This window comes from Nycticebus coucang, chromosome 3 (assembly GCF_027406575.1).
Source record: "Nycticebus coucang isolate mNycCou1 chromosome 3, mNycCou1.pri, whole genome shotgun sequence".
In the NCBI taxonomy this organism is placed as follows: Eukaryota; Metazoa; Chordata; class Mammalia; order Primates; family Lorisidae; genus Nycticebus; species Nycticebus coucang.
The window spans coordinates 152,182,121-152,415,837 of record NC_069782.1 but is presented as its reverse complement, the minus strand read 5'-3'; the positions used below and the strand labels follow the sequence as shown (position 1 = coordinate 152,415,837).

The 233,717-nt window shown below is 47.2% G+C and overlaps 1 protein-coding gene across 4 annotated transcripts; it reads left to right on the top strand.

The window, feature by feature from the left end:
- The first annotated feature begins 81,190 nt into the window (after positions 1 to 81,190).
- On the top strand, positions 81,191 to 205,272 carry CPXM2 (carboxypeptidase X, M14 family member 2). Of its 4 annotated transcripts, XM_053585394.1 has the most exons (15): positions 81,324 to 81,742; positions 93,109 to 93,207; positions 110,571 to 110,680; positions 127,196 to 127,335; positions 162,411 to 162,495; positions 163,439 to 163,589; positions 176,226 to 176,314; positions 182,078 to 182,201; positions 183,751 to 183,947; positions 186,892 to 187,071; positions 192,494 to 192,791; positions 197,313 to 197,452; positions 199,441 to 199,540; positions 203,508 to 203,578; positions 204,955 to 205,272. In XM_053585394.1, the coding sequence occupies exons 1-15, from the start codon at positions 81,457 to 81,459 to the stop codon at positions 204,982 to 204,984; spliced, it is 2,100 nt and encodes a 699-aa protein (XP_053441369.1). In that variant the 5' UTR covers positions 81,324 to 81,456; the 3' UTR covers positions 204,985 to 205,272. The 4 variants fall into 4 exon arrangements, with proteins under 4 accessions (XP_053441368.1, XP_053441369.1, XP_053441370.1 ...); XM_053585393.1 differs by lacking the exon at positions 203,508 to 203,578 and having other exon boundaries at positions 81,191 to 81,742; XM_053585396.1 differs by lacking the exons at positions 81,324 to 81,742; positions 93,109 to 93,207; positions 203,508 to 203,578 and adding an exon at positions 110,312 to 110,431.
- Positions 205,273 to 233,717: the final 28,445 nt, after the last annotated feature.

Below are 233,717 nucleotides of genomic sequence, written 5' to 3'. Positions count from 1 at the left end.
GGGAGATTCTGGAGGAGCAAGCACGTACCTTCCCCATGACATGGCCCTATTCAGGAGACAAAGCACAGTCCATGATGCGGGCGTGAAGTTCCAGGTGTCAGGAGGGGCTGCATGTGGGCAGCATTTCCTCTCTAGGGATCTCCCTTCTGGTCAGCCCTTCTGCCTGTGGGTAAGGCAGATTTGTGAGAAGATACGGCTTTGATGAATGGGGTTTTTCCAGAACTTGGCCTGGCAAGTTCCCAGCAGAGGCATTGTGAGGGACAGGTGCCTGGAAGCTGAGGCAGAGCGGACAGGTGGCTGGAAGCTGAGGCAGAGGAGTTGGCCCTGGGGACTCTGAGTGCCTGGCAGCAGCTGCTCTCACAAACTCCCTAAGTCCATTATCATACAGTTTTAGAGGTCAGAGGCCTGAAATCAGACTTTCCGGGCTAAAGTCAGGGTGTGAGTGGGGCCTGTTCCTCCCGGGAGCTCCAGGAGAGACGTCCCCTCACCTCTTGCAGCTCCCGCAGGCCCTCTGCTTTCATGGCTCATGCTTCTCCCTCCCTCCGCTCCCCTTCTCAGTGCGGCACATTCAAATCTCTGACTCACCCTCCTGCTTTCTGTAAGGACCCTTGTGGTGACACTAGGCCCGCCAGATAATTCAGGGTCATCTCCATATCAAGGTCACATCTACACAAAGTCCCTTTTGCCAGGAAAGGGAACATATTTACAGGTTCTGGGGGTTTCGATGCAGACATCTTCAGAGGCCACTATTTAGCTGACCACAGGAGGGTGGCCTGGTGACCTGTGTCCCATGTAGGGGTGGGGAGGGCACCCACTGCCTGCACTCCTGCAACTCCACTGTACCAGGCCCCAGGAAGGTCTGTGTGGGCAGGTGGCTGCCTGGCAGGAGGCTAAGCTTCTAGATGCTTCTATTCTCGGAGGTGGGATCTTCCTGCCCAGGCAGGGGCCTTGTCTTCAGTGTAAGTGGCCCAGGGGGAGATGAGGTGAGGCCATGACCCCTTCTCCTGAGTTCACGTGGCCTGGAATCTCCCATGGATCACCGCCTGGTTTCCAACAGAGAGTTGAGGCCCACTCCCCATTCAAGACAAGACTATTTGTCCAGCTCTGGGCAGAAGTAATTTTTGAGTGTTTACAAGTTTCTTTTATTCAAAACAATTTTTGTGAAGTTACTTTGTCAGGCCCCCCAGAGCCTGGCCACCTGGACAGTCTCGAGTTTCTGAGGCCAGGATTGAGGTCATGGTGCTGCCCAGCAGCTTGTGAAAGTCACAAAACTAGAATGTTTCAGGGGCTGGTGACCTTGTGGCCTCCAGCTTCCTAGCTTTGAAGGCTGATCTCCAGCCTCACCAATGGTCCTGACTGGACTCCCCTCCATGTCCTTTCCCTGATGTCCTACTGAGTCTGCCATGATCAAATGCAGTCAAATACAGCTCGAATGTGCAAAAGCCCAGCCGTGACAGCCACTCATTAGCACGACACACCTGGGCCTGTCTCCAGTCTCCACCCAGGCCAGCCCCGGCACCTCTCCATATCTTCCTCTGCACTCCCACACCTGGTCAGGTTTGGGGCAAAAGGCTGGATGCCATAGGCTGTCCAGGGAGCCTTGGGCTGCACAGGTGGCTGTGCCCGAAAGTCGATGTAGTATTAGGCCTGAGCACAAAGGCAGAAGTGGTGGAATCTCAGGCGACCACAGCGAGATGGGCCGGAGAGGGGATGTATGGCACCCTGTGTCACCACCTGCCCTCCTACCCAGGGCACCAGGATCCAGCTCAGCCCTGCACCTATGTCCCTCATTGTTGAGCCTATGGCTAAGCAAGGAGGAGAATGAGTCCATTCCACACTGGCAGCATCTGCTAACTACCCTGTGGGTCCCTGGCAAGGTGTCTGAGGCACAGGGCAACTATGTGAGTCCTCCTCTCTGACAGTGGAGAGCTCCTCTGGCCTGTAGCATGGGAGGCTGGGTTCCTGCAGGGTTCTTGCACCTACAGCTCTGTGTGCTCTGAAAGGCCCCTTCCAAGTCAGGTGCCTATCAGGTATGGAACTGGATGGGCCTCCCTGAGTCTCATGATGACTTGCCCAGGCTGCCCAGGGAGGCGATGGTGGGCCCAGTGCTTCAGCTCTCTGAGGACCCCCCTTTCCCAACAGGGCAGAGAAGGGCTGAGGCCAAGGAGTCGAGGGGGTGTCCCCAGCTCCTTCCACCACCCTGCCCAGCTGCTGAGTGACCAGTTGTCCTTCTCCAAAAGGGCCAGCCTTCTCCAGAAGGACCAGTTGTCCTTCTCCAAAAGGACCTACTGTCCCGACCGTGTGGGGACAGGAGTCAGATGAGCTGGATTCGAGGTGTGGTCCCCAGCAGAGGGCCTGAGACAGCCATCTACAACCTTGGGGATGCTATTGGCCTTTTTTGCAGCCCCAGATGTGTCGTGCTAATGAGTGGCTGTCAGCATTAACAAGTGTAAACTAAGGGTCAGAGAGGCTGCATACCTGCCTGAGGTCACACAGCTCAGATATCCTGAGAGAAAGAACACAACGTTAACTCAGATTTTTTACTTTTTATCTTTAAAATCAATGCTTATGATCACAGTGCTGCACTGTACCTTTGGCTCCCAGGGTCCCTGTCCCCAGCAGCCTGGCTGCTTTCTGAGGGTCGGGATCTCTGTCTTTTCCTTCAGCCAATTACAAATACCCTCAGAGAAGAGCAGTGCTTTCTGGGGTCATCTGGGCACCATCTGCGCACCTTCCCACGAGGGGTCTAGGTGGTGAGTGGGGTTTCTGGGGGGGGAACAAAGGGGAATAAACACGACCTTGTTCTGCCACCAGGCTCACTGAGCTGAGACTGCTGGCATGGGTGTTCTGTACTGGCCAGCACAAGTTGTCTAAGACTCCCACTTGAAGGCAGGCTTTGGGGCTGGCTTTGGGGGCTGCTGCAGTGAGGAGTGCCTCGAGACCAGTGTCATGTCAGAGGTGGACTGTCCTGCCTGCCAGGCTCAGCTCCATCTGATAGCCTCGAGACACTGAGGGTGCTCACCTGAGCTAGAAAGTGTACACAGAGTCCATATTTTATTTTCTCAGCAAATATTTTCTTAACATCTACTTTGCACAAGGAAAGTCAGGCATTGGGTGGGGGTGGAGTGTTCCTCTGCTCCTTCATCAATTCCTTCACTGGTTCTTTCAACAAGTCCTGATGGAGCTCGACCGTGTGCCTGGGAGTGCAGGCAGGTAACTAGGGGAGCAGACCCGTCCCTGCCCACGAGGAGCTGGAGTCTAGTGGGGTAGGCAGATATTGATCGGAGCATTACTCAGAGCATTCCAGAACTGCCACAGCAGGAGAGGAAGTACTGGGGAAGGAAGTGACACATTGCTGATGAGACTGCCACCCTCCCCAGCACTGTACTCTCTCGCCGCCTCCCCATTTGCACCAGAGACCAGGGCCCAGGGGGAGGCGGGGCTGGACCTGACCAAGCCCACCAGGCCCTGGTGAAGTCCCTACCTTCCTGGTCACCCCAGGACTCCCGTGCCCTGCTCCTCCTGGAAGCCACTGCACTCTTGCCTTGGGTCTTATGGGCCCCACAGCCCCCCACTTATCTTCAGAATTCCTACTTTACCTTCTTGCTCTGGCTTCAGACAGTTGAAGATTTTCCATAAAGGACCAGATGGTAAATATGTCAGGTGTTATGGGCCCCAGAGGCAAAACAGAATAGATCAGGTACTAAACAAATTTCCACAAATGGAAATCTGATAGTTAACAAGATGCTGCCCTAGGAGGGGAGGGCAGAGAGAGGTGACATCGCGTTAGACGTCAGGCCCTGTTTCCGGAGGCAGTAGCAGAGACACCCTGGGAGAACTCTGATGAAGATACTCAGGGCTTACACTTATGAAACCCTTATCATGGCTTCTAGACCCGGGGGGTGGTGGGTGAGGGCACTTCAGCAATATCAGGCCTGTGGGATATGATTATCATGGCAGAAGGAAATGAAGCCACCCCGCTAGGCACACACTACATCAGAGAGGGTTTGGTTGAACTAGTGGTGTATGAAGTGTCCCACACTGACATTTTCTGAGCAGGGGAATTACTTCGTTAGAGCAGGGCTTTAGAGCGTTAATTTTGGGCAGGATACAAGGGTTTGGAAATGGTGAGGCCCAGGCAGGGGTCTGTTATGGTCCATGTGAGTGGTCACAGGGGCTAGGGGTGGGATGGACAAGTGAGGGGCATTTTGGAGGCACTGCACCAGTGAAGTGGGATGGCACCCACAACCCTAAGAGTAGCTGACTTCTGTCAAGGGCTAGCATACATGCATACATGTAATTTCCCATTTTTCAGAAGCACAAGCTGGGGCTTAGAGAGGTTAGGTGATATCTCTAAGTTATAAACTGCTGGAACTGGTGTAGGAACCCACCAAGTATTTTATGACGTCCAATACCATGCTGCTGAATAACTGAAGGATGCATCAAGCAGTGGGGGAGGCCAAATGAAAGGTCAAGGGCAAAGTGGTCAAAGGCAAGGATGAGTCTTGGAGCTGGTGTGCAGCCGGAGGGGAGAGGGAGATATTTACCACAGTTTGAGCAGAGCTCAATGGGTTAGGTCAATGCTCTTGCAACATCTGTGATTTTAGAGTTAGTTGGGCAAGTTGGGTAGGTGGGAAAATCCTATAACCACCCAGACATTTTTTAAGCATTTTATTTTTATTTACAATGTTTAAAGTATAGCACATTTGTTTGTCTGTCTTTTGATGTAGGGCCAAGATCTTTTCTCTGAGCACAAGTCCACAAATTGGAGTTCTGGTCATCCTTGTCACAGAAACCACACTGTAATGACTCAGCACTGATTTCTGCTTTCAGCTTCTCTAAAGGGTCATGAGAACCAGAAGGCACATGTGAAGCTTTCTGAAGGAAGAATCTTTCATTATCTGTATGTTTATTTTCCCCTAATTCATCTTGCTGGGACTTTCCAAGCTTTCAACCTGATTGTCAGAAAGCAGCTTTCTTTTTGCTCTCGTATTTCATCAGTTTACCTCAGTGGTGGTCCAGGGATCCTGGGGACTCTTAAGACCCTTTTAAGGGATCCAAAGTCCAAACTATTTTTTTTTTTTTTAGATGGGGTCTCACTGTGCTTCCCAGGCTGGAGTATAGAGAGAGGATCATAGCTTACTTCAGCCTCAAACTCCTGGACTCAAATAGTCCTTGTCCCTTAGCCTCCTGAGTAGTTGGGACTATAGGCATGTGCCACTGCACCCAGTTCATTTTTCTATTTTTTGTAGAGATGGGGTTGCACTCTTGTTGAGGCTGATCTCAAACTCTGGCCTCAAGCAATCCTCCCACCTTGGCCTTCCAGAGTGTTAGGATTACAGGCATGAGCCATTGGACCTGGCCCAAAACTATTTTCATGATTGTACTAAGACGTCATTTACCCTGATACTTTCATTTTCTTAAGAATGTACAAGATTTCAAGAGGCCCTGGCCCACCCTGGCAGCTCATGGAATGAGTGCATTCCTGTGCTTTAAACATCTCTCATCTTAGTTTCTAAAATGCTAAGTATCAATAGATATAAACCACATGAATAAAAGCCAATTGGGATTCTTCATTCTTAAGAGCATAAAGGGAGTCTTTAAACAGTTTGAAAACTGCTGAAAAGTATAATATTTAATTAAATCATGTGTTCATAATATCAAGAACAACTGGCATAAAAAAGGATTGGGAACAAACATAATTGACTTGTGGTAAATACAAAATCAACTGGAGGGCATTTTGCCAACTGGCCAAAAGCCAGGAGAGCCATGCCGAGCATGCTCTGAGCATCAGCCACATCGTTCAGGGAAGATGGACACAGCTGTCCACTGCAGAGGCCGTATGAAAGGCCATCTACGGTGAAGTGAGGAAAACAGTTATAATGGTGCTACCTATTTCTGAACACACAGTGAGCATCAGGCCCCGTGCTAAGGGCATCTGTGGGTATCTCATTTGATCCTCACTACAACCTTAGGGGGAACTTTTCTCTTTGTTCAGCTTCCACCATTGTAAAGGGGGGAGAACTGAGGCTCAGAAGGCCATGCCCTGAGCTAGTGAGGAGCAGAGTTGGCCTTGATCTTAGCCATGTCCAGGTCCTGAGTACTAACCTTGGCTTCTCAACTCTGTCCCTGAAAAGGGTTTCCAAGAGGGCAGGTGGAGCTGTGTGGACTGTGACTTTTGGATAGAGTCTGCAGCAGAGAGGCCAGGCCAGGCCCATACAGGTGGTGAGGGCTGAGATCCCAGCAGGGTAGAATCTTCAGGGTCATTCCCTGCTGCCAACCCTGGGGAGGAGCCCCTGACTTGGGGATGTTGAGAAGAGCATGGTGGTCCCTGTACCTTTCCATTCCACAAACTGAGGCGTTTCCCAGCTGCCCCAAAGACAGCCAGTTCTGAGGTCAGCAAGGGGCCAGCGGTTCCTGCCACTGCTGGCTGGAGTCATGGTGGAGGAATGGGGTGTGGCCGCCCTCCTCCCCGGCTTGGCCTCCAGACCACGAGGGGCTGCTGGAGCGCACCACAGTGGCCACAGAGACATTTGCTCGCTCCCACCTCCACATGAGATAATCTGGAGGACTCTTGCCATATTCTACACTTTCAACATAATGGAATTCAGGCAAATTCCTGAGCTGAGCCAGCGGGCAATTCTAAAGGCAGGGACCCGGGCAGCCTGCAAGGGCCTGGACATGCCGGCCCTCTTTCTGTCCCCTGTCTCCTCTGCTTCTTCTAAGAAAGTACGTGCCTTCCCTAGGCTCCAAGTCCTCTGCCTCCTGACTCCCCAACCCCGCGCCATTCAACTGGGTCGGCCTCTTACCACACCCCAAGGCCAAGTTCCAGTGGCCCCATTTCCCCCAGGAGAGCTGCGTGGATTCCCCACCCCACCCCCACCCCAGACACCCAGCAGTGGAGTGATGTTCCTAAGACCGAGGCGGGAGGTGTCTAGAGGGAGAACTGGACTAGGGACCAGGGAAAGAGCTGGACGACCTTAGGCAAGCGAATTAAGCTCTCTGAGCCTCTCAATTCCCCCCACCTCTGACGGGGTGAGAGTCCGGAGGATTTCAAGAGACCCTTTCGGATCTGCAGATTTCTTCACTGCCTTTTGAAAACCCGCCGCTTTCCCTAGCTGCTCACGTTCTTCCGGCGTCTTGCAGATGAAGTGCACAGGGAAGGGTGTGTAGAAGGGGCGGGCCCCAGGCGGCACCCCCAGCCCGGCACCCCTGGGGTTCTGCGAACCTGCGGGTGGGTGACCGGGACGCACCGAAAGGCAGCCCTGCGCTGACTCCTTGTGGCTGCTGAGGGTACTGCAGCCAGGAAACCCCGCCCACCGCCTACGAGAGAGGCTGGTCACCCAACAGCGCGCCCTCCGCCCCTGGCTGGCTTGGTGCTCACCTCTCACCTGGCGGGAGACCTGAGCTAACCCCAGCAAGAGGGCGTCCGAGGGCGGAAGGACTAGGTCTCAGCTCGGCCAGTCAGGAGTGTGGTCCTGGAGGCATCCAGAGGCGGGGAAGGGGCGGGTGTGACAGCCACCCCAGGTGTGCCCACCTGCCCCGTGGTCCCACGGCCCAGCAGCTATGCAGACCAGGCACCATCAGGTGACAGTGCACACAAGGAAAGGGACGCTGACGAGTGCTCCTTTCTGACCCCAGCTCTGTGGACGCTGGCCTGACTTTGGGTCCTGTGATCTGTCCACTGCGCTGTCTATGGCCTGGCAACACAGATGCTCAGAGGCTGAGCCGAGGCACCCCCAGACTCTTGGAAACGGTGGTCCAGACACCTCCCATCTGTTTCCTCAGGTCGTCCTTCCACCCTGGGACCATCTCCTCTTTCCAACTCTCTTCCTGGACCCTAGCAAACACCCTGTACCCAAGCCAACCCTACTTTGGCTTTGGGCCCTTTCCTAGGACTATGTGGTGAAGGAGGGCCATGAGGGAGCCATCAACTGCCTTAGGGGGCCTTAGAAGCAGGATGGAGGTCTTATGGGCAAACCCACCAGGGCTCCATCCTTCTCCATCCTTGCCCTGCCTCTGCCTTCCTTGCTTCTCAGCATCCTCTCCTCCCTGGACTGTCCTCATTCCTCTGGGTAGAATGGTCCCCTGGCTTCAGGGTCACTCATTAACCCTTGCCTCTGGGCTTCTTAGTCCTCCCTAGGCAGACTCTGCCCACCAATCCCTTCCCGGATGAGGAGGGAGGAGCCCAGCAGGTGGTGCCTCCCCCCACCCCCCAAGCCCTGCCCCCTTTCCCAGAGATTCCCTGTGTTATTTGAGCACCTGTCTGGCGATCACTGATGAAACTGCTGTCATCATCCCTTCCTAATAAAAACTCTCAATAAATTAGGTATAGAAGGAGTATACTTGAACACAGTAAGTCCATATGTGACAAACCCAGGGCTAACATCATCTGAATGAAGAAAAATTGAAAGCTTTTCTTTTAGAATCTGGAACACAAAAAGGATGCTCACTCTCATTACTTTTATTCAGTATAGTACTGGAAGTCCTAGCCAAAGCAATTAGGCAAGTGAAAGAAATAAAAGGCACAGGAGTGGAAAAAAAAGAAATAAAATTGTCCCTGTTTGCAGGTGATGTTATCTTATAGATAGAAAACCCTAAAGACTGTCAAAAAACTGTTAAAACCAATAAACAAATTCAGCAAAGTTGCAGGATTCAAAATCAACATACAAAAATCCATAGTGTTTCTATATACATGGTACCAATATTGAACTATCTCAAAGATAAATAAAGAAAGCAATCCCACTTACAATAGCTATAAATATATATATGAATAAATTTATTTTATTTTATTTTATTTTTTGAGAGAGAGTCTTACTTTGTCACCCTTGGTAGAGTGCTGTCGTGTCACAGCTCACAGCAACCTCAAACTCCTGGGCTTAAGCAATTCTCTTGCCTCAGTCTTCCAAGCAGCTGGGACTACAGGTATCCGCCACAATACCCAGCTATTTTTTTTTTTTTTTTTTTAGAGATGAGGTCTTGCTCTGGCTCAGGCTGTCTTGAACCTGTGAGCTCAGGCAATCTACCAGCCTCAGCCTCTCAAGTGCTGGGATTACAGGTGTGAGCCAGCATGCCTGGCCACATGGGTAAATTTAACCAAGGAGGGGGGTGATCTTTACAATGAAAACTACAAAACACTGAAGAAAGAAATTGAAGGCACAGATCAATGGAAATATATTCCATATTCATAGATTTCAAGAATTAATATTGTTAAAATGTCTGTACTACCCAAAGCAATCTACAATTTCAATGCAATCCTTAACAAAAAAAACGATGACATTCTTCACGGAAATAAGAAAAACAATCCTAAAATTTGTATGGAACCACAACAGATTCTGAATAGCCAAAGCAATTTTGAGTAAAAAGAACAAAACTTGGGGGCATTACACTACCTGACTTTAAAATATACAAAGCTATGGTAACCCAAACAGCATGGCATTAGCATAAAAATAGATACATGGATGAATGGAACAGAATAGAGAACACAGAAATATACCCATATATTTACAGTCAACTAAATTTTTTTTTTTTTTTTTTTTGCAGTTTTTGGCTGGAGCTGGGTTTGAACCCACCACCTCTGGCATAAGGGGCTGGCGTCCTACTACTTTGAGCCACAGGCACCACCCTACAGTCAACTACTTTTTGACAAAGGTACCATGAATATGCATTTAGAAAAGGACAGTATCTTCAGCAAATGGTGTTATTCACAAATCTTTCTACTTGCCTAATCCACCAATTTTGCTATTTAAACTATTAAGTTTTTAAGTGGCTTTTAAGGGACCTAGCTAATTAAAAAAAATTTTTTTTGTAGAGATGGAGTCTTGCTCTGTTGCTCAGGCTGGTCTTGAATTCCTGGCCTCAACTTACCCTCCCACCTTGGCCTCCCAAAGTGCTGGGATTATAGGAGTTAGGGGTTTCCATTTCCAGTGGCAGACTCCCTCACCTCACCTTTTCTGTGCAAACTTAGGTTTATTCTAGAGACTTCTCTCTCTCTCTTTTTTTTCTAGTCCCCCTTATAAGAAGGGGGCAGTCTTCTAGCATCCCAACTTTATTCACAGTTCTCAGTTCACCTCTGCCCCTTGTAGGTAAACTGAAGCGTTAAAAATCAGTCCCCAGCCCTTAGGACACATATTTCCATTTGATACTTCCCTGGACTTTTGGGGTGTTGGCTCATGCATTACCCTTTTGCTTGTAGTTTCTGTTTTATTTCTAGCTCAAGAAGTGCTTTTTTGTCTTCTTTCAAGCTTGCCAATGAATTACAAAGAAAATGATATATGTTACCTCTACTAGAGGTAACTAGTCGAGCCGAGAAGGAGATTTCCTAATTATTTTTGTTATTAATTCCTAAATTAATTTCAAAAGAGGACTCACTGTGAATGATTTAAATCCCCTGAAATTTGTTGAGGCTTGCTTTATGACCACGAAAATGGGTCATTTTATTAAATATTATGTGTGCACTTAGTAAGAATACGTATTCTGTTATTGCCGGATGCGGTGTTAATTAGGTCAAGCTAATTGTGTTATTCAGATCTATAGACTTAATGATTTTCCATCTGCTTTTCCACCATATATTGAGAGAAGTGTGCTGAGGCCTCCCAATATCTTTGCCCATTTGTCTCTTTTTCCTTTTAGTTCTGTCCATTTTTGCTTTAAGGGTACATGGACCCTTTTATCATTGGAAAACATCTACTTCGTCTCTCACAGTGCTTCTTTCTTTCAAGTCCATTTGTTCAGCATTAACATAGTGAAGCCCGCTTTCTTTTGTTTAGTGTTTATTTGGTATAGCTTTTTCCAATTTTTACTGCTATCTTTTTTGTTCTCACTTGAGGAGGCTGTCATGTGACTCGGCATATAACTGAGTTCTTTAAAAAATATATGCATACATATGTAATCTGACAATTTTAGTCTTATTTACAGTAGTCTGTATTCAACATAATTATTAATATATTTGGATTTTTAGGTACCATTTTATTATTTGTGTTGCACTTATTTTGGGATTTTTTTGTCTTCTTTTGGATTGATAGCTTCATTATTCTATTTTCTTGATATAAAACTGGTACTTCAACACACCTTTATTTGTATTTTAGTAAATATTACAACATGCATTCCTTAGTACTGTCCAATGCAATTTAGAACTTCTATTTCTTCCAAACAATGTTAAGACCTTAGAACACTTTATTCTTTCCACTCTTTGTTGTTGAGATTGAGCATTTTAATTCTATATATATTCTAAATCCCTCAAGACATCACTTTTGGTGTTTTGCATAGTTAATATTTATTCATATTTACATATTTACTCTTTCTCAGTTTCTTAATGTATTTCAGTTTTGCCATCTGGGCTCCTTTCTTTTATTTGAAGAATTCCTCCTGGAGTTTTTTTCAAACCGAGTCTCTCTATTTTATCATCTTTAAACACCCAAATTTTCCCTTCATTTTTGAAGGCTGTTTTCACCGGGCATAGAATTTCAGATTAGTCTTTCTTCCTTCCAGCCCTTTAAATATAACATTTCTATTAAAAAGTCAACTTTTAGTCTTACCATTGCTCCACCAAAGGTAATGTGTCTTTTTCTTTCTGGCTATTTTCAAGATTTTCTTTTTGTCTTTTTTTTTTCATCAGTTTAACTATACATGAAGTAAGATGTCTTTTATATATACATTGCTTATAGTATGTAGTGATTTTAAACCTGTGGATCAATGCCTTTTCTCTGTTTTGGAAAACTGTCAGCTATTAATTCTCCAAATATTTCATCACCCCCGTGTGAATTTTTATTTTTATTTTTTTTTGAGACAGAATCTCATTATGTCACCCTCGGTAGAGGGCTGTGGTGTCACAGCTCAAGCAACCTCAAACTTGGACTTAAGCCATTTTCAGATATCCAAATCGTAGCATTAGAGATAGTTATATAAATACGATTCCCATTTTAGAGATGAGACAAGTGAATATGAGAGGGGTTAACTAAGCTGCCCACAGTCACACTGCTTCTAAGTGGCAGATGGCAGGTCCACACACTGGTCTGCCTGACACCAGGTTCTTCTAATTGGTACTTTTTGCCTCAAATTGCACTTAGAACCAGTCTGGATCCCAGGTCATCACAGAAAGCTCCCTCTGGCAGCTGTGTGGTGCTGGAGTCAATCCCACAGCGTCTGCCACAGGAATGCAGCATGACAAACAACCACAAAACCTCATCGTCACACAATTAACAATGTCACACCATGAATGCTGACCCGTGAGTCTGTGGGCTCAGGACTTAGGCCTGGCTCTGCTGGGCAGTTCTTCTGGCCTTGGCTGTGCTTACCCACGTGCCTGCTGGTCAGCTGCAAGTTGGCTGATCTGGGAAGGATGCAGCTGGGACAACTGAGGTAAACTGGCTTTTCTCCATAGGACTTTCCTCCAGCAGGCTGTCCTCTTACTGCAGATGACAGGTAACACGAGACCGAGGGGAAAGTGCAAGGGCTTTTGGCAGCCTGTGCTTGTGTCACATTTGCTAACATCCCATTGGCCACAGCAAGTCATATGGGGTCAAGGGGTGGGGCAGAATGCCACGCCCACAGTGGGAAGGTACTGAATGTCTCCTGGATAGGGTGGGGAAGGGTGAGGAACCTAAGGAAGGCCTTAGGTCTATTACAAGGAGCAGAATACGCATGACCCGTCTTGTTAACAGGAAGGCAGATGGGTCAGAACCCACCTATGCCATCCCAAGGTAGTAAAAGCCTTGGTCTAGGAGTAAACAGAAGATTCAGAAAGATGTACTTCTTTTTTCCTTCATCAATAGTAACTTTCCTTCTCGACTAAGGCAAATTGGATGGAGAGGAGCATTGTTCCTCCCAGGAGTGGAGGAAGGACCCACAACGGCAGAACTCCAGCTCACCCGAGTTGTCCCAGCTACATCCATCCCAGACCAGCCAACTTGCGCTGACCAGCAGGCATGTGGGTAAGCCCAGCCAAGGCCAGAAGAACTGCCCAGCATCTAGCGTGTCAGCTTCATTTAGTGCGCCAGCAAAAGGCCAGAAACAGAAGGAAACAACAACAAAACCTGTGAAAGATGACAAGGCTGGGTGTACTCAAAAGAAGCACAGTTCAAAGCTTGCCAAAAACTTTGGGGCCTCACTGCCCTGCACCCTCTGCAGTGACCTTGTACTTCAAGGAGCAGGATGGAGCTGGCACTTCCAGCTAAGTTAGAGCACCCCTGATCCCAAATTAGGAACTTATAAGCAACCCTGGGCTTACAAGAATCAAAAGCATATTCATTCCTGCCCTAATAGAGGATGCTGAATCCTGATACAGCTGCACAAAGAATGAACAAGATGAATCTCTGGTGTCTTCAGGGCGGGGAGAGAAGGAAGGTCACTATTCCCTTGGGGGGTTAAAACAGTTGGGGTGACTGCTTCTACGCGGCTGCTGGGGTGGCCTCAGGGCAGCCAACTTATAATGGTTTACCCAGGACTTCTGTCGTTTGGGCACTGGGAGTCTTGAATTCTGGAAAGCTCTGCACTGCCAATTCCCCTGGCAGGACTATCAGGAAAGTGAGGGCCATGTGGTCTGGAGGCTCCCCTCCCCCTGTCCTGAGTCTCCCTGAAGATGCCTGGCTGGTTCTTAACAATCACAGAGGGAGCTACGGCGGCTTGTTGCCTGCCTGCCACCCCAACCCCACACCTGCAAGAGAAGCTGGCACTGGGTGTGTCCAGAGCACAAGAGCTTAGAAAAAGCCCTCCGAGTGCCAGACAGCAGGGCAGAAGGGTGGGCAGCAGCCTCCTCCCAGGTGCCCTTTCAGTGCAGTGCCTACACCACCCACCTGCCTGGGGAGCAGCCCCCTGCCCGCTGTGGTAGCTCCAGAGGTCCAGTTGTGGGTAGAGGGCAGGGGAGGAGAAGATGGGGCATAGAAGACACTTCCTTACCTCTCCTGGGGGCACCTGCTGCTTCCTGGACTGGGACTCAGAGGGCATTTATTTAAACATCTAGAAATAGTGGGTAAAGATTTGCCCACTCATCCTGGCTGAAACAGTGGGGTGCCTCTCCCTGCCTCCAGGGCGGCCACCCTGAGAGACCCCTGCTGGTCAACAGCTGGAAGTTGGCCCAGAGGAGCCAAAGAAATCCAGAACGAAAGGGAAGATTTTATAGATTTCCACGTTCCTGCTCTGTAGATCCACCCTTCTCAGCGTTTTGCTGACAATGGACAATGTGAAATGCGAGATGTGTGGGGCTGACTAGGGAGGCAGGGCAAGTTCCTCTGCAGAACTTTTGCTTGTGTCTCTTCTGATTGATTCTGCTGCTTTAAAAAAAGTGTCAAGTCTCTTACCATTCATAAGTCAGACTCATAATCAATACTTAATGTACTGCAGTCAATTTTCTAAGAATGCACACGACCAGGGAGAGCTGTTTTTTAGGCTTTCCATTTCTTGTAGAATAAAATTTTGGGGCTAGGAATGGGAGAGGCGGAGGAGAGGAACAGAGCTGAACCCTGTGAGAGAGAGAGTGTGTGTGTGTGTGTGTGTGTGTGTGTGTGTTGTGTGTGTGTGTCTTGTAGGCTGAGGCCCTGAAGTTCTTTTGTATCAGGGGCTAGTAGGCCTCTGGGTCAAGAAGTGTGAGCAGAGAGCAGAGGTGGCTGTAGGGTCTGGGGCAGAGGCCTGCCGAGCTCAGGTCACGGGGTGAAGGGACGCTGGGTTAGCAGGGAGGCAGAGTGACGATGGCCCAGGGGTTAGTTGGACAAAGGTGGGGGTGGGGAAATGAGCTGAAATAATTGTAGGCAGGAAGTATCAGCCTAAAATAATCAAAAGGGTCAGAATCTGGTTTAAAGAGAGTTTATCCAAGTGCAAAGTCTGAGAACAGCTGCCCAGAGGCAGAGGTTCCAAAGAGTGGAAGTCAGCACTCTGAAATGTACAAGTCAGTAGTCGCTTCCATAGATAAGGGTTGAGGAGCTTAACAGAATCACTCCTTCTCTATGAGACTTGATGCAAAATTACAATCATCTGACCAGGCGAGGTAATTCTTTGCTTTTTGAGAAAGGCAGATTTGACCTTCCACGCTGAAGATGTGAGCAGTCGTGCGTCTCTGCGCCCTCTGGTCGGAGTCAGGGACTGGGTGAGAGAGGGGGCAGTTCATGTGTAGCAGAGATGGGCCAGCAGGAGCCGCCCGGGCCTGTCCCCCGTCTCTCCTAGTCCTCACAGAACAAGAGTGATGAGCAAGAGAGTCACAGAAGCAGCAGTTGCAGTGACATGCTCCATGACTCAGCTCCCGGGCACCTCTCTCTCAAGGTTTAAAGCATTTGGGGGATTACAACAGCTTTTACATTGTATTTATTTTCACAAAAAGTAGATGCGAATGGACAGATGAAGAGAAGAAAAGGAGAAAGGCCAGGGGAGCAGCGGGCTGGCTCACGTGACATTCTGCTGACGCCCGAGGGCAGACCTCTGTCTGAGCTATGGAGTCACATATCGCCCGACTTGGGGGTCCAGTGAGCACCTCCCGCTCCTGTCATCACTGGCACCTCACCCTGCCTGTCGCCTGTTGCCCTCCCTCCCTCAGGTTCTGATGTACCAACCTTTCTATTTCTCGGCCTGGCCAGGAGCCACCCTGGGTCACAGCCCACACCCTGTCCTTCTGGAATTCTGTGACCACCTCTGAGCACCATCCCCACCAAATCCACACCTCCCCGTCTCCAAAGGCCAGTTTGGGGTCTGCGACTCCCCACACTCAGCCCAAGCTGGCAGCCAGAGGACGTCTTGTGAACTATCCTTTGGATTTCTATTCCCATCATCTTTCCCTCCATTCTAGTCATCTTATTTGCCATCCATATTCTGAATTCTATTTCTGACAATCGGCCATTTCTCTATGATGGCACCTTCTGTTGTGTCTCCTTTGTCATTCCTTGGGGGAGTTGATCTTCTCTGATTATTCCTGTTGCCAGAGTTCTCCTGCTGGTTCTGCCCCATGAGTATTTTCTGCAATTTGGCAATTCAAAGGGGTAGGGTGAGATTGGATTGGGGGCCCCAGGAAGTGGAGTTAACCAGCCATTTACCAATGAGCTGGGGCTTGTGATGATGGCTTTACCCCTATAGCCTTATAAAGGTCCCTTTCAGAGCTGCAGCCAGAGACTCTGAGGCCCTGCTTGGTGAGAAAGTGCAAGCCGGCTCTGTCTTGCAGTCAGCTAGCCTCTACCCAATCCTAACGAGTCGCGGTATTATTCTGAAATCTCAGCTGGGGAGAGATACAAGGAACTGTGCCCCACTCTCCACCAGCGATAGCTGGAGGAGGAGAATCAACCCTTTCCTGCTATGAAACAACCACTGCTCAAGCTTGGAGGGTCCCCAGGTGGACAGCCCAGGTCAAGAGTTCTAATCAGATTGTCCCAGGTAATGCAATCACTGCTCAACAGGGAGAGTTCAGAGGGTCTCCAGGGGCCCCATAGTAGAAATCCACAGACAGTTCTGTCCCGCAAACCTGAGGGGATGGGACCTGGACCCCTCCAGTGAGCCACTGAGTCAGAAAAGATCACCCATCACCTCTCCCTCCTGCATGACCCTCTCTTCCCATGCCCTCTGGCTTCCACACCACGGTTCCCATGGTGTTGTCTAGCAGCCCACACAATGCCCAGGCCTGTCAGGGAATTGCCAAACACTCCGGGCTGTGCAGGGGGTAGACCTTCAGACCGCCAGGAGGTGGGGGAAGAGTGGACTGGGAGTTCAGAATTGAGGGGAAATATTCAATTTTATGCCAGGCAGGATGATGCCTAGGCTCACAAGTAGAACCTCCCTGGAGAAGGAGACCTGGTGTTGAGTGGCTCTCTGCTGCGGGGTAAAATGAGAGGTCTTTTGTTCCCTGCTTGCTTGCAGAGAGCCCACCGCAAGCCTCCCCTTTGGGGGAGGGGCCTCTCATCCTTTTGGTGATGGGCTTTGTACTTGGAATTTGTTTCCCCGGAGCCGCAGCTTGCCTCAGCAGAGACGATGTGCACTTGTCCATCTTCTTTACTAGCTCAGCTCCTCACCTTCGGCTTCCCTGAGTCACTTCTGTCCAGTATCTCTCCCTCTGGACAGGAACTTCTGGTGAAAGCTGCCTCTAGTCGGCCATCCTCCTTGAGATCTCCCACAAGGCATCTTTTGAATGTGAAATGGGGGCTGTTACTCTGCTCAGGACTTGCTGTGATGCCCCACTGGTCAGATGACAGCCCAAGTCCTCCTGTGATCCCCAAAGACCAAGGTGCCCTAACCTCTCCCCCTGCACCTTCTAACCAGCCCCCTGCACTCCCTGACCCATGCCTGGATACCCAGGCCTGCCCCCACTTGGGCCTCCTTGCTGGCCAGTCTCCACCTGGAAGGCTCAGCTGTCACCTTAGCAATGAGGCCACCGATCACCCTCCTCTAGCCATCCAGGTTCCCTCTCTCTTTTCTACTTCTTGTTTTCGTCACACTGCTCATTTTCTAGAAATTCATCATTACTAAGTTTTTTTTTATGATTTTTCCTGTTCTCACAAGTAGCTCCGTGGAGGTGGAGTTTTGACCTTTTGCTCCTTGGTAGCAGAAAGAACCTACATTGTTTATCAGAGTAGAGGGAGAGTTGAGGCAAAGGCTGGGAGCTTGGTCCTGCTGGGAAAGAATCCCCTGTCTGTGGGGAAGGTGGGATGGGGCGGGGAGAGGAGACGGGGAACTGTGAGGTGGGGAGAGCTCTACAGGGTGCCGCTGAGCTCAATAGCCACTGCCGGCATGGGTCCCCTAACACCTGGAATCTGGCTAGTGCAGCTGAGGGAATTGCACCCTATTTTAATAAATTAAAGTTAAATAGTGCCGTGTGGCTCGTGGCTCAGCATGCACAGTGCAGTTCTGGAATCATTAGTAAGTGATGGCACCGCACCAGCAAGGTGATAGTGATGGCGGAAGAGGTCACATTTGGGATCTGTTGGGGAGGTGGACCCCAGAGGTTGTGTTGAAGATGGGTTTAGGTATGAGGGAATGAGGACTGGAAGAGGCGCCTTGGTTTGGGCCTGAGTCACGGGGACGGGGACAGGAGCGGTGTGAGTGGAAATGGCATTTCTGTTCTGGCTGCGAGAGTCTGGAGCGCAGGAGAGGTCTGGTCTGTGGGGAGAATGGCAGACAACTGCAGGTAGGTGGCATTTTCATCCTTAGGAGTGGACATGACCACAGAAGGAGAACATGGCCCTGGAGCTGAGGAGTCACCAAAGTGTGCCCAGAAGTGACTAGATGTCACCTGGTGAATGGGGACTGGAGTCTCAAATTAAAGTACAGTTATAGAAAAGTACGTGTTTTGCCACCTGCTTTATGGCCTGGTGTAGATACTTCCCATGGTGGGTGTGAGCCCAGGGTCCTGGCCCAAGAAAAGCAAAATTATACTTTTTGTTGCAAATACTCAAATAATAGCAGTTGATTGGAAGCTGGTGTGGCTAGAGGCTGGGATTTCACTAGTGATTCAGTTTGGATCATTAAAAGGTGCAAGTCAGGTGGACTTCTAGTCCTCTGTAATGGCGATTTTCAACTGGTGTACCGAGAGGATCTTAGGTGTGCTGCAAAAATTTTTAAAGATTATTAATTAAATTATTTTCAAAAGAAGTTTAAATCACAGTAAATATACTCTTTTTAAAACATCAACACAATTTAAGTGTACCACGGAAGTTTAACTATAGGTTCAAGTGTGCCAGGAGACAAAAATGGGTGAAAAACACTGCAGGAACAGAGATGTTTTACAGTAACATCTGAAAAGTAACATACTGAAAAGCTTTGAAAAATATCTAGTCTAGGGCGGCGCCTGTGGCTCAGTCGGTAAGGCGCCGGCCGCATATACTGAGGGTGGCGGGTTCAAACCCGGCCCGGGCTGAACTGCAACCAAAAAATAGCTGGGCGTTGTGGCGAGCGCCTGTAGTCCCAGCTACTCGGGAGGCTGAGGCAAGAGAATCGCTTAAGCCCAGGAGCTGGAGGTTGCTGTGAGCTGTGTGAGGCCATGGCACTCTACCGAGGGCCATAAAGTGAAACTTTGTCTCTACAAAAAAAAAAAAAAAAAAGAAAGAAAAATATCTAGTCCGACTTAATGAAACTAGCAGAGGGAAAATCCATCTTGCCACTAAACAAGTGCTAGACTGTTCCCAGTTGCCGAGTGTTTCATGTAAGGCCCACGTCAAATATTTTAGGTGCTGGAGGTCTTGAGTGCCAAGTCCAAATCTGCCTTTGTCTCTGGAACCTGTATCATATCTTGCGCTGCAATTCCCCCAGCCATCCGTAGGCACGCGGTAAAGGGGATCTAATTTCTAAAGTAGAGCAACACTCCTATTTTCCACGTGAACTTGAATGGACCCCTACAGACAGGGGTGGGTCCCCTGAATGCTCTTCTCCCTGCTCCCACCCCTGACAAAAACATGCTATGTACACATTTTACTCAGTTCATAAAGTGACTTCATTGACAGGCAGAGCATAAACTAGAAGTTCTCAGCTCGGAAGAGTAGGAGAACGACTTGTGTTTAGGCAGCTCCCTTCCGCCGATTCTGTGGACCGTGACTCCCAGTTTATGAGCTTGGGCTTAAAAGGGGCCTCTGAGAGCCCCACAAAGACCACCTCTGCCCGAGGAGGCGGACTGGGTTTCTCATTCCCTGACAGGGCCAGCAGAGGGCAGCCTGGGTCTGGGAATGGGCTGTAGTCCACTCTTTCTACCTGGCACTTGCCTCTTCCAAGGAGGAGTCGGGGTGCTGATGGCCCCCTCATTGGTTCCTGCCAGGACCCAACTTTCTCCTCCAGTGGGAAAATCTCTGGAGTTCTCAGTCATGTCCTCCAGGTCCCCCTTCCATTCCAACGGGACCTGCCCTCATCCAGTAACTGGTCCTGGCCCACCTGCCCTTGGAGCTAGGGGCTCTGAGCCGGGGTCTTATGAGAGGGCTCGGTCCCCCCACATGCCCTCCCTCCTGTCTCCCCCTTCCTATCCAGGGCCGGCTCTTTTGGACACTGGAGTACCTGCTGGGCCACTTGGCAGCCCTGCCACCCACCCTTTGCTCCACTGAGACAGCAGTGTGACAGTAGTGGCAACGTGACCTTGGTTCTCTACTAGTTTCACTATCTACAAAATGGAACTGGATGGGTTAATATTTAAGACGTGTTTAGAAGAATGGGTAACACATAACCTGGAAGAGATGGATATAGAGAATTGTCTCAAGCTGTGAAATACTCTTTTTTTCCATTTTAAATTTCTGTCTGCTGAGGTGGGGAGGGAGCCACTGGAGCCGGGGCTGAGCCACCCTCCAGTCAGAAACCGGCTGGAGCCCGGGCTTGGTCTGCCCAGGGACTGCGAGGGCAAGGCTTGGCCCCCCTCGGTCAGCGCTGCATCCAGCACATTATGCTGCATTTTCTTTGAAGGAGATTTTAAACCATGATCCTCTAGCCCCAAATATGCTGTGGAAGGAGAAAGGATTTCTTGTTTCTTTTAAATGCTTAGAGGTTGAGTTTCAGTCCCAGACTTTGGAAAAGTAAGGAAACCCTGAAATTATATATGGGTCTGGATCATTCCAGAAGACCCCAGAGATATGCAAGCCTGCTGAGAGCTCCCAGAAGCCATGAAGCCTCTCTCACTGCCATCTCTGAGGGCTGGGCACAGGCGGTGGGGGCTCCGCCAGGGCATGGGGGACAGAGGGAAACTGAGCTCCAGAGGCCAACATGCTGTCCTCTGTTTGGGTCACAGCACAGGAAACTGGACCCGGGGCCTTTATCTTGCACAAGGCTTCTTTGTAGGGTGTGATTCCCCCAAGCCTGGGTTTGCTCCCAGGGTCCTCTGCAGACCCCACCCCACCTCACCCCATCTGAGCAGCCAGTCCTTTCAACAAAGGCCCCTGGAAGCTGCTCATGTTTCCCTCTCCACTTAAACAGCAAGGGCTGGCCTCTGCTGCATCTGACCATATTTCAAAAGGCTTTTTATTCTGGAATGATCCTAGGGTGTGTGCATTGTATGAATTCCAGGGCAAATCCTTTTTGTTTTCATCATCTCAATTCTGTTTGGTTTCCTCTGCTTATATAATCATTTGAAATATTAATTAGAAAAAGATGGCTGGGCACACAGAGCTGGAGGTGATCTGGTCTGTCCACCGGCAGAGAAGGAGGTGGGCCTGGAGCTGGAGAGACCCGCCCTAGATCTCCAGCCCCTGGCAGGGCTCCTGAGCCCCCTCCTGGATCCTGCCTCTTGGGCTTTCTGCCGTCTCCTTGCTGCAGTGCATTTCTGGTGCTGACATCCCTGAAAGTGGCAAAGCACTACAATGTCCCCTGAACTCAGGAAGTGTCTAAAAAGTGTGGAAGCTCTGACGGGAGCGTGGACCCTCTTGGGAAGGAAACAGGAGTGACAAGAAGCCACTGTTTGGCTGTGGGTGTGAGGCGTAGGGAGGGGGGAGAGTCTTCCCTGCTTGGGTCATTCATTGGGTGCAAACTCTTGGGTCACTGACCTGCTGGGGAAATGGGTGACACCAGGACTCTGTCACTGTAGGGAGTACCTTCAGATTAGAAAGGGAAAGGGCGCTCATATCCAGGGAGGCTCTCAGGAGACTGACAGCCAGTTGCTGGGGGCAGCACAGTCACTGAGGCCTGGGGTCCTTGGGCAGATCACACTTCCTCCCCACACACAAGGGGCTAATGCCACAACTTGATATATAGACTCGTGATGATAAAATGCAGTATTTTAAATCAATGGAAGGTGATAAGGGGGTCAGTGGCCTGCTTTGAGTGGTGGCCGAGGTGCAGGCTGGGGGCACTTACTGCCTGGGGAGGACAGGGACCAGAGTGTCCCCCCAGGCCCTCCTAGAGGCAGCTGAGAGCAGCTGGAGTTGGAGCTGTACCTCCCTATGAACTTGCTAGGTGACTTTGGGCAAAACTTGATCTTCCAGGACTCTGCCTCATTCTGCGATGGGGCTCCTGCCTATCTGGTTGGTTTAAGTGAGGAATGAAGGGTTTTGTGAGTGCTCGTACAGTGAGTCACCTTCTGCTGGTCCAGCCAGGGAGAACACCCCTCCAGACAGAGAAGGGGCAGACCCCCTTGCCCAGAGGTGAGCAGGCAGGTGGACCAAGAAGATCCTTCAAGCTCTTGATTGACGTTGCAATGGAAACCTGCTCCTGATGACAGCCTGATCACCATCCTGGGCTCCCTCCTCCAGGGCTGACAGGCTCCTGGCGGACACACAAATGTGACCGATGGGTGGGCCTATGCTTTCTGCAAACTGAGAATCTGAATGGGTTTTCTGACCCTGGCTCTTTAGGGTTGGCTAGGGAACAGTATCCAGACTCTGAGTGCAGAAGTTTCCAGATTCAAGGTAAACCGAGCGCCTGAACCCTTCTGATGTGCAAAGAGAGCAGATCTTCCATGGGGCTGGTTGTGTTGGCGGGAACCTGAGGAACTCTGCAGTGGGTTGACGTTGATCTGAGTGTGGTGGCTCAGACCAGACCTTGAAAGCCAGGGGCCACGTGGCTGTGATCCTTCTCGGGAGGAGGAGCCCTGAGGTCCAAGGCCTGGGATACATCGGCTGTGAGATGGAGCCGTCCACCTGGTCCAGTCTTGGAGGAGCCTCTCTCTGACTGCCCATTTCTCAGCTGTAGCTTGGCGGCACCAGTGCCAGGGCTCACCCCCAGCTCCGGGGCCCTCCCTCTCCTGTCCCCTGCCTTCCTGCCCCTCCCCGACATTCCTTCCCTCTCTCTACGTCCACCCTCGCCCCAGGAGCGGGGGGCCACACTCTCACTCTGGGAAAGTCCTGCCCCAGGGAGAGGGCCACGTGCCCAGTGCATGAGCCAAGAGCTATAGGTGGTGGTGTCTCCAAGGTTGGGTTTGGGGAAAGTGTGGCAAATGTGGACAGGGAGGAAGGAGGCACTGCCAGAGGACATGGACAGGTGCATCGCATTGTCTGTTGTAGAAACCGAGGAAGAAAGTTCCAGTTTGAGCCCTTGTTTGGGCACTTACCCCCCAGGCCTGCAGTTGCTTACCTGTGATAATTAGTCAAAGTTGCTGCAAAGCTCCTTCCTAGGGCTTCCGTTTGGGGCGTTGGAGCCACCCATCTTCCAGGGTTGGGCAAAGTCAGAGGAGCCCAAGAGCCCGTAGCCAGGGCCGATCCTCCCTGTAAGCCCTGCAGCTCCTGCCCTCTGCCCACCAGGTGCTCCCTTCTGTGGTTTGCTCTTGCTTTTCAGGATTCTGAGGCTGTAATCACTTGAAAATCTTTGGATCCAGTGTTCAGAGGACTCTCCCGGCTCTGAACACTGAATGATTCTGCAAGAAGCTTTTGTATTAGGATAACCAACTGTCCTGTCTACACACGACTAAGGGGCTTTCAGCTGAGGGACATTCAGCGCTAACACTGGAAATGCCCCAGGCAAAGCCAGGTCACATGTTTACCCCTCATTTGCCAGCTTGGAGTCGTGCTTGTGTGGGGAAGGGAAAGACCCACCATGTACAAAGTCCCCTCAGTGCCTGTGTGCCAAGAAAAGAGGGCTCGGTCACCCAGTCCAGTCCCACAGTAACACTGGAGGGTGGGGGGCAAGCTCATCCCCACTCCCCACACATTTTGAAAAAGTGGCATTTACTTTCACTTCCAACTCACTGAGCCCCAGTCCCCAAGCAGGACAGGAAGCTGATGGAGCCGGGGTTGGCGCAACTGATGGGAGCTGAGGAGAAAGAGGAGTTTTTAAAGAGGAGAAGAATTTCACACTGAATCTCTTAATCTGTTTTACAGACTCATAAAATCTTAATTTAGCCCTGAGACTGTCATGTTTACAGATAGCATAGCAAAGGCAGTGGCTTAGAATGTGGCCAGAGAGATTGCAGAGCAAATTCACCAGGGAGGGAAGGGTGAAAATAGCCAGGCAACCTCCCAGCAGGGGAGCGGGGGGCAGGGCAGCCCGGGTTGGGGCTCCCTCCATATGCAGGAGGCTGAGTTATGCTCTGGTCTGGGCTGCAGTTAACCTGCTCTTGTCTAGGCACTGGTTCCTGCCCTTCCCCCTCCTAGCGGGGAGGAGAATGGCACCTGGGCCTGGTTAAGATGCCCTGTGTCCCCGGGAGCAGTGGAAAGCTGACACGTCTATGATGGTGTGTGACGTGAGTGTCAGTTCTAGTCAGCGGGCACACTTGTCGTGGGTTTGAGAAAGGCTGCCGGCGCTCAGAGGGCAGGGGGTTCCTGTGGGCTTCCTCGGAAGGGACCCCAGGCTGGGCTCCAAACCATCTGGAAAGGCAGAGTGGGTGTGTGTGGGGGGATGGCACGAGCAAAGGCAGGGAGCCCGGTGGGCACAGCCCCAGTGAGGGCTGCAGAACAGGCCCTGGGAGGGTGGCTCTTGTTGGAGAAAGGTGTGAGATGAACTCACCCTAGTCCTGGCTTAGGAGAGGAGAAGAAATAAAGCAAAACAAAACAAAACAAAATGCTCGTCGCTATAGAGGAGCTTAGAGTCTAGACGACCTGGCAGAGACAAGCTTGGGAACAAAGGAGGGTATAGTAGTGGCTCATCTGTGTCATAGGCTGGCCTGAACCTGGGAGGCTGAACATTCAGACAGAATCAGAATGAGCCCATGAGCCCGCAGAGCAGAACTCCCAAAGCTCTTTTCTCAATGTGCCCCACCAACCCCAGGAAGCTGGGAATTGGCCTGCCTATGTGTTAACATAATGACTTTTTAATTTTTTCCTGTTATGTGCTTTAAAGAAGAATTTCCAAATGCTGGTCTATGTGGAAAACATGAGGAAAGAATCAGGTTTTCCCTGGCTAAGGCAAAATGTGAAAAATAAATAAAATGTAATGAGTGTCTCATAAAGCTAAGTGTATTCAAGAAGTAACCATTACAATGGGATTCTGCTGTTCTTACATTTTTATGGTTGAAATTGGCTGTTTACAATGGAATCATGGTTCCTGAATTAACTTAAAATTAAAAGTTCTGGTTTCTAAAATCCTGAAGGCTGGGAACCACTGGTTAGATTACTAATTATCTCCCTGTCTAGGACATATGTCAATTAACTTGGAATTTTGACAAAGGGACATTCGTCATCAGGAAGACAGAAGAGCTGGGATAGCAGGAAACCATGGACTTAACTATTTATTCTACAGACCAAGGCAGGTTCCAACAGAAGAGGAAGCTCTTGAAAGGCAAATCCCACTGCCCCTCTCTGTGGCTCTGTTCTCAGAAAGATGTGTATTGTTATGTTGATGGGAGATGGGCACAGATTGGATGGAGTTTAGAGGATATTATAAGAGTGGAAGCTGTAAGATTTTTGTAAAAGTTTGTTTCTTTGAGTCAGCCTTGCGATGGGAATGACATTTCTCTTCTTTGTCCCAGACATGAGTGAAAGCAGAAGGTCTCCCAAGACACTCCGAGTTGCCTCCTCTGCTGCTTCTGTGTTACCTCCTCTGAGTTTTCTCTGGCTGTGCCCTTTCCTGAGGGTCACAGTCCAAAAGCCAAGCTGACATTTTGACTCTGTGCTTCCATAGAGGGAAAATAATCATTCTCTCTCTAACTTGTGTAGGGCTTAGTTGGGATGAACTCCTGTAACAACAGACAGATTAGCAAGAAAAAAACAAACAGAAGTTTAATAACAAATGTACGTACATGTCATGCATTTAGGGAGTGTATCTTAAGCAGTGGCTTGGAATTCAGGTCGAAAAACTATAGTCCTCTGAAACAAAGAAAGGTTTGGTAAGGCTGAATATGGGACAGTATCAAGGAAAAGCACAGCAAGCTGGTGTAACATTTGTATTTTCAGATTTGAGTTGGTGCCTTCTTGATTGATAGAAGGTTCTAGTGATTTAGAGCTGTCTTTTCTTCAGCTACCCTCTCTTCCTGCTACAGATGTGAATTCCTCTTACAGAAGGGTAACTTCTATTCTGTTTTCAGAGCTTCTTGCGTCTGTAGTTTCTTGAAATAATCCTTATGCCAAGGAGACTTTTTTGGGGTGGCATATTCTGGTCCCCTACATATCTTCCTTCTAGACAATTCTACAGTTCCTAGAACTTTGGAAATTTCCATCCAAATAGGCTGTATTGGTCTGAATTCTTCAGAGAAACAGAACAAATCGGATGTGTGTATATACATAAAATATCTATATTATCCATAAAATGTATGCTGTCCAGAAAGTATCCAGACATGTATGTCTCTATTTTTCATATTATTACATGGTGAAATACTTTCTGGAAAGTCCCATCCCCACCCCCCCCACAGTTCCAAGTTTGAGTCCAAGGTCTGAGAACCAGGATGGCCAATGGTGTAAGTTCCAGTCCAAGTCCAAAGGCAGGAGAAAATCAATTTCCTAGCTGGCAGACAATCAGACGAAGGAGAGAAGATTCCCTCTTCCTTAGCTTTTTGTCCTATTCAGGCCTTCAGTGGATTAGGGGCAGCCCACCCACACTGGGGAGAGAAATCTGCTTTACTCAGTTTATTGATTCCAATGTTAATCTCATCTATAAACACCTTCCCATACACATCCAGAATAATATTTAACAAGACATCAGGGTACCCTACAACCCAGTCAAGTTGACACATTAAAATTAACCATCACAGGGTCTAAGGTACTTCTGACACCTGTCCTGCCATCCTTCCTGGGTTCATCTCCAGGTGGGCCACACTATTGAATAAGTACCTCTAGGTGCAAAGTGAGGCCAAAGGGGAGGATATTTTCAGGGGTGGAGAAAGGAGTTTGGATATAAGGGACTGGAGGGAGATTATGGGGTGTACACAATTGGTGGTACAAGGTGGGCCATGTATGGGAAGAAAGGGACAGTATGGGGGCCAATGTTATACACTACCTGTTTAGTGTAGAACTCAAAGGAGTCTGAGAATTCTAAATTTGAACTCAACTTTCCAGGTGGTTATGAAAATGCACGTATAATCATCAGTGTGGGAGAAGGGAATGTATTTAACAGTTGGCTTGATTTATAACTTTCGCATATTTAGACATTTAGCATGTACACTTGCCCGAGCCCCCTAAAGGTCCTGTCCGCGTGGATGGGGCCCTGCCATGCTCAGCAATATTTTGGTGCCTTACTCCTGACTCTGAGCCACAGTCAAAGCCCATCCAACATTTGAAGAGAAAAAAAATTAGAGACCAAACATGGCACCATAATTGTTAGAGAAAAATTATTCAGGGGAATAGGGGATATTTTGGTGAATCAGACTCTTGAACCGCTATTCTGGACAAAAGTCCACTGAAGCTGGTAAGAACAGATTTTAATTCCAAAGGAATATACTCTTTGGAGCTGGGTTAGAGTTTCCCCAGGATCTTTTGGAAAGGTACATCTTGGACTCCTTGTTCTGAGTGGAGATTATTCCCTGACCCCCTAGGTTGGAAGTCTCTGCTTTCTTGCCCTCTTTGCCTGAATGGGGATTATTTCCTGACTCCCTAGGTTAGAAGCTGTTCTTTCTTGCTCCTTGGGAGGTTTTTTTATTTTCTTTATTCTCTCCGTATTCCCTATTGGATTGTATTCTTCCATGGGAATGTTTTCTGGAAGCCCCACTGATTCTTCCTGCCTCTACCCTGCCAGACCCTTTCCCTTCCAACTCTAGCCCTTCAGTCAGTTGAGCTCTAGGCCTCCTTTCCTCCACTGGGGGCTCTCATAAGGCTAAGGGCCCTTCCAAAGCTGGCACCTGCTGCTAGAAAGAGAAAAAGAGTCTATTTGGTCAGTCACTATTCTTGCTGCACTTGTGTGAATAATCAGGCCAAGTTTAATGAGAATAAACCTACTTTGTAAACAAATAAGTCTCCCTTTGATTATCTTTGGTAAAAATGGGAATGACTGTAGAGAGAAAAATTATGTCTCAGAAGAAAACTATAGTTTACTCAATATTAGATTCTGGCCCTGTTCATTTTCTTCAAGGTTTTATTACCTGCCTGTAATCTTGACTGGAGCCTGAGTTCTTCTAGTTTTCTCTAATGTCAGATTCTGACCTTCCAAACTAATATTTCTGATTTCCTTCCATTATTCTGTCTTGGAATCACTGCTCTTTTCCTGGAGCCCTGCAAGCCGATGTTGAACAACTTGATGGCAACTTCAGAGATAGCATAATGCTGACTTATCTACGGACAAACTTCATGACAGCCAAGCTGCAAACCAGGAAAATCTGACCTGTTGCCATTGCCTGCCTCTGAATCCCCCTAAGAGAAGAAAGATGCTCCAGGTTCTAGAAATCTTTATTGGCTGCCCTCTGAACTGAGAAACTGAGTCCATAGTTTGCTCCAAATGTTAATCTTTGTTTTTCATAAAACAAAACTCCCCTGATTAAAGGCCCCATGGCTCACACTATCCAGGAGCTGTCATCTGGCTCTAAGTCCCAACAGATGTTTTTGTGGTCCTTAATGAACAAAGGGTGACCCAGCGAGAAAATGGACTGACATTGTTCAAAGGAAAGAAGAGCATCTTTTCTTTCTTTGAACAAAGGAGGAACTAACAAAGATTCTTTGCTTGGCCAAACTTTGGCTTCTGAACCTTCCCCTAGGCCATCTGTGCACTTCCTTGTAAAATCCAGTTTTAGCACCGCAGGTGTAATCCCACCTATCACCCTCCCTCTGCCCATCTCCCCCCTCCCTCCCCTCCCTCTCCCCCTTCACCAAATTCTTAGGTTATAACTGGGTTATAGCTTTCATATGAAAGCCAAAAATTAGTTTCATAGTAGGGCTGAGTACATTGGATACTTTTTCTTCCATTCTTGAGATACTTTTAGAATATAACTGTCTTAACACAATAACTAAGAAAATGCCAGGAAGGCTATATTAACCAGTGTGATGAAAATGTGTCAAACTGTTTATAAAACCAATATGGTGGTTTTATGGTGCCCCATGATCGCATTAATGTACACAGCTATGATTTAAAATTAATAAAAAAAATTCAGTTTTAGCAAAGAACACTACTAAGTCAGTTTAGCGAGAACCCTTCATCCTCAATATCTGATCATCCTTGATCTGATTAGGTTCCTCACCCCCAGCCCCTGGTCTGGTCACCCTGGCCTGTCTTCAGCAAGAATCCTGTTAGGTTAGTTTAGCAAGAATCCCCCTCACCCATGATGTTTCATCTTAGTAATTGTCCAACTACTGCTGTATTCTCTCCCTCTCTGCAAAACTCCACTGCCGCTGTCCCTATATCTATCTCCATGTCCTGAATAGAGCCTGCCTTCTAGGCGTTAGTGAGTGTATTCTGAAAACCTTTCCTTTAACAACAAAAGAAAAAAGAAACAATGAGAAGGAAGGAAATATAAGTAATGAATAACATACTTCCAAAAGGAATGGCTCAAATAAGGGAGAGAAAAGATCAAGTGAGTTCCGTATAATCCAAAAGACTCCATGGATGCAGTGGGGAAAAAAAAAACAAAACAAAAAACTGAGCTCAACGGACCTCCACTGAACTCTGTGTAAGTTTCACGGCAGAGCTGCGCTTCAGCAGCGAGATGAAAGGCCAGTGGGCAGAGTGGAGGGAATGGGCAGAGGGAAAAATAAAACATTATAGAGACAGAAACCACATCCAAAGCAACAAAGCCCTGAAAACACAAGTTTGACAAAATTATGCAAAATAAACCTGCACAGACAGAGATGCCAGAATGATTGCAGAAAAGACAATTTCAATGGACGACAAAGGGTAAGTGATGTTTGCAAGAAGAGAACAGAAAGGATGGAACCCAAAAGGCATTCAAGGGGATGTGAGGAGCCAACTCTCCAGAAGAAGGACACAAATCTTCAGTTCAATGGTACGTTGTACCCCAGAAAGAACACAGTGCTTAGAATGATCAACGCTGAGACATGACCGTGGTTAGCTACACACACAATGACACTGGCAGAATCCCATGAATGACAAACCCAGATAAACCAAACGAAACACAAATTCCCTCAGAGTGCCGGGTACTGAGGATGGTGGCCACAGTCCACAGAGTCTGGGGGTAAAGGAAATGTGACCCAGGAGACCCAGGCACATAAAGGCAGCAGATGTTTCAAGCACTTGGGCACTCAGAGCAGACAGTTCCTAAAAGCCATTTGGACAGAACCCTGAAGAATCAAAGTCAGATCTCAGAAACAAGGCGCTGTTGTTGAAAAGCACTGGTGGTGAGCAAAGAATCCATCTGTGCTAACATCAAGACCTTTGCAGCTTGGCTTGGCACCTGTCACTCAGGGGCTAGGGTGCCAGCCACATACACCAGAGCTGGCAGGTTCAAATCCAGCTCAGGCCCACCAAACAACAATGACAACTACAACCAAAAAATAGCCGGGCATGGTGGCAGGTGGCTGTACTTCCAGCTACTGAGGCAAGAGAATTGCTTAAGGCCAAGAGTTTGAGGTTGCTGTGAGCTGTGACATCACGGCACTCTACCGAGGGCAACGTAGTGAGACTCTGTCTCCAAAAAAAAAAAGATCTCAGCAACTGGTGGAATCACGTTACAGAACAGAGTGGAACTATTATAAACCTGGCCAGTGTGAATAGAGGAGTCACAGCCAAATCTGAAGGGAAGGTGGTGAAGGCGACATTTCCTTCATCTATCATGGTGGGAAGTCAAACTTGTGGCCATATCAAAATAGAGTAACCTCGAGTTTTTACTGTTTTATGCTCTTTCTCCCATTATCTCACATTGTCCCCTCCCTAACTTTGAAGCTGTTTTGGTCCAATTAAAAAAGATTGAAACATAATATTTCTACATATTCCTGGTGTACAGGTGGTATTTTGTTACGTGTATGGACCCCGTAATGACCAAGTCAAGCATGTAGAGTATCCACCGCATTATTTATCATTGCTACATGTGGGGAGCGTTTCAAGTCCTCTGTTCTAGCTGTCTGGAAACACGCAACATGGGCATGGTGGCTCACGCCTGTAAACCCAGTACTCTGGGAAGCCGAGGCAGGAGGATTGCTTGAGCTCAGGACCTCAAGACCAGCCTGGGCAAGAGTGAGACCCTGTCTCTAAGAATAACTGGCATTGTGCTGGGCACCTATAGTCCCAGATACTTGGGAGGCTGAGGCAAGAGGATTGCTTGAGCCCAACACTTTGAGGTTGCTGTGAGCTATCATTCCATGCACTCTACAGAGGGTAACAAAGCACGACTCTGTCTCAAAAAACAAAAAAATCCAAACAAAACCAATACATTGTTGTTAAATGCAGTCACCTGCTCTAGTGTGGAACGTCAGAACTTGTTTCTTCTGTGCACCTGTGTCTACACCCATCCACCCACCTCTGTTTACTCACCCCCCCCCACCCCCAGTGCACTTCCCGGCCTCTGTACCTGTCCCTGAAATTGTCCTTAATGAGCATGATTTTTAAAAACAACAATAAAAATTCACAGTTCTTAGAGAACATTTCTTTTTGAGTTTTTTACTTTCTATCTGGTTGGGAGGGAGGGGGAGAGAAAGGAGGAGAAGGCCGCAGAGGAGAAGGACCTTCCATGTCTTTGAAAGGCTGCTTTCTTAATTCAGCGTTCCCCTGGACAAAGAGCCAGCTGAGGGCTGCCCATCAGAGCCTGTGAAGCGTGGTTGGGAGCCTCCCCGCTTCCTGCTAAGGGGGTCTCTGTGGACACCCAGCTCTTGGAGAAAGGGTTGATGGTGGCCTGGGATCTGTGCTTGGAGCCATGACTTGCTTTGGGGGGTTGGCCTTGGCTGTCAGGGCACCACAGCCCCTGTAGCCGAGGAGCCCTGGGGCTGGCACTTAGGCATGCACTAGAGAGAGGGCTGTCTGGGCCACTCTGAGAGCCCATGTGGCTCACACAGGACCTGGCGGTGGGGGGCAACAAAACGAGATGATCATCCATACCCCTCTAGGGAGATGCTTTGGAGCTGCCTGATGGGCAGGAGCAAGGCTGAGCCAGCTGAGCCAGAGCTGGGAGGGAGCTGGGCCTGAGGCAAGCCAGGGCTGGGCTGTGCGGGGCCCACTGCGGGCACTTGCTGCTGATGTGGGGCTTGGCGCGTAGTAGACGCTCAGTAAGAAGTAGCTTCCACCTCCCTGCTGCCTGGGCCTAGAGAGCCGCCCTGCCCCCCAAGATTGTCCTCTTTTGTGAGAGGGAGTAGTGAATGAGGCAACCTCAAGAACCACTCTGGTCCAAGAAACTGAGTCTTCTGGGGTGAGTGGTGGCTTCGTACAAGCAGTCATAAAGCATCCTGATGCAGGCGTAGGCAGACACTGTCTAAATTCCCCCAGGTATCATCTTGTTTCATTCTTACGTTCTTGTCCCATTTTATAGATAAGAAAATTGAGGCTAGAGACGTAAAGTCACCTGCCCCATAGTAAATGGCAAAGACCCTTGAATCTGGGTATTTCTGTGCCCCATCCCTTGGATCAGGGCCTTTGTCTGCTTATCAGTGACATGTTTAAATATCAACTTCCCCCTGCCCCAGCCAGTGAATAATCAAATACCAAGACAGGAGAACTCGTCAGTTCACATAGAAAGGCACAGGGCAGGGAGGAGGGGTGCCCGTGACAAGGACCATTTTCAGGAAAAGACCAGACAGAGCCTTTCCCCCTAAGTGAGAAACAGTTTAGCAAGTTCTCCCCTTTACACAGCTGAGAACACAGATGCCCAGGGCCGTGTTACATCTGACCGTCCCTTGCTCTCTCTGCATCCAGCTGCGTTTAAAACACACAACCTCATGCCTCCATTGTGCTCTGTTTCTCATTTTAAGAAAATAAAAGAAAAGCCCAAGATTGAGAAACCTAGTACAGAATAAAAAGCTTTTCACTCAGCAATTTTATTTTTTAAAAAAGAAAAGCCAAGTGCCTGGCTCCCTCAAGCATGAGGTTGTCACACTGTCCTGGGTGGTCCTCTGTGTGCCATCCCCCTCTGTACCCCTGTGTCACCTGGGTTCTCACTGCCCACCCCACACAGCCTTCCTGTTCTGAGCTCTTAAGTGAGTATTTGCGGGGTGCATGCAGAAGGAAGGAGCCCCCCATTAGAGAGAATCTGATTATCAGACCTTTCACAGTAAAGACCCTTCTAGAGAATTAATGTCTCTAGCAGAATGAAAGCTTCCAGGGGCTCTGGGCGGCTCTCTGTGACTGTGTGTGTTCATCTCCAGCAGGTAATGAAGAAGCTCTGAGATGGTCATCACCACTGTGCCGGTGGGTCAAGTGCCCTGCAGTGTTAGGAGAGGACACCATCCCCAGCCAGGCTGGGGCTCTGCATCTAACCTGGAGGATGACAGGGCACTCTCAGCTTTGGTTCTCTTGGGCCCATTGGCACTGCTTCAGAATGACCTGCTGGGTCACATCTGAGGTCTGCACCATCTCCCACGGGCCTGCCCCCTTTACCCTGCCACTCCAGGCACCCGTCTCAAGCTGAAATAGCCTGTGTCTTACCATCTTGGGGACCCTGGGGTGAGCAGGGGATGGTGGCTGTGACCCAGAAAAGCCCTGGCTGGAGATGAGAGGTGAAGAGCTGAAGGGGGAGGGGACAGGCACGGTGGATATTTTCAACAGAAATCTGCATCTTTTTTTCACTTTTCTCGTGCGGATGCCAGCTCTTAGGTCTGTGTTTCAGGACTCTGGTCCTGGCCTCTGCTTTTGGCTCCAACCCTCCACCAGAGACAATCAAAGCCTCTTGTCCTGTCTCCTGAGGCATGACCATCCTCAGGGAGCTCACAGGACAGTCAAAATGCAGACTGATGTGTGTTCTGGCATGGGGACTATAGAAACAACAGCAGCATGGGTGCGGAGGAGCAGGGGTGAGGCTCAGGGCAACCTCCTGGGGGACACGATGCCACATGGAGCTGCAAAGGGCTGATGGGAAATACCAGGGCGCAGAGGGGAGGTGGGAGATGCTGCAGGCAGAAAGAGCACAGCCACACGGACCGGGGATTCTGAGCGTCTGGCAGAAGGTGTCTGTCAAAGATGGTGACAGGTAAGGTCAGAGACATTTGGGGACCCGAGGACCTTGAGTGTTTCTCCATGTTATGTTCAGGGGTTTGTGCCTAGGAGCACCCTTAAACTTGTGCAGTGCACAACCTAAATAACTGAACATGTGTGCCTGCTTCCTTAAGGAAAATGAGCTTTATCTTGAGGACAATGGGCTTCCTTCAAAGGGTTTTAAGTAGAAGAATGACCTGGTTATCAATATGGGTTTAAAAAATCCTGCTGGCTGTGGAGAGGGTTTGGAGGATGGAAGAACAGAGGCGGGAAAGTTGTCAGGAGGACGCTGTGGGCACCTGGGTGAGGTCTGATGAGGGCTGCTCCAGGCAGTGCTGGGGAGAAAGCAGGGGCAGGTGTGCTGTTCAGGGAGCGGGTGGATTCTGGAGGGTGTCGAGTCTGACAGCAGCAACAGGCGTTTGGTGAATAACAACAGGGCTTGTAAAATCAGCTTCTGTTCGTCATCGCTTCTGTATGGGAACTGTCCAGGATTTTTCTCCTCCACAGTTTCAATGGTGCTTTAAAAATTACTTTCCTTCTTGCTGGGAGCATACATACTGCAAGGCATCTCTTTGTTTTGGTATCTCTCTCATGCTCGCACTCAGTACCTTTTCTCTGTCATGACTCAAGAAGATGTTCTTGTTTCCTCCACCCACGCTCCAACTTGGTTCTGGAGAAAAAAGACCTGAATTCTGGAGGGGGAAAAGCTCCGTGTGTCCACTGTGGCCAGCACCCTGCATGTCTGCACCCCTCCCCTTCCCCAGATTACACAGGGGCGACATGGTTTCAGCTCTGCCCGGCACCTCCAACAGAGTGTGCTAGGACCTCATCCCATAACCTGGTCACCTAAGCCCAGCCCCCCATCCTCAAAACCCATGAGGACAAGTCCCTCCCCTCTTCTGTATGCCCAAGAACCCCCCGAAACAATCCCTCCTGCTTGGTCATCTATTGTATAATAGAGAAGAATCTGGAATCCCTGAGGGAAATTCAAGATGTAGGGGTGAGGCAGAGGGAGAAGGGTGGAGGGGAAGAGAGGATCTGGTGCGATGTGGGGAAGATGGAAAAGCTCATGGCCATGAAACACACTTCTAGGGGTGGTGTGCGTGAGAACCAGTGCGTGTTCCAGTGGAAATATGCAGTGTGGTTGCCGCGGAGCGCCTGGGCATGGGTGCAGGTCAGCTGTGCCAGTGACAATTCAGAGCAGCAGTGGCTCAACACAGGGCAGTGCACTTCTTTGCTCACCTCCACGTAGTCCCTCAGGGACCCAGGGGCCTTCCTCCCCATCTCCCCCTTGGTCTGAGCAGCGTGAGGGGGAGGCCCAGAGCTCAGCATGAGGAAACTTCTTCTAGGCCAGGCCTGGGAATGACGCTCTCACTTCCCTTCTTTACCCAACTGCACGAGGTTTGCCCCTTTCAAGTGGACAGTTCAATGGTTAGGGTAACTTTGCCATGTGGTGTAACCATCAGCATAAGTCAGTTTGGGTCATTTTCACATCCCCAGGGAGAGCCCCTGTGCCCCTTTCCTGTTAGCTCTGTTCTCAGGCAGCTGCTGCTCTTCCTTCTGTCTCTGGGATTCACCTGTTCTGCACGTTTCACTTAACAGCCCCACAGTATGTGGTCTCTCCGTGTGCTTTCCTCCGCCTAGCGTAATGACTTTGCATCAGGATTTGTGCCTTTTTATTGCTGGAGAGTGTCCCACGACGTGGACGGTCGGTGGCCCTTCTGCTTCTCCTCTGCCCTGAACCTGAACCAGAGGTGAATCCTGACTGCACAGGAAGCTGAGAGGGGTATTCTCCCGCTTTCTACCACCGACACCCTGGAAATCTATAAATACACAGGTTCCACACTTGCATGATGTATGTGTGTGTGGAAACTGCAGAGCCCAGGTCTGAGTTGTTTGTATGAGCAACAGGGATTATGTAGGGAAGGGGCAGGGGGAGCAAGCCATAAACTGAGGGTCAGTGGTGGCCTTGAGGACATTAATATAAGCCCTTGCCTGCTCTCTCAGGACTGTGGACTTCTGCAGAGCACAGCAGAAGGGTCAGTGCAGATCTCATCCAGGTCCTCTGTGTGGGTTACAGTCGATGGGAGGATTTCACTCACACCTGGAGAGCTCTTGCGAGGGATCTTCTGGAAGTGTTTGAGGACGTCTCTTCTGTGCTTTCAGATTTCACATCAGGGCCATATTATTCCCTCTTCTTATGCATCTTCATAGCTCCAAGTCCGGAAGCATCATTTTTAGAAAGAAAATATTACCTCTCCTTGCATTCTTGGAATAGTCATCAAACGTGGAAATGACCTCCAGAGAAAGCATGGTCTTTGTAGGAGAGAAATAATTGCACTCCTGGGCTTTTCCTGAAGTTGATGCTGCTACCAGAAGTTCAGGGTGAAGAGTTATTAGAGCTATAGCCTGAGTTACTTAAGGACACGTTTTGCCTGGTTCCCTTTGATTTCAGCAATGTTTTTCACTAGTGTTTTAATCATTCAGCAGAAAGGAAGAGATGAGCTTTCAAGGACAGAGAATTCCATCACTTGGGATAACAGGCCGAGATGCTCACGCCAGCCTGCTGGGACAGCGGAGGCCGCACACCTGCCCTGCAGAGCCCACACTCCACCCTCAGGGTGGGGGAAAGACGCTCTGCTGCTTCTGCCCTCTGGAAACAGGAGCTTGGAAATGCTGCCGGGGTTCTGTCTACTGTCCAAAGGGTAGGTGGGGACCCACCCTCAGATTTGCTCTTCCTCACACAGAAATTCTCGTCCAATGGCAAAATGTCTATCTGGTGAGTCAAGAGGGAATGTGAGTAGGGACAGCGACTTGCTGAAACTTTGGAGTCATTTCTTAGAAAAGCAACTCGGTTTTCCTAGGTCCTGAAAGTGGAAGGCTTGAATGGGAGGATTCCATACGGGGCTCAGAACCTCATGTCCTGAGGACCCACGGAGAATAAGTAAGAGTTAGAGCTGGAAGTAGAACTCGGGTCTTTCGACTCAGAAATTGGCCAGATCTTGCCCAGTGCCATGTGAGCCTATGAAGATGCTGCCTCTGGCTCTTCCAGCGGGGGTGGAGGTGGCTGTGGACTGGTGCCTGGTCGGATCTGCTCTGTGCCAGGCGCTGTTTTCTGCATATTTCCTATGTTCTCAGGTGATCAACAGGTCAGGTCTTCACACTGTTCTCATTGTTCTTTTATAAACTAAGGATATGGAGTTAAGTGCCTTTTGCAGCAGGCAAAAGGGAGAGTGGGGACTCCAACCCAGACCAGCCTCACGCCTGAGCCCAGCGCCTTTGCACAACATCGTGGACAAGTGTTCCTGCCATTTTAACCTTGCAGGGCCGGCACCCTCTGTCTTAAGCTGCAGAGCTTTGCAGGATGGCCCAAGGAGGAAGCCCCAGATAACCAGGACTATAGGTTCATTAATTAGGAGGCCACCAAGGACCTGCCCAGCTTCAGGGGTGGAGAGGGAAGTGGCTTCCTAGTGCTGCCCACTGCAAGGCTCTCCTGCTCTGTGGGCAGCAGGGCTCTGGGACCTTCATCTGGAGGACCAGGAGGCAGATCCCCCCAGGCCCACATTGGGCTGTGTTTGTCTGTGCAGGAGGCTTCATCACACCACACAGTCCCACCCTGGGCTGGGCCCTGGATCTCTGTGCACACTGGGGGCTCAGTCAAGTCCCTTCAACCTGGCTTCAGCCAGTTGACACGCTCTTGGCCCAACTGCAGCCAGTGGAGAAGCTTTTATGAGCCTGTTTGTTATTTTTCAGACTTAACCTCATCACTCTGCACTGAGGGGCTGAAATGTAGCCTCTGGGGGGTCCAGGGGGGTTCTAGGCTCCTGCAGGTTTGCCTCTTGCTGGCCAGCCACGTCCTGCACAGCTGGCGAACCCCTTCTAGATTTCATCTGAGGCAGCAGAGAGTCCTTCGAGGTTCTAATTTTCCCCGTTACCGTCGCTGCTGCTGCTATTCTTTGTGACCGCACATTTTTCAGCTTCTCATGAACTTGTACATCAAGATGCTTTGTCCTGATGCTCTTGTTAAAAGGATATTTTCTAAAAGGTAAAATCGTGACTATCACAAAATTTAAAATGAACACATTTCAAGTTTCCTTAATTCATGATTTAATGAGGGAACCAGTAGCATGCTGCAACCAATTCAAGGAAACATTCAAAGGACGCATGTATATAGGCAGTCAGGAATGCGAACACGAGTTAAGAAATACAGCCACGTGCTGCCTAACAACAGGGATACATTCTGAGAAATGCATCTTTAACACAACCTAGTCATCACTTGAACTTCAGAGAGTGGTGCCCGCACGAACCCCGACGGCAGAGCCTGCTGCAGACTGAGCCCATATAGCCCACTGCTGCCGCTGCAGAGCCGCCTGGCATGTTACTATGCTGAGTGCCACAGGCAACTGGGACTTGGTGGCACGTATTTGTGCATCTAAACATGACACTGTACAGTAAAGCACAGTACTGTAGTCTAAGGGACCACTGTTGTACCTGTGCTCCTTCCTTGACTGCAACACTGCTATATGGCATGTGACCGTAGGGGCAGTGCTGGGCACTGGGCACTACCCCAGGGTGATAAGCAAGTGCACGGCCCCTGGACAGAGCTCGTTCAGACATTATAGGCAAGAATCATTTGTGTTACTCTCAAGTTTCCAACGTCCTAAATAGCTGTCAGATTACTCAGAGACGGTAGAAAGTGCTGGCCCCTGGAGAATCAGATAACCCTGGAGGGGTGCCTGAGGCAGGACCTTTCCTCCTGTTTCAAATCCGTTCCCAGTTTCTCCTGACACATTTGTGAGGGTCTCAGCACACATGGGCCTGTGAGCTGCAGCGCCTACTAATTCTAGGTGTATGTGTTTGGTTCCTTTTTCCCCCTCTCAGATGAGGTTTGAGTGGCCTGCCCTGGGCACATGAGAGACTGGGTCTTCTGGCCCCTGACTGGGGAGGGGGGAGTCCCAGCTGTTTCTTGAAATACTGTCCCCAGGCAGATGAAAGGGAAGGTCTTCCCGGGGCCTCTGGGCAGCAGCCTGCGGGGTGTAAGGGGCTTATGTTCCTTCTGGGTGAAACACAGAATTACTATTATGGGTCCAAGTGTGTCCTTCAAAAAAGAAAAATTATGTTGAAGTCCCAACCTCCAGGACTTCAGAATATGACCTCTATGAAATAGGGTTGCTGCAGAAGTAATCAGTTCAACTTAGATAAAGTTAACACAGTGGGCTCTTAATCCAAATATGGTGGTGTCCTTAGAAGAGGTAGACAGGAGGGGAATGCCAGGTGACAACAGAAGACCAAAGTGCCACGGCTTCAAGGAAGTCATGATCACAGAGGCAAGGAAGGGTCCACGCCTATAGCCTTCAGAGGGAGCAGGGTCCTCCCTGCACCTTCACCTTGGGCTTCCAGATCTCAGCACTGAGAGAAGCTTTTAAGCCAGCCAGTTTGTGCTGCTTTGTTACGGCAGCCCTAGGAGGGCTTCACCTGCTGTGAAGTTAACAGATGCGTTGAGAAGAGCAGCAGGTTTGTCCCTGTGGCTCTGAGGACCTCACCAGTGTGAGAGTCCTCATCTAATCTGTGATCCTGGAAAGACCTGTGCTGTTTTTTTTCTCCCCTCCAATAGTTTAGCATTGGCTTTAAGAGCCGGAAGTTGAGAGAGGAATGGATGCCTGTTGGGAGAATGTCAAGATGTCTCCCAAGAACTTGGAAATGAGACATAAGCTCACTGAAGGCTGTGATCAAAGTCAACATACAGTATAGATCAGAGAAGTGCAAAGTCTCCAGAAGTGATGGGGGTTCCCAGTCCTGACACTGTACCCTGTACGTCCCTCCCCTGCCCCCAGCCAGGCTGGCCTCCCAGCAGATCCAGGGACTCTGCTCATGAGGACCAGGTCTCACAGACTGTGGGACGGGTGAAGAAGCGGGTGCAGAAGCAAGAGTGGTCAGCACCTCCAGGGAACAAGGGGCGTCAGGCTGTGAACTTGTGTCCTCCCTGCTGTCTCCCAGGATGGGCTGGGCACAGGCAGTGTGAGAGGGTTTGCCATCCCATCAAGAGCTTGGGGAGCGTTACAGCCAGAGCATGTGGAAGATTCTGCTTCAAGGGTGGAGGCATCTTGATGGTGAAATGGGGCCATTGAGCATTCTGTTCTTCTAAATGTCATTGTTCTGATTCTCTTACCTCCCTGCCTCATGGATGTGCCCAGCGAGCTCTGCCCATGTGGAAGAGAAGCCTGTGCTCACTGGTTGGCAACCAGTCTCCGGCGGCTACTCCTCAATAGTCAGGCACGGGGCTCCAACACAGGCCTGGCTGCCCGGGAGCCCCGATCAGGCACACCTGGGGCAGGAATGCTCACATGGGGTTGATGCACTGGGCGTCTGTGTTTCCTGGTTAGCATATGTCTGCCTGTCTGGCCTGACAAAGTCCCATCCACACAGACTGTCCTTAGACACCGCTCCTGGTCTGCCCCTGGCGCCGGGGCTCCTCTGACGGCACCGGGCACCAGGCTGGACACTTCACCTGCAGAGTCTCCTGTTAACCCCGACAACCCTGTGTGGCAGGGAGTGTGCCTTTCTCTTTCCCCTTTTAAAGATGAGAAAACTGAGGCTGAGGCAGTTCAATAACTTGCCCAAGGCCATACAGCAGGTGTTTAGCACAGAAAGATTGGAATCCAAGCCTGTCTCATTCTGAAGTTGGGCCTTTTATACACCACCTTGCTAAGAGCAACCAGTGTGACTGAGGAAGCCAAAACCCACCAGGACAGCAGGATGAGAGAGATGTCCTGAGTCCTCTTGCCCCCTGCCTGCTGGGCCTGGCTCTGTGCTGCTTTTCTGGTTTGGCTTAAACGTGCGCCTGTCTCCCACTTGACCCGAGGGGGGCCCGGGTAGAAACGTCTCCTTGGTAACCCTTGCTAGTGAGGCTGCATGCTGCTTTGGAAGCAGTGATACCTTGGTTCCCAGCACTTAGGCTCAGTCGGTCTGAGGATGAGGTTAATTGGCACTGCTCATGTTGGCTGGGCAGATGTGCTTCTCAGCTTTATGTCTCTGATGTGGTATCCAGGATACCAGGAGGCATAATGTGTTTGCTCCCGGAGAGGGGGCTGAGGGAGAGCTGGCTGTGTCATCTGCACTGGCTCTGGTTTGTCTCATGGCAGGGGCAGGCAGGGCTGCTGCTGTGGTTGGGCTATGGAAGCACCTGGGATGGACCCCTTTGTACCCAGGTCACCTGTGTTCCCAGTGAGTGCCACCTGGGCTATGTCTCACCTGCATTCCTAGATGATGGCTGTCACCCTTGGCCCCCACACTCCATGTTGAAAGCCTGGCCTCACTCCTTTCTCTTTCTATTGGTCCCCAGTAGACCAGAGCATGGAGGGTGGCCTTGAGCATGTGCAAGGTGGCTGTGGCAGACGTTGCTGGCTGGCCAGCAGCAGCCATTCCCCTTTCCTGTGAAAGCGTCGGTCATGGTAACCCTGCTCCCTTTGCCAGGTGCACACTCTCCCGAGCTCCTTCCTAGCCCCAGGTGGCCAAGTGACAGAGTATCAGCCAATGAGCTATGAGGGGACAGCTGAGAGACTTCTGGAGATATTGTTCCCTTGCTTGTACAGGGGGAAGAGACCCTTGTTCTCTTGTGTGAGGGACCAGACGTGCTCTTCGGAGCCATTTCACGACCAGGTACTGGTCGAATACCAGGTACTGGTCGAATTCTCCAGTACCTGGAGAATTCCAGGTACTGATCAAGCGTCCTGACATGGTTCAGCTGCAAGCCACCTCCAGACTGCTTGCTTTGTGACATATGAACTATTTTTTATTGTCCGAGCCCTTGCTACTTAATGTGTGAGCCCAGATTGCAGCTTCAATATCACTTAGGAGCTTGTTAGAAAGTAGAATCTCAGGCCCTTCCCCAGACCTACTGAATCCAAATATACGTTTAAAAAAATCCCCAAAGGTGTCAAGTGCACAAAATGTGTGAGAAACATTGACCAGAAAGTAGGGGAGAGAGAGAGAGAGACACCTCTTGTAAGAATTGCCTTTTTCTAGAAATTCATCATCTTGGTGGTATATTTGTATTTATGCCTCTTTGAGCAAGGAACAATGAAATCTTAATTTTATTCAAAAGGAAGGCAAAGCCTCCTTCATCCTCCCCACAGGGCTGTCACCACCCAGCTTCAGAAATAGACATCTCAGTTCTCCTTTTCCCAGGTCCACAGTTGATGGCTGTGGGATGTAGGTGGAGCTGGCAGTTGGCTCTTGGCTTGAGTTGAATGTTCCCTCATTTCCTCTGAAATCTGGGCTTTAAGTTGAGAAAGATCAAAACCTGCATGTTCAAAACAGGGTCCTGAAAAATAAAAAATGTTGCTTGGGGCTTTTTCTTTCAAAAGAGCTTGTTTCCCTTCTCAGACAAGCAGTCAGGATGTGTAGAAAAGAAAACCTGAATTTTAGCTTTGGAGAATTATCAAGAGACTTTGTTGGAAAAGGGATTTCTTTCTTAAGGGGGGTTCTTGGTTCCTAGATGCGAACAAAGAACTCAAATTCCAGTAGAAACTGTTTCTCTCCACACGTCTAGAATTCTAGTTTTTGTTTTGTTCTGTTTTGTCTTGTTTTTTGCTTTTTCTAACAGGGCGGTAGCTGGGGATGCGTGGTAACTGATACAAGTTTGGGGGTGGAGAGTCTCCAAGTCTCAGAACATTTGAAGGTTTCTCGGTATTACCCTCAGGGAGGCACCTCCCTGGCCCGTAGATGCCTCTGCCTGAACACCCCCCTGGGCAGAAGGGAAGGAAGCACCAGGATCTGAGGACATCGTGACTTTCCTGGGATCCACAGCAGGGCAGTGGTGGAGTCAGGGGTAGGATCCATGTCCAGGTTCCTTTCTTCACAGGCCCTCAAGCCTGAGTTACATCAGAGGAAATTTGGAGTCAGCCTTCTTTTGTCAGAAAGGTTGAGGCCCAAAGAAGGGAAACTGTGGTGAGTTCAGAATTTGCAAAGGTCCTAACTTTGCCCCCTTCTGACATCTCTGAGCCTCACTTTCCTCATCTGATTGAGAGAAGGATATGAAATGCCTGGAGTATTGGAGAACCGTCTGTATTCCAGACTTCTAGGGAGCAGCCTCTGTGTACCCTGATGATATGGTTGGATATTTGTCCCCTCTAAAGCCCATGTTGAAATTTGATCCCCAGTGTTGGAGGAGGGGCCTGGTGCCAGGTGTCTGGGTCACAGGGCGTGGAGATGGGTGAGAGCTGGTTGTTGAAAAGAGGCTGGCACTTCCTCTCCCTCTCTCCCTCTCCTGCCCACCATGTGACACACCTATTTTCCTTCGCTGTTTGCTATGATTTGAAGCTTCCTGAAACCCTCACCAGAAGCAGATGACAACACCATGCTTCTTGTGTAGAACTATCAGCCAACTAAACCTCTTTTATTTATCAAATACCCAGCCTAAGGGATTTCCTTTATAGCAACACAAACAAACCATGACACCTGATGAGCGAGATGAAGGATCAAGAAGCAGAAAAAAGCCAAGGGAAGGGAGTTGGTCACTACTGATGAGGAAGAGAAAGATTAGAAGGCAGGAAGGTGTGGGCCAGAAACTGGAAGGGGGCAGTGGGGAGAGAGGCAGCAAGAGAATGGAGAGCAGAGAAGAAAATGCTGTCGGTGTGAGGCTTTAAGAGAGAGTCCAGAAAGCTCGAATGTTGTATGAGGTCATTCTCCCTTGAGACAAGGAATTCGGTCAAGATCTTCATTCCTTTCCAAGGCTTACTGAAGTTGCATTTCCCCTTTGTTTGGCAGCATCATGGTGCTGAGAGAGGGCTCAAGGTGGCCTCATTTTACCGGGGAAATGCACAAAATATGGGTAATATCTCTTCTGTGTGACTGTTGCCCAGAGACAGAACCTCTGCACCAGCCCGACCCACCCACACTACAGGAAGCTGTCATGTGGCCAAGAGCCGCAGACATTTCTGGAATCTTCTGGAATCTCTCAGCTCCTGATCCATCTGCCTCTGTTATTACTGACTGATCTTGAGAAGAAAGTAAGGCATAATGGTTCACCATATGGTCAAGAGTCCTGGACTGCCCTTACTGCCTTGTGGCTTTGGCAGGTTGATTTATAGTCTCTGAGCCTTAGTTTCCTTCTCTGTAGAATGGGGATAATAACAGTGACCTTCAGGGTTGTTTAAAGGATTAAATGAAATAATGAATATAAACCACAGAGCCTAACCTCTGTTAAAAGTTCAATAATAGATGATGATAGTGGTGATGGTGGTGGTAGTGGTGGTGGTGATGATGGTGGTGATGGTCATGATGGTGGTGGTGGTGGTGATGATGGTGGTGGTGGTGATGGTGGTGGTGGTGATGGTGATGGTGATGGTGGTGATGTTAGTGGTGATGGTGGTGGTGATGCTAGTGATGCTAGTGGTGATGATGGTGGTAGCGGTGATGGTGGTGGTGATATGGTGGTGATGTTAGTGGTGATGGTGGTGGTAGTGATGGTGATGATGGTGGTGGTGGTGATGGTGATGGTGGTGGTGGTGGTGATGGTGGTGGTGTTAGTGGCGATGGTGATGGTGGTGGTGGTGGTGATGGTGGTGATGTTAGTGGCGATGGTGATGGTGGTGGTGGTGGTGATGGTGATGGTGGTGGTGGTGGTGATGGTGGTGATGTTAGTGGTGGTGGTGGTGATGGTGATGATGGTGGTGGTGGTGTGGTGGTGATGGTGATGATGTTGTGATAATAGTGGTGATGGTGATGGTGGTGGTGATGGTGATGATGGTGGTGATGATGATAGTGGTGATGGTGGTGATGGTAGTGATGGTGTTGATGATGGTGGTGATGGTGGTGGTGATGATAGTGGTGATGGTGATGATGGTGGTGATGGTGGTGGTGGTGGTGATGGTGATGATAGTGGTGATGGTGGTGGTGGTGGTGGTGGTGATGGTGATGATGGTGGTGGTGATGGTGATGATGTTGTGATAATAGTGGTGATGGTGGTGGTGACGGTGATAGTGGTGATGGTGGTGATGGTGGTGGTGATAATAGTGGTGATGATAATGGTGATAGTGGTGATGGTGGTAGAGATGGTAATAATAATGGTGGTGGTGATGATAGTGATAGTAATGCTTGTGGTGATGGTAGTGGATGGTGGTGATGATGGTGGTGGTTATGATTAAAAAGATAATGGTGATGGTGATGATCTTGTTTGTTATCTCTGGCTGGATCTTTGCTCAGAGTCCCTACCTGACCCCAATCTTACCTTGGCTCTTTTTCTTCTCACTGGGATGATACCTGCTATATAAGCTTCTAAGTGTTGGGCACCAAACCGGGGCAATTACCAACTACTCCAGGAGGAACAGGTAAAACATGAGGTGGGGTGAGCTCTCTCCCCAGTTTCTGGCCATTTTAGCCAGGACAGAGCTTTACATCTTCACAGAGGTAGAGTTTCTGTGCATATCTTTGCCCTGAGCACTGAACTGGAATGGGTGAGTGTCATGTGGTCTTTGGGGCCACACCTGGTAGGCCCCTCTTAAAAGGGTTTTATCTGGGGTGGACCCCCGGCCCCCCATTACCATCCACAGAGTGGCTGCCTCAGCTTGAGCCCTTTGACAACTGGAACTGCTACCAGCTTAAGGCTTTATTCATTAAAAATGCAACTGTCCTGTGATGTGTCACCCTTTTTGTGAATTATAGCTACTTCTATCACTCCCTTTCTGTGTAGTAGCTTTAACAGCAAATAGTTACAGGACTGAGCGTGTTCTATGCACTGGGCCCTGTGACAGGCTATTTGTCCCCTTCCCTCTGCTGAGAAAAAAGAGGGCCTGAAGGTAGGTAGCTCACTAATGAATGCTGGAGCCAGGAAGAGGTGGGAGAGCGTACACTGAAGAGAGTAACTGGGGACTTCCTGGCTGGGTTGTGCCTGCCATAGGGTTTTTGTCTCTAGACAGTCTGAGCTGCTGCTTCTAATTTTAGGATGTGCAGAGCTCACCTCTCTGCACCCTGATGGAAGGAGAAGGCTGAGCATCAAGACAAAGGGGAACGTGAAACAAACTTCGTCTGCCACATAGCCAACGAGAGGCACAGTTCTCTGAAGTAGGTGAGGGACGTTGGAAGCAGAAATATGGGAGAAAGGACCTTGCAACCCTCTGCCTCCACACCAGTGGGAGTGGGCATGGAGGAAGCTTCCCTGATCAGGGTGGCTCTTGACAAATGGTTCCCAGGCTGTATCCCATCACTTGGGGGTTGTAGTAGGTTGAAGAGTGTTCCTCCAAAATTCATGTTCATTTGGAGTCTCTGAATGTGACTTTATTTCTAGAAATAGGGTCTTTGCAGATGCGATCAAATTAAGATGAGGTCAAGCTAAATTAGTTTAACTAAATCCAATATGACTGATGTTCTCATAAAAAATGGGAAATTTGGGGCAGCACCTGTGGCTCAAAGGGATAGGGCAGTGTAACTCTAAACGATACTGCAATGAATATCCTTTTGAATAAATTGGTTTATTCTCACATTTTTTTGGGTGACTCTCAGATGGTTGTCATAGTGTGATAATTAATGCTTCTATTAATTTAAAATGAGTGTAGGGGGAGGAATTTATAAACATAACTGTCACTTTTTGATAAAGGTCTTTTTTTTTTTCAGATATTGCTTTGTTATGAATTTGGGATGCTTCTTTTTGGCAGAAAAAAAAAAGCCAAAACTCTATTACAATAGCACTGACTTATTGGCCACAAGGCCACCATCAGGTCTGTGAGAAGGACTCAGAGAACACACTAAAGACTGTTATGCTCACGGTTATGGTTCATCACAGTGAAAGGACAGAATTAGAATCAGCCAGGGGGAGAGACTCATGAGGGAGAGTCCAGGAGAGCTCCAAGCAGGAAGCTTCCAGGTGGCCTTCCCAGTGGGCACAGATAGTCTTAACTTTCCTGGCAATAATGTTTCATAAGAATATTTATGAAACATTGCCAAGCAGGGAAGCTTGCCTGAGCCTCAGTGTCCAGAGTTTTTTTTCCACCCGTGTTTGACCATATAGATCTGGCATTTTCCTTTCCTCCCTTTCTCCTTTGTTAATCAGCAAGTAGGTGTCTGAGGCTCTCCCCTCCCATGGGGGGGTCTCTTTGGCAGATGGTAGTGGTGGTTGGTCACTTCTTTCAGTTTTCAGAACCTTCCTGGGCTAATGAGACTGATTAGTACATAACCTCTCTGTTGGGGTTGCCTGGTAACCCCAGGTATGGTCAAGTTGTCCCCAGGGATGTGGCTGGACCCTCAGAAGCCTGGGCCTCCTGTCTGCCCTCACATCTGCTACTGTGAAGCTAAAGGTTTATCAGCTTACTACCAAGGTCTGGAGACCTTGTGGGCTACTCGTTTTCTGTAAGGGTTATGATAATCTAACATCAAACTATCCAATTAAAATTAATGTCAGGAAATGCCACTGTGAATTGGTTTTGGAGCATTCTCTTAGTGATTCATTGAATCAACTCATTGGACACCTTTCCTCTGCCCTATTTTTTACCGTAACAGGGAAATTAAAAGCACATGACAGCTCTCAGACATGTTTTTCTGAATTGTCACATTCTCACTCTCTGAGTGGAGGTCTGAGTTGCTGTCCCCTTGCTTCTGGGCTTGTGACCCCTTGGTCATGTGCACTCTGAGGTCCTGATGGGAGTGGGAGCTAGGGGAGCTTTAAAGCAGGGTCTGGGATTGGCCCAAGCCTGTTCCCAGAGCCCCTAAAGTACCAGCACTCACTTGGCCTCTCCTCCTGGCCTGGTCCCTGGCAGAGAGAGGCCTACGTTCCTCTGGAGTATTTCAGGCCCAAAATAAACTAAACTGGAGCCATGGGGCTGCTGGAAGCAGTGTGCCCCAGAATATTTTTTATTCTGAGGACAACACTTCTGCCTTAAGTTCAGAGGGGTTGTGGGGGGAACTGACAGAAGGCCTCAGAGAGCAACTTGGAAGCAGCTCTTCCAAGTTGGGGGAAGGGTTCAGGGGAAGGGTCTGGGGTTGCCTCAGACCCCTCTGGGCGCTTGGGCCTGGGTTTCCTGTGGAAGCTGTAAAGCCATCACAGTGTTTCATCATGAACAGACCTTTTCAGTGCGTTTCATTTATCAGGTATGAGGAAAAGGCCAGGTTGGTATCTGTGTGCAAGAGAAGACCTGGGCAGGCCTTACAGAGGAGCAGGGCTTCTCGGGAAAGGCAGCCCAGGATGGGCTGGGCAGGGCAGCTGTGTACGCAGCAGGTGCCTGCAGGAATGAGGGGCACATCTGTCTCACCTGCCTTAACACAATGCTGAGCAAGACAGGGAGGCCCCGCCTGGAGGAGGCCCGGCCCAGTGGTCAGGGGTGTGCGTTCCAGACTTCTCTCCTCTCTCTGGTCGTCACAGACGGGGTCCTTGCCACAGCCCAAAGTTGGCAGGGGACAGGCTGTGCTTGTGCACAGGGGCACACGCTCCCCCCAGGCAGGGCCGCTTGCCTCTCTGGGCTGTCACTGAGGCAGGTGGTCTGAACTGGCAGGTCACTTGCAGACAGACATTTGAAAATAAGGCCTGTGGAAGGCACAGGAACCTTCCCAGCGGGAGTGGTGGTAGCGGAGGTTAGAAGGAGAACCAGCAATGAGCACTCTGGCCGGAGAGGCCACGCAATGCTGGAAGCGAATGAGACCTCCTGCAGGGAGGCCTCCCACCTCCTCCTCCTGCTAGCCCTGTTTGCCTGGGTCTTCTGTTTACCCTGTCTCTGCTCACACTCTTACTGTTCTGCAACTTTCCTCTTGTTAGATATCCTGAGACTCTGACCCACAAAACCGTCCCTGGTGCCAAGCGGGAAGCTCCCAGCTCCCACAAGCTGAGTCAGCCTCCTTTACCCCAGGGGATGCCTTCTCCGGACACCAGCACCCTCCCTCAAAGGCCTCGGGCTCTGGCTTCATGAATCCTCCAGAACACAACCCCCCTGCACTCTGCCAGGCCCCCAGCCTGTTGGCTTCTCAGATCCCTCGCTGTGGTCACCCCAAAGCCAGTCCAGCTTTCATTCTAAGCCATTGGCTGTCCTGGCACTGCCTGCCCCACCTGGTCACCTGTGCCAGCAAACTTTTGCTCATCTGACAAGAATCCAGTTGTCTTTTGGCTTTATTCCAGCCGGCTTCCCTGGGCTTCCCTGGCCCAGCCTCCAGCTATATCCAGCAGAGAGACCAGCTATAGGCTGCATGTCGGAGTAGCCTCTGCTCCCCTCAGGACCATAGACAGTTTCCCAGGCTCCTAATGTTTAAGAAACCACCTCAAACTTAGTGGCATAAAACAGCCATGTTTTTATGTTCATGGATTTCATGGGGCAAGGAATCTGGACAGAAGCCCATGGGAATGGCTTATTCCTATTTTCTGATGTATATGTATGAGAAGACTTAAAGACTGGGGGACTATGGGGGACTAAATGGCTGTGAATTGGTGTCATCTGCAAGCTTGTTCACTGGTTTCTGGCACAGCCTAGGACCTCAGCTAGGGATAATATCAGGACTGTCCATGAGGTTGCTTGGGCTTCCTCACAGCATGGCAGCTGGCTTCCAAGCGGGAGTGTCCTAAGAGAACAAAGCAGAATTTTCTGACCTTGCCTCAGAAGTCACCCAGGGACATTTCCACTATCCCTTGTTGGTCAAGATAGTCACGGGATCACTAGGGGGACGGTGAGGCGGTGACAGAGACACCACCATTTGATGGAGCAGTGTCAAATGTTTTGTTTTTTTGACTTTGTCTTTGTTTTTATTTTTTGTCTGCTATCCCCAGGCTTCATCAGATCAATCACTCTGGTTCTCTTCACAGGGCTTGTGGAGAGGTTTGGAACCAGCAACCTGGGCTGCCGGCTAGGTGTCCACATCCCATGGCCAGGAGGCCTGGCAGATGCATCAGGACACACACTGACTGCTGCTTGGCAGAAGCTCTGTGCTGTGTGTCAGTGCAACATTCGACGTTAGGCTTGGGCACAGCTTATTAATATATCAGCCCTCTTTAGGGGATGCAGATCTTGGGTGTAAAGAGAAAAATGCAGGTGGCTGGTACCTTCCTTCCTCCTGGGGTATTTCTAGAGAACATTCTCAAGAAGGGAGGTCCAGGGAAAGAAGATGTGATAACCTGCTAAAAAGTAGGTTGGAACTAAAGCCACAAAAATACTGGATGGAGTTATAAATGTGCGGGTACAGCCTGATGCTTAGTGAATGTATGAGCAAATACACTCACACGAGTGGTGAGTGCTGGAATGATGAGAGTAGTCTGTAACAGTTGTGGGGAGCTGAGGAACCAGGCGCTGAACCACGGCCATATAGAACAACAGGTAAGTGCACAGACTCTGGAGCTGGCCTGCTTAGCCACTCATTAGGTCTGTGACCTTGGGCGAGGTGCTCCACTGTAGGTCAAGGGGAGGAGGAAATGTTAATGGTGTGCAAAGCATTTAGGATAGTACCCGGTGTGTGGTGTGGTCAGCTCAGGGAAGATTGATTCGAGGCTCAGTGCCGGTAGCTCAGTGGTTAGGGTGCCAGCCACATACACTGGGGCTGGCGAGTTTGATCCCAGCCAGGGCCTGCTAAACAACAATGACAACTGCAACCACAAAAAGAAAAAAAAAATAGCTGGGTGCTGTGGCCGGTGCCTGTAGTCCCAGCTACTTGGGAGGCTGAGGCAAGAGAATCACTTAACCCCCAAAGTTTGAGATTGCTGTGAGCTGTAACACCACAGTACTCTACTGAGAGTGACACAGTGAGACTCTGTCTCAAAAAAAAAAAGGATAGTTGATTTGATTCTCATAACAACCTTATAAGGCAGGTACTGTTATCACGTCCATTTTATGGATGAGAACACTGAGGCACAGGGGCATTTTGCTGTTCCAGTGCCATTGGAGGGTGGGGCACAGAAAACTGCCAAAGCTTCAAGGAGGCTACCAGGGAGATAAGTAGATAGGAGAGACAGTCCTCCTTATAAAGGGAGCAACCTTTGTAAAGGCCCAGAGATGGGCTGGAGCTTGGGGGTAAGGAGACAGCTATGAAGTGTGGCTGGAGCCTGGAAATTGAGAGGAAGTAGTGGTAATACTGAGGAGGCTGGCAGAGCTCCCCCACCACAGATGAACATTAACTGAGTTCCTACATTCGTGTCAGGACTTGTCCTTGGCCTAAGATGCAAGAATGAGTAGATCTGTCCCTTCCCTGAGAGGCTCTATTAGTTAGTGTGCACTTGGCTGGGACTCCCAGGAAACCTGAACAGCAGTGACTTAAGGAAATGAAGGAGGTTTCTTCATGTAACACTACGCCTAGAGCCAGGCAGCACAGAGCTGGTACAGCAGCTCAGAAGCTACTGGGGATTCCATCTGTCTGTCTTCTATACCATCTTTGACTGATGGGCTCAGTCCTCACAGCTGCATTATAGCTGCTGCATCTCCAGACATCACATTCATGTTCCAGGCAGGAAAAGTGAGGAAGAAGAGGCAGAGGACAAAAACAAAAGGCAGCCACGGTGTGGGGTCCATCCCCTTTAGGAAAGCTTTGCAGTTTAAATAAAAGACCATTTAGGGAAGGTGAATGGTTTTAAGGGGACACATTGCTATTTTGTTTACTGCACTGGACAATACTGATGTTCTCTGACTTCTAAGGAAGGGGAGAAAAGAAGTCTTGGGAGGCAGCTGGTGGTGCCTATCACAAGAGTTCAGTTGAAGGGAGAGAGGCAGAAAGGTGAACAGATGTTTCCAATAAATGGTGCTAGATGCTGCCGTAGAGATGCACCCAGGGCACTGGTGAAGCCAGGAGGGGAAGCTGGCCTGCGGAGGACTCCTCAGGGGAGGTGACATTTGAGTTGTGACAATAGAGCTAGCAGATGAAGATGTGTGGAGAGCAGAGGAAACAGCATCCCTCCGGTGTCAGAAGACTGGCTTATCGCTTCCCCTGTCTTACTTCCCCTTGGCTTGGGAACATGGTGCATTGCACAGACACTGCTAGGCTTGCCCTATGGCCTCCTGTCATCTGTCATGAGAAGAGGATGTCCTGGGTGCCTTCTCTAAAAGAGGGTGGGTGTGGTCTCTGGGGGCCCTCTTAGCTCAATATGCATGCATATGTTCAGGAGACTTCATGGGAATCAATGAAAATAGGGCATTTTTGCTTAATGTAGAAAGATCTCAGAGCCTAATTCTTACTAAGTTACTGGGGTTTGTGATGTTGCATCTGGAAGCTCCGTGAATTTGTTCACTGCTGTGTCTCTGGTTTCTAGACCAGAGCCTTGAAACTTTGAAGGTTGTTAACCTTCAAATATTCAACAAATATTTCTTGAATGAGTGGATGACTCTTCTGGCCTGGAGGGAAAACTAGACAGGTCAATAGAACATAAAACATGGTGTGGTCGGTGTGCTGAGGTGGGGAGGCCCCGTGAGATGCAGGAGCCCCAAGCTCTGCCTCAGAACACGCACAAGCCGGCCAGGAGATGCCAATGTTGCTGGATGTGTGCAAATCACAAAGATTTTGGCACAGGCATTAAGATTTCCAAAAGGATGTTTACAAATTAGGGTGTTTTAAAATTTATGCATTTTAATTAAATCCACTCTATTACGTGAAATTGTTGTTGAAGCCACTGTCTTTCCCTGTACACTAATTAGCAATCAAGATGCTGATGTGTTTTGCAGAGTTTAGCAAAGGCTCACAAAGATGATCTCAGATTCGCTGGAAAACAAAATTAATAAGAGTGTGAGATTCTTTCTAATAATCTCCACTACTTAATTAGGTCTGGAAACTTGCCGAAGAGCTAGGCAAGCGTTCAAACCTGACTTCTCCATTTTTTAATTGAAAAAAATAACTAAGTGGATCATTTCCTGGACCTCTTCCTGCTAGAAATTTATGTCTGAAATAGTTAGAAAAGCATCAGATTTAGGGCTTAAATTTGGCCCAGGGGTCACATTTCTCTCCCACTCCTCTGTGGGTGTTGGGCTCCTTGAGAGCATGTATTTATATATATTCTTATATAAGATTTGACACTATATATATAATGCAATTCCTTGAGGCATAAGGTATGCTAGGGGTCTCTTTTGTTCTAATATTTGGCCTTTGGCCGGGGTTCCTGACACAGAGCTCCTAAATTCCATGGCATTTCCTGGGTGATAAGAGCATCTTGTGTTCTAAGGAGGCAACTGTTGGTGGGCTGCTGCATAGAGAGACTGGCCACCAGGAAGACCAAGTCATGATTAGAAGTTTGGATCTCTCAGCCCAACCTTCCCTGGGCTGGGGAGGGGAAAGTAGATGGAGATGAAGTATAGGATTGATCATGCCAAAGTGGGGAAGTTTCATAAAAACTGCGGGGCTTCTGTGTTGGTGAGCACATCTGTGTGCCAGGAGGGTGGAGCTCCCCAGATCCACAGGACAGAAGCTCCTGCACTTGGGACCCTTCCTGTCCTCAGCCCCTGTACCTCTTTCCAGGGAAGCTCATGTGTAGCCTTCATCACATCCCTTATACGAGGCGGTGTCGTGAACCAGCAAACCAGCGTTTCCCTGAGTACTGTGAGCTGTGATGATAAATTACTGAACCCACAGAGGAGTCCGAAGAACCAGCCAGAATCATGTGTAATCTGGGTACCCATTGTCTGTAGTTGGTACCAGAAGTGGAGGCCGTCTCTGGACTGTGCCCTTCACCTGGGGGTCTGCACTCCCTGCCAGGAGGTGAGCGTCATTACCGAGTTGTAGAACATCCAGTTGGCACCTGGAGATTGGGAGAACTTCTTGGTGTGGAAAACACACATTTGGTGTCAGAAGTGAAGTATTGCCTGAAAGTAGAGAGAGAAAAACAGTGTTTCTCCTTTTTACTTATATAACCTCAAAACTGGGGCCGCACCTGTGGCTCAAAGGCATAGGGCGCCGGCCCCATATGCCGAAGGTGGTGGGTTCAAACCCAGCCCTGGCCAAAAACTGCAAAAATAAATAAATAAATAAATAAATAACCTCAAAACTATTATTCCACTTGAAAAAATAAGTCACATGGCCTATACAATATCCAGTCTGTGTTCAAATTCCCCTATCTATGGATGTGTTTTCATCTCTATTTTTTAAAAGCCTGAATCTAATTCAGACACACACACTGCATTTAATAGTCATGTCTCTACATCTTGTTAAATCTAGACTGGTCTCTCTACCTTTTCTTTTTCCTTTCCATGACATTGACTTTTTGACGTGTGCAGGCCAGGTGCCCTTCAGAATACCCCACACTCTCCATTTGTCTTACTGTGCCCTTGTGGCTGTTTTTATATATTTTTTCTATCCCTTTGTTTCCTCTGAACTGGGAGTTAGGTATAGAGGCTGAGTTAGGATTGGATTTCTTTGGCAAAACATTTCCTAGGTGAGGGCGAGGACTTTCCTTGCAGGCCTCAAGCTGTGCCACAGTGGGTGATCAGATTGCTTGGTCAAGGTGAGGACAGTGAGGTGTCTCCAGGTTAAGGCCACTTTTCCTTTTAAAATCCCTGACTTAGGGCGGCGCCTGTGGCTCAATTGGTAAGGCGCCGGCCCCATATACCGAGGGTGGTGGGTTCAAACCCAGCCCCGGCCAAACTGCAACCAAAAAATAGCCGGGCGTTGTGGCAGGCCCCTGTAGTCCCAGCTACTCGGGAAGCTGAGGCAAGAGAATCGCTTAAGCCCAGGAGTTGGAGGTTGCTGTGAGCTGTGTGAGGCCACGGCACTCTACCGAGGGCCATAAAAGTGAGACTCTGTCTCTACAAAAAAAAATAAATAAATAAAATAAAATCCCTGAGTTACACACATCCGACTTAAGTAGAACTTGCACTTATGAATGAACGTTATTACGTGTAGTCAGTTATGTATGGGTGATAGACTGGCCTTGTGTGAATATTATTTCCCACCCAGTGATGATTCTGGCCCGAATCAGTCATTCCACTGGGGCTCCCACAGGAGCTCTCCTGTTCCTGCTGTGTTCTGTAGCTGGTGATATTCCAGAAAGAACTTCCCCCCCCCAGCCCCAATTCCCACTCGCGTGGGAAAGTTCTATCACCTCTCTGATCGTCCTTTCTCAGAAATGTTGTGAGACTCAGGGAGGCAAGTCTGGAAAAGTTGTGAATTTGCTTACACACCTGGGGACTTGCTGTAGACACAGGCTGGCCCGGCTGGCTACCAGGAGGGAGTGGAGACCTAGGGCTTGAGCTCAGCTTGAATGGAGGGATAAGGACCTAAGACACAGATGTCCACAAGGGACAGTGATGCATTTTTTAAAAGGGCAAAACTGCATTATGTCCAACAAAAAATTTTTGCCCTTTTTAAATTTTAAAAAACTCTTGAAACTTGTTTGTTTATTTTTACCCTATTCCCTTAGGCTCTGCTGGTCTCAGTGACCATATCTATGGTTAGAACAACTGGACCCACCTCCTACCTCTTCAGAAACCACCGTTCATGAGGTTTCCAAAATGGATAGAACAATGGTTCTCAATCAGGGTGATTTTGCACCCCAGGGAACACTTGGCAGTGTCTGGAGACATTTTTGGTTAACTGTGGGGATGGGTGCTCCTGGTATCTAGCGAGGAGAGGGCAGAGATGGTGCTAAACATCCTCCATGCACAAGGTAGCCTGCAGAACAAGGAGATGCCCGCTGTAAATGCCAGCAGTGCTCAGGACATCCCTATGGAAAGGGACAAGACTCAGGGGGCTGTGTGGGGGAAGATGGGAAGGGGCGGAGACGCCACCTTCTCTTGACAGAACATTGCTGAGCAAACGGGGAAGTTTTCAGGCATCACATATGACGCTTTCAGACCTCAGTTCTCCCCTCATGCAGCTCCTGGAAGAAATACGAGCCAGGAGTTTGCTTTCCTCTTTAAATTGGAAGCCGCCAACTAATCGCCAACTTTAATTCTAAACTACCCCGCCTTCTTTTTACCTTCCTAAATGTCTGTCGTTCCCTTCTTCACTCAGGCTGAGGGTCTTGCATCTCAGCCTCGTCACATGTCCACAGTCTGGAGCCTGAGCATCTGCTCCTTTTTTTTTTTTTAAGCATCAAGTAGACCTATTCAAATATATATATATATATATATATAATCATAGCTGTGTACATTAATGCAATCATGGGGTACAATATGCTGGTTTTATATACAATTTGAACTGTTTTCATCACACTGGTTAACATAGCCTTCACCGCATTTTCTTAGTTATTGTGTTAAGACATTTATATTCTACACCTGGTAAATTTCACATGTACCCTTGTAAGATGCACCATAGGTGTGTTCCACCAATCACTCTCCCTCCACCCATCCTCCCCCATCCCCTCCCCTGCTTCTCCCCTTTTCCCTTCTTTTGAGCTATAATTGGGTTATAGCTTTCATAAGAAAGCTATAAATTGGTTTCATAGTAAGACTGAGTACATTGGATACTTTTTCTTCCATTCCTGAGATACTTTGCTAAGAAGAATATGTTCCAGCTCCATCCATGTAAACATGAAAGAGGTAAAGTCTCCATCTTTAAGGCTGCATAATCTTCCATGGTGTACATATACCACAATTTTTAAGGGGCCTCCACACCTCGTCTCTTAGGAGAGGTGGGCCCATTCTTGCCTTCTGTGTAGAACATCCCTTAAGCTTTTGAATCTGTCTCTGCCATTTCCCTCTATGAAAAAAAAATTACGAACTGTCAGGTAGGCCAGATTGATCTATACTATTTAATGATTTTGAGGTTTAGGTGGTGTTTTGGGGGTTGTTTGTTCGTTCTTTTTTTAAAGATACAGTCTCACCCTATTGTCCAAGCTATGGTTCAGTGATGTGATCATGGTTCGCGGCAGCCTTGAACTCCCTCCTCAAGCAATTCTCCTACCTCAGCATCATGAGCAGCTGCAACGGGACTACCGCATGTGCCACCATACCTGGCTACTTTTTAAAAATATTTTTTGTAGAGATAGGCGGTCCCTTGTGTTGCCCAGGTTGGTCTTGAACTCCTGAGCTCAAGTGATTCTCCCTCCTGAGCCCCCCAAAGTCTTGGGAATACAGACGAGAGCCCCTGTGCTTGGCCTTTAGGTGGCTTAAGAAGTCCCCCCCAAATCTGAATTATTTTGAAATAATTAGAAACTCATGGATACAAGGGAAAGCAGAAATAGCCATTTTCTTTATCTGGTGGGCCTTCTTATACCTCTTCTTTCTAGAAAGAAATCAAGTTTGAACATGTTATTGTACTAAAATTGACAGATTTAGTTTGCCCTTTTTATAACTTACCAGTGCATTTAGAAGTGAGTTTTTAATATTATAAAAAGGTTAATTATTGTCTTAGTCTGTTTTGTGTTGCTGTAACTGAATGCCACAGACTGGGTAATTTATAAAGACAAGAAATTTATTTCTCATAGTTCTGGGACTGGGAAGTCCAATACCAGGGCAGCAGCATCCTGTGAGCCCCTCTTGCTGGGCCATCCAATGACAGAAATAGGGCAAAAGATCACGGTGAGAAAGAACGAGGGCAAGGGACTAAACTCATCCTTTTGCCAGGAGGCCAATCCTGAGATAATGAGCCTACTCCTGAGATAATTGCATTAATCCGTCCTGGGGGGCAGAGCTCTCATGACCTAATTACCTCTTATCGGTCCCAGCTCTGACCACTGTTGCATTAGGGGATTAAGTTTCCAACACATGAGTTTGGGTGCACATTCAAACCATCACAGTTATTCACTAAAACTTTGGAAATACAGAAATAAAAAATGAAGAAAAATACCAGCAATCTTTTTACCAAAGAAATCACTAATAACACTTTGTTAGTGTGATCACACTATTTTTTAAATTATGTATCATGACTTTTTAAACATTAGGTCATAGGGATTTTTCAAAGTTATTAAAAGCCCTTTGTAAAATAATTTTATATTGTTCTGGGCGGCATCTGTGGATCAAGGAGTAGGCCGCCAGCCCCATATACCCGAGGTGGTGGGTTCAAACCCAGCATGGGCAAAAACTGCAAAAATAAAATTAAAACAAATTCTTTATATTGTTCTTATTTTGTAAATTTATTTTTAAATTTATATATTACTAATGATAAATTCTCTTGTTTTTCCTTCATCTGGGTATGTCTTAATTTCACCTTCATTCCTAAGGGGTATTTTTGCTAGATGTAGGAATCACATCTTAGTACAAATAATTTCCAACTGTCTTCTGGTCTCCATGGTTCCTAATGAGAAATCTGCAGTCACTCAAATGTTTCCCCTTTGTATATAACACATTATTATTCTGTGACAGATTACAAGTTTTTTTTTTTTATCTTTGGCATTTAGCAATTTGATTATGATACATTTGGGCATGGTTTTAGTTGAGTTTATTTGCTTGAGTTTCTTGGTTCTGTAAATTTATATCTTTACAAAATTTAGGAAGTTTAAAGATATTATTTAAATGTTATTTAAAAATTTTTAAATTTAAACTAATATTTAAATTTTAATAAATTAATACTTATTTAAAAATTAGTTAATTTTTTTTTTGCATTACACTCTTTTTGGATCTCAAATGGCATAAATGTTAGGCTTTTAATATTGCTCCATGGAACTCTGAGGCTCTGTTAATTTATTTTTAATCTATTTTTGTCATTGGATAATTCCTATTGCTCTATCCTTAAATTAGCTAATTCCATAGTCATTCCCATTCTGTGATGGTGCCCCTCTAGTGATTCAAGTAACTATGCTGTTTGTACTTTTCAGTTATAAAATTTCCACTTGGTTCTGTTTTAGTACTCAGAACTTTTAACTTTCTCTTTGTTTCAAGAATGTTTATTATTACTTCATGGTGTATAGTCGTCATATCTACTTTAAAGTCTCTGATAATTCTAACACCTGGGGCATCTGTGGCTGGTGTGTGTCCATTACCTTTTTCCCTTGAGAGGTGTTAGGATTTATCTGGCTCTTTGTATGATGAGTAATTTTGGCTTGCGCCCTGTGTGTATGCTGATGGCAGTGAAGACTCTTTGACACATGATGATCATTTTATTTCAGTGGGCAACACCCTGCCTGCTCAGGGTTAGACCACAACTCCCTGTGCATTTTCTGTGGCCTGTCGTTCCAAAGCCTTTGCAGTGGCGGGCGACAGAGGTCACATGGCAGGTAAGTTCTCGGAGCCTTATCTGTGCTGCTTGGTGTCAGCTCCACACATATGCAGCAACTCAGAGAGGAGCCTAGGGCTTCAAATGCACAATTAGGGGCTCTCTTTCTCCAGTTGCCTCCTCATCCAGATTTCCTCCCCACTTCCCAGCTCCCATGGCCCTCTTTCCTAGGGCTCCACCTGGAAATCTGGGGTTTTTAACGTCCTTGAGTTTTCATGTTCTCCCTGTGACTGGGTCCACTTTAGCCCCAAACAAAGAGTGGGGGGGAGAGAGAAAATGACAGACATCCTCCAACCTCACCACCTCACTCTTTGGACCGTAAGAACCCATTTTCCTTTCTACTCAGAAGAGCGAATTTTCTCGGAATTTTACATGCTTGCACTGGGATTTTAGTTGCAATCAGTGGGGAGAGAGTAGGGTGTACCTCTGAGCCAGTATCAATAATTTTCAGCCTGTCAAATTATTTTTCATGGTTGCATAATATTTTGGCAAGCACATGTGCTATCATTCCTTAGAATTTTCTCCTTCTGGATTTTAGGTCATTTCTATTAATTTGTTTCCATCATTACAAATGAACAGTGAACATTTGCTCCTGTATTATCATCTTACAATAGATATCCAGGAGCAAAATTGCTGAGCTAAATTATGATATGATCATTTTTAGATTCCTGTGCTTCCTTTCATCTGGAATGTTCTGCTCCATATTTTCTTGTGAACAGGGACCTCTCATCATTCAACTCCTTAGGAGGCATGGACTCTTCCACCACCCGTCCTGTAGTCTTGACCACCTCACCTTGTTTTAATTTCTGTGTGGCTTATTAGGTGTTTCTATTGTACATTATCCCCTGTAATATAGAGATCTGTCTCTCTCATTCACTACTGTGTTCCCAGCAGCTGGAATCATGGCTGGCACATCGTAGGGGCTCAATGAATCTTTGTGGAACAAGTTCTGTAGCACAGCATTGTAGCATATGTATCCTTAGACTGCCAGGGTTTGAGACCTTGCTCAGACCTGCCAAGCCGGTGAGCAGTGTGCATGCTAATGGATGAATAGTGCAGCGCCTAGAGCGTGGTCAGTATTCAGGGAATATTAGCACTTATACACCATCATCAGATTGCTACTTGGGTAAAATGGCCCTGCTAATACGTCTCCCCTCTTCAACATACAAAGAGAGAAGGCTAGTGAAAGCACGTGTGCTCGCTAGGCAGGAAGGGGCCATTGAGGTCTGAGGCATTATGTACGTTATTATGTGAACCAAATAGCAAGAAAAATTCAAATGGATTGTGAAGCCCATTACAGTCGTCTGTCAAGAGTGGCAGTTAAAATGAAGGTTCTGTCCCGCCGGTTCTCCCCAACTCCCTGATGTCTTCGCAATGTTTCATTTTGAGAGAAAGTGTTGAAAGAAGTCCAGGCTGGGTGTAAGAAATGACTATGTAATTTAATTATTTTTAATGACATTAAGAATGTTAGTCATTGTAACGTTCCTTCCTGTGCCTGAGCACATCAAAGCAGATCCTTAATTAGAACTGGAATAAAGGTTTTTTTTTTTTTTTTTTTTTTCCCCTCCTATGAGCTAGAGAGATGTTCCGGGGAGACTCAGGAACACTCTGCATATTTTGGCATTTGTTGATTGTATGTATCTATTTCCATCTCCTCCTTGCTCCTTCTCCGCCTCAAGCTTTCTGAATGTCTGTGTCTTTGTCCACCCTCTCAATTTCAAGGACACCAGGCCCTGCCTCCCGTCCCCTCCTCTTGGTTCCCCCATCTCCCCATCTCTCATTCCACTCCCTGCCCACTCCACCCAGAGACCACCCGGAACATGATGAGGCGGGTGGCAGCAGGAGCCAGCGGGCTGGAAGGGACCTTTGAGATAATTTAGCCAAATAAAACCAACCAGCATTAATTTGACACCCGCTGTTTTCCAGCCTCTGAGCTGAGGGAGCAGGGCCCCTGCCCTGGAAGAGCTCCCAAGTCAGTGAGATCAGACAAGCTCGAACAGTTAGGGATTTCCGGTGCCTTGAAGCAGTCAAGACAAACAGCCAACTGCAGTGAACAGAAATGGCTGGTTGGACTCTGTGGGAAGCTGTTGCTGCTCCCACACTGGGTTGTGTGTATGGTGATGGGGTGGGGACATTGCACTGAGTGACTTGATGGCTCTGGTGTCTCGACCTGAACACAGAAGCCCAGGACAACCCAGAGCCTCATGTAGCACAGAGCTCATCAGTGCAGCCTCTCTCCCTCAGGTGCCCTGCCCTGCTCCAGAGCCTACCACCTGCACTCCCTTCCCTGGTCACCTCTGATTACACACACAGTGGCATTTTGTCCCTAAACCTTGGGATGCCACTCAGGCTCAAGAGTGGGCAACACAAAGATCTTAAGGTTGGGCATGACAGGTGGCTGAGATGCTCTTCCTTCCTACAGTAATTTAAGTTTGTCCAAATATTTTTTTTCCCCTCCCAAAGCATAACATACAGCATCAAATTCCAAGCCCTAGAAGAGAGCAGCCTCACGCCAAGTGGATTCTGGCAGCTGGTCTCCCAGAGGGGCAGGTCTAGGGAATAGGTGCTGGTGTCAGGAGCAGAGACCTGCCCCAGGTCAGCAGGGTGCATGCTGGCTTCCCAGACAGCCAGGACCAGAAGTGGGATGTCTGCAGGACACTTTCCCCGCTTCTCACTGCCGTCTCTTTCAAAATAATACTCAGTGAGCACCTACTGGGGAAAGGCTCAGGGGATAGCGTGGAGTGGGGGTAAATCAGACACAGTGGTGTCTAGCAAGGACAGAGGACATGATACCAGGCAATGAACTAATACAAAATCACCAGTGTGTCAAGCTCCAGGAGAGGAGTGGCAGGTAGTGGAGGTAGAGGACAGCAGTGGGGCTCATTTGGGATGGAGCGCTGCCTGAGGGGACTGCCTGGGGAGATGGGTGAGGAGGAGCAAGGCCAAGGAATCCAGGCGCAGCAGCAGTGAGTGCAAATGCCCTGAGGCAGGAAAAGCTGCATGTCTGAGAAACGGAAAGAAGCTTTGTGGGGTCAGGGAGGGGAACACATTTCCTGCTGGAAGTGTGGGGTCAGAGAGGTCCAGCCTCAGACCTCTCAGCGGGTGAGGAGTTTGCCTTTTCTTCTGAGTGTGACCCAGAAACCACCAAAAGGTTTACAACAGGCTCAGTTGCTGTGAACTGGTCTCTTGCTGCTGTTTGGAGTGCAAATTTTCTGGGAGCAAGGGGGAACTGGGGACTCATCAGGGCTGTTGAGTAAATGCAGGTTGAATTTACTCAAGGGCCCCCAACTCAGTGGGGGCCCTAAAGAGGATAGTGGCCTTAGAGACTAGGAGAAGGAAATGGATTTGTGGTACATCCTGGACGCTGAATCTACAAGATGAACGGGTACAGGGAGGGATGAAGACAGAGTGCTGGGTTCTTTCTCATGCAGACGTCCAAGTGTAAGTTGGTGTCCTTGACAGAGAAAACCAAGAGGATCATTGGGACTCCAGTGGAGCCATCCAGGTGGCTGCTGGACACACAGACTGGGTGCTTGGGGCTACCCGGGGCTCAGGCAGGAGGAGACTCATCCGCATGAATGGCATTTAAAGCCAGGGGAAGGAGCAGGCCCCTAGAGAGGGAAGAGGAGAAGCTGGGAAAGAAGGGGGCCCAGACCCAGTGTTGGTAAAGGAAGAAAAGGCGCAGATGGTCTGGTCAGGTCCGTGGGAGGAATTCAAGCAGGCGAGGCATTCCAGAACCCAGGACGGAGCAGCGTCTCAGTCAAAGTGCCCCAGGCTCCTTAGAGTTTGACTAACAAGTGGGCAGTCATGATGATTGGCCTCATGGAGTCCACAGATGACCTTGTCAAGGGCTGTTTTAACCTTTAATTTCACTCTCTTTTGTCTCCCAGCCCCCAGCTGACAGGCTCCTCGCCACAGGCCCAGCTACCCTTGGACACCAGCTGCCTGCCCCTGAGTCAGGTCCAAATCCCCAGGGGAGGGAATGCCTCCCGGCCCAGCCTGACTCGGGGCTTGCTCTGGCCCCTCTCTCGGGCATGGTTCCCGGTTGGGGCAGACACGGAGGCTGAACAGTCTGTCCACAGCATCTCCCCGAGCTTTATCTCTGCAGCCCTGGAGCTGCCGGTCACCATGGAAACATCTGTTCCCCACTTGCTCATTTCCTCTTCCTGCTCCTCCACCCCTGCCCCATCTCGCCTTCCTCACTCCCACTTGCTCTCTGCTCTCTATTTTCTGTCCTCTATTTTTATTCCTCATTTTCTATCTAGTTGCCCTGATTCCCTCGTCTATTTATTCAAATTCTATTATGTAGCTTTCTCAGCCACCTTTTCTTCCCTTTGTGGGATAAAGGTGGCAGATACGTACACGTGTTCATTCAGACACGCATACACGCCCACCTACACGCATAAACACGCTTACAACACGGTAATCCCAGAGCCCTTTCATGCAGCAGGGCTCCCAGTCATCAGGAAGAGTATGGAGTGGGGGGCTCTGTAGTACAGCCTTGTCATTTGCTGCACGCTACTCAAAGTATAAGGATTTTTTTTTTTTTTTAGTTTATCCTGAGGCTCGGCATTTGGCTAAGGCAGCACTCCCCTGGCATATCTGTGTATAACTTAAAACAGCCAAGGTTTGATTGCTCCTCTCTTAATAAACATCGCTATCAGTCATGTTTAGCTAAAAATACCCACAACGTTTCTTTTATTTTATGTATACACACAAGCCATCCAGAATCTTCCAAGAATGCTTCTGCCAAACTCCATCCTCATTAATCAGATCAAGGCAGAGAGCCCGACAGCCTACTGGAGTAAAAACTATGCAGACTCAGAGCCCAGGGACCTGTCCTTGTCCTTGAGAGCTGTTCTCCACAGAGAACTTCCAGAGTGGCTTGGCCTCGAGGGTGTCCTAGATGTGGCTATGGCTAGAGATGGGTTGACAGGGTCTGGGGGTTCCTTCGTGACCCTCGATACCCAGTTGGCAAATGAAAATAACAATAAAACAGCTGAATCTATTATTTGATTTCAGAGAAATAAAAACACCTAGATGGTTGATGGGATTGAGGTTGTTTTGGTAAAATCAATTAGTAGGTCATGGGAGTCTAAGTGACAGAGTGGATTGCTGCTGAGGCCGGTGTGATGTAGTTAACTGTCCTGAGAGCCATTCTCGGCTGGTGTGGGTGGGTGTGTTTGAGATCCTGCTCTTACCCCTGACAGTGCTTCCTAAGTTGGTGGGCTCTGGGGTGAGTACCCAAGAGGGTGTCACAGTTGGAAACAAGCCCTGGCCACCAGCCCATGGTGGACACCAGCACCTGCCCTTTTTTCCCCCTGGGACAATGTGTCTTGGAAGGGCCAGGCTACAGATGTGGGACTGTGGCCCAGGTTTTGGAGCAGAGTCCAAGAGTCCAGCCTCTGCTGCCCCTCATGCGACCTGGGGCAAGACGTGGAAATGCCATGAGTTTCAGTTTCCTCCCTGTGCAGTGGGCATGAGGTCGCCTCCCAGGCAGGGCTGGCGGGATGGGGGTGGATGCAGAGAGGACCATGTAGGCAGGTGCTCACCCTGGCTATTCTGTAAATGGCACCTGTTTTCAGAGGCCCGAGGGTGTCCCAGGGACCTTTGACTTCATGGTGACACGTGAGTGCTGGATGTGACATTCTGGAGTTGCTACCTATTTTTCTCTTTAGCCTCATCTCTTGCTACTTCTCCGTTTCAGCCCTGCTGAATTATCTGAGGTTTCCTGAAGGCTGTTGGTGTCCCTTGTCTCTGGGTTCTTGGGACTCTTTCTGTTCTTGGTACTCAACTCAGTCTCATCTCTGCCACTGTTTCTCTGAGAAGCTCCTTTGATACCCAAAGACTGGGACAGGGGCCACACTAAGTGCTGCCATGGCCTGCTGAACTGTCCACTGAACGGTGAGTCCCCGGCATCTGACATGGTGCATGGAACAGAATGGTGCTCAACACATGCTTTTTGAATGAGTTAGTGAGCAAAAGAGTCCCAAAACTAGATCTATCAAGGAAAAAATTGGTCTAATTTTGTCCCCTCTGAAGGATATGTTAAAGGCCTCACTCCCAGTATCTATGGATGTGACCTTATTTGGAAATAGAGACTTTGCAGATTTAATCCAGGTAAGATGAGGCTACTAGGGTGGGCCTTAGTCCAATATAGCTGCTGTCCTTATAAAAGGAGGGAAATTTGGACTCAGACACAGACACAGGGAGCGAACACCACGTGGAGACCCAGAGACCCAGAGACCCAGATGTAGAAGAAGGGCAACCAGGCCAATTCAGAGGCAGGGACTGGAGTGACGCTACCATAAGCCAAGGACTGCCCGGAGCTGCTGGAACGGGAAGAGGAGTAATGGATCCTCCTCTAGAGCTCTGGAGGGCGAGCGGCCTTGCTGACATCCGGACTTCAGACTTCTGGCCTCCAGAACTGTGAGAGAATAAATTTGTGTCGTCACCCAGTTTGTGGTACCTTGTTACAGCCCCCCAGGAAATGGAGACAGAGTTGACAATGAGTCACTTTAACCAATAACTGAGGGAGGAGTCTGCACCCCACCCCCGGGGCTTGTGGGGGTGGCACTGCTGGTGGGAGGCACAGAAGGTGACACAGGAGGACCCCCTCCTGCAGGCTGGCTCCAGAGACAGGTGCCGATGGTGTGGTCTCCAGAATCTATGCAATGGGGGAGTGATGTTAGATTTGATTAATGTTGATGTGACATCAAAGGGCTCTATCAGGGTCAACGTCATGGTCTTGGTCATTAATTTGAAGAAGATGTTATGTCCAAGGTCATGAATGCACAGAATTTATTACCAGCCTCCAGTCAGGCAAGGATGAAAAGAGCTTAGCTGTGGGTCCAGGCGCTCAGGCAAGACACCTCTCTGGCCGGGAGGAGAAAACACGGGCTGAGCTGGAGAGGAGGCAGGGCAAGGGGCCAACTGCACAGGCTGAGTTCAGTGGTGACACAGCTGTCAGAGGCTCATCAGGCACTCTGGGCCTCTGTCTGCAGCAGTGTGCTGGGGCTGGTCCCATCAGTGATGGCTGAAGCTCTGTGCCTACTCCTCATACCAGGTCTGTGGGCTCAGAAACTAGCCAGCAGCATGCACAGATGTGTGTGGTCACCATGACCCCAGCAGGCCTTAGATATGGAAGCTGGGGGCACCTTTCTTGGAAGCATCTTGGTTTCCATGTGCGTTGGCGTGGAGGAACAAGGTCTTGGTGTACGAGACCTCTCCAGAGCCTTCATGGGTGACCCTCCTGGGTGACCACAAGCCTGATACTATCCCTGGATGTCAGGAAAGCCCCAGATCATCCCTCCATTGTCTCTGCTTTCAAAGAACAGGACAGGAACAGAAGCATGGTTACAGCTATTCACTTGTGCCCGCCTTCTTTGGTTCATTCTATGAAACCAGAATGATGTGTTGAAAGATCTCCCTTGGGGAGCTTTCACCAGCTTTCTATCTGAGTCATGTTTTAGACTTCAAAGGCTGACTAGCAATCTCTGCACTTGGGGATGTGTCCACAGAGGTATAGTGCTATACAGTACAAGGAGAAATAGTTTGGAGGCTTGGAATGTTCCAGCAAGTAAGCAGCCTGGATCAAGGCTTTTAGGGCCAAATAAAGGGCAGAGTGCAGGTGACACAAGGCTGGTGCAGAGGCTTCTGCTGGTCCTGTGTAGCCACATGGAATGCAAATCACACAGTCACTTGCCCTTTCTGGGCCTGGCACACGTTAGTTACTTTGCCCAACACAGATTTTGGCAAAAATATGCTTAAAAAAAAAAAAAAAAGAAAAAAACCTAGTGTGACCTGCAATCTGAATTTATAGGAACAGAATTCAAGAGGTAGAAGGATCTTGCCAAGGGCAATTCCTATCTGGAGGCCCAGAAGTCCTGTTATGAGGGAGGTGGCCGGTTGCATGCTCCCTGGAATCCTTTCCTGGCTGGGGAGCCTCAGGGTGGAGGGAAGCCAGTGTCCTGTGACACCTCGTATTCTCTCGTGTGGGAAACACTGTGCCTGAGCCCAGCCAAAGCCTGGACCCACAGCTTCAAAATGGCAGCATTGCCTCTTAGAAGGTGAAGTCCATAATGTCTAGGTTACTACAAAATGTTCTCTTAGACTTAAGTGGAGTTAACTGTGAATGTCCTGGCCTTTCTGTGTTTATCGTTCTAAATATTTTTTTTAAATTAAAATGTACTATACATTTAGTTAAATTTACAGCAAATTAGATGTTGTGTGCAATTTGCTGAGTTTTATCAAAGGTATAATCTGCACCCAAACCCTGGCATGGGATAGTTGCATCTCTGCAAAGCTTCCCACGGTCTGTCTCCACTTACTAACCTCACAGATGTTTACACCTCACTCTAATAGTATGTGTGGACATATTCTGCCTACTCCAGCAGGTTTGGAAGACTCCACCCATTGTTTGGTCCCTGTGCAGCAGTCTAGCCGTCCAGTGCTCCCAGCAGATGGACCAGGTGGCCCCTTCCCTGTCCCCTTGCCCCAGCCCTCTGGCCTGGGGAGGGTGGTCCTCATGTGCATGTCTGTCTCTATGAAGCTGCAAGCTGGGTCCTTACAGCTGGCTCCCCAAGACCTGCCCCGGGCCTGGCTCTGTGGCTATGGCAGGGTCAGCCAGTGTTTGCTGATTAAGTGAAGACACCACACGACCACAGGCGACCTGGATCTTCTGCAAACAGGATAGTTTCTCACTTGGCCTTAGAGGGGAAAGTTTCTTGTTAGAAGCCGCTGCTCAAGCTGCGGGCTTTGGAATTTAAGTCTCTCGAACAGAAGTCTCCTCCCCACCCCATTCAACCCTCCAGCCTCATCCCGCCCTCCCGCCTCCTTCCATCCCTGCCAGCACTCCAGCAGGTCCTGCTGCTTCCATCCACCAGGGCTGGCCCGAATCTGCCCTTCTTCCCTTTTGCATGACACCTGCCCCACCTCAAGTCACCACTATCCCTCCCAGGACCGCAGAGTGGCCCAGACTGGTCTACCTGGATGGACTCTCTACCCCACCCTGCGGTGGCCCAGAGATGGCCCTTGTCACATCCCTGCTCTATTTAACGTCTCCTACAGAGCCTTCCTCCCTCTCTCCCGCTCTACATTTCTTCTCTCCTTTTCTTTATCCCTTTCTCCTTTCCTCCCTTCCTCCTGTTTCCTCTTCTCTGCGTCTTTCTTTTTTAAATGTTATTTGCTGTTATCTATCTATCTATCTTTTTCTTAATGTTTCAGGTTAGTTGGGGGTACAAAGAATTAGGATACAATGTTTGTAAAGTCCCCATCTTTTGTCTTTCTTAAATATTTAGCAAAAGCCATGTATGTTTTGCTGCTCTATTACTCTAGTTATTTACACCACCTCTCTCCCCCCACTAGCATACAAGCTTACGGAGGCAGAGATGATGCCCCTGGGGTACTTGGGGGTGTGTCCTTTTATGGGTCCAGTCTCTCTCTTGGCACCAAGCAGACACTCACCATTTGATGGGCACATGGATGAATCTATGGGAAGGCATCTATGATTCTAGGATGGGAAAAATGGAAGAAATGTTTTAAAATCATCCTCCAGAAATGTCAGTTTGGGGACTGTATAGCTGGTTCTAAGAGAAAACTGGATAGGATTGTCCACCTCACCCCACTGGTCCCCAGCAGAATCAGGGTGGGGGTAGGGGGCTTGTGGAAGTGTCCTGTCCCCCCTTGCTGTGTGAGGGTGGGCGAGGACGTGGGGAGCTCCCTGCTCAGGCCTGCCTGGCGGGCCTCCTCCGTGCATGGTGTCTGCAAGCAAATGTGTTTTCATGATAACATCACACAAAGCACCAGAATTTGAGAGAAAGTAAAATCTGACTTGAATAATAGTCTCTCTTCTAATTACAGAAAGCTGTGTGGTTTGAAAGGAACAGAGTTTTCCATTAACAGGCCTCTAAAAATAGTCATTGTGATTTGAACTGCCATCTCCAGTTTCAGCCTGAATGTTAATTGCGTTAGCAAATCACCCTGGCAGCGGGAGCAGGTATGCCCACCGCCTGCCCTGGCAGCCCCCTGTAAACACCCCACACTAAGGGGAGCCCTCCAGGAAATGCGACTGTTCAGAAAACACACTCGCACACCTGGCCTGGTGCTTCCTGCAGGTGCTTCTCAGCCTGGACTCCATTGCACAGGACTTGCAGGGGTAGAAACTCATAAATCCTTTAGGTGAGCTCCAGGCTAGCAGTCCTCCCTCACACGCTGCCGATCGCTGGAAGTTTTCCCCAGAGAAGACAGGAGCTGGGGATCGCAAGGGAGGCAGCCATGTGGGAAGCAGCAAAGTCTTCCTCTCTAGTCTCTGTCCCCAGCTCCATTTGGAGTTGCCTTCTGCCCCTCTGGTCCTTGGTGGGCTGGGACCCTGCTTCTAGAAATTACATAGGAATGGCTTGAATCCTGAAGCCATCTGAGAGGTTTTCTGCACAGATTTCTTACCTTTGGAAGGCCCCCAGATCTTTTAGAGCCAAGTTTGACGGTGTTCAGGGCACATAGGGCAAAATGTATTTATTTCTGATCGCTTTCTGGGTTTGGCATTCCACCGTGAGGAATTTGCAGTTTGATTTTTATGAAGCATTGCAGCTTCTGGATTTAATTTAAACTTTATTCCAATATCATGCACACATGCCCAGAAGCTCAGAGGCAGCTGAGTGAGGCTGACATGATTTATAGCAGGGGTGTTTGGGGAACAGGGATTTGGCAGACCCATAGGATCCTGGGGCTGTCTGGAAGAAGGAGCCACATGTGACGGTGGGAGGAGGCTACTGTGGGTGGGGAGGAGGGTACGCCGGCTGGACGTAGCCTTGGGCCTGACGGTGACACAGTGGTTTCTTTTTGCGATGCATCTTTGTTCCAGCCCTCTTGCAGGTAGGCTTTAGGGTCCCATTTAATAGATCAGGAAACTGAGGCTCAATATGGTTGCAAATGAGGTTAGCACATGGTCTGCCCATGGTGTCCCTCTGTCTCATTTCTGAGGATGTCTGTGATGAAAGTAGCAGACCTGGGGATGCGGAGTGGGGTTCAGGTGGAGGAATAGCTGAGGCTGTGCCTGGCCATGGATGAGTGAGGATGAAGGCTGGGGGAGCTGTGTGGATCACACTGGATCTGCACACCTCTGGGGAAGGGGGAGATGAGTGAGGAGGGGTGGCAGGAGGGGAGCTCAGTCTGGGGCTGTGGACATCACCCTCCTGGTGCTGAGGAAGCACCCAAGGACCTGGGCTTGTCCCCTGAGGGAGACATAGAAGGCCAAGTTTCTCGGTGAGCAGAACTGGATGCAGGATGGAGGGTGGACTGGGGTGAGGCTGGGGTGGGAGGCAGGAAGGTGGAGGGACAGAAGACGCCGTGGCTGGAGGGCTGGGGATGCTCACGTGCGGTCTCAGTTCACAGAGTTGGTGGGTTTCAAGGAGGGGGCAGCTGGGTGGGAGGAAGGACAGGAAAGGTGCAGCCAAGGTGTGCAGGTGGGCCTTGGGGGCCACAGGGAGGCCTGGAGCTGGGTGTGTTGGAGCGGCTGCCCCTCAGTCACCTGCATCCCCTGTCCTGGACTGACAGGTCGGGGATGGGGTGGGGGGTGGCGGTCACTAACATCAGAAAGTCAGAGACCAAAATGGGGAGAAGAAACTCAGGGCCACCTGTTACCCCTCACCCCTGCTGGCAGATGGGGCAACTGAGGCCCTAAAGACTCAGGCACAGGGAGCGGCGTCCCTAGAATCAAGTGGCTCCCAGTGGTTCTGTCCCCATGCTATACTATCTGGGACCACAGCTTTGTCACAAGGTCACACCATCCCAGCACACAGTTCAAGCAGGGCTGACAAGCTGCTCTTGAAAGGTCTTTAAATCTGGAAACGTGCCTACAGTGGCCCAGCTGCTGCCCTGTGACCTGGTGTTCATTCTTTCCCTTTTCTTCCCTCCAGCCCGTGCTGGCAATAGCCCACTGAGGGCGGCTGGGTTTGGAATGCCCGTGCCTAGCAGGGGCTGCAGAGCCATGCTCCGTCCCTGCATACCTGCCTGGGCCGTGCCTGCCGCAGGATGGCCCTCGGGAACTCATCTTCACAGTGCTCAGGAGGCCCATCCCCCTCTGGGACTCAGAGGCCCTCCTTGGGGTAGGCTGGGTACGAAGGTCACACCTAGGAGGAAGGGCGGGACATGTCACGGGGGAGAGGACAGCACTGCTGGGAAGACAGGAGAGCTGGACATGGGAATGCAGAAGAGGGGGTTCATGAGTAAAAAAAGTGGGGGTGAGTTTGGAAACACAGGTTAAGACAAGATTTGGGAGAGCCCTGTGCTGGCCTTTGCTGACCACTTGCCCCAGGCAAAAATTGTGCCAGACAGACGTGGTCACATCTTCATGAATAAAACACATGGAAACTGACGTGGGGACGGTAATTCAGCCTTTCTGATGGCGAGAACAGGATGCAAAGCCAGGAAATGAGGTAAGAAGGGTAAGTCCTTTTTGAGATAGAATTTTCCAGAAAGGGCTCTCTGAGGAAGTGACATTTAAGCTGAGATCTGAAGGATGAAAGTGATTTTATGTATATAACTAGTAAACGGGAAGGTTTCCTTTGAAAATGAAAATATTGTGTACTGATTTCAATTGTTATGCAATTTTCATTTTACTTCCTAAGAGTCATCTACTTTTTTCTCCAGCTGCGGTGGGTGAACCCCTGCAACCAGGCCATGTGGCGCTGGCAGGGGGCCAGGCAGACCCCTGCCAGGGCTGGGAGCTTCCCCCAATAAATCTGTTCCTATCAGGCTATAGCTACGCCTGGCAAACCTCTCTTAATTTGGATCTCTCAACTGTTAAAAACATTAATTGGTTTGGCTCCAGCTTTTCCTCCTTTGAGAACAAGACCTGCTGTAAACTTATATGGCTGTATTGAGGCTCTCTGCAGGTTATAAAGCCCCTCTGCCTCCCAGCCCAGGGCTCTGTCAGTGCCAGGTGAGGACGAGCCATGGCCAGGTGAGGATGAGCAGGTCCTTCTCCCCCAACCCTGCAAGGACTCCATCAATGTCAAGGAGGAAGTCGTGGGCTGGGCAGTGATGACAATGGTGCTGGGGCAGGATGGGGTGGGAGAGGTGGGTTCTGCAGATTTCAGCTGAGCCAGGAGACAGGGTAGGGGCCCTTGGAGGAAATGCAGTGTGGGCAATGAGAAGCTTTAACGTCAGTTTCAGAGCATGGCTGTTTAGTGAGCACTTACTCTGTGCACTCGGATAGGCCTTGAGGAGGTTGCAGAGGGGGCCAGGCTTTAGATCCTGTTCCTACAGCCTCTTCATCCAGCCATCCAGCCAACATTTATTGGGCACATTCTGCACACAAGAGACATGCCAGGTCCCCTGGAGCAGGAATCACTCCCTCCTACTATGCCTACCGACAAGTCCCGAGGACTGTGCACGAGGCCTCACCCCTTGTAGCCTGGGAAGGCTTCTCCAGGGAAGGCATTGGAATTGCTGGGCCTTGGCATGTGAGCAGGAGTTGGTTGTGGGAGGAGCGGCAGGGGAGCACTCAGGTCGTGGTAACTAGGTCTACAAAGGCAGGGGTGACAAGGAAGACATGAAAGGGCACGGTGGGGAGGTGGCCTCTCACCTTTAGGCAGCACTTTACACCACAGGACAAGATAATAATAACTAGTAACACAGCTGCAGACCTTACTGAGGGCTCACCATGTGTCATGGTCTGAATGTCTATGTCCCCCGCCACCAAATTCATATGTTGAAATCCTAACCCCCAAGATGACGGTGGGTTAGGAGGTGAGGCCTTTGGGGAAGTGATTAGGTCATGAGGCAGGAGCCCTCATGAATGTCATTAGTGTCCTTCTAAAGAGGCCCACAGGCACTTGTTTGCCCCTTTCTCCATGTGAGTGAGAAGGGATCATCTATGAAACAGGCCTTCCCCAGACTCGGAATCTGCTGGCTTCTTGATCTTGGACTACCAGCCCATGAAACATAATTCCCTGTTTTTTTATTGTGCAGCCAATGCATGGTATTCCTTTTAGCAGCCCACACAGAACAAGACACCATGTTCAAGATTCATTCTAAGCTGCTATATGCATTATTTTATTAAATTCTCACCACAATTTTGTATTAGGTCAGGATAGGATTTCTCTACTTTACGGCTGTGTAGACTAAGGCCAGGGTGGTACAGTTAATCCCTGCTCCAGCTCCACAGCTGGTGAGGATATTAGGATGAGACATCCTCAGGCTCATGTTGGTCTGTCTTGGGCAACCTGCCTGTGGGCTGTGTGTTCCATCTCAGCCACTCTGAGTTCAGATAACTGCTTTAGAGGTTGTTTATACATTAGCATATACAATTTTTACTTTCAAAGTTAGCACCCTCCACCCCAAATAAGAATGAAAATGCTTTCTGTTTTATCTCCTGAAGCTTTTTCTTATGAAAAAGATATGAGAATTTTATTTTATTTATTTATTTATTTTTTATTAAATCATAGCTGTGTACATTAATGCGGTCATGGGGCACTATACACTGGTTTTATAGACCATTTGACATACTTTCATCACACTGGTTAACATAGCCTTCCTAGCATTTTCTTAGTTATTGTGTCAAGACATTTATATTCTACATTTAGTAAGTTTCACATGTACCCTTGTAAGATGCATCGTAGGTGTAATCCCACCAATTACCTTCCCTCCGCCCATCCTCCCCCCTCCCTCTCCCCCTTTCCCCTATTCTTAGGTTATAACTGGGTTATGGCTTTCAAATTAGTTTCATAGTAGGGCTGAGTACATTGGATACTTGACATGAGAATTTTATCCAGGTTGTTACAGTGGTTACTTTGGCTGGATATACAGAGCATCAAATCATTGACCTTGAAAGTTAATCCTAGATATAGAATGGATTCTTAGCTACTGAATTTATAACCCTATGTGACAACTTACCTTCACAGCACACAGAAGGCAGATGTGCATGGGCAGAAGTTGTTTGCTGCTCCTGGGGGCACCTTATCTTTTGAGCCTCAGCCCTGCCCATGCACGCTGCATCTCAGCATATGATTTACAACTCAGAGGTCATCATCTGTGAGGCCAGGTGTGAGGGAATGTTGCCAAGATATTTTTTTTTTAACTTGTGTTTCATGATTGTGCCCCTAAGGGCAAATGTAATTCAAATGCATTTAATAAACTACTGCACCTCACTTTTTGGTATGTGTTCAGTGTTACGAACTTAGTCAGGTAGTTGTAGCCTGAGAATTAGGAATCTATTTTGCTTACTGTTATGGGTATTTATATAACATAGTCCCTGGAAGGCAAAAAGACCTATTACAAACGCTTTTAATATACTGCATCTGTTTACTTACTCTGCGTACCTCCTACTCCCTAAAAGCAAAGTTGTGAAACAAGAAAAGGTTAATCTTCTTTACCAGATAATTAATTTGGGCTGCCTCTAGAAAGTAGTGAAATAAAAATAGACTGGTTTATTCAGTTCAGTGGAAAAGAAAAAAAAAATCATTTTAGTTGGTTGATCAAAGTCTTACATTTTCAAATGGCAGCGGGTAGAAATTGTTTCGGCAACTTGTGTCCTGAGTTAGCAGAATATTTTCTATTGGCACAAAAATTTTAAGAGAAAAAAGATGCTCCTTAGCTAGAGTTTTCTTTTTCATTAGGTTCATAATTTTCAACATCTTCTTCTCTACAAATAATGAGCCATCAGGCATAGAAGACACGTGTTTCAGAAATGCACCAAGGGAATGTGTCTGTTCCCCAGGTGGGAAGTGACCTGAATGGCTCCTCCCCAGAAGTGCTGGAGGTCCTTATAACTCTACATGGTCAGTAACACTTGACATCATCCAGCTTTCTGATTTTTACCCAGCTAATCATTGTCAGATGAAACCTCTTCACGTAAATTTGTATTTCTCTAATTACTTGACTTCCAGTATCTTTTACACGTGATCGGCCTTTGGAGTTTTCCAGTCTGTAAATAGCCTGTTCACAACTTTTGCCCATTTCTTAATAGGGCTCTTCTTTTTCTTCCTCATGTATCATGGATATTAATTCTTTACTGGATTTAGACATTGCAGGTATCACCTGCCAATATATTATTTGCATGTTCATTTTGTCCAGTGAGTCATTTGTGAAAACGTAAGTCTTTTATCTTGATATAAGCAACTTCACTAATTCCTTTTATCCTTGCCTTCTGGTTTGTGCTTCTGAGGTTTTAAGAAGTTTTCTTTATCTCTAGGTTATGAACTTATTTTCCATTATTCTTTATTATTGTTGTTTTCACTTTTCACATGTAATTTTTCAGCCCATTTGTACATCTTGGTGTGTGCTGAGAGTCTAGTTTTAGTTTTTCCCATAGAGCCAGGTAGCCCAAGGCCATAGAGGAAAGAATCTATTTTGATTTGTAACATTCTCATATTGTGTATTATTCCCAAAACACTGCATGTAAGTCTGTGCCTAAGTTTCCTCTTTTTTTGTGTTGGATCATCATCTATTTTTGTGCAAAAGATCTTTCTTTCTTCTCTCTTTCCCTCCCTCTCTTCCTTTTTCTTTTCTTTTTTTTTTTTTAACATGGCTTTGTGATGTGCCTTAATACCTAGTTGGGTAAATAGACTATTATAGCTATTTGAGAGCATTTTCCTTCCATATATATTTTGGATTAAGTTACTAAACAAATCAAACTGTAACTTGAATTGCAATAATTTACTTGTAGCTGTAATTAATTTGTTTATAGATTAATTTGTCAGAGATTATTTTTTCCAAGGAATTTATTAGATTTTTAAAGACACTAGGTTTATAATACTTTATTACATTCCATTTAGGTTTCTGTCTTCCAAGATCAATGTCTTTGTGAGGTGGGGAGAGGGAAGACGTGTTCTCTTGCAGACACTTCAGTGGGACCCCTGGTTTGAGGTGTGGTTGCTGGTAACGGACTACAGGTGTGGAGGTGTTTTTCCAGACTTGGGGGCCTCATCGAGTGTGTGGACCAGGCACACTGGGCGTTGTGCCCTGACAGGAAGACTTAGAAAGGTTTGTACTTGAGTTTGGGCCTTCCAAGCCCTACCTTCTGGGCCAGTCTGTGGCTGCTCCACACATGTGGTGGTGATGGTGGGGCCCAGGGCCAGCGCCTGTCTTGACTGTCCTTCCTGACTTCTCACACTGAGTTCCTCTCATGTAAACAGCGACTGTAGTGGATTATTGCTTCTTTCTTAGGTTTCATGCATTAAGTGACCACAGCAGCAGCTCAGGATTTCTAAATTTGAGGGACGTAGATCCTAGGCAATCTTGTTGGAAGTGGGAGATTGAGATTTGCTGGGGGTTGAGGACACTCCACTGTGACTATCACAAGGTATCCCCACTACTCCCTGACTGCCACTTTGCAAAGGGCAACCTGGGCCATATGCTGGGCCAGCACTGCCTTTGATTGGAGCCTTTAATGAGCACATTGGAGGCATAAATTTGGGAGCCAAACACTTGGAGTTTCAAATGACTCACTCCTCGTTGGTTGGGTGACCTGCTGCAAGTGACTTCGCTGCTTCTCGCTTCCTCTGCTGTAAGATGGAGGAAAGAATCTCCCCTCTCAAGGCTTTGGGATGACTGTGCCAGTCAGAGACCCAGCAGGAAACAGAGGCACACTCAGATGACAGGTGAATTGAGTGAAAAGCAGAGGTATGGATGGAATGAGGGGGCAAACAGGTGCTATTTTGGCACCAGAGACTAGTGACCACAGGTGCCGATGGGCAGGAAGTCATTGCTCCCAAATGCCTGCAGACATGAAGGTTTCAGGGCAGTGCAGAGAGCAGCCACTACCAGGACCCCTGGGGCCAAAGTGAGTGGGTGCATGGGAGGGTTGGAGGGCAGGGGAAGAAACACCCAGCCTTCTTTCTCCTCTCAGCTCCCTATCTCCTGGTGGCATTTCCATTGTCTGATTACAATCAGAAACCAGAGGACAAGGACAAGGAAACTCAACCCACAGAGTCAGCCTCCGGGATACAGAGGAAAGTCAGGGGGGTGGAGATGGGGGGGCAGGGGTGCAAACAGAGAAACCAGCACAGAGGCTAACACGACAACTTCCGCAAATTATCCTGCACCCGGAAGGTGGCCAGGAAGTGCTGAGGCTCCAGGATGGCTCCACAGGCTCTGGCTGTGCGGAATGCAGTGTCCCCCCTGGCATCTGTTTGTATGGTTTCTTAACAGCTTTCACAACAGCACCTTACTATTTACAAATGGAATATCTCACACCAGAGCAAGTGTCCCAAAGGTCAAATTAAAACTGAAATCACAGAGTAGAGGCAACAGTGAGCCGAGGAATTAAACTGCAAGAGGGACCTGTGAACTGAGAATACAGCGTATCAAAAGATGGCAAATCTACAGGGCACGGGAGTAAGAACAAACATGCTGGAAATTAAATATGAAATCAGTAATTATGTAGTAATGAGGTTGAGGACATTACAAAGGACATTGCCGTTTCAACCATCACATCTTGACGTAGTAATGACCGGGAAAAACCCTTTAGCTTTGTAATTATAATCATAGTTGCCATAACAACTTAGCATCTCTCTCCCTGAGCATCTATCTCCAGACAGTATTTTTAGTAATGGCTGTGCCTGAGTATGTATTTTTCTTTATATAGCAGCTAATTTTTCAAATTAATGATCTTTCAAAAAAAATTCCATCTTTATTCTCTCTGAAAATGTAAAAGTCTCAGGGATAATTAGGGAAATGAGCAGGTGTAAAAGTCCCTTATGAAAAATGCTATGAAAGTATTGATGTCTCGATAATATTTGCTTTGAAAGAATGTTCTCTGGACCTCAACATTCTATTGTTCCTTGTCAGGCAGCTTAACATAAATCTCCTCTGTGGGGCTCATAAATATTTGAAAAATTATTAGCTGTGTAAGGTGTTTGAGGATTATTTGACAAGTACAGATTTATGTTGTGTAACAGAAACTGGCTTAAATGAATCCTGAGTCTAAAGGGATGAATGAATGGACAAACATTGGCTTACCCTGCTTAGTAGAAGTGCACTTAGCAGGTTGTCACCTGAAGCAAACAATGGGTTGACTTTGAAGAATGTATACGAAGAACTCAGACACCAGGAGGGATGCTGAGCTGCCATTTTGGTGGCCCCATTGTCCCCAGCGTTTATCAGCAGCTGGAGTGTCTGGCTTCTCAGCATATTCTGAACATCCCAGGAGAGTCAGCTCATTCCCAAGCTCCATCTACACTATGGAGAGACACTAACAGCCCTCCCTTAAGGTTCCAGACATGAGTTAAATAGACAAATTATTAGGTTGAGAACAAAAGGGTCCTGGGTCCCAGGAAGAAGTCCTCTTTGGCCAATGTCATGAAAGACCACAGCCAAGATTAGTCGTGCACAAGGAGTTCTGCTTCTCTGGAACTCAGCTGATTGCTGTGGAAGATACAGAATTAGCAGATCATAATCGGTTGTTTATAAAGAGCTTACAAATGCTGTGCAGGAGGCCACACCCTATGGTTGCTGCCCACTGGTAAGTGGACAGAACTGTTTAGGCGAGTAGGTGAGCCTTGAGCCTTCCCCAGAGGGTATGGACTTTCGGGGGGTTGTGGATGCTTCAGGAGGACAGCAACATCGCCAGTGGGTGTTTCAGGGAGGGCAGCAAGTAGCCTTGCACGCAGGGTGGACTGCAGGTGGGAGAGGCCAGACACAGGGAGAGCGGCCGGGCAAGCGTTCCCATCGGCCACTACAGGGCTCTGAGTGAGGAACTAAACCCGGACTGCCAGCAGGAACAGAGGAAGAGGCTGACACGCACCACAAGAGCAGCAGGACTTACTGACCAACATGTTAGATGCATTAGAAAGTGAAGGAGGGGCAAAGGTGACAGGACAAGTCTGCATCTGGAAGCTAAAGAACGGGGGACACTCCAAGGCAGGCAGACAGGAGTTGAGAGGCAGCATGAGGCTGGAGGACCACGAGAACGAGGTCAGCTTTGACACCCCATCTTCCAAAACTTCATGAACTCCAACGTGCACAACTCCAGGAGAGCAGTCCCAGAGAGGGGGAGTCTGAGGGTGACAAAGGATGCTCCAGGAGCCCTGCCGTGGGCTGCTGTTTGAGGAGCATTGGCATCGATGCAATCAATTCTTGTTCTGTTGTGCTTGCTTTAATTTTGTGTTTCTCCAGGAAAACACACAAACGAGCATTAGCAGAGAGAACAACACTAGCATGAGTGGGACTCATTCCCGATCCCGGGGATGTGTTGAGAGTCACTTTTAGGTGGGAGATTCTGGACACTTACAGACATTGTGGGTCATGCGTGTGTTGTGTTATTTGCATAAGAGGTGCCAGGAAAGAAGGAACTGTTTTCAGAACTAATGGGTTTGGGCACAGATTGATACTGCCTGAGTTTAAACACTGGGTAAAGGCAGATGGCAGGGTTTCATCCTGGCTGTGCCAGTCTTCTGTGTGTCCTGGGCTGAGTCTGAGCCTCAGGCTGTTCTGTAAAATAGGAGGGAGAAGATCAGCCTTAAATGTCAACTGTCAGAACTACTAGAGAGGCTTCTTAGCCAGGCACACACTGAACCCAGCCTGGAGACTCTGCAGGTCTGGTTGGGCCTGTCTGTCTGTCTGTAGATTTGGGCTCTGGACCATCTCCACAGCCCCTGATGTCTTGTGGGATACACTCTTCTGTTTTGCCCTTGTGTTATTGTCTGGAGCACCTGGCTTCAGATGACACAGCCCCTGTGAGTGAGCCCTGGGGACAGGCCATGACAGGGACTCAGAGGGGATCCAGGTCCAGGGAGCAGCCCAGCCTAGGACTGCTCAGAGAGTGGTGGGCTTCTCTCCCCTCACTCTGGAGACCTGAGCTGGCTCTGGGTTCTGGGGTGTCCTGGGAATTGGACAGGCATGTCGAAAGCCTTCTAGCCCTCCCAGATGGGACCTGCATCAGTCTGCAGCCTCCTTCTCTTACTGGTCCTAAAGGAGGGCAGATGGGTGGCCTGTGTGAGATTAAAAATGAGGCCAAGAATGGCAGCTGTCCTGGACCAAACCCTGCCTGCTGCGGGCCTCAGATATATAACTCCCTCACTCTCAGGTAAATGGTCCCTGGATCCAGCTCAGTGGCATCCCAGGATCCCACCACAGGTGCAGAGGGACTAGGAAGGGGACGGGCCATCTCAGGGTTTGAGGGTCAGTCTGTTCCTGGCAGACGTAACAGGCCCACAAAGACTTATATTCCCAAATCCCTAGAACCCATGAATAGGTTTGGTTACATGGCCATATGGACTTTGCAGATGTGACTAAAGTCATCTAAGGTGCAATTATCCTGGATTATCTGGGGGTGTGGGTGTGTGTGTGTCCATCTAATCACATGAGCTCTAAAAAGTAGAGAACTTTCTTCAGCTGGAAAGAGGAAAGACATGACAGGAGAGGGACTCAGTGTACCAGCACTGGCTCTGAGGCGTGAGGCCTGGGTGCAAGGGCCAGAGGCCGGGAGGAGCCTGGGGAAGCACGGGTTGGAGTGCAGCTGGCCAACAGGAGGCAGTACTGGCTGGGCTGGTGTCTAGTAGGTAAACCACACCCTCTCCTCCAACTGCAAGGGACTGAATTCAGCCAATACCATGAGTGCACTTGGAAGCAATTCTTCCCCGGAGGCTCCCCCAAGAAACCCAGCCCTGCTGATCCCATGATTTTAGCCTGATGACACCTCATCTTCTAACTCTAGGCAAAGCTGTGGGATGATAAATAGGTGCTGTTTGAAGCCACCAAGTCTGTCATCGTTTGTTACAGCAGCAACAGAACCCAGCAGCAGCCCCTGGGAACCTAACATCTGTAGAGCAGAAGCTGCAGGCCTGGGGTCTTGGGCACCACATCAGGGAATGGGGAAAGCTGATCCGGGCAGGAGGGTACTCATCACAAGCTGGGGGCTCTCTGGGTGGGAACCTGCTCCTTGATGAGCAACCAGCCCTCCTGTGACTCCTGGGACCATAGCCCTTGGGTAACTCCTCTGTCTGTCCTAGGGTCCAGCAGAATCCCAGTCCCATATGGGAGCAGGGGTCCTCCAGGGACAAAAGGCCTGGTTTCCACGGAACTTCACTGCAGGAACCCTGGGGGGCCTCAGGAATTGCTCATTCGCAGTTCCTGAAACAGGATTGCAGCCTGCAGGGAAGGCAGTCTGCAGCTTGGCCAGGCCAGTGCACCAGGCTGGGGTCCCCCAGCAAACGCTGGAGGCCAGTTTGGCATTCTAACCTTCCTTACCACCTTTGGCCACCTGTAAAACAAAGAAATGGAACAGCAGGCCTCAAAGTTTCCTTCTAAGATTCAAATTCCTTAGAGTTTTTGGGGAGGGGCGCCCAGCAAGGCTGCATGCTGGCTGGCCTTGGAGGGGAGAGGGTAAGGGAGGGCTGGGGACAGTCCGGGGCTCCAGCACCTGCCTCAGAGGGCCGCCTCGGCGGGTTTGGAGGGGAAAGGGAGGGAAGAGGAAGGGCGGGGCCGGCCCCCCTGTGCCCGCCCCGCGCCTCTGCGGCCCCTCCCCGGCCTGGCCCGGCCTGGCCCTGCCCAGCCCAGCAGTCCCACCGGCCTGACGCCTCCAGCGCCCCGTACGCTGCGCAGCTGTGCCCCGCGCCCCTGCCCGGCACCTCCGTCTGCCCGGCGCTCCCGGTGCCCGTGACCCTACTCGGGGCGCGGGGCAGCGCGGGCATGGCCCACCGGGGGGCGGTCGCCCCCGTACTGACCCTGGCTCTCCTGGCGGTGGCCTTTGCCGGGGTCAGAGCCCAGGGTACAGCCCCCGAGGACCCTGACTACTATGTGCAGGAGATCTGGAGTAGGGAGCCGGAGCCTGAGCCCTTCTCGCCGACGCTGCCCACCGGGGCCTGGGTGGAGGAGCGGGAGCCGCGCCCGCCGGAGCCCAGGCCGCCCAAGAGGGCCACCAACCCCAAGAAGAGGCCCAAGAAGGAAAAGCTGGCTGTGGAGACGCCTCCACCAGGTAACTTTCTGCGCAGAGCAGCCCGCGGCGCTGCCGGTGGCTGCGTTCCTCGAGGGGACAGCTGGTTTCCCTGCCGAGTGACTAGGGCAAGCGAGCCCAGCGAACCAACCGGTCCTGCCCGAGTCTCCGCAGAGACTGCACCTGCGCTTCCCGCCCGCCCCTCCCAGCTCCCCAGAACTCAATCCTGACCCCATGACCCGCATCTCAGCTTTGTCAGGTAGAGACGGAGCCCTGCAGTTGGGAAGCTGCCCAGGGGGCCGGGTTCCTCCGCCCCCAGCCTGAGATCCCCTGGGGAAGGACTCCCTGCGGGACCCTGTCTGTCTCTGAGGAAGTCCCCCATTTTCCTACAGCGTTTTCTTGAGAGCGAATTTCTGACTTGGTGATGAGAATGGCTGGCCTGTTTGGGCAGATGGCCTTCTGGAGAAAGCTGTGAGAGGGCCTTTACCCAGCCAGTGTCCCCTCAGCTGCTCCTCCCCCTTCAGTGGGTCCCTTAGTCCTCTGCACAGCAGGGGGCAGGATGGCACCACCTGGGAGGATGTGCCTGGTCTCTGCTCCAGCCCAGGCTTTAGGGGAAGGACTGTCTTCTCCCCCCTGCTCACACACATCCTCAGCTTCTGCCACGCCTGCCTTGGCAAAGTGACTTTTGCTGGGTTTATTAAGGGAAGCCAGCTGCCCCTTGTGAAGTGCGACTTTGTCTCAGTTGTTCCAACTTTGCTCCAATTGCAGGGGGCTGCAGGCTTAGTATTTCGAGAACAGGAGTGTGCAGATTGTGGCCAGATTCTCCTGTCTTTCAATGGCCTTCCCCGAAAGCAGATATTTTAATGTGCAACCCTTGCCACGCCCTAGGTGCAGAAGGCATCGACATTGTTTGGATAAACCGCTGGTGACAGTCAGCAGCCAGGAAGGAGGGAAGGTGGTGGAGTGGGGTGGGGACTCAGAACTCTTGAAAGGGTGGGCCCATCTGGGCACCCCTCCTTGCACAGGGAAGGAGGCCTTGTTGTGTTTCAATTTGTGGGGAATTTGGAATCTGCAGGCATTTTTGTGAGTTGTAAGACAAACTTGAACTGAACCATCCAGAATTTCCAGTGTTTCAGGAGGCCTTATGGGAATTAAGGTATATAAGGGCCACAGGAGTGGGAGTGGGAGGAGACGCTCATGTTCGTAGGATGGGGCTGTGACTGTTAGGAGCTTTGTGTGTCCTATCTCACTTAATCCTCTCAGGGACCCTGGAGGGTTGGTGTTCTTGATTTATTGACGAGGAACCTGAGGCTCAGTTTAAGTAACTTGCTCAGTGCCACTTGCTGGCTTGGGAGATATGAAAGCCGTTCTCCTATTTCTTACTTTGAGGCCTTTTTGGCTTGGTCTTCGAATCGAATCTATATAATTCCTTATTTCGTAGTGTCTGGTCTGCGTTCAGCCCAGCTCTGGACATGGCAGGGTGGGGTGGGTGGTAGACACGTATGTTGGGTTCTGGCAGTCACTGGGTAGTAGTGGGAGGGGAAATGGGAGAAGCCCCAGGCTAGGATCCCACAACTGTGCTTAACACCCAGGTTGAGGGCTCGTGGCTCAGCTCCCGGTACCTCAACCATGGATCTGTGAACAGAACCAGTTTGTTTTGTCAATCGCTGGAAAGGCCCTTCCCCAGCAGCTTCCAGGCTGCCTTTAGGCTGGTCCTTCTGGAACCTTCACTCATGCTGTAGGTCTTTACCAAGAACCTGCCTAGCACTGACTTCTGGGTAGGGTCCTAGGATAGGGCAAGACAGCCCTGGCCCCCACTCTCATGGAAGCCACAGAAGTTAGAGTACTTTAAAAATAACTAGGTTGCACAGAAGTATGGGGTGCTAAGGAAATGAACAAACAGGGAGCTCACCTAGACTGGGGGCTCAGCAAAACTTTCCAGGGGAGGTGACATTCAAGGCTGACGAGAGAGCTTGCTTTGTTGTCCCAGGGACTCTTACTGGTGTCCAGCCATCATAACTAAGATAGCTTTCTTTCCCTACAGAAAACAGCTCTGAAAGTCACAGCCTGGCCTTAACAATGTGCACAGGCTAATGTGTCTGTCGACTCAGATGTTGCGGTGGGGAAGTGACTTTCCATAGTCCTTTGAGCATCAGTACTTGCCAGCCTTGGACTGGGGTCTCTGAAGGAGAAATCACGGTACAATCTCATTTGCAAGAAAAAGGCAGTTTGCTTTTGGACGATTATTTGGTAGATAGAAATGAACTATGGAGTAAGAAAGCCTATTTATTCCTGGCAAATCGCCTCTCCTCCTGCCAGAAATGGGCTCCCCAGCTCAGCCGGCCTCTGGCATTACCCTGGATCACCAACCCCCTGAGAAGACAACAGGGTTTTGGAAATTCTAGAGACTCGAATCAGAGTCCTCATGGGGGAACTGCCTCTGCCTCCAGGCCTGCCACTGTTCAGGCTGGTTTTTAATGAGTTATGGGTGTTCTTTAGTGCTCCCTCAACTATGACAAGCTAAGTGTGACATTTATCTCAATACTTTTAACTTCTGTGTGTGTGTGTTTGGTCAGCAGAGCCCACCCCTTGAAACCCCAGGTAGGGAAGGAAGGGAGACTGATTTAAGACTAACCTTGATTAGGGAAGTCAGTGATAGGTTTGTGCAGTGAAGCTGCCCTAGGAGAAAATTATTTTTTCCCACATTAAGTGGTGCTTTAATCTACACACTGCTCATTATAGTAGAAGCATTTGTTTTTGCATTGGACTGTTTTGTAAGCAGGTGGTCAAATCCTAGGAAGGCACTTAGGGAGGAAGGAACACTGGGCCACGGCTGGGGGTGTCCGATGCTTCACTGGGCAGATGGTGCATGCTATGTACAGGCGTTGTCTAGACCCTGAGGTGGGATGAACAATTAGATTTAGAGAAGCATAAGAATATAAAAACATGTAACAAATTTAAAAGTCTGTGCTTCATCTTTGCAGATGATAAAGTATTTTCCAGATAGCCCTTGTCTTGCATAAAGCTGGTGTTTATGGGAAGATGGCAGGCAAATGTTCTGTGAGGCAGTTCTGGGAGGAAGTTTCCTGTGGGAACAGGAGAGTTTATGCAAGGATCTGGGGGCATTGAGAATTTGATCTTGGTATAGACTTGGGTTTGACCTTTGGTTGTTGTTTTGCATCACCACAGAAATGCCCGATAGACATGACATGCTGACATTCGTGGAGGTGGCTTGAATCCTTTGGCTAATTGAGAATATAGCATTTGCCACGAGTGGCTGATAGATTTCCAGAAAAGTAGGGCCTTGATATACTGAATGGGATGGAATATTTAAAAACATTTATTTACGTTTTTATTTTGAAATAATTATAGACTTATAGGAAACTGCAGAAATAGTACAGTGAGGTTCCATTTGCCCGTCACCCATTTTCCCCAGTGATAATGTCTCAGATAACTATAGTGCAGGGTTTCTTAAGCTTGGCAGTGTTGGCATTTTGGCCACTTGTGTTTGTATGGTGTGCCGATGGGGGAGGAAGGGGGTTGTCCTGTGCACTGTAGGATGTTGGCAGCATCCCTGGCTTTGACCCACTGGATGCTACTACAGTGTCCTACAATGTACAGGGCAACAGCCATATTGGAATCTAAGTTGTACCCTCCCTACTGTTGTTGAAACCAAAAATGTCTCTAGACATTGATTGCCAGATGTACCCAGGGGGTTGAGAATCACTGCTATATACAGTACCCAAACTGGGAAGTTGACTGTGGCGTGATACTATTAACTAGATTACATACCTTATTCAGATTTGACCAGTTTTTACGTGCATTTGTCTGCATGTTCTCTGCGATTTTAAACATGTGCGGATTCGTGGAGGCACCAGCACCACTGGGATACAGAACTGCGTGATCTTTTTCTGAGGTTGCTTTGGGATTTGGGAATCATAATTTCTGAGATCCTCACTGTGAACATTAGTTCATCCCAGAATTTTAGAACTTGACAGAACCTAAGTGGTCATCAAGGACAAGTTCTTGTTCATGTCAAGATTCTGATAGTGAGCTGCCTGGCCTCTGTTCACACACTTCCGTAGATGGGCTTTCACAGTCACTGGATGAACAGTGCTGATTGTGAGATTGTTCTTCCTCATATGGACCTGACAATGCGTTTCTCTCAAATTCCATTTATTCAGCTGTTTCTGGTCAAATTCTAGATTTTCTAGACCCCTGCAGAAAATCTTGCATTGAATGGGTCCCAAATGTGAGTCTCAGGCTTTGTTTTTCATTATCGCAGGGTTAAGGATAGGGTAAGGGGGGCCACATATCCGGCATACAAGCAGATGTGGGGTGTACTTGCTTCACACGCCATTTCCACATTGATGACCTTGGTTTGTGGCCATGCTGTTTTTGGAGAATATAATAGAACAGAGAAATAAACCGCAGTTATATAACTCACCTTCTTCCTCTCTCTTGGCAGTCATGAACAAATTAATAAACTGCATTATTGATTTGAATAAGTGATTTGAAGAACTTTTCCTTCTGCCTTCACTGCACACTGGGTTAGTAGTAGGCTTGGATATGTAGCCTTTAAATTTGGGTTCCATTTGGTCCTTTGTCACTTCTTTCTTCAGGCACTGGCAAGAATGCACCGCTATTCAAATATGCCCAAACCCACATCCCCACCATAGCCCCGAGCCCATGGAATTTGCAGGGTGGGCATCAAGCCATGTTCGTTTGTATGTCTGTTCCCGGAATCCTTGACTTTGCATTTTGTACAGTGTTGTGCTGTAGTGGTGGGGAAAATAACCAAAGAGTTGTTATTTGAGCTTGTTTACTTGTAAACAAAGCCCTTTTTGTTGTGTGTGCTGCAGGCCTGGTGGAGAGGGTTTCACATTCAGCCTTTGCTTTGTCTCTTTGAAGGGTGGTTTGCAGTGTTTGGCTTTGGATGGAAATGTCTTTTCAAAGCTGAAGTGTGAGGATTAGGAGAATGTGTTTGTAAATACTTCAATATGTATTTTTAAAAACAATCATGGTTCTATTAGCACACCTAAACAGTTAACTAGTGTTTTGTCCAGGTGAACTCCCTATAAAATTCCAAGGGAAAGGACGTCGTTTCCTGTACATTAGCAAGCAGCTTTCTAAGACACCACCTCCCTTTCCAGAATGCTTTCCAAAGTCAACTACTAATTCTGGCACGTTCCCTCCTGCCTGTGCCCACAGTTCTACAAACCAGGGCTCGTGAAGATAATAAAGAGGACACACCCACATTTGGGGAAGTTGGCTTGGATGGTGTCGTCCTTAAAAATAGCCACCGTGTTTCCTTTGTGTCCCACGTGGCTGTGCCTTACGTGCTGGGACAATGGCAGCCTGGCCCTGGAGCCTAGATTTTTGAAGTGGGGGCTTCCTCTGGATGTCCCTAAGGGGCCAGGAAGCCAGAGCTCTCAGGTTCAGTGTTACCTGAAATGGAGGTGATGCAGGTTGCAGAGGCTTTGACCTCTGTGGCTGTCTCAGGCCCTCCTGGCCACTGCAGCTGCTGCTTTGGGCCCACAAAACTACTCACGAAATTAGGGTTTCTTTGTATGGCCACATGGAAGGGCTGGCTCCACATCTGGCTGGCAGGTACCAACTGGCTACTCATCGGACATCACAGGATGTTGGCACGGCACAAAACAGCTTCAAATGTTAATTTAAGATCCTGATGTCACAGATGTGTGTGGAACACCTGATCTCTGCAGGGCATGTGGATGGAAGCGATCCACATTAAGTTTGTTTGGGATTCAGAGAGAGCTGGTTTGGCTCTGCCATTCATGGACACATGTGACTTCTCTAGGCCTCACTTTCTCACAGCGGCACAGCAACAGCAGTAACTCAGGTGTCCCGGGCAAGTGTGCAGTGACATGGGTCAATGCCCAGCTTCCCAGCCTCTGGAGGTATGGCTCAGAGGCACCTTACTCAGGTTCTTTGGACACCCAAAGTCCAGGGGGACTCTGCCAGGCAATGCAGCCTGGGTTATTGGTTTTTCCTCCCCCCTTTCTCACTGCTTTTGCCTTTTTATTGGTGCTTCATGAAATCCTCTCCCAGGTATACTGCTGTGCCCCAGGCCTTCTTGTCTCAGGCTCTGTTTCCAGGCAGATCCCGATCAGGCACATACAAGTGGTGCCCTGCACAGTGAACTCAGGCCAACCTGTCTATACCAAGGTGTCTCTTTAAGGCAAAGGGCTGTGTTCGGGTGCAAGTCAAGAAAACAGCTGCTGGCTGCATGGAGGGTGGGAGTGGTGGCTGTAAGGTACTAGCTGACCCCATTTGTCCCTTATGGCCCCTGGTCTGTTGGGGCTTGTGCCTTCTGCAGGAGAGGCTGCCCTAGAGGAGGGTTTCCCAGAGAAGAAAGACACAGTGGAGAGGGACAGTGGCAGGATTTGGATTGCTTGCTTGCTTGGTTTTGCTCTAGCCCTGGTAAAACGCACTCAGATAATTTCACTAGGTCCTCCATGTCCACCCACAGTCTCCCGTTGCCCCTAGACCAGTGGTTCTCAACCTTCCTAATGCCACAACCTTTTAATACAGTTCCTGTGGGTCGTGACCCACAGGTTGAGAACCGCTGCCCTAGACCATCAAGGTCACTGATGCATGGACACAAGTGCACCATCCAGCTGCTTAGCCCACCGTTCAGGGTCCACCTGATTGCCAGGATCCTTGCTTCCTCTGGGAGTTACCTGTCCTCAGAATTGGATAAGGGTGCAGGTGGCTCCTGCTAACGTGCCATGGAGCAGGCGCCTCCAGCTGCTTTGGTTTTAAGTTTTCCCCTGCGGGGTCCTCCTGGCTCTCCCTATGTGAGGGTTCCCAGGAGCCCATCGGTGTTTGTGGTGCGTCAATGGCTGTAGCTATCATCTGCCCCGAGGCCTTCCTCCTAATGTGGGTCCTTTAGCCAGAGGCAGGCAAGGACCTCTGAGCCCTGGACAGAGCCCTTCACAGGAGGCACTGGGCATGGCTTGTTGGACTGGCATTTTCTGGGGAAAATGCAAAAATGCAGCAAAACATTTTTTCCCCAGGTTCTGGGGGTTTGCTACTGTAAGCTCTTTTACAGAGAAGGGAAAAATCGTGTTCTATTAACCAAGAATTATGTTTATCACTGTAGACCAGAATAGAACATGTGGCCTGCATTCAGCTTGCTACTTTTAAGGGCTTCTGCTTTGTCACGAGGCCCAGATGGAGGTGCTGGTTGGGTTCTGGCTCCTCTGCATGCTGTTTCCATTTTATTTCTTCTTTCATTTGTGCAGACCAGATGCTGCCCTTCCTGTTACAAGAGAGGAAGGGGCTACGAAGGGGAATCCATGTGACGTCTGGGAAGGGCCTTGATTTGGGGGCAGTCTCAGCTCATTGGTGACCTTGGGCAGATATGTTCTCCTGTCTGAGCCTCAAAGTCCCCATGAAATGATGCTCATAAAAAACTTCAGTGTCCTTAGCGGGTCCTTGCTGAGACAGGATGTTAGAATCGATGTGAAAATGCCCTGTAAATTGTGAATCGTGCTATGCACTTTAGCTGCCATCCTTCCAGTAGTGAGAATAGAGCTTGTGGCCTGTGGGCTCAATAATGACATTCAAGGTTAAAAAAACAGAAGCTGCCTTTGTTCAGTGAGTGCTTCATTCACGTCACTTGTTTTCTGCTGTGACTTCCTTTGTGGCACCGTGATTGTCTCCTACTGATGAGGGACACAGAGAGGTGGGCAGGTCACCTGAGGACTTGGGCAACGTGGGCACACCTGGCTGGACCTGGACTGGGACCAGGCCTTAAGCTGGCACTCCTAACCCCTGCCCGCTTCTTCTTGAGTGAGGGTGCCGGGCCCAGCCTGCTGTCTTGGCACCATTCATCCCATCCCCCGGGAATCCCATGTTAGTTCTCAGGGAAATCAGACTGTCTGGGGAAGTACGACATTTGTCTGACATCTAGACCTTTACTAGAGTCCCAGAGCTGAGCAGAACTGGGTTTGCTCATGGGTCTGGATCTAATATGATGTAGTGTCAGGGTGCTACCTGGGGTGTGGTGTCAGAGCGATGCCTGAGGCATAGTGTGGGGTGCTGCCTGGACTTTGGTGTCAGGGTGCTAACTAGGGTGTGGTGTGGGGTGCTGCCTGTGGCATGATGTGGGGTGCTACCTGGGGCATGGTGTGGGGTACTACTGGGCTGTGGTGTGGGTTGTTGCCTGGGGTGTGATATGGGGTGCTGCCTGGGCTGTGCTGGTGTGGGGTGCTGCCTGGGCTGTGGTGTGTGGTTCTCCCTGAGCTGTGGTGTGGGGTTCTCCCTGGGCTGTGGTGTGGGGTGCTGCCTGGGCTGTGGTGTGGGGTGCTGCCTGGGCCGTGGTGTGGGGTGCTCCCTGGGCTGTGGTGTGGGGTGCTGCCTGGGCTGTGGTGTGGGGTGCTGCTTGGGCCGTGATGTGGGGTTCTCACTGGGCTGTGGTGTGGGGTGCTGCCTGGGCTGTGCTGGTGTGGGGTGCTGCCTGGGCTGTGGTGTGGGGTGCTGCTTGGGCCGTGATGTGGGGTTCTCCCTGGGCTGTGGTGTGGGGTGCTGCCTGGGCTGTGCTGGTGTGGGGTGCTGCCTGGGCTGTGGTGTGGGGTGCTGCCTGGGCCGTGGTGTGGGGTTCTCCCTGGGCTGTGGTATGGGGTGCTGCCTGGGCTGTGGTGTGGGGTGCTGCCTGGGCCGTGGTGTGGGGTGTTCCCTGGGCTGTGCTGGTGTGGGGTGCTCCCTGGGCTGTGCGGGTGTGGGGTGCTCCCTGGGCTGTGGTGTGGGGTGCTCCTGGGCTGTGCTGGTGTGGGGTGCTCCCTGGGCTGTGCTGGTGTGGGGTGCTCCCTGGGCTGTGGTGTGGGGTGCTGCCTGGGCTGTGGTGTGGGGTGCTTCTGGGCTGTGCTGGTGTGGGGTGCTGCCTGGGCTGTGTGTGGGGTGCTCCCTGGGCTGTGGTGTGGGGTGCTCCCTGGGCTGTGGTGTGGGGTGCTCCCTGGGCTGTGGTGTGGGGTGCTGCCTGGGCTGTGCTGGTGTGGGGTGCTGCCTGGGCTGTGGTGTGTTGTGCTCCCTGGGCTGTGGTGTGGGGTGCTGCATGGCCATGCTCTCTGGTTCTCACTCTCCCTGCTTATTCTATGGAGGCTCCAGAGAGGCTGTCCTGGGAAGGAGAAGGCTGCCATGGTCGTACCTCTTCCAGGGAGGGCTAGAGTACAGCATCCTTTCTCAGAACCTTGGCTTTTTCCTCACATATTTTACAGAACTTTTGGAGGGGGGGGTAAAAATCTTTCTATCAAATCAGACTCAGCATTTTCAAAATTTCTGCTGCCTATTTTACCAACAAGCAAGGTTGTTACAGACCCTCCTTTGGGTCTACTGCAGGTCCCTTCTTCTGTTGTTTTTCTACCCGCTGTGACATCCCAGTCATGGAAATGGGACACCTGCTGGGTTGGCCTCGAGGGAGATGTGCAGATGCTGATGTGTCCAGCTCTCTGGCTCAGCCTTTCTCCTCTGGCTTTTATGAAAGTTTGGTTTATCAGCTTCTAGACATGGTAATACTAATGGGGACGCTGAATTTCATGATTTTTTTTGAGCTTACGTGGAAAATGAGAGATATTTCCAGAAGGCATCACCTAAGAATACAACAATATGAGGATTTCTCTTGGCTGAGCCCAGTGTACCCCTTGAATTTCTTGGAGATTTAAGGGTTTTTAAATAAGTATCCTTTTTGGGGGGAGGGTGTTGACTACAGATTAATCTGAAATGATCTTGTTAATTGGCACAATTAATAAGCCAGAGGAGAAAGGCTGAGCCAGCCGTTTTTGGCATTTCAACTCTCTTTTTAAAGTCCAAACTAAGTCTCTTCCTGCACAGACCCACCCACTCTTGCTTGTTTCTGCTTGCTCATTCTCTGCCTCGTTGGTTGCTTAGTTCCATCATTCCTTCATCACAGCCTCCTATGTCCCAGGCTCTGGAGACAGAGCCGTGAGCAAGGCCAGACACGGTCCCTGCCCTTTTGAACAGATGTGTCCCATTGATGCTGTGATGTTACCAGCCAGGACAGGTGTGCAGAGCTGTGGTGGGGCTTCCAGTGCCCCTCGCAGGTGTTCTTTCCCACAGGCACACCTGTCCTCCAGCTGCTGTGTGTCTCCCACCTCTGCAAAAGTGCCCGGGTGAGGCTACATCTCCGATTCCCCAATGGGTCAGTTTGTAGCCAGAGGTTAACTGCAGTAGAGATGGTGGCCCTTCAAGTGGGGGCAACTCTGTGTGCACTGCTGCTCCAGCGCTCCCTGGGCATCTGCTCAGCCAGACTCATGCTGAGACTGAGCCAAACTCATGCTAAGACTGCAGGCTTGCTTAATTCCTTCCCCAACCCCATCCTCCTTGCCTCCCTCTCTCAATACATCATGTGGACCCAAACCCCTGCATCAGGCTCTGCTTAGAGGCAACTTGGGCTGAGACAGATGCCCATCAAAGGAGGGTTTGATTTTGGTAGGGACGTAGGGAAGGCTAGTACGTGGGGGTGATGTGATGTCCAAACAGACTTACAAGATCCGCAAGAGCTAATTATCTCAAGAGTGAAGGTAGGGCAGTCCAGGAAGATGAGCAGGAGGCATGAACTGAAGGCTGGAAGGAGGCCAGTGTTGCTGGGGCAGAGAGAGGGAGTGTGCAGGGTGCAAGGAAGCTGAGGAGGTTAGCAGAGTGTGGCAGAAGGCCTCCCACTGGGGGCAGCATTGTCACCCACAAGGCACGTGGGTGACATTGACTCTCCCAAGGCAGGGCCTGGGAGAGGGAGGCAGGAGAAGCCGAGCATGGTGCAAGATGCTAGCTGGATTTCCACTGCCTGTTCCTTCAATTTTATACAATATCCCTGGGCCTCAGTGATGGTCAGACGTACCTTCCAAAGCATCCTGCGGTCTCGTGATGGTGACAACTTGTACATTGTTTTTTTTTTTTTTTTGTAGAGACAGAGTCTCACTGTACCGCCCTCGGGTAGAGTGCCGTGGTGTCACACTGTTCACAGCAACCTCTAACTCTTGGGCTTACGTGATTCTCCTGCCTCAGCCTCCCGAGCAGCTGGGACTACAGGCGCCCGCCACAACGCCCGGCTATTTTTTGGTTGCAGTTTGGCCGGGGCTGGGTTTGAACCTGCCACCCTCGGCATATGGGGCCGGCGCCCTACTCACTGAGTCACAGGCACTGCCCTTGTACATTGTTTTTATTAGGAGAGTTTATTTCCTTGGGCGTTTATAACGACACACTTCCTTTCTTTTAACCAGAGACCCTTTGGAGACCAAGGTACCCTCTTTGAAGTCAAGGGAGCAGAGGGGACAATGGCTGCTGTGCAGGAGAGGATGGAGTTCTCAGCACCCTGAGCCTGCCTGGCATATGTGGAGGCAAAGCCATCTCTTTCTCTCCCTTTTTAGGTAAAAAAAGCAACAGAAAAGGCATGAGAACCAAGAACACGGAGAAGGCTGCCAGCGATGATCATGGTGTCCCGGCGGCCCACAAAGATGTCAAAGAGAGTAAGTGGTAGCAGAGAGCCTCTGGCCCGGCTCCTGTCCCGGGAGGGGGGACGGCAGGCCCTAGTGCAGCAGCCCAACTCCGGATCCCCCAGGCGTGGGGCTGGCTGGGGGCTGCTGTCTATTCTTACCCATCGTGCGGGGGTGAGAACGTTCTGGCAGCTTCTGTGCCGTGTTCACACCTCTGCAGCACATCAGACCTCACAGCCAGATTTTCCTGATTGATTTGACTAAAGCCATTTCTGAATTTCCTGGACTTCTTGGTTGCTTTCCCACCTCTCCCCCTCGAAGACAACATCATTTCCTCTCTTAGGGGACCCCTTAGCTCTCTACAGCCTTGGGTGTGCATTTCTTATTTCCATCCCGACCCAGGAGCCTCTGGGGTCAGAGATTAAGCCTTTTGCTTCCAAGACACGCAGTGCGAGGTAGGCGTGGGATCTTACAGTCACATGAACACATCGGTCATTTACCCACCTGCCTTAGAATGTTAAGGGTATCACTTGCTGACTCATGAATAAGCTCTGGCCCATGGGCTATAGCTGTTACTATTACCGTGTCTTTACTATTCTAAACTGTGGTATCCAAGATCAAATTTCTGCTAATATTAGTAATAGCAGCCACTGATTAAGTTGCCAGGCTCTTGACCCAATATTTGACATCTCCCAGTGCTCCTTTAAGTGAGTATTATCACTGTGGTATTATTATTATAATCATCCGTATTTTACAGATGAGGAAAATGAGACTTGGTTATGTGGGTAATTTGCCTGGGGTTATGCAGCTTGTAAGTAACAAAACAGGGATTTGAACCCAAGATTATCTAATTTTGTACTTTTTGCTTTGCAACATGTACGCTCAAAATAAACAGTGCATTTCAGGAATTTGCCTTCACAGAGTTAGGGGTTGTTTTCTGCTGACATGTGAGCCCGTAAACCATGTAACAAGAGTTGGTCATCACAGCGGGAGTTGCCTGTTTCCTGAGGCACCGTGTAATGATTTGGGGCTGTGTTTCTAACCAAGAACTTACCCTGAAAGCAATCACAGAGGTGACTAACAGTGCATGATAAGGTACAAACAGAAGTCGACAGCAATGAACTTCTGCAGTCACTAGTATATTCCGTCCTAGAGTGGGCAGGTGTGTACCGTGCCCAGGGAGGGGACCCAGTGTATTTAGGAGACTGCACCGTGCAATGTGGTGCTGGCTGTGTTTCTGACAGTCACCCTCGTGGTGTGGGCCTTTGCAATGTCACCTAAATGGAGGGTGATAGGACTGCCCACCTTGAGTGGGCTTCTGATGTAGACTTTTTGTGCTCTGGCCCAAGCAGGCTGTTACAGCACCAGCTGTTTCTCTGGGGTCACAAATGTCACATGGCTAAAGTGGCTCGAGTGCTGTTGCCTCTCTGGTTCTTGCTGCCATCATATCTGGGCCTGGTAATTCTTTACTGTCTTGCTAGTTCTAAAATGCTTTTATTAATATTTTAAAACATATTTTGTCCAGGTTTTTAAGTAGCTTCAGCAGAAGGCTTGGTTTGAATTGTCTTAGTTCTTTATTATCAGAGTTGTATGTTAAAAAAAAGTTGAAATTCTGGCATTTTCAGAAAGGTTTTGAAGGTGCGTTTCTATATGCACACATAATACACACTGAAATCTGAACTTGACTCCTTTTCTGCCATGGTTATCCTCCCTCCACGTACCCTGCCCTTCTCTGGGCCGCGCAAAGTTGTCCCTGACTTTGGTCTCCCAGCCCTGTCAGGTTAGGGACGCTGTTCTCCAAGGCAGCCAGTTTGGCCCTGATTCACCGAATGTACTTGATGTGGTTTGTAGCCTGTGAAACTTCTTCCATTAAAGAAAAAAAAAAAAAAAGGAGGGATTGAAGACCATTAAGGATAAAAGCAACCACTGTGATCTCTGATCTATAGAGGGTGGCCATGGGGGTGGTGCACATGGTGGCAGGGTGACATAGCAGTGAGGAACAGAGGCCTGCGTCAGGTGCTGAGCAATATGGTCTCAGATATGCAATGGGGCATTCTCAAGACCCTGAGTCCATCCTCTTCTTAGCATCTCCTGTGGTTGCACTAGGGGGCCTCGAGGGAATTGCAGCAGAATGTTGGGGTGATACAGATGCCAACTATGTCACAGTCAAGGTGGCCAGTGCAGATGTTAACCACATTGTGTTGTGTGGGTGAATGGCATTAAAAAACTTGTTTTTAATGTGAAAATCATGCCTGAGGAACATTCACGTAAAGGGAGAGAATATGTCCCTGACTGTCACTATGATTAAGGAATGGTGTCATCTGTGACAAGTAACTAAAATGTTATATATTCTAATGTTGCTCTATAATAGTTTATGAAGTTGGTGGAGTCATTGTTCTAATTCTTCACCTCTCCCCATGTCTTTACCCTTTGCCACGTAACTTTTCAGTCCTTTTACAAAAGGTGAAAGTCTCTTGGCTTTGGGCTCATCCCTGTGCCTTGTTTAGGCCAGTAGACTAAGGTGAAGAGACCACGTGTTCATTCTCAGCTGAGGCTTTGCTTGTTTCATTTGCTTTGTGGGCCTCTGCCATCTCCATAAGAAAATGTGCATGCCCAGACCCCTGGTCCAAGGAGGCTGAGTGATGAGTGGAGCAGACAGAGGCCTAACCTGCGGCACAGCGCCACCCAGCTGAGCCAACGGATCTATAGTCACCTGGGAAATAAATGCTGATTAGGTGCCATTAAGAGTCTGGGATTGTTTGTTACACAGCAATAGCTGACCAATGCAATGAAGTTAAAGAATAGCCTTTTTTTTTTTTTTTAAGATTTCATGATGTTCTATAATTGAGCCACCTACTTATCAACACTTAGGTTGTTTCTAATCTTTTGCTCCTATTACAGCCTCACAGTGAAATTACCATATGCCCATGATATTTGCCATGCATTGAGAGCAGAATAATTACCTACTTGGTATTCCCAGCATAATTTGTCCTGTTTCTGGCCTGTTTCCCTTTTTTCTTGGCCACATGGGGGTTTTTTTCTCACACATGTCCTGCTCACACATTCTCTGTACAGGGAATTGGATGGGCACCTAAGTTAGTGATTGAGAGGCAGCTTTGGGATCAGGTTCTATACTCACTGGCTGCCAAGACTCTGGGTAAGATACTGGGCAAGATAAATACTGTCAGTATTTATATAATCATTTAAAAGTTAACCCTTCTCTGAGACTCAGTTTCCTCCTCTATAAAGTGGAGATAAAATCCTCTTTATAGGCATATTGTGAAGATTAAATAATATCTGCAGACTGTAGGACACAGGATGTAGTAAATTCTCAGCAAATGTTAGCCATGATTTTGACTTGCTAGCTTGTGATTTTTTTGTGCTTTAGAATAGGGATTGGCAAACTTCTTTTTTTTTTATTATTAAATCATAGCTATGTACATTAATGCAATCATGGGGCACCATGTACTGGTTTTATACACAATTTGAAATATTTTCATTCCACTGATTAACATAGCCTTCCTGGCATTTTCTTAGTTATTATGTTAAGATATTTATCTTCTACATTTAGTAAGTTTCACATGTACCCTTGTAAGATGCACAGTAGGTGCGGTCCCACCAATCATCCTTCCTCCAACTCATCCTCCTCCTTCCCCTCCCATCCCTTTCCCCTTTCCCCATATTCTTAGGTTATAATTGGGTTATAGCTTCCATATGAAAGCTATAAATTAGTTTCATAGTAGGGCTGAGTACATTGGATACTTTTTCTTCTATTCTTGAGATACTTTGCTAAGAAGAATATGTTCCAGCTCCATCCATGTAAACATGAAAGAGGTAAAGTCTCCATCTTTTTTAAGGCTGCATAATATTCCATGGTGTATATTACCACAATTTATTAATTCATTCGTGGGTTGATGGGCACTTGGCCTTCTTCCATGATTTAGCAATTATGAATTGGGCTGCAATAAACATTCTGGTACAAATATCTTTGTTATAATGTGATTTTTGGTCTTCTGGATATACACCTAGCAGAGGAATTGTAGGATCGAATGGCAGGTCTATTTTTAGATCTCTAAGTGTACTCCAAACATCTTTCAAAAAGGAACATATTAATTTGCATTCCCACCAGCAGTATAGAAGTGTTCCCTTTTCTCCACATCTACGCCAACATCTCTGGTTTTGGGATTTTGTGATATGGGCTAATCTTACTGGAGTTAGATGATATCTCACAGTAGTTTTGATTTGCATTTCTCTGATGATTAAAGGTGATGAGCATTTTTTAATGTGTCTGTAGGCCGTGCGCCTGTCTTCTTCAGAGAAGTCTCTCTTCAAGTCCCTTGCCCAGCCTGAGATGGGATCACTTGTTCTTTTCTTGCTAATACGTTTGAGTTCTCTGTGAATTCTGGTTATTAAATCTTTGTCAGAGACATGACCTACAAATATCTTCTCCCATTCTGAGGGCTGTTTGCTTGCTTTACTTACTGTGTTCTTGGCTGTGCAGAAGCTTCTTAGTTTGGGCAAACTTCTTTAAAAGACCACAATGCAAATATTTTATGCTTTATTGGCTAAGAGACAAAATCAAGGATATTATGTAAGTATTTATATAACCATTTAAAAGTTAACCCTTTTAAAATATATAAAATTTATTTTTATCTCATGGACTGTCCCAAAGCAGGTGGTGGGCTGGATTTGGCCCTCACACAGGCTTTAGTTTGCCACCCACTGTCTTAGAACTTAAGTGTTCTGCAAATGTTGCTTCCAGGAAGCCTTCCCTGATTACCTCTTTTTTGCTTTCCTCCACATTTTTCTCTTGGTCCCCTTCCCTCTCACATCACATCATTCCTTTGCACAGTCTTTAGTTCTGAGAGGCTATGAATGGTTAAGAGCAGGGGCCCCTGTCTGATTCATCTCTGGATATGTGTGCCTCGTGTTGGGAGTGGCACTTGATAAGAATGGCAGACTTGCTCGTTGAGCACCTCTGGTGTGCCAGAGCTAGGGTTCTGGTGTACAGCACAGGTGTTGTGCTATGTTCAGGTGGGTTAGAACATTGCCTTGAACAGCAGGGCTGGCCCTCCAAAGAAACTGGTCCTTGGCTTTGGTTCCCAGAGCAAGGTCTGTAGGAAAGACCCAGGATCTCCTGCCCAGGTAGAAGCCAGATCGTCTCCCCATGTTGTTGAATGGGAGCTTACTCAATGCATCTCCTTGGTGTCTGAGCTTGGTGAGACTTGGGGCCTCAGCTAGGTATCATGCTTGGGGATTGGCCCCCTTAATGTATGTGTGTGTTTCAAGACTTTAACATTGTATCACAGCTGGTTTATTTTTTCATCCAAGCCCTGTGGTAAACCTCTTCTCTTTGTGGCATGAGCATACATGGGGCTTGGTTTGGGTCTCCCCCTTAGCAAGGGTGACACAGCCCCTGATTCTGGAGGTGAGGTGATGAATAGACACATCTGTATGGAAGGTCTCCTTGGGAGTGAGAAGGCAGGCGAGGGGCCAGCATCGGGACAGTGTCACTGCCCTTTGGGCAGACTTCAGTCAGGAAGCCGGGAGAATGTGGGCACCAGGGAACCAAGTGCCTCTCTACCCCTTGCCAATTTTTACCATTGGCTGAATCTCATAAATATCAAAAAGTTGTTCTTTAGTTTCTAAAGTGAAACACGTGCCTTTGAAGGCTTTTCTAGCATTCCTTTACAATGTGGAGAGATTTTTTATTTTGATCTTGCAATAATGGTTTTGTGGCAGGGTCTTCAGTGGGTTGCACCAGGGTCCTGGGCCAGCTACAGCCCGCAGCTGTGTGTAATTCCACGTGAGCAGCGTGGCTAGCCTGAGACGAGGCTTCAGGATACTGGAGCTGAAACCAGAGCCAAAGTGAACTTGCCAGCCCAGACAAGGGCTTAGGGGACAGAGCTGGGACATACCTGATAGTGTCCGTGGTGGCATGAGAAGTCTCAGCTAATTTGTATTGCCCAGCTGACCTTAAGTGCAGCTCTCACTGACCAAGCGCAGGCTGGTCTATGTGTGTGGGAGAAATTCTAGGGCCGAGCTCCTTTGAATCCACGCAACAGACGCCAGCACGTGAGCTTTTGCTGCTCTTGAGGGTTTGTTCTTGGGACCGTCTGACCCGTCTTCTTTCCGTCTCCTCGTGGTTTCTGTGACAAGACCCTCTTATTCTACATTATTGACTTGAGATGGATTCAGCAGAAAATCAGATTTACCACATCATGCCCTAAAACTTTACACAAAATTAACATTTAAATTACTTGCGGTGGAAGCTGTTCTAAATGAGTTTTCCTTCCTGGATTATGAAACATTTGACTATGAAAGCAGGGGACACATGTTACAGACTGATTGTATCCTCATAGAGTCTGTGTGTTCAAACCCTAACCCCAGGGGAGGCGTGGGGTATTTGGAGGTGGTGCCTTTGGGAGGTGATTAGGTGCTGAGGGTGGAGCCTCATGAATGGATTAGAACCTTTAAAAGAGATCCCAAAAGCTCACTTGTCCTTTCCTTGTGAGGACACGGGGAGAAGAAGCCTTGATCTTTAAACCAGGAAACGGTCACTCGCTAGATACTAAATCTGTTGGTACCTCAATCTCCTAGTTTTCAGAACTGCAAGAAATGAATTTCTGTTGTTTATGAACCACCCAGTCTGAGATCCTCTGATTCAGCAGCCCGAGGGGATGAAGGCAGTACTCAGGTGGAAAGCTGATTGCTTCTGCACCATGTTGCAAAGCTGCCTCTACCAGATACCAAACCTCCAAATGCCCATGGCTTTGTTTTCAGGCTTACTGTTGTTTATAATTAATTCATTTTTCTATCCATGCATGAAATACCTCACTCTCTTAATTACTATAGCTTTATAACAAATGTTGATATCTGGTAGAGCAGGACTTTATTCTTTTTCAAAAAGGTTTGGTTATTGTATTTTAAAAAACTTTTTCTTTTTTTTTTTGAGACAGGGTCTTGCTCTGTCATACAGGCTTGAGTGTAGGGGCACAACCATAGCTCATTGCAGGCTCAGATTTTTGGGTTTAAGTGATTCCTGTGCCTCAGCCTCCTTGCTAGCTAGGACAACAGGCAGGTGCCACCACACTTGCCTAATTTTTTTTTTTTTGAGATGGAGTCTCACTATGTTTCCCAGGCTGGTCTTGAACTTCTAGACTCAGGCAGTCCTCCCACTTCAGCCTCCCAAGTCACTGAGATTACAGATAGGAGCCTCTATGCCTGGTCCCAGTTTTGGTTATTCCTGACTCATTGCATGCACTGGTACACACACACACACACGTTTATATCATCTAGTCAATTTCTATAAAAACTTCTTTGAATTTTGATTAGATTTGCATTGATGCCACAAATCAGTTTGTAAGAAAATGAATATATTTACAACACTGAATCGTCTAATCCATGACCATGGTTTATCTCTCCATTTATCAGATTTTTCTTACTATCTCTCATTAATTTTCTCAGGAGGCCTTACACATCTTTTAATGTGTTTATTTTTTGATGCTTGCTATTCCGTGACACTTTTATGCTCTCTATTGGTAACATACAGGTGTATAGTTAATTTTTGTATATAGATGTTATATCTAGCAACTTTGCTAGACCTTCTTAATTATAACTGTAATTACTTATGTAATTGGACTTAGGTATGAAATCATCATATACATTAAATGATATTTTTAGATTTTAATTTCATTAGTTGTCCATTACATAACTATATCCATTGTTATTTATTCTCTCATATTGATGGGCATTTGGGTTGTTTTCTGTTTTTTGCTATCACAGCTAATGTTGTTAGGATGGTTCTCATGTGTGTCTTTTGGTATATGTACGATTACATTCTGTTGGATGTATACCCAGAAGAATTACTGATCATAGGGTATGAGTATTTATTTTTAATAAATGCTACCGGGGATTTTCCCAAATTGATTATACCAATTAACACTCCCAGCTACAGTAGGAGTTTCAATTGCCTCACTTCCTTATTGGCCTTTGATATTGTCAGTCTTTAATTTTATTCATGTTGGTGGGTGTATACTGATATCTCATTGTGGTCTTAATTCGCATTTTCCTGGTAGTTAGTGACTAATGCTTCCTTGACTTTAGGATAACTTCTTTTGTGTATACCTGCTCAGGTCTTTTGACCATTGTTTCTCTTATTGGTTTATAGGAGGGTTTTTGTTTGCTTTCTTATTTTATTTATTTATTTTTTGAGACAGAACCTCAAGCTGTTGCATTGGGTAGAGTTCCGTGGCATCACAGCTCACAGCAACCTCCAATTTCTGGGCCTAAGTGATTGTCTTGCCTCAGCCTCCCAAGTAGCTAGGACTACAGGCTCCTGCCACAATGCCCGGCTATTTTTTGATTGTAGTTATCATTGTTGTTTGGCAGGCGCAGGCTGGATTTGAACCTGCCAGCTCTGGTGTGTATGGCTGGCACCCTACCTGCTTAAGCTGCAGGCACTGAGCCTTGTTTGCTTTTCTTAAAAATGCTCTGTGTTGGATATATGCATAGCGAATATTTCCTCCTACTCTTTGGTTCACCTTCTATTCTAGCAATGCTGTCTTTTGAATTATATGCTCTTAAATTTAATATTAACCAATCATACCTATTTTATGTTGTGGTTAGTACTTTTTATTTCGTATTAAAATTTTTTTCCTACCCCAACGTTGCAAAGATAATTTGCTGTGTTATCATCTAGCTATAAGGTTTCCTTTCACACTAACAAATTTTCATTAAAATAATTTGATTTAAATTAATTATTGACTTTAAATGAAGTCAATAATAGTGGAGGCGGTACATGGATGTAGAAAAAAATCATGAAGATGATAAAAAGGAAGTAATTGAGGTTTGAGAAATGCCATTTGGAAACAATTCCATTTTGGGGCTTTATAAGAAATGTATAAAGAATAAAATACTAGTTTTCTTTGATGATGCAGGCATGTAGTTGTCAGTTATACTGGGTGATAGCTCACGTTCATCCATTTATTTGGGAAACATTGGTGGACACTGGGAATTTAAGGTGAAAACTCATCATTGCCTCCCTTGAAGCTCACAACCTCTTCAGAGAGATGGCTGGACAGTATGGGCTCAGGCAGGGGGGTTGGAAGTAGGGGTTGGTTGTGCAGGAGGAAGTCTCGGGAGGCTGTTCAGATGAGGTGGCCACTGAGCTGGACGTTTAAGGAGGAGATAAGCGGTCAGAGCCTTTCAGGTTGAAGGAGGCTCCAATTCCAGACACAAGCCACTTTAGCCACTATGGGCTGAAACCCGATCCCGGGAGAGCTTCCTCCGTGGGATCCACTGGGGCCTGGGAAGGGAGATCTGTGGGGTTGTGGGGGCTCACAGGTAAGGGACCTCACAGCCAGGGTGTAGGAGACTCTCTGAGGCATTGCTTGTCTCAGAAGACTCACCTGGGAGTGTCAGACCAGTGTCAAGGCCCCTTTCTGTCCTACTGATCAGCGTCTCTGGGAGGGGTCAGGATATCCTTTAAGTTCCCTGAGGGCTTCTGGTGCTCAGGGCAAAAACTGTAGCCTGAAGGAGTCCAGTGGTAAAGGACCAAATGGTCATTTCTGATGCAGCGGGTTTTAAAGAGCTTTCTGAGGGTGACTGGACTAGGCTGAGCTTAGCTCAGAGATTTCCCAAGACCCAGAGAGAGGCCGTGGTCCCCTGGGAGCCAGTGGTGTCTGGGACAGGCAGAGAGCCACTGCACACACATTCTCTCTGCTCCGGGAAGCCGCCTCCACACTTCATTGACCAAAGAGAATGTCAAGTTCAGAAAGGCAAAGGAAAGAATTCTGCACGTCAAAGCTGTTCTGTTTATAGGCGACAATGAAAGCAAAAGTTCAGGAGGGCTGTGAGCTTGTTCCTGGCAGCGCCTGCAATGTCTTGAGACGATCACAGCTTGCCATGGATGCTGAGTTCCGCTCTGCCAATGGGTGATGCCCATCCCAGCTGTAGCTCTTGCCTGCTGTAACCCCACACACCACCAAGCAACTTGCATTTGTGTTATACTCTTGAATTTTTGAGTGACATGGAGATGGCAGAAAGATTATGCTTGGCATTTTATGTCACACTTGATTTTCAGATTCTACCTCGGACACTTAGTAGCTGTGTGACCCTGTTCAGCCTCTCTGCATCTCAGTTTATTTGTGTGTGTATTGAGGATGATACACCCGTCTCTCATGGTCATTATGAGATTAAATGATGGAGGTCTGCAGCAGGTCTGGCTCATGGTCATTGCCTACAGATTAGTCCCCTTGTTCCCCAAATCACTGCACTTCCAAAATAGTTTTCCTGACACGATTCTCACAACAGCTTTCTCCCCATTCCCCACCCTTGACAGATTTGAGATAACGGGGGTGGGGTGTGGGGAGTGATGCCCCAGTTTCAGACTTAGATGCTGTGTTCTGACTGTGCCATGTAACTTCTGGGTCACAAAGAGCTCCATGATGTGAAAGGCAATGGGTACTTGCAATTTGTTGGAGAGTTGATGTGCACATGTGAAAATTTATAGAAGATGAGGAGGAGGAGGAAGGATGAATCTATGCCAGTGGGTTAATGTCTGTTTTGTAAAGTGGCTGCAGTGCAGACTCAAGGGACCGATCTAATTAAGTGAATGTGGGGAGGATGGAGGTAGAACCAGGCAGGGAGTATCATCTTCCTCTCCCGGGGAACAGAGCAGAGGGCTGGGGGATGCCGCCCTGCTCAACACAGCGTGTTCTCAGAGCCCCATGCTCCTCAGGAGAAAAGCAGATTCATCTTTAATGACTGTCACTCTCCTTTCCTCCAGATTGTGACATGTCTCTGATCTCTAATTAATATTTTCCTGAAGTGTTCTTTTCGCACTTTCTTCTGTCTTCTTCTCACCCACGTGCTTCTCAGAATTAGAGCCTTTTTCTTCCTAGAAGCAACAGAAACTTGATTTGATGGCTCGTGTTTGTAGGAGGTGCAGGGAGCCCAGCCTGGCCCCGTGGCCCCCAAGTCTAGTACTTTCGGAGTAGTTATTGCTAGCTGCTGTCCTGTAGCCTGCGGACTTCATAGGGCACTGCTGGGGAAGAGGAGCTGCTAACAAGTTTCCCATTTATTTCAAGCACTCTTTGAATCTGGCAATTATCTCATTGATTGACACTGTAGTACAAACACACAGTTGCAACAAAGATGTTCTCTTTTCCTCTGTGATTCTAGACATTTAAACTAAACTTGGAAGCACGTGTTTCTCCTCCCTGTGCTTGGCCGCCAGTGGGACACTCCTGTCCTCCTCAGTGCTGTGTTCTGAAGGGCTGGGGAAGGTCCCAGTAGTGGGAGGCGGAACTGTGATTGGCGGGTCCTGCAACGGGGACCAGATGTTTCTTTGAGAACTCAACACAGGAGGAATTCTTCCTTTCCGTCCTGACTTCGCGTTGCTTTTGGAGTTCTTTGCCGGGCAGAGTCTTCCAGCCAGCCCTGTCTGAGGCTCTTGCTCTACCTTTGTCTATGTGGCTTTGCGTCTGTGTCTTGGGCACACTATTCCAGCAGTTCTTTCAGCGAGGGCTTGGGTCACGGTGGGAGGGGTGGATTTCCTGAGTCCTCCTGCGTCTGAAATGCCGCTAATTGCTTTGGCTGCTGACAGCTGGTTCAGCTGGTAGTGCAGTCCGGATTCCATTTTCTTTCCCTCAGCCCTTTGGATGAACGAGCGGCTGATGAGAAGTCTCCTGCTGGTCTGCTTGCCCCTCCTTTGGTGATCTCCCAGCAGTCACGGACAAGCCCGGGACTGTTCCGGGGAGAGTGAGTTTGAGTCCTTTCTGCTATCTCTGCCTTTTCAGATTTCTGGTTTTGAAGATGTGGAGGCTTCCATGAGTCTGGTCCACTCTCACTGGGAGTTTGGCCTGGCTGCTTATTGCCTTGGAGAAGCTGCCTCTGGGCTCTCATGCTAACCGTGGGTTCCCCACTGTGGCCAGAGTCCAAAGGCCAGAGTGTGGCTTGGGCGTCAGGGTCCAAGAGGGCTGGCCTGAGGGAAGGGGAGCTGCTCTTTCCTGCTGCCTCTTTTCTGGGTACCCCAGAATGTAGCCAGAGGCTCACATTAAAGGGCTTTGGGAGCATAGGGTCGCCCTCCCTGCCCACGGGACGCTGAGGCCTCCAGACTGTTCTCTATGTCTAAGATTTCCTGCCCCCACCTCTCTCCTGAGTGGTGAGTGCACTTTCCGGAGGTTTCCTGATCGTCCTGCCTAACTTTCTCTCCAGCACGGTACTATTCCCCTTTGCGGGTGAACCCACAGGGAAGGGGCAGGTCCTTCTGCTCCTTTCGGACATCGACAGACTTGCCACATGTCATTAGGACGATGTTCTCAGGGCAGAGAGAAGAGACTGAAAAGCCCTGAAATGCATCAGCATTACGTTGTCACTCTGGAGAACATTTCAGGACTCTGTATTTTGAGTTGATTTAGAATCTTTAAATCAAAAGATCTTTTCTTTTTGTCCTTTATCGTCCTGTCCCTTACTTTCCTGTTCTTCAACATAGGAAATTCCTTCCTTATTTTAACTGTGGAGAAGCTTAGGTCAAACCTTGAGTATAAGTCACGGAGATGGGCCTAGAAACTGTTCCTGGAATCCTGAGATTCCCACATGGGATGTTTACCTGGCTGATCTTTGCGTAAGGGATGTGGGATAGAGAGTTTGTACTTAAACAACTTTATGCTTAAACTTTTTATTAAAATAGTGTTTTCAAATGTGATTTGGAGAAAATGGGTAACTCCTAGCTGGGTGGTGGTTAGTTTTACCTGAGCCTAGCAGGATCCTGCCTGAGGGGCGTGGTGTCCCGGGACTAGGCGGTGGTGCAGTGGAGTTTGTCAGGATGCATCCATGTTCACAGGAAAGTTCAGCGTAAGGTGGCCGTGATGGAAGGAAAGGAGGGCAGGTTTTGAGGACTGATGACAGAGAAAGAAACCATCTGAGCAAAGCTGACACTGGGGCTGTGGCTCTGTGACCCCCTCCTGGGGTTGTGCCACCTGGGACTGGGGACAGAGTATTGAGGAAGAGGAATTAGAGTCTTTAGGGGGCGGGAGGTTGGCTGATGGCTTCAGTGCTGAACAAGCACTGAGCTCCAGGTGCTCACGTGGCATCGCAGGTTGGTCTTCAAATGAGCTCTTGAGTGGAGGCCTGACTTTAAACTTTGTACACATGATTTGACCTCCACTAGTGTGGATGGAAGCTGGGACATCTTGTACACGAGTCTGGATGCCCAAGGTGGATTGTTGGCAGGAATGGGAGGGAGGTTTCTCTTAGGGAGGACGTCTGAGGGTGGCAGGAACAAAACCCAAACCAGAATGGACGGTCTGGTCTGAGAAGAAAGAGAAAAACAGGAAAACACCTGTTATGGACACCAGGTGGGGGGTGGGCAGGGGCAGGGCGTAGCCCAGGGCAGCAAACTGCAGGGCCAGGATAGAAGACACCAGGGAGAGGACGCGGGTCTGAAAGGGCCCAAGTGGCCGGGGCCATGGGAACCGAGACAGAAGCCCGAGCACAGAATGCAAATCTAATGAAAGGATGGGTGGAGAGGAGGTGGAGATGGAGGTGCCAACCCTCTGGGGTCAGCCAGCCAGAGGGGATGGCTGGAGAGCCAATGTCCCCACAGCTGGGCGTGGCCTGTGCTCGGCCGCATCTGACCTTGGCATGGGACATGTGGCTACAGATGGCTGCCTCGTGTAGCTTGGCGATTGGGAACTTGGTGTCCCCTGCATTTATACCCTCTGCTTTGCTAAGGACACCCTGGTTCCCAATGAGCAGACAGGTGACCAGGCGAGTCAGGCCCTCTCTGGAGGCACACGAAGGGTTGAAAGGAAACCCCGAGAGGTGTGGAGTGGGCTGGACAGTGCCTCTAGTCAGGTGTCCTCACAGGGGTTGCAGTTGGCTGCTGCCTGGATGATCCAGCTCTGTGGCCTGTCCTCCTGCACCTGTCCTGTGTCCTGGGCTTGGTCCTTCTGTGAGCGTCCTGCCTTCCCTCCAGGAAGGCCCCTTCCTGGCCAGGCTGGCCAGCACTGGTTTCTCACAACGGCAGGGCCCTCACTGATGATGCGGGCAGGAGCTCTATCTTGCCTTTCAAGGACATTGTGTGGATCTGTGCGGACCATCTCTAGCTTCTTTGTAAATGGCACGGACTACAGAGCAGGCTTCCAAACAAAATAACGGCTCTAAAGATAGTGTCTTCTGTAGGGGAAAAAATCCCAGTGTCAGAGTGTTGGGTCCACTGTCTGCCCACATGTGCAAGCAGGCTGAGCTCGTGTGTGTTTATCTGGGCTCCCCAACAAAGGCATCGTCTGTGCTGGGGAGGGAGGGCGTGGATCTTCTGGCTCTGCTGAGATGTCTTTGGAGGAGTGGAAAAGACTGGCTATTGGTCAGATGTGGCAGCTGCCAGGGCTGCAGCTGGGAGACCCTCCACCCCAGCCACCTGCATGTGGTGGTCGAGTCCCGGGAAGGAGCAGGCATTGGGCGTATGAGTTGCTGTTAGGTGTATCCCCACCAGACACTCACTCCCACTTTGTTTTCCCCTTTTATGTAGCTTGTGAGAAGATGCTGCACAGCTTCTGTATAGCAAAAGAAAAGTAACTACTAAATATGTAATTTTATTCAGGTAGATCCTTTTTTGAATTAAAATATTCATATACACAAGAGCTATTTTCTTTTTCTGGAAGAACTGTTTTGAATAGCAATTACTGTTATTTTATTGAGCTGGTAAATAATGGGTAGATGTAAAGTTCATGTGCCGTTTACTAAGTTAAACTATTTTAAATTGCACATGAACTTTATGTGTGTGCTCACACACACACATCTGTCTGCCTGTCTGGCAAGCTGTGCATCTGTCCATGTCTGTCCGTTTTAAATGATATATAGATCATTTGACTGTATAAGTGACATAACTGGTGGTGACTTAGCTGGGTGAATACAGGGAATGCACCACCTGCTGTTCCAGGTAAGGAGGAAGGACCTGGTGGATGGCTGTGAAACAGGCTCATCAAAGTGGCAGCAGGTACCTTTTGGATTTCTGTTGCTTGGTCACGTGGGAAAGTCTCCGATCTTTACTGAGCACCCTGCCACTGCCTGAAATCCTCAGTCCCTTTGAAGCCTGAAACCAAGTAGAGGTTTTAGGCCGAGTAGAGATGAAGAGAGGCTGTCCCCAGGACATGGGGACGTGCCCCATAGAGTCTGCTGCCGGGCCAGTGGGAGGCAGGGGGCCAGCAGGTGGAGTCTATTGGGATAGGCTGGTCATTCCTGAGGATATTAACTTTCCCAGGCTGAGACCAGGTGACAAGGAGGAGAGCAGGGAGTGAGAGGGAGAGGTGTGCAAGGTTAGGAGAGCCAGGTAGCAACACAGCCAGGGAGCCCGAGATCCCAGCGTGCAAGCCCAGCCTCCAGGGTAACCTGTAGGACGTCCTGGAGTCCAATCTCCCTGAAAGGATGGGCAGCCTGCCTGATTTTCAACCTTAACCCACACATCCTGCCCTGAACCCCTACTAGAGCTTCTTGTGGGTGCCGTGAATAGGGCTGAGTGTCCAGAGGCAAGCAGCATTCAGGATAAGTGGCTATTGTCCTGGGGTCCAGGCACCCAGCCCTCTAGGAGGGCAATGGAGGTAGGCTTGGAACTCAGGCCTGGACCGAGCCACAGGGGATGCTGGATTACAAGAGGGGCCAGCTGGGTAGAGCCACTGCTGCCATGGCATGAGACGGTTCTGTGACAAGGTGTGGCTGTTGGAGGAAGGCAGCAGGATTTCTGAGTAAGGTGTGTGAGCAATAACCCTTCCTGAAGTTGTCAGGGATTTGAAGTCACTTTCTGGTCAGCAGGATTGAGAACTAGTTGACATTTGGGACCCGGGACGGCCATCGTGTGGGTCAGACTAATGCGTTCTCCATGCCTGGAAGGTACAAGGGCAAACCCCGGGGAGAGGAGTGGGGAAGGAGGTTGCCCCCCGTGAGGTCAGCCTTGATGCTTACAGTGCTTGCTGCACAAAACCCCCCTCCTTGCTGCACGGCCCCCCATTCTCTGGGGCACCCACTCCTTGCATGCCCCCCTTCCCTGTGTAGCCTCTGCTCACGTGGCCCCCTGCCTTGCTGCACAGCCCCCCATTTGCTGTGTGGTATCCCCCTCTGCAGGGCCCCTCTTGCAGAAGCCAGCTGGAGCACCATGGCTCGTGGCACTATCCGAAGCTGGCCCTGCTCTCCTGCAGTGACCAGCTGTGGTAGTGGCACTGTCACCTCCCTGTGTGAGTGCCCCTCTGCTTCATTTCCCAGCCCAGGACCCTCTCAGCAGGTGTCGGCAGGGCCAGAGGCAGCCGGGCAGTGTTTACTAGCCTGGAGCCGAGACTCTGGGGCTGGACCCCAGGTCCTGATCTGGGCCCTGGTTTCCTCTTGTGAGATCTCAGGGGAAGAACTCGAAATCTCAGGCCTGGCAGGGCTGAATCCCCCTGGCTGCAACACCTGGGCCACAGAGCACCTGGCAGCTGGGCCTCCCAGGCTCCACCTATTGCCCGAGACCAATGGACCCTTTCCCCTGGGGTGGGGCGTTATTCATGATGGAGAGACACCTTGTGCTCCCTAGGTACCCTTGGGACCTCTGGGCACTTCCACCTCAGCAGTGACCCACACGCCTGGGTAACTTTCCCTCTGTTGCACTGAGGGATGCTGACACTTTTACTTGAAGTTGATTCTGTTCACTTCTGCTCCAGAGTTTTTGTTTCCTTTCTCCAAGGTCAGATGTTGTGGGGGCAACATCGCTTTGGGATGACCCAGGCCCAGGTAGGGGTGGTGGGTGAGAACGGCACCCTGGGGTGGGTTGGGGCCGGGTCCCAGCAGTTGCTGTGGGTGCCCTCACCTGTGGGGTGGGACGGTGGGCTGGCCTGCCCTGGAGCTGGTGTTTTAGTTCAGGGGCAAATGGCGTTTAGAGCTGTGTTCATTGTTACCAGTTTTGTCAAAAAACAGAAGAGAATAGACAGATTTTTTTCATGTTTCTATTACATAGCTCTGCTCATTAGCATACACAGTACAAAGGCCAGAGTTTTTGAAACAAAATAAAAAAAATCAAAGTTCTGATTAATTTGCAGAGCTCAGCCATGGGATTGTTTGGAAATTTCTAACCAATGACGCTCCCTGACTGAGTCACGCTGTGGACGGACCTTTAATTGGAAACAGCCTCAGACAGTAGCATGGACGGTAACAGAGAGGGGATGTCACAGCAGAAACACCCAAGAAGCAGATGCCGGCAAGCAGGAAAATCGGCCTGGCGTTAGCAGTTGAGTCCTGCCAGGGTGGGGCTGAGTCCCGGGCACAGAGCTCAGGGGGAAACGAAAAGGCCGTGGCTGGAATTAGAAATCCGACACTCATTTCTGTCAGCCTCTGTCTTTGTTCCTAACAAGCATTGTCCTTTTCAGGTTGCCCGCCTCTTGGTCTGGAAACCTTAAAAATCACAGACTTCCAGCTTCATGCCTCCACAGCGAAGCGCTATGGCCTGGGAGCACATCGTGGGCGACTCAACATCCAGGTACCTGCCCCAGATTCTGGGCACACTGCCCATTGCTTAGACATGGCCATGGTTCCTTGACTGTGGGTCAGGCTCCATGCGTGGGATTTAAAATGCATTATCTCCGATTCTCAACAATCCTCAATTTACAGAGAGGAAGTGCCCTCTTCAAAGATCACAGTAAGAGTGAGGCCATCCGTACCTGAGCCCAGGTGGGTCTGCCACCTCTGCCCCTTGAGCACACCTGCTCCACATACCCTCGGTCTGGAAGGGCAGGAGGAGAATAAGGAACACCCGTGGGCCTGGGCGGGGCAGAGGCACGGCACAGGAGGCAGTGGCACTTGTCTGCTTGCTTCCCTGCCAGTGTGTCTCCTCTGCCACACACACCTCTTCCAGGGTGTCCTGAGGCTTCCTCCCTCATGTCCCCTGCACAGACCCGCACTCCGATGACCGCACACATCCTGCCTGGCCTCCAGTCCTTGAAGCTTGAGGGCACCAGGTCCCTGGCCCTCGCTGCTGTCAGGTCTCCCTCCCTGTCACTCCCAAACCTAAAGCCTTGCTCAGGGAAGGGGGCGCTTCCCTGCCCACTGCACAGCACTCGAGTCTCCACTCCAGACTCCCTCTTTCTTGTCTGGAACCCCCTCTTACCCACCATCATGCCCAAGTGAGACAATCCCATCTGACCAGGTATGAGTGTCCCACTGCTGCTGTGGCTACCTGTCATAAACTTAGCCTTTAAAAACCCACAGATTTATTCTTTGATAGTTCTAGACATAGAAGGCTCAGTGGGCTAACTTCCTTCTGGAGGCCCCAGCCTGTTCTGGCTTCTGGAGGGAGCCCCATCCCTCGATGGTGGTTCTCTCCTTCTTCAGAGCCAACATGGCGGGTTGAGTCCTTCTCACGTTACCAGCTCTCTGTTCTCTTTTAATTCCTTCTCCTACTTTGGAAAGTCCTTGATTACGTTTGGCCCACTGGGTAACCTAGGCTCACCTCCCTGCCAAAAGCAACCTCCATTCTCCTGCAGTGTTCCTTCCTCTCTGCCTCCTAACCCAACCACACACAGGTTCCAGGGGTGAGGAAGTGGACGTGGGGGGAGGGTCATTATCCTGCTGCCCGCTCCCTGCTGCCATCTCTTCCTGCCCCGGCCCTCTTGCACTTAGTGTTTCATCCGTGCTATGCCGTGTGGCTCTCTGACAGTGAGTGTTTTCGTTTTCTTCCCTGGCTGCTCTGTAACTACTGAGTGGCACATGCACCATCTCTATTGGGACAGGGAGTTGGCCCTTCCATCCTGGCCCTGGGGGCTGTTGAGGCTACACTCAAGGCTTCTGAGTGGCAGAGTGGACCTCTCATTCCCCCCATGGTTGCTACACATGTGCAGGGGCAGCTGTGGTGCCGGGAGCCAGACAAGAGTGGATGAGGCCCCTTCTGGGGAGTTGGTGGGTGCCAGGGTGTCTGAGCCAAACTCTGACCCCATGCTTCTGTGTCCCCCGTACCCCCAGAATGGATCGCATCAAACAGACTTTAAAACCACTCAAACTTCACCACATTTTAGTTCAGGGGAATGTGGTGAAGGGAATATACTTATTTAAAAAGTTAACTATTAAGAAATCATTTGGAAACGTACATCTGGAAATTGCAGAAATCTCTTTGTGTTTTGTGAGAGGGTGAACACATGGACTTTTGGAGTTTGAACAGGAGCTGCTGTTGTGATCCCACAGTACCTCCCCAACCCTGGAATGGGCTCCAGTCCTCAGAGTAAATGCCTATCAGGCCTGAGCAGGACTGGGTCCAAACTGGCCTGTGGGGACTTGCTTGTGTGTTAATAAAGGTGGCTGTCACCTCATGACTTGAGTGCTTTCTCTGTAACTCAAGTTATCCTTTACAAAGAGGACGTGTTCATGTTTATCCATGGACCCTGCAGGGCTGGGGCCTGGAGGTCCTGTTCGTGTCTCTCCATTTGGGAATTACACAGGCTGAATGTGGTCGCGAGACAACACAGTGTCACAGTCAGGCATGCTGAGATCAAACCTTGGCCTTGGCACTTGTAAATTTGGGACCTTTGGAATGATTGTCTTGCATCTCTGAGGCTCAGTTACCTCCTCAGGAAAATGAGGGCTCTGGGCACTCACAGGAGTCACTGAGTGGTGGAATTAGGTGATTTATAATTTTAAACATTTACTGGATCATCTCATTCCTCTGTGGGAAGCCTCCTGTAGCTTCCAGTTGCTTTTTGAATAAAATCCCAGCTTGGCCCTCGGTGATGGGAGCCTCTCTTAATTTCCTGCATGGCACTGCCCTTCTTTGTTCATTTGCTTATTTCCTTGGGTATTATCTGTCCCAGGAAGTAAACCCCAGGTTAGATGGGGCCTGTCTCCTGCTCGCCTGGTCCCTGGTGCCCAGAGCAACAGGCAAGGTGCACAGAGGATGTACACAGAGCCTGGCTGATGCTGATGTATGCCGATGGTGCCACTGACCTGCCTTTGCTGGGCTATGCAGGAGGCCCCTCGGTAGACAGGTCGTCCAGCAGGGAGCAGCCATTGGGTTATCCTCAGTCCTGGGTCATCTTTCTGGCCTCCTGTATCCTTCACCCATTGGAGGCTGACCCCAGGGAGAAACCAGGCTTCCCTTGGTGACCACGTCTTTAGGGTAAAAGACTCTCCAGCCTTTGCTCAGGGTAAAATAAGGGGGTGCTTGCGAACCAGATTGGGGCTGTTTGACTTTGTGTGGATATTTTTTTTCAGTGGTATAATATTTACTCTGATGTCCTCTCATGAGTAAATCTACGTACTTTATTTATTTATTTATTTTTGTGCAGTTTGGCCAGGGTCGGGTTTGAACCCACCACCCTGGGTATCTGGGGCCGGTGCCCTACTCACTGAGCCACAGGCGCTGCCCAAAATCTATGTACTTTAATAGCCAAAGCTGGGCTTGCCATGCCTGGCCTCCGGACTCTGACCCCTCATGGGTTACATGGTATCCAACCCAGAGAGCAGAATGTTGCTTGCAGTGTTAAGTGGGCTTTGGTGCATAGCCTCCCACAGGGAAATCACACGTAGGTTGGGGCCTCCTTTCTGTGGTTTGGTACCTTCCAGAGCCAGCGCCGCAGGCAGTGTGATTCACAGGTGTGAAATTAAAGTCAGTGCTCCAAAAATACATCTCCCCACACATAATGGTTTAAAATGCAGGTTAAAAATAACCACCTCTTGTCTCACATATGAGTATTTTGTAGGCGTGTTGAGCTAATGGAGTTTTGTGACTAAGAAACAACAGAGTGTTAGAATTCGAAATTGCAATCCTATGTACTCAATTTTGATATGAGGACAATTAATGACAATTAAGGTTATGGGGGGGGAAGCAGAAAGAGGGACAGAGGGAGGGGGTGGGGCCTTGGTGTGTGTCACACTTTATGGGGGCAAGACATGATTGCAAGAGGGACTTTACCTAACAATTGCAATCAGTGTAACCTGGCTTATTGTACCCGCAATGAATCCCCAACAACAACAACAACAAAAAAAAGAATTCGAAATTGCATTTAACATCCCAGAGCAGGATGGGAGTGGGTGCACCCAGCCCTTTGCTGGCCTAGGGCCTGCAGTCATGAACGCAGTTGTTCAGGCCAGAGGCATGGGGCTTGCAGGCTGGCCTGTGTGACCTGGTCGTTATGCTAACCAGCTTCGTGGCCTTAGGGGGGACCTGCCTACTCTGAGGTTCTGTGTTATGGTACACAAACTGCAGGTCCCACTGCTAGCCCTGCTACCTTTGTGGTATTATGAGGAGCAAAAGGAATAGAGAAAATTGTCCTGGGCACTTCTCAAATGGTGTGTTCGTGCCCATTAGAATTCATTCTTTCAGCAGCCCACGAATCACGGATTGCTAGGGAGTCACAGAAGTAGATTCTGTTACCCTTACTATGTGGATTTTTCTTTAATGTGTTATGAAATTATTGTTTTACATAATCATCAGTATACTCAGAGGAATATCTCTGTTTTGGAGATAAGGAAACTGGCGTTAGAGGCTGAGTGACCTGCCCTGACCCCACAGTGAGTGAGCAGGGACCTGAGACTCAAATCCCAGTCTCTGCAGATCAACCCCGGGTAGCTCAGCTTGGTCAGCGGCTCATGGCATACCCCACCCTCAGCTCATGTCGTCTCCCCTCCACGCCCCAGCTCGTGGCTCCTCTCTCTGACCACTGGCTTGTGCTGAAAGGGCAAAGGTGAGAAGCTCTGTTGATTCCCTGCCTTTAAGATGCCTCTAGCAGAGGGACAGCAGGAGTCGGCTCCATGCATTACCAGCACTGTGCTGAGTGCTTTACACGTGTTGTTTGGTTTATTCCTCAACACAAGAGACAAGTCCTATTATTATTACCTGTGATTTATAGAAAAAAACAGACACATGGAATGCAGAGTAAGGGGGCTGAGATTTCCCAGGAGAGGCGGATTAGAGCTCGGAGCAGCTTCGAAGCTCACTTGTTGCTCCTAACCATGCTGTGAACCTGCCGCCCAGGTCGACAGAGAGAAGCGTTCTTCGTGCAACCGCTGGAGCGAGAAGTGCATGGATCTCTTTGTTCTGACAACAACCTTAGTGGCTTTACTCCCCTGGCAACCTTGCAGAGTGCCGAGCTCCTAACACAGCTCTCGTGTTTCTGGGCATTCCCTGTGCTTAATCACACTTCTGGGACACAGCTGCCGCTCAAGGAAGCCACAGCTGTTGTGGGGACGTCTATAATCCTGGCTGCTGTCACAGGCGTTCTGCTGTTGCATATCCACTCATCCATGGTTGGCAAACACAGGATGATGTCATTCTGACACGGCAGCACCGTTCGTGTGTGGCCCTTGCCAGTCCATTAATGGTTTGTGGGCCTGAGTACCAGGGCCTGGCCTCAGAGCGCACAGGCGGCGGGAGGCAGAGCTGTGTGCTGCTGCTCCCCTCGGTCCCTCTAGGCTCCGGGGGCCACGCACTGTTTCACTGCCAAGTTTTCTTTCCTGTTTGCCCCCAAACTCAGCACTTCATTCTGCCTTCCGTCCCCTTCCGTCCCCTTCCATTGCCTGACTTCCCTGTTTGTTTTTTTCTTTTTAAGTAACATCCTACAATTTTGTATTTTGAAGTTATTTTTAGCAATTAAATGTCTTTTTTAAAAAGAATTATTATTATTATTTTTAGTTTTCTGATTACAGAGCTGCTTAGATTTTCTAAGAATTCCAGGATGGAAATCCAGTTCCTCAGGACAGCAGGGTGTGGCCACTCAACTTGTGACTGTTCTCATGTGCCATGGTCCTTATATACCAACTCATTCGGCATCTCACCTAGAAACAATCAGGGCAGTGTTTTTCAACCTTTTTTATCTCACGTACACTTGAACCTAAACCTCCACGGCACACTTAAATTATGTTGATCAAAGAAAAAGAACAAGAAAAAGCACCTACCTACTGTGCATCGAACATCTTTTTATTTATTTATTTTTTTTGTAGAGACAGAGTCTCACTTTATGGCCCTCGGTAGAGTGCCGTGGCGTCACACAGCTCACAGCAGCCTCCAACTCCTGGGCTTAAGCGATTCTCTTGCCTCAGCCTCCCAAGTAGCTGGGATTACAGGCGCCCGCCACAACGCTCGGCTGAACATCTCTTTAAAATAATTTAATTAATGATCTTTAAAAAATTTCCCAGCACATTTAAGATCGTCTCACGGCATACCAGTGTGCCAGGGTACACCAGTTGAAAAATCACTGAATTACTGGCTTCTTGAGCTCCAGGGGCAGCCAGAGTCAGACTGGAAATTAACATTCAGAGTTTCAAAGAGATCATGCTGACTGTGACCTCTGAAACCAAGCTTGGATCTTCTGCCTAGAGTTAGTCTCAGGAGGTGACCCTGTATTTGGGGTAGGGGGAATCATCTCATGTGGCTCATTACCTCTCCTGTCATGTCCAGAGGAATCTTTTGAGGATCCTAGTCCATTTTCTGTGGGTCATAAACTAAGGAAGGGGGTTCAGAGACAGCACCGCCACCTAAGTGACTTACTCCACCTCTGGTATTACCTTGGGTGTTTCCTCCATGGGAAGATTGAGGTAGCGCTGGTTGCTTCACAGATCAGGATTTCGATTTCATTCTGAAGACCTTAAACTGTGATAAGTCAGGGCCTGACTTGTGAGTGGAGGAAGTGAATTCTGAGATTGTGTGTATAGCACCACGGTTCCCGCCTGTGATCAGGATGTAAGAAAGCCGATGCTCAGATCAGAGCTTAGAAGAAAGAGTTGACGTTTTGAGGTCACCAAAAAAGAAAGTGGCATACTGCCTTCACTCCTCTGGCTGTCTGTGGTGACCTGTCACGGTCTCTTGACACTCTGTGGCTCATGTCTTGCACCGTGCGTGTTAGAAATGACTCAGAGTTTGGCCCCTGGGAAAAGCTCGCCTCCTGGGGCTCTGTCATGAGGAAATGTCTGGTCATAATCTTAGCATCTGTCAGAGCCATTTCCCCAGCGCTGCTGGCAGGATGCACAGATTTGCTCTTTAGTTACTTCTTCAGAGGAATTCTGAGCAGCCCCCAGATGCTGACATCAGGATCTAGTTCTAGTTTTCTCATTATCTTTTTACCAGAAATGGGGCATGAGCCTTCAAGGTGGCCACCGGCCTGGGGCTTCACGTGTGCCCTGCAGGACACTGAACCAGCTAGTTACTCCAAGATCGTAGCTCGATGCCTGACAGAGACCACACGTTGGTGGCCTTCTACCTTTTGGCACCAGTGCTCCTGGGGCCCCCCTTGCCTGAAAGCAGAGCTCGCATTTCTCTAGCAGGAAGGATGTGGACCCCCTGAGGCAGCACCGTTTTCTTGGTTTCGCCCATACTCCGCCCACACCTGCCTCTCGCTGGACTCGGACCAGTGACTTTGACTCCGCAGCCTGTCTTTTCCTTCAGACCTTACCAGCTCTCAGGGTTCTCAGCTTCAGTTGTTTTCTGGTGGCCTGAGTCCTTGCTACAGCAAGGACTCAACAAGCCCTTCTTGGGGCCTCTACATGTACGAGGTGCCGCAAGAACAAAAATAATCACGGTAGAAATAGTTTCCAAGGCAAGGAATGCCACACTTGTCCTGATAAAGGGATTTTGTTCTGTATCTGGCTTCAGACAACTGTCTGGGAGACAGTGTTTGCAAGCCAAAATGCTGGAATTTGGGGTATTTGGATATTTATGGGAATAACAGAACCAAACATTTTAAATTATGACTCTCTTAGAGAGTCACCGCACTCATTTGTCAGAGGCTCACATCAGGGACGCAGGAACAGGTGGAGGGACGACGCAGCCGCAGTGAAAGGGAGCCCCTCGTCACCAAAACCTCTGTGGCCCACGAATCACAGATTGCTAGGGAGTCACAGAAGTAGATTCTGTTCCCCTTATGTGGATTTTTCTTTAATGCTTTATGAAATTATTATTTCACATGATCAGCAGTATACTCAGAGGAATATCTCTGTTTTGGAGATAAGGAAACTGGCGTTAGAGGCTGAGTGACCTGCCCTGACCCCACAGTGAGTGAGCAGGGACCTGAGACTCGAATCCCAGTTTTTTGGCTGCAAATCCACCCAGAGCTCCTTCCCTGCCATCTGGGCACCCACACGGTGACTCAATTTGGTCAGTGGCTCGGGGCCTGCCACCCTTCCCGCTCATGGCTCTTCTCCCTGACCATGGGCTTGTGCTGCCCCAGGACCTCCCAGGACCACATCTGGGAAGGTCTAGAAAAGTCTGAAGGACATCTTCACTCACACCCTGGGACCTGTGTGTTCACACTACTGTTGTCACACCGTGCCCCCTTTCGTGTGACAGCTCGTGACTGTGGACCTTCTGGTTGCCTGCCCAGTCCATGCAGGCAGCCGACGGTCTCCTGGACATGCCTGGGCATGTGGGTCCTCCTGTGTTAGTGTTTCAATGACACAGTGAGCTCTGTTCAGGCAGAGGAGGCCGGGGGAAGAGGGGCCCGGAGGGGGAAGCAGAGCTGGTTCCTTTATATTTTCATTTCATCATAACAACAAAAACCCTCACATCTGGGAGCCTTTTATGTGCCAGAGATTGTAATAATTCCTGAGACAATAATGATGAGCAAAAACAGAATGTCCCTGATCATTTACCAAATATCCAGTGGGGACCTACTGTGTGCGGGGCCCTGGTCTAGGGTTTGGGATACCTCAGTGACCACAACAGATACCCTTCCATGTCAAAATGACATTCTAGTGGGGGAGGCCAAGCAGGAAACCTGATGAACCATGCCTTTTATGGTTCATTAGAAGGTGAGAAGTGTCGTGAGGAGCAGGCAGTCAGACCCCGCAGCAGACAGGTGGCAGAGGAGTCAGGAGCTCCGTCAGGGAGGAGTTTGGGGTGTGCTCCACTGGGAAGTGTCTGGAAGATCAGTGGGAGCTGGCGGCTGTGGGAGGAGCATTCTGGGCAGATGGGACAGTACGAACAAAGGCCCTGGGGTCTTTGTCACAGTTGCCAACCACCAGCGGGAAGCTGGTGGGAGTATGGAGTGGGGAGACAGGCCAGACTAGAGATGGTGCTGGCTTGGGCCAAGACAGGAGTGACAGGGGGTCAGAGTGGCTGAAATATCCTAAATATTTCAAAATATTTAGGATATTTTGAAAGCAGGATTTTTGGATGAAGGTCGTGAGAGCATGAAAGGGAGTTGAGGATGCCCCTGGTGGTTTCGGACCTGCAACTGTGATCATCTGGTGGTGTCGTGGGGAGATGAATCACTGAGGACATGATCACAGCCCGTAATGAAGATTCGGAAGGCGGGGGCCACGTGCAGTGGTTCCCTGGGGCTGCCAGGACATAGGTGAGAGCACAGGTAAGGGTGGTTTCAAGCAAGTGATTCTCTCACAGTTCTGGAACACTCAAAATCAAAGGGTTTGCGGGGTGCAATCCTGCTGAAGCCTGTCAGAAGGGATTGAGAGTTCTTCCCTTTTCTTGTCCAGTTCCTGGTGGCCTTGGGCCACCAGGGGCTCCATGATCCCGCCTCTGTGATCACGTGGCTTCTCTCTGCGAGCACCTGCCTCCGTGCCCCAATTTACCCTTATTTACGGACACAGTCACGTGGGATGTGCCCGTCCTGCTGCAGTCTGACCTCGTCTTACCTAATCACATTTACAGCAGCCCCATTTCTAAATAAGGTCACATCCTGAAGTTGCAGGGCTTAGGACCTGAACATATCATTTGGAGGATGCAGTTCCACACAGTGGTTCTGTATCCTCAGTAAATCTGCCTCAGGCTGCAGCTTCCAAGCCTCTCGTAAGGATGGGGAACTTGGGTGAGTGGAATTAATCCCCAGTGAAGCAGGATTTAAAGTTAAGAGTTCAGTGGACAAAGAGTTGGCCGAGGGGAGAGAAGAGAATTCCAGGTCAAAGAGAACAGTGTGTGCAAAGGCCCTGTGGTGGAAGGGAACATGATGTGTTGACTGACTAAAGAAAGCCAGTGGGACCGGAGCCGTGATGTGACTATGAACTGATGCCACAGCCAACAAATGCAAGAAAAAGGGCTCAACAAACATAAGAAAAGGAGCTCTCCATCTTGTGTAGTCAAGTAAATATAAATTAAAACCACAATAAGATACGACACACGGACATCAGAATGGCTTTGAAAAAGATGTGGAGCAATAGAAACCTTTATTCATCTCTGGGAATTGAAGTAACACGGCCATGTTGGAAGTGCATTTGGTAGCACAGTGGTGTCCCTTCTCCTTGGAGGACCCTGAAGGCACGGATAGTACCGAGCCCTCCATGTACTGTGCAAGAATTTCCTTTCCCTTCTTCACAATTTCCCGGATAGAAAGTTCTTTTTAATGTAGTTCTTAGCCACCTTAGTATACGTTTAGTTCTTACTACGTTGAGAACTTTCACTCTTTCACTTAAAAGCACTTTATGGCTTCTCTTTGAGATACCCAAATTGCCAGCATTATTACTCTTATGCTTTGGGGCCATCATTAAATAAAACAAGGGCTATTTGAACACAAGCACCTTGAAACCCAAGACAGCTGCTAAGTGACTAACAGGTGGGTAGAGGGCAGGGATCTTGCGGACAAGGAAGGATTCCCATTCCAGCAAGCATGCAGCATGCCTGGAGAGATTCATCACCTAGCTCATGATGGCATGCAATTAAAGACTTATTTCTAGAATTCCCCATTTTATATTTTCGGACTGTAGTGGACTCCAAGTCACTGAAGCCATGGAACGTTTCAGAGCTCAGAGGGGACTGCTGTATCTACTAAAGCTGGGTGTTCTCATATGCACTAACCTAACAGATTCATTCTTATCCCTCGTCATGTGTACACGAGAACACACGTACAGTTATGCTCACAGCAGCATGGTTTATAACCCCCAAGTGGAAGCAATCCACATGTCTGTCAGCAAGATAGTGGACAAGTCATTTTTCTGACCAATTAACAGAAAGGGGCGAATTTCCATATGCGCAGTCATGTGGAGGAATCTCCCAGATGTAATACTGAGCAAAAGTAGCCAGACTCAAAAGAGTCTGGTAAGTTTTGTTTATATGGAATTTAAAAATAGGAAAACCAGTCTAGGGGGGCGGAAGTCAGAGCAGTGGCTGTCGTTGAGGGAAGGCGTGTCTGGGAGGGGTGCCTTGTGTTCTGAACCTTGGTCTGGGCACGTGGGTATGTGCACTTTGTAAAAATGTATTGAACTGCACACTTAGGATTCATGAGCTTTTCTCTGTAGTTTAAATTCAAAGAAAACGTCACAAAAAAGCTGATAAGTCAGAGAGGCATAGTTGATTTAGATTTTTTTTAATTTAATCATAGCTGTGTGCATTAATGCAGTCATGGGGTACAATGTGCTGGTTTTATATACAATTTGAAATATTTTCATCAAACTGGTTAACATAGCCTTCCTGGCATTTTCTTAGTTTTTGTGTTAAGACATTTCTATTCTACATTTAGTAAGTTTCACATGTACCCTTGTAATATGCACCGTAGGTGTAATCCCACCAATTACCCTCCCTCTGCCCATCCTCCCCCCTCTCCTCCCTTCCCTTTCCCCTTTCCCCATATTCTTGGGCTATAATTGGGTTATAGCTTTCATATGAAAGCTATAAATTAGTTTCATAGTAGGGCTGAGTACATTGGATACTTTGTTTTCCATTCTTGAGATACTTTGCTAAGAAGAATATGTTCCAGCTCCTGATTTAGATTTTTAAAAGTGAATATTAGGAATAAGGGAATAATTGAATCGGGATGAAAGGGGGAGGAGGAGAAGGATTAGGAAGCAGAAATAATGATGATTTCGTCACTGCCCATGATAGGGAAGGAATAAGTACCTTCTAAAAAATACACAATCAAGTATGTTACATAAAGGCAGAGTTACTAAATCAACCACTAAAACAAAGGTAGAGACATTTAAAATTTTCAGGGGAAATAAGCACTTAAAGCAAAGAAAACAGGTCAATGGATAAAGATAAAAGCCAAAGCTGCAGTAATAATAGAATAGCTAAGAAAAGTTGGTGACTCATTCAGACAAAAAGCATCTGTCAGTGAGCTAAATGGACCAAACTCACCTATGAATAGAAGAAAACTTAGATCGTATCAGGAGTGGAATTAATCCCCAATTCACAGCAGGTGCGTAACAAACACTAAGTGAACGGTGCTTGTGCCTGAGGTGGCTCCCGTGTATTAAGGGCTTATTCTGGGCCAGGCGCTACAGACAGTACGCAAATTTGTGTAACCATGGCAACAGCCCTATCCCATGGAATTGTTTCTATCCCCATTTTGCTGAGTGACTCACCTAATTGGAGGTATTCAGATAATGAGCTATTGGACCAGAACCTGAAATGAGACTGCATAGGATTCCAGAGGCTCCTCTGTGCTAGGTGGGCAAGAAGCACACTCACTGTCTCTGTGTGGGTTGCTGAAATGCAAATCAGGAATTGTTTATTTTGATAATTAAACTTATTCCATAGGCAATTTCAAAAGCCGATGTGTTTCCCAGAGTTTAGTTGAAGTGAATTAGAATAAAGAATCTTTTCTTTATTGACATGAAAGATGACATGAAAAGATTCTTTAGTTTCTTTTTCAATTAGTATATTTTTTTCTACATCTTTTCTTTAAATAATAAATAGCTTATGGTGCATGTATTTTTAAATGTTCTTAATTTCAAATTTTAGACATCTGCTGGTTTCCTTGGCCAATGCAAGGAAATAGTTAAGAAATTGGTTTGGGGGTTTTAAAATGGCTTTGACAACATGAGCATTTCTTTTTATCTGACTTTACTGATGATTAGGGTCTGAATTGGGACCAAGTTGCTTTGCTCATTTGCAGAAGGATCAGCTGATTTTCACCTGGGAAGTTTCATAAGTTATTTATAAGAGTTTCATCGCACACGTTCATGGAAGGCAGACATTCTGACCACATTATGGCCATTTTATGGAAGGTTACTTACGGTATTAATCAGATGTCACATCTAACATTTTTAAGTAAGTCACCCCTTCCAAAATGTGTTGGTAACCTATAAAGTTTCAGCCATTGCTTCTAAGGTGTTTTTTCCTCCCAAATATTTTAAAATAACTATTGCTTCATTCTGCTTCTGTCCAAATAGCCCTGGGCTGTGTCTGCAGAGCAGCAGCTGCAAGTCAATTATCCTGGAATTGCTAAATAGTTGCATTCCCTGGGATATGACTTTTTAATTTGCTTCCAGATGTTTCTGCACAGAGGCAGCCTGTGATCATGAAATATGCTCAGTGAAGATCAATGACTTCACTACCCAGAATGATCTGGAGATGGGCTGTTTTCTCTGTCTACTGAAAAGCACTTTGCAGGGTCACGGCCGGCTCACAGTAAAGGCACCGTGGATACCTGGAAAGTGAAAGAATAAAAAGTGGGCAGTTACATTAGTCCCCTTCTATGTCTAGAAAGCCCTTTCCTTGTGTTTTTTAAGATTAAAATTTATTTTAGTTTCATAAGCAACTAAAAGTGTTAAAAGGAATATAACGAAAAAGCAGTGATCTCCTCCTATCAAATATGTTCCACGTTCCATCACCCCTGACTGCCGTCAAATACTGTGTGGATGGGGTGGTACTTGAACTTCCTTTTAATTGTCTTTTTAGGACTTTAAATCTTTATTTCTAAATAGTATGCACATATTGATATGTATTGATTTACAGATTTTGACATTATCTTTTAGATTCTTAATATGGCAGATGAAGCTATCAGCTCATTTTTATCACTTCTTTACCCCTCTTCAATCTTTCCAATAAACTTGTATTTCACATTTTGGGTAAATCTGTATTTAAGTTTTCATTATTATGACTCTGTAAATGTTGCTTCCGACTGAGCCAAGAAATATTCATTTTATATCATTTATTGATGACTTTTTGTTTTCCTAGACTAGGCCTGTTTAAACTTTTAAGAACATCTTCTTTTATAATGGTTATGTGTCCGTAAAATGCCCTTCAATGTAATTTTTATGAGGCCAAGCCTGTTGGTGATTTTTAGTTCGTTTTGATTTTGTGTTTCTGTTAGACATCCCTGCTGGAGCCCTTTGGCCTGCCAGGTGCTGGAAGGGCTGTTCTCTGGTCTCTTCCACGGCTTCTATCTTGAGTCTTCTTCACCATCGTTCTGAGAATCCTCTCCTTTGTTAGAACCCCTCATTTCTGGACCCATGGCATTTCTTGGGATTCCTCTTCTGATTCCTGTCTTTGTCTATTGCACTTTGGAGATTATAATGTCTTACCGTTTTATCAGAGATTGAAGTTGTATTTCCACATCTTGTTTTCTTTGTGGGGGTGGATTTTTGAGTGAAGAATATGGAACAACTAATATGCTTATGCCATCACCTTGAAAGAGAAAAATGCTATTAGTTTGCTCTTAGTACTAGCTTTTCTCTTTATTATGGAATTATTTCCACACTTACCTTAAACAAAATTGAGTCTGTTAGGTACATTGGTGTATTCTATTTTTTTGTTAAGGTGAGAAGTGATGTATAACATTTCATTGCCTGGAGAAAATTACATTAATTCTCTAATTTGGTGCTGTCATAGAAAGAATCTTTCTCCGTTAGTGGTGTTTTCAAGACTGAGTTATCCTTTAAGAAATCAAACTTTTTATTTCACCAACTTTTAATTGAAATTTCTCCAAAATTTATCCACCATTTTCCTACATTATTAAGCAGAAAGAGATGCATGTAGTCTTTTCTTGGTTTCTCAGAGGCATGCATGAATATCATTTATTGCACTGTGGTGTAATTTGGTGACATCTCTGGGGCTGGGACCTCCTCTGCCGCTGAATTCTCCCAGCACTTGGTTTTGAAATTCACAGTTGATTTTGCAGAGATGATTTGTCATTTCCCAACGAGTCATCTTCAGGAAGGGTTCCCCATTCCCCTGACACTGTCCTACATTTAACTGTCTAGTATTTAAAAAAAAAAGCTGAGATCAGCAGCAGATGCAAATATGCCGCCTGGCAAAACAGGAGCCTTGAATTTAATTCCAAATCCTGGTCCATAGACTGTTGGTGGGAATTTCTTTTTTTTTTTTTTTTTTTTATTTAATTTAATTTCTTTTTTTGTGTGTGTGTGTGTGTGGTTTTTGGCTGGGGCTGGGTTTGAACCTACCACCTCCAGCATATGGGACCGGTGCCCTTCCCCTTTGAGCCACAGGGGAATTTCTTTCAAGTTTCCACGATTCCACTGGGCAGACTTCTCAGGCTATGTGGCAGCTCTCTTCTTGTCTGCTTAGCCTCAGACCAGGGTGTCTCAACCTTGGCACCACCAACATTTTTGGGGGGGCAGTTCTTTGTTGGGGGACTGTCTTTGTGCTGGCCTCTACCCACTAGACACTAGTAGCACACACCTCCCCGAGTTGTGGCAGTCAACTATGACTTCCAACATAGCCAGGGTCCCCGGAGGGGCAGTGTGAACACCTCTCGAGAACGCTATGGGCCTCCTCTTGCTTCAGATTTTGTAAGTGTCTTCTAGATATTTGACATGATAGAAAATGTGGCAGCAGTGAGCAGGAATAGCACCATAATGCCCTAGTGTTTTGTAAAACTTGAAATAATTCATAAAGCACCCATATTTCCGCATTTTACCAGCGCTAATAAATTATTCATTGTTTTAATTATTCTGGTAGCTAACATTTATGGGGTGCTCGTTTTTAAAGTGCCAGGCCCTGTTGTAAGCACTGGGAAGACTCTGAGGGAGAAATTGTCTCTGCCTGCACTTTAACAGATGGGGAAACTGAGGCACAGAGCACTTAGGCCAGCACAGAGCACTTAGGCAAATTGCTGGAGTTTATGGTATGTAAGTGGCCAGGACGTCTCATCCTGGCGGTGGGACATCAGAGCATACACTCTTAACCTTCCCAACACACTCTTGGGAAGGCACAGACCAGGCTTATGAGAGCTGGTGCAGTGATGGCTAGACTTGTGCTAGGGGAGCCTTTGGCTGGGGTGTTCATCTGTCACATCTGGGCTCTTAAATTCACATTTCTGTTGCCCATTAAAAGGAATGCTGAATTTGAGCTGAAAAGTGCTCAGAGCTAGGGAAGATGGATTTGCTTATCATTTTTAATATTTAGAATCTCATTTTGTCCTTAAGAAATAGTCGTGGAAAAATAGGATAAGTGCAGAAAGGATCTTAATGAGCCAGGATGCTTTGCTTGGTGCATATGTCCTGTTTTTGGTGGGGGCAGTCAGGAAATTCTTTCTTGAAATGGTGACAATATAAGGAAAATTCTAGAGCAGGTATGTTACCTTGGAAATTTAGATCAAAAGAATTCTGAGGACAGGCACAGTGGTGTATACCTTTAGTTCCAGGTACATGGGAGACTGAGGTGGGAGGATCGCTTGAGCCCAGGTGTTTGAGGCTATAGCATGCTATGATCCCATCTTTAATAGCCTCTGTGGCCCAGCCTGGGCATCATAGTGAGACCCAGTCTCTTTGGAAAGTAAGAATAACTGAACACATCAACTGACTTACTGCTCATAAACAAATGTTCGCTAGGTAAACATACCTGCTCTTCAACACCCAGCTCAAGTATCACCCTGGTCTTCGGGCTTTTTATCCGTGTTCTTTTCTAGACTGAGTTAGTTGTGCTGTCCTTAAATGCTCCCTCAGCCGTGTGCTCATGTTCCTAAGATAGCACCTGCCCCACTGTGTTTTAATGCATTTGTTTTCATGTCTTTATTCCTGCCTGGATGGGGAGGTTCTGGGAAGGAACCACTCACCTTTGTATCCCCAGCACCTGGCGTGTGTGGGCTGATACGTGGGAGATGGTTTATATGTGTTAGATGAATGAGTAATAAGAGAACTCATTAAATTTCATCTTTTGCATGAGCAAAAAGAGGACATATCATATTGAAATATTTCCAGCTCGTTAATACTAAGCAACTCCCTTTCATGATTTAGAATAAAGACTTCAGGGCACAATTATTTTTTCTTTATCCTCATTTTCTTCTCCTCTCACCCCTCCCTTCCTCTCTGGCTCAGGAAAAGATATGTCTTAATTTTCTCTAGTTCAGAGTGTTCCTGAAGAACACCCTTTGTTTCTTTCCAGGCAGGTATTAATGAAAATGATTTTTACGACGGGGCGTGGTGTGCGGGCAGGAATGACCCCCACCAGTGGATTGAAGTGGATGCCCGGCGCCTGACCAGATTCACGGGCGTCATCACACAAGGAAGGAACTCACTCTGGCTGTAAGTGTGCCCAGCCCCGTGCAGCCTGGACTCTGGGTCTTGGGTCTAGTGTTTCAAGGTCTGGACAGACACAGAGGTGACTGGTGATGGGCAGTAGACGGGAAGAGAGTATTGGGATGTGGGCAGGAGGCTGGGCTGGCTGTCGACACTGGTTCCTCTGGGAAGATGCATCTCTTAGGACAAGACCTTTTCCTGAGGCCAGGTGTGGTGGCTCACATCTGTAATCCCAGCACTCTGAGAGGCTGAGGCAGGTGGATTTCTTGAGCTCATGAGTTCTGCACCAGCCTGAACAAGAGTGAGACCTGTCTCTCCTAATAATAGAAAAATTAGCTGGGCATTGGGGTGGGCACCTGTAGACCCAGCTACTGGGGAGGCTGAGGCAAGAGGATCACTTGAACCTAAGAGTTTGAGGTTACTGTGAGCCATGGTGATGCCACAGCCCTCTACCCAGGACAACAGAGTGAGACTCTGTCTCAAAAAACAAAGCAAAGCAAAGCAAAACAAAACATACCTTTTCCAGGACAGGAATGGAGAGCAGGACCCACCTGGCAGGTAAAGATGGAGTAGACAAAGGGGCAGTCAGGTCCGTGCCGTCCGGGCAGGTGGCTGCCACCTTGGATCCCCAGTGAGGTATTGGCGTGCTCTCTGATGGACAGAACATGGCCAAGGTAGGACACGTGTGATCACACAGTCCTCGGGTAGAGGGCACACATCTCCGAGACTCTGGGGAGAAAGGCCAGAGGCCTGGGCAGGTTCCCCCATGGAGGAGCCCCAGAGCAGTAGAAGTTATGACACGTGGAGGCTGAGGATGAGAGGGGAGCCCATTTCTCAGGATTACACTTTGGGTCAAGGCTGGGTCAGTGGCAGGTGCAGCCCCTGAACCCCTCACCGTATGTTATATGCCCACAGTGGACTAGATTATTCAGCCTTAAAGAGGCAGGAGATGCTGACACATGCCGTGCCTGGATGACCCTGGAGGACATGTTCCCACATGCAGTAAACCTGTCACAAAAGGACAAAAACGATTCCACTCATATGAGGACCAGAGTAGTTAGGTTCATGGAGACGGAAGTAGAATGGCGGTGGCCGGGGCTGGGGAGAGGGGCGGGGAGTTAATGTTTAATGGGTTCAGAGATTTGCTGCAAGATGAGGAAAAGTTCCGGAGATGGACGGTGGTGACGGCTGCATGACCACGAGAATGTACTTAATGCCACAAAGCCGTACGCTGAGAAATGGTTAAAATGATGGGTTTTATATTATGTATGTTGTGTGACAGTAAACAAAAAATTCATTAAAATATGAAATATAATATAAAAAATATAAAAAACACTCTTTGAGCTTGGCTCAGGGCAGGTTGTGGAGACAGAGCTGGGGCTGCATCGTGGGGGTGGTCATTGGCCCCAGCTGTGTAGACGGTGGGTGCAGAGACTGAAGAGGTGGGGGCCGAGGGTGGGACCGGCCAGGTCAGTAGGAGCTCAGGGGCTTTCTGGTTTTACACTGAGAAGCTAGATTGCCAATGCCCCCCACTCGAACATTAGGGAACCAGTCGTGGTCCCTGCCATCTAAGCCCATCACCCACATCCACACTACACTCCCAAAGCCCCTTTCTGGTATCTTTCAATATTTACTAATTGCCCGTTGGCAATCACATAAAATAAGACTCTAATTTGCTGACTGGATTAACATTAATTTTTGGAAAGGTTAACATTAATAAATAAATTGGGTTACGGTGAACCTGACATCTGTGCTCACATTTAACTTGCTCACCTGTCATTGTCCCTGCAAAGTGGACTTTCTTACATAGTGACAATTATCAGGCAGTGACTTATTATCTATTTTCCTCTGAAAAAAAATTTTTTTACTTTTTAAAAAATTCTTTATTAAATCATAACTGTGTACACTAAGGCATTTATGGGGTATGATGTGCTGATTTGATATACAATGTGGAAAGCTTACATCTAACTGATTAACCATAACCGTCTCCTTGCTTACTTATTTGTTGTGGTAAGACATTCAGACTCTTAATAGTTTAGAAATGTACCATTGCTTTATGCACATTAGGTGAGGTCCCCCCAAATACCCTGCCTCCTCCCAGGTTCCCCCCTCCCCTCTTCTTTATCTTCCTTCCTTCTTTCTGGACTATAGTTATGTTTTACAATCCCTATGAATGTGTAGGTGATTATATACTGATTTCATAGTAGTATTGAATACATTGGATACTTTTTTTTCCCATTCTTGAGATACTTTACTAAGAAGAATATGTTCCAGCTCTATCCAGGTAAACATAAAAGATTTGAAGTCTCCATCTTTTTTATGGCTGCATAGTATTCCATGGTGTGCATATACCACCATTTGTTAATCCATTCATGAGTCTATGGGCACGTGGGCTGCTTCTATGACTTGGCAGTTATGAATTGGGCTGCAATAAATATTCTGGTGCAAATGTGATCGTTGTAAAATGATTTTTGATCATCTGGGTAAATACCTAATAGGGGGATTGCAGGATCAAACGGTAAGTCCACTTTTAGTTCCTTGAGTATTCTCCAAACTTCTTTCCAAAAAGGCTGTATTAGTTTGCATCCCCGCCGGCAGTGTAGAAGGGTTCCCTTCTCCACATACATGTCAACATCTGTTTTGGGATTTTGTGATGTGGGCTACTCTGACTGGAGTTAGATGACATCTCAAAGAGGTTTTGATTTGCATTTCTTTGATGATTAAGAATGATGAGCATTTTTTCATGTGTTTGTAGGCCATGCGCCTGTCTTCTTCAGGGAAGTTTCTGTTCAAGTCTTTTGCCCACATAGAAATGGGGTTGTTTGTTCTTTGCTTATTGATTAGTTTGAGCTCTCTGTGGATTCTAGTTATCAGACCTTTGTCAGAAGCATAACCTGCGAATATCTTTTCCCAGTCTGAAGGCTGTCTGTTTGCTTTATTTACTGTGCTCTTACCTGTGCAGAAGCTTCTTAGTTTGATCAGATCCGAGTAATATCATTTTGGTGTTGCTTCAATTGCCAGGGGGTTCCTTCTTATAAAAAATTCTCCCAGATCAGGAGGTATCACGTTACCAGACTTCAGGCTATACTATAAATCTCTAGTGATCAAAACAGCCTGGTACTCACACAAAAATAGTGAGGAAGATGTATGGATCAGAATAGAGAACCAAGAGATGAACCCAAACACTTTTTCTTTTTTTTTTTTTGCCAGGACTGGGTTTGAACCCACCACCTCTGGTATATGGGGCCAGCACCCTACTCCTTGAGCCACAGGAGCTGCCCCTGAACTGAAACACTTGTAGTCACTTGATCTTTGACAAACCTATCAAAAACATTCATTTGAGGAAAGATTCCCTATTTAACAAATGGTGCTGGGTGAACTGGCTGGCAACCTATAGAAGAATGAAATTGGATTCCTGTCTCTCACCATTAACAAAGATTGATTCTCACTGGATTAAAGATCTAAACTTAAGACATGAAACTATAACATCTAGCAACATTTTAAAACATTACCCATGATTCCAAGGTCCTTAGACAAACAGGATTATTTTTCTATATTGCAATTATGTTGCATATCCAGCTATGTTGATTTAAATTTAAAGACATATCAGTGACTTTTTTCATGCTATTCCTTTAATAGGCTATAATTTACTCAGCAACGCCTCCATCACACTCTACTTTCCTACTATCACCTATCCTATTGCAAGAAAGCATTTTAATTTTTTTTTCATTTGAATTATTTTCTTCAAATAAATTTCCAGAGCTGGGATCATGTGTGCATTTTGACGACATTTGTTGTGTGTGCTGCTTTGGGCACTGCGTTTTATTCCTTTTGCTTTTCAGTGGCATTTAGGTGTGTGTTCGTGTGTGCTGAGTTTTACTCTGTGGCACGCATTTTCCTTTCATCAGTGGTTTATTACACTGTTTGTTTTCTAAAAGGCAAGAATTTGGGGGAAAAACCTTAGGTTGCTCAAGAAAAGTAGCACCTTATGAAAGTGGTTTGAGATTATCCATAGGGATGAGAGTAGGGATTTTGCTTTAATGCTTGGCTAGTAACCTGTCTGACCCCTGCCACTGCAGATCCAGTTGTCAGGTTGTTACTGGATTAGAAAATCAGAGCAGGGCAGGTAGAGAGCTCATATTCCATTTCACCTAAGAACACGAGAGAGTCTGGGGTAAGCAGGAAATGGCTGCGGAACAGTGTCTGTCCTCAGCTGGTGAGGACAGGAGCATCTCAGTGGGAAGGCGAAGGATGAACTTACTTTTAGGAGTTGATTTTTTTTTTTTAACGTCCAGATGTATTTCAAGTCAAGTTATTCTTGAGGGACAATGAAAGGAACTCAATCTGATGAGTTTGAGTTTGTCTTAACTCCTTGAGTAGTCCCAGCACCACTGAAGAGGAAATGGGAGCAGGGTACATTTTGGTATCTGAGCCTTTTTCTCCTGGAAGCGGGGGCAATTCTGGAGGCAGTGGGCTCTGTTCCACTGTGACCAGGAAACATGTCCTCCGTGTTTGGATACTAACAGTAAAGAAGGTGGCATGTGTCCCCTCCTCTCTCCCATGACCCCCGTGATTGCCCTGCTCCCAGTGCAGATGGTGCAGTGCCATCTTTAACACCTCCATTTATTGCGCTGCATTTATTCTCACTAGTCAGTGAGTACCTTGATGGTGGAGACTGTATCTTGACAGAGTGTCCCTGGGACCTTGCCCAGTTCCAGGCATCTGTTACATGCTCAAGAAACAGCTCTATAGTGAATGGATATCATTATGAAGCAAAACGTTGACGTTTCTTCACACTGAGTGGGAATAAGTTAACTCATCTGTGACTAAAGACTGAGAGTGGGCTTGACATGTCGGGGAGGAGTGTGGGGGGACTCGGGGCAAGAAGGGAGGGCAGCTCACGGAGACGTCTGGAGATAGACAATGGTTCAGAGAACAGTTTTGGTTTTAGAATCACAGCAGGGCCCTTGGCTCTAACTGGTTAGGGGGTTTCTCTTCTCTGAACCTCCGTTTTCTGTTCTCTAAACTGGGATAACTGCTCTCTCTATCTCATACAAATGGGTGAGGGATAAATGAAATCATGATGTCTTAAAATAAGCCAGCATGTAATAAATGCTCAATAAATTCTTCTCTCCACACCTCTTTAGGTGGAGGGAAGGGAAGGGAGGAACAGTGGTTTTCAAGTTTCATTTTTAGTTTCAGAGTCTTCTCTCAAATAAAATCTGTCTTGGACACATTGAGCAAATGTAGACAGGTGAGCTGCCCCCTGCAAGGCCAGGGGTAGGGAGAGGGTGGCCTGCCTGGGCCTCTCCCCTTGACAGCGTGGCTCCTGGAGGAAGATTCACAGGAGCATCTCTGTGTAAAAGTTTAATAAAAGCTCGAGGTTCCTCTGTTCAGATTTGAATCCTGCCCACTACTCGCATCCCCTTTGCTGCTTCCCAAAGTCTGCAAGGTCTGGAAGTCAAACCAAGACAAGCCGTGGCAGAATTGGAAAACGAGCTTGATTTTCCTTGTTAGGTGTGCAGAATGCTCCCTCATCTCAAAGAGTGTTGCATTTTGGTTGGTAATGAGTTAGAAATGGGAAGAGAAGCAGTTGCCACCCCTTAGAATTTCCCAAATGGCTGTTGCTGTTTGGAATGGCTCTATCTGATTGTTGAAATACAGAAGGACTTTACTCATAGTTGGAGCTATAATACAGAAGGACTTTACTCATCGTTGGAGCTATAATACAGAAGGACTTTACTCATCGTTGGAGCTATAATACACACAGACATATTTAGGAAGGCTGTTGATACTTTTCATTCACGGGACTTCTGTAGCTGATATTTTGGAACAGTGTTATTGCTGACATTCTCCACATGTGTATTAACTCACTCGTTTGTCGTATATTGAGTGCTCTTTGCTAAGCACTAGGGATACAAAAAGAGAGTAAGAAATGGGTCTGTCTGCGGGAGCATTTCAGTCTAGTGCAAGAATCCAGGACTGGAATGGATCTGCAGACAGAGTGCATGCCGACATGATATGGGGACAGGGGACCTGCCGTCAGACCTGTGATAACGGGGCAGAGATGGTACAGTGAAGGCACAGGCTTAGACAGCAGGCCCTACAATTTCAGTCTTAATAATTGCCCAAATAACTCATGCCATTCGAAAGTAATAAGATGTAATTGTTTTAATGATATTGAATAATTTATATTTTTTCAGAATTATAAATATCCTTTTCTACTGCATTTCAATTTACTGACATGTTAGTATACTATCAATAATAAAAAACAATCTTTTATTTTCCTAATGGCAGAAAGTATATTAGATATGTGAGTGTTACAGTTATAGCCCATGTGATGATTGAAAAGTTAATTTTTCTGCTTGAGGTGAATAGATGGTTCTAATGACTTGGAAGAAATATAGGCAATTTAAAAGTAAGCAAATGTTTTTTCATATTAACTGTTTAATAGACAAAATGGGTCTCCTTATCTCTCGAGAGTCTGTAAATTTGTCCTTAACTACAGTGAGGCAGGAGCTTGATCGATGAGTTTGCAAGGTGAGGGATGAGGACGGTTGACTAGTTGGCACTTTGTACGAAGTAGTTAGGCTGATTAGGGGAAGATGAATGGGTTTTGTAGAAAGTAGTTAGACTGATTAGGGGAAGATGGATGGATTGTCTGCCCCGCACCAGGCTCTATGCCCGAGAACACAGGCCGACGGCTCTCCCTGAGCGCAGGGAAGCTTTCTGTCTGACAGCCGGAAGTCTTAGGGATTTCCAGGGGCTCCTTCTCTTTTGAGAATTCTGGTGGTGAAGAGGAGGAGCGGGCAAGATTCCAAAGTCAGGAGGATGAGGAAGGCAGTTGCTCTCCTTGCTACTCAGACAGCTGTGTCCTTGTCTGGAAAGAGAATCCAGTTGAGGGGACAGGAGTGGGGTGGGGATGTGGGAGGGGCAGTCCCTGAGGGGCTGGCGTTGGTGGAGGGACCCGCTCCAGAGAGGGGTGTCTTCTGGCCCCCTGAGGTAGTCAGGGCAGGGGGCACGGGCTGAGTGGGTCCAGAGCCTTCCCTTTAGAGGGTCACATGTCTTGGCAGGATCGTCAGGGCCCTCAGCAGAGCGGGAGTGTGGCAGGTTCAGGGATTGGACACTTAGAAGGTGTGAGGTCCACGTTGAGCAGGACAGGGAGGCTCTTGGTCTAGTTGCAGAGAGGGCTTGGGAATGTCAGGAACATGTGTGAAATTGTTGTCCCATGTGTCCCCCAGGGGGTGGCAGAGTTGGTGGTGCTTACGGCTGGGGGAGGTCAGGGACAAGACATGGTGGTGCTGGTAGGCGCAGGCCATCTTAGTTAGGAGTAGGGGCTTGAGGGCTGGGAGGCTGGCTCCAGGGCTGATCCCCTCAGGGGCAAGGCAGGTTCTGGAGTCCTCCAGGGGAGAAGAGAGTTGGCTAAGAGGGCAGTGGCCTGTCCAGGATTCCACAGGGCAGTGGGGTTGACAACTGGAGTCAGGGTGTCAGGTGCTGAGGTGGCATCAGGCGGAGATGTCCAGGAGTCTTCTGGCCACTTATACCATCCCTGGTGGGAGGCCCTCCTGGGCAGGCTGGAGTGTGGGTCAGGGGAGGGGATGAGGATGCAGCAGAGGTGACAGAGGGGTCTGCAGCAGAAGGAGAAATAAAGGAGAGGAGAGGTGAGTGAAGAAGACACAGCTGGAGGGCATTGGGCCGGGACAGGGGACAAGCCGGAAACTTCCCAAACCTTCCCTGGCCGAGGTTTGCGTTCCTGGTGCCTCCCTTCCACTCCCACTGCATCTAGTTCTCTGGTCCCCTGAGGACTGTCCTGGCCCCAGATACCCTCACCTGTCCACGGGTGTGCCTGGGCCAACGCACAGAGGGAAGGGGTCTGGGGAGCCCAGCCAGGAGCTCAGGAGCTGGAGAGCAAAGGGGGGGCACCTGGTGCTTCGCGCACCATAAATCATCAGCTTGTCTACTGGGAGAGAGGGTGTGTGTGTTTTCAGAACTCGTCACGCGGCGTCTCCTCCCCGAACAGTGAAACGTTTGGCCCCTGTGGGGGGCTGGGAAGAGAGCAGTTTTCAAACTCCTTTCTAACATCTTTGGAAACTGTCAGTTTCTGAACAGTAGAGTTTGGCATGAAATGGAAACATTTTAATGAAAATATCTCCAAGTTCAAGTAGAAGGCCAGATATGCAGTCGTTTCAGCATTTTATGTTAAATTTCAATATTTGAAATTAAATAAAGCTCTCACAAGTGGCTATATGGCTCACACTTGGCTTTCTGGGTGTCGATGACTAAGAAATGAACTCTCAGTCACTAAAATCTCTGAAATGGAAACAATTTTACAGCTTGTTCTTGGATAAGAAGCTTTTGCTTCTGCATCCTATCTGCTTCATTTAAGGGTTCTTATTCCCCTGCTGTGATTGCCCAGGAAACCCTCCACATGGGCTTCCTATGGAAAGTGCTGAGCACACCCCCTTTTTTATTTCTCCTCTTTCCTGGAGAAATAAGGGAGGCCTCCTTGCTGTGGGTCTCCTCCCCTGGTTGACCCACTAATGCTCCCTCCCCTCAACCCACAAGGCCCTGTACTGACCCCCACTGCCTGTCTGACCTCATTCCCTTTGCTCATTATACCCCAGGGCTGGAGCCCCCTTTTCCTCTCACAGATACACCAGGCATGCTCCTGCCCCAGGGCCTTTGCACTTGCTGGTCCCTTTCCCGAAAGCTCATCCCCCACCCCCTGCATTCAGAGGGTTTCTCTGACCACCTTATATAATAAAACCCATGCTCAGTTGATCTGTGTTCTCTCCTGGTGTTATTCAATCAACTATTTGTACTTTCACTGATATTGCTTCTAGGGAGCAGGCAGGGATTGTTTGCCTCTGAATCTCCAGTGCTTGATTGGAGCCCTGCACAGGGTGAGTCTTGATGAAGGGCCCCTCTTGACCCTCTCTTCTCTGGAGAAGGGGCAGCCTCTGCCAGCCCAGAGTCCACCCAGCTTGGGGCTCTTTAGTGGATGAGCCACCAGGAGGAAAATACACTATAGTATCTTGGTCCTTTGCTCTCCGTCCTTCTGAAACAACGAGGTCTTCACCTGGTGTCAGAGAGCGGAGAAGAGTGCAGATTCCAGAGTGAGACTGGGATTCCAGACCTACCTGGCTGCATGTCTTTGGGCATGTTTCTAAGCCTTTCTGTGCCTCAGTTTTTCCATCTGTAAAATGGTGATAGGAACAGTAGCTACTGCATAGGGTTGTTATGGGGATTTCCTGAGTTAGTGCAGGTCAGGCAGTGAGGATGGTCCCTGGCATGTTGCTGCTGTTTTCGCAGGACACTTTCTCTTTTGTGGAGGGTCCTGCTCATGTGCCAGACCCCGCCCCATCCCTCTCTCTTCTCTCCAGCCAACCTGAAGTGTGCTCTGCCTCTTGGACTGCTCAGACCGTGGCCTAGGTCCTCGTCTGGCCCTCGTTTACTCTGTGTGGGCTTAGCGTCATTAACCAGCTGCCACCAGCCTTGAGCAGGTGGGTGGTCCAGGTGGTCACCTCACCCTGCCAAATTCCCTGGTCTGTAAGAAGCAGAGAGGCCTACTCTCTCTGTTTGCCATGTGCGTTCAGGGCGATGCCTGTGGAAAGTGCTGAGCACATTCTGGGCACGAGGCAGAGACCCAGTGAGCTGTTCTGATTTACGAGGTGGTCTTATCTCACCCCCACTTGCCTCTGCACTCCCTTCCCAGCCTTTCCATTCACCCATAGTCCCTCCAGTGCCTCCAGGGCAGCCAGCAAAGACTTTGCAACTGATTCATGTTGTGGCTAAAAAATAGAGTCTGACATTTTCTGAAAATACTTCCACAGCACATCTGTATTTTATTGGAATTAATTTGGCTACAGGAAATTTCTTTAAATAAAAATGCGTTGCTTCCCTATACCAGGGCTGCAGAATACTTTGCCTGTGTGAGCTCGCGTGGTGCTCACAATAACCCTGCCCAGGCCAGGCTGGTCCTTTTTCTGTCCCATTGTAAGGATGAGTAAACTGAGGCTTAGAAAGCCTAAGTAACAGGGATTAATCTCTTCTTAGTCCATTCTTGCTGCTATAACAAATATCTCTTAGCATGGGCAAGGTATAAATAATAGAAACTTATTTCTCCCAGTTCTGGAGGCTGGGAAGTCCAAGATCAAGCCGATGGCAGATTTGGTGCCTATTGAGAGTGGCTCTCAGCTTCCAAGATGGTGCCTTGTTGCTGGGTTCTGCCGGGAGGATGAATATGGAAGAAAGGGGAAGGGCAAAGGCACTCAGGGGCGCCCTTCATTCTCTTTCATAAAAGCCCTGATCCATTTATAAGAGCAGAGCTCCCATGACTTAATCCCTTCCCCAGACGCCCCACCTCTTAATACTGTCACATTAGGGTTTAGGTTCCAACATACGAATTTTGGAGGGACACACACATTCAAACCAGTGTGCCTCTGCCTCCTAGTGAAATGCTATGCTTTCTGCTTCCTCCTCGTGCCCCATGTACCCCAACCCCCCACCCCACTATCGCTCAAGGATTTCTCCTGTGCTGTGAGGCTGTGCACGCATAGACACCTCCACGGGCCCTGTGAACGGACTTGTGAAGGCTTCATCTGAGCAACTTCTGAGGCTGGGGCTGGGGCCCATGCACGGTTATCTCAGGGCCGACCGACCCCTCAGAGACAAGAGATGGCAGTGTCTGGGACCTCAGGACCTTTAAGGGCCTATGAAAGTGTTTAATTTGTTTTTAAATCAGAAGCAAAAGAACTTTTATGTTGAAGAAAACATTTTAATATATAATGCTAATATATTCATCCTTATACCAACAAGATCATTAAATATGATTAAAAATATTTTTTTATGCAAGAGGGGTCTATGGCCAGAAGAATAACCTGCCCCCTGAAAAGATCGTAATCTCTGGTACTGTGAAAATGGTAGGTTACAGATGGAATTAAGGGTGCTGATTGACCTTAAAGTTTTGGAGAGTTTCCTGGACTGGGTGGGTCCTCAAATGTGGAAGAGTAAGGAGGAGAAAAAACCTGAGAGATGGCAGCTTGAGAAGGATTCTCCTGTTGCTGGCTTTGAAGATGGAGGAGGGGGATGGGGCCGCCGGCAAGGAACAGCCTCTGGAAGCTGGGAAGGTGAAGGGGGTGAATTCTCCATAGACTCCAGAGGGAACGCAGCCCTGCAACGCCTTGGTGCTCCGACTTCTGGCCACCGGACCTGTAAGGGAATAAATCTGTGTTATTTAAACTGCTGAGTTTGCAGCAGCAGAAGAAAACTAATAGTGCCCACAAAGGCAGAAGAGGTCAGGGCATGCAAAGTCCTCAAGTGGCCTGGGCAGCCTGCCCACACAGCCCTGCTCTCCTACGCTTGGTCCCTGTGTTGGAGCTACCGGTTGTGCCCAGGGCCTGCTGGGCATGGGTGTGAGTTGGGGTTGACTCACTGCTCTCCATTCTTTGGAATTCATGTGAGCCATTTCTTTGGTTCCTGTTTTTCTGGTCCGTCAAGTGATTAGCGCAGATTTGGGAGACTTTAATACCTTGTGGTCCTTGTAGTTCACTGGAGCTTTTTAACTAGGAGCTGCTTCATCCTTAACCCAAATTTATTGTGACTTGGACCCCAAAGTGGCATTTCCCCTCCTCTTTCCCTGGTAGACATCTACTGGAGGTGGATAAGAGATAATATTTCTGAGTTTATAACATTCCCTACTATGGCTTGAATTCTCGAAAAGCCATGGTTACCAGTCCACAGTGAAAAATCCAATAAATCACGGGGACTGATGTTTCTCCCAGCGTCCAGCGTTTGGCTGCACTGAGACTGGGGCAGAGCCGTCTAACTGTGATCACAGTTCCAGCAGAGTAGGGGGAGAGAACAGAAAGCAAATGAGTGTACACTCATTTTCCTGAGTGTCGTGTGGGCCTGCGCTTATTGTAGACAAAAGTTAAAGCTTCTTCTTCTTCTTTTTTTTTTTTTTAATATATTATTTCCAGAAGCTGCTAAAGGCAAGCCTGGACCTCTTGGGACACACCATTCTGCCCAAAGTTATAATTCTGCCTCAGGCAGGATTTGAGCCTGCTGGGCTGCTGGAATGCAGCTTGGTCAGGAGGCAAGGGACAGGAAGAGGAAGCTGCCAGCCTCCTCGTGGTTCCAGCAGAGAATTGGCCTAGAAATGAGGAGAGCTTTTAGGATTCTTGATTTTCCTGACTGAGAGGGATTTAATAGTCCTTCCCTGGTGTGTATGTGGAGGGAGACAACTCCTAGTGCTATTCACAGGCGAGCGTTGGGGACAGTTAGCCTATTAGTGGTCCTTTTACTGGGCCGACTTTGCCCATTGGCCACGTCTGCTGCTATTTGCTGTAGCTGATGGTGGTTGCTTGCGAGGATAGGGAGATTCTCTTGCTTGTGAGAGAGAGGGAGGGAGAGAGAAGGATCTAATTAGCAAGCTGTGAAACTCCAGTGCAGTAGCCCTCCAGGGGCCCTTCAGATCTTACCTTGTGTCCACCCAAAATCAGTTCTTTGGTTGGGATTTGAGTTACTCACATATATATTTGAGACAGAGTCTTATTGTGTTGTTCTGGGTAGAGTGCCATGGCATCATAGCCCACAGCAACCTTAAACTCTTGGGCTCAAGCGATTCTTTTGCCTCAGCCTCCCAAGTAGCTGGGACTATAGGCACCCAGCTATTCTTTATTTTTTAGAGATAGGGTCTTGCCCTTGCTCAGACTGATCTCGAACTCCTGAGCTCAGGTAATCTACCCGTCTCAGCCTCCCAGAGTGCTAGGATTACAGGCATGAGCCACTGTGCCTGGCCGAGTTACTCATATTTTCTCCTTATTACTCTCTATCATGTTGTTTTGCTTAGGGTACCCTATGCTGTACAAAAGTTTTGAATTTGTGTATTGCTAGATAATTAGTCTCATAAGGTTTTTATGTCATACTTAAAAAGGCCTTCCTTCTTCTAAATATACGAATAGTTTTTTTATCTATATTTTCTTCTAGTGCTTTTATTATTTCAATTTTTACTTTGAAATCTTTGAACCGTCTGATTTTATTTTGGTGTAGGTTATATGTAATATATCAAACTCTGTTTCTGAAATGGCCACCAGGATGCCCCAGTCTTACTCATTTTCTGAATTTTCTCCAACCTAAAGTGCCATCCACGTGATACTCTAAATTCCTGCCTACGGTGGAGTTTCTTTCTGTATCTTTTATCCTGCCCCATTTCTCTGTCTTTAGTTTTCACAACCACATTTCTGTGGTTATTATGGAGCAAGGTGTGTCACTGTCTCACAGACTAAATTCTTCCCCCTTATTAATCTTTTCAGTTTTCTGGCTATTCTTGTTATATTCTTTCTCGTATTAACTTTTCAATGAGGCCCAAATTATCCATGAGAGGAATTTGTGTTAATCTCTTAGGGGACTGACTTAACTTGAGAAATCCCGAGAGAGAGCTGGCATCCCTAGATGAAAGTCTTCCTCTGTAAGAACATGGGGTTGGCTGTTCCACTTGCCCATATTCCTATTTACTCCTGGTATTCTTTTTTCCCGGGTAGATTACACATTTCTGTGTTTGTTTCATGTTTAGTTTCTTAAGATACTGCCGAACTGTTTTCTGAATGTCTGTACAATGTCATCTTCCTACCAGCAATGTCTGAATGACCCAACTTTTCTGCATTCTCACCAGCATTTGGTCTTGTCACTGTTTTTTATATTAGCTGTTCTAATAAGTGTGAAATGATGCCTTATCTCGGTCTTTATTTGTGTTTCTTTAATAGCCAGTGATCCTGAACATCCTTTCCCGTGCTTATTTGCCATCTGCATGTCCTTTTTCATGAAATGTGTCTTCATGGCTTTTGTCCATGTTCTAATTGTGGTTTTTGTGTTTTTACTCCTGAGAGTTCTTTATGCAATATATTTGTAATATGTCTTATGTCAGATATGTGGTTTGTAATTATTTTCTTATAGTCTATCGTTTATCTTGTTGTCCTCTTTAGGTTGGCTTCACATAACTTTGCAGAGCCAAAGATTTTAACTTCAATCAGTTCTGATTTATTGGTTTTTCTTTTATAGATTGTGCTTTTCATGTTACGTCTAAAGAATTTTTTTAACAAGCTCTAGGTCTCAAAGATTTTTTCCCTTATGTTATCTTCTAAAAGTTTTATGGTTTTATGTTTTACATTTAACTCTATGAGCTGTTTTGCATTCATTTTTATATAAACTATGAGGTTTAGGTCAAGATTAATATTTTTCACCTATAGATACTTAATTGCTTTAGCTCCACTTGTTGAAAAGGCTATCCTTCTACCACTGCATTGGTTTTGCACTTTTATTAACAATCGGTTGGCCATATTTATGTGGGTTTATTTGTGTATTTTTCTATTCTGTTTCACAAAACCCTCCCCCAGTATCACACAACTCTTGATTATTGTAGCTACATAATGTCTTGAAACTGGGGAGGCTGATTTCTCATACTTTATTATTTTTAAAAATTGTTTTAGCTGTTCTCATTCCTTTGCCTTTTCATATTAATTTTAGAATTATCCTGTTTATATTTACCAAAACAGCTCCCTGGGAGTTGGGGAGGAATTGCATGAAACCTGTAGGTGAATTTGGTGAGAATCAGCATCTTCGTCACACTGAATTTTCCAATCCACAAACACGAAATGTCTTCCCGTTTATTAAAATCTCTTGATTTCTTTCATCAGAGTTTTATAGTTATTAACATACAAGTCTTATATGTGTTTTGTTAGATTTACATCTTAAGTATTTCATCTTTTTTGAACAATTGAAATGGTATGGTTTGTCGCTATTTTATTTCGGATTTTTGCATCAATAATCATATGTGACATTAGGGTAAAGGTTTCTTTTTTGTGGGCAATCTTTGTTGGTTTTCGGTATTAAATCTTCCAAACAAGGGAAGATTGCCTTTGTTTTCTATGCTTTGAATACATCTTGGCATGAGGTTTCAGGAGTCTCTGGGGAGCTCTCTGTCTTTCCGTTGTGGGACTCGGTCTATTTAGTTTATTTTTTTCTGTCTCCTCTGCAGTTTTGGCAAATTCTACAGCCCTAGAAAATTTGTGTTTTCAAGTATAGTATTTTTATTTGATTCCACAAAATTGCCTCTTTGATATTTTTTAATTTCCTCTCATCAATGATTATTTTATCCTTATTATTTTTATTTTCGATAGTCTCACTTCCCCCCTTTCCACATTAGGTTACTTAAATACTGTTTTATATATAATAGCATTTCCCCCTCTTTTTTAACAAATGAACAGGCCTTTGAATTATTTATTCAGCTATTTTTCTGTTCTTGATTTCATTATTTCTTTTTAAAAATGAATGTTTTCCTTTTGCTTTCTTTAGGTTTATTTCATTATTCTATCAACTTAGTGAGTTGAATGCTCAGTGCTTTTATTTTCTCTCTCTTATTTAGTAGTGCGAGTTTGTAGGCTTGTAAGATTTCTGCTGAGCACTGCTTTACTTTTGTACCATCAGTTCTGATATACACTGGTCATCAACTTCTAAATAGTCTGTAATTTCAATTTTGATTTTCTCTTTAGCCAAAGATTATTTAAGAGACTCATTTCCTAGGGCAGGAAGTTTTTGGATTTTTAATTTTAGACATTTCTTATTACACCAGAGAATGTTAATGTTGTTTCCACTTCCTAATTTCTTGATGTTTTGAAAGTTTCTTTTGAGGTCTAAAATAGGGACTTTTCAGTGAACGCTCCATGAATCCTTAAAAAGAAAGATTATTTTTGTTTTTAGATGACAGAACTTCATGTATATTAATTATGTTTACTCTATTAATTATGATATTTAATCTCTTTTACACTAATGATCATCATGGTCTAGTCCTCAAACTTTTTAAACAGGGGGCCAGTTCACTGTCCCTCAGACTGTTGGAGGGCCGGACTATAGTTTTAAAAAAAAAACTATGAACAAATTCCTATGCACACTGCACATATCTTATTTTGAAGTAAAAAACAAAACGGGAACAAATACAATTCACACTGCTTCATGTGGCCCGTGGGCCGCAGTTTGAGGACACCTGGTCTAGAGAGACATACCTTTCTTCCTTCCTATATTTCTTATGATTTTTTTTGATTCATTTTGAGGCTATCTTTCAGTACATAGATGTTTGCAACTGTTCAATGCCTCATTATGGAGAGGATCTTTTAAAATCATGAGGTACCATTCTTCATCGGGTTTCCTGCTTTTTGTCCTGAATTTGACTTTCAGATTTTCCGAGTGCGACCTTGGCTTTCTCCCTGTTTGCATTTGCTCATATCTACGTGCCCTTTCGTCTGTGTTCTGAGTCACTGTGTGTGTTTCTTGTGAACCCTAGGATTGTGTCTCCCCCGATAGTTAAGAAGGTCTATAAATTACTTTTGGTGTCTCTCTCTAATTTTAGAGCCGTAGAATTATGACTATGATTTTATATGCGAATCCTAATATTTCATCAGACACTATTAACAACCTCTTATGAGCAATGATTAAATTTGCATAATTGTCCTTCCCCTGGCTTCTCCTTCTACTCCTCTAATTTTAGCTGATTAATTACCTCCCTAGTGTTTACTTTTGCATTGTTAAATGTCCCTAAACCTTCACTTCTTAATTCATTAGTTTTGATGTCTTTTACCTGCCTTCGTCTTCTGTTGCTATTAATAACACGTTATAACAACCAGGACACCTGGCTTTGGGGCTTGCTTTCCACTCTGAGTGAGTTGGGAAGTTCTCCTCAACTTCTGCGCTCAGTGGCATCACTCTGCTCAGGGGATGGTAATCTGGCCAGGTGGGGTCTTCTCTGCCGCTGGGTAGAGTTTAGTGGGGAAAACTTTGCCACTTTCCGTGAGACTCAGACAAGTTTATTTGATGTCATATGCTTCAGTGTCCTTATCTGTAAAGGGAGAATCATGATAGTACTTCCTGGATAGTATTGATTAGATAAAATAAAAACGAGTAGTTAGAACTGTGTCTGGCACGTAGCGTCCAGTAGATGTTCATACTCACGCTCCTGTGACCCTGATTGCTGGCACTCTGTGAAGTGGGGTGGTCCAAGTGACCATTTCAGAGGATGTTCACTCTAGATGCAGTCAAGACACAGGGAGAACCATGGCACTCTCCTCACCCAGTAGAGCTGTTTCTCGGGTAATGCATCAGTTTTTAAAACCCCACCTGCTGCAGAATTATGCACTGAATGTTAGGGAGCTTATCTGGGCAGAATTCACAAAAGCAAACAACTTGGAACCGGAATGCTAAAGCTCACAATAATCCTAATGAAAATAGCACCCTCACTTAAGATATGCTGCCATCTGTATTCAAGCACATAAAGGACCTTTTAATAAAGCTGAAGGTAGCTTGGAAAGGCCGGGGCTGCTCTGTTACGCGCTGGGGGAGGCTGGATGACAGCACCGCCACCAGGCAAGGGAGGAGGAGCTTGCAGCCGCCCGCTGCTGTGAAATGCCATGACCCAGGGATGAAGACTCATTGCTTTGTTGTCTTGTGTGCGTTTTTTTTTGAACAAAGATGGTAAATACCAGTGTAGTGAACATTCCAAGGCCGAAGTGGCCACACTGGGGAAGAGGAAGGAGGAGAGCGGAAGGGGCATGGTGTGCTGGGCAGCACCCCGTGGATAGCACAGTTTCCAGGAGGCTGCTGCTGCCCCGTGCTGTGAACATTAATGTGCTGGGAAGCCCGTTGTGTATGAACCAAGAAGACTTTGGCCTTAAACCAGCATCATCCTTCTCCCCACCCCCGTGATGAGTGTGCACACACACACCCCTGTATTTCTGGGTAGAGCACATGTTCTGGGGGACCCACAGGAAGCCTAGCCGGGGGAGTCTCGGAATTACCAAGTCCATTCCGAATTGTGGTGAAGGCACACTTTAGGTCTAGAAGATAAAACATTTCTTCTCCTCGTAATCCTCTACCCAGCAACTGCTAGTCTTTTTGGTGTTTCTGCTAAGTGTTCAGCCATCTCAGCAGAAATTTCTAAACCATGTTGGTTAATTTCGATTTGAGAGAAATGGAGACTTTCAAATTTGAGAAGACTTGATTCCTCACCGTGCACATTTTTCCTCCCACTGGTCCTGGCAAACTGTCACATGGGTGAATGCCTGAGTCCCCGTCGCCTTGTGTCATGCAGGGCTAGAAGGCATCGCATTTTATTACAGAATAATCATGGTAAAAATAACTACCACATGTTGAGCTACTGTAATAGTAAGTACTATAAACTCTGCTCCTTACAACAGCCCTAGAGGTTAGGACTTGTCTACTTACGGTTACAAGCACTGCAACTGTCAAAAGTGGCATAGTTAGTACATGGCAAAGTGAGTCTTGAGCCCGTTCTGCCAAACCTGACGGTCCCAAATCTTTCCAGGAATCCCTCCAATACCATGTGTTGTCGGCAGCAGATCCATCTGCCCCCTCTCAGGGCTCTAGCTGGGTTTGAGAACAGACGATCAGAGTTGTGAATTCTGCTTACTTGACTTACTAATCTTTCACGCTTAGTTTCTACCATGACCTCTCTGTTTTGGGGAAACATTTCTATGCTGTGTTAGCATCAATGCAGGTTGAAGGAGTGGTTGAGCCTGTGATTTTTCTAAGCATTTTTGAAAGCTAAAATCTTTGCTAAGTTTCACAGAAATCATTATTTTTCTTTTTAAACAAAATGTCCTTCTGATCTCCAGCTTTTATTTAAAGTCCACCTAAAAAATAACATTAGTGCAGCCAACAGAGTGGTCAATTAGCAAAACATTTAGAACACAAGGCAGGCTAAGGGAAGGAAAAAGCATAATGCTTTCCAATTTTATTCATATAAACTTCCACCGATTTTCTCCCCGGAGTAACATAGTAAAATGTGACTCTTAAAAGGAAAAGAAAAAGAAATCCTGCTTTTTAGTCCTGCTTTGAATTTGTAACTGAGATGTAAATTGGCCTTAATTCTTGCATGTGTTGGAAGATAATGATCTTGAAATGGGTGGAAAAATTGAAAAAGTGCCAGAGGAGGGAAGCAGAAATGAGAAGGAGAGAAATGTGGGTTTACTTTTTAATTAACAGATCATTTTATAGTTTAAGAAGCCAAATGACACAACTTATAATTAAAAAAAAAGACCCCCTGTGTCATGCTCCTTGGTCCCAATACTTTGTCTCCTAAGACAACACCTGCAAATTCTTTGGCTGTTTCTTCTGGCTTATTATTATTATTTTTTTAACCCCTATGTTTCTGAAGAAAATGTTTTTAGTATTCTTTCTTGATTCTTTTCAATTAGTATTTTCTGCTTTCTACAATGAAAGATGGGAATTTAAGTCTCTTAATGACCTGACTCCAACATATATCCCTCTCTCCTCTCATCCACTCCATGAAGGAGTTATATTAATAATTTTTTGTTAAGTCAGTATTCAGTTTTCACATCATGGTTATTGAACTATAATATATTTGTAGCTGGGTCAAGTAGTGTACTATACTTGCATTTCTTTTCTTAGGCAACGTTTTTGCTTTCACTGGAGGTAATGATCATTTTTTTAAATGGTTTTCTGGGTAGCTGTCACTAATTCTAAAGCTTTCTGATAGACCTGAAAATCTCTTCTGAATCTATAAATATCAGCATTTACTCTTTCATTTCCTTTCTGGAGGTATCCCTCTAGGAGCCACCTGGCTTGGCCTCTGAATTGGTTAGTTCCTAGGCCTACTGCTCAGCTCTTTTGTCCTCTCTATTCCTCTTAGAATTCTCTTCATCTCTCTTGAGTTATATTCTGTGCTTCTTAGCTCCCACATTGCTGTTTTTCCCTTTATTTTGGTGGTACCTATTGGTACATATCTTTTGGAAATGGAACTTAGGAGGTAAAATTTTGGATTCCTTGAATTTATGAAAGTGTATTTTGTTGATCTCACTCTTGATTGATAGTTTGAAAATAATTTTCCCTGAGAATTTTTAACAGCTTTATTGAGACATAATTCCTGTATCACACAATTCACTCATTCAAAGTATAAAACTCAATGTTTTTTAGTATATGGCTAAGGTTGTGTGGTCATTACTACAATTTTAGAACATTATTATTATGCCAAGAGGAAACCCCCTATCTGTTATCCCTTAAAGTTTTGAAGCACTTTTCCATTGCCTGTTTACCTTCAGTGTTACAATATAGAGGTCTAGAAAGTATTCATACTTCTAGACCTTTGAATCATTATTTCTCAGTAAAGTTTTTAGGAGTACATCTATATCCCTGTGTTAGAAACTGCACACTGTGGCTTATACCTTGTCGTAGCTTGTCGTAGCTGGCACTTCATGCAATCTCACAATGTGGAAACTCATATTTTTCTGTTTGGGACATTCAGTTCTGGGACATTCTGTTTATATTATCACTATTATCAATCTCAACTCCATTTTTTCCTGCCTACTTTTTTTGAATTACTATTATTTGCACGCTGAATCTCTTGCATTAAGTTTTTCTTTCTGGCTTTGCATGAAATGCTAGCCGATCTTCACTTAGTCACTTCCTGTTTCTTCATCTTATTTTATCTTAATTACCACCCCTCCAGAAATATCTCCCCCATCTAGCCCTGAACTAAACCAGCTCCTACCTCCTATTTCCAAGAAGTCTATTTTTCTCCTTTGAACAATATCACAATCACAGTTCAATAATTAATTGTATAGTATAATTAATTGTACAGTTTAGCAATTTCTGTTTAGTGACTGTAAACTCCCTGTGTCTAGGAGCTGGTTTTGCATTGAAATTTGTTGTATACAGAGTCTGGTGCACTCCCTCACCTGGTATTGGCAAGTATACAGTGCGTGAGTAGACAAATGTGGAATCTAAGCTTGTATGAGCAAGATTGAGCAAAAGTTTGCACTGTCTATAAAGGTTTTTGTAAGAAGGAACAGGTTAACCTTGTTCCAGGAGCTATCCAAAACATTTGAAAATAAATTGTCTTCAAATACTTTGGAAAAACCAATTTCTGTGCATTGAACAGCTATTTGTGGCATGTGTCTGTCAAGTAACTGAGCCTCATTTTGGAAAACTACTTTAGCTGCTACCTTTTTTGTTGGTCACATATTTGTTTCTGAATCCTTCTTGTTCTTTTAGGAATATCAGTAGGAATTATGTCAAAAAACCCTGTATAGTCTAATATCCATTCTGGGATTTAAAAATTTCATAAGCCCCTGAAAATTCTGTGCCTTGGTTTTTTTTCACTGATAAATTGCCAATGACTTTTGCCCCTTCTTCAAAATCATTTTGAGCAGTCGAATGGAGAATCCCTACCTTAATCCATAAAACATTTAGAATGGGATTTCTCAACCTGAGCATTCTTGGCCCTTTGGGTGGATACTTTGCTATGGGAGTCTGTCTTGTGAATTTCAGGAGGTTCAGCAGCATCCTGGGCTTCTGCCCACTAGATGTGCCCAGGTGTAACAAGCACCCTACAGAAGGTCTTCAGACATAAAAATGTGCTCTGGGCAACAAAAATCATCCCAAGTTGAGAACCACTTCTGTGCATGCAACACCATATCACTTCTCAGTCAAATGCAATGTAGTCCTGCCCAGGGCCTTGTTGATATGTGGGGAAATTGACATTCCATAGAGCTATGGGAACCCACTCATGAGGTTGGTGGATCGGTCAGAAGAGCATGTTGAGACTTAGACTGGAATTGGAAGAGTTTTCAGAAGTTCCCAGCTATGAAGATTGTACCTGCTGTTTCTCACTATTTGGGCTCACTGGGACAAAAAGTAGAATGTGCCTCTTCCAGGAATGCAGTTTCTAACCTTATGCAGAAGGAGCCAATGTTTTGGGAAGTATGAGGAAATTCTAATTATGTAACAGGACCATGAAGTCAAACATAGCTGTCAGGTGGGAAGGGATTTCCTTAATGTTTATTTAAATTCTAGATCCACTTTTGGGAGAGAGATTGGTGTTTGGGGGTGAGTGGAGTGACGTAGTTTTCTGTGGTTGTGGCTTCCTGGCTAAGCCTTAAGCTTCACATTTGTGGAGTGGAATTAGGGAACCATTGTTTTATTCTGATGGGACTGTGATGGGTAAGGAGAGAAAGGGTTCTGGAACAAGTCTAGAATGAAGTCAGAATCAGAGTCGGATACCTGTGTTAGGCAGATGTCCTCCCATAGGACATCCACATCCTAATGCCCAGAACCTGGGAATATGTCACTTTATGTGGCCAAAGCGACTTTGTGGATGTGATTAATTAAGGACCTCGATGGAGAGGGGATCCTGGATTATCCAGGTGAGCCCAATTAATCATATAGGTTACAAGGGCAGGCTTTTTCCGAGTATGGTCAGAGGAAGCTGTGAGTCCTGAAGAGCTGTCAGGGAGATGCAATGGTGCTGGCTTTGAAGGTGGATTAAGGTGGCCTCCAGCCAAGCAATATGGGTGGCCTCTAGAAACTGGAAAAGGCAAGGAAATGGAGTCTCCCTGGAGCCTCCAGAAAGGCGCCAGCCCTGCTGTCAGACTTCTGTCCCACAGCATTGTTAGATAACTCTTTGTACCATTTTTAAGCCACTGTGCTTGTGGCAATTATAGTAGGTGTAGGGAACTTGTGCAGCTCTCAGAGGTCAAAACCAGAGTGCAGCCAGCAGAAAGCCCAGAGTGGGATGCTCCTGAGCAGCCTTGTGTGTTGGGGAGCCTAAAGTCAGGAGGAGAGGGGGTTCTTGGGCTCCTCCATGGAACTGGGGCCTGCACACAGCTGGGCTGCCCCAGGGTCTCTCCTCTGAGCTTCTGTGAGCTTCTCTCCCGCTCTCCCCTGTCTGTAGAGTGGCTGCCGCTCTCCAGTCACTTCTGAAACAAGCTGTGTTGGATTCATTTGATTCTGAATACTTTTAATATTGCATTATGATTATTTCCCCTGACCTAGGAGTTATTTAAAAATACTATATCTTTAGTTTTCAAACAGTAAACAATTTACCTATGTTGTATTAATTTCTAATTTAATCATGCCATGTTCAGGGAATGTGCCCCTGTATGATAAGGATTCTTGGAAATGTTTTTAGCTGTATGGATGATTACAAGGTCAGTTTTATAAATCTTACTTGTGTGCTTGAAAAATGAGCATCTATGCGTATTCATTACATCAATGCTATTATGTTATTAAAATCCTGTATATTTTTGCTATTTTTTGTTGCCTTTATTTTTCAATAATTGGGAGAGGTGTGTTGGTGGTCCTCTGTGATGACCCATTTGCCAGCTTTTACTTGTGGTGATTTTTATTATTTACTTTTACTTATATTTGGGGGGCCCACTCCTGTATTAGGCACATACAATTTAAAATTATCCTGGTGAACTGAATCTTTTATAACAATGTAAAATTGCTATGCATTAGACTTGTGATGTTTCTTTGTTTTTGCAATCCTCTTTCAGATTTGTTATCTTTTTGTTTTTTATTTTTTATTTATTAAATCATAGCTGTGTACATTAATGTGATCATGGGGCACCATACACTGGTTTTATAGACCATTTGACATGTTTTCATCACACTGGTTAACATAGCCTTCCTGGCATTTTCTTAGTTATTGTGTTAAGACATTTATATTCTACATTTACTAAGTTTCACATGTACCCTTGTAAGATGCACCGCAGGTGTAATCCCACCAATCACCCTCCCTCTGCCCATCCTGCCCCCTCCCTCCCCTCCCTCTCCACCTCTCCCACATTCTTAGGTTACAACTGGGTTATAGCTGGTTATAAAAGTATATAAAAGCCATAAATTAGTTTCATAGTAGGGCTGAGTACATTGGATACTTTTTCTTTCATTCTTGAGATAGTTTACTAAGAAGAATATGTTCCAGCTCCATCCATGTAAACATGAAAGAGGTAAAGTCTCCATCTTTCTTTAAGGCTGCATAATATTCCTTGGTATACATATACCACAATTTATTAATCCATTTGTGGATTGATGGGCACTTGGGCTTTTTCCATGACTTAGCAATTATGAATTGGGCTGCAATAAACATTCTGGTACAAATATCTTTGTTATAAGGTGATTTTTGGTCTTCTGGGTATATACCTAGTAGAAGATTGTAGGATTGAATGGCAGGTCTATTTTTAGATCTCTAAGTGTTCTCCAAACATCTTTCCAAAAGGAATGTATTAATTTGCATTCCCACCAGCAGTGTAGAAGTGTTCCCTTTTCTCCACATCCACGCCAACATCTCTGGTTTTGGGATTTTGTGATATTGGTGTTTCTTTTTTTTTTTGTAGAGACAGAGTCTCACTGTACTGCCCTCGGGTAGAGTGCCCTGGCGTCACACAGCTCACAGCAACCTCTAACTTTTGGGCTTACGCGATTCTCTTGCCTCAGCCTCCCGAGCAGCTGGGACTACAGGCGCCTGCAACAACGCCCGGCTATTTTTTGGTTGCAGTTTGGCCGGGGCTGGGTTTGAACCCGCCACCCTCGGCATATGGGGCCGGCGCCTACTCACTGAGCCATTCTTTCTTTTTATTTTTTGCAGTTTTTTTTAGTTTTAATAAAATAGATAATTTCATATTTCTCTCTCATAGAGAGGAAGTCCATCCACTCATTGTTGACAAAATTTTAGAAGTATTTTCTATAAAAAGTTTAGGATTTGACTGGGAATGAATCCATTATAACATGATTTCTACAGGTACAGTTTTCCTGTCCTCTTCCCCATTCTTATTAATTTTGAGAAACTTTAAAAATACCGAAAAATACAAAAAGTATGACAAGATATCCATATACCACAATCCAGAATCAACTAGTCTCTTTATATTTATTTGCAGTCTTTTTAAAGAGAAATGCATATTTATATAAGAAGCTGAAGCCCCCTTTAACCAGTACCCCCCATCCCACACTCATTCCCTTTCCTTCTCGAGTCTACACAGTGGCGACCATCATCTGTTTCCTTTCAAATCATTTCAAAAACACTTACATACATGTATGTATCCCTTACCAGTATATACTACTGAATTTTGTGGAGGAAGTTTGAATTAGAATTTATAATCATTGTACTGTACTTCCTGCTGCAACTTGATTTCCCCTTCAACGTTTTTCAGATCTGTTAATAAATGTTAATATCATTTGTTGCATTTGAGAGATATACAGTATTCTGTCAAGAATTGTCCATTTTGTTCCATTTCTGTCTACTACGTATCAAGCCATGATTAATACCCTGGTACATATTTCCTGAGCATACATACTCATGAGCAGAATTGCCAAGCAGTTTTGAAGTTGTTACAGGAACATGTCCCTAATTCCCAAGGTAATAACCATTTAGAACACAGCCTTCTCATGCTTCTGTTTTTAATTTCTGTGGATTTTATTTTTATAGATAGTTCATGGTCTATTTTCTCCCCCCTGGAGAACAAATCACCTCCAAATCATTTTTTTTCCATTTTTATTTTTTTATTGTTGGGGATTCATTGAGGGTACAATAAGCCAGGTTACATTGATTGCAATTGTTAGGTAAAGTCCCTCTTGCAATCATGTCTTGCCCCCAGGAGGTGTGGCACACACCAAGGCCCCTCTCCCTCCTTGTTTCTATCATATCCCAAATTCTAATAAATGCATAGTTCTTTCTGGAATCGCTTCTGCTCTGCTGAATTACTGTAAGAGTCTTATTTTATTTGTAGTTCATCATATCATCTATGTTTGTCTTTCTTTTCAATACTTACAACTTATTTTTCCTGTTACAGTGGTGAAAATCTCCAATCTAAGATGACAGCAGTGGCTAACAGTTATGTTTTGTTTCCATTTTAGTGGAAATGTGTCTAAAGTTTCAGTATTACCTTTGCTATAGGTTTTTTGGTAGGCTTTTTATCATATAAATGTGTTTCTCTTTCGTATGAATTCTCTCGTGTCCCATAAGTTTTTAATATTTGTTAGTTTACCTCATTCACGATGCTTTTGCTTCAGAGTGATTAGTTCTGATTCACTATGAGTTGTAAATTCCTGATGAAAACTTTGCCATTTTCAAGGTATTCACAGGGCTTTTAATGACTATGGATTTTCTGGTGTCTAATGTGGTGTGACTTCTGGCTAAAAGCTTTCCCACATTCACTGCATTGATAAGGCTTCTTACCTGTGTGTATTCTCAAATGCAGAGCAAGGGTTGAGAATTGAGAAAAAGCTTTCCCACATTCAGTGCCACCATAGGGTTTCTCACCTGTATGGCTTCTCACATGAACAGTAAGAGATGAACTCTGAGAGAAGGCTTTTCCACACACGTTGCATTTGTAAGGTTTATCTCCTGAATGAATTGAGCTTTTCAGTTCTGTATTCCAGTTTACTAATTCTCCCTTCAGTCCTATTTAGCCCCTTGGATTACTCTGTTGTTTAATTTCACTGAATTTTTATTTCTCAAAGTTAAATTTTTCTCTTTTTTAAATCTTCTTGGTCATTTTTATAGTCTCTTATTTCGTTTTGATTTTTAAATTTCATATTTGATTTCTTTAAACATGTACAAAAATGGTAAAAAACAAGAGTTCTGGGTCTAGACTGCCCAGGTTTGAGTTCTGATTTTGCCACTCACATTTAATAATCTTGAGCTCCCTCATACCTGTGCCATGGAGCTGTCTTGAGGAAAAACATGACTTACTACCCAGAAGTAGTAAGTAGTAAGCTCCCTTTATACACAGGGCACACCTTCCAAGACCCCTGCCGGATGCCTGAAACTGTAAATATTAGTGAACTCCACAGCCATCTGTCAGAACATGTTTCTGTTCATGCCCACCATCCATAAATTTAATCTTTTTCTGTCTTAAGCAGTAAGCTTCACACATTGAGGCTGTAACTTTTGCTGTCTGAGGTGCAACAGCAAAACTAGCATCGTTTCTTTTTCCTTCTTCAAAACTTCATGAGTAGAAGATTTGTTCTTACTATAGATCTTAGCAAGCTCAACAGATGCTATTTTTCTTTCCTTATTAAGTTGAGACCTTTTACCTTTTTACTTAAAGGAAGCACTTTACAGCTTCTCTTTGGAATATCTGAACTGCTGGCATGACTACTTCTTGTGCTTTGGGCCATTGTTAAGTAAAATATAGGTGACTTGAACATAGCACTGTGGTACGGTGACAGCTGATCTGGTAACTGAGATGGTGAGTGAGCAGCCGGTGGGTGGGTAGCATACCCAGGGTAGGTATGCTGGACAAAGGCGCGATCCTGTCCTGAGTGGGACAGAGGGGGATGGCATGAGATTTCACCATGCTGCTGAGATTGGAGCACAGTTTAAAACTTATGAATTATTTATTTCTGGAATTTTCCACTTAATATTTTCAGATTGTAGTTACTGCAAGAAACCATGGATGTTACAAACCATGGACTTACAAAGGCATGATGCATATTAGGTACTGTATAAATCTTTGATCAGGGAAATTTTCAAACTCTGATAATTTTAAAATCTGAAGTTCTTTGGGATCTAAATTTGTTGCTTTTTGTTTCTGCTGCCTTTTTGTCATGGAGAAGGTTTTCTTGTGTGTTTAATGATTTTTTAAAAATTGAGAGGTCTTACGTGATTAAACCTAGTGAATCCTTCAAGAGCCTAAATTGAAGACTTTTCTTTAGAAACGATGTGTTTGTGCTTCTGCTGGGAGCCAGTGGATAAGGTTTTCAGAAGCCATTTAAACCCCATTGTGGGTCTTAGAAAGTCTTGAGTTCAACTTCCCAAGCTCTCCTTGCTCCTCAGTTTAGCGCCTTGGCCCCAGGCCTCCCTGTGCGTTTTCTCTCTGCTCACTGCTTTTCTCTCCCACTGACAGCTCTTTCCCCCCTACTTGGAGATTCTTTTTTTACTTGCTTGCAAACACACTAATGGTTTAAATCATTTGTTTGTTTTAATGTCACCAGAATCATGTTGCATTGTATTAGAAAGCTCTAAAATATTTAGTCTGGCATTTTATTGACGGTGGAGATTCTTTGTTTTTATTTAAAGCAAATTAACATCATACAGTACAATGTCTGAATGTGTTCCAGCATTTTCTTTTGAGGCCTACCTTCTGTATTTTCCTGATTTGAAGGAAAGGTGGGTTGCAGGGAAGTGTGGTAATATCATACAAGGGGATTTTGTTTGGTTTTTAAATTTTTTAAGTAGAGGGAGCTGAGTAGAGTCCAGAGAAGCCCCTCCCTCTTTCTGCAGTCAGAAGCCTTTGACGTCACCATTTCTTTACTTGGACTGTGTTGCTGGGAGTCAGAACTTCCAGTTGCAGAGAATTAAATGTCAAGGTGTCTTTGTGATGTGGAATAATCTCCCTGAAGGAAGTGGAAAAAGCCACAACAGTGCTGTGATTTTCAAACCATGCCTGATGATTGGGAAACCAGGCAGGAGGAACATTATAGTTCCAGTCTTCAGGATGCTCTCATAAAAAATGGATGTGGCTGTCACAAAAGAAGAAAATATGCAGCTCTATGTCAGATAAAGATTATATTCATTCACCAAACTGCCTCGCCTCCTCCACACTCCTGGGCCACACAGCCATGCCCTGTCTCCACGGCTGGCCGCAGCTGCCGCAGTCTCTTGGTGAAATTTTCACTTTACATCTGTCTTCCCCTTCCGCAAAATCCTCAAGTAAAGGGATCATGTGTAATTTTGCTTTGTATTCTCAGAGGCAGCTGTGATGTTTCTCCTATAGAAGTTGCAGGGATAGGAACCACACTCTGCAACACTTTAACCTTTCCACGTGGATAGGACTTTCAGACAGAATTCACTCCTACCCCAGCACCATGCTGATTGGCAACTGTCTTTTCTATCATTCTGGATTATCAGCCTTCTTAGTTTTAAGGAAGAGCTAATTAAATTTTTTTTTTTTTTTTTTTTTTGTAGAGACAGTCTCACTTTATGGCCCTCGGTAGAGTGCCGTGGCCTCACACAGCTCACAGCAACCTCCAACTCCTGGGCTTAGGCGATTCTCCTGCCTCAGCCTCCCAAGTAGCTGGGACTACAGGTGCCCATCACAACGCCCAGCTATTTTTTTGTTGCAGTTTGGCCGGGGCCGGGTTTGAACCCGCCACCCTCGGTATATGGGGCCGGTGCCCTGCTCACTGAGCCACAGGCGCCGCCCCGAGCTAATTAAATTTTAATTTCTTGATGGCTATGACAGATTATTCCCATCAGAAGGGCTTAACAAAGGGTTAAGCCTGAAAATCATGCCCTGGATGTGTCTGGAAGGAGCATCTGAATTATGTCACTGCTCAACTAACAATCCTATTTTCTGGTATGGCATTTGATAGTGTATTAATTATGATATTATTATTATTATTATTTTGAGATGGGGTCTCACTTTAGTTGCCCAGGCTAGGGTGCAGTGGTACCATCATAGCTCAACTACAGCCTTGAACTCCTGGGCTCAAAGGATCTTCCTGCCTCAGCCTCCCAAGTAGCTGGGGCTACAGGCATCTGCCATCATAGCCAGTTAATTTTTAAAATTTTTTTGTAAATATGGGGTCTTGCTATGTTGTTCAGGCAGTTCTCAAACTCCTAGCTTCTACCAGTTCTCCCATCTTGGCCTCCCAAAGTACTGGGACTACAGGTGTGCGCCATTGGCCTTGATAATATTCTTCTTCTTCTTTTTTTTAATGGTGATATGGAGTCTCTATCATCCTGGGTAGAGTGCTGCGGCATCATAGCTCACCAACCTCAGACTTTTGGGCTCGAGTGATCCTTCTGCCATAGCCTCCCAAGTAGGTGGGACTACAGGCATGAGCCACAAAGCTAGCTAGTTTTTCTATTTTTAGTAGAGATGGGGTCTTGCTCTTGCTTAAGCTGGTCTCAAACTCCTGAGCTCAAGCAGTCCTCTTCCTCAGCCTCCCAGAGTGCTGGGATTATAGGTGTGAACCACTGTGACTGGGCTTAATAGTATTGTTCTCATTTATAGCTCATGTTTGTACCATGGAACAGTTACTGTGTGCCAGCAGGCACCATGCTCAGGCTCCACACGCTCTGCCTCATTCAGCCCTCACTGTGCCAGGAGGTAGAGTTGTTAACTTATCTCACAGCTGGGGCTTAGAAGTCACATGACTGTCACACAAGTTGCAGCTAGTAAGTGGAAGAGCTAGAATTTTAGTTTGGTCTTCTTGACGTTAAAGCCTAAGGGCTTACCCAGTGTACTATAACATCTCTCAATTTCTGCATTAATATATAGCCTCCTTGCAGGTAACTTTATTATTTTCAAAAGGCTAGGTAGCTTGTCAAGCTTCTGTAGTGGGCAAACAATGAAGCTGGATTCAAGCTACAGTGGTTAGCACTCACTTTCCTAGTCCTATTCTTACTGTACACATCTAAACAATAGTTTCAAGATGCCTTAGAATCCCATAAAGTAAAAATATACATTTACTAAACAATAGTTCCAATGATGCCTCAGAATCCAATAAAATCAAATTTTTCAAGTGCAGAAAGAAAATGAATGTCAATCCAGAATTCCCAACAAAATTATCATTCAAAAATGAAGACGAAATAAAGCCATCATTCAGACAATAAAATCTAGAAAATTGTGTTGTCAGCATACCTGGTTTAAAAGAAATGTCTACGGGAGTACTTGAAGCAGAAAGAAATGGTCCCAGATCAAAATGTGGAAATGCAAAAATAAGTGAAGAATACTAGGAAAGGTAAATAAGTAGGTTTGTACATAGCAACTGTACAAAACAATAATAGGAATGTCTTATGAAATTTAAGCTACAGGGAAAATTAAAAATGAATTCAAAAATACTGCAAAAGCTGGTGGGGTAAATGGACTTCAAAGTGTTGTAAGGTTCTAACATAATCATGCATGTGGTAGAGATTATCATTTGAATAATACTGCAGCATCTCAAAGGTCATCCTGCAGTCTTTAGGGTAATTGATGAAAAGAGGAGTTCAAATGTATGACTAATAAGTTAATAAATAGAAAATAGAATAAGTGGAATGTTATACCCAACAATTGCAGAACTGACATTGTTACATTGTTTTTAAGTGCACATGGAACAGTTGCCAAAATTGACCATACACTGAGCCATAAATGATATCTCAACAAAGGCCAAAGGGTTGACATGATTCAGAGTATGTTCTCTGTCCACAATAGAGTTAAACTAGAAATTAACAGTAAAAAATAACTAGAAACTATACAGTCCCTAGATATTGAACTATACGCTTGTAAATAGTTCATGATCAAAGAAAAAATCAGAACAGGAATTAAGATTTTGAATTAAATGATAATGAAGATGTGACTTGTCAAAATTTGTCATAAAACTAAAGCAGCACTCTGAGGGAACTTTATAATCTTAAATGCAATATTAGAAAAGAAGAAAAATAGAAAATTAGTGATCTTAAGAAGCTATATAGGCTGGGCACAGTGGCTCACACCTATAATCCTAGCACTCTGGGAGGCCGAGCTGGGAGGATTACATGAGCACAGCAGTTCAAGACCAGTTTAAGCAAAAGCAAGACCCTTTTCTCTACTAAAAATAGAAAAACTAGCTGGGCATGGTGGTGCATGCCTATAGGCCCAGCTACTTGGGAGGCTGAGGCAGGAGGATCACCTGAGACCAGGAGTTTGAAGCTTCAGTGAGCTACAGTGATGGCCCTGCCCTGTACCAGGGCAACAGAGCAAAAGCAAGACTCTGTCTCAAAAAAGAAAAAAAAGGAGGGAAAACTATATAAAGGAGGGAAATAATAAAGATAAGAATAGAGACTAGAAATTAACAAAAGATATAGTTTGAGTCTTAGGAAATCACCTATATTCAACCATTTTAACCTATTAAGATGGCAGTTTCAAATGATTCAATCTAATAGGAAGCAAATAATAAAGCCAAAAGTTGGTTCTGTGAAAAGATTAATAAAATTATTTTTATTAATCATGACATGGATAATCAGGGGAAAAGAAAAATAACAACTACCATTATTAAGATCAGAAAAGGGAACATAACTAAAAATCTTTCAGACATCAAAAAATTGATACAAAGAACAGTTTCAGGCCAATAAAATAGAATATAGCCGAAAGGCAGTAATTCTTTAAAAAACTTGAGTTATCAAAACTGACAGGAGACGAAATAGAAAATATAAGTGTTCATATCTACTAAAAATATCAGTTCATTGTTAAAGATTGTCCCATGGGAAAAATTCCCATTTTCAGAAAGTTTGATTGAGTTAAACATTTAAGGGAAGAATAGCACCTGTTTTTTTTTTTTTTTTTTTTAGAAATCCAGAGAATGGAAAAGGGGGTCCTTTCCCAACTGTGAGTTTGGCATAACTTGGTGCCATATTTATAGGTCATGGTGTGAATTGCCACAGACAAAACTAAGTCTGAGACAAAGAGAACAAAGTCTTCATAAACCGGGGCAAGAAGACCCATTCGTGGTTACGTTCGCTCCAGCAGCACTTAGAGGTGACAGAGAGCGGAGTCAGCTTTATAGTCTCTTGTCAGCTAAGGTTCTATTACAGTGGAATTTGGGGCAGCAGAGGAGACTTTCTAATTGGTCATCAGGTCCTTTTCATCACCCTTGCTGGACTCCCGGGGGCTGCTCCCTACTGTCTGGCAGAGGAAGTTCCACCCCGTTGGATGACCCACAAAGCCCAGCACACCCTGGCCTCACATCCTTCTCTGTCGTTTGGCAGACTCAGCTTCCGTGTGTGTCCCCCAAGGTGCCACAGTCTCTCCTTCTTCATCTATGAGATGCGAATACTCTAGTGGAAGATAAAGACATCATCCGATAATTCCAGAAAGGGGTTTAAATTTACAAATGGAGTTATACTATGAGAGGAAAGAACATAGGAGAAGAAAAAGTAGCTAGATTGGAGGGTTAGGACAGGTGTTTTGATCAATTTGAGGTCTGAATAATTTAATGGCAAACAGGAGGCACCGAGGCAGGAGAGAGTGTAATCAGCATCAGGAATTGAAAGGAAGAACCTGGAGAATAGGAGGTAGGCAGGGGTCTTGTAGAACAAAGGAGGATCTTGTTCCTAATACTAAAACAACAGAGTGCTTAATATTCTAAAATACCTAAGATAAGAGATAGATTAAGCAGGGAGTGACATGTTAGACATTGACATTAGAAAAGTGAGCTTTTGGTGGCAGGATAGATTGGGAAGCAGGTGAAATGCCAGGGGACCATTTTGAGGCAATTGCAATAGTCCTGGCCTTGGAGAATGAGCTGGGGTGATGGCTGTAGGGTGGAGTAGGAGGGATGGCGGAGGGCAGTAGGTGGCTACAACCTAGAAAACTGTAGCTGTTAAAATTGATAGCACTTGGTGATGTATTAACAATAGGGGGGAGAGAAAAAGTGGGATGACAGGGGCGACTGGGATTTTGGCTTCCCTGAGTGGATGGCATTACCTTTCCTGACATCAGGACCCTGGAGATGACCCTGTGCAGAGTGGAAGACATAAATCAGCTGGTTCAAAGCAGGTTAATTTTCAATGTCACTGAGACAGGGTGGGATCAGATAGACAGCAGGGTAGGCTGTAGTTCAGAAGAGCCTGTGTCATACTAATAATTAATGACCCTTGTAACAGAAGTAGTATATTCGTTTTTTATTTTAAATTTATGAAATTGTTATTTGGCCTTCATTTCCATTTTCTTCTCCCTCTTCTTTTCTTTGGAGAATTATCTTGATTTTTCTTTCTCCTTCCCTCTTGTTATTTGCATGCTCCTTTTGGCAGAAGGGTTTCCTAAATTCATCACCTCTCTGTCAATAGAGTTCGGCTTTCTCCTCTGTAGTCTGCTTTGCTGGATCACGGCTGGACGTTATCAGCAGGAAAGCAGACAGCAAAGGGAACCACGGTTGCAAGTCATTTGGAAATTATTTCAACGTGGGGGGGCTGCTATTTTGGGTGAGGATCATCTTCCAGCGCAAAGGACATGAGCTGTTGCTGAGATGCTTTTCAGGAGGCATGCTTCAGAGCATCCAGAGCTCATGCTTCAGAGCATCCAGATCAGGGTCGTGGGCTTACACTGGTAACTCTCAACAGAGGAAGGTGGGGTTTGGTGGAGCCTGACTTCCAGGAGGTATTCAGATGAAGCTGGTGGAGAGGAGAGAGATGAGGAGAATGTGTGAGAAGAGGGGTTGTTTCCAAGCTTGTGTAAAAGTGCCTAAAATTTTCTTGACAAGGCAATGAGATGAAACAGAATGAATAGAACCAGCTGCTCTTTCTAAAGACACTTCTCCTGGATGGCATCGATTCCAGCTGGAAACTCAGAATCTTGTTGGGGGAGATCTCAATGTTGAGACCTACTGGAGTCCACAGTGAGAAAAAGATTGCAAATATGTCAATAGGCAGGATTTTCTAAAGGACTAGTAACTTGGTGCCCAGTTCCAATATTTTAAAAATTAAAAGGTGAGGGAAGGGTAACTTAGGAAGACTTTTCTACATGCTTAACAGTTTATGTTACAAAAAACTAAGCAAGAGAGAAAAAATGTGTTTTCCTCATGAAGGTTGTTTTGTTTTGGTTGTCACGCTTATCTGATTGATCATCACTGTGGGAAGTTGGATTACGGCTGTTTTACCCCCCGTTAACGCTGTGCAGTCGGATATGATGACAGCGGCTTCAGGTCCATCCATCACTGGTTTCTTCATGGGATGGGGGTTGTCTACATGGCTGTGACAGATGAGGAGGAAGCCAGCGTCTCTCAGCGGTGCAAGATATTAATATTTTTGTGCTTGGTGAGATCTAGTCCGTTATATTCTCAAATGAATTTCTTAGCTGAAATTTCCAGACCAATTGGCAACCTTTACTGAGACTATTTTAGCACAGGGGACTCCATTACACCTCTGTTGTGTATGATGTGACCTCTAAACACATAAATAAATATTTGTGTGTTTTTTGTGAGTGTGCTTCCTCAGGGCTGAGTATTGTGCTAAGTGTTTAAGAGGTTTGCAGCATTTAAGGCTCACATTAATTCTGGAAGGTTGGTACCTTTTATATTCCCATGATTTCCAAGGACATATGATTTCCGGGTTATGATTTCCATGTTATGGATAGATAAACAGTGGTATTGATGAGTCACTTATGCAGCCAAAGTCACACAGCAGGTGAGTGTCCTGGAGCTGGGGTCTGACCCAGTGCTGTTGGCCTCTGGTGTCTCTCTTCTTACCTCTCCATGGAAGAGGCAAACATCATTAGAGTGAGTAGTCCCAATGGTGTTTTATTTTCTTATAGGAGTGACTGGGTGACATCCTATAAGGTCATGGTGAGCAATGACAGCCATACCTGGGTCACTGTCAAGAATGGATCTGGCGACATGGTGAGTCTCTTCTTCCCTCTAACCGCGGCCTTGGTGCCTGGCAGTGTGAGGCTCTGCAAAGGGAGGTAATATATGCCCTGTCCCTTGAGATTTCCTGATTTCATGTTGACGCAACCCTCCTGCAAGAGATTAATGGATGGCGACCCCCATCCTGTTCCCTAGATAGAAGTGGCAAGTGGCTTATGGTGAGGGCTAATGTGGAATCCAGTCCGAGAGCTGCTGGGATGCAGCCTCTTCCATCATTCACAAGTTAACCCTGGAGGATATATGCAAAGGACATGCTGGCGCCTTGCAGCTCTTTGTAATAGTTTCCTAACATTCTTTAATGATCTTGATCTTGTAGCTACATGAATAGCTCCAGCTTAGTCAATTCTGAACCTGTCTCTTTCCTCCTCAGAATCTCAAGTGCATATTCGTGGCGTGGCATCCCGCGTCCTACACCTCGGACTGTCCACAGCCTGCCCTTTCAGCTTCTTTCTCATTCTTACCCTGCATGCACAGTCCCGGGCCCAGTGGAAGGGAGCACTGCTCTTCTGCCTGTGAACCCCGTCTTTGGGCTTTGCAGTCACTGCTGTCCCTTTTCTCTTGACACCGTCTAACCCCACAGAGCTAACTAGTGTCCTGCAGTGCTGGTTCGAACCCCACCTGTTCCTCACTACTTAGCCTGGTCCCCTCCTTCTGAAACCTCAGACCTCTCTGGCTGTCCCTTTGCTATGACACGAATAGATTTCTCCTGCAGTGCAGAGTCAGCACACTCTCCTCCCCCTGCGCACATACGCTGAGGCGGGGCTTCCTGAGGGCAGGGTCCAGGCCTGCCTCCTCCTCCTTTTCCCTCAGTGCCCAGCACTGGGTAGGTTTCCACAGTAAGGTCTTGCTGAAGTGAATTACTGACGCTTTTATCTAAACTCTAAAAGAGTTCCTTTTCCATCCTTGAGCTACATAGATATTTGAAGGAAACAGTGAGAAGGAGATCCCTGTTCTCAACGAGCTGCCTGTCCCCATGGTGGCCCGCTACATTCGCATTAACCCGCGGTCCTGGTTTGACAACGGGAGCATCTGCATGAGGCTGGAGATCCTCGGCTGCCCACTGCCAGGTGACTTTGCTGTCCTGTCCTTCCCGGGGCCCGATGCAGACACCCGGACAAGGCCAGCAAAAGTAAACCAAGCCATAGTGTTCACATGTAAAAAAAACAAGTCTATTGTAGAATATTTAGAAGACATAGGTGAGCAAAAAAGAAAATAAACTTTTCTCATAATCTCACTCAGAAGCACGGTGGGCACTTGGGGGGCTGAAGTTCTTGCCACGTGTGGTTTTGCCTACCGCAGTTTAAGATGATGCCCACCCCTGGGAAGAGAGCAACAAAGAATTGTGTCATCCATGGTATATGCATACCATGGAATACTATTCAGCCATAAAAAGATGGAGATTTTGGAGTTTTGGTTACAACTCGGATGGATTTAGAGAATACTGTCCTAAGTAAAGTACCGTCAGAATGGAAACTCAAGCATCCATGTACTCAATGCTAAGTTGAGACTTTTAGGTTACCAATGACATGCATATATGAGAAAAAAACTCAGTGAAATTCATGATGGGGGAGTGGGGAAGGGGCTGGGTAATTTCCCACCTAACCAGTACAGTGGCACACTTCCCGGGTGACGGTCACAGCTACAGCTTGGACTTTACCACCACAAACAATGTGACCTCCTCTTACATACCTTCATATTAATCCAAAATTTTAAAAATGGTGTCAATATCGGGGGGACACATTTATTTGTTGACAGATCTTGCTACACTGGGTAGTGGCAGTGGGGTAGGAGGTGTAAAAGTTCATTTTAAACATGACCGTTTACATGGCCTTTTTTGCTTTAAATAGCTCCACTTGGATGCCTGTGTCTTTGGGTAAATGCTCACTCTGCTGGGTTGCATCCCCCTTGCCCTTTTTTCACATGATGGTATTTGGGTGTAACCTCTGGGTGGCTTAAAGAAAGAGGGCTTGAGTCCACGTGTGCCATCCAGGTCCTTGGCACTGTCTGCTGGGGACAGGCTGACCTGGCTTGTAGCTAGAGATTCTTGTGCCCATATGGAGCCTGTGCAGCATCTTCACCCTGACCAGACATCTCCAGAGAAGGCAGCTAGCCCTGAGGACACCCCCATAGCAGCTGTTGTCCTGCAGGAGTTTCCACACTCATGTCCACCCACGGCAAGGCCGTGGGAGCACAGAGCACAGCTGCGGCTCCTGCCTCTCATCCTCTCTGAGATGTGGCCTGGCCCCGTTCCTCCTGGGACCTCCTGAGGGCAGGGTTCCAGCTCTGATGCTATTTCTATAGTTACTACCCCTGTCTGGGAACTTACATTGACTGTGTTTTCAAAGTGTACTTAGGGTCATTTGATTGTTTTGTTCTCCAATCCTATAATATCCATGATCTTGCTTGCCAAGCATGGATTTGGAGAACACAGACCTTATACTGGTGAGAAAGACGTCTCTATCCACCTGTCTACTCACCCTCACTCCAGACAGATTTCTTGTTTTGTGCCTGTACTTAATAGAGTGCAATTTTTCTTTCACGTCATTAAAACCATCAGAGACCATCTGTCTTCTAGATGCCTTCTAGCCTGGTCCATGGACCAAAATCTCATGATTTTAGTCTGCTTCATTTAGTTGGAAATTCAGTTGTTTCCAATATTTTGATCCCATAAACAACCGCAGAGTGAATATCCTTATTTCTCTGCCATTGTTTTTTTTGTGTGTGTGTGTGCGTGTCCATGATTATTTCCTGAAATTAGATTATGGTAAGTGGGATTGTGTATAAGGAATGCACAAGGCTGATGTAGAGAGAAGGCTGATGTTGAAGCCCTGGATGGTTTTGGATTTGGACTTCCTTCTGTGGCTGGTTAGTACCCAGCCCCTGCTACCCTGGGCTCGTAGGCTCTTCCTGTATAGGGCGTCTGTGGTACAGATGTCGGCAGGTGCTTTCAGGGAGGGCTGTGGACTCTGGCCCTCTTTATGCCAGGCCAAGAGTCTTGCTGTCCCGTTCTGCACAGCACAGCCTTGGTCTGCTTGCTTTAAAAAGTAAGGTCATGGTTTTTCTCTGTGGGCAGGAATTCATCTGTTGTTCGTAAAGGGCACAGGGTAGCCTTTGAGAGTCTCATGGAATAAATATTTCCCTGTGAAGTTATTCTGTGTGGGTGTGTGTTTGAAGATAGGTCCTGGAGGTCCTTTAAACACTCACAGAAGCAGAGCCACATCATGCAATCTGGATTCCAAGTATGGACTCAGAGTGGTTCTAGTTTCCACCCCCCAAATATTTAGGGCCATTTTTCTTTTGGAAGTGACATAGCAGTCTGTTCAGAGGGGAGCTGGCTGTTCATACCTGCTGCCTGGTGATGGTCACATCTCCAGGGCAGTATAGGGACCCCAAAGGAGCCTGCTTATTGCCCAAGTACCAGTGAGATTCCTTTGTAAAAGTAAATGCAGCCACAGCCAGGGATGACCCGACTCAGCTGTACCAACCCAGGCTGACCTCGTGGTCTGAAAGCAGCCACCCGAGTGCTCTTTCTAGAACTCTTCTTTATAAAAATCCATTTTCCTTTCTTTCTATGCCTCTCTGTCCCCTCCTATGAACCCTTGGGTGGGGCCAGCCTAGTGTGCTGGGGCTTTTTAAGACTTTATCAACAATCTTTCCAAAAATGTTTGAGCTGGAGAATGAATTACCATATACCACAGTCTATTAATAGGATTTTTAAATATCTCATAAATAAGAGAAAAAGGGGATTTGTTGTTCAATGAGATACAGAGTTTTTACAAGATGAAAGCATCTGGAGACAAATGGTGGTGCTGGTTGCCCAACAATGTGGATGTGCTTAACATCGCTGAAGTACATACTTAAAACTGATGAAGATGGTAAAGTTTACATGAGTGTATTTTACCACAAACAAAAATAAAAATAACTTTATTGATATTCATTTAAAAAGGTAAAAATAAAAGTCAAGGCCTTTTCTCCATATTTGGATAGACTTGTCCACTTTGGACTAAATATATATGCTTATCAGGACCTGGCGAGAGCTTCCGAAGATCAAATTTTAGTAATGAAGTGTTCAGATAAAGACCTATGCCAGCTGACTTCAAGAGCATGGCCTTTACTATTGCAAACAACACTGCTATGCACACTGCCTGGTTCTTAAAAAGGCTCTGTGAGCTTTGTACACACCTGGCCCATAGGGTGACAGGGTTGGTGTCCGGCATCCTGGGAAATGATCTTCAAGACAGTGGGATGGCGATGCGTGAGCTCCTGTCTCTCTCCAGCAGCTTTTTCCATGAATGTGTGACTTTGACCTCTTCGGGGACATGGTCACTCTCCTGCCTCCTGTTTCTGGCCTCCAGGTCTAAGCGACTCCCTCTGCACAGTGCTGAGGTGTCCAGGGGTCTTGAATTTGACTCAGAGAACCTAGTGATGAGCTATCTGTAGGTCTGTGCAAACAAGCTCACTCTCCCTCCAGCACAGAGAGTTCCCAAGGGCAGTGCCCAGGAATCATTCCTCTGGGTTGGCTGGGGCCAGCTGAAATGCCGGGTCTCCTTCCTCCCCATACATACACCCAGTCCATGCTCATCAGTTCATAATTACTGAGCAGTTATTTTAATTATGAACCCACTACCTGTCTTGCTGAACTATAATAGCCTTGTTCCAGCCAGCCTCCCTCCCATCAGTACATGTAAATTGGGAGAAGTAGGGGCTGTCACTCTGTTAGGTCATCAGAGGTGCAAAGACTTTCAACATCAATCTGTCTGCTTTTCTCCCTTCCACTTGGCTTTATGAAGTCAGGCTGATGGTTTGAATGACTCTTGTGCTAAGGAATTGATCATGAATTTGGGCCCTAGATCTAAGCTCTTGAAAAGGCAGGAATCAGTTCGGGGGAGGGGTACACAGTGCCCTCATCTCCCGTGATCCTAGGCCTCCTCTGCTAATGGTGATGCGTTGAGGTTCTTTTCCACGAGCACAGAGGAGCTCACTGGAATTGCTCCACCAGCTGCAGCTCTCTGGTTTGCCAGGGCCCTTTAAAAAAGGTGAGTCACATCCTTCTTGGGGGAAGCCAGGTGGAAAGAAAGGGCACGAGCCTTGACTTAGACCAGACCTGAGTTCAAATCCCACTTTCACTCCTCTGCAACTGTGGTCTCAGGCAAGGAGCAATGCCCTTGTCCACAGCAGTGATTTTCAACTGGTGCGCCTTGAGAGGATCTTAGATGTGCCGTGAAAAAATTTTAAAGATCATTAATTAAATTATTTTTGAAAGAAGTTCAAAGCACAGTAAATATATTCTTTCTTTACTCTTTTTTTTTTTTTTATTGTTGGGGATTCATTGAGGGTACAATAAGCCAGGTTACACTGATTGCAATTGTTAGGTAAAGTCCTTCTTGCAATCATGTCTTGCCCCCATAAAGTGTGACACACACCAAGGCCCCACCCCCTCCCTCCGTCCCTTTTTCTGCTTTTCCTCCCCCCACATAACCTTAATTGTCATTAATTGTCCTCATATCAAAATTGAGTACATAGGATTCATGCTTCTCCATTCTTGTGATGCTTTACTAAGAATTATGTCTTCCGGGCGGCGCCTGTGGCTCAAGGAGTAGGGCGCCGGTCCCATATGCCGGAGGTGGCGGGTTCAAACCCAGCCCTGGCCAAAAAACCACAAAAAAAAAAAACCAAACAAACAAAAAAAAGAATTATGTCTTCCACTTCCATCCAGGTTAATACGAAGGATGTAAAGTCTCCATTTTTTTTTAATGGCTGAATAGTATTCCATGGTATACATATACCACAGCTTGTTAATCCATTCCTGGGTTGGTGGGCATTTAGGCTGTTTCCACATTTTGGCGATTGTAAATTGAGCTGCAATAAACAGTCTAGTACAAGTGTCCTTATGATAAAAGGATTTTTTTTCTTCTGGGTAGATGCCCAGGAATGGGATTGCAGGATCAAATGGGAGGTCTAGCTTGAGTGCTTTGAGGTTTCTCCATACTTCCTTCCAGAAAGGTTGTACTAGTTTGCAGTCCCACCAGCAGTGTAAAAGTGTTCCCTTCTGTCCACATCCACGCCAGCATCTGCAGTTTTGAGATTTTGTGATGTGGGCCATTCTCACTGGGGTTAGATGATATCTCAGGGTTGTTTTGATTTGCATTTCTCTAGTATATAGAGATGATGAACATTTTCTCATGTGTTTGTTAGCCATTCGTCTGTCATCTTTAGAGAAAGTTCTATTCATGTCTCTTGCCCATTGATATATGGGATTGTTGGCTTTTTTCATGTGGATTAATTTGAGTTCTCTATAGATCCTAGTTATCAAGCTTTTGTCTGATTGAAAATATGCAAATATCCTTTCCCATTGTGTAGGATGTCTCTTTGCTTTGGTTATTGTCTCCTTAGCTGTACAGAAGCTTTTCAGTTTAATGAAGTCCCATTTGTTTATTTTGTTGTTGTTGCAATTGCCATGGCAGTCTTCTTCATGAAGTCTTCCCCCAGGCCAATATCTTCCAGTGTTTTTCCTATGCTTTCTTTGAGGATTTTTATTGTTTCATGCCTTAAATTTAAGTCCTTTATCCATCTTGAATCAATTTTTGTGAGTGGGGAAAGGTGTGGGTCCAGTTTCAGTACTCTTTGTTTTTAATCAACATAATTTAAGTGTGCTGTGGAAGTTTTAGTACAGGTTCAAGTGTGCTGTGAGATAACAAAGGCTGAAAAACACTCGTCTATAGAATGGAGGTCAGACCTTCCCTGTAGAAGTGTGGCTAAGTCCTCTAACTGCTGGGGTTATGCTTTCATAAAACATCCAGATAAAATAACTCAAGCTCTTCACAGTCCTACAAGAAATCCTGAGTCCCCTCCCTGGCATTTCAGGGGGCTCTGGTGTGGCCCAGCTGCCTCTGCCTCCTCCCCACTCTGCTCTCAGGCCTTTCCTACCAGAGGCTCTGGATTCTAGAACAAGGCTCCACTGTGCTGATTTGCAGGAGGGACTGCTGAGGAAGGTTTGGGGGAACAGAGGCGCTTTACTACATGGAGCCTGAAACCCACAGACCTGACGTCATAGTTTCCCTCCCTTGGGTTCCTGGTCCTCCCAGCAGAGGGGACAGTTGCTTGCTGCCTTTCCCCTCAGGCTGGCCCTCTGCCATGTCACTAAGGCCGTGGTCTCCCCATGGAGACTCTCTTCTGTCCCCATGTCCTGTCTCTGTCTCTCCTGTGCTCTCACCTCTGTGTCTTGGGCTTCTGAGTTGGGGCTTCTGAGTGGGACATCTGGGTTTTTTTAGACGGAGACCTTCTCCCATCCAGGCGAGGGCCTGCACCTTTCAAAGTCACGAGTTCCATGAGAAGAGCTCTGCTGCTCCCCTAGAAAGCAGAGGAGAGGAGTCTGCTCTCATTTTTATTTTTAATTTTACAGCAGCTCTTCCATGCTGATCTGTAAACACTGTGGAGACTAAATGAGACCATGTGTGTACAGTGCCCGCACGTGCTGGGTGCTCGGCAAGTCTAATTTCCCTGCTCTCTTCTCCTTCCTGCACTGCCCTGGCATTGGCTGTTTGGTTCTATGGCTGACTCCTGTCTCAGGTCACCAGACCCTATGGAGGTGGGTGGATGTGACAGAGAAAAATCCATTTCTTCTTATCTCCACTAACTTTGTCCTGGTTTTGTTTTCTGCCCTTCCTGTCTGACTTGCTGAGACTGGAATGCCAAGGCCTCCCTGTCAGGTCTCCCCTGTGCAGAGGACTCTGGGTTTTGTGTTTGAGGCTACAGGTCATGGGGGTTATCTTAGATCCTGGGCCTGGGTGTTGCTATACAGCAAGAAGCCCACTTTACCCTGATCAGAAGCAGCTTAGCTCAGAAAGATGGACGTCTCTAGCAGAGGGGTTTTGCTCAGGGCTCACCACGACTAAGTGTCACCCAGAACCTCAGATGTGACCTCATTTGGAAATAGTCTTTACAATATAATCAGTCCGTTGAGGCCATTCTGGATTAGAGTGGGCCCTAAATTCAATGACTGGTGTCCTGAAGAAGAGTAAACAGAGACACGGGTGCACAGGGACACTGCCAGGTGATGGCAGAGGCAGAGGCAGGAGTGAAGAAGCTGCGAGCCAAGGAGTGCTGGCACCCAGCAGAAGCCGGCAGAGGCAAGGAAGGCTCCTCCCCGGCCCTGTCCAGGCCTTGTTTTGAATTTCCATCATTCGGAACCCTGAGAGAATAAATGCCTGTTGTTTTAAGCCATGTGCTTGGTGTGTGGTACTTTGTTATGGCCACCCTGGGAAACAAATCCTCTGGCAGACCAAAGATGACATAATGTTTTGTGCTTGTCCCCAAAACCTGAGGATCTGGCTTTAACTCACTGCCCCTCGTCCCCACCTTCCACTTTCCATTCTGCCATGGTAATGGGGTGGTAGCATCACCGCAGCAGGTGGACCCCTCTTAGAGGACTCCTGGGCCCTTGAAAGTGTTTCTTTTTTGTAACTGGCCTTTCTTAAATAACTTGATTAGAACATCCATCCATCCACTCATTCATTTCTCAAATACTAATGGAGCCCTTGCTCTGAGGCAGGCCCCAGGCACCTGCCATGAGGCCGACCTGATTGCTGGCCCAGGCCCTCACAGTGGTGAGGGTGAGGGGGATGCCTCTCCCCCGTGGAGTGCCTCTTCCCCAGTGAGTCCTCCTCCGCGGAGGTAGGATCAGCCCTCACTGGCTGTAGCCCGTACTCCCCACAGCAGAAGGCAGCTTGCTCTTACTGAGTTTAAATAAATGTGAGATTTCTCTTTCTGGTCCAACTGCCCCATGTTGATTATCTTGGGAAACTGTTAAAACAGCCACACTCTTAAAAACTGTCTCTGCTGGCAGCTGCCCTGTCAGCCAGGCTGCAGCTGGCCCTAGGCTGTTGGCAGAGCAGTGTCTGCAGAGGAGTCAGGCTTCCCTGGACTTCCACGAGTACACAGAGGATAGTCAGGCAGGAAGAGTCACAGGAATGGGGCATGTGCATAAGCACCCGTGGTGTGCCACCCTTAGGGGCCGTGGGGAGCCGGGGCTGGGTGCTGCCGCTGATGGGAATGACCCAGGGTAAGGGATGTTCCTGGCTGGGGGCCATAGCTCCTGTGTTTGTCACAGCCTTGCTTTGTGGAAACAGCTTGTCATCGGAGGAGCTGGAAGGGGCCTGGGCGAGTGTGACTTCATCAGGGAGCCCGCTCTTCGTGGGAGGGGGTGCTGCTCCGCTTGGCATAGTGTCAGGCTATCTGGGGTCTGCTGGGCAGGCTGGGGTTTAGGGAGGTCACAGGGCCATGGCGACAGGCATTTCCTTGGGTGAGAAGCTGGCCTCGTTGCAGATACAGAAAGATCTGCCGTGGCAGGCCCCTCCGCTGTCTTCCTCAGTTCTCAGAGAGCACTTCACCACCAGTGACTCTCTTTTTTAATTGAGGTGAAATTCATAAAACTACAGTAACTCTTTTAAAGTGTACAGTCCAGTGATATGTATTCACAATGTTGTATGAGCATCAGCTCTGCCCAGTTTGAAAACTGTGTCATCGTTCCTACAAACACCCTGAACCCGTTCCAGATGTGCACATCAAGGTTTCTTGATCGCAGATGAGGCCCCTTCCCACCAAAAAAGGCTGCGCCTCCCCAGCTGAGCGCCCACACATGTGAGTGGAGGTCTCAGTCGGGAAGGGTCAGATGCAGCACAGAGCACTCCAGGCCTTGACTGTCCCTTCAGTTCCCAGCAATGACGTCTGGTCTGGGATCACTACTGGTTTTGTAAGAATAGTCCCATGTAGCGATCTGGGGCTTGACTTGGGACTCAGGAGCCCCCTTCTGTGGCCGGTGTGGTGCTGGCACTGGCGGGTGGGAGGCTGAGAGGGGTTTGATCCCACTCGGTCCACTTGGGACTCCTTCCCATCTTCCCTAGGTCTCCTCTCCCTGCCCTGTCCCTGTTCCATCTGTGTGTACTTTCACGTGGTCCCGGACCCATCGCAGCCTAGCTGCTGAGAACTGGGCAGTGGCCACCTCCATGACCCGGCATCCTGCCACTCACACTCAGTGCTCAGCCAGTCTGCTCTTCCTCCCTCCTCCTCCTAAACATGTGGCTGTGCACCAGGGACTCGGGACGTCAAATTGTTTGTTCCCAAGTACAGGGGTTGATTTCTGCTCGAGCTGCTTGAAGCCCCAGAGCAGATGCCTAGCGCTGGGGGAAGGCGCTCTCTCTCTCTCTCTCTCTGTTTCTCTCTCGCATGTCCTTCCTGAAGCAGAAGATGAAGAGTGCAGCCTTTGCCACTGCGGACGTGTGTGCGCCTTCCATGAGCCAGGCCAGAGCCCCCTGTCACTGGGGGCCTTGGATCTTTCCACCTTGCACCTCACATGGTTCTGGGCATGTGGCACATGTTCAGTGACGATGTCTGAAGTCAGCGAAGGCCTTTTGCTTCAATAAACTGGTGGGCATTGGCCAAATGCTGTCCGCAGGTAGCCGGAAGTGAGGTGTCATGGTTGCGGTCTCATTTACAGAGCTCATTAAGACAGGAAAACAACGGGCTGGCCAATTGATGATTCATTTTGAAGCCAGGAAACATCTGTATGCCTGCAGCTGGTGTGAGTTGGCACTGGGAGCCTTAAGTAGCCAAGATGGCTTTAAACTACATAACTAAGTTGTCTTAGAAAGGGAGACGTGCTTCCTCCAGCTGTTTGAGCTGGTGGGACAGGGTGATAATTGTCCCGATCAGCCAGGGGTGGAGGGGTTCCCATGGCAAGGTAGTTTCAGTTTAGAACCAGATGCAGATGAGGCCCCTTCCCAACAAAGAAGCCTCTGCCTCCCCTAGCCGAGCACCATCCTCAGAGCCACACAGAGAAACCTGAGTGTGCTCAGAGGAGGGAACTGTAATGGTGGGAGCTGTGGGCACCATTGTGGGGACAGCAGAAGGAATAGGAAGGTTTAGGCAAAGTGGACATGACTTGGGAAAATACGGTCTTTCTCTTGAAAATCTGTAGGCTTGTCATACGTGGAAGAGAGAAGGAGCCTCAGTCATCTTAGTTTAAGGGCATTAAACTAACTTCGAGTGGGTGGACTGCAGTGTGATAAAGGAAGAACTTCCTATCAGTGAAGGCTGGAATCAGGCTACGCTGTGGCAGAGTGAGCTCTTTCTCTGGTGGGCTCCTGTGAATTTACATCAGGGATACTCGCAAATAGATTCTTGAAAAGGAAATGAAGGACAGTCCAGGTGACTGAAGAACTTGTATGTGTGTGACCCTGTCTGAGGAGTAGGGAGGTGCTGAGATGGGGGTGGCTGGGCTCTACTGAGCAGCTGGATCTGGGCGTGTCCCTGGGATGGATGAGGCCAGAGAGCACAGCAGGTGCACCTGGAAGAGAGGAGGCAGGATGAGCCGGGTGTGCAGTGGTTTCCTAGGGCTGCCACCACAGTGTGCCCCGAACTGCGTGGCTTGGAAAATAGAAATGCGTCATCTGACAGTTTTGGAGGCCCAAAGTCTGAGATGAAACTCCTTCTGAGGCCTGTGAGGGAGACTCTGCTCCGGGCCTCTCCTCTGGTGTCGGCTGGTTGCTGTCTGCCTTTGGCATTTCTTAGCTTCTTAGATACGTCACTCCAGTCTCTGCCTTCGTCTCCACGAGGCCTTCTCCCTGGGTGTGTCTCTGTGCTCATATATCCCCTTCAGATGAAGCCCACCTTAATGACCTCATTCTAACTTGCTTCTGTAAAAACCGTATCTCCAAATAAAGTCCCATTCTGAAGTGCTGGGGGTTAGGACTTCAACATATTTGGGGGAACGCGGGGGACATAATCAGTGGACCAGTTTGGACAGAACAGAACGTTTGAGTATTTAATAAGGGAAGTAAGGTTGGGGAGATCATTTTGGGCTCCACTCCTGCTTTGCCCCATGGCTGAGCCGTTCCAGGAGGAATGAGGTCGTCTGAGGTCTCTGAGGTCGTGGGGTGCACAGAACCAACCTCATCAAAGGAAGCAGGAGAGTGATTTGCCGAAGCTCCATCCAGGAGGATAAAGGCCTCGTAAACTTCTGTTTCAGAGGTCAGAAGTCCTACTTGAATTAGCTTAAGAAAAAAGTAGGAGAAATTTTTGACTCAAATAAATGAAAATTCTAGGGGTTGGTCTGATGTTGGCTTTAGGCAAGAGTAGCTCTAAGATTCCAGGGCTTTCCTGTTGGGGTCAGGGCTCTGTCTCTCACTATTGTGGTTCAAGGTTCATACATTTGGGAAGGAGAGCTTTATTTTTCATGAAGTTTGCAGCCTACAGGTGGCCTTCTTACTGGCTGGGAACCAAGGGTGAACACTTCTTCACAAGAGGGGTAAAGAAACAGGAATTTATACCAAGTGGGTGACTGAATATGCATATTTAATAAGCTATAGAAGGATTCATTAATTTTTATGAATGGAGAAATATGTGTATGCACAATGGAGTTCCATATCACTTTGTAGAACTTATGTTCAAAACATGGCCATGATAGGCCAGGCACGGTGGCTCACACCTGTAATCCCAGCACTCTGGGAGGCTGAGGCATGTGGACTGCTTGAGGTCAGGAGTTCAAGACCAGCCTGAGCAAGAGTGAGATCCTGTCTCTACTAAAAATAGAAAAACTAGCTGGTGAGCCCCTAAAGTCATACCTACTCAGCAGGCTAAGGCAAGAGGGTCGCTTGAGGTCAGGAGTTTGAGGTTGCTGTGAGCTAGGATACTATGGCACTCGACCTAGGGCAACAGAGTGATACTGTCTTAAAAAAAAAAAAATGGTCATGACAGCATGATCAGAGGGTGACGTTTCCAGCCCTATGACATCAAAAGGTAAAGCAGAGGACACAAATTCCATCTATGGAGGTGCAGCCTCCATAGACTGCAGAACCACTGGGTGGTTGGTGAGCTTTTATCAGGTAGGAATGCTGGTCTGTTGTGTTGCCTGTAAAAGGGGGAGCAGCATTAGGTGCTTGGGTGAAATCAGTCCTGGAGCAGAGTTTCTGAAAGGGCTGGTTTCTGCTTAACCCTCAGGGAAGAAAGCTGGATGGCAGTTAGATGGAGAGGGGATATGACAAGGCGTGTCCAATCTCCTTTCCTGTTAGGGCCAAGATTTCGGTTTATAAACTTTCTCTGGTATCCCCGTGGTCAAGAGGGAGTCTATTCAGTCAGCTGGGGGCTTGGGATTTTATTTTTGTCTCTCACTATGAATATTCATGAAGGGGAAGGTGCATGCAAAGTAAGGAAACATGCATGTTCCGTTGGGCCCATGTTCACCTTAGGGTGGAGACTTAACATTTAAATGTATTAAAATTAGACAGTTTTGGGAAGGGTTGAAATGGTGGACATGGAAGCATCTGGTGTGTATCCTGTGTCCACAATCAGTGGTCTCTTGTCAGGAAGGGATGCTCGTCTGTTGTGCGAATCAACAGTGGAGCAAGTCTTTTGAAAGGGCTAGTTTCTATTTAACTCTTAGGAAAGAAAGTGTAATTGTGGCCCGGGAGGGAGGGGGTATCAAGCCATGTCTGACCTTCTATCCGGGCATGGCTGGGACTCAGTTTTTAAGACTTATCTGGGGTTTCCGTGGCCAACAGGGGATCTGTTTAGCTGGTTATTTTTCAGATAGCTGATGTTAGAAGCTAGAGATTGGGCCGTGTTGTCCCCACAATTCTCACATGAACCAGGCAGGTGAGACTCTAAAAAAAAAGGCCATGAATTCAAAACTGTATTTGTGTCCCTAGATCCTAATAACTACTATCACCGGCGGAATGAAATGACCACTACTGATGACCTAGATTTTAGGCACCACAACTATAAGGAAATGCGCCAGGTAAGACCCAGATGACAAAATCTTATGCCAGAAATTTCTCAAAATGGTAACATAGTCTGTGCCGATCAGCACTTAATCTTTCCCCTCTCCAGAAATTTGGATGATGTGTCGGAGACAGGGAACAGGGTCATTGGTCTGCTGAAGACACACTAACTGCACTAAATCTTGTCATTTCAAGGTTTGGGGCCTGTCTGTGTGACCAGTGGAAGCCTTCCTCACTGGCAAATGACTGAAACACGATTTGAATCCGGGGTCTTATCAGTGAATACCTTCGTTCTTAAGAATCACTGTCTTTTTGAGTGATAACACTGATTTAAAGATGTGGTCGTACGTGGAATTGAAGAAGAAAAAGGATCTAGGATAATGTTGATAATGGCAATTGTAACAAGTGTTCTCATAGGACCAAGTGCCACGCTCAGCAGTTTACATACGTGAATGTATTTAACCCTCCTAACAACCCTAGGAGAGAAGGGACTGTTGATATTCTTACAGACAGGGACACCAAGTCACTGAGTGACTATAACTCTGCCCTTAATATTTAGATTCTCAGAGTTTCAGTCTTGGCTTCGTATGAGAATCACCTGGAAAAATTTGTAGCACTCTCTATCACTGTATCCAGACTCAGGCCAATTAAAGCAGAGGCCTTGAGAGAAAAGAGCCTGGGGACCCCCATTTTGCAGACATCTCCTGGTCACTCTGCCAGACACAAAACTCCTGCTCAATACCTTTATAGCATAAGTGCTGTTAGAAAGAAAAGGCAGTCCTACGTGAGATTCTCCCCCGGATTTCATCACAGAAACCCAGCAGTTCTGAGCTCTTCACAGCATTTGCCTACTGGATGCAGAAAGGGGAGGATTACACATTTATTAGGACAAGCTACAAGGCAGTCTCCATGCTCAATGTGCGGTCTATGAAATCCTGTTCCGAGTCCACCCCCAGCATGTGCTGGAAAGCCTGGGGAGGAGCTGGCGAACGAGAAACCCTCTGCTGAGAATCTGAAGAGGCAGAACAGGCCGAAGTGTCCTTATGGATACATTTACAGAACAGGGATTCACCAAGGGCAAATTAACATGGCTCAAAGGGAGGGCTCGTAGGTGCTGAGGGAAGGGACCAGCCATCCAGGGCCAATGTGGGACATGTGTCTGGGGCCGAGCCCCAACCCCGTGGGATGAACAAGCCCGAGATACTTGAGCCTCTCACATATGGCTGCCAGACACCTGTCAGCACAGACTTAGAGGTGGGATGTGCTAAAGAGAGCTTCTTGCTGTCTTGCTCTTCAGAAATCAAGATGATGTGTTTGGACTTGAGGCCTGTGAGTCATCCCTGCTGCTCTCCATTCTCGGGTGTTTATGTGACTCCGCTCACCATTTCATTTCATACTGATACATTAACCCTGCTTTGCTCACAGGATAACTTTTAGAGCCCAGAAATGCACTCGGTGCAATTAATGTCAAAAGTAGTAAACTGAATGCATTTAAATGAGCAAACCACACGCAGAGAGTCTAGCTAGCGGGGATCTTTAACGAGGGGTCCCATGGGGCATGCTGGGCTGCTTCTCTTACAAGGAATGCTGGTGCAAATTGCTGCATTCCACTAGGTGGCTCGGACCCCTGTCAGGGCTAAGAGGAACCTTTGGATTGTCAATGCTGCCCCCTCAGGTGACACTGGGGGACACCCCTGAGGTCCCACAGCTCAGCAGCACTCAACTGGAAACTTCCCAAGGGAGCACCCATCACTCCTGAAGCGTGTTCAAGCCAGGAATGATTTGCCATTTGGATTCTTGGCCCTACAGATGGGAAGGAAGACAGCATTTTTAGCGATTTCTCCATATGGAGTCTGCTAGAGTACTGTAGAAATCTTTCTACCTAGGAAAAAATGGTTCTTTTTCCTACCATTGAAAGAGGCATTTATAACAAACGAAGGAACAGGGGCAGGAAGCAAGAAGGGAAAATGGAAAACAGTGTTGCATTGTGGGAAGAAAGTTATGAGAATCCGAGTGACCGGGGAGCATGTCTCGTAAGGCGCTATTCCAGGCAGAGTGGGGTGGGCAGGGAGGACGAGAGGAAGGAGAAAGGCCAGACAGTGACACTGTCAGGGAGAGTAAGAGAATTGTTCCAAGAGTCCTAGGACCCCACCAGGATGCAGTTTATTAGCATCTCAGGGTTGGGGAAACAGAATCTTCAAGAGACCCTGAGTCTTGCACACCCTGGGCCTCTCCAGGCTGTTTTCTCATTATTCCTTTTCTTTACTTAGCTCCTAGGGAACCTCTTTTAGGCATTTTTTGTTCTTAACTCTTCTCTCCCCATCATATTAAATACTAACAATAATATTTTTCCAAAATAGAATGAGCTTCGGAGGACCACAAAGCATTGTAATACCTAAGACTTTTCAGCCCTAATTTTCACTCCATGCTCCAAGGTCATGATGAAAATTCTATTCCTTACTCGCCCTTTATTCACCAACATTAACCACAAAGACCCAAACTCCTAAAACCCAGCTTTGGCTCTTTTCAGGCATAATTGCATGTATTTACAATAAAAGGCTGTATTTAAGTGGAGAACTTCATCCCTGGAGATGTTCATGCTGCTCTTCTGGGTAGAGTAGGGCGGATCACCACCCATGTCCCTGATGGTCCTCAAGGCCGCTGCAGAAATGCTTCCTGGCCTTCCAGAGGGTCACTGTGCAGAGAAACTTATAAAGAAACTTCATAGAGAAGAATGTTCTTCAAATGACCATTTCTCACATGGGAAGATGCTTGTGATACCACCACATGATGGCACGTGGCTCATTATTTGTTATTAAATGCCCCTGTGCTGTTGGTGGGAGAGTATGGCTGTGGCTGGTGACTACTGAGAAGGGGCCCTGAGAAGGGATCCTGATGGCTCAGGGCCACGGCATCTTCCCGTGTGCGAGGCTGACTGTGTATCCACAGGGAAGGTGAGACTCGCCTTCTTCCACTGTCAGGGTCATGATTTGGGGTACTGGCCACACATTTCTCCTGTGGCTAATTGAAAGGGCTCGGGGGGCTACCAATAAAGGACAGTCAGGCCAGTTCAGATGGGGCATTCAGGCCTGCCTAGCTCACTGTCCATAGAACTGGTCATTGATCCGAACGCAAGGCAGCAGGTCACGTGCTGATCAGGATGTGCTGAGGTTGATGCTGTTGGCTGACAGCAACTGTGCATCAGCGGGGACGAGTGCACAGGGCCTCCGCGGAGATGGCACCTTCACAGTGGTCACACGAGCAGTAGACAGAATGAGCTGCAGAGACGTGTCGGTTCTCCTTGTCTCAGTGCACCTGATGGACAGATGGGGGTGAGGGAAGACTCCTGGCTCCACCTGCTGCCAGCTGGGTGGCCTGAGGCGAATCATTCAGCGTCTCCCTGAGCCTCAGTCTCCCTGTCTATAGCATGGGGCTGGTCACCTGCCTCATCTACTTCAACTGGTCATGATGTTGACAGATTAGGAACGTCCTCTTACTGCCTTTGTTCACATCATCGGTGACATTACTACTGTTGTTAAAACATGGTGCCACTTGTATTGGGGTGCCGTGCCACCCCTGTAGTATTTATCTTTGTGGCCATGGCCGTAGAGGCAACATGTCCTTTGCATGTTCTTTCTCCATTTATGGTGGGCTCCTGCTTTGGCTTCTTGTGATGTGAACCAGAGTCACAGCCAGCTTTCTCTCACCTAAATATTGTGACACTGAGTGAGTTATCATAAAGGGAAGCACATTTGCCCCCAGAAGGGAAAGAATTAGACCCTGAATTCCAAGCCAAGGCCTGCCGTCACCCCTCATAGGCACATCATAACAGCCACGCTGTAGTAGCAATAACTCTTTCACTCATTTAGAAATGTTCCTCGATGCTCCATAAACCCGCTCTGCCCAGTCATTACAGAGCGTTGTGTTATGAAAGACAAACAAAGATCACAACAACACAACTCTACTGTATCATAAATTGTACATAATAACAACTTTCCACTTCTAATAGACTTTAACCCACCATAAAATTTGCAACAGATTTGTTTATAAGTACATTTTATGGATGATTCATTAGATCAAGATTTTTTAGGAAGCTTGTTAGCACACCTTCAAGTCCACACTGTCCCTGTGGGCCATGCCCTTCCTTGTCTCTCCACCGCTCATCATTCAAAAGATGGAGCCCTCCCTGGTAGGCCCCTACCCACCAGCCATCCTGCTGGAACGTCCTCGCTGTCTGCTAATGGGGCACCCGAGCTTCCCTCCTAATCTTTAACACACTGTCATGAAATTTTCCCAGAAACATGCCAACCCCCACCATGAGCCTGGTGCAGGCTCTTCAATAAACAGGGAGGGAATAAACAGATCTTCTTTCACTTGGGGGTTGCTAAATCAATCTAACCCAGCAAATCAAAGCGACTTTGTTCAGTGATGTGAGGCAGGTCGGCCTCTGGGGAGGGGGCATCACAGGTCCTGCTCCCTGGGGATAGCTTGTTCTCCTGTGACAAGCAGGGCCCTCATCACTTCATTTGGCTTCTTGTCTCATCCTCACAGACTAAAGCTGTCAGTCTGACTGGCTGACTTTAAAAGCAAAATTAGAAAATAGCATGTATTTATTTCACTTCCTTACTGAAAACCTGCTTTTCCTGCCGTTTAACCCCATTATTCTGGTGTCACAGCAACCTTGTGCTCTCCCGACTTTGCACCAGTGAATTGGGTTCCTGCTGCCTCCCATCCAGGGCTGCCCAGTAAGGTCCAGGAGGGCAGGGGCAGCATCTGATTCTTTGGTCTGACAAGGTAGATGCTCATTAAATGATAGAGAAAGGTAATATTCAGTAAGAAGTACTTACTTGGTCAGGGATGGAAATATAAAAGACATAGTCTGTCCCCTCAGGGATCTGCAGTCTAGTGAGGCCGCAGTAAGAAAACAGGAAATTGCAGTGAAAAAGTAATGAACCCAATGAAGAGAGGTGATAGCCACCACCGGGGAGGTAATATCACAACAAGGAAGATAAACCTTGACCAAGGAAAGTGATGACCTCAACCAGGGAGGTGAAACCACAACCACAGGAAAAGTCTTAGCCCCTGTGGCCTGCTATAACAAAAATGCCATAAGCTAGGTGGCTTATAAACAACAGAAATTCAATGCTCACAGTTCTGGGGGCTGTGAAGTCCAATGTCAAGGCACCAGAACATTCAGTGTCTGGTGAGGGCTCACCCTAGTTCACAGATGGCACCTTGCTGTACCCTTGTGTGGCAGAAGGGGCAGGCACACTCCGTCGGGCTGCTGCTATGAGAGCACAAATCCCATTGATAAGGATTCTACCCTCATGACCTAATCACCCCCTAAAGGCGCCATCTTTTAATATTATTGTGTTTTAATTTTGTGAAGGCACAAAGTAGAAGCCTAATGAACACATGTATATGTGAAAATAAAAAAATATATTATTATTGCATTGAGGATTATGTTCTAACATACGAACTTTGGGGACACACACATGCAGACCACAGCAGGAGGCAGTAAATACAGGGCTGGGCAATGGCCAGGAGCTCCTTCCTAGAGGAGATGAGGATAGAGCAGGTGCAGGAAGCAAGGGTAGGGATTATCCTGGGGAAAGGGATGCAAGGGAAGCATTCTGGGCTGAGGGAGGTGACACTATCTGGGATGTGGGGAGGGTGGGGCATTTGGGGGCTCAAGCATCAGGTGTCTGTCTTCTTGGGAGCTCTGCCCTTTTTGTGGGGAGCCACTGAGGCTAGAACCTTCACCTCACTTTGCATTGCAGTTGATGAAGGTTGTGAATGAAATGTGCCCCAATATCACCAGAATTTACAACATTGGCAAAAGTCACCAGGGCCTGAAGCTGTACGCTGTGGAGATCTCTGACCGGCCTGGAGAGCATGAAGTTGGTGAGTAGGGCTCCTCTGTGAGGCTGGGTCCCTTCATCTTTGGTGCCTTCTTCAACGGCTAGGGGGACAGTAACCCTGTGAGAACATTCATGGAATAGGGCATCAGCTGTCCTTGCAGTGACACTCTCACTGGACAGATTCTGTACATGCTGATGTCTGATCCCACGACAGGGCTCTAGAATTATCTAAAGTAGAACCATCCTCCTTTTCTCCATATGGATCACATTTAATCCTGTTTCTTCACCTCGGAGACCAATCGTGATTACCAGAGAAGAAAGTGGCTGGGACAGTTAGGACAGAACGTTCTCCTCCTCCATGACATCGTGATCAGTGACAGCTCAAATTTGAAAGGTTTCCCTCCCTTTTAAAAAACATTTCAATTTTATTTTTAAATATTTTCTTGTTTTCAGCCATTTCTCATCCAGTTGTTCCCAGTCTGTATTCCTATAGGTCAGATGGGCTTCTCTGTTGTTTTTTGTGTGTGTGTCTGTGTGTTTCATTTTGTTTTCATTTTTCCAGTAAATTTAGGAGGTATTTAGAAATTTGCTGGGATTCAGATGCCAAGATTTGTCTGATTCATTCAACTTTAACATTCATCAATAGCTCAGGAGTTCCCCTCCAGAGTTTCCTTTAAACGGGGAAAGCTTTATCTGCTAGTGAAACTGCATTTGCCCAGAGCAGCAGCTTTGCCAGCGAGGGAAGCAGATGGGCTGTGAGCCTGTGCCCAGCGCTGACAAACCCGTCTGGGCTTCTATAACAAAATACCTGAGGTTGGGTAATTTATAAGCAGCAGAAATTCATTGCTCGCAGTGCTGGAGGCTGGGAAACCTGAGACCAAGGTGCTAGCAGACTCAACGTCTCGTCCTGTGCCTGTTCTTCCTGGGGCATTTTCTTGCTATCTGGTCACATGGGCAGAAGGGGAAAGGGTCTCACTGGTTCCCTCGACCCCTCTTACAAGGGAAATGGTCACAGTGGGTGCTGGGTTCCAACACAGGAATTTGGGGGAACATTCATTAAATCCTAGCACCCCCAACATTTCAAAAGCTGAGCTTTAAGAGAGAAAAAACTGCAGGACAGCCCCCTCTCCAAAATGGGGTCACTGCTGATCTGCCCTGATGGACTGTTCTCTGCTTAACACAGGTAAATTCATTCATCTTATGTCTTTATAAAACTTAATAGAAAGTTCTCTTAAGACAAATAATTGGTTCCCAAAAGATAAAAATAATGCTATGGCCTATGCTCAACTTGTAAATTTTAAATCCTAAATACATGTTACTTTGTATGTTCTTGATAAATAAGAATGAACATTTTTACTTGTCACTGGTATTGTGTATGGTTTTTTGCAACATTTTCTGATATACCTGACTATTTGGGAATAAGGAAATTGTCCTGATATAATTTTAGAGATTTATGCGAAAGAACAAATAGGGCTAAAATTGTAAGTTTATATTATTCAGAGATTTTTTTTCCACTTAACACAATGTGATAAGCACCTTTTACCTGTGAGCATTTCAGCATGACCTGTGTTTCCCCCCCTCCCTGAGTGCAGGTGAGCCCGAGTTCCACTACATCGCAGGGGCCCATGGCAACGAGGTGCTGGGCCGGGAGTTGCTGCTGCTGCTGCTCCAGTTCCTATGCCAGGAGTACCTGGGCCGGAACCCACGCATCGTCCGCCTGGTGGAGGAGACCCGGATTCACATCCTACCCTCCCTCAACCCTGATGGCTACGAGAAGGCCTGGGAAGGGGTAATGGCCCTGGATCCCCTCCCCCAATGCCAGCAGCAAATCCCAGCTCCAGAGTATGCCCAACCATGAGTTTCTGTGAAATTGCACCTTGTGAATTTTGCGTTTGAGACAGGGAAGCCCACAGTGCTACCCTAAGACATGCCAACAAACTGGAGAAAGTGAACACGAATATACATATTGCTATCAATACGATCATTAGTATACCATAATAGCACCTTATGTTGACTGAGCACCTAATCACGGCATGTGTCAACCTTGGTTGTTACCTTCAATCATCTCATCAGTCCTCTGAGGAGAGTGGTTTTTGTTATTGGGGTAAACATATATTTTTTTATAGCTACCTTTTTTTATCGAGTCTTTTGCACATAGATCATAAATACATTTATGCCAATTTCAGTGTGTTGATTATTTGTATAAATTGGAGTGTTTACATCATACTAATCAGTATAGCTTTCACCTCATTTACCCAATTACAGCATTAGGACATTTGCACTCTACATATGATAGATTCAACTTATACTTGCAATGTGCTCCATAGGTGTGGTCCCCCTACAATCCCCTACTCTCTATATCTCAAGTCCTAATTATGATGCAGAATATAGGTTATTAAGTATGCACAGAACATCATATAAGAGAATTATGTACATAGAGTATGATTAGTATTATATTGTGTTGTGTATCCCAAATAACATATATTAATGTCTGGGAATAAAATGGAAAACTGGAGGGAACTGGAAAACTTTCTTCTAAGTCAGTGGTTCTCAACCCGTGGGTCGTGACCCACAAGAACTGTATTAAAGGGCCGCGGCATTAGGAAGGTTGAGAACCACTGTTCTAAGTGAAACATCACAAGAATGGAGAAATAAACACATGTACTCAGTACCAAATTAGAACTAATGATCAACACGTAAGTACCCAAATGGAAGTAAATCTCAAGGAAAATCAGATGGGGGAGGGCAGCAGAGGGGATGGGTAAATGTATACCTGTTGAGTACAGTACACGCTATCTGGACTTATAACTTTGACTCAGTCTGTACAGAAACAAAACGTGTACCTCCTAATATTCTGAAAACTAAAACAAGAAAGAAACACAATGGTACCTATCAAATGCAAGTTAATGATACAGAGTTTGGGTTCTCTTTATTGGTTGTGTTTATTGGTGTACATAGCTGGTTAGAGGGCTGCATAGTTAAATAGTGAGCCAGAATGATGGGCAAGGCCGTAAAGAGGCTTTGCTGTGGTGGCTGCTGATACTGCCACGATGGCTTCACTACTACTCAGAGGTAAACCGATCAGTAAAGAAGACTGGGGAAAGAGGAGAAGGTGGGACCTAATACTCTTTGAGCACTTCCACGTGGCAGGAGTGGTTCTCTGCATTCCCTCCTGTATGACCCGTCACTCACCAAATATTAATGGAAGGCTTTTCTTTTTTTTTTTTTTTTATTGTTGGGGATTCATTGAGGGTGCAATAAGTCAGGTTACACTGATTGCAATTGTTAGGTAAAGTCCCTCTTGCAATCATGTCTTGCCCCCATAAAGTGTGACACACACCAAGGCCCCACCCACCTCCCTCCTTCCCTCTTTCTGTTTCCCCCCCCATAACCATAATTGTCATTAATTGTCCTCATATCAAAATTGAGTACATAGGATTCATGCTTCTCCATTCTTGTGATGCTTTACTAAGAATAATGTCTTCCACGTCCATCCAGGTTAATATGAAGGATGTAAAGTCTCCATTTTTTTTAATGGCTGAATAGTATTCCATGGTATACATATACCACAGCTTGTTAATCCATTTCTGGGTTGGTGGGCATTTAGGCTGTTTCCACATTTTGGCGATTGTAAATTGAGCTGCAATAATCAGTCTAGTACAAGTGTCCTTATGATAAAAGGATTTCTTTCCTTCTGGGTAGATGCCCAGTAATGGGATTGCAGGATCAAATGGGAGGTCTAGCTTGAGTGCTTTGAGGTTTCTCCATACTTCCTTCCAGAAAGGTTGTACTAGTTTGCAGTCCCACCAGCAGTGTAAAAGTGTTCCCTTCTGTCCACATCCACGCCAGCATCTGCAGTTTTGAGATTTTGTGATGTGGGCCATTCTCACTGGGGTTAGATGATATCTCAGGGTTGTTTTGATTTGCATTTCTCTAATATATAGAGATGATGAACATTTTTTCATGTGTTTGTTAGCCATTCGTCTGTCGTCTTTAGAGAAAGTTCTCTTCATGTCTCTTGCCCATTGATATATGGGATTGTTGGCTTTTTTCATGTGGATTAATTTGAGTACAGAGACATAGACACTTGGAATCGAATTGAAAACCAAGAAATGAAACTAACATTTTACAACCACCTAATCTTTGATAAACCAAACAAGAACATACCTTGGGGGAAAGACTCCCTATTCAATAAATGGTGTTGGGAGAACTGGATGTCTACATGTAAAAGACTGAAACTGGACCCATACCTTTCCCCACTCACAAAAATTGATTCAAGATGGATAAAGGACTTAAATTTAAGGCATGAAACAATAAAAATCCTCAAAGAAAGCATAGGAAAAACACTGGAAGATATTGGCCTGGGGAAAGACTTCATGAAGAAGACTGCCATGGCAATTGCAACAACAACAAAAATAAACAAATGGGACTTCATTAAACTGAAAAGCTTCTGTACAGCTAAGGAGACAATAACCAAAGCAAAGAGACAACCTACACAATGGGAAAGGATATTTGCATATTTTCAATCAGACAAAAGCTTGATAACTAGGATCTATAGAGAACTCAAATTAATGGAAGGCTTTTCAGCATTCTCCTTTGGGTGCCATCTTTGCATCAAAGGGCATCCAGAAGCTTAGAGATGTGCCCCAAGGGGAGGTGACCACGATGCATCTAGTATGGTGGGTAGATTGTTCTGCAGTCTGTGGGTTGTTCACATTCTAATTTGTCCTCAGGGCTCAGAGCTGGGAGGCTGGTCCCTGGGACGCTGGACCCGCGATGGGATTGACATCAACAACAACTTTCCTGATTTAAACACGCTGCTCTGGGAGGCAGAGGACCGACAGAATGGCCCAAGGAAAGTTCCCAATCACTATATTGCAATCCCGGAGTGGTTTCTGTCGGAAAATGCCACGGTGAGTAAAAATACCCACTCAATTGTAAAGCAGCTGGAAGGCCAGGCTTAACCCCCACTGGTATTTACAGAGGAGATGACATTTAACAAGGAGACAAAACCATTTTTTTCTTTCATGTTTCCTTCAAAAGCAGGGAAATGTGTTAGATAATAACTACCTTTTAAATTCATATTTGCGGAGATTCGTCATAGAAAGGAAATCATTTAATTGTATTTCTTAACTACCATACAGTGTTTCAAAACTCAGACAGCCTCTCCTGAAGTGCGCATGTTCATTACAACCCTTGTTATTCTTTCTTTTGTTTTTTTTTTAGTTTTGTTTTTTTTTTTGTAGAGACAGAGTCTCACTGTACCGCCCTCGGTAGAGTGCTGTGGCGTCACACGGCTCACAGCAACCTCTAACTCTTGGGCTTAAGGATTCTCTTGCCTCAGCCTCCCGAGCAGCTGGGACTACAGGCGCCCGCCACAACACCCGGCTATTTTTCTGTTGCAGTTTGGCCGGGGCTGGGTCCGAACCCGCCACCCTCGGCATATGGGGCCGGCGCCCTACTCACTGAGCCACAGGAGCCACCCAGCCCTTGTTATTCTTGTCATTATCAGTGATACTACTAAGAAATTATCCTTTCCCTTCAATGATGGCTTCATATATTTTAATTTAATTTTGTTTATTTTTTTATTTTTTTGAGATAGAGTCTTACTTTTTTTTTTTTATTAAATCATAGCTGTGTACATTGACATAATCATGGGGCATCATTCACTAGCTTCACAGTTTACCAAGTTTCACATATACCCTTGTAAGATGTGCATGGCATCATAGCTCACAGGAACCTCAACCTCCTGGTCTCGAGCAATCCTCTTGTGTCAGCCTCTGAAGTAGCTGGGACTGCAGGCGGCTGCCACAATGCCTGGCTATTTTTTTTTTTTGAGACCAGGTCTTCCTCTTGCTCAGGCTGGTCTTGAACTCCTGAGCTCACCTTGGCAATTCGCCCACCTTGGCTTCCCAGAGTCCCAGGATTCAGCCACCGTGCCCCACTATTTTTATTTAAACAAGTCCCCACGGAAATACTATGTGTTGTGTTTCTTTGGAAAGAAAGGTGAAATTGGATGACAAAGTTTTACTCTGAATGTTTTAGGTCTTGTTTCACAAAGACCGTGTTGTAGAAGACCGTGTCGCAGAATTTCCCGTGCCTTTCCATGCCTTCTCTGTCTATGGTAGTTGGCCTCCTTACCCTTAATCTTTGATTGTATTTGTCCTTCAAGAGGTTTGCCTTGATAGGTATATAGGTCAGCGTTAGGTTCAGCTACAGCAATAGAAAAGACAAAATAACAGTGGCTTTAGCAAAGAAGAATTTTCTTTGTTTTGTCACGTAAGAGTTCCCTGGAGGCAGATGGTTCAGGGTCAATGAGATAGAAACCATCAGGAGATCAGAATTTATCCATCTTTCTGTCTCAACCTTGTTAACATGCGACATTCACCCTCACGGTTGTAATCCAAGGTGGCAGTTGGGGTGCTCGAGCTGTCACGTCTGAAGGAAGAGGAGAGGAAAAACAAGGTCCTCCTCTCAATTCATTTTCCTCTAAGAGGCATTCCTAGAATTCCTACACAATATTTCTACATAAATGTCACCGGCCAGATTCATCTCTACATGGGGTCACCCCCTGCAGGAAGGTGGGGAGTGCTGTATTGTAGGCAAGCACATTGAAAGCCGGAAACCCCCGGACTCCTCTGCTGAGGCATCACGGAGACTGGATCCAGGATAGAAGCTCTCCTGCTGTGCCTTCAAGTTGTAACCTCCAGAACGGCTCATGGGGCACCACTTACTGGAGAGGGCAGAGGTCTCAGTGACTGGCAGTACCGTGACATACAGGCCCTCAAGAAGCCAGCAGTCATCTTCAGAGAAGTTTCTCTTCAAATCCCTTACCCAGCCTGCGATGGTATCACTTGTTTTTTTCTTGCTAATGTGTTTGAGTTCTCTGTGGATTCTGGTTATTAAACCTTTGTCAGAGACATAACCTGCAAATATCTTCTCCCATTCTGTGGGCTGTTTGCTTGCTTTACTTACTGTGCTCTTGTCTGTGCAGAAACTTTTTAGTTTGATCAAGTCCCAATAGTGTATTTTTGAAGCTGCTTCAGTTGCCTGGGGGGGTCCTTCTCATAAAAAACTCACCCAACCCAATTTCTTCAAGGGTTTTCCCTGCACTCTCTTCTAGTATTTTTATAGTTTCATGTCTTAAGTTTAAATCTTTAATCCAGTATGCAGCCTTGAAGAAAGATGGAGACTTTACCTCTTTCATGTTTACATGGATGGAGCTGGAACATATTTTTCTCAGTAAAGTATCTCGAGAATGGAAGAAAAAGTATCCAATGTACTCAGCCCTACTATGAAACTAATTTAGGACCTTCACATGAAAGCTATAACCCAGTTACAACCTAAGAATAGGGGGAAGGGGGAGAGGGTGGGGAGGGAGGGGGAGGGGGGGTAGAGGGAGGGGCATTGAAAGGATCACACCTGTGGTGCATCTTACAAGGGTATATGTGAGGCTTGGTAAATGTGGAATGTAAATGTCTTAGCAAAGTAACTAAGAAAATGCCAGGAGGGCTATGGCAACTAATGTGATGAAAATGTGTCAAATGGTCTATGAACCAAGTGTATGGTGCCCCATGATCATATTGATGTACACAGCTATGATTTAATAAAAAAATAAAAAATAAATAAAATCTAAAAAAAAAAAAGAAGCCAGCAGTTAGAGATGGGGAAAGACAATGATAATGCCACTTGGCTTAGTTAGGGTGCCCCAGGTGCTCATGGCGTGGGGAGGGTGCTTGAGTCTTCTTTCTGAATCCTTTCTTGTGTTTCCTAATTCCAACCCGCAGAATCCCTGCTTTGCTTTGTTTTGTTTTGTTTTTTCCAACTCAAGTTCTAATGACACCTGGCAAAGTAGAGATTTCAAGTGGTGTTATAATTTGGGAACACTCAAACCCAAACTGGAACTTGGTCGCCAGCTTTTGTAGCCCTGAGTCTATAAGAGATAAGTAATTATTTCAGCACAGTCAGGTAAAGTCCCTGGATCTCAGTCTTTGCTTTCAGACTAGAACTTAGTATTTCGAGTTTGTTATTCTCCAAAATTATAGGGAGAATTATACAAGTTACCATCCCCAACACCTTTTCCTAGTTATGGAAGGAAGTAGGAAGACTGTGATTAGAGAGTCAGAGCAGAAATCACTGAAATGGAAGAAAATAAACGGTATGAAGCAACGAGTCTACTGAAAGAAGCATTTGATAAAATTTAACAATACAATCTCACAGTAAAACTTTAGTATATAGCTTTCCGCATGAGGAAGGCTGTTTTAGGCAAGATGCAAGCAGCATTAATCATAAACTTTTAATGAGTTCAACTGTATTGGAATGGGAAAGTCTGTTCATCAAGAGACTTAAACTAAGATGAGCTAAAAAGCTAGAAGTTATTTGCAAATTATATAACTAAGACAATTAGAATTTCAAAATATGCAAAGAATAACAAATAAGAAAAATATAAACAACTCAAGTAGAAAAATGGACAAAAGATATGAAGAGGCAATTCTCGGAGGAGGAAACGGGATTAATAAACATGAGAGGATGTTCTCTCTCACTAGTCCTAAGGAACGCAGATGAGAGAACGTCTTATACCCATTGTTTGACAAAATTAAGAAGCCTGACAATACCCCAGGTGCTGGAGGGGATGGGGGACAATGGATCTTGTACACGTTGTGGGTGAATGTAAATTAGCATGAGGACTTTGGAAAATAATTTGACTACCTAATAAAGAGGAGTATTTATGCTATGGCCCTGCAGTTGCACTTCATGCAAGATAAATTGAAGCATGTGTAGCAGAAGACAGTACAAGAAAATTCAAAGTAACACTGGTTCCCTTAGCAAAAGACTGATAATTATCTAAGGCCCATCACTGTAAGAACAGATAAGTCAGATCTTCATATTGAAGTGGAAAAGCCTGAGCAATATCTTTATTCAACAACAGGCATGAAACTTAGAAACATAAAATTGAGCGGGGGGGAAGAAACCCACAAATGGCAGATGACAGCCATCAGTATGGTTTTTCCCACTTCTGCCTTAGGATCAAGAGCAAGTAAAACGAACTGATATATTTTTAGGTTTTTTAGGCATACCTATGTGGATATAACCAAAGAGAAATTGTATAAATCACAGCATTTAGGATATAGTGGTTACCTCCGAGTGGGAAGCGGGGGGTGGGGTGGGGGAGTCACAGAGGCTCGCTTTTGCTCAGGCTTTCCGAGACCTGGGGGTTTGTAAGGTGTTTACGGTATTGAAGTCTGTACCAGGAAAGGACCAAGCACAGACCAACGGTGTAACAAACTAAGTTCCACGATTAACTTGTAAGTCCCACATATCTACCTCTGCTGGGTTTGGGTGATCCAGAGTCCCTGCTATGTTTAAAAACAAAACTTAATGAGTCCCATCAATTCCATTTCATCCCTTACTCAATGTCCTATACTGCACAGTTAAATGATTTCCAGAGTTTATTTCTTTGTCGTTACCAGTTTTACCTTACTGAAATTATCTTCCTGGGGATTAGTAATTTACAATAGATATTTGATTCACAGCTCAGTATTTGACCATGGAAAACATTACAATTTTAGCTTTTAACACAGTTTTCTTTTAACTTTTTGTCACACGAAAATGTCAAACATAACAAAATTAGAGAGAAATCCATACAAGATCCCCGTGGACCCATCTCAGCCTCGATGTGTATCAATTCCTGTTTCATCCTGTAACCACTTTCTCCTCCTCCCCAGCCCCAGACATTGTGTCATTTCATTTGTAAATATTTCCAGGAGGTATCTCTGAAAAATCAGAATGTTCTTTTAAAACCATAAAGTATTACCATTATTATATCAAAATATAATGTTCACGTTTCCCTATTACCATTCCCCCCCTCAGGGATCCCCTCACAGGATCCAAATAAAGCACAGTCATTCTCATTGACCTATAAGCCTTTTTAAGTTTCCTTTAAGTTTTCCCAGGACGGATTTTGAAATCTACATTTTCCTAAGATTACTGCATAAAATGACAGCCTTTTCTTTTAATCTTTTTTTTTTTTTTTTTTTTTTTTTGAGACAGAGTCTCAAGCTGTCGCCTTGGGTAGCAACCTCAAACTCTTGGCCTCAAGCGATCCTCCTGCCTCAGTTTTTCTATTTTTAGTACAGACAGAGTCTCGCTTTTGCTCAGGCTGGTCTCGAACTCATGTGCTCAAGCTATCCACCCTGCTTGGCCTCCCAGAGTGCTAAGATTACAGTTGTGAGCCACCACACTTGGCCTGACAGCTTTTTCAAATACGTCCCTATGTTAAAAGCTAAGGAAAGAAAGAAATTTCCTTTCTACTTTGTCAATTTTGAACATTCGCAGGTGGCTGTGGAGACCAGAGCCGTCATTGCCTGGATGGAAAAGATCCCCTTTGTGCTAGGCGGCAACCTGCAGGGGGGAGAGCTGGTGGTGGCCTACCCCTACGACATGGTGCGCTCTCCGTGGAAGACCCAGGAGCACACGCCCACGCCTGACGACCACGTGTTCCGCTGGCTGGCCTACTCCTACGCCTCCACGCACCGCCTCATGACTGATGCCCGCAGGAGGGTGTGCCACACGGAGGACTTCCAGAAGGAGGATGGCACTGTCAATGGGGCGTCCTGGCACACCGTCGCGGGAAGTAAGCATCATTGGGCCAAAGCTAGTGGCCTGCTGGGACAGGGCAACCTTGCAGGGGTAACTTCCCAGAGTGCATCACTGCTGCCCACATTATTGCTAATAGGTGGGTGTCATAGTAGTCCAGCATTTCTGAGATGATAGCCTATACCCCAGCATTCACACAAGCCTTCGGATAACCCCTGCCACAGTCTCTAGGGACTGTGTCTGCCTCCTTGATTCATAAATGACACAATTGGAATCTGCTTGAGCGAGCAGAGTTAGCGTCTGTGTGACTCTGTGGGCTGCTCTTAACTACTGAGCTGCTCAGATTCTAGAGGGCCAGGGGTGGGTACAGCTGGACTTAGTGGCAATACTGGACCCAACCAGACAAGCCAGAGAGCATGCTGTTGCTGTCGTAGAAGCCTGGGCTTCTCACCCAGAACCCTTCTTATCTGGGGGGGGACGTCCCATGTTGTAAACCCACAGAAGGGACTGGCATTGATCCCAAGCTTCAGTGTGAAGTGACTCCAAGCTTCGGGGGTGTTCTGAGATCCAACATGTGGTGAAGACCGTTTGCTATGTATCTGCTGTCCACTGGTGGCCAGTGGGCTGGATCCCCACAGCACACCCACAGCAGGTGGTGAAAGCCATCTGGTGGGCCATGGGAGGTGTTGTTCCCAGGCACCATGTGGGACTGGAGAGGTCTCTAGTAAAGACTTCAGGGATTCCCTCAGAGGAGCTAGAGGACCCCATGGTCCATGTGTCAGGACAAGCACTTTGTTCCTAGCCCAAGACTCCTGAACCAGGACAGCTGAGGATATCCCGCTCCCTAAGGTATTAGAATACCTCTGCACTGGATGGTAACACCCCAGACCTGATTTCATTGCCTATTTTCTTCACTTTGTGAGGGTTGATCGAGCCAATGATGAATTTGAAAAATATTCCATGTCAGATATCCCTGGGTTTAAATCCCAGTCTATCATTTGGTTCTCTGTGACTCAGGGAAAGTTACTTTACCTCTTTGAACCCTCATACTTTCTGTTTGTAAAATAGGCGTGATGCTGCTGCTGCTGATGATGTGAGGTTGACATCAGAGCAGGGTATGGATGTGCTCAGCATCCATATCACCAGAAACACTCGGTTACGATACCTTCCTATCTCCTGCAGCTCCTTCCTTCTTTCCGTAGCCCGATGGCCATGACACCTGTTTTATGACCATATCCTTTTTCTCTGTTTCACTATACTAATTAATCAGTTTTAAATTACTTTATTTTGCAACTTTTCAAGTATGTTTCTGCCCTTAGGAAAAGAAAAAAAATAGAGTAGAAATATTTGTTTCCTGTGGCCATTTTACAACATGTACAGAAAGCTCGCTGAATTCTCTTGGTCACAGACCACGCGGAGGCATTTTATTTGTTCCCACCATGCTTTTACCTTTTATGAAATAAAAAGAAAATGCAAATCTCTATCAAGAAAATTTCCTGATGGCAAAAAGCACTCTTGGTTTTCAATTTTAGACCTAAAAACCTACCTACAAAAATCTTTAAGTAAAGTATCTGTTTATTTTTCACAGCTGCTGTGACTGAATCGGGTCTAAACACAGCTGGGTTCCCAGTAGGGTCACCAGTAACCTTTTGAGAACTTGGCTGGTGCATAATCACATTGACAGCATTTGAGTTTGTTTTTTCCTATCAATTATATTTTCCATTATTTCAGGGACTCTGTGGCAGAGCCATGTGGTAGCTCGAGCCTTTTTAATCATTCTTCTTCCTGGCAGCGTGCTGAAGTCTGCAGATTTATTTCTTTGTAGATTAATGAAATGTGATTTCTCATTTCCTCCCCTCCCCCTGCATCTGCACCTTTCTGTTCAATTCTTTCTCACCAGTGAGCAGTGTGCTGCCAGGCGCCGTGGAAGGGGGAGAAAGGGTCGCTGGATTTCAAAAGGCACATCATTCACAGTGGGTGCGCGCTCACCTGTCCTGAATCCCACGCCTCTCCTGCACAGAGAGGCAGGTGTGTGGTAGCGTCAGGTGCACAGGGCTATAAGGGACACGCCCCCCATCCTTGCTGCAGTCCCACCCTCTCTCCTGAATAAGGAAGGCAGGTGTGTGATAGTGGCAGGTGCACAGGGCTGTAAGGGACATGGCTCTGTGTCCCAAGTTGAAGCTGTGACAAGAGAATTCCAATGACAGAAAGCACGGAGGAGCATCCCACCATCCCCTGCCAGGATAGAAGGCTGGTAAAGAGCTGCCTGGGGACGTCACAGCCCCTTGTCCACTTGCCTCAGACAGAAAGGACCTTTGGGCTTCTGAAGCCATTCTCTGGCCAAGGCAACACTGTCTGGACAGCAAGGCCCAAGCTTCCCACAGCTCTGCTGGTTCCTCGTCACTGTGCCAATTCTTCTAGAGCTTCTGGTGCTTTAAAGACACTCATTGTAGAACGGCAGGCTCGCTCCAGAATTTTCAAATATCACATTTATTTCAGGACTAACAGGACCTCAAAGGGTGGGGATAATGATAATTTTATGTGCAGAGAGGAGTCCAGCCCTCTCAGGAAGTCGAAATCTGTGCTGGCTGGTGGCTGTGTTGTCCCCTGGCCTCCTCATGCTCTCCGTAATTCCACCTTGTGGGGTGCACCAACCTTTAACCAGACCAGGCCCTCTGCAAAGGATCCCCCCTAAATCGGCACCCACTCGCTCCTTCCATTCTCCTGCACCTGCCGTTCCTCATTTTCTCTTGGATGTGCTCCAAGGCCTGTTGTGATGACTCATGCATGGTGGCTCCAGTCTGGAATCCGGTAGAGACTGGTCATATCTTTGGTATCACTTTGCCTCTGACTTCGAGGATTAGGCAGCAGATGAATACAGAGTTGCTTTTGAGACTCCGAAAGCCATGATTTTCAAGCAGACATTTATATTGGGCATTGCAGGGGCAGATCCCTGTGGTGAGATCAGTGAGAAGGGAGAAGGAGGAAAGGGTGTCCACGGGGCACAGTTTGTGGAACCCACCCACCTCCCGCTTTCTGCCACCCTGACACTCAGAGTCCAGGGAGGGCTGGTTAGAGGCGCCTCCTAGACTCTCACTAGAACTTAGCTTGTTAATCATGATGTTCAAAAACAAAAATGTTGGGACGAAAGCCACCAATACTCACCGCCATCTGACACCCCTTTATAATTTTCACAAATATTGGGCAGTGCAGTAGGTGTGATGGTGGCACCTGGAGCCTGTGAATGTTGCCTTATTTTGAATGGTTCTTTTCAGGTGTGATTATGTTAAAGGGTTTCCAGGTGGGGTTACCCTGGGAAACGTGGCTGGATCCTAAAATCAGTGGGCAGAGTCCTTGTAAGGGACAGAAGAGTGCAGATGGAGGCAGAGGAATGCCCAGGGCCACCAAAGCTGGAAGAGGCAAGGAAGGATTCTCCCCTGGGGATTTGGAGGGAGCACAGGCACCTTGATTTCAGCCTTTTTGCCTCTAGAACTGGAGAGAATAAACTTTCATTGTTTTAATCCACCCAGTTGGTGGTGATTTGTAATAGCGGCCCTGGGAAATGAATACAGAGACTAGCTAATGAGGGTACGTGCTTCCTATCCTGCTGTGGTCCCGAGAGTAGAGGCTCTGTCTCCTCCTAGGCTTCATGGTGAGTGGGTTTGCCCTAAAGTCCCCACCCAGCAGGATTTTTGGAGGCAAGAGCCAGGACTTGTTACATAGACCTGGCCTCAAGCCCCTTTCCAGACTGGTGATACTGGGTACCATTCTCAACCTCAACTTTCTCCTCTGTAACATTGTGCTATACTATGAAAGTTTTGAGACAGACTGTGTTAGGAGCCATTATTTCACTCCTAAGAAACACTGTCAACAGCATCCTTTCTGATTCACCTGTGCAAGTTTCAACTCCATCAGCTTATCAGTATTGCTGGGAGAGCTTCTTCATTTGTTTCCACCTGCGTGGATATTAAGTGTCCTGGTGTTTGTGTATCTTAAACTTTTCATAATGACCCACATATCTGCCTCTGCTGTGTTTGGGGTGAAGATTAAGTGACCTAATGCATGCAGATCTGCCTTAGGTGAGGCTCTCAACCGAGTAGGGGTAGCTGTTTTAATGAATAAGAATTAAAAGCTGTTCTAGTGCTACAGTGAAACAACATAACTATAGAGATAAATTTAATTAAACTCTTAAAATCTATAGTGGCCATTAATGGTGTTACTCTAAAAACGGTGTGTCAAACTGAGTCTATTCAAGTAGATACTTTATCTAAAAAGCACTTATCTGAGTCTTTCTTTTGAAAGAGTCTTCAAGGTCTCTCAAAAATGGCCTTGCATGTGTCTCTCCTTGCCATAAACTATTCAGGCTGCACCCTCTCTCTCCGTTTTCTCTAACCTACCCACATTTGCCCCAATGCAGATTTTTGTGTATAGCAGATATTTGTCACCTTCCCGTTCAATGACGTCTTCTGCGTGTTTTTAGACGTTCTTGCCGCCCCCTCCCCTTCCCAAGCCATGTTGAGCACTGCTCCATTAAAACGTTGCCCTGTTGGCTTGGCAGGTCTGAACGATTTCAGCTACCTTCACACAAACTGCTTCGAGCTGTCCATCTATGTGGGCTGTGACAAGTACCCGCACGAGAGCCAGCTGCCCGAGGAATGGGAGAACAATCGGGAATCTTTGATCGTGTTCATGGAGCAGGTATGGCATTGGCACATGGCTGTAATGAGAGAGCTAAGAATGAGGCCAGGCAGGTGGCTGAAAGCCTGGGATGGAATCAGCTCTGTAGATCGGCCGTCCTGGGCCCCAGCATTGTGAGAAGCCAAAGTCTGTTCTCACTTGCTTAGACCCCAAGGAAGTGAGCTCTGGACCCATGGCGGTCGCTCCCACTGGCTCGGGGGAGTAGGATTAGTCGTGGGCTCTTGGTGCTTGTGGGAGCAGATGCAGGCCGTGTGTGTTCGAGCCAGCATGAACAGGCCGTTTGTCCTGGTCTGCCTGGGTTGCCATCACAAAATTCCGCAACAGGGGGCTTAAATGGCAGATGTTTATTCTCTCACACTTCTAGAGGCTGGAAGTCCAAGATCAAGGTGCTAGCAGAGTCAGTGTCCTCTGAAGCTTCCCCCCTGCCTTGCAGACGACTGCCTCCTCGGTGTCAACCTGGTCCCCCCCATGCATCCTCACATCTCTGTGTGTGTCCACATTTCCTCTTCTTATAAGGACTCCTGTCATATTGGGTTAAGGCCTGCCCTAGCAGCCTCAGTTTAACTTAATTACCTCTTTAAAGTTCCTGTCTCCATATAGTCAGATTTCGAGATACTGGGATTAAGGTTTCAGCATATGAATTTGAGGGTATACAATTTAACCCCAAAACCTCACAGGCCTTCAGAGTCACTGTTGTAGGTTGCAGGGGTGAGTAGCCAGGAGAAGGAGTAACAAATACCTGCTGAAGTTCTGCTGTTCAGCTGGGAAGGCCCCTGCCATCTTCATTAGGGACCCAGGCCACCCTCCTTGTCCCATGTTCTTGAGGACGGGCCCATCTAGGGGCATTAGTGAGTTAACCTGTTCTAGTTTAGTGCTACAACTAACTGAATACTATACTTGCCCCACTAAGGAACAGGCTAACTGGAAACCAAAGGTACAAACAACAAGAAAAGAAATGTTGAGCCTCAGGGCTCCTGCCGTTTGTAAGTATTATAATAGACATATGCCTGAGTCTACCCTCCCTCCATCCACGAGGAAGTGACACTCTGAGGCTACATAGAGGCTGCCCTTCTCCCAAGAGTTGTTGGACATGAGTGGAAAGATGCACTCAGCTGAGGGCTTGGCTGCCAGCATGCTGGGCCCCGTGGCTGCACCTCTGCACAGGTGGCAGATTTTGGCACCAGGATGGAGCATCCGAGTCTGCCCCTGGGGGTCCCAGGAGGCTCAGTGCAGCCCCCAGTGAGTTGCCCTGGCACAGAAGGCACAGAAGGGCGTGGGCCTCTTCTTCCCTCTTAGAGAAATGTCTCACTCAAAGAGTTTCTATCCCTGAAATTTCAAAAGGTTCTTCTTCTTTGGCATATATGTAAAGAGAGATGGCGCTGACTACTGCAACCTGATCATTCCTAAGTAGTGATGCGGTTTAGCCAAAGAGTGTCCTATGGATAAAGTGGACAGGCATAGTAATATGTATAAGGAAAGCCACTGGGAAGGATGGCATGTCACCGTGGATTGTCACATCATAGAAAAACTGAGTCATGAAGTTCACAGTCTATGTGTACGGTGTGACACAGCTAATCACTGGAAGGGCCCTATATGCAGAGCTGTCATTTATAAGAAAATCCCTTTGAATCTTTTCTCATTAAGTCCCTACAGCCCAGGAAAGTCAAAATAAACATGCCCATAAAAATTAAATTTCAATTTTTAGTAGATATATTTTTATGAACCATCTCAGATCCTAATACTTTTTAAACCTTTGGAATATTTTAATTCTAAGGGAAGATTTTCTGGTGCTTGGGCCCAAAAGGGAAGCCGAAGGAGTTTGCACACCAAATGTACACAGAGCCCGGCAAGTCTTTAGGGCGAGACGTGGTGCTGTGAATTCCTGGTGGGGAGGGGTGGCCTCAGGTTTATAGCCCAGTCCGTCGTGCTGGCTGTGTCCAGAGCTGTTTGGTGACCTCACCCTGTGTCTCTTCATGTTTGCTGAGCAGATTCATCGCGGCATCAAAGGTGTGGTGAGAGATTTACATGGAAAAGGAATTCCAAATGCCATTATCTCCGTAGAAGGTGTTAACCATGACATCCGAACAGGTAACTTGGAACGTTTAGAAACTATTTCTTGGTAAGAAATACCCATTTTTTTAAGTGTTTTACTTGACTTACAGTCCTCAGCAGAATGCCAGGAATTTCTTCTTCAGCACTGAATGAGTCTCCTTCCTCTCTCTTTCCACCTTTCCACAGATCCTTGAAAGCAAGGTTTCTCTCTGTGCTTTCTTTGGATCTCTGTCCTCTCCACAGGGCGGACGTGGGGCGGCTGGCCAACATCTAGGCGTGGCAGAAGTTTCTGGGAAGTTAAGAAAGTACCTCTTTCTCTATGAGATTGTTACATATGGGGGCAGCTTGGTGGGGCAGCATGGGGCCGGCACCAGTGAGCGCACTACAGGGCTGGAGGGGAGGAGCTCCAGGTGTGGGGTGGATAGCACCAGGGCTGCTGGGGAGAGTCCACTGAGGACGGCAGCAGGGTGGCTGGAAGGCTGGGTCTGGCCCTGCGGTGCCATCCACAGAGGATGGGAGGATGCAATTTTTCCATTAAACCACAGAAAACCACTGTACGTGATATTTTAGGAAGACTCAGGTGTCTGTAACGGGAAGAGTTGCATGATAATAACAGTAACATAAGTTCACTCTTTTAATAGCTTTACGAGCAGCGACCCAGCAGCGACTCAGCGATGCTCTTACTGATCCTAATGCCGCCCTTAGGGGATAAATGAGGCTTGTGAAGAGTACAGCAAGGAAGCCCGGCTCCCTCCTAGTATCCATGCCGAGGGGCTGGTGGTGGTAACTAGTCACAGTTGGCACACCAACTTCCCTTCCAGTGGAGAGTAGAACATTCTAGAATCTTGGATAATCTGGGAGTCAGAGAATGATATTTAAAAGGCAGTGCTGAAGTCTTAGTCCAACTCTCTTTGCTACAGAAGAAAATAAATTATAAGACTTGTGGTCTTACAAACCAAACACAGTTTCCAGTCCCTGCAATACCAAAAGTAATCTCACATTTTTCAATGCACTAAAAAAGTGGCTGCAGCCCCTCAAGACAGCCGCAGCTGGTCCTGCAGCCCGTGGTCACTCAGCGGCAGCAGGGACTCGGTGCGGCTTCTCACACGCTCTGTTCTCAAAGAGCTTTCACGCGTGTTCTCTCTCGCTTCTCTCACTTGTACCTTTGGAGGGACACGGGCCTTTCTTTCTCACTTATTTGGGTAAAAAATAAGCTGAAAGAGGTCAGTTGACCCCCTGAAGGGTTGAGAGGTGAGTGGGGTTTGAGTTCACCTCTCTAACTCCCGGTCTGCCGGAAGACTCCACAGACACTCTGCAGGGCCCCGGAAGACACTGCCCTGTGCTTTGCTGATTAGAAAATGACGTGAAGACAAGGTCCTCAACAGGTCAGGTTTTCTCTTAGGGCCCCAGGACTGTCATCACCTGGGATGCCCCAGTTGAAATGAAAATGCCATGTCCCAGGGAACCCCCAATCCCAGGCAAGCAGGGATGGGTGCTGCCCACCAGCCCATCCTCACTGCTCCTTGCTGACTGATAGCCACATGTGGGGTCTCCGGGGTTGTCCGCCTTCCACCTGCGCCTCCTTCCCCAGGGAGCCCCTTGGTTCCATCCTCAGTCCCTTCATGTCTGTGCTCAGATGTCACCATGTCAGTGCAGTTGACCCGACCACCCTGCTGAGCACTGCACAGCCGCCCTGCTGCCCTGTTGCTCCCTCTCGCCCGTTCCAACTTTGTCTTTTTCCCATAGCACTTCCAACATATTATAAAATAACCAAATTTTTTTGTTCGTATTTCTTTTCTTCTTTACTGTCCCTACGATGAAGGCAGAGATTCAAGCACAATGCCTGGGCACTTCCAAGCTAGTGGGTGTTCTTGTGAGTGTTTGTTGAATGAAGGGATGAATGGACATGATACGGTGTCTCCAGGATTGCAGCGGGTAGGGAGCTTGAGACTCCAAGTCCAGTGCTCCTTTCTTTAGCCCCATGCCGTCTCTCCTGAGGGGGAGGAGAGGCCCTCCTCTGCAAATTGTTCAGATGGATTAAGAGATCCTTTCCTGTCTGCAAATGATCCCATTTGACTTTTCAGGAAATGGAAACTCCAGGGTATTAGGATGAGTGAGTCTGAGGCTGGGATGAGACCTGGCCTGTGTATCTTCCAGGCCAGGCTGCCTAGGATGTCCCTGGCATAGACGGCTAATGATTTAAATTGATGAAATGTGTCTGAGATGCCACAAAATTGCAGACTGCTGTGTAATGCCATAGATCGCATTCTTTCCACCTAGTTACCAATTTCTTCACTCAATATTTTACAAACATTCCAACCATTTGACCTTGATCTTATACCCATGGACCATGAGATCTCACACTGTAGAGCATGGGATTTTATATGCAGTATCCCCTCAAAGGCATCTATTTATTCATTGCTTCACTTATTTACTCATTTGTTTTCATTAGTTCAACAAACATGGATTACAGACCACAATGTGCCAGAGACACTGATTGCAGGGTGCTGGCAATCATTACTGAGGAAAAAGAGGCTGTTTGATCTGGTTCCGCAATGGACTTGGATTTGAAACATTGCCTATGGGGTCTTTTAAAAGAATAATTCATAAAAGAGCCTGGAACATTCCTTGGACTATTTGGTGCCTCATATGCAATGTGAGAAAACATAAGGGTTTCAGACTGAGTAGAAGATAAGAATGCCCTGGGGCCCCGTGAGCTGGGATGAGAACACTTTGTCTAATGGGCTCTGAGTTTGTAGCCCCTGCAATCAAGGAGACGATTTGATGAGCTAATGGGAAATGCATCTCTCTCCCCCATAAATAATATCCCAGCGTAACTCTTGTGACAGATGCATTCCATACTTTACACACAGCTCTTTATCTTGTTTCAGCATCTCTCAGCACTCAACAAGAGCTCTGAATTTGCTTTGGTTTCTGTCTGGGGCTTATGTGATCTGACAAGTTTTATTTCTAGAGGGATTTTGCATAAAATAAACAGAGGTTTTAAATGGAATTCCACAGAGACGGAAGCTAGTGAAAACACTCTGATATGCATGTGAACATGTGGACCACACCCCTGTCTCAGAATCCCACATGACTGTCCTTTGCTTGCGTGGTGGATACTGATCTGACCTGCTAATCAATGGACAATCTTTGGGCCTGGGTTGTCCTTTGTGTCCACGAGTCCAGTGCCTGCTATCTATCACCCTCCACTGTGGCACCCTGGAATGTGGACCCCGAACACAGACCTGACCCCTTTGTGGGATGGTAGCCCAACACAGTGTCCCTGCCTTTCATAACAAGGATGATGCTGGGCTTTCCCAGTGGTCAGTAGTAGAAGCAGAGAGAATGAATTCTGCTCTGTGTTAAATTGAGCATCCTTTGTTTGACATCCTGTTAGATATTGAAGAATAAGACATGGGCTCTTCAACAATCTACCACTTACCATGGGGGCCTAGATGGGAGCAGGAGGAGGTTTCCACTCAAGCACACAGGGTCTGTTAGAAGGGAAGAGAAGGGAACGGGGATGCGGAGGAGGTGGCTGCTACAGGGATGTCTGTGGGGCTTTGGCCATCTGGTTTCATGATCCAGACTGCTTGAAGTGCCTCCTTTCTTCTCAAACAGGAGGGAGTAGAATTTTATTGAGGGAAAACCTTGCATTTTCACTAAAGGAAGACACAGGACACTGTGCCAAGAAACTCCAGGGACCCTCTACCTGAGTGTGTGTGTGTGTGCGCCCGCGCGCACATGCACCTGGGCCTCTCAGACAGAATCCTGCTTGTCATCTAGCTGACTATATGTATACGTGGCAAACAGCTGCCTCCTTATTTCATTTCCAGTACCATCTTGTGCTCCTGTGAGCTTACTGTACTGCGTGAGGTGTCTCAGATGAATCCAAATTATAATACGAATTTAAGCATGAAGCTTTGAAGTGTTACACGTATTTTCATGGGTAATGTAAATTCACACACACACGCATACAGAGTCTTCTTCCATCCTTTAGAACAGAGGTCCTCAACCCATGGAGCCTCGGATTGGTACCTGGCTGTTAGGAACCAGATCACACAGCAGGAGGTGAGAGGCCGGCCAACAAAGCTTCATCCACATTCACAGCCACTCCCCATCTCTCACATCACAGCCTGAGCTCCTCCTCCTGTCACACAAGCAGCAGCACTTGATTCTCATGGAGGGTGAACTGAGCTGTGCATTGTTGCCTGCACAGTTTGTTCAACTGTGTCTGTGCAGGATCTAGATTGTGTGCTCCTTATAAGGATCTAATGCCCCTTCCCCTGTCCGTGGAAAAATTGTCTTCCATGAAACTGGTCTCTGTGCCAAAGATGTTGGGGACAGCTGCCTTAGAAGACTTTAGGACTTGCTAAGACAAGTAAACCTTGCCAGGGCCTACTCAGTACTTGGTCAAATCTAGCCCTTCTCCTCTTTGCCTGCTCCCAAACCTTTAGCCTAGGCAGGACACTGAAAATGTCTTATGTGAGTGACTCGCTAATGATCAGCTGTGTGACCTTGTGCAGGATATCACGCTTCTCTGGGTATCCAGTTCCTCACATAGGACAGGGATTGAGCATGCAGCCTGCATCACGGAGTCACTCGCAGGGCCCAGTGACTCAGGGTTGGCCTCGTCTTCCCATGTACAGGTGCTGTGTTCTCCAAGGGTCCCTGCTGTCTCCTTTGCTGTCTTGTAGCCTCTAATGGACCAGGGATCCAAGTGTTCTTGCCAGGCTGCAGGTCACCTGTGAGGAGTGACCTTGACTTAGAAGCTGTCTTGGTGCAACAGGGATCTATCTTAGAGCTAAGGATGGGCCTGGGTCACATCAAGGGCTTGGGTAATAGGCTGGTGGTATACCTGGGAGCCAGGGTGTCCTGCCTCAGCCCTAGCAGGGGTCTCTGAGGTCTCAAAGCCCTCTCTGCCTCACAGCATCCCTGTGGAGATGCTCCCACAGCTCCAGATCTCTCCAGGCCCGGGCCATGGAATGAAGTGCAGATGCCAGGGCCTTCCCTGGGTCATTTGGCCTCAGCCTATATAGTCCCTGCCTCTCTTGTTAGAAATGAAGAGCCACACCCCTTACAGAAATTGTTATTCTGCACTGTAGCCATGCTAAGGAAAGCCAGGAGGACGTGCACTGATGGCTTTTCAATATGGCATTTTGTGGTGAGGGCATATCATTTAGAAGTTCAAGTTTATAATGAAGGGCTACTATTGTCACCAAGCAAGGAGTATTAGTGATGGTGGTGTTTCTTCCCCTCTGCTCATGTCTATTACCACTGCGGAGGGCTCACGCCTCAGCCCCTTTCCTGCTGAAACCATTAAGGCATTTTCCAAAGAGGACATTATCTTGGCTTCCAAAATGCATGAAGAATTTGCATCTGCAGGAGCTCTAATTCCTGTGTTAGGAAAAACTTGCCCTGAGTTCTCCCTGGTTTTCTTTTCACAGCCAGCGATGGAGATTACTGGCGCCTGCTGAACCCTGGAGAGTATGTGGTCACAGCAAAGGCAGACGGCTTCACTGCCTCCACTAAGAACTGTATGGTTGGCTATGACATGGGGGCCACGCGGTGTGACTTCATGCTTAGCAAAACTAACCTGGCCAGGATCAAAGAGATCATGGAGAAGTTTGGGAAGCAGCCTGTCAGCCTGCCCGCCAGGCGGCTGAAGCTGCGCGGGAGGAAGAGACGACAGCGCGGGTGACCCTCCAGGACCCTTGAGACACATCCTGGCCCAAACACATTAAACCAACCCGGTAGCAGCTCCACAGCAGACTCACTCACTGTTGTTTTCTCTGTAATTGAAGAGGCACCTGGGAGAGTGTGTACATTGCATGGCTGGTCCCCAGAGGAGGGCTGGAGCCTCGGGTGTTTTCCTTTGTTCCCATTTATCCAAATAACTTGGACAGAGCAGCAGAGAAAGACTGGTGGGAGAGAGATAATTCAGCAAGTCAGCCTGGGAGTCTGAGAGACAGGAGGCACCATTCACAGCCTCTTGGGTAGACAGGGAGGGAGACCAGGGCTTCCCTCTTTGTGCGACAGCAGGGGTTCTATGCGCATTTGCAATTTGTGCAACTAAAATGGCAGCATTCCTGGGTGCAGCTATCTCACATGTCACCGTACAAGACGTTTAGAGGCATCCTAAGCAAATCCACCCTCTCTTGCCCTGGGACATTCTAAGGTGCTACAAAAAAAATCTGCATTCTGCTGACAGCAGAGACATGACCAAGTAAGTGTAGTAAGTGTCTTGGATCGGTTCAGTTTTCCTTTCCAAGAAAGGATTGCATTCATAAAAGGAGAGAAGCTGAGATCATTCAAGAGCCGTTGTCGGGCAGCAGGCATGGGGCTGCTGTACCCATACTCTGTCCACAAAGAACCCCCAAACACACTGCTGACCCAGTAGGCTTGGTGGGGGGGCTCCCTAGGCAGAGAGGGAAGTGCCAGCTTTCCTGAGGGACAAGATAACTTAGCCAGGATCTCCTCCCTGACTGCCAAACTTGGAATAAACCAGAACAGAGCTTCAGCCCTCTCTGTACTCAAGGGATCCCTCCTCTGTGCAATGGGCACTCCTGACTTGGCCTGACATCAGCATGGAAATTATTTTTGATGTGTAGAATGCCAGATCTTCCAAATTAGGCTTAATTTGATTAAACAAAAATCTTAGGATTCTCTGTGGAGCATCAGTTTGAGAGGAGATACTGAATTGTCATGTAAGAAAAAATGTTGTGTCTCAAGTTTCGTTAACGTTGCTGCCTCACTGACCTGGGAAGAGTGAATTAAAATAAAGAGAGCAAATGGTAAAATCCTTCTAGCATGTGGCTTTCTTGGGTAGACTTGCAGCCACCTGAATGTCATACCCCCCACTGCCTCTCCCCGAGGTCAGTCACCCTAGCAAAGGTGCCTGTGTGGGGGTGGGCACACACTGGGCCCCTAGGAGCTGCGTGTCCCCTGAGTCCTTCCAGGAGAGGCATGTGCTTAGGACCCACTGGTGGCTCTTGGAGATGCCAGCGAGCATCTTTAGAGAAAAGATCTTCATGTGACTTCCTGGCAGTGTACACTGGAGTCAGCAAAATTTTCTTATGAAGGTGCAGTAAATATCTTAGGCTTTGCAAGCTTGAAGTCTGGGTTGTAACCACGTAGCCCTGCTATTGTAGTACAAAAGCGGACACACACAATATGTAAGTGAATGTGCTTGGCTGGGTCCCAGTAAAATTATTTACAAAAACAGGTGGCAGCCAGACTTGGCCTTCAGGCCAGGATGTAGTAGTCTTCTGCTATAAACCAATGTTGTCTAATAGAACTTTCTGGGAGGATGGAAATGGTCTATTCCATGCCATTTAACACAGCAGCCATTAGCCACATGTGGCTGTTGCGTGCCTGAACCGTGACTGCTGTCGCTTAGAAACTTGATTTCTAAATCATTTTCATCAATGTAATTTTCAACAGCCAATTGTGCTGGGGGCTGTATATTGGACCCTGCAGCTCTCAGCTAAGCCCATCATGGGAAGATCTTACATTGAGCTTCCAGCATTATATGTGGTAAGTGATGATATAAAGCATTTAAAACTATAAATCACCTCTGATTCAGAAGGGCTGTGAATGCTTGGGAGATTGTGGCTTTGTCAGGGCCTGGCCACTGTTGCCAAATGGCTCAGTCTTAGAGCCAGTACTTAGCTCAGGTCTGCCACACTCATGCACTCCGAGGCCCTCTCTGCAGAGCCTGTCATCAGTCTTAGGTGCCCTGGGCTTGTGGGCAGGAGCTCTGTACTGCAGGGCTGGCCAGACCCTGTGGTACACGGTCTCATGTCAGGCAGGTCTCTAATTTCTCATGCGTTCCTACAAGGTGAAGCCCATGGCTTGGTAGACTGAAGGTCAGATTGGCTATGGTGGCCACTGATTTCCCACAGAGAGCCGATTTCCCTTGTTTGGGGGCTGCATCTCTGCTTGGCCTCTGTGTAACATAGTAGCCTCTCATGGGACCCGCAAGCCCACATGGCCTTCCTGGGCCCTGCCCCTGAAAATCCTCTCCTACTGGCCTTCCCTCCTGCCTTGCAGCCAGGAGCTAGGAGTGCGCCCCACCCCCCACCCCCCGCAGTTCTGTCCTAGAGGCTCAGCACGAGCAAATAGACTCTCCTCCCACAGCCGGAGACCTTACTGCTTCTCCTTCCAGGGGTCTCAAATGCCACCTCCTCCAGGAAGCCTTCCGGCATGTCAGGACCCTGGGGACTTCTCAAGCATTGGAACCAATCCGCAGAGCCCTCAGGGCCTCTCAGAGGAGTTGTCCTATTTTAGTTCCTCTCTGTGGTTTGCCTAGAATCTCCCAAGGGCAGGAGCCAAGTCAGCTTCTTATTCCCTCCTGAGGGCTCTGCTTCTCACAGCGGGCACCAAAGAGCCAACTCAAACCAAACCAGCCTCCGACCTTGTTCTGAAGATTCCTTTACAAGTTAAGAAGAAAATGAAAATCTGTAATTTTAATTTGTTTAATGTCTTTTTACCTTCTCATGAGTCTTCATTTTTTCAAGTAAATTCTTTAACTTGAGTAGAAACTTGTCTAAAAGATAGCAGGCTTGTTTGTTTTAGACTTTTTCTATAGGATAAAATCAACTAAGGTGATTCCTGTCCTCTGGCAGAGAGTCTGCCTTGAATTTATCACTTTTCTCCCCCTGCCTGCAGGCCAAGGCAGCAGCGCCTGCTCAATGCTGCCTGTGTTTTATGCTGGAGGACATTTAAGGAGCTCCAATCAGGATTTGTTGGTGATTGCAGCCCATTTTCTATGAATTGTGGGGTACGGTCTTTAACAGAATGCCCCAGAATTTATTCAGTCTTTGTCTAAGAAGGACGCTACGACTTTAAAATCATGTGTGGTGTTAGTGTGCACAGCTAGGATATGGTGTGAATGATGGTGCTTAAACAATCATATTTTGAGTGGCAGGACCATGGTGGTTTCCCAAGTTTGCAGGTTTAGAGTTTGCTTTAGTGGCCACTTCTGTGCATGGAGAGGTTCACATGTCCATACCTCACCGTGTTGGTGTCCCCACACCCAGGGGGCAGACACAGTGGGGAGGGGGCTGTCACCCACAAAGCTAGATCGCAGTAGGACTGGCCAGAGGCTGCGCTCTGGGTCCTAGGGAGATCTCTCCCGAGACTGTGGAGACTCTTCCCCTTATCCCTCCCTCCTCTGCCACATAAACACAGCCCCAAGTTCCCAGCCATGGCACACGACATCCAGGGAAAATTAGAAAAGAAGAAATCAGAGAGCTGGAACATGTAAGACAGAGTTTTTAGTACCCTCTGGTATATGCAGAGGACAGTGACAGGTCTTCAGAGCTGAGGGGCACCCTTGAGATTGATCAGTGAGCCCAAGGTTGGCAACCAGGTTTCCTCTTGAAGGCCAACTGTGATGTATCAGTAGTTGGTTGGAGCTCTGTGTTAAGAAGGATTCTGAGGCTTATAGAAAGAATGGTGCAACTGATTAGCTGTGTTGCTCTGGGTGTGGCGAGCAGGGAGGGCAGGAGTCCCCAAACGAGTCCAATCCTCAAACTAGTCCTATCCCCAAACTATGCCAATTCCCCTGGATTTAGGGACAGGAAAGCTGAGGCTCCGTGAGGGACATGAAATGTCCAAAGTCCTATTTCAGTTTGTGGCAGAGGCAGGACATTCAAGGCGGTGCTCCTTCATGCCCCACCAAGAAGCTATAAGCAGGTTCTGGGGTCTGACGCCGCAGGAGCCGCTCCCACCCTCAGGCAGTGGCGGAGCACTGGGAGTTGGGTGCAGTTCAGAAATCAGAGGACGAAGGATGGAACTCTTACTTGATAAACATGTCTAGGGAAACTTAGCCAGGAACTGATTACATATATAAAGAAGCCCTGAAGAAATGCATCAGGCCTGATTCTGGGTGCTGTTTTGCCATCATGTCTCCCTGTCACCTTGAGATGACCTGACTGATGGCTGGTGAGCTGACTACCTAGTCCCACCTTAATTCTGCCAGTGATGCCTGTGGGCAGTGCAGCCTCTGTGTCTTTTACAGCCTGGCCAGCTCTCAGATCACCAGGAGGTCAGCACAATGCTGTCCTGTCTCATCATCCAGTCCATCACGAGGGTCGGCCTGACAGGAGGGCACAACGGATCCATCTGATGCTTATGAGTGCCAGGTTACTGGACTCTGTCCCCCAGCCAACATCGTGCGGAAGGCCTCCTTCCAGCTTCTCCTCTGAGAAGGCTGAGCAGTGAGTGTCCACTGAAACATCAGCCCACACTGTGAGCCAGCACCACGGCCTTCAGAATAGCTCATGAAGGCAGTGTGGGACAGCCTCATCCCCAGACCCAAGAGAGCCGAGTTTAAGTCCCGGCCCTGCCACTCAGTCCCTGCACAAGTTGAGCTAAGTTATGTATCCTCTGACTCTCAGTTTACTCATCTGTAAAGTGGGCACAGTAATGGGGCCTACCTCAATGTCCAACGGGAAGCACTTAGGCGCCTGGCACATGCAGCGCCGAGATGCCAGCGGCAACCGACGGTTCTTCCTCAGGCTCTGTGTTCCCAGGACTGTGCAGTATTCTCAACTCATCATGCATTTAGAGGTAAACATTATCATTCCCATCTTTCAGGTGAGGAGGCTGAGGCTTAGGACATGCATTGATCATCTACTTTGGTTTTTTTAAAAGTTAGTCACTAGGTTGGAAGGTACAAAATTAATCTGCTCCGAGACCTGCATCAGCTGAGCAGTGAGAGGAGGAGGCTCTGAGGCGGGGAGGGGAGCAGGCCCTGGGTCACAGAGGTGGCCTGTGAGCACTTACAGAGAGCACTTACTGCAGGAGGCTGGCATTTAATGAGTTTCCACTGAAGCTCGTGGCCTGCTATCTGATGCTGTCATGTCCCTCATTCTCCCCAAGTGTGAGCACGGTTGTCGGGCTCCTACGCCCTCAGGATGCAGTGCTGTGCCTTCTGCTGACTCAGAAAACGGGCTGGGCAGGAGGAAGGCGGAGGCCTTGAGCCCCACACCTCAGCCCACTACTGCAGTAGGGAAAAGAGCCTTGTTGGTGCTCCTCCCAGGGGACAGAGGTGGCAGGAGTGAGAGTGAAAGGATGGAGCTTTGGGGCAGGGGAGCTTCACTGTGACCCCAGGGCCATCTCTTAGCATCTCAGCAACTGTGAACCAGTCACCTTGTTTCTTTGAGATTTGTTCCTGCATTTCTAAAGTGGGTATAGTAATCCTTGCCTCTGAGGGTCGTCATCAATTCACATAACTTCCAATAGGCATGTGCCTGCCTCTCTTATACAGCCTCCCAAAACAGAAAAAAGGGTATATGTTTATTAATATAGTCCAAAGCATAGAAAATAAACAAGCACCGATAATTCAAAATTACACCATTATGCACTGAGGTGCTTCATGGATATCCTCACCAAATTGCCTACAATTTGGAAGATTTCTCAAGCCATCACTGAGTGTCACCTTATAATTCAGCAGGTGTTGTTACGGATTATACAATGAGAATACAAATGCTGACCTTTTTGGAGCTATGGATGCCATTGTAGGAACACATTGGGGGGGGACCATTCAGCCTGGTGGATCCATGTCAGTGGCCCTGCACAATTTTGCATATACAGAGAGCACAAACAGGGTCATTCCAAACATGGCTTCATGTTTTCTAGTTGATCAGTAAAGAACGAACTTTATAAGATATTCCTTTTGGGCAACTGAAAGGTAATGAACTGCCTAGGGTGCTTCCTTGCTCGACTACTCCATTAAGAATGAAATCATCTATGTTCCTAACACCCTAATACGGTAAGATGTCCTGTTTGTGAACGTGGTAGGTTTTGAGTCAGGTGACCGAGGGAAGTGAGAGACTGCGTATCACGTAGACAATGGCCAGATCCTATCAAACAATTGAATTCTGACCTGCTACCTGCAGCCCTCAGCCCAGGAAGCCAGCCTGCTGTCTACAAGTCAGACTCAGAGGATGCCGGAGCAGTGTCACTGGTGCAATTCAGGAGAAGTGGCATCTTGGTGCTCCATGTGCCAAGGGCCTGTCTTAATGCTTCCCGTTGGACAAGCCTCTGTAGCAGTCCCTCCAGAATGGCCAGGACTTGGATAATAACTGACAGATTCCCTGGTTTTTCTCCCTGCTTCCAACTCAAGACCAACCAGAGAATATCATAACGGGTTCTTCCCTAACCAAGGACGATAGGACACTCCCCTTCTGCAGTCTCCCTGGCCCAGCAGCCCCCGGTCAGGGCACACCTGAGGCTCTCCCTGCTTCTACCTTGGAGTTGTCCCACTTCCCCCCTGCCTTTGAGTCTCTACCAAAACTCAAGTGATGGTGGCTGGCTCCCTTGCTAACATAAGCTCTGAATAAATAAATGTTTCCATTTGGTTTGTCTTTGCTTATTCCCACGGAAGAGAGGAATGGATTTGAGTTCAGGCTGTCACTGCCTGTGTGACTCTGAGAAAGTGATTTGATTTTGCTTAGGCTCAGAGTTTTCATCAGTAAAATGGGACAGCAACGATGACCATGCAGGGTCCCTGCTGTGACCGTAAAGGCAGTGGTGAAACAAAGTGTTCTGCTTTGTTATGACAGAGGACAGTGGGCAGCCGGGAGGGACCCTCTGCTTTATTCAATTCACCTTCCAGAAGTCAGTGCTGTAGGCTTCAGGTTTTTCTTTTTGTAAGAAGACTGGGCAGATAGGTTTCTTTAATTTGCCTGTTACTTTGCAATTTAGAGAGAATTTGCACAGCCATTTGCTTCTCCCAGCAACGTCCTCCTCAGCTCTGTTGTACAGACGAGAAGGTGAGCTTGGGGAAGGTCACCTCACTGGGTGGTGCTGCTCAGTTGCCCGCAGAGGAAGAGCCATGCAGACTCTTCCCCTCCTCTGACCCCTTTTGGTGTGGAGGAGGCAAACCAGATGCCTTTGTTAGCCTCACAGGAGTGTTTAGGATTCACGGCCTCCAGATAATGGTGTATGGATTCTTTGATTGAGAGCAGAGTTTTCCTCCATGGAGCTCCCAACTCCTGGCCTCTTCCACCTGCCGCCCTGAGTCTGGTCTCAAGAACTGCTCTCTCACTCGGGGGGCTGCTGCCAGGACACACAGGGCTGCTGCCGGCATAGGGCACAGGGGGGTCAGCCAGCACCAGACGGGAGGTTGGTGCTCTTGGTGGTTGTAAGGCCAGAGGTGCAGAAATACCTAAGTCCTCCCTGCAAATCCCCTCTAGCTTCCCCCCAGGAACAAAGAGGCTCCATGCAAGGAAGAATTCTGCGGGCACAGGCATCAATGTCACCCACCTTATAAAGAACTGTGCTAACGAAGGCTTCCCCGGTCACAAACCAAGGCCTTTTCTACCCCCAATGGGTCTTGGACCCAGAAATTTTGCACGTACTCACTGCCATGTTCCATGAAGAGGGAGCCCAAATATGTCCAAAAGTGCTGGGCCTGCCTGGGCTGAGGGAGGAAGAGTGGGGTCTGCTGCTGCCCTTCACCGTAGGGAGCACAGTGACGGTCTCGGGTTCTGGGCAGTTAGGTGCCAGCTCAGCACCTCAGGAGTGCTGGGAGTGGGGGCCTGGGAGGGGAAGTAGAGGTAGGCCTTGACCCCAGAGAGACCAAAGTAGCAGCCTCTTGCCTGGGGCCCTTTAGAGAGGCCTGTGAATCCTCCTGCGCAGAAATGGGCCTGACTGTCCCAACAGCCACATGGGGTTACCTTACCTCTTTCCAGGAAGGAGTCCCGTGTCCTGCCCTCAGCACTGTTTCAGAATCTCTTAGAAGATAGGTTTGCCATAAGATGAGCTTTGGTGTCAAAAGCCTTCGCTGAGTGTCTGCGAGGCACCGGAGACTCTGAAGATGTAAGACATTCTGGAGTCCTGGGTGGGGCCCAGGTGTAAACAGAAATGTACAAATGCATGTTGATGGCCTGTTTTAGCCATCAGTTCTCTCTGATGACTAGGGGTGGCGTCAGGCAGGAAAGGTGACTCTTCACTTGGATGTGAAAGACAACCAAAGACCACCTGGCAGACGGGGTAGGGTGGGGGAGGGGTGGGAGCTGGCTGGCCTCTTTAGGGACAGGGGACAGTCAGTAGAGAAGATGCCACAGAGAAAGGCAGGGTGAGATTGTGTCGGGCCCGTGGCTCTGGATTTGTTTGGAGCCTTCCCCTGTGGGTGCTCCAGGCCCACAGACCACCCAGTAGAAGCCACACATGCTATTCCAGGAAGACAAAGGGAACCGAGAACAGGGCTTTGCTGAGAAGGGGCCATTGCAGAGTGGTTACTTCAGTCTAAAAATATGCATGTTAAAGAGCTTTCTTTTAATAAATGGAGTGGAAAAATTGTTCAGTTCCTAAGAAAGGAAGATAAATGGGCTATTTTAAAAACTCAAGCAACTGCAGGATAGGCCTTAGGATTTAATTGCAAGCCTAAATTTGGCAAATCTGGTATCTTTGTGAGCACTTCCCATGCATTAGCCTGCCCCCAGGACTGGGGGAGACATGTTATTATTTCCACCTTACTGATGGTGAAATGAGGCCTGGGGGTGGCCAGGAACTTGTCTGAGCTCATTTTTCATTAACAAGAAGCAGAAATTTTGAGAGACTAGCATTAGTAAAAGGACAGAGATTGAAAAGTTTGCAGGATGGGAATTTGGAATGTCCATAATGGGACATGCTGTCTAACTGTGTGCATTGGTTTGTAAGCCAAGTCTGAGACAAGAACTTGGATGCTGGGAGTTAATTTGTGTGGTGGTCCCAGGAAGCTGGAGTGAGGGAGCAGGAAGAGTGACCTGGGCAGGGGAAACCCAGGTAAGGTTGTTGCTACAGGCAGTGAAGAGCTCACGGAAGGCCTCCAGCTACAGTTTGTCCCCCCCCCCCACCCCCACCCCTTTCCCAGTGCTTGAGGCTCGTTCCCAGCATGTTCCCAGCCTGCACTTTCCGGCTGCACTTGTGTGGGCCTGCTGGGCTCCTGGGTGCAAGAAGGGCCTGCTGTGGAAACAGAGCAAGTCGGGGCACTCAGGGTGGACACTGAGGGCAGGAGGTGAGTGCAAAGCTGAGACCCAAGGTCTGACAGACACCACGCTGGTCCCCATGGCATCTGCAACACCAAGAGGGGCATATTTGAAAGGTGGGTCCTGAAAAATGGCCCAGGCAGGAGACAGCGAGGTAGGAGACTTTCTGAATTCATCATTTCAACACCTGGATTGGGCAAGACCCCAGGGATTTCTCCCCCACATTTCCTCTGGGCACGGTTAGTTATAAGGAATCCTAAACCACTAGAAATGAGAGGGCAGGAAGTAGATTAAAGTTTGGGGTGAGCTTTGATTCATTCACTTAACAAGTGTTTACAGAACATCTGCCGTTTACCAGGTGGCGTGCCAGGCCCAGGGGAGACAGCAGGGAAGGAAACAGGAAACGTCTCTGCCCTCACCAACATTTTCAAGTTCTTAGAGTTTTCCTGGTTGTTTCAGTCCCAGTGGGCTTGCTGTGGCACAGAGGAGATGGGACAGTGGCATTGCAGGTGGAGGCAATCGGGAGGCAGTTCCTTGTCTAATGTAGTGATGTGCTCTGCTGCTTTGCAGGGCGAAGCTGTGCAGGAAGGACACCCGGAGAGAGACGTGCAGGACCAAAACATGAAGAAAACTGCCTTCTGGAGGGAGATGTGGGGCTGGAGTAAACTCAAGCCTTCCTGATGGGTCTAGGATGGTGAGGTTAGGAAATGGGGGACCTGTCACTGCAGGGGACTGAGGTGTCTTGGAGGTCAAAATTCCTCCTACCCTCATGAGGTCTGGCTGGGCTGGGATCCCTTGTTCACGTGTTCACACCTGACTCGTGGTTAAATTCCCCTCTGTACCATGTGCTTGTGGGTTAGCAGCACCAAGGGATGCTGCAGAGCCGAGGATGAGCGGCCTTTCCCCAATTTGTTTGCAGCTTGGCAGCAGCAGGAAGACTAGAGTTGGCAGGAGAAAGGCTGGGACAGAGGAGCCCTCTGGAAGCTCCTGAAGCAGATGAGAGACAGCAAAGCCCTAGAACAGAGCGGGGACGGCCAGCAGCTCACCATTCTAGGGCTCGATTGACGGGATTCTGTGCTGCTGCTTCCGCTGGCCATCTCGAGGCTCATGTCCGGTTGTCACCCAGCTGGTGCTGCTAAAATACTGAAGCTACACATGGCCTCTGCCCCTCCCCTCATCAGATGGGACTGAGGCCCAGGCCACACTCCTGAAGGCCTTGGCATCTGCCAGGCTGCCGTGGGTCGTCCCTGTCCTTCCCACCATGCTCAGGGCTGTATTTCTTTGAGCTTAGCTGGTGATATCCATTGGCTTTAGCCCAACAAACCAGGGCAGTGAGACACCTTCTCAGAGCTCATCCTTAGGTAGGATTCACTTCTACTCTGAGAGTCTTCAGCACAAAAACACTCTATGTCCCTTTTGTTCTGACAGGAGGAGAAGGTAAGGCCTTATTGCTTCAGAAGAGGAACACGTGTGTCCATTTTAGTAGTTGGCTGTTCGTGGAGGTAAGTGCGGCATTTTTCTGCCCACTGGCAACAGATCCACAGGTGTGCTGATTTCTCCTGATGACGCCTCTCTGTCCCATGGCTACAACCGACTGAGAGTACAGCTAGCCAGCTTGTATAGTCCTGGCCTGCTCGAGTATCGACTTCCCCTATGGCATGTCATGTTTCCCACACAAGGAACTAATCTCTTCTGCGCCTTCAGTGGGAAAGAAAACAGTTGTTGACAGAAGCTGTGTCCTGTGTTCTCCAGGGGATGCATCAATCTACCGAAAAATTAACAGGATCACGTTACGCATTTAAGCAACTACCAGTCATCCCACTCAGCGTAAATGCCAGAGGCTGATTGATATTTTTGTTCCTGACATGAGTTTTGTATTTAACGTTTGTCAGGAGATAGAATAATTGCAGACGAGAGCACTGTGAGGTTCTCTCCAGGGCCACCCTTCAGCTGGCGTCACTCGCCACTTCCCAGCCCCCACGCCGTGAGCACTTGCCCTCCGGGAGCACAGAGCCCCTGCAGGAGTAGGTGTTAGTGGGAGGCCAGGTCCGGGATTGTCCCCTGCAATTCCCTATGCACTGCTGGACGGTAAGTTGCCCGCCTGCCCTACTGGTTCCAGGCCAGGGTTCGAGAGAGGAGGTGCCATCTTGCCTTTCTTCAAGCTGAGCCCCTGCGACGCTGCAGACCTTAGCCAGGGGCGGGAATGCAGCCTCAGGTCTTCCAGGCTGGGCTGCTTCACAGGGCCACGCAACTTCCTCTCCTGAAGAGTTCTAAGGAGGATTTGAATAAGGACTTCCTCATCCCCATGTTCCAGTGGAAATCCTTCAGGAAAAGTGGTCAGGGAGACAGCTCAGGATCCTCTTCCCTGGGGACTGTGGTCAAATGAGCCCAGGCGGGTAGCCTGAGTGCAGGCAGCTCCGGCCCCAGGCAGGGGAGGCAAGCGGGGAAGGAAATGGTGAGGCCCGAGGCCCAGGACAGACTCCTCGTCTGTGGGGAGGCTGGAGGCTCCCTCCTGGGGAGGCTGGCCTCTCTGGAGCAGCGGCCTTTCCGCTCTGCCCTGCTTTTCTTACCCAAGCTCCAGTCATTCCTCACCTCTCTGTGCTCGCTGACGGGTTTCCCCGGGCCACTGGGTGACTTTGTGAGGGGAGGTGCCAACGCACTTTCGTTCAGACTGAGATAGAGGAAAGGGCACACCTTTGAATCCTTTTCCAACACCTAGAAAAATACCACGCACAACTCCAATAAGTGTAACCTGTTAATAACACGAGAGCAAACAAGTGCGTGTGGCCGGAACAGGAAGGCGTTACTGGGATTGCCAGCTGAGCGTTTTGCCAAAGTGCAGTTCAGGGTCCCAGGTCTGCTGACTTCTCAAGAAAAGCCAGAAATGGGGATTTGGGAGTTATTTATGGATTGGCCACTAATTCAAATAAATACACACTAGAATCTCTCTGACTTGACCTCACAGGGGACTGTAACAAACTGCTGGACATAGAGAAGTAGTCAACATGTAGGCCTCCCATACTGACACGTACATGTGCCTAGTGCCCTGTCTATGAAACTTAGGTCCACGTGAGAAGGTGGTCAGTGCGGGCAGATGGCCAGTGATGGAGGTTCTGCTGGCCTGTCTGAGGCCACATGGGATTTGTGGCCATGGGCTTGTGAGCTCTGATTAGAAGTAAATCTTAGCTTTTTCTTTTCTTTTGTCCTCCTCATCCCTGGAAGAACCAATATCCCTAACCTTGGCCTGTAAAATCATGCTGATAAGTCCAGAAAACCAGGGGTATCTTTATTTGAGCTTTTGGAGTCTGATAAAATCTTTTCAAAGCATTTTAACTCAATTACAGCTTAAGCCAGGCCTAAAATTTCGTCACTGTGAAATATGAGCTCTTAGATTAGATTAAAAAGATCACTTTTATAGTTTTTTTTAAATGAATCTTTGGAGGAATAAATTATATTTGTCTCAAAGCAACTCAAAGGATTTTTTGTGCTCAATTTTTTTTTAATATACCTCCTGTTTACAAGTTCTCAATATAAAAACTCATATTCTGCATTTCTTGGGACTGGGGGGTTTTGTTTTGTTTTATATTTTTTTGGCTTGTTTTGTTTACCTTTCTGTCTTAGAAAAGCTCAGTAAGAGTCTGCATGTGGCTTCCTCCTGATTCTCCGCTCCTGTCAGGGGAGTTGGGTGGGAAGGGGGTCCCCAGGATCCAATGAGGGGAATAGGAGAGGGGTTCTTCCTAAAGTTATGGTATCTGGCACCAAAAATGGTTCTGATGGAACGGGGACAGATGGAACGGAGACAGCTACTCCCAATGGGGGAGGCAAAGCAGAGGGACTAGGATATTGAGCATTGAGGTGAGGTGCTTGCTGGGGATGGGAAATAGTGTTGGGTATGGGTGGAGAAGAATGGGGGGCTGACCGCTCAGGTGGGCTAAGTGTCAGTAGAAGACGGGAGTATAGTGGCTGGGAGGGGTGTGATTTGTTCCTTGACTTTGCTTGTCAAGGGCAGCGCCACTGGAAGGGGGGTACACAAAAGTCACCCTCATTGTAGAAGGTAGGGCTCTTCCAATTCTAAGTGATAGAAAAGCAGCTAAAACAGGCTCACCCCACAAGGGCATTCATTGGCTAATGCAACTGAAACTTCGAGGGGTGTGTGGACACCAGGTGTGGCTGGGTCTGGGCACAGTTCAGGTCCTTCGGAGCCTCCCTCCATACCTAGTCTCCATTTTCCTCTGAAGTTGCTTCGCAGTGGAAGGGTCTCTCAAACATAGTGTCAGAGGGAAGTCTTAGCAGCACCTGACTTTGGTCCCACCATCTCAACAAGACAAAAGGAGAACATTTCTGTCCCAATAATTCTAAGAAAGACTTCGAGCTGCCCAGAATTCCTTAAACGTGGGTCTCATGCCCGTCTGTGACTTGGTGTCTTTAGCACAGGGATTGTAGTACTTCAAGCAGCCTGGCCTGGGTCATGTGTCCACTTCTGGGGTTGGGAGAAGGAATTTGTGCCGATCTAAGAGCGAGGATAGAGGAGAAGGCAAAAGTGGTTCTACAAAGGAGAATTGGGGTGCTGGTCTCAGAAAAAGACAATTGCTGGACTGCAAAGGCAGCAAACATGCTTAGTGAAGACAGGGATTCTATTTTACTGGCTGCTGAGTCATTGGCACGACGTGGTCTCGGGAGTGTGTGCTCTGGTGACAGTGCACTTGACCGGGAGCAGGTACACCATGGTCTGGTTATTGCTGCATCAAGTTCTCATAACTTATCTAGATAAAACTGCCCTGCATAACGGAGTTTGGTCTTTCCTAACGTCAGTCCAGGGGCCTCTGAATTCCCTTTAAGCCCTAAGTCTTTGAGTCGATTGATGCATTTTTATAAGCCCCACAGGGCGATTTGCATCCCTTCTTGATGGGTGTACACCCGCCATGGCTTTACCCCATGTGTGTGCATAACTGTACTGATGTTCTGAGTTAACCACGCAGCACCCCTCCTTCTTTCTGCTGGCCTCTTGTGACCTGGGGAAAATCCTTTTCTCCTTAGACATTTAATGCCCTAAAGGAAATGCTGTATTGGGGGAAGAGGGCAATGGGAACTTAGGGGATGCTGAATGTCAGGGGACCAAGCTCAGATGACACATCCTCTGGTTTTGCAATGACTTCAACTCACAGATACATCTTGTTTGCTTATATTTTTCGAGTCCCATCAATCTGTTCCTGAGCCCTTGCATTGCTGGTAGAGTGTCCTTCTTGTGGTGGTGTCTGAGAAAATGAGAGCATGAGAAGAAGCCCTTGAACATGTAATAGTACACTCAGACTGCGAGTTGTTGTTTTCAATCAAGAATTTTTGTGTTAAACTGTGCTTTCAATGTCAAGATGACTCTAGCTCTGTGTTGGGGTGCCGGGGGGTTCTGAATGAGGCCTTTACTCAAGGATCTAGTGAAGGATAAAAAGTGTAGTCGGGAATGGAGGAGAGGTCATTCTGTCCTCCTCTGTCCACCTGCCAAGGTCTCTTCTCACCTGACCCTGAACATGACCAAAGATGGGTTTAGATTTAGGCACTGGGGACACAAAGGAATGTCTTGGCTATGTGCAGAAATGCCTGAAGCCAGAGATGCTGGGGAACCAGCTGATCCCAAATGAACTTGGGGCTCTGACAGTTTTTAGTGACAGGAGATAGTCTGGGCACTGTGTTTGTTTTTGACAAACAATGCAGGCCCAGGGAGGCTGGGGGAAGAATGCCCAAGGTGTCAGCCTGCTGGGCCAGACCACCAGGAGCTGATGAATATCGCCTGCTTCTGCCAGGGCCTGAAGACAGTGCGGAGCTCCAGGCTAGCCGGCAATGCCTGCAGGGGTGAATGAGCCCACAGCTGAAACTCTGTGTGCCGGAGACCTGAGTGCCCTCGGATGCATTCCCGGATCTCTGCTTCCCTTTTCCTGACCCTCCCCCCACTCTCAGCCCCCCTCCCTTGTATCTTCCACTCTGCCTTTCTTCTTCTGTGTTCTCTCTCCCGGGTTCAGTTCTTTCCCTTTTCAGGGCTAATTAGGGCTGTGTCTGTATGACCACCAGGGAGCCCTCAGTGTACACTGGAGCCTCGCCCCACATATAGTGGAATGGTTTAATTTGAATCCAGATTTAATACTTAGTAAGTCCGAAATCCTTATCTCTATGAGCCTAAGAGTTTTAATCTTTTAAATGGGGATAAAAACATCAACATACTAGGGCTATTAAGAATAATGATGTTTATAAAGTGCTTGACACTCAGAACACTTATTAACTGCTGTCAATCCTTTTCTGAGAAAAATAAATCTACAGAAAGTTTATCCACTCCGGTGTAACAATGATTAAAATGCTGGTGTCCATAAAGGCAGGGGTAAAGGCGCCTTCACTCCTGTGGTAACTTGTTCACCGATCTCTCTTAAGGTTCCCTGATACACTCCTTCCCTTCCACCAACTTCTTCCATGGGCTCCCCAACCCTGTGCCCTCTTTTCCCTTCTAGACCTGCCTTTAATGCTCATTTCAACTTCATTTCTATCGGGCAGGAACTGAATGCAGGGGCTGCAGGTGGGCACCCCAGGTGTGTTTTTTCTCCTGGCCTGCATCCCCATGGGTTAGGCTGACTTAGAAGGTGACCTGACAGAGGTCCCCTTCAGCATGGACTTTGTACACACAGTGAGATGGAGTTTGGTCTTTCCTAACGTCAGTCCGGGGTCCCTGCTCTGGTACCATCAGGGAGCCGGACAACTTTATTCTGCCAAGTCTTGCCTGCCAGTTACTCATGGGCCAGGCTGGGAGCTGCGGTCATCTGCACCAGCAAACACCGCGCGGTCTGTTGGAGATGCAGCCCTCTTTGGAGGGCTTGGCTGGAAAACATTTTTCCAAAAAAGACCTCATCATTTCCTCCTATGAGGCTGAAAGGGTTATTACTTCATAGGTTTATGATGAGAGAATTTTGAGTGTACCGATGGAATTTTTCTGAGTATATAGTGTGTGTGTGTGTGTGTGTGTGTGTGTGTGTATGTGTGGTATCCCCCTTCTGCTCAAATTGTGTTTCTTCTTTTCTCTTTTTGGATTTTTGGAACATTTAGGAGTGCATCATAGTCTCTAAGTTTTTGGAAGGGCTTTAAAGAGCTGTTCCCATTTTCTAAGAGGGAAACGGAAATACTAGAGGATAACCGTGTAAGAGTACACGGTTTCCTTAGCACATTCTCAGGAAATACTAGAGGAACCGTGTAAGAGTAGCCCTGGGAATGATTCAGACATGTTTCATTTCCTAGGTAAGTTAGGCAAATCACTTAATCTTTATAAGATGCAACTCTACAAAATGAGATCAACACAGTTTCAACTTTTTTATGCTTTTAAAATGATCCTCTGAACACCCAGTTTTTAATTTTGATGAAATCCAATTTATCAACTTATTTAATTGATCGTGCTTTTGGTTTTGTAGCTAAGAAATATTTGCTTAGCCTGAGGGTACAAATATTGTCTCCTGTTCTACAAGAGTTACGGTTTTAGATTTTACATTTAGGCCTATGATTCATTCCTGGGAGGGAAAGCTTTGCAAAGGATCTACATGATAATGAACTTGTATTTTGACTACATAAAGACCTCTCAAAATTCAATAAGAAGAAAATAAACAGCTCAATTAAAGAAAAGGCAACAATTTGAAAAGCTTTACCAAAAATGATATGTGGAGGGCAAATAAGCCTGTAAAAACATAATCTACATCATTAGTAATTAGAAAAATGCAAAGCAAAGCCACAATGAGATGCTATAACATACCAAAGAGAGTGAGGAATTTTTTTTTTTAATTGACTACGTCAAGTACCGGGGAGGAGACGCCGAATCCTCACGTAGTTCCAGTGAAAAGTAAAATGGCATAATCACTTTGGAAAAATGGTTTGGAGTTTTGTGACTTTCTAAAAAGTTAAACAAAGACGTACTAAATAATCCAGTTCTTCCACTCACAGTTGTTTATCCAAGAGAAATGTAATCACGTGTTCATAGAAAGAAGTCTCCATGAACGCATGCTCGTAGGAAGCTTTGTTGGTAATAACCCCAAATTGAAAAAACCCCAAAGATTCCTTAACAAGTGGATGGATAAACAAAGCTGCAGCCTTTCCACACCTGGAAGACTACTCAGTAATAAAAGAGAATAGACTATTGATGTGCACAAAAAGCTGGGCTCAAAAAGTTATGCACCATATGATTTCATGATATATTTTCCGTGCATTGGCAAGCAGAGGTTCAGTAAGTGCTGGCACACGGGCTGGGGCTTGTCCTTTAGGTCTGGGGGCTCCCCAGCCACACTGTGAAGCCCAAACCACATGGAGAGGCCACCAGGAAGACAGAGACCCTCTGTTCAGCAGCCCCATCTGAGCTCCCAGATGATAGCAGCCCTCACCTGCCATCGTAGAGGACCCTCGTGTTGCAGCCCAACCTTCTTCATCACATGGAGCAGATGAACCTCAAGGCTAATCCTTGTCAAGCCACAAAATCATAAGAGAGAATAATATGGTTGTTGCTTGAAGCCACTATAGTTATTTTTGTTACAGACCAATAGTTACCCAAATAAGTTCCTAGCAGTTCCAAACCCACATCCTACTACCTCAGTGACTCTGGTGTAAAGCAAAGCCTGTTTGTTTTAAGTATTTCCAGGAAATATCCTAGGGTAGCTCTTTACAGCTGACTTGGGCCGCGTGTCCATCTGTGGACTAATGCGATCGTGATCGAGGAAGGTGCCTGTCAGCCACACCTTGGTCATATTTCCAGCCCTGGAGCTGAGATGGAGTCAGCTCCCAAATGGTACCATGCCGACAGTGAGCGGGAAAGAGTCATTTCCAAAGGAAAATCGAAGTGTGGTTACCAGAAAGAGGGCAAATGGGTGCAGGGCAAAGGAGAAAACCAGAGCAGCGGCCCTAACTCAGCTAGACTCTCAGCGGAGGAGGAAATGAGTTTCCTTGGGAATCTGGGAATGTTCACACAACTGCAGAAAGGTTAATAGTGTGTACAGATTATAAGGGACAATTTGGGGTAAAGCCTTTCATGTAATGAGTGTTCAATTATCGATAGCAATTATTATTTTACTTTTTATTTTTGCTACCAAAGAGTGGCTATGTAATATAATAGATATTCTTACTTCAGCAGACATTAGCCCGTATTTGGACCAGCACTGGCTGTATTTACATGTGAGTACACTGGATGCTATGTGAAGAGACTGCCCTCAGTCTATGTGGCCCGGCACTGAAAGTCGGAGAAGTGTTGTGCGTGTCTATTTGAAAAGTTGTTGTCTCATTAACTCATAGCCCGAGGGACTGGACTGTGTTGTAGTTCCTCATTTGGGAGACAGATAACTCAGCTTGGCCTAGTCCTGTCTGTTTTAAAGGTTTCCATGGAGACTAGGAAGAAGACAGCCTGAGCTTCCAAAGCCTGATCGTTTCTCCTTTGTAGTCAGAGGACAGTCAGGACCTCCTTGGTGAAATCACAGGTAGGTGGTTCACAGCGAGAGAGAGAGAGAGAGAGAGAGAGACACTGTGTGTGTGTGTGTGTGTGTGTGCGTGCATACAGGCATGTACATTACAAACACACATATGCACAGCTGGTCCTATCTTATGTGACAGTGTACTCCAGGAGTCATAGTGAAAAGCCACTACATGTGTCTGGGTGACACAGGAGAAATCTCCAGGCTTGCTGGGCACATCCTCCTAGGAATGAGACTCACTGCAGAAGGCTGGCTGGGGTGACTTGGTGGCTGGCTTTTGCTAACCTGTAAGCTCAGAGCTCAACTGCATGTGGCTCCAGTTATGTGGCTCCGAATGGCCTGGGTTCAAGCACTTCGTCTGCTGCAGAGGCCAAGGTGGGAGCTATGACCTTGGTCCCCTGCAGCCCGGGCGTGGTGCTGTCGCAGATGGAGAGGCATTCCTCCTGACGTTGGCAGTGCCCCTCCTTGTGCTTTGGGAGCGGAGGCTACCCGAGGAGGTGTGTGTGTGTCCCCAGTCACATTCTCTGTCCAGGAATCTATTTCTGCTGTTTCACTGGAAACCTCTATACGGAGCACCTTCTCCCTGTCGGGTGCTAGTCCACGTGCTGCTGCGTAAGATGCAGGCCTTTATCACAAGCAGCTAACAGTCTATGTAAGGGGCAGACGGGTAGACCAGGACTGAGAGCACATGGCACTGGATGCCGCAGAGCACTGCAGAGCACAGAGGAAGGAGCCACTGCTGTGCCCAGGGTGCAGGAGACCGGTGACCTGCTTGGCTCCCTTTCTGCCAAGGCCAGCTCCTACTAATCACGTGGGGAATGAGGCATCTGTGTTCCCACAGAGCCCACCCCAGGTCATAGTTGACAGCCATGTGATCTGTCACCTGGCCTAGCACCTCCCCTCCCCACCTGTGGTTTGGTTACTTAAGCCAATAACCTCCCTGTGTCCCAGCCTCGGCCAAGCTTGCTTCCTGATACTTGTAGCTCCTATGGTTCAACTCATCCAGAAGGTACCTTATGACCTGGTTCCTCAACGAAGTGGCATTTGCCAATAGATATATGGAGAAGAGCTCTTCGGAGAGAGGAAAGAGAGTGGGCAGAGAGAAGGGGGCACATGTGGGCACAGCCAGAGCAAATCAGCCAGAAGCCAGCTTGGCTAGGGTGGGCCTAATGGGGATGGGGAGTTTGTTAGAACTGGATTGTAGAGCTTTTTATAATCAGCCCCGGTCTCAGATAGACCTGAGAGCTCTCTGAATTACTCTAAAAGAGCACACCAACGTCCAGGCACCAGCACTGCCCGGGGGATTGCAAGCTCTTATCCTTGCGATTGGGAGGGGAGGGGTCAGGTGAGGACTCAGATCTTAGGCCCCTTCTCCTCTCTAACCGTACTCCATCTCATTACCTGATGACTCCAAAATTTGTACCTGTGCCCAGACCACTCTCCTGACCTCAGCCCTGTCCATCTATCTGCCTGCTGGACTCACCCCACCTGGACACCCCTTAGGAACCTCAGACTCACCCACTCTGCTCCTCCTATAGTTTTGCCCACTTTGCATCGGAGGAAAGTTCATCTTTCTAGCTACTCTGGCTAAAATCTGGGGCTATTGTACTCAGGCCCCCTCTTTCTCTTGTATTCCCAATCCATTCCTTGGCTTCCACCCACCCCTGGCTTGCTGCTACTCTCCAAATATGTCCAGAGTCTGACTCATAAACACAACCTTACTCCAAGCCTCCATCTTCACTAGTCAGGACTGTGACTTCCACCTGACCTCTGTCCTGCTTCCAGCCTACTTACTTCAGTCTATTCCCAGCATAACAGCCAGAGGAATCTTGTTAAATCTAAGTCACACCTTGACACTTTGCTTCAGCAAATCCCACTTCATGCAGAGGAAAAGCTGCAGTTCTTGCAGTGGTCCACATGGGCCTCGTGGTCTGGCCTCCTCTGACCCTCCATCTTCCTGACCTCACATCATGCCCCTCTACTTCTCCACTGCAGCCTGGAGGATACCACACCCACTCCCACCTCAGGACTTTTGCACGTGCTGTTCCCTCTTCCTGGGGAAAAGATGATGTTTCCTGAGATAACTGCTGAGAATTTTCCACAAATAATAGAAGAAAAACTCTTCCTCTTATTTGTCACTTTAACACTAAGCTGGTCATGGCCAGGTGTGGTGGTGCGCACCTGTAGTCCTAGCTACTTGGGAGGCTGAGGCAGAAGGATCATTGAGCTCAGGGGTTGGAGGCTGCAGTGAGCTATGCTTGCATCACTGCACTCCAGGCTGGGGAACAGAGTGAGACTCCATCACTAGAAAGGAAAAAAAAAATAAGCTGGTTAACTAAAAAGAATCCATATCTAGACACATCGCAGTTAAACAGCAACACCAAAGACAAATAGAATGGCTTAAAGCAGCCTGAGAGAAGAGACAAATCAATAGCAAATTTCTCAATAGCAGCAATGGAAACTAAAACACAGTGGAATGATATCTCAGGATAACTAAAGGAAAATACTATAATTGTTAACCTTGTATGGCCAGTGAAACTACCATAAGAATGAATTAAACACATTGAGAGAAATAAAAAAGAAATACCACCCAGGACTGGGTGGGGCAAGTGAGGTGCTTGGAACATAAAATTCAAGGGGCACTCACCCTTGAGCACATGAAGTTTAGGGTTAGTGCCTGCCAGTGAAGGGTGGTGCATCCCCTGAAATTCTGCCTCCTAGGTGCCTCACTCTACTCCTGGCCCTGTTACCACCAAAAGATCTCCACTTCAAATAGGTAGGTATCTTTCAGGAAAAAGGAAAGTAACCCTAGACAGAAAGTAGGAGATACTATGTATAAACAGAAATAATGAGTTAATGAAATGCAAAGATCTAGACGTGTCTAGATATTTTGAATGTATAAACATTAAGAAATGTTTAATACCCTGTTTCCCTGAAAATAAGATAGTGTCTTATTTTAAGGTGTGCTCCCAAAGATGCGCTAGGTCTTATTTTCAGGGGATGTCTTATCTTTCCTGTAAGTAGGTCTTATTTTCGGAGGATGTCTTATTTTCGGGGAAACGGGGTATGTGAGCTTAAAGGAAAAAAATGGAGGTATACATAGCACAATTGCTGATGAAGATAATTCAGGAAGGTTATGATTGATGTAAGGCACTTGTGTGTTGGAATTTCTCTGGTGACCACTGACTGCTGCTTCCTGGAGGACTTCCCCCATGGCTCCTGGCACACTCTGCCTTCACTTCTGGCCTTGAGGGAACATGTTTTCTCTCCCACCAGGGGACGCTGGGCTTGCCACAGAAGAGGCCACATGAGCTGCACGTCTTTAAGTCTTCCTCAGTGTCTTTTTAAACAAAAACAGGTAGTCAGAAATTATAATATGTGGTTAACATCTTAGGCTCACTTTTTTTTTTGTGGCCGAAATAACGAAGTTATTTATTTTGCTAGACCAAAAGCTTTCAGAGGGTAAACTGTGACTGTTCACTGTTAAAATTCTATTGCCAGGTACCTCTACCAGCATATAGCAAGTACTCAATAAATGTTTTTTGAATGGTTTTGCAACATCGTTGATGGGAATGTGTATCATACGGTTTGTTCCTTTTTGCTTTTCATTTCTCCACTCTACAGATATTTGAAGAGAACCTATTATAATGGTTAACTTTCAGCTTGACTGGATTAAGGAATACCCAGAGAATGGGGAAAGCATTATTTGGGTGTGTCTGTAAGGGTGTTTCCGGAGGACACTGGTGTGTGAGTCAGTGAGCTGGGTGGGGAAGATCCCCTCTCAATGTAACTGGGTGCCATCCAAACGGGGGACCCAGGGACCCCCAGAACAAAAAGGAAGAACAAAAAGAAAGAGGAAAGATGAAATCACTCCCTCTCTCTCCTGGCACTAGGAAACCCTTCTCCTCTTGCTCTTGGACATGAGAACTCTAGGCCCCTGGGCCTTTGTGCTCTGGGACTTACATCAGCAACTCCCTGGGTTCTCAGGCCTTTGACTTCACATTGAGAGTCACATGTTCAGCTTCCTGGTTCTGAGGCCTTTGGGCTTGTATGAGCCACACCACTGGCATCCCTGGGTCTCTAGCTTACGGATGGCCTAGTGTGGGACATCTCAGCCTCCATAATCACATGAGCCAATTCCCCTAGTACATCTCTCGTATACCTAACTCCATATCTAGATCTGTCTATGTATCTCCTGTTCATTCTGGCTTTCTATAGACGCCTGACTAACATTAACTTCAAGCATTGTTCTAAGTACAAGAGAGATAAGCAGTGGTAAATAAAATATAGACACGACTCCTGTCCCTATCAGCCTGTGGTCCAGGCCCATGAATTTCACGTATGTCATCCAGTACACACATGGCACGCAATAATAAAATTCTGTTATATATTAAGTACACGAACTCTGACATTTCTTTTCATTATTTTTTCTTAAAGAAAAATGGCTGTCATTACCTACTAAGTTGATTCTATGACCCATGACTGCTTGGATTATTCCTGCAGTTTGAGAAACATTGATTCAGGGCAGAGATTCAGAATGTCTTCTCCACTATGGAGTCCTCAGAGTCATATTTTTCAATACCCAAAACTATGTATATAGTATTACAGAGGAAGGTTATTACGCTGAAATACCATTATAAAAATATTTTATTAAACAGATATGTGCTATAGTATACGTGCTTCTGTATCATGCATTAAATATAAGATCTGCAGCCCTCTTGTATTGGCTATAATCTGAAAGTGGTAAGGAATGCTATTTTTAGAATTCTGCAACTGTAACGTGATATAAAAATATCTGTGATTATTATTAGTGACAAAGACACAGGTGCTGCTCATACTATTGTGGCGTGTCACCTATAATTATCATTGAAGGAATGCTAAGTTTTAGAAATTGATGAAAACAAAGAAACATTTCCACCACCACCCCCCCATCCAAATTTATAAACTCCAAAAGGGCTGTGGATCCTGGGATGGAATCCTGGTCTGGTGGATCCATCCCTTATCTTGGTGATCTCAAAGGTGCTGTTCTTTTTCTCAACATTGAGACAAAAGTACCTAACTGAAGTGGTAAATTATGTTTGCCTAGCAACTGTCAGCATCAGCCAGGGGGCCTTCAGCTGTGTAAGGATGATCCTTTTTCTGCAATCCACTGGGTCTTACTGGGTTAGATGGAGAAATGGTGATACACATCCTGGCTAGACCCACACCTTTTGTGGGTGCCGGTGGAGCTACTGATTTTAAAAGCCAGGCGAGGACTAGCAGCTGCAGAGAGGTAAAGGCAGCAGGCCCCCTGGGGTGGGGGCCAGCAGGAGTCCCTAGGCACCCCACCAGCCCCCTTCCTGGTCTAAAGCAAGCCCTGCACCGCAGGGAGGCAGCCTGTGGTCTGGTTCATTTCTAGATGGGCTATTCAGTTTGGGGGGAAGAGCATCTTTCAGAGGCTACAGTGGGGAGGGGGGGTGAGGGGGTTCTCAGAGGCATCTCACTTCCATTGTGATAACAGACGTGTGGCCCTAAGGGGACACACATTCAGCCTACTAATAGGCTGGCATTAAAAGAAGGGGGTGAAATGCCGACAGGCACCGTGGACCAGTTCAGTCCAGTTTAGTCTTGTTAAATACATGTAAGAATCCAGTGTGGGAGGGAGCATTTTATCAGCTCCCCAACAGTCATTGAAAAGGTGCCCCCATAGCTATGATTTAATAATAAAAAAAAGAAACAATAAATGTGGAGGAAAAAGAAAAAAATAAAATAAAATCACAGTTTTAATACAAAAAAAAAAAAAAAGGCGCCCCCTTGCTAACCCGTTGTGGAGAAAGTCACTTTGAGACTATAAGTGTTAGATAAATAAGGGCTTCTCTGTCTTGTAGGCCATGCACATTTTCCCTTTCCAAAGGAGCAGCAAATTGTCCGAGAATGTGGGATGTCGCAGCCTCGTCTGTCTTCTCGTGACTTACTGAGGACCTCAAGTTCTTCTTCCGTTTGCCAGTTTCTTACCAAATGGAAACGCCACCCTGTCACTGGTCTAGCTTGGGCAGGAAACGAGCAGCTGGCATGATTTAGGATGCACGGTAGTTAGTTGTATGGACCCACTTGGCTAGCCAACCACAGCCGGTTATTAAATCAACACTAATCTGAGTGTTGCTCCGAAGGAATCATGTAGATGTGGCTCCTATCTGGTATCAGTTGACTTCAAATTAAGGATATTTATCCTCAGGAATGGGGTGGGGGGTGCTCAGTGATCAGTGGGAGACCTTAAGAGCAAAAACTGAAGTTTCCTGGAGAAGCAGAACCCTGCTGAGAAGGCTGCGTAACCCCGCCTGGGTTTCCAGCAGAGACTCCACACTTGCCACCCCCACAGTCACATGAGCCAATTCTTAAAATAAATTTCTTAATATACATATAGTAGTTCTATGTCTCTGGAAAACCCTGACTGATGCAGGATGTATTTTTTTTTTTTTTGGTTTGTTTTAAATTGTTTTAAGGCAAGAACCTGAAAGCAAGGTGACTTCAACACAACACAGCACACACCCCAGCACACGGCCACACACGTACCGTCTATGGAGGCAGAAGAAGAGGGCCCTGGGCCAGGGAGGGCTGGGAACATAAGGACCTTTCTCTTTTTCTTTTTCACATTATTGAGTGTACAGAGAGGAATGGCCTATTCTCATCAGCTGGGGAGGCCGTTTGTCACCTCCCATTCACTTCTCCATCTTCTGTGCTCTGTCACTGCCACCTGCTACCCAAGCCACACACAACACAGTCCCTGAGACTTCATTGCTCTGACCAACATCATCATGGTGGTGATACAGTGTTCCCCCATCAAAAGGCTGGACAGGGGACCCCAGTTTCCTAGGCCTGGGCAATTTTGTGAAGGGAATGCCCTGCCGTTGTGCCCTGAGCTGGAGGAACTGCATTTATCTATTTGTTAATGCCCTATTAACATTGGAAAGATGTCTGCCATCTACCAAGTCCTGGCCAAATGTAATTCCCAAGACCTTATACCCCTAGACAAAGGACTCACGTGGAGACTTCCCACTTGGGTCTTCTCCTCTGCCAGGGGCTCTGGTGCTTTTCACTCTTCCTATATTCCTTTCTATCTAATACCTCCTATCTCACCACTGATCTGTGGTCCCTGGGTTCATTCTCGGAATCCCTGAGGCCAAAGACCTCCTGCGGAAATAAATTCCGGTTAACAGTGGCCTCATTTTACTAATCCTTTCTGCCACATTTGCTCTTTCTTGGAACTTCTCCACTCTTGGGCTCCTGTAATGTCACTCCTAGTTCTCTCTGTGAATCTCTGCCCCCGTCTCTCTCTCCACCTGCTCTCCCCACTTTCTCTGCACCTTCTCTCTGAGCACTGGACACATGGTTGCTGGGTGACTCTCATTCATAGAGTTTCAATCGCCTCCTAAATCTTGATGACTCCTCAGTCCTTGTCTCTATCCTCCAACTCTCCCTGTTTCTTCAAAATTATCTACCAGCTGTCTACTGGACTTACCCACCGAGGTTCTCCATGCCACCTCAGACTGGACATATCCCCATGCGTCCATCACTCCTGTTCTTGGTCTTAGCTGGTACAGTTCCCAGCCACTAGCAGCCCAACCTGGGATCTCTCCTAATAACTTATCAGTCTTTTTTTTTTCCTTTTCAAGCCTGATATTAAGAGCAATATAAGTACTTTTACTATACTCGGTTGGATGAAATTGGATTACTCTGCAGCGTAATCATTATTCCAAGTGCCTGATTTCTGTAATGGGATAATTGACTGCCTCTGGTCCTAGAACACCAGACATAAGTGAAATATGCACCTGTGCGTTTAATCAAAATAGGAAATAATAACCAGGGACAGCTTCTGATAAGTTGGTGTCACACAGACACAGAATGTGTCTCAGTCTGTTTCAGCTACTGCAATGAAATGTCAAAAATTGTGTGGTTTATAAACAAAAGAAAATTTTTTTCACAGTTGGAGGCTGGGAGGCCCAAGGTCAAGACACTGGCAGATTTGGCGTTGGGTGAGGACTGCTTCCTGGTTCGTAAATGACAGTCTAGCTGTGTCCTCACATGATGGAGAGGGTCAGGGAGCCCTCTGGGGTCTCTTATATGGGCACTGATCACATTCACCAGTGTTCTGCCCTTGTGATCTAATAAGTCACCTCCTTCCACTGTCACATTAGCATTAAGATTTCAACAAATGGGGGCGGCGCCTGTGGCTCAGTGAGTAGGGCGCCGGCCCCATATGCCGAGGGTGGCAGGTTCAAACCCAGCCCCGGCCAAACTGCAACAAAATAATAGCCGGGCGTTGTGGTGGGCGCCTGTAGTCCCAGCTGCTCGGGAGGCTGAGGCAAGAGAATCGCATAAGCCCAAGAGGTAGAGGTTGCTGCAAGCTGTGTGACACCACGGCACTCTACCGAGGGCGGTACAGTGAGACTCTGTCTCTACAAAAAAAAAAAAAAAAAAGATTTCAACAAATGAATTTTGGGGTGACTTGAACATTCAGCCCACAGCAGAATGCATCCTAACTAGTGAGAGGGATAAGATGTGGCTAAGGAGACTGGCAGAGAAGACCTTGGGGGACTTGAGGCCTTGGTAAGGATACGATCTTTATCCCGTGTTCAGTAGGAAACCACTGGAAGGTTCTAGAGGGGGTTGCGAGATGATCAGGTTGAGGCTGTAGAAGACCACTCTGAGCTCCAGAGGGGGCAGGTTGGATGAGGCCAGAGGAGAGCTCATGTTCCTTATCAGACTCAGTCGGTCTGGGTAGGACCCAGCACCAGAGAGATCAGCAAGTTCCCCGTGTGAGTCTAGTAAGTCAGGGTGTGACTTCCTGCACTAAATCTTCCAGAACGTGAGACCCTGTGATGGCCCTGTGAGAAAGATTCATCCTCCACAGCCACCCAGGAGAACTCCCCCATCCCTGGGACAGCCTGACTCTTCTGTGGACAGCTCCAGTGCTCCAAATCTCCTCTGGCCTGCCTTCTGCCCAGGGTAAGTATTCCAGTTCTTTTGTTAGTAATAGCCCACATGTAAGCTGGATTCGGGGACCTTCATTTCCTTCCTTTTTATCTTTCTTTTCTTTAATATATGATGCAGGCAGGTGGAAGGAGAAAGTGAAGGGGGGTGTGAGGTGAGGGGAAATGACATCTCATCTGCCACACCCCCAGGGCCTACCAGATTCTTTGAAAAGCTCCAGAGTCTAGCTGTACCACTGTGTAGTACACTAGTCCCCTACGATGGACAGTAGGTACTTTCCGTTCTTTTACTACTGCAAACAGTCATCAGTCTCCAGCTTTGTATATATTTCTCTCTGTACATGTTACCTGTTTGATAAACTCAGAACAATGCAATTGCTAGGTCAACGGGTATGTGCATTTACCATTCCAATCATACTGTTCTCCCCCAACGTGGCAGGAGAGTTACCGCTGTCCCACCACTCTTAGGGGTGCCATTTGGTGCTGCTCTGCTGGAATTTTTTTGCCCTGAACTGAACCGACTCTTCCTGTGACCCACTGACGTTAGTGACTGTGGGCCACTTCCGCTCTCATTCCAGAAGCTCTGCTTCTCATGAAAATCCCAACACTGAATCTGACATTGTGACCACAACACCAACATACAGTCATACAGCTTGTTCTGAAGTGCAGCTGCTAAACTGGTTTTCTCTCATTTTGAACCTGGGCTATTGGATTTATGTACAGAAATTTCCATTTGTCTTCATATTAATTTTCTTTCTTTGATGTAACAAGTCACCACAAATGT

Bases quoted from the DNA above. Each gene is read 5' to 3' on its own strand.
- CPXM2 (XM_053585393.1), top strand. From the start codon at position 81,457: ATGGCCCACCGGGGGGCGGTCGCCCCCGTACTGACCCTGGCTCTCCTG. The intron at 127,336-162,410 runs GTAAGTGTGCCC...ATTTTCTTATAG, and splicing joins GGAAGGAACTCACTCTGGCT to GAGTGACTGGGTGACATCCT. The intron at 199,541-204,954 runs GTAACTTGGAAC...TTCTTTTCACAG, and splicing joins TAACCATGACATCCGAACAG to CCAGCGATGGAGATTACTGG.